This window comes from Ptychodera flava, chromosome 13, assembly GCF_041260155.1.
Source record: "Ptychodera flava strain L36383 chromosome 13, AS_Pfla_20210202, whole genome shotgun sequence".
NCBI lineage: Eukaryota > Metazoa > Hemichordata > Enteropneusta > Ptychoderidae > Ptychodera > Ptychodera flava.
In genome coordinates this window covers 18278758-18564075 of record NC_091940.1, presented here as the reverse complement: position 1 = coordinate 18564075, position 285318 = coordinate 18278758, and the positions used below count along the sequence as shown (strand labels likewise).

The window sequence follows — 285318 nt, the reverse complement described above, 5'->3', positions numbered from 1 at the left end:
CGAAAGTTTAGACGATAAAAATAATCAAGGTGCTGCATCCAGAATCAACGGTTAGTTTTTGTTTTGTTTTGTTTTGTTTTGTTTCTCAGAACGTGAACTGCGATCTATGTTGCAATTGCTTACGCGACCATAACTTGTGGATTGAACGTGGAGGAGGGCTTGAAAAACTACAAATATTCCCAAATATTCTCTGTTTTACACCCGTTAAGGCCAAAAAAAGAAAAAGAAATGTTTCTGGTCAGCGCGCGCGTCACTTGAACAACAGCGCGTTACCCTTTTTTTTCTGTTTGTGGCCGGCGGCCGTGGCTGACACCAAACCAAAATGGCTGAAGAGAAAGAGAAAATTCTTTGGGGGGCACGATCTGATCAGTGACTGCATGAACAGTATATATGTGACTATATTGATAAAACTATAAAACTGACCCTCCTCCCTCCCTTGAGGGGGAAAAAATAAATAAATAAATAAAATGCTCGTCGCCGCACCATTTTTTAAAGAAAGACCTGACCAGAAACATTTCTTCTTTTTTTTGGCCTAATACAGCATTAATATACTGGTACATGCATAGCCACCATTTATTGTTTACATTTGCACTTTAGAGGTGATTCAATGTACAATGGTTTACACATTTCAGTCTCTATCAAGAACTGGAATTTTGAATTGATACAGGGAACAAAGATGCAAAATGCCACTTTCAACCCAGCTATATCATATAGCACTTCTTTAATACACGTAGTTCTCAAGGCAAAGTGTTGATAACTTCAAGAGAAATTGATGAAAACAGACTTCTGAGCTGTATTGCAATTTTTATTGACATGCAGTTATCATCATGTACAAGATTCCGTCTTTTTTTCACCTATGAATTAGAATTTTGAGATTTGTGTTCACTTTTAAAATGTATCATTTGGAAATCCTTGCCTCCCCAGGACAGGTTTTCCGAATATGACTTCTTCCCCATTCTGAGTCCTCCGGCCCATTAAATTAAGGTGATGAGCAATTACACTACGTTGATGCCATTGCAATAAGAGTGCAATTTTTGATTTGATGTGCACGTGAATATCTGTTAACAAGTGTCGGTAAACATTCATTTACTTACGGTAATATACAACTGAATACAAATTTTGGATGAAGCTTGTAAAATATTCCTTTGGACTACCTCTTGTTGTAGGGCTTATTTTGAAGCTTATAAGAGTAAATAAAGTTTTCACAGTCTTAGTTTTGTGAAAATCAGTAATTTTAATTTCACAGAGTAGAGGCAAGACAAGGATGGCGGCCATTTTGAATTTCAAATATTGGGTAATTATCCGGTATAACAATTTTCACGTTGACCCCTGATTTTTATTCTTGATTTTGAAAGACAATGGTTGAAAGTTTTCTTGAGGAAAGTTTGAGCAAAAGTTTAAATGTTTCGTTTTCGAGGCGCGAGGCCAGTAATGCTAACTTTTGTTAAGTTGTTCACCATTTTTGTTTTGAATGTCAACCATAACTCCTTGTTCTACTCTCCAAAGCAAATTGATATACACATTGTGCAGCTTGTCAGCTCAACCCTCACGTGTGTAAACTGCATTATTATTGTTGAAAAGTGGCTTCTGGTCTGGACTTGAATTCGAATGTACTGATAATAATGCATTTAACACATATAGACGCAAGATTGACAAGCTAAATAGTGGGTGTTTCAAATTCCTTGGGGTGTAGAATAAGAAAGTTGCAATTGATACACAAAACAAAAATAATGAAAATATCATGAAAAGAGCACTACTGGCCCTTTAAAGGTATAGGCCTACAGTCACCTGTAATCTAAATACACCCTTATATAGTCAAAGGCCCGGGGCGTTCCTTGGTATTCAAAATGCCCATGCGAGGGTGCTGTTTTAAAAAGCGGCCACCTGCTTGAAAGCTGTGATTGGTTAGATTTTCTCTTTCCGTGGTAACTGTGGCAAAATTGGAGGAGGTGACAGTATACCTTTTAGTCAAATAGTCGTGGTCTACACGGAGTTAAGAAGGTATAGGCCTATGGCAGTGAAGACTGTTTGTTTCATTATGCATGTAGGGTCTACATTGAAAAAAAAATAAGTGTGTTTCTAAGATATAGCTCCTCTCATAAAAAAACAATTTGCATATCTACTGTGTTTCGGAAACCCTCTGTTCAGTTGGCTTTACAGTTAGAGCGTGGCCAGAATTTGAGATGCAGGGTTACATTGCATTTGGGGGCGCTGTTCTTTTGACAAGGTTTTGGAGGGCTATACATTCATGCATGGCTTACAGGTAAGTCACAATTCTTGTGCATGGAAAAAAAAAGTAAGATTGTTCCAAAACATGGAACAAAACTTGCAAATAAAATATCTTGTGTTTACTTCTTTCTATTATAATTGTAATTCTGTATTGCAACTCTATATGGTATCCATCATACTCGATGGATTCAAGTTGTTGACCCTATACCTTGCTTCCATGAGTTTAATATTAAAGTCTTTTTCTCGATCGACAAATACATTTATCTCTGATGCACATAAACAATTTTGACACAGTTTGGCAAGGCATATAGCAATGATTATAATGACACAGTGAAGTATTTGATTCGCTCAATGTCGTTGACAGCAGAGTAGACGAAAAGCTGCTGTTAAATAAAAATTGTTTCTTTTCACATTTATCACATATTGATCAACGATTTGTCTGGAACGACACTCCTTGTAAATGATGTCACAAAAGCAAACTTTTCTCCCAAGGACGAAGATAGTGTGCTGTCGGTGATAATAGAGAAGACGGGTTTCGGTTTGCAAACATACACATGATGGACATCTCTATCGAAGAGATGAACGTGAATGACAATCGTAGGCTAGTCCTGTCGATTAATTTGAACTCTGCAATGAGCACCTGTCAGGGAATGATGTACACAGCCTATGCCTAATATCTATTCGCCAGTCTACACGAGGCTTCCATTTAAAGTTCTCGACAATATTTGAATGTATGATGTTACGTGCAGAGGATACGAACAAAAGGGTGAACTCAGTAGTTTACGTTTAAACAAAATTTATTACGAAAATAAAACTAATTACTAAGTCAGGGATAGAGTACAAGCTTTAAAAGTGTACAGATTACTTATCTCAGCTGGGACGGCAAAGCTCCAGTCTCAGAGTTGAAACAGTCAGTCGGATGAATGAACAGTCCTTTGGCTTGCAGGCTTGAAGCTGCACAAAGTCCACAGTATAAATCCAGCGTTGGCAGTGAAGGTCTTGGAAAGTCTTGAGAATGACTACTGCTGGAGTTTAGTAACACACAAGAGACACGAAGACACGATCCCGAAAGTCTGACTGGAAGCTGAGCACGTCCCTTTTATAAAGGCATATAAGAACAATCTAGAACTTTTATTGACATGCTAATTACTGTTCTAAAATTATCTCCCTTACACAACTAATCAACTTTCCAGAACATTCCAAACATGACTAATTGAATTCAAGGTTGTGAGGTCATCAAGGGCAGTGACCTTGAGAATGTTCTAGACTAATTGAACTCAGGTCATGATGAGTGTGGGGGGAAATGACCTAAATAACACACCCCCTCTTCAAAAAAGAAAATTTTTCAAAGAAAAATCTTTCTTTTGGAAATGTTATCTTTGTTACAACAATAAACTCTAAATACGAGAAAGACAGTCTGCAATTAAATTGTCTCTGCCTTTGATATGTCTAATATCAAGATTAAACTCCTGTAACATTAAACTCCATCTTAGCAATCTCTGATTTTTGCCTTTAAATTTCTGTAGAAATACAAGAGGGTTGTGATCAATATAAACCACTATTGGCTGATTTGAAGAAGTAACATAAACTTCAAAATGCTGTAAAGCTAATATCAAAGATAAACACTCTTTTTCAATTGTAGAGTAGTTTCTCTGGGATTTGTTAAATTTGCGTGAAAAATAGCAAACAGGATGATCTATACCATGACTATCCTCTTGCAATAAAACAGCACCAGCAGCCGTATCACTAGCATCTACAGCTAATTTGAATGGCAAAGTGAAATCTGGTGCAGACAACACTGGGGCACTTTGCAGTATGGCTTTAAGTGTATCAAATGCCTGTTGGCATTGCTCTGACCAAACAAACTTTACTTTCTTTTTAAGTAAGTTAGTCAAAGGCTCAGTAATTGTGGAGAAATTTGGACAGAATTTTCTGTAGTAACCAGCCATACCGAGAAAGCGCATCAGTTGTCGTTTGCAGTTTGGTATGGGAAAACTTGAAATGGCACTGATTTTAGCATCAACAGGTTTTACCTCACCCTGTCCTACAGTATGTCCGAGGTAAGTCACCCTCGCCCAGCCAAACTCAGATTTGGCAAGGTTGACAGTCAACATTGCTTTACTCAGTCTCTCAAAGAACTTCCGCATGAGCTTGATGTGTTCCTCCCAGGTGTCACTATACAGGACGACGTCGTCAACGTAAGCTGCACATCCGTCTAGCCCGGATATGACGTACGTTGATCATCCGTTGGAACGTTGCCGGAGAGTTCTTCATTCCGAATGGCATCACCTTGTACTGGAACAATCCGTCTGGTGTAACTAAGGCGGATATTTCACGAGCACGATCCGTCAGAGGGACTTGCCAAAATCCCTTCAGTAGGTCAAATTTCGTCACATACTTGGCTTTTCCCACTCGGTCGATGCAGTCATCAATCCTCGGGATTGGGAAAGTGTCTGTCTTTGTTAAAGTGTTGACTTTCCTAAAGTCCGTGCACATACGATAACTGTGGTCTGATTTGGGAACAAGTATGCACGGCGAACTCCAGTTACTTTTACTGGGTTCAATAAAGTCATTGTCCAGCAGGTATTTGACTTCTTCCTGGAGATATTTCGCTTTTGTTGGATTCAGTCTGTATGGATGTTGTTTTACAGGCTTACTGTCCCCAACATCAACGTCGTGGTAGATGACGTTTGTCCTCGTTGGAACATCTTGAAACAGTGTTTTATATTCGTGGAGCAGTTCTTTCACCTGTTGTTGTTGTTCTGGCTGGAGGTGTGCCAACTTTGTAGACTCCAGCTTCTCCAGGATTTCTGAGTTCTGAAGCTTGACCGAGCCCAGCTTTGAGTTTAGAGTATTTTCACTCAAGTCAGTTTCAGTATCACTATCTTCATAATGGTTTGAACTGACTGCACTGACAGGCTGAGTTATAGTAGGATTATCCCTATCAAAATATGGCTTAAGCATATTTATGTGACATAGCTGTTTTTGTTTTCGCCTGTCAGGTGTTATTATGATGTAATTTAAATCACTCAATTTCTTATCAATTAGGTATGGCCCAAAGTAACGAGCATGGAGTGGTTTGCCAGGAATTGGAAGTAGAGCAAGAACCTTTTGACCTGGTTCAAACTTCCGTTTTGAGGTGTTTTTATCGTATTTGATTTTCATTGACTGCTGAGATGACTCAAGATTTTCTCTGGCTAATTCACATGCTTTAGAGAGTTTTGTACGAAAATCTGACACATATTGCAAAATATTCAGACAATCATCATCGTCTGACAGGAATTTCTCTTTAATGAGCTTAAGTGGGCCACGGACTGTATGTCCAAATACAAGCTCAAATGGGCTAAAACCAAGAGACTCCTGAATTGACTCTCTAACAGCAAAGAGCAGAAAATGAATTCCTTCATCCCACTGCTTCTCTGTGTCAAAACAGTAGGTCCTAATCATGTTTTTCAAAGTTTGATGAAATCGCTCAAGAGCACCCTGACTTTCTGGATGATAGGCGGATGACCTATACTGTTTAATGCCTAGCTGATCCATTACTTGTTGAAAAATACCAGACATAAAGTTGGAGCCTTGATCGGACTGGACACATTTAGGGAGGCCAAATAAAGTGAAAAATTTGACTAAAGCTCTCACTATAGTCTTTGTCTTTATGTTTCTCAGTGGTATGGCTTCTGGGAACCGAGTTGATGTACACAGAATTGTCAACATGTACTCATTTCCTGATCTTGTTTTTGGTAGGGGCCCAACACAGTCTATTAGTATCCTACTAAATGGTTCTTGAAATGCAGGAATTGGCTGTAAAGGGGCCTTTGGAATGGTCTGATTTGGCTTTCCTACCATTTGACATGTGTGACAAGTTTTACAGAAATGTGCTACATCCTGCCTGAGATTAGGCCAATAAAAGTGACTGAGATTTTATGATAAGTTTTCCTGACTCCTAAGTGACCAGCCCAGGGCGTTTCATGGGCCAGGCGCAATATTTCAGTACGGTAGGGCTTTGGAACCACAATTTGATGTTTTGTAGCCCACTCGTCATCAACCAAAACATCTGGAGGTCTCCATTTACGCATGAGAATACCAGATTTTGTATAATAGGAAACAGAGCTATCTGAAGTTTTATCTTCATCATCTACCCTGTCAAACAAACACAAAATATCTGGGTCTTTGTGTTGTTCTGCAATGAGATTTGATCTAGAAAATGTCTGACTTTGGTCAGCAGAAGTTTTACTGGAAGTTTCAAATCCACGAGGGATAACGGAATGCTCCGTGTCAAACACCTGACTGAGAAAGGTGTCATTTAAGTCAACATCTGTGACATTATTTTTGAGAGTATTTTGATTCTCAGAAGTTTTCTTTGACATGGCTCGAGTAATGGCACATGATGGAAATAAATCAGGTATCTCTTGTTCAATTTGCTCTGGATCCTGATCTAAACTAGGATTATCAGTCACAAGTGGATTAGTAATGACCTTGTCCCCAGCAAGGTCGTTTCCAAGAAGAAGGTGAATCCCTTCAAAAGGCAAAAAAGGCCTAATACCTAAAGTCACAGGTCCAGAAACAAAGTCCGAAGACAAATAGACATTATGGAGAGGAACAGGAATGTAGTCATTACAATCTACCCCCTTAATAAGAACTTTAGAACCTGAAAATGACTTTTCAGAAAACGGCAGGGTATCTGCCAACAAAAGAGACTGGGAAGACACAATATCTCTTAAAATTTTGACAGGGGTAGCGGAAGAAAAATCACTAGAAAGTGATATAAAACCATCATGAATAAATGGTTCGAAAATACTCATAATGCTATCTTGAGAAGAATTGACCTTGACCTCATTAATTTGGGATAAGAGGGGTTTAACCTCAGAAAATGTGTTGCACACATTATTAGACTCTAATTGAGTTGATGAAGAAATAAAGCCGGTGGGCTTAGATCCACTTTGACCACTTTGACCTTCACGTTTTCTTTTCAATTTGAAACACTCTGACATTAAATGGCCGTCTTTCTTACAATAATTACAAGAAAGTGTACCAAACTGTTTGTCAGAAGGAGATTGAGACCTGGGATCTGATGATGTGGGAGTGTTACTTGAACTGTGTGAACTGTTGTCATTTGATTTCCTACTCTCCTTTGAGAAATTCTTGGATGAAAAGGAGGAGTTAAATTTACCTGCATTGTTTCTGTAGGAAAAGGACTGGGATGGTTTGCTGAGAAATGAAGATTTGTGAGTCAATGAATAATCATCGGCCAAACGTGCAGCAACCTCTAATGTATCTGCCTTTTGTTCATTGATAAACGTCTTGATGTCACTCCGGATGCACCTTTTAAATTCCTCAATCAAAACAAGCTGTCGTAATTTTTCATAATTCTGACTGACCTTTTCAGAAGAGCACCAACGGTCAAACAGTTGTTCTTTTGTTCGAGCAAATTCAACATAAGTTTGATCTTTCGCCTTCTCACAATCCCTAAATTTCTGACGGTAAGCTTCAGGCACCAACTCATAGCCCTTGAGAATTAATTCCTTCACAGAATCATAATCTGAAGCCTGCTCTACTGACAACTGAATGTAAATTTCTCTGGCTTTACCCACCAAAGCACTCTGCAAAAGCATAGACCAGGACTCCTTAGGCCAATTCAGGCTCTGAGCAATTTTCTCAAAATGGAGGAAATATTTGTCAACATCCTTTTCTTGGAAAGGGGGAACTAATCTGAAATGCTTAGTGATGTCAAACTTGTCTGAAGGGAAGAATTTTCCTGACTGTCCAAGCTCTAAACGTTTTATTTCTACCTGTAATCGCTGTTCTTCTAATCGCAATTCTTTTTCTCTCTGTCTTTCTTCCATTTCTAATCTTTCCTGCCTTTCCTTTTCTTTCTGTCTTTCTTCAATTCCATTTGCAATCTTTCTTTTTCTAATGCCTGTCTCTCTTTTTCCATTTGTAATTCTTTCTCTCTCATTTGTAATTCTAGTTTCTTGATCTCCAAATTTGTCTGCATTTCTAATTCTAATTTTCTGAGTTCAGAGGTAGACTCGGGCTCATAATCTTTCAGGGTGGATTCCTCAAATTGGCCTAAATCAACTAGATGTTTGGCAATACGGTACTGTATTTCCCTCTTGCGCATAGATCTTTTAACTTCTACTTTAAGGAAATTTGCCAGTGCTATGAGGTTGTCTTTTCTGAGGGAATTAAATGTGTCCTGATCAAGGTCATCCATAAATTCGTCTGGCTTGAATTCCGCCATGATTGAATTTTGTTGAGTTCACAGTATACAGTAGTTTTGAAAAGGCTGGCAAAATGTTGTCAAACGGCTCAAAATATTCGGATCCCGGACAAGCCCCCAATTTTGTTACGTGCAGAGGATACGAACAAAAGGGTGAACTCAGTAGTTTACGTTTAAACAAAATTTATTACGAAAATAAAACTAATTACTAAATCAGGGATAGAGTACAAGCTTTAAACAGTCTGGCAGTGGACCCCCTTATTAGCATATTTAAATAAAGAAATCATTTCGAATGAAGAGCGCCCCCACCTAGCTGAGAGCGACCGTTGATTCATTTTTCATGAAATTTTCTTTCATAAATTTTGTCGAATTTGGAGGTCTTTTATTCCTAAAAGTGGCATTACCGGTCTCCTTGGCGAGGTAAGTTTCACCACACAATTTTTTGTACACTAATTGGCATTTTCTGATGGTCGAGAAGGAAAATACCGTTTTTTGCCGGAGCCGCAATGGCCCATCTTCAACACTGCCCCATTTTCAAGGCCAGGCGTGTATGTGAACAAATATACCTAGTTAAGTGGACCAACTTCTCTTTTAGTCCCTAAGTTTGTTTTTATTTCCGTTCACGCTTTTGTAGTGTAAAAATCACGCGCGCTCTCCACTGTGTAATCTGACAGCGAGAGAGTAACATAGGACCTCCCGCTGTCCGTCTTCAAGGTCGATAGCCGATCTATTGCCGGGATCTATTGGATTAGGCGAACAACGTAGCTGTGGTTTATGTTATATCCAGTCGGGATACATTTGATTGCAGTTTCATTCATCAAATTACTGTTTCGAAGCCTTATATTTTTTAGTAAGGTGGGCCTCATGCCAGAGTTCACGCCAGTTCACACAGCGTGCATACCGAAGACAACACGCCGACATCATAGGCCGGAAGGCATTATCAAAGTGCGTACTCGCTTGCCCTGTGCGTTATCAAATTGTATGCACTACTCAGTACTCGACTGGCCCTTGTCTAATCGAGTTCCATTTTTCGTATCAACAGGGACCATAGAAGATTCCAGTTCTGGTAGGTTTGCTGTGGCGACGCTCTGGTGTCCGTATTCAGATGTGTGGCCAGCGGAAGGCTTTTAACTGGTTCACCGTATTTTCATTTTGAACAGAAGCCTTAAACAGATTTTGAGTTTGGACTCTACATGATCCTTTAAATATCGCTGTGCTGTATCAGTGTTAGAGACAATGAACATGCAAAATAAACCATCATTTGATAAGAGAATCAAAAGGAGTCTTTGTCTTACGTTGTCCTCAAAGCAAACTTTGTTAGAGCTTAGTAATTTGTATTCTGCATGTATGCTAGGTACTGTACCTTTGACAACAAATACTGACAAAGCAATAAGAAGATTAGTCTTGCCACAATGGTGGGCTATAAAAAAAGTGTCTCAAGGTGTATCAGATAGATTCACATTGAAATGCAATTTGAGGCATTTGAAACAGTTTCAGATGCTTGTTGACAAACTTGGTGAAAAATATAGAAAAGACGATTTCTGTCATGAACATAATGACAGCAGATTTGATAGGAAACAGCATAAAAAGCTGAAATCTCATATGAAACAGTTTGCAACTATTCAGAAGAAATTTAGAGTTGGATTTCAATGTCCTGGAGTTTTCAAGGAAATAAACATGATCAAAAGAGACTACTACAGTTCAGGCAACTTAAACAAAAATGTGTAAATAGAAATAAAGTGGAAAATGTTCTACTTGGTGATATTCAAGTACGAATAAAAAAAATTAATGGGCTTTGTTCTTGTACTAGAAAATTTGGCAAATTTGGTGTTGTTCCAGTGTTGTTTACTGGAAAAGTCTTTACAGTGTCAATAAGATCATGCCAGTAAAAGATCTACAGGAAAGTATATCTAAGATGACTGGTTTGCACAAAGACAAGTTTAAGTTGTTATCTGAAGGAAAACCGTTGTTCAATGTAATTCCATTACCACTTCCACAGCTAATTACTGTGAACATTTCAGGTTTTGGAGGTGTCAAATCATTGGCTGAGAAATGTCATCCAGAAAAAGAAGTATGTGGTCCATGTGCACGATGTAGTTGTGAATCAACCTCTAGATGGTATCATAAAATTAATAAAGATGTTTTTTTCAAGGTTGGCTCCTTGAAGAATATAGATTGTCTGATAGAGACTGTATATGCACAGCATGTGAAAAAATTATAGAGAAATCATTCAAAAATTGTAGTAGTTCCGCACAAATCGCCCATTGTGAGTCTTCCTCTAGAAAACGAAAATATTGACTTGCTTTATTTGTAGTGATACATCAAGCACATTGGTAAAAATTGATGATTTGACACTATTTAAGGCTACTTTCCAGTTGCATGTACACACAGAACTGTCAAATATCCCTGACACTGTTTCACTTTGTGATGCACACTGTAATATTTGGAGGAAGAGAAACAGGGTGCACTGTGCCATTTCAGATTGTCGGAAAATTATACAGGGAGAAGTAAGACACCCACCTAATCCAGAAGTTCTGCTTGACTATTTCAGGGAAGAGGGGACTTATTGTACATTGAGAGCAGACAGCCCAGTTTGTATGGCATGTTATATGAGATTGTACAGAACCCTTGATGTTGTCAGACAGGACAAGGGTACAGTTTCTGATAATGCCTCCCTGAAAAAGGTGCACAGTGATTTAAAGGAAAAAATAAATGAATTTAGTTCCCAAAGCAACGTTGAGGAGGTGGCTCTCAGTAAAATAGCTTGCCATGTGGCAGAGAAACTCTTGAATAAGAACCCTTCCTGCTGAAGGAGACAAAGGAAAGATATGACACAATATTATGTGAAATATTTGGCAACTTTGAAAGTCTTGGGAAACCATTAAACCACTACACAAGTAAATCATCTGCATTTCTTAAACTTGAGATGAATCGGATATTTGGTCATCATATAACATATTCTACAGTCAGATCTGGTGGAAATATTTCTAAAGGATATGGAACGCTTATGATGAGATTTGGAGTAAATACAAGGGAAGTACTGCATAAATTGTACTATGATACAAAACACAAAATTGATACACTGCAGTCAACATGTTGTCAATTGCAAACACAACTGCTTTCTGAAGCCAAGTCAAAATCTCCCAGCATGCTTTGCACTTTAGCTACTGTTGCTGATGAAATGTGTGATAGACTTCACTGTCAAGCACAAAAGTTTATTATGAAACACAAATTACAGACAAACTTGTCAGACCTGCAATTACAGGATGTTGTGAAAGATATTGATCCAGTTCTATGGAATTTCATTTTTTTGATCACTGCTAGTAAAGCAGACAGAATGGAATCTTTAGAAAAAAATTCAGCTGGGAGAACAGTACATAGGGTTTCACAAAGATGGATCTAACTTCAAACATAGAAAATACCTTGGAATATTTTATAATATATGTCATCTGCTGTTTTTGACAAACAATGAATGTAACTATCCCCTTCATTTATTATTAAGTGACAGTATTGATACCTACAGTGGCTCAGTAAAATTGTCAACTATTTTCAATTCCTTTGGTATCACATGTTCCAAATGTATTACGAGGGATCACATGAATGAAGTTGTATCAAAAATGTTAGAAGAACAGTTTTCTTCTTCTTTCACGCCTGATGCATTTGCCATAGTTTCTGTTGACAATATAGATATTGGTCAGCCCTGTGCTTCAGTAACACCCAATTTTATGAACAGAGGGATTCATGGAACATCCTATCAGGCAGTAGAACCCAAACCAACCTCTATCAAATATTCATCGAGTGATTTTGTTTCTGGTAGTACTAGGAAAAGGCTATTTTCAGAGTTGACTTTAATTAAGATTAAGGCAGATACAAATAGTTTATTCCGTTGTATAGCTACCTGTGCATCTGAAAAGTTACTTGCCTGTCAAAGAACAGATGACTGTTTGCCTATTGATGATGATCTATGTGACTTAGAGTGGACTTTGTCACAAAGGGTGAGGAAAGTTGTTGCTAATGTCCTAGGCACTGATGAAGCTCATGAATACTTTGAAGAAACAATCCAAACCAATGATCAACGATATTTACTGTCTGGAGGGCAATTTCCTACTTTCACTGCGAGAGCTGATGCCCTCACAAACAAGCCTATTCCTGGCAATTATTCAGACTTGATTTGCATCTCTTATTTGTTGAAATGTCCAGTGAAAGTTTTCAACAGTTGTGGAATGCTTTTGCATGAATTTGGCAGCATTTTCAAAACAGTTGAGCCAATATTTTTGTGTGAACAATCTGAATGTAATTTTGATCTACTAGTCTCAAAAGACAGGTTGTTTGACAAATTGACTTATTTGACATGTCAAGGACTGCAGAAAATACATTTTATCCCTGGTATGTCATAAATTTGAGATTAATTGATGTGGAGCTCATTGAAAAAAATATGTGTGAAATATACCAGCCGCAAATATTAAAAGCTGCATCAAACATTCATGACACTAGTAGATCATCCATGACAAAAAAAAGAAAAACTGTACATGATCTTGAGGAAATTAAATCTCAAATTGACAAGAGTCATCATGTTTTACCGCAGATGAGTGTTTACTCTGCCTCTCCTTCAAATAACTTAAAAATAGAACAATTTTCAATCACAGAAATTGAAGAGCAATCTTTGAACAATATGAAGTCTAATATGTTATTATACTGTTACAGAAGTTTTCAGCTCACACACTAAAACCTGAAGCAGCTTTGTCAAACTTGAGAAGTTTTCTTTGTCAGCAAAGTTCACCACACACAGAAAAAGCTAAAGTAATCTATCTTGGTGTTTAAATGAGCCATGTGACAATATTGACACACTTCAACATGTGATTGAAAAGTTACATCTTATCTTTGAAATAGGGAAAGGTTGAAATACCTGATACTTGTAGGAGATGGTAAAACATATGATTTGTTGAGCAAGGTTAAAAGAGAATACAGTGAAGAATTGGACTGGTTGATTATATTCCCAGGGGATTGGCATATACTAAAAAATACACAACCCGTCTTGTTCAAAGTTACATGGAAGCTGGTCTAAAGGACATTGCTAAACAGACATTTAAAGAGGAAGGTCTTCTAACATCTCTTATCCAGTGTCATAATTTTAAAAGATGTCACAAATTCCTACTCCAGGTATGGGAGGCTTTCTATAGACACCAGTTAAAGGAATTTCTCAAATACAGAGAAACCAATGACATCTTGTTAAAATGTCAAATCAAGAGTGAGGATATTTTTAAAGAGGCATTAAAAACAGCTGTGGAGATCAATGACCTCTATGAGGGATTGCCAAGAATTTCTCAATTGATGCAAGAATTTAAGGAAACAATTGTTGGCTTGGAGGATGACTTTTTTGCTTTTATCAGAGAAAGAAGTCAGAAAGATGACACTTTTAAGTTTTGGTCAAATTTCCTTCATCGGGACTGTTTTGCCTATATTTCTCTATATCTTGCCTTCCGAAGTTCAAACTGGACTCTTCGCGTTGCTTTACTGAAAATGTTAGCTCCTTTGTTCCATGCATATGATCGTCCAACATATTTACGATTGCTTCCACAACACCTAATGGACTTGCTTTTGATGCCAGAAAGCATACTAAGTCATTTGAAGGATGGTGGTTTTTCTGTGTCAATTACAGGACAAACATGGAGAGAACTAGCCTTAGACGAAGCACACGAGTCTTTAATAAACCTCAATGTCAAAACTTCAGTACATAAACCATCCCCAGAGCTCTTGGATAACTTGGCAGTTTGTTTGCCTTATAGAGCTAAGTGTCAAGAAAATTTACAGAAACAGTTACAGCCAGGATCAAAAAGAAAACAAAAATATGTGTGTAGAGATGAGCAAATTAAAGCAAAACAGACTGATGAAGAAATTTGTGTAAAGTTTTATCAAAAAGTATGTGATTCTATGGTATTTTGTCATTCTGAGAGTATAAAGGTTTGGTAAGGTTATTCAGTGGTGATACTGCTGATGGATCTCTGTATGAAGACCTTACAAATTTTTATGAAATTGGGAAAAATGGTTTGGATAACTACATAAAAACAAGACTACTTCATATTCCCAGCACAAATGTACCTGTTAGAAGAAAAAGGCTGCGAACTTTCTCATCTATAAAGCAAAAACAGAAAAGAGTGCGAACCAGTGAACAAGATAAAAAAATTGTTGATTTTTGTCTCAAAAAACAGATTGCTCATTCGATTAAAACTGGTAGACCAATAGAGTCATTCAAACAGTTTATCCCCCTCCCAAGGGCAATCTGTAATGCTGATGGTACAATGTATCACCAGTCAACTAAATCAAATGCCACAAAAGTTTTCAAAAGTAGATATGCAAATGAAAATATCAATTTTGAAAATCTGCCAAATGGATGGACCCCTAATCTTGTAATTTTGGAAGGAATGTTTGTAATTCAAGGGGCACCTATAAGGAGTCATCACAAAACATTAAAAGATTACTTCCAATATTTGATAAAGCGATGGATCTTCCCCATTTTAGAAACAATACCAATAGTGTCCATTTAATTTTTGATGACCCTAATGCCTTATCATTTGACAAACCAAGTCCAAAGACAATTGAAAGGGCACGGAGGGATGTAAAGAAAAATGCTAAGAGTAAAATCTATGAAAATATGGATATAAACTCACCCTTGCCAAAAGAAAGTTGGGCGAATTTCATAGCTGAACGGAAAAATAAGCGTGCATTAATTAATCTGCTTTGCAACCATTTGCCAACGATGGTGAAGTCTTACCTTGGCCCTAACAATGACTTTTTAGTTGTTGGTGGTTTCAGTGGAGAAAGGCAAGGAAAGGCATACATCATCACACAAGAGACAGATTTGTTAGAATGTACGGTTTTCAATGGTAATCATGAAGAAACGGATACAAGGGTGTGGCTTCATGCGATAAAAGCAAGCCATTCAAAAATCATGATATTTTCACCGGATACAGATGTCTATCATGTAGGTTTGCCCTATATGTCTTCTGGTTACTTTGACTACTTTGATGGGAATCAACAGAAAACAAAAGACATCATTATTCAACTTAATGCTAATTTTTCAAATTTGTCATATTTAAGTTTGAACAAATTGCATGAAGCAATTATTAGAGATCCTGATTTGGCTGATATTCCACATAATGAGCGTACAATGAGCCTCCAATCTTTATTTATCACTTCAGGGTGTGATTATGTGTCATTTTTTGTGGGATTTGGAAAGGCTGGGTTTATGAATACATTCTTTCAACATGCAAGTTTTATCACTGGTAAATCAGTTGATGCTGTGGGAAGTATTGCACAAACTGATTCTGATGACAGCATCTTAGCTTTCTATCGTTTAATTGGAACTCTGTATTTCAAACGATACTATAGTGAATTTTCTCAGGAATTTTCAAGCCCTGAGGATATGTTTAAAGAAATGAAGCACAAGACTGGTTGTCAAAATGACCTAGACATGCACACTCTTTGGATTGAAAAAATTAGAAATACAGTTCAGGGTAGAACACTCGGGGAAAATGAGTGCTTACCGAATCCTACAGCACTCTCTTTACATTGGCTGAGATCTCGGTTTGTTTCAAAAATTTGGAACCAGTCACATAAATCACACATATCACTTCCTGACTATAATGAATATGGTTTTAAAATTGTCTCAAATAATGCTGTAGAAATTGTTTGGGATAGCCCTGAAAATATTGATCGAGTACAACAAACTGTATACGAATACACAACAGGGTGCGGATGCACGACTGGCTGCAACCGTCGTATTTGCAGGTGCTTCAAAAGGGACAACAGTGTGGCCCTGGTTGCAGGTGTAAAAACTGCACAAATACAGCAGGAATTTACAATGTCCGCACTGTACCTGATGATATTCTAGAGTTTGAAGAAATGAATGTGTCTGTAATTGAGGACTATGAAGTAGAAATCGAGGAAGAAGAGGTGGAGTACGATCTTACAGAAAATGATGTAATTGAATTATCTGGTGGGAATGATGAAGGTCACATTGAAACAACGTACAACTCTGATTGTGACGATGATTAGATATCTGGCTGTCACTGGCTGCTACTTTCAATTTATTCTCTCATCTACGTATTCATGGCAATAATTTGTCCTCATGGTTCTAATTTGCAACGTTGCAAAGAATTTACACGTATGCTTCTACGTTACAGTGGCATAGTATGATACAAACCCCCCATGATTCACAGTATTACATCGTACGCGTGTGTACTGTGGTGTTCATATACGCCTATGGTCGATCCCACAATACAATGACAGGTGCATTTCAACACTGCCCCAAATGCAAGGCCACCGACGAAAAATCTTAAAATTTCGCACAGTGCTGTCAAAACGATGTAACTAAAAAATGTTAAATCGGCAATTCCGTTCAAGGTCAGTAAGTTGTCATTTTGGTCCTCCGCATATCATGTGTCGGATGTGACCTTCGATCAGAACATCCACACCGTAAATAAGACAGCGTGCATATTGGATTTTCTTCGCTTTATTTTCACATATTTCAAAAACCATGAGAGAGCTAAACATCAACAGTGAATATTTACCTTGGTATTTTGCCCCGAACAGCAATAATTTAGCAGTGCAAGCGGAAAAAAACGATGCTTCCGGGATTCGCATGTTTGTGTGGACCGCCATTGATGATTTGACCTTTGCGGGGGGTCGATTCGCAAAGGATATTATGCAAATTAGAGGGGTAGCTCCAAGCTTTAAAAGTGTACAGATTACCAGGTGCCGCCAACTGGTAAATTTCATGAATTTCGCAAAATCATCACAAAACATGTTTTGAAAGCTGATATACCGATTTTTCGTATTTTTGACCTTGACCCAAAATTTGGAGGGGAAAGTAGAGCTGTTCGTAACTGCCCTCCCACTGGCATACACGGAAAATATGCCCTCCCACTGAATTTTGATGCCCGCTGCCCTCCAGTATCTATAGTCTGCCCGCTCCCCACTCCCCACAACATTTTAAGCTCCCCTCTGCCCTCTCCCCACTACTGAAATTTCCCATTGCCAACTAGATGCCTACTAGGCAACCCAGATCAACGCAAACCGTGGGAGCAGCTGGCAGTATAGCTTGGAACATTGCTCCCCTCTAAGTTAGGTGCTAAATCTCCCCTCAAGTTCTATCAACCACGCCGCTTTCCCCTCCCTCTACGTATCTTCCGGTGCCCACTGTCAAAAATTTTCTCCCCGCCCACTGAAAATAGTGAAATTTCTTCCCCGCCCACAGTAAATATAGATTTTTTCTCCCCGCCCGCTGATTAGTTTTGAAATTTGCCCGCCCGCTGAAAAACGTCGCACGAACACCTTTTTGCACGAACAGCTTAGTTGGCGGCACCTGGATTACTTATCTCAGCTGGGACGGCAAAGCTCCAGTCTCAGAGTTGAAACAGTCAGTCGGATGAATGAACAGTCCTTTGGCTTGCAGGCTTGAAGCTGCACAAAGTCCACAGTATAAATCCAGCGTTGGCAGTGAAGGTCTTGGAAAGTCTTGAGAATGACTACTGCTGGAGTTTAGTAACACACAAGAGACACGATCCCGAAAGTCTGACTGGAAGCTGAGCACGTCCCCTTTATAAAGGCATATAAGAACAATCTAGAACTTTTATTGACATGCTAATTACTGTTCTAAAATTATCTCCCTTACACAACTAATCAACTTTCCAGAACATTCCAAACATGACTAATTGAATTCAAGGTTGTGAGGTCATCAAGGGCAGTGACCTTGAGAATGTTCTAGACTAATTGAACTCAGGTCATGATGAGTGTGGGGGGAAATGACCTACATAACAATGATGCCATGGTGGCATTCTTTCTCGTAATGACGATTTTAATTTCGTAATGATTGGATAGTCCGTCTAACTTCATGAGATCATGTTTCCATTCTGACCAAATACATGATCATAACAGTTGTCGATATTAAAATTGTGTAAGGAGGGTAATTTACAGACCAATAATGCTCACATATATGTCATAGGATAAGGCTGTGTTCAAAAAGTGTCCAGAATTCCTGGACCGGTCACTTTTTATTTGTGGAAAACACATTGATCGACTCAACAAACGATCAACGAGGCCAATTCAATTCTGAGTTTGCCCTGAGCATGCGCAGGTTTCAATCGCATGTCAAATCAAAATTAGTCTGGTTCCTAGTCTGGTTCCCTGCCCCCTTTCTACCGTTGGCTGCGCTACACTCACGAAAAGGAAGGGGGCAGGGAACCAGACTAAGATCGAAATGGGCCAAGATGGGACAGTGGCAAACTTCGAAAAGTAAGTGACAAAACTCTTCGGTATCAGTGAAATTGAACGCAAGATAGGGCCTACAGTTCGTTGGTGTTTGTACTGGATATGGTGCAAGTATACAAACTGAGACTACGATGAAGATTGGGGGTATTTTATATGTCTCTTTGGCTGTGAGCTTGGCCGTTGATATCCTGGCAAGCGCAAGCCACGAACCAAGGGATGACCGGAAGTTGCCGAACTATCACCGTGTTCTTGTCTTCGGGGGAAATGCTTTCATTGGAGCTGAAACAGTCGTCGCTCTAGTTTCAAAAGGCTACCAAGTTACCATCGTAAATAGGGGCAACTGGTACTGGGACTCAGAGACCCGGATAAAACCTCACGTCTCTCACGTCGTGTGCGACCGATCGCTTGACTTGCTGAAATGCGACGACTTCCGGGGGTTGCTTGGCATCGTCGAGAAGTTCGACGCCGTGGTCGACTTCAGCGGCTACCAGGGGTATCAAGTCGAAAATGCGGCGCGGGTTCTTAGGGGCAGGGCTGGTCTGTACATATACATAAGTACAGATTCCGTCTATGAGGTTTGTAAGGCGAAGAACCATGCCGGTAGAACGAAAGAGACAGACGCCGTCCGACCAAAAGCGAAGACACGGCAGGCTGAACTGAATGAACTCGACCACTACGGCCACGAAAAGCTGAGGGGAGAAGAAATGTTACTGAAACAGCGTGGACAACCCGACGGTATACCATACGTCTTTCTGCGACTCCCAGACGTGATCGGACCCAGAGATCGGACAAACCGCTGGTGGTTCTACCAACTGTGGGTGCACTTGTCCTCCACACTTGCCACACCGATATATGTCCCGATGAAACTCTCCAACGTCCCGCTAAGTCTTGTGCACGTTGAAGATGTGGCAAAAGTTGTCCTGGAACTTATCCGATCAGGTGAAAAAGTGCACGATCAGGCGATAAACATTGCATTCGACGAGAGTCCAACGTTGGCACAGGTTGTGACAGAAATCGCAAACGCTCTCAAACTGCCTACTCCCTTATTTGACATTGCCGACCTGGGAAACAGGTTCTACCTTTACCCAACTGTCAAGAGAGGCGCAATCGATACATCTAAAGCCAAGTCACTGCTGTCCTGGCGACCCGCTCCATGGAAAGAGAGAGTTGAAAGGGACGTTGAATTCTACGAGGAAACGATGAAGACGAACACCCAGCAACGAGAGATTTTCTTCTTATTTGAACGTTTTACCGCAGCGTTGGTTCCCGAATCGAAACAAAAAGTTTTTGTAGATAAAGTTATTAATCTTTATGGTCCTGAGATAGAGCAGCTGATACCCAAATATAGAGAAGGTAAGTTCTTAGACGAGTCCACACCGGGGTTGGGGGTAGGGGTTGAGCGTGGCACTCACTCCCGAATGAGGTATGGGTGTACCCTGGACAGATCAAACTAAAAACTACAATTTTTCTTTAAGTGTGGGCAAAAGTCCACATATTTGGCCAGCCATGAGGTCAAAACTCTACATATTTTAAAATGATCAGTCAAAAGTGCTTATTTTGGTATAAAGTTGTCTAAGTAGAAAATGTAAGCAATAGTCCGCCTTTTCTCAAAATTTTCAAAGTCAAAAGTCTACATATGACGAAAAAAGGGGGTCATAACTATGATACATATTGCTATGGCAATGCTCACATAGTGACATCATATAGTAGTTCCAAAAGTACAAACAATTGTAATCACAAATCTTACAAAGGAATCTAAAGTCGAGAAAAACTATTTTAAAAAGTTGGTATTCATGACTTTTTTGCAGTGTGGCTTTGTAGAAATACATCTCACCTTTGACCTGACAGGCTCAGAAATGCATTACCTTTGACCCTATATGGCGCTTCCTACCTTGTCAAGAATTTCAGCTTTCAAAGAAGCAAGGAGACAATATGTCGGCAAAATTTTCCTCACTTTGCAAAAGCATTCTTGTATGCAGAAAGAAAGTTTCAGTGCCTTTGAAACAGAGAAAATCTGGTTGTCTGAAAAAGTGGTTTCTTCAAAGCAAAATTAAAAACCCAAAATCATAAAATGCACAATTTTTATGCTATAATTACGATGGTGTTCACTGAAGAATCACAGTAATATTTTTTTCCTGAGCAGTGCAGAGCTCATTATCAATACTCTACTGGATAAAAAATTGACAGACAAGCATGCAGATAGATAGATAGATATAGACACAACTACCCTATAAGATATCCATAAAAATTTTTTGGCGCCCAGAACTTATTAGACATCAATTGAAAATCACATGGCCTAACATAATTTTCTTTTGCAATGTTGACCTGTCTATTCATGTATTTTTTGTTTTGTCTTTTTTCCTCTAGATCATGACAGAAGTTCGGCAAAAAATGAACTTTGACATTTTCAGATCATTGGCTTCTTTGGTGAAATCTCAGCCAGTCATTTAGCAACTGTGGTGCTGTGAAGACCAAGGAAATTTAATTAAGGCTGAACCAACAGCTAATCTGAACTAATGCTTGGATGTATGTGTACATGCTCCTACAGGATGCAGTGATATCTTTCATTTTTTAATCACAACCAGTGCCAGCTGATCTCTTATTCCTGTAAATGCATGCATCGCAAATAAGGAAAGGTAGAAACATGGTGCAATTTGTGTCTTGCTGGTTTCACAGAACATTAAAAAAGAGACAACGTTATGATACATCACTGCCATCACTCTGCGACCAAAGACACAAGCAGTGGTAGAATTCTTACACTGATTTATTGTTATAAAAAGTCGACCGAATTAGTCAGTCATAAGCTGATGCAGGTGAATATATTGAAGAGTACAACATGACTTCAAACATGATTACAGACCCAGTAAGTGAATTTCTGTGAGAATAGCTGGACTGCTGTTTGAGAAATTATTGTGTGGAGACTCAGTGAGTGGGCTAACACTTTGGGGCTGATGTGTAGCAGCTCAGAAGCTTTTAGCCATTTGGTAGGCTGAAATCATCGTCCTTATTGAATTATTTCTAAATTGCCAATCAGGTGCAGAATAGACATTGTTTCAGATTCCTTTAGTTCTTAGTCGCTGTAAGTAATAACAATCTACCAATCAGATATAAGCTTGTGAGCCACTGCACATTGCCAGAACAGTTACCATCAAATGGCAGCGACAATTTTCATTGTGAGATATTAACTGGTATTTCTGAGGAGGGGACGGTCAGATGAGGATATGTGAGATTATTTTGTCTTTTAACCTGTTCAGCCCAATTTCCTGTATTAGGTCCACACATAGACCGGCCCCTAGTCGCCTGGCTTTCCTCGGCAGCTGAGTTACTGGCTGGCCGAGCGACTGTTTTACCTTGCAAACACCCTCTAGTGTTACAAGTGGTCTGGCTGTTTGTTGACATAAGCATACAACTATGTCAGCAAATGATTGACAAGGACTTTGTAAACGATCAGTTTATCATAAGAGGTAATCTTGATTTGTAGCTGATAGTTATCTAAACTTGATAAGGGAGGGTTTTTGTCGTTGCACGATTAGAGATGAGCATGGGCATGCAGAAAATGACTAGGAAGGTACGGCACCAACATGGCACTCATTAATACACAGTGCAGTGTTATGTGCCTGCATGGTTTTCAGTCCGACTCAATCAAGTTGACAATTTTTCCGGTTTGAAAAACGAAAGTAAAAAAGTTACGGCATGGAACATTCTTGAAATAAAACTTTGGTAATCAGCGTAATAAAGAAATGACATGCATTTCAATGGATGCAACATGATTCCAACACAGATTCGTGAGGAAACTCTTCTTACCTTTCATGCATATTTATAAGCCTTGCATCATTATGAATTATTTATAGCAACATACACCCTGCAAGGCTCACAAGTCTGTTAGGCAAGGCGTTCACCCCACAATATACAAAACAGCCTACCACTTAGTGCAACAGTCTGCTGTTTCATTTTTGATAAATTAATGTGCCCACAGACCTGGAGCAAGTCTAGTACACACTCACTTTTGATAACAATGGGCTTGGACCAAACCATGGTGGTGAAAGGATGATGATTTGATATATTTTGATAGGAATAGCAAGAGAATGCATACACTTTTGAGAATTTATTAGGCTTTTTATGACTTTTTCAGCCATGCGAAGATTTCTTCTTGCTAAAGAACTAAGCAGGACAATTGTTTTTTTCAACTGTTTTCAGTTATGAAAAGGATTTTTTACAGTCACTGTGCCCAGTGCTTGTCGTCTTCATTTGAGTTGCCTAATATAGCACTGAAGTAGAAATCAGTGGGGTACGTGCACCCTGTTGCAAGGCACATTGTTTTTGCCCTGTAGTACCACATCTCATTTGATGTGTTTCATAGATATCATTTGTAAGTTTCTGTTCCTCTCCCTAAAGTATGTTAAAATACAAACTGTTTATCTTGTCAACCATATCCATACAAATGTAAAGGCACTGTTATTGTTTGCATTTAAATTCTAGTTCGGATCAGAATTCACTTGTCAACAATAACAGCACTTGCCCAGATCCTATACGTTGCTTACGGCCTCCATGCCTCCGACCCCACTCCACTGGGGACAGATTCCGAAAGCGACATATAGGCAATAACAGCACAGTCTTAAGACAAGTAGGACCTGCGGATCTCAGGCAGTGGATGGCAGGCAGCTTCAGTTTCTAGCACATTAATGATTTTTTTTTGGAGAAAAGCATGACACCCAAGCGTATAAAGTCAGACACAAACAAGCTCATTGTTGCCCTTTGTGGAGTCCACTGTGCAAGTGTCTCTCTGTGTTACGGTGAAATGTCTATTACCAGAGTATGTCTGTTATGTATACGCCCGGTGTATACGCCTCTGTACAGGGAGACTTTTGCACAGGGAGGTTGAAAAAGCAGACATTGTGAATGGCATTCATATGATTATTAAAGGCAGTACACACCTCGAAATTGAAAGACTTAAACTTATGCTCAAATTTATCATAAAGAAACTTTAAACCATTCCCTTTTGAAATCAAGAATACAAATCAAGGAATACCATGGAAATTTGGTACTAGCAAAATAAATTACGTTAAATTTATCGATATTTGAAATTCAAAATGGCCACCATCCCAGTATTAACTTCATGGGGGAAAATAAAATTTGCAATATTCATAAAAAATAAGCCTGTGGGAACTTTATTTACTCTATTAGCTTCAAAATAAGCCCCAACAAGTGGTAGACAGGGGAGTGTTGTAAAATTTTGAGAGCCTGAATATCGCCGGCGCATTCTACCTTAAGGAAAAAGACGGCAAATTGCAAACATCTGTTTTAAATGAGTGAGCAGTACCCTTCTATACACACACATGTACACTCTAAAGTTGCTGATCAGAGAGAGCATCATTGAACTTGATATTGCTGGCCCCAGGTTTGATTGTCAGAGGCTTCTGTCCTTTACCATTTCTGAAACTTGCTTTAAGATTTATGAAATTAAAATGCTATAAGATTATGGCAAGAGTTGCTTTGAACTATCATACATGTAGCTTAGTCAACAGAACAAATCTCAGTTCACTGCTTAACCACACTGCAACCAGAGATTATAAATTTTGCAATATGTGTAATTTGCAATTTCTGTTGTAATACTGCTCTTTTCCATTTGGCCTTCCACCAATCCGATTAAAAATCAAAGCACAGACACTGTGTAGAAGAACAACCTAACAGTATACTCAGAACATCAAAAACCATGATAAATGACTTAGCAGCTGAGACTGCTCCGCAGTGTTATGTACTGATTAGCTTGTTGATAGCTTATTTCAGGATGGCCTGACAAAAAGTGGCAAAAATAACTACAAAAAATACACACTCAAAGATTTCCTCATAATTTGAATATTTCACATTATGATCATCCCTAAGAACATGTTAACCAAAGCTATCAGATGAGTTTGTTTAAGAAACAAATTTTTTGACCAATAATGGCGAAAAATGCCCCCAAAAAATACAAAATTGCAGGTTTCATCATAATTTAAATGCATCATATTAAGATAACCCCTAGGAACCTGTAAACCAAATATCAAAGCTATCAGACAAGCAGTTTTTGAGTAACAATTTTTTTGACCAAAAATGGCAAAATTTGCCCCAAAATACTAAATTGCAGATTTCATCATAATTTCTATGTATAACATTTAGTTCATCGGTAGGAACCTGTAAACCAAATACCAAAGCTGTCATATGAGTTATTTTTAAGAAATCAATTTTTTACCAAAGCTTGCAAAAATAGCCGAAAATTTCAAAAATTGTAGATATCATCATAGTTTGAATACATCACATTTTTATCATCCCTATTAACCTGTATACCAAACATCAAAGCTGTCAGACAAGCTGTTTTGATGAAATACATTTTTGACCAGAAAAAAGACAAACTTGCCCTATAAAAACAAATTTGCATATTTCTGCACAATTTGAACAAATCTGAAATAGGTCATCCCTAGGGACCTATATCCTAAATATCAAACCGGTCTGATCTGCTGTTTTGAAAACTTTTAAATATTTTTTGACCAAAAATGACAAAACTTGCTTTAAAAATACAAACTTTGCATATTCCCTCACAACTTGGACAAACCTAAATAAGGTCATCCCTAGGGATCTGTATACCGAATATTAAAGCTGTCTGACCAGCCGTCAAGGAGATGATTTTTGCCCAAAAATAGCAAAATTAGCCTCAAAATACAAATTTGCATATTTCATCACAATTTGAACAAATCCGATTCAGGTCATCCATGGGGACCTGTACTCCAAATATTAAAGTAATCAGACAGGCCATTTTTGAAGGAGAAGCTTGGAATGTAAAAAGATGACAGACACCGGAACACATCCACCTATTACATGTATATAAGCTTTGCATCATTGACAGCATGAAGCTAAAAAGCTGGACATGTTACCCATCTCAACATCTAATGTTAATTAGATTGGCTTTTCACTTCACTACTGTCAAGTAGACATAATTGGTTGGATTACTCTGAGAAATTGCCATCAACCACTTCCTCGCAACGTAGCTCATTAAAAAGCCTGTTTGCATAATGTGCTCTTTGTATGACTCCTACTTTGTTACTTAGCAGTGCACAATTCATGTGGAAGGTTGGAATTATTCAATACATACCTGCCTGTGGATTAGCAGCTTTGCAGTGTCAATTAAGATATTGTTTGATGTGAGGTCACCTCGGGGTCATGCCTGCTGCAGTAACAAGGGATGATCCAAACCTTAAACACTTGCCTTGTTTTGCTCACTGGACATGTTTGCTGCCATAACTGCCCTACATTTGTGCTGAAGAGGAAGAATCCATCGCTCAATGCAGTCCCTCAACTGAGAGAAAAGCCTTTTCAGAGACAAATCTTCTAGTCTACATTCACACTTGTGGCTTTAAAGGTAGAATGCGCCCTGGGGACACAGACTCCCAAACTTTAACAATTGTTTTTTGATCTACCTTTTGTGGGGGCTCATTTTAAAGCTCTTGGAGTAAGAAGTATTTTCACAATCTTAGTTTTTCGAACGTTCAAAATTTAATTTTTTCCCGTAGAGTTAACACAGGGATGGCAGCCATTTTGAATTTCAAATATTGGTAAATATTAGCTGGTTCCCTGACCCATTTCTACTGCTGGCTGCACTGCTAACGAAAATAGGGTTAGGTATGGGCTCTAATGGGCATTGGTCTATCATTGGTCAATAGTACGAGAGCAGTGATTGCGTTGAATTTATTTCCAACTTGGAGCTACCTCCAAATTTAGATTTTGTATGCCCATGGAGTAATTTTACCTCCATAGTTTCCCAAACCAAGTATCCTATGTTTACATTCAATGAAAAGCATTTGAGTCATTGTCGTACATGCCAAAAGGTCACCATGGTCACCTGCACCCGGTCACGTCTAGCGTCTGATAAAAAATCAAAGACAATAATCGTCATTTTACCACCAAATACCATCATAGAAGAACAGAAAAAGTGAAGCCATGCAACATTCGATGTTTCATCATCTAGTTTCCAAGCTTGCCAGCACTGTGCAAATGTGCTGATCACATGATCTTGTCAGGTGACTGTACTCATTAATATGCAGTCAAAATTCTGACTGAAACATTAGCCCATACCTCAGCCTATTTTCAATAAAAGCGCAGCCAGCAGTAGAAATGGGTCAGGGAACCAGACTAGGTAAATGTCCGGTAATTTGTTTCTCTAGTACAAAATTTGCACCGTGACTCCTGATTTTATTCTTGATTTGGTAAGAGCATGATGGCTGAAAGTTTCATTTGGGAAAGTTTGAGCAAAAGTTTAAGTCATTCACTTTCCAGGCGCATACTACCTTATGAGAGCCAGAAGTTGGTTGTTCTTGAGGAATAAAATTTGCCATACACACTGACATTTACACACATTAGATGACACAGTTATGATCGAGCACAGTCATGCCATTGTACTGAGGGACCACAGATAAAGAAAATCTATGGCAAGTGGGAGACCAGTTGAAGTAGATAATTTTTTGCATTATATATTATAGCCAAAACATGGGACAATGTACCCCAGGGTAGGCGACCATGTGCCCGATGTGAGGAGGGCAAATGGTCTCCTACCCAAAGGGTACACGGTCCCATGATTTGGCTACGGTGTTACTATCACAAGCATCTCTGACAATTTTTTCTCCAAATTTTTTGGTTTACATACAAATGACAATTATATCCTTTCTAGATTAAAATCTGTTGAAAAAAATAGAACGATTTCATCATCGAACGGCGCATTGACACTGTTATTCGATTCAATGAATTTTTTTCGTATAATCTTGTAAAAACAGTATTTCGTAAGTGAAAGATGTATTTTGATGTAATTTGATCATGATTTAATCCTGAAGTTGTCAAGTTGAAAATAGTTCTGGTTCACTTTAAGTCCAATGATGACTATGTGGCCAGCGACGTCATAAATGAGTTACCATTGAATCCTATGGAGCGCACAACCTTCGATATACGAGGCATGTAAAACTAAGTTGTGGTAAATTTGGCAGTCATATGGATTAGATTTGGAGGAAAGAGAACATTGCAAGAGGCTTCCTAAGTGTACTCTTCTGGTTTGCATATCCAAAGGTTATTGTCTAGTAATCTCCACTCGTGTCAAACCTATTACACACACAAACAAGAAACACCAACACTCTGAATTCAATGAACAGAAAGTTTTTAATAAGCTTTCAAATAAATTTTGAAAGTCAGGTTACTCAAAAAAAGCTATCTCAAATAGCCAATTTGGACTTCTTTTTTGTGGAACTTGAAAACGTGTAATATGCAACGAACCCCTGTGGTTGTTAACTACTGGCTTATACATACTCCAATTCTCTATATTATTATATCCCTTATGATTTGAAGGCATATTTATATTATGACAAAGGTTTAATTTTAGAATGCTACAGCTAAATCTCTTCAGCTAATGCTAAATGAATTAAAATAACACCATATTTGAAAATAAACCTGTTAAATATTAATGTTGTTAAATCACACAAGAACTCTGTGAACACAAAAGGTAATCATAAAATAAATCAATATATTGCAGCTTCAATCTCGGTGCCAAGTCTGAGCTCTTTTTTTAGTTGATAATGTACATCCCCTTTGTGGGATCTTGCAAAGTGTTGTGCTGTGAAGGCTTCAACACCTGCAGTTGGATAACGATGGCAATCTATCGGTACCTCCTTCTTGTAAAATCTTTGAAACGCTGTGTCATATTGTCTTGTGTTTTGTCTTCTTGGTCTGCCGCACTCAGCAAGGCACATTCATTACGTGATCCGCCAATATCTCTGCCGTTTTGTAAACTTTGTTACGTTTTCATTAGTCTTTTGCAAAGAATTGGTGATGAAGTAATGTACCGAGCTCATGAGAAAAATGGGCATATCATGTCAATCTTAACAGAAGAACACCCATGAGTTATACCCAGGTGTCTAGCTTCACATAAGAAGTTTACATGTCCTAAACCAACCTGTCATACATGAACAACTGAACAGGGTCATTCAAACATCATGGAATAAGATCAAAAGTTAAAAAGTATTCCTTTCATTGTGAAGGTGGAGTGACTCATGACATTGCAATAAGAATACAATGGTCATCACAGGCAAGATTAGACTGAAAGATCTGTCACTAGAGGGCGCTCTCTACGCTCCCCGTGCAAAGAGCAACAGATCTTTCAGTTTAAGACAAGATCTACAATGCAAATTTTAGCCAAATTCTGTTGGCAGTTTAACATAACAAGAGTTAGCACTTCACAGCCGCCTTGCACTGCATTTCTTATGTATCTGACATATACTGGATGCAAAAATTTGCATTTGTGTGCCACACGAAGAGAATGGCTTCGCTGTCTTGCATGGAAAATTAACGACAACATGTAAATCTTTAAAAAAGGAAAATAAAATGTCGAGTGAATATTGACAAAAGGTGGAAAGTCTGGCCTTTCAGCAGTCTACAAAAACAATTTGTTGCAAGCTGAGAAGCTAGGCTTGTGAAAATGAATGCCCGAGTCAGTCTGTGATACGTGAAGACTTGTGTACATTGCAGGAGTCTCTGCTGAATGAAATACCAGCTCTTGTTTAAGTTGACAATGCCATTAGAATAAACAGAATGGTCTTTCGTCATATGCTGCAACCTCATGAACCATACAGCCAAAGGCAATACAGACTTTACGTCAGAAGTTTACACTCCACTTTACCGCATATCCAGCGAGAAAATACAGCAATCATGCAGTTGCATTGAGTTACCACAGAAAAAGCGTAATTGTTAGCTCCAACCCCCTCCCCCTTCCAGAACACCATAAAGTTGATCTAACCCTATTGTATTCAATGGAGTGAGTGGACTCATAAACACAGAACTTGAGGGGTGACTGGGTTGTACCTTATTGCCACCACCATAGTGGGTGCCCAACATATTTTGCAGAGGTTAAAAATACAGCTCGGCTCACAGACCATCAGTGATGCACAGAAGAAAAGGAAGTGTGGAGATAAATTATTTCACATCATAACAGTTCCGAGAGAAAAAAAAAGTTTACTGGATGACAATCTGTACATTTTAAAATCAACAAAATAATTGTATCTCTGAGGCTAATTAGTCTCTGGTATCGACAAGATTGCTTTACACTTCAGAGAAAGCACTCCGAGCGACGTACCCTACATATTTTAAAACTACTGTACCATATGCATGCACAAAACTGACAGGGGTGGTTTAGTTTGTCTTTTTATGCAATGTAGAATTTCCCGCAATATCTTGTTTTTGTAACACATCATGTGCCCTTTGTGCCATTAAAAACTTTCATCCACTCTGCCCAACCAGTACTGGTAGCAAGCCTGTCCCCTAAAACCACACCTCTCCCTTGTTTTAAATAATAACATCTCTATACATTTAACCAAAAACTTGAGAATTATGTGGCACGTTCTGTATGCAAATTACATTTTTTTCCTTTTTTTTTAGGTTCATATGAGAGAAACTGAATCTGAAAATTTTAACTTCTTTGTAACATACTGTTAAAACGGAATTTAATTTAACTAACTATGAGGAAAATTTTTGATGCTATGTGTTCCCCTTCTTTATAACAACATGGGGGACAATGAGCGTGAAATTTCCCACAACACCGGATCTAACATTACCTTAACATTTGAACTAGTTCACATACTCTAATCTACATTAATTTCTGTAAATTGCCACTTTGCTACAACTCTAGGGGTTACCACAAGTACGTTCCAGACACAGAAACAAGAATGGTTATTTACTTTCTTACAGCAGCACTCTATGCAAGTGAGAATTTTGATTTTTGTTTTCGATCATGAAGCATGGAATATCTAGTAATGGGTGTTTGAAGACCGGCTAGAGGTATCATAGATGGCATAGGGCAAGTTTATTTCATCATATGTTGAGAAAATTGGAAGGCTGCAAGGAAAGTTTCTAATTGCATATCTTTTTCTTAAAGAGACGTTTTCGGGAAATACATTGGCAATGAAATTTTACAGCACAAATTTGCCGAGGACAATACCGAAGAAGACAGCTAAAACTAAATACAGAACAGGGGGGAAGCCTGATGCTTGTTGCTGTTGTTGTTTTACTACATGTGGGTTGTAACTATCTTCATCTGCAGATGCTGTTCTGCGCTGGCGTACACCATCGTCCTGTAAGACAACACACAGAATAAGATTCAGAACTTGACTGTAAAACCACATTTCTAGCCCTAGTCCCTTCTTTAGTCATTGCATATGTATGGTAAGTTTTGATTTTTAATTTCACTCGTTTCTTTTGTTGCAAGACGGATACAAGTCATCAAGAATTGGTGCATCTCCCAGTAAAACTTACACACGACCTGGTTTTCACGCTCTAATCATAGATTTGTATTGTCTTTGAATACATGATGAATTTCAAAAAAACTTTTGCTATCTTGTGCATCACTTTCATGACAAATTTTGCTAACAAGTAAATGGTATCACTACAGTTGCCCCTTGGAAATGTAGCATCAAAAAGTTAGGGCTAGGGCTTGGACTAGGGTTAGGGTAGGTGTCCAGTGAGCAAATATCCCTGGGGTAACCGCCCGAGATAAAGTAAATCTACAAAATTCTTATACAGGTTAAGGTAGAATGTGCCTAGGGGATTCACAAACTTTCACAATGCTTTTCTGATATACCACTTGTACAGGTTCACTTTGAAGCTCTATGAGTAAGTAAACTTTCCTCTGTCTTATTTTTGTGCAATCAAAACTTTTGTTTTTTTCCATAGAGTTGACACAGAGATGGCAGCCATTTCAAATGTCTAATCTCATTAAATTTAAGGCAATTTGTTTCCTTAGGACCAAAATTTGCACGGATAACCCTAATCTTTTTTTCTTGAATTGGAGAGAGAATGTTTTAGGAAAGTTGGAGCAAAGGTTGAAGTCTTTCACTTTCAAGACGCTTACTGCCTTCAAAGTCATTTCTTATACCCTTCACTATTTCACTGTTCTCAGGTTCTTTGTGTATCAGTTTTCAGGAGAAGACCATCAAATAATTTTCTGTCCAACAAAGATATGCTCTCTTACCCTTAGAACATTATTTTCTTGTTTGAGATGGTTAACTTCAGACTGTAATCGCTTACACTCCTCCATCACTCTGCGGTAGTCCGCTTCTGACATGTTGCTGGCTTTCGCTGGGCTCTGAACCCTGGCTTCTGTTGGTTTGATGTTTGGCTTTGTCTGTGTGTCCTTTCCACCCTGATATTTGTTAGAATCCAGATCATTCTGGTCAGACACGGCAAGTTTAGCAGTCCCAACATTAACCAACATGGAAGAGAGAGAGAAAAAAAATAACACCAAGGAGACAGGACAGAAAGGCGATAGAAAAAAGCAAAATCAAATCAAAACATGCAGATGTACTGTATGCAATCATATTTCAATATTTCTCATATTTATAGCATTCAGTGTCATATCTTTCAACTCTTCTAAATCAACTGCCTTTCCCTCGAAAGAGACTGTTAAAAGTATACCATTTAGGCCACGTTGTGTAACAAGCAACCTCAAAACGGAATATTTACATAAAAAAGACAGCAGTAAAAGCATTACAATGTGAAATTGAAAGTAGGTATTCAACATGCTTAGCTAAGATTACTGGTTAAATACAGACATACCCAGTTTTTTCGTACACCAAAAACATGCTGGCCACTTTGAGGAATTTCAATATACACAAAGAGCTTATCCCTTTTGAAAGTTGCTGGAAAGTTGTAAAATATCAATATTGAAAATGTATGTGTAGTGATGTGAACACGTGAAGAATGCTATATGAATGAAGGTCTTATGATATTGAACATTTTATTGCCACGATGAATGGCAACATGTACACGTACGTGTAATGGAGCGGTTGTTAGTGTGTTAGAGGTATACTCTATTTTCTATGTGTATTTAAAAATGAGAGTGAACAACGGTGTCATTTTGACAATATGATGGAGGATGTGTTCGCTGCAAATATCCCTGACAAGTCCTTGCAACAGACTTTGGAGAATGTAGGTCTTGCATCGTGAACAGTGTCAGGGTATATGTAGTTCACTGACTGCAGTCAACAGACAAATAATCTTATGATGGACAGTGTAAAGTAGGGCATATATGTAAAGGTTACAGACAGAGAGAAGCCTGATGTGACACAACATATTCCAGAAGAGTGAAGTTTGAGATGTATGTGTTCATGTGGATGAGATAAAGACCTCAATTACATATGTCATCAATAATCTACTGGTGGAGGATGAAATATTGTTTTGGTGATATCCAATCTGCTGTGTCATATGTACATAGAAGAGTCGTTCACTCTATATCTGGATTTAACTACAGCTCTGAGAATCTGACTGAAAAATGCATCTCAATTTAAGAGTAAGATCTCCACACAGACAACAAACTATTGTTTTTTAGTTCGGTTGTTTTTGTTTTGCTTTATCCATCCTTTCCATCCATAGGTAGAAATCCTTGTGTACATAAAAACACCAAAACATAAATCAGTGGACAGTGATAACCTTATTAACAACATGTATGAACAATTGTATTGTGTAAAATTAGCCTTGATTTATGCAATATGTACATGTAGCTCTCAGTTCACATGAGATTTTTCATTAATAATTTTTCAACAAGTGTTTGCTGTTCAGTGAAGTTTGTGAAAATGCTTTTCTGAATCCACACTTGGCAACAGATTTGAACCATGCAAATATTTTTTATCTAATCAGCACATACAGCAAACAGTTTTTTCAATTTTGAATTCTGTTCTGGAAAAATTGTGTATGGAGAATACAGCATTCAAGCAAACGGGGCAAAAGGTACACAAGAAGATGTCAGTATCACAAACACTTAAAATTATTCTCCCAGATGCTGTATATAATGATTACCATCTTTGCAATTCATGTATTCGTTCTGAGCACATATACAGTGAGGTACATTTTCAATACATACACTATTATCACTAATTATATACACTTTAAATAACAGACTGTTTTCAATATGGCAATATCATTCAATATACATGTATACATGTAACTACAGAAGGGTCAAACTCAGTTTATATTCTAAACCTGATGAGTAAAAGATGGAACTTGAATTCAACTTGAATGGAGTTAGTAAATACATAGACACTGGCAGAAACATACATAAAAATACATATATTCCTGTACATAAGTTTGTTGAGAAGAATTTTTATACCGCTATACCGGACATCATTTACCACCCGGTTTCTGAGAGCACAGCAGTAGTTAGTGTGCCACATGTTATTCTAGGACAAGCCTCTTCTGCTCTTTGATAGAGTGCCAAATTTTATTCTTGAGTAAGTGTCTTCTGGTTTTTGACGCAGAGTGCTACATTCTATTCTGGAGTAATAATTAAGCCTAGTATTCATTTTTGGATATCTTTCTCACAACGTTGAACACAAAACCAACATATGCCAATTCAAGGAGGAATGGTACATTTTGGTCCTACACTTTTGAGCCCAGTATATTCTCCAGTCTTCAAAATCAGAGGGATGCCCAATTAACATAACAATGCATAATTTGCACATCCCTTTGTTGTCAAAATATATTTGGTTCATTTATCAGGATATGAATAGATTGCCCATCCCCCAAAATCCCTTTGTGCTGAACCCTGTGAGCCAAATAATAACTTACTCTATAATTTTCTCCCAGGTTCCAATGTGTACCAGTAGAATTGCTGAATCATGGCTAAATATATTTTATGCAATCGTGACACAAATATGATAAGCAATTCAGTTCTGCATTTCATGAATTTCAGTGAAGAGGAATTAGGACAACAAAGCAAACCTGGCCAGTTGTTAAAGAAATGAGCAGAATTATCCTCAAAAAGGGAAAGTCTTGCACAAGTTACCAGAGTTAAATATTATTACCAATGGTGTATATGCCTATGATGGTGCCATTTTCTCACCAAAATCTCTACTAAGCCATATTCAAATAGACAGACATCTACAGTACAGTCCACGCAGAACCCGTCACTGGTGCGGGAACAATGCCCGCATAAAAAGTGCATTGTGCGCGCACGAAACGAGCATCATTGCCAGCAGTATGCGGGCAGATAAAGTGCAGTGTGCCCGCAGTGTGCGGGCACGATTCGCGCATCGTCACTGTGCGGGCATTGTTGCAATGTGAGGCACATTCACACCTTGACCTTGAATGTATGGCTGAGTTGAACGCTGTTGCATGAGAATGTAAGTTGTAAGAGTTTCATTCTTGTGGACAAAAATTGCAACAAGTGGACGTACAAGTGGCTACTGTAGAGCTGGGTTTTGTCATCGGCTCAGCCGAACTTTGACCCATTGCTGATTGGGTGGGAGTTGCGACGTTTAGTGTCATTTACAATACTAGTACGATTTTAGGCCGGGGGTAAAGTGAAAACTCTTTACGTACAATGCATGATCTGTTACTGTGAAATTGTTACTCTGACTTGGTGCGCTGTGAAGATCGAGTCCGATCGAAAATTATCGAATTTCTCAAATAAAGATGACATCACTGGTCGCGAGACGTGGTGTTGAAGAAACTGAGTGAGGCTGTGATGGTGACGATAGGTACATGTAAGTTGTTGCCATAACCGTAACGCATCGTAGAAGACAAGTCAACACAACAATAAAATTCTTGATCTGTTTTCTATTTTTCAAAATGTGTACTTTATAACAGAAGACGATTTATCATGGCAGAAGTGAATGCCTGTGAACTTGAATCACTCTAGTCTACACGAGCTCATATTCTTTTTTTCAATTGTCAAAAAAGACGATTTAGAACTAAAAATGCTGAACTTCTGTGACAGTTTCACGGCTTTCTTCCTCTTTTTCATGCCTAATCGTAATCGTGACTCTCATTTTCGGTTCACATTATCATGTTTATGCCATACAATTAAATGAAAGGAGGTCAGAAATTACGTTTCGTTGCTTACTCCCCTGTAGCGCGTCATACTTTCTCGATATACAGTAATCGCGGTCCCTCTATCACAATGATATTACCGGTATGTACATGCAGGTGAGGTTGTTTTGTGTGACGCCTGGAAAGACCAAAATTCTACAAGACGCATACTCTTATATGGTTTGGTTTTTCCTTTTGATGTAGGCTACGGAACGATTGAACTGGGAAGCACAAAAATCGCGATTGAGGTTCTGCTTCGTAAACCTGTCCTCGTAAATTTCAATGATTTCACAAGCCGAACGTCTCTATCAGCATTTTTTCTAGCCAACTATCACTATTAGTGGCACAAATTAAATGATTAATGTGAGTGGAGTATACTGACCATATTCGTAAGTAATAACTTGAATTTTCTCCACAGACATGAAAACAAAATATTCGTTTTGGGCGACAGCGCTCGACTGGTTTTCTTGCCGATCATGCCGAGATCTCAATGAAGTTTTGATACGTTCCTCGGATATTCCGTACGAAAAATATTAAATGGACAACATGGTAGTCGATGTAGAGAAAGTCATGATCATCATACTGCCAACGCAATCATACAAACTACAGTGACGCCGCGTAATTTTTCATCGCCACCGGTGCTTCACGATAAAGTCCAACATTAAAATTTGTTTCCCGGGTCATTACGACCATCTGAAAAAAAAACTACAAAAAAATACGGCTTCTGCTTATATTTTACATATGAGCTAATACCCGATAAGGTCCATTTGTCAAATTGTTCCCATGCACTCCGAACGAAATCGGGGCCAAAAATCTTGAAAAATATCACGTCTTTTTTGTGATAATGTCAGACAATACCATGCCAAAAAGTCCGATATTCAAAAACTGTTCCAACCCTAACTTTTTAGTGACGAAAACTAAAACACTGTGCCAGTTTCTGATAGTATTTTCCGTTCGAGTCGACACCTGACGAACCGAATTTCAAATGTTTCCCGCCCCCAACTATTTGCTGCAGAAAAATATGTCTTTTTCATGTCGTGTTTTACGTTGATCAAATCAAACTCTGTAAAATACGCACGGTGCAGTGTGTTCTAAATCGTACTCCGACTCTGAACGTTATTAGTATATCACAGTGAAGTCTATTACGTCACCACAGGTCTTCAGTGTCGTTTTATTTTGTGACAGACAGTCGTTCGGGCGACGACATTCCCTCCACATCGAATAATACATTGAGGTACCAGAAGAACGACATTGTGAACAAAAGCTTGGGGCCGAAACGGGAAGAGTTGCCCGGGAAACACGTCAAATTTTGCTACACTGCACTCGTCCAGATGACCTTGAAGACTTGACGTGGGTTGCAATCGCCACCCAGAGCAGACATTGTCCTCGGCCTATTCAATAGCGTCTGCGCACTAATCAGCATGATCAGGCGATGGGTCACAAAGGTCATCGACGTATGCAACAATTTACAGTAAAGATTCGCGTCGGCATGATTGTTTAAATAATTGCGATCACATTGCTGGTGTATACTATCAAGTTCGGAAACACTTTTAAAGGAATAAATATTTTTTTTTTACAAAAATAATTCCGTAATTTTTGAAGAAATCATAAATCCACGAACTTAACGTTTCGAATCTGCAAGTGGGTTATTGTTTAGATGAACTCAACCACGCTGAAACATGGGTACTCTTACCATTGGCGGCATTTTCCCCACTGCCAACTTCAGTCATAACTTCAGTGCAATGGGTAGTCGTAACGAAAGAACGATGTCGCTTCTCGCATCAACGTGTCAAAGAACGCGACATTTTAGTGTTGAAGTAATGCAGACGTATCACTACTTGTAGAAACACTAACGTACTGGATGTTTTTTGATAATGCATGCTGGTATCAGCCTTGATCCACGGATACATCAGCACCAAAAAATTCTCTAACTTTCCGAGGTTCGTGTTACAGTCGGTACGATTTAAAAATACTTGCGATTAAATCGTTGTTTGACGCAGTTTTAAATGTCGACAATGCATTTGACTATTCAAAAACTAAAACAAAATAAAGTCAATGTGCCACATAACAAGTTGGCCTTTTAAGGGCCACCAAATTTGAAGAAGGAATTACGAGTAAAAGTTTGGAATAAATGAGACTCACACAAGGATTTCAAAGATAATGTTTTTATTTCCACCCCCTAAAATTAAAAAATCTGAACCGGCGATTGTCTGAATATTACACCTGATTAAAACTGCAATAAAAGTTTTGGTCGGGGCGCTAACGCGGAGATGCATGTATGACACCAATTTTCACCATTCGGAGAACTTCTGGAAATGTATTGTTTATGACACATTCTCCACGGGTTATGCGATTTATTGAAGAACATGTTCGTCGTCTTTGAGTTTGCAGAATTGAATTACGTTGACAGTATATAGCCTTGATATGTATGGGAAAATGTATGGTGCGTTTTTACTCAGACAATGACAACTTTTGAGGTTTTTTTGCTATTTTCATCATTTTATATGACTCGAATCTTTGGTTCAAAGTGAAGTTCGGCATGTAAAATGTTTTATTGAACGAGACCGCATCGGTCAACAGTCAATGGTCTATACGTCGCATGGTCGCTATGGAAACCAGCAGTTTCCAAGAATAGCAGGCGAATTCCTCGAAGCATTATGCTCCCATGGGACTTTATCGGACCACGGTCCCACAGAGGGCTTTCAATTCGACAAAATGGAATTATTCACGTTTTTTGTCTGTCACTTCTGAACGTCATATACATGTTGACCACGAAATTACTTCAGTCAAGTCACTTCAATTTGTAAATTTTGGTACATTTATTTCAATGTATGTTTGACTCGTCACGAAACAAAGGTCGCAGTTCTGGTCCAAGGACGTTCACGCAGGGGTGCACTATCAACTCAAGTCTACCCCGAAAATTTTGAACGTTTTTTAAAGCCGATAGACGCAAGTTGCTGTGAAGACCAGCAGCCCAAAACTGACAGAAAGAGTCTCAGATTTAATAGTATGTATCGAATCGATATAACTTTTTTTTTTAAAAATGTTATGCTTTTAACTTTCTACACTAAACTGGAGGGACGGTACATCGTAATACAATACAGGACCTGTATAAAGTTTAGAACTTCTGTCATCATATTTCCCGTCGGATAAAGCCGCCTGCTTTAATTCACCGAAGCCTAGAATTGTATTTTACACGATGACTACATTCGGGCTTAGCGGTAGCCATTTGCTTGGAAATGCCCAATCGGACAGGGCATGCAGTTTGCAGTCTGGATACTTTCGCGACTTCTAGGTCATTTTGGAACTGGGTTTTCTCGTTTCACATTCTGGCATCTCAGTGCCTGGTTTAGTCGTAGAGTGTACTACTGACCCTCTTTCAACACAGTGCATGCGTGATGGCTCAGATATTTTTGAAAAGGGACAAGCACCGGACAGACCGCGGATGTAGTTTTGTACGTGACATCCATGGACCACGGTCCCTCTACAAAACTCGGACTTGGCATCTCAGCAAAATGGTTCGCCGATTCGGCTACCTTCGAAACTTCAGTTCGATTTTTTTTTGCGACAAACACGGCAGAATTAGCACGAAAAATCAGTAAGCCAATGAAAACACTTGCATTTTCCTACACCATCACCGCTGACTTTACTTCAGTATGATAGTGACTCTATATTGCTAACTGCAGTGTCTACTATAGACAGTCGGATCCAGAGCAAAGTCGTTCGTGTAATCGTAAAAAGTTCAGGACAAAAATACAAGCTGTTGATTTCAAAAACAAATTTTATTTCGATGCTGGTTGTTATTTCCTGGGCGCTCTCGTTTCCTTACCTGTGTAAAAAGGATGCGTTGTTTCAAATACAACAATTGACCGGGCAACAATTCAAAACTTGTTATTCTTCACCCTCCCTAATATAAAATGTTTACAATCTGGTTCTTCTATGTATCAGGTTTCGCAATCATGCTTTAGTTCATGTACGATGTCTACTATACGGCAAATGACGAATTCATTCAGAAAATTCCCCTGGCATATGTGGTCTGTGCCTGTGATATTACTAATACGTATCATGAACTTTATTTATTGTAAATGGCCACAATAATGTTCACTTGTTGCAATTTTTCACAAAGCACGTCCAACCACGGTCTACACGTCCGTGTTCCAACCTTGGACCACGATCCGTGAGAGGTCTAGTGTCGAGGTCGAGCAGAGTTTGAGGTAGATTTCTTCAGAGCTGTACGCATACTGTACGCATGTGATAATATCTTACTGTGACCTGTCTACGACTAAGATTTTTTTATGGATTTTAGAGTTGCCTTAGGCAGACAAAGAGAGTTTGGAGCTGGTTTAGGACTCAAGATTATTCAGTTACTCCCAGCCGCCGCTATTTCAGTTAGGCAAGTGTAGCAATGTTGTCACCGACAACTACCTCTGGGCACACATTTTTTGAGTTCAATACCCGCATCGTGCGGGCACATTTTGTCCAGTGCGGGCACAGTGCCCGTAAAGTGCTCGCACAGTGCTCGTAAAATGCTGGCACTTCACACCCAATTGTGCTGGCATAATGCGCTTAGAGTGCTGGCATTGTGCTCGCAAAATGCGAGCACAATGACAGGTTCTGCGTGGACTGTACTGTAGTGAAGACGGATGAAATGCAGACAGTCATCTATGTCAATGACTTTAAAAATATGTTGATCAAATACTATTTCCGAACCTTCCACATTTATTTGGCTCAATCAGTCAATGAATGACCATTAATTAAATCAAACACGGAAACTGCCACACAGTCAAATGTCAATGAATAACGAAGCTCTTCTGAACTGTTATAATCGATTGGAAAAATATCACCATGACATCAATATCTGTGATTGACAGAAAAGACATTAAAAACATTCTTATGATGGCCAATTATGTTTGCCTACATTTTCAACATGCATTCCACATTTATATTCAACCATCTGAGCAAATTTTCCAATTAAAAAGAATATATGACATACTTCAGTTCACGTTCTCCTCAAAATATGTGCTTGATTTTCCATCTTTGCATGTATGAAGGTCAAAACAAGCTGATGAAAATTGATTCAGTTTTAAACAAAATGACAGCAAAGGGCATCACAAAGTGAAATTCTGCTGTTCAAATTCAATTCTCCAGGAAAAATACCCTAAGACTGCAAGCAACTCCATGCGCTTCAATGTTACCCCAAGGGAATGGGCAGTGAAGGAGTTGATAATGATGAAGGCCTGAATAAATTTTGATGTATACAGGCCATCGGAAATGTATGCATACTAGTATGTGTAGCAAGACATAAACAATGAAGTAATTGAATGTAATGTTTGGCAAGTCTGCCAGAAGACTACAACAAAAAAGTTGGGTTTCATTAACATACCTGTTGTTGTGAATCCACTGGCAGTTCAAATACACATTTCAGCTTGGAATCCATCAAGTCTGACCCGCTGGCATCTTTCCACTGTAAAGCGAGCAACGACAACAATTAGTACTGATATTGCGACAGAACTGTTTGGCTTTTTGCAGCAGGGTTGACAATGCAAATGAATGGTGACCATGGAAATTAAGTCGCAATCTGCTGTAACTTTTGATGGATTTTCCGGATTTTTATTATTCTTGTACAATACATTGTTATTTTGTTTTCAATGACTACCATTCAATTTGTCAATATAGCCCGTACGTATCTGATGTCCCACGTTATTGTTGATAACTGAATACTAGTCTTGACTTGAATTCATATGTCAGCTACATCATTTCCACATTGTACGCAATTATTTGTGTTAGTAGTGCTATTACTCAGAGTATTTAAATTCACTCTAGGGAGACAAATAAAAACTTTTGTTTTAAAGATTAAAAGTAATGAAAATATGATAAAAAAATATAATTATTTTCCCTTTGCAAAAATATTAGCACTTGGAATAAAAAATGTACCATGATATGACCATGATATAAACAGTCAATGTTTTGACAGGTAAATGTTCCTTATTACAAAATTTTATGTGACAGAAATCATCATACTTGGATCAGCCTGATTTTACCCAGATGTGTAACAGTAAATAACTATCGTATATTGGATTACTTACACAGGAAATCCTTGTCAAGAAACCTTGACCCTGGGGAATATTATACCCTATTAAATTGTATTATTCAATAACATTTCCACAACTTTTCTCATTAATTGTTTCCCCCTTATATCTTTTGAAATAAAAAAGACTAACTTTGCATTCACATCTGCAATTGACAAAATATAGCAGCTCAAAGAAGTAATATGACATACTTTAAAACTCTAATTGGTTTTTTTTACAGCAGTTGTCCTTGCGAAGCAAAAATGAGACAATAAATCTCTCTTATTGTGACATATACATAATCATGAAGAGTACAGATGTATTGCATATTTTTACAGGTCAAACCCTCTAGTCCTAATTATCTCCGTACCAGCAATGCAAACAATGTATGTATCTGTGTAGTGACAAATTAAATGTACAGATACTAGTCTATATTTTTAACTCTTGTAATTTTGTTCTCTCAGTGTATCATGTCTCACTGAACAGTTATATTTTGATATCCTGCTGTGCTAGGTATTGCTAGGCTTTTGTGTCACTCAAGGTGAAAAGGAGGGACATACAGTTACTGTAGTACATTCATGAAATTAATCCCTATAATTGTTGCTTTTCAACCCTCCACAAAGGGCACTGATCACAAATTAAAAGAAGAACAAATTACTGCTGCTGTTCAGTACAGAACTTCAAATATAATAGCATTATTTTCTCACGACATTCACATTTGCCTAGGAAGCAATTGTAAACTTGGCCCTTGGGGCCTGTGGTCTGTACATGCATTATGTGAGTCACTGGTTCAGACAACACGGTTTAAAGACTCTTGAACACTACACTTCCTTGAACACTACACTACTTGTGATTTCTTCGGACGCAAAATCTATTAGACATGACAGCTGACAGAATTTCAAAATTAAAGGGCCAGTAGCTGTAATTTTGAATGTTTTTTTTTTTCACTATTTTTGTTTTATATGTCAATTGTAAGCTCAAAAACTCCCTAAAGCATAATGAAACACCTACTATTTAGTTTGTGAACACATTATCTATACATGTGTAAAATGCACTGCTAGTGCTATTGTTTACATTTGAATTCTAGTCCAGACCAGAATTCAACTTGACAATAGTAACAGTGGGGTCAATATGTATACAGATTGATTTCACAAGCTCAAAGCTGTGTATCTTGACATGCTTTTTGCGAGTAGAAAACAAAACTGTTGCTGACATTAAAAACAAAATAGTTAAAAAAAATAGTGTCAATGACACTGTCCTCCCATTTTGCAATGATAGTAAGTACTAGTACACACATGACATTGCATTCTTACAGCTTGACTAAGAAAATTCCATTGCAAGTCCATATTAATCTTATACCCCAGCAATATGAAATGCTCCATCTCATAATGACTTTTACATATCTGACAGAAAACAACGCTAGGATCAAGACTATCATGTTTTACAGCAATCCAACAAATACTTTGGGAGAAAAAGATTTTTTGACAAAAAATGGGAAAAATTGCCCCAAAAATACAAATATGAAAATTTCACCACAATTTGAACAAATCTGACAAAGGTCAACCCTAGGATCATACATACAAGTTTTCGAGGCAATGGGATGAGTGCTTTCAGAAAAGATTTTTTGACAAAAAATGGGAAAATCGCCAAAAAATACAACTTTCAAAATTTTCACAATTTGAAGAAATGTAACTTAAGTCACTATAAAGAGCCTGCATACCAAGTTTCAACCAAATCTGGCCAGTGGTTACAAAGTTTTAGCAATTTGCCGGATGTTTCCTTTTTTCCCACTCATTTGCATATTTTTGACTTTGACATGTTTATTTCAACAAATTCACATCTCCACCCCTCGATGCACCTGTCCATCAAATACTAAGATGGTAGGTGCTGCGATTTAGGAGTTTTTAATGTTGACAGACATACATCCGCGCATAATAACTAACATACATACATACATACATACATACATACAGACCATAGACCCTCCAAAAAACCCGGGTCTATGGACAGACAGACAGACAGACAAACAGATAGACATGCATACATTTATTTTTACAGCTTTTAACCTTCAACAGCCGACCAACTTGTCAATGTTAGCTTGATCAACTTGATACTACTGCTTATAATAACATAAATGAGAGTTAATTACATTCTAATTAAAGTAAACAAGACTTGCTTATCAACATTTACGTCATAAAAAACAGCATATCTGTCAGGTTATAAAGAATCTTCAGCTGGTTATCTTTATCAGTATTTCATCCTATTAACCAAGCACATTTTAACTTTCAAATTAACATTGCAAGTAAGTTCTGTTGAATAAGTTGAGCCTGTAGGTACTCAGAGAGAGCACACAGAAGAGACAAATGTTTGCAACTTAAGAAGTTCAAGGTCATTAAAAGCATTATAAGGAATCATGTAACACTTTCATTGCACTGTTTACACAGATTGCATAATTGCTATAAATAGCACATAAAAACCCTTTACCATAAAAACCCTATCACTTTGACCACTCTTTTAATTGATCACTCTATTTTTTTTCCTCAAAAAGTAAATTTTATTTTTACCTTACCAAGTCAACCATAAATGGAAATTGGAACTTTCCCTATCTCTATTTATTTGACAAACCTATCATGACAAACTATTATGAGCAATTTCTTTTATATAACATACAGAGCACAATATATGATGGTTCAGAATATGTCAAAGTTGGGATTCAGGAAAGTTGCCTTTACATGTTTTAATCCTCCAAGATGGTAAGCATTTCACCATGAACTGTCAAAAAAGTTGAACATTCTAATAATTCTACACTAAAATTATTTTGGCTTTGTTGATATCCTCATTAATTCAATTATTTAAAATCATATTAATTATTTTTTTCTGGGTGAATTGATAGGGTTTATACAGTACAAGAGTTACATACAAGGTAAGTCAAATTCAGTTAAAACATCAATTACCGTCGGACATTGCATCATTCCTATAAATAGCACCTCAGCCTGGAACAGCACAATCATAATCTACTCATTCACACAGGCAGTACTTGACTTTGAATGAATGACCTATTTCATTTCACCTGTGTACCAAATTTAAAGCATGACAAAAAGTACCACAAAATTTGCAAATTTCAGCTTGAGTTCACAGAGTCATCTTCAGGTCACTCCTAGGAACCTGCACACCCAATTAGAAAGTAATGGCATACACAGTTTCAAAGAAGATTTTTTTAACCAAAAATGGCAAAAATTGCCCAAAAATACAAATATGCAAATTGTGCCATAATTTTGACGAATTCTATTTTGAGTTTTCACAAGGTACCTGCACGCCAAATTTTAAAGCGATCCAACCATTGGTTTAAGAGGAAAAGATTTTTTACTAAAATGGCAAAAAAAGAAAAAAAAATTCATTAAAAATAGAAAGCATCAAATATTGACATCAAATCTATATGTTTAAATGAGTTGGGCCCAAGGTACCTAAAACCAAAATATGACAATGATCAGATGAGTAGTTCCTGAGTTATTGATTTTTGACCATTTTCGCTTTTTTTTCTACCTCATTAGCATATCTATGGGACTAAAAAGTTCATTTTAACAACGGCACATCTACATCATATATGGCATCACTACACCAAAAATCAGCTCAATACGTGCAGCGGTTTTTGAGTTTTTGCGTTGGACGGACAGACATCCATACATACATACATACATACATACATACATACATACAGACAGACATCTCACATACAGACTTTTTTCAACCATATAACCTCCCAATTGCCATATATGTATGGCAAATGGGAGGTAAAAATCATTGAAAATTACAGCTACTGGACCTTTCAGCACATCCCAGCCAAGAACTAAACCATCAGTGTGGATAAGCAGCTAAGTTTAGTACAATACGGCTGGATAACTGACCATTATGACATTGCATATTTTTGGTCATGCAAACCATGCGTCCGGTTTAGATACGTGATATGTTTACATCCATAACACATACGACTGATCATTACAAATATAGTATCACTTGTGTGTATGCATTGTGTCAGATGACTGCTTACAGGCCCTTTCCAAGTGTGACAATTCAAATAATTTGGAAAATTGATACTTTAAGGGTTCAAATTGCTGTACAACTGTTGCCAGGGAAAATGGACTTTGTAAAATTTTGTCAGTAAATTATTAAAGAATAATGTAACACAGGCTGTACAAACAGAGAGCTGACAGCAATAGAGCTGAGACATCACAGCAAGGCAAATGAATGGCCCATTTGCATAGTCTGATTTATAAATTAAGAATCAAGCTCTTTAAGGAAATTATTATCTGTGACATTACCATAATGGCAGAGGAAAAAAGAAAGAAACTTACAATTGTCTCTTGATCGATATCTCCTGGTGGTGCAAACATTGTTTGTACCATGAATTTATGTTTATTCTTCTCATTGGGATCATATTCGAAAGGTTGTAACATCACTGAAAGAGAATCAACCCAAAAAAAGTTGAGTAAATTTGCTTAAAAATCAAAATTTCAAATCTCTGATTTTCTTCAGTTAAGAAGATATCCTGCAACAATTCCATGTCTCGAACGTTTCTTGTATAAAATGTACCAAATATCAAAATTCTAAAATTCAAATCAGTTATTTATCCATTACAATGATACGTGCATGTTAATACCATATAGAATTTTAATTGGCTAAATATGAGCATATTTTTGGTGTACTTAATTCACATCGACGATCATCAAAATCTGATGGGATACAGTACAAGACAATTGCAGAACTGCAATACAAAGACAGTATAATATTGAATATTATTATCTTAAGATTAATTAAACTAGCAACACTAATGTTAGAAGCAGGGTATTTTGCCCATGCTGATGGTACACAATCAGCGGCAGACAAGTCATTGTGTATATCATGAAACTGTTTTCTTGACAAACAACTGGTTCGCAAAATACATTTCATTGTACACTGTGAAGTCTCACTGTTCCATGAATTAGTCAATTTAAATATACGATGAACATCAAAGTTGACGTGTAAACTTGTAGGTACTGTCGGATGTCCTACTGATTTGTGTGGGTAATATGGCAGTGTGACAACAAAGCAGATTTGTTTTTCAGATCAAGTAAGGCATATACTGGAGCAACATTGATATGTCTATAACCTAGTTTAAGTTTTTACAAAATAGAGTTTTACTACAATCAACAAAAAGCCCACACTTAATTGTCCAGTTGTGTGTGGAAGAATAAGATTACACATTTGATATTGGTAGTGTTCACTTACAAGTATATAGCAATATTTCTTACATCCACATTATTGTTACATAATTTTGTTCAACATGAGCAGAAACATTCACCAAAACAGTCACCTATGTTATAATCAACCACAGTCCCTCTATCCTAAAATGGAGCTCACCACTGAAATGATCGTGTTGCTTCGGATTGACCAAACGGTACCACCAATTAACACCTTTAACAATAGAAATTAATCCGCGTTTCCAGACAGGTGGATAGAGGGACTGTGAATCAACACATATGCTAATGACAATATTAGATCAAACAATTCCATTACTATTCCGCTACAGCCTAATGAATGGTCTTGCTGGCACTTGCAAATTTACAAAAATAATGACAACTTCATGAATATTAAATATTCATATCAAGTGTTGTCAGATGATTTACAAAACCATCGTTCGTATAATTTATTCTGTCAATGACACAAATTTTGTAGTAAACTGACTAAACGTGCCAGTCGTCAATTCTATGCAATAAAACATTAACACAAAGAGTCTAGCAATTATATGCAGGTAGAATAATGCTTTGTGTAATGTGGTGCATAAGCATAAAGTGCAAAAATGGCAGAATAGGTTGGAATCAGATGGGTTTTTTTACCAAAAAAGCTGAAATTGGATGCAACACAAATCATTTTTTTTCCAGTGATATGGCAAAATAAGGTGAAACAGTATGAGAAAGTGACAATGTGAATATGACAATTCATTTGCACATAAATGATGCATAAAGTACGACGCAATATAAACAGTCATGTTTACAATTCAAGAGGTCAATAAACCACACACCTCTTACAAATGTAAACAACTGGATACACATGTAGCTACAGTAGTCAAATGAATTGGGTGCATACCTGACACATTCACTGAGGAGTTAGGATCTACGATGCCACTATTGGGCCTTACACAGTATCTCCTAGGTGCTGTCGTCTTGATTTTGAAACATATTTTTTTGTCTGTAGGATTGGTTAGTTTGAGATTTGACGAAACAACATCTGTAAAAGGACCTGCATGAAAGAAAAAAATCAAAGATCAACATGGTAGTTCTCGAGTAATATTACAGGTAGAATAATTGGCAACATAACATAAATACAAATTAGGTAATAACTGAACATTTCAACTGACCCAGTCAAATTTAAAACTGACAAGTCATCGTTGATGACACAGTCCCCGCTTGTCCATTTTGTTATAATCTTTGGTGTCTAGGTAGCTGTGGTCTAGGTCGCCGTGGAATGACATTGATGCAACGGGTGCATCAGGCCTGTGACTTGCATAATAAAGTAATCTGAGGAACGTTCAATAAAATTGACCTATCTCTGCCAGTAATGACCATTGAAGGAACTTTTGATTACATCACACATAACGATGCCCTCACTGCTTCTAGTGTCATGACGGCACATACTATACACATGGTTTGGTGGAATTTTCGAAATGCTATGGGATTGGGTATGTTGTTGTAATCAGCCATCAGCCATTTCGGATCATATAATGAAACAATTTAATGTGCACAAGAATGCAGCCATAGTATTTTATCTTCGTATCACGTTTGAACAAAATCAGTCCATCGAGGGACAGTGACCCATGTTTATGTTTCAAAGACATAAAAAAATCACACCAAAATTGTAATCAAATGGCTGTCTCTTGACCATATGGATCATAGCACAAAATTCGTAGACATGCATATGTATGCCATAGTACTTTATCTTTGTACCAAGTCTCAACAACATTGGTTAAGGAATATTTGCATAATTTTGCATAATTAAGCCTCAATGACATGAAAAAATTCAAAAATGACCATTGGGCAGAGATATTGGAAAAAAATTTACAATCTGGCAGCCATATTGGAACATGTCACGAAGAAAATTGACATGTATGCCATAGTGCTTGATCTTTGTGCCAAGTTTGGACAAAATGGGTGTAATGACCTTTGAATTATGCTTCAAAGACATGCAAAATTCCAACAAAATGGCAGTTCTGCAGCCATATTGGATCCTATCGCAAGGTTAATTGATACATGCATATGCATACCATAGTACGTGCTTTGCCTTTGTGCCAAGTTTGAACAAAATCGGTTCAAGGATGTTTGAGTTACGGTTCAAAGACATGAAAAAATCGCAAAAAAATGGCCACCTGTCAGCCATATTGGATCATTTCACAAAATAAATTGGTGTTCATATGAAGGGCATACTGTTTTGCTTTTGTGCAAAATTTGAACAGAATCGGTTCAAGAATGTCTGAGTTACGGTCCATAGACATGAAAAATCGCAACAAAATGGCCGCCTCACGCCCATATTGGATTGTATCGCAATATAATTTGACATGCATCTGTAGGCCATAGTGTTATGCCTTTGTGCCAAGTTTGAACAGAATCAGTACGAGGATGTTTGAGTTATGGTTCAAAGACACGAAAAATCGCAAACAAAATGGCCGCCTTGCGGCCATATTGGATTGTATCGCAAACTAATTTGACATGCACATGTAGGCCATAGTGTTATACCTTTGTGCCAAGTTTGAACAGAATCTGTTCAAGGATGTCTGAGTTATGGTCCAAAGACATGAAAAATCGCCACAAAATGGCCGCCTCGCGCCCATATTGGATTATATCGCAAAATTATTTGACATGGATATGAAAGCCATAGTGTTATGCCTTTGTGCCAAGTTTGAAGATAATCTGCTCAAGGATGTCTGAGTTATGGTCCAAAGACATGAAAAATCGCAACAAAATGGCCGCCTCGCGGCCAAATTCAATCGTATCACAAAATAAATCGACGTGCATCTGTAGGTCATAGTGCTATGCCTTTGTGCCAAGTTTGAACGAAATTGGTTCAGCAGTGTCTGAGAAACTGTTGATGACGGACGGACGGACGGACGGACGGACGGACGCACAGACGGGACCCAATCTATAAGTCCCCGCCGGACTTCGTCCGCGGGGACTAAAAAACAATTGATAGTTAGAACGTTAATGCCTGACACCGTGTCTTCTTTAACAGAGGGGAGGAGGGTCTCAGGGCTCAGGTTCATTTCATTTTCAATTAATCGCTACATACAAAGTTGCGTCAATTCCAAGGATTTCTTTGGGCATTTTATTCATTCAACCAGTGTACGAAACTTGTGGAAAATAATGGCAAGACATCCAAGGAGGTCACTCTGAAAAGTTGTTTGCCAAAGCAATCTTGCATACTGTATATCCTGATCTGAATACCAAACATCTGATCTCATAAAAACAGCTAACATTTGGGAATCATTTCAACCTTCCTATCATGCATACAAGAGTAAAATTTACCTGCCCTCGGCAGGTGAGTAGGCAGTACCATGTGTACAAGGTTTTCTTAGAGAATGAGATTGAAGGGGCAATAATCATAATGTCAACACAAATACATTTATCAACACTGAAGATTATTTTTATAACAGCCAATATACACAAATACATTTGCACATAATTTTTACAATTAAAATTTTTTCTGAGAACTATTATGAACCTTGAACGATTGATACAAGAGGCTACAACTATTCTCATTTTATGAACCAGCCAACAATTAATAAAAGGAAGGTTAACAGGCGAAATAACCTATTGAAAACACATTGCCTTATATTCAGTCATCACTACACTATCTTTGCTGGGAATACTTATCAGATAGTTCATAGAAACAGCTCTCTCAAATAATCACGCTAGGCACCTGGCTCCACAGCCAAGAGTCATCAACCAAGCAGTCGTTTCCTGCGCCCAATACACAGATGCAAGCTTTACAATACATAGGTATATAAATATTCATGTTTACAGGGGCAATGAACTTTATGTGATCCTTCACCCTCACCTGATCTGTACAGCAAAGGTACACATATCGCAATATCGACTCAAAAAATGTATTAGATGCATTGTTGAGGCTTAACTTCTATATTTACAATAGTTATCCTTTTATGGCCTGTTTCCTCATTTGACTTTGGTTAGTTACAAGTAAAAAAGTGTGCAATGAACAATAGCTGCTGTGAGTGGATATGTGACCCTGACCCTTAGACCATAGTTTGATACTAATAGGCTCATGTACTGCAACAACCAGAGAATTCACTACAACTTATCACAGAATGCACTATCAATCTCTTATATCATCCTGCACAGTATGTCCAAACATTTTTTTTGTATGTCCATTCAAAATAAAAACTAATTTTTAATATGTATGTAAACATACAGACATCATGCTGCATGTTAAAATAATGCAAGACATGACAATTTTGATTTTGCATGAAGCATTTCATTGCACACTGAATATGAGAAATAAATGACAGTGACCTTGAAATGAAACATGATAGTAAACATACAGGATATTTTACAGCAAAACACTTAATTGTAATTTGCATCATTGCTATAACCACTCGGTGAAAAACACACTTGCCTAAAAATTTCAGAAGTTCTTTCACTGGGATAGGAGAGGGTGTCATTAATTTGCCCGTAACACATTTAATATTGTTCCCTAATCAATTAATGTACATTTTTGTGTGCCTCCTCACAAGTTTCATTTTTAATCTACGCCGCTATGGCACAGATCGTGTAAACTTTCTACTGGAAAGAAATGGCTGCAAAGCGAAAAGTAAAACTATCTTCCAAGCTTTGGGCTTTGCTATGGGTCAATGCATATTCTGATGATTAAGAATGATATGTTTTCGTAAATTCGTTCGTTGAATGCCTAGACATACAGGATGAGTCATCTTTACTAGTGTGACATTGACATAATGAACCCCCTCCCCCTTCACAACTGTGTAACTGCTTGTCTATAGAGCAGAGTGCAGCGTGGATTGTGATTATGTGTACGGGTGCTAGTCATGTAAATCTAATATTTTCAATCGGTTTCACTTTCACGGTTTGTCTATCAGTTAAAATAATAAGATGAGATTTGGAAATGCTACGGTTATGTTGAATTCGGAAAAACCTTAAATTTCTCACAAGGCAAACTTCAGCAAACCCTTGCTATTCCTGTGTTGAGCACACGCCTACAGCGTCATAACCGTGTGCTACATGCACATGACATCCTTGGGCTTCGCTTGTAACTTAGCTGGGAAGCTGACAGATAAAATTCTCCAATATATCGATACTCAGCTATGTTAACTACGTTTCAAGGTATGTTCGGACGTACTTGCAAATACGCATTTGAACTTTAATTCACAAATACCGAACAGTAGTCTGCCAATGATTATTATCAGATTTGATGAGTTCCAATATGGCGGACACTGTCAGGACAGTCGATACTACATCATTTCGCAACATTCATACACTCACCTCTAAACCTCAGCTCTGAGCTGGGTTCTAATACCATCACTTGCTCATTCTTCGACATATCTAAAACTAACAGAACGGAACGTTGGTACGATTAATCAAACAAACGAAATTTATCGGGTTTTGGAAACCCTACGTAGAAGGATCTCGCGACGACGCCCGAAATCGAGGCTTGAGCTCTCATCTGATGACGTAGCAATGTCGCAAAGCTTGATGGGAAACTGGGGGATTTCAAAATGAACAGGGAAACAGCATTCGAACCGGCTGGACATACTGTAGTTCAGTCTTTGTGATTTCACAAACGTGAATCATATCTTACCACCTGCAAATCTTAAAACGAGAGAAAAAGCTTTCCTGGTTCTGATAATTTTTGATCCTCAAGCGTGGAACGACAGAATAGCCTATGAAAACACACGTAAGGGACATAGGGCTGAACTACAGTATGTCCGGGACTGGTCAGTTTCTTCGGCCTGTGAGAGGGGGCGGGTAATTTTGTAAACTATGGAAAATGTCAAATTAATGAAGAAAACTGTAATATTTTGATATTAGGGAATTATATTGTACGTACTGCATTAGAATAAGCGGGATAAATGTTGGACATAGAAAGTCTTGAAAGAATGCAACGCTTAGGCCGCGTTCAAAAAAGTGGTGGGGGGGGGGGCTGGAGGAATTCAGGGGGGATTCGAAAATTTTTGGGGTAGTCGAGGGGGGGGGACTTGAAAGTTTTGCTCTGCCTATAGGGGGGGGGGGACCTGAAATTATTTGACTCCCAACATTTTGATGTAGTCCAATGGTTCTAATGTTAGTAATAATTAAACAAAATCTAGAATCGTTTTGTTATACTTTATGTCTTTAATCTCGAAAAAGTCTAAAAATATATGAATGCCATTACATTTTCGTAGAACAAGTTGAACAATGGCCTTGTAATGGGGCAGGAGCTTCAACTGTTGATAATTTTTTCAATATTTCTATGCAATGTATCAAACACAGTTTCTCGGTGTCTCTCTACAGCATGCTGAAAAACACAATATTCAGTTTGTCAACAAAGCCCGTTTGTCTAAATATTGGTGATAATTGAATGATGCAAATGCACGGTACACGTAGGCTGTGTTGGCAAGCTGAATACTGGATAGCTCAACATTCTGTAGGGAATAGAACAAGAACACAATTGTATAAACTGAACAAAAATATTGTCAAAATAAAAAGTTAATACAACTACTGCCCTGCTACTACATACTGGCAGTGACGGTGATACACGTGGCTCTGACTCTGATGTAGTTTAAGAAGAGTTTCGGTCATAGGACACTCAATTGACAGTGAAACATACATCTACTTGTACACAAGATCCAGCCAGAGAGTAACACATAGAAGACTAGGGGACTAATAGTTACCATGGATTTTTGAATTCTGGCATATCAGAACAATCAAATATTAGAGAAAAAAGATGGGGTCACCATAATTGATCTTATACAAATATACGATGAAAAGTCAGTTTTTCTAAAATCTCTTAAAATCAATATATAAAGCCATTCATTTCAAGTTCATGCAGTGAATGAAATTTTCACATCTCATTGTACCAATAACACAAAAGTAAAAGTTTGAATAGTAAAGACTCTAATTTAAATGGAAAAATGAGTGACTAAATGGAATCTTTTAGTCTTTATCAAATTTGCCATTATTACACCCAAAATTTCTGAGATTAAAACATTAATTTCATGGAATATTTTAACCTTTTAGTATTGTCAATTTTATAAAACATTTTGTAAGTGGCATCTAAGATGTATATGTCTTGTACTTTTGAAAAAAAAAATTGGTAGATCACTGTGCTCATTTTTTCACAATTTGGTTAAACGTAGCTAGGAATACACAATTTTCATACTCTCTCATGATTGTCATTTTGTGTGCTTTTCAGCTGGTGCCATTGAACTGGCCAGAGGTGGATAAACTCAAGTCGGCTTAGTCTGAGAAATCCAAAAAGTGTACTGATGCATTTAAAAATGAATCAATTTAAGAACTTGCCCTAGGTATATGGCTCTACAACCTGCTGATAAGAGATAGTGTTGAACATTTGCGTGCAGAACGACACATTACATGTATTTTTTACTCTGCTGAATTCCTAATAAATATGCGGCTATATGGTAATGGGGGGGACTTGAAAATTTTTGAGGGTATTGAGGGGGGGGGATCTGAAAAAAAATAAGATTTCAATCGCGATTCCTCCAGCCCCCCCCTAACCATTTTTTTTGAACGCGGCCTTAGTGGGTAAATTCATCTTAAAAATATGCAGACATACAGCAAATGAAGCAATTCTTGGTGACCTTGGTTGGAATACAATGAGAAATAGACTTAATATTATGAAACTTAAATATTTTAAAAGACTCTGTGATATGGATAATTCAAGGTGGACAAAATTGTCTTTAATCACCTGAAGTTAATTAAAGATGGAGCCGAACGCAACCTATAAAAAAGTTGTGTTGGAACTGGACAAAATCTGGCAATGACATGACAAATTTAAACATACAGCTCACTGATCAAAATATTTATTGAACAAATTGTCCTTGACTATGATGAAAATGAGTGGAGAGAGAATATGACCAAAAAATCTACCCTTGCTCACTATTAAAGATTTAAAAACAAGCAACAATGTAAAAATTATGTAAAATCTATCAATAATTTCAAGCAAGATCATATACTCTTGTCCTGAAATATGAAAAGAGAAGGTAGGAAAACAATGAAGATGATTGCACATGTCCTTGCTGCGGAAAAGAAGATGAGACATTGGAACATCTTATTTTCAAATGTGATCAGTTCTCAACAGAAAGACAACAATTAATGACTGATACTGAAGAAATGCTGTTGAATAATAGCGGATAGCACTTACTCAAGGATTTCAGAGAAAGAAAGGAGTTGATATGTTTCTACAAAGAATTACAAGAAAGATCTTTACAAAGAAATTGAAAACTTTTTCAGACGTTTCTTAACAGATATAGTAGATAGCAGGAAGAAATTTTTAATTTTATCTTTAGTCACTAACGATATGGTTTGGTTGATATTTTTCTTTCAAATTGTTAGATTGTTTCAGTTATCTCTTCTGTAACTTTTTATTTTCATTTCCAATGCCCAGTGTAATTTGCTGCTCCTATTATTTTTAGTGAGCCCCTGCTTTAAAAGGGCTGCCATAAATAAATTATATAAATATATGTATTACATACATACATACATACATACATACATACATACATACATACATGCTATGTACATACATACATACATATCTATAGCCTGTACAAGCTCTCCACCATCGTCTCCATGAATCCCTTAAGACAAATAAAGATAAAATGCATAACAATCGGCTCACCTGACCGTTCACAGACATGCCTCTTTTATTTATATTCATGTGACCGCCGTTGTAGTAGTATCCAATTTCGCCAGAACGACCTTACACATAATAAATTCAAAAAGTGCTTCTCTAAATAGAACTTCCGACAAGGCAGGCAGTTTGTTAAAATTCAATAATATACAGAAGCGAAAAAAGGAAACAGAAAAAGCTATAACAATATAAATAGTAAAATATTAACAAGGAGCAGACAAAATAAGAAAATAATGGGAACAGGAATCATTGATAGGGTAAAGGCTAAGCTAACGTACACATGAGTGTTTAAAGCCGTTTTTTTGCTCACGTGTTTACACACGTGAGCATATGTCGCAGCGATGTCTGTCTGTCTGTCTGTCTGTCTGTCTGTCTGTCTGTCTGTCTGTCTGTCTGTCTGTTGGTCCAATATCTCAAAAATGGCTTATCAGATCAGAATCAAATCTGGTACATAGATTCAGTTAGCAAATGGCAAGACCTGATTAGTTTTTGGTGGGTGTGGCTTGCACACTTTTTGCTCATTTGCATAATTAATGCTTTCAGAAAAAACGGATATATATTAAAAACGACTTCACACAATTTGATGAGATTTGCTACAAATGTTGATCACACCAAGATATATCAGCAGTGGGAACCATTAAGGGGTGACATGAAAGATAAATGCTGATTTGCATATTTAATGAACTTTCCTAACTAGGGATATATGTCTTATTTGACTCAGTCAAAATTAACCAAACTTGGTATGTATATTAAAGATACTATAATTTAACATTATTGAAAGTCATTACGCGTTTTAACTTCAGCCAATTCCTAATTTGCATATTTCATGAACTTTGTTAATTAGGGATATATATTTGTAATGACTGGACCAAAGTTGATGAAACTTGCTACATGTATTGAAGCCACTATGATACAACATTTTTGAAAGTCATTAAGCATTTTTAATTCAGCCAATTCCGAATTTGCATATTTAATGAGCTTTCCCAATTAGGGATATATATCTGAATTAACTTGATTGTAGTTGTTGAAATTTGCTATATACATCAAAGATACTGTGATGTAACATTATTGAAAGTCAAAAGACACTTTTACTTCAGCCAAAACCTAATTTGAATATTAAATGAATTTTCATAATTAGGGATATTTATCTGAATTTACTTGATCAAAATTGATGAAACTTGCTATGTACATTAAACATTATTGAAAGTCATTGAGCACTTTCTCTTCAGCAAATTCCTAATTTGCATATTTAATGATCTTTCCTAATTAGAGATATATATCTGAATTGACTTGACCAAAGTTGACAAAATTTGCTACACATATTACAGATACTATAATACAACATTATTGACAATCATTAAGCAGTTTTACAAAAGCCGATTCCTAATTTACATATTTAATGAACTTTGCTTATTAGGGATATATACCGGGATTTACTTGATCAAAGTTGGCAAAACATACTATGTACATTGATGATTATACCAGGTACTAGGTTAAAACAATATCGAAAGTCATTTCACATTTTCATGTCAGCTAATTTATAATTTGCATATCTAATGAGCTTTCGTAGCTCGGCATATATGGCTTGAAGGACATGGCCAACAGTAATTACACTTGCTATATAAAGTGGTGATACAATAAGAGCAGTCAAATAACTTTAATGTTTTTATTTCAGCTAATTACATATTTGTATACTTCATGACCTTTTAGAATTAATGGGCGGTGATTATTGTTCATTATGTTGATCATAATAATTTCAATGAAGTTGCAAACATGTGGCAAAGGTTCAAATTTACACATAACTTCAAAATATAGTGAAACACGTGAGCATTTACAGTTCATATCTGGTTAACTTTGTAATACCGTAAGTCATTTCGGACAAACGCACCTGACGCCTGTCATATCTAGCGCCCCCATGCCATCTATGCAGTCATAGACAGCATAGGCCTACATCTCAAGGCTTACCCTTTTGACAGAGGTATTCTGTCATGTGCAACCAACGAACAATGCACTTTTAAAGGGGTCCTTTTTACGATAAGATATATTGTACATGACAAGTAATGTGAACTGACGGATTTTAAGTCCAGAGGGTAATTAATTAGCTGGTCATAATTTGCCCTCCAACAAAAAAATTTCGAATTACCCTCCCGCACTCAAACTTCATTTTTACCCACTCCCACATGTTTTTGCCTGTTTCATTATGTTTTTTGAAGCTCCCTGCCCTGTGGCGAAAAACAAACTTGTCGATTTCCCATGCCCTGGAAAAAATTTCCCCTTAAAATTTTATGCCCTAAAATATTGCTCCCGGGATAGCTTTTTCGATGAATAGCTCCGTTGGCTGCACCTGTTCTGCCAACTACCACCACAAAAAGACGCTCTTTTAACCACTGATCTATTTGTTAAACGCAGACTGTAAAGGAGTAAAAGCTGAAAACTTGCTTTTCGACTGTTCATTTTTGTTACGCGTACTGTGAGATGTAACGGAACCATGGAACTCAGTGAAGTAGAACTTTGTCCCTGAGCCCAACGGAGTTCAAGTGACTCGGTGGAGCAAATCATGTTCAGTTGTTTTTGTTTGTTTTATGGTGTTTGTTTGTTTGATTAGTTGTTTTTAGGGGTGCTCCCATAGAAAGATGTACAGGTATGTCCCGCCCGAGAGGGCGACTCAAAAACCCTAAACATGTGAGTAGACTTGTCATCCAGAAAAACCTACACATGAGTTGATAACATAGGAAGTGTCCGCTTGCTCTTGGCAAATCTTGACGTAATCATAATCACAATCTTTATTTCTTATATAGCGCATTACATATTTAAATATCTCAATGCGCCTTAGATTAAAAAAAAGAAGCGTGACAAATGTCAACAGTATTTTAGAATGTTCAATAAAAGTAACAGCTTGTAAAACACAAGATTAAATGGTTTAAATAGATCAACAAATAAAACTCATGTATAAAAGACTTAAAGGTATACTGTCACCTGTTCCAATTTTGCCGCAGTTACCATGGAAAGAGAAAATCTAACCAATCACAGATTTTAAGTGGGTGACCGCTTTTTAAAAACAGCGCCCTCACATGGGTACTTTGAATACCAAGAAACGCCTCTTTGACCATATATGGTCATATTTAGATTACAGGTGACTGTATACCTTTAAAAAGGTACGTTTATAACTCGACTTTAAAATTATCAAGTGACTGAAATGCACAAAGATGTGACGAATCAAATGCAGACTATTGCAACAATTGCTGAAGCATTATGTGGTAATGTAGAGTGTTTTGAGCACGCCACATGCTCATTACGTGTTGCAGAATACTTCACGTGACGAGAAAATAGATACGTCTAGTCCCCATTGAACCGACAAAAATGACGTCACAGAATGCTACAGTCATCTGTCACAAATTTTGGCCAAAAATTGGTACAGTTCCCGGTCACGTGACCATGCGCGTGGTGTCGTCTGCAGCTTTGAAACAATGGCCGGTGACCAGAACGTGATGAACACCCCGGATGAGCGACGACCCTCTCGCTAAACCAGCAAGATTTAACATTCCAACAGCGTAGGAACCTGCAGCTTATCGACGACAAAGATTCAAGTGCAACCAAGGATGTTGCTAGGTATGTTTAGGATATTTTTGTGAAAAAAATTGGTATTACCGCAGAGGAGAAATGACCAAGTAAGCTTAAACTTGTCACAATGGATTATTGCAGTGCACAATATCAAAACACATGAAAAACTATAACATAAAACAACATGAGCGTGTGGCGTAATATTAAACACCTATAACCTGGTCTTTATTCAGGCTATAGCACCTATCCATTACCCCAAGTGGCTTGTGTTAGCAGAAACACTTCGCTTTACCCCTCGGCCTATAGTCTCGGGGAATAGCGACGTGTTTCTGGCAACGCACTGGTGTTACAGCCCTTACTATATAATGGGTGTTTAATAAGGTCCATGAATTTCGTAGCAGCTTGCATTAATTTCTGCAAAAACACCTCTGGGGCGTTTTTTCATCAATAAATTAAAATTCCAATGGCTTGCCCATAAGAAAAATTCATCAGCAGTCAAGCTGACATTAATCTAACACCTGCCAAGAAGATTTGTGCCGCCGAATAATTTAAAATAGGAAAATGGAGCTCAATGCTACTGTGGTGGCCTATGGGAAAATAATTACACGTCTTATGCCATGTAAGTTTGTACATTTTAGGCCTATTCATCAGTTCTATTTATATTCATTTATCCATGCAGCCGCCTTCTATATATCTATCTGCTTTTCTGTCTAACTAAATATATCTTTCTATTTATCATCTGCGTCTATCTACACGTATTAGTATACGTAGAAGTTTGTGCGTACACGTTGGTGCATGCACAAGTTCAAGCATACTAAATCTTTGACGTTTTCTATACATCATACCGCTCAACAAGCTATGTGGTCATCTTTGTTTACCTGCGCCAGAAATGTCCCTTGAACACGTAATATAGTTTACATATCACTAGCGCTAGTTTGCTCTATCAGGCACCGACAATTTCACTTAAATATTTTTCCACCAAAAATGTATAAAAGAGACCCTGCACCGGGAATCGAACCCCCGTGTAGAGTGCAGAAGTGAAGGGAGTTAATGATGACAAAAAATTGAAAATGATGGCCAAAGAGGGGTCGAATATGAGAAACACCGCTTGCTATAGGAGTAGGCCCTGTTCCTAATCGACATTTGTTTTTGTTAGATTACACCTCTCGACCCAATTGAGGAACACCTTATATTTTTTTCATCCTCCATTATCAATCTCAGTAATATACTGACCAATTTTCAAGTTTCGCTACGATTGAAAACAAGGAAATATTGTCATTGTTACCACGTAAATATACAGTCAAAATACATAACAAAATTATCACAGAAAAGTCCATGCAGTTAAATTCGATTTGATGTGTACGCGTCTAACGCCCATTGCAGGTACATTTTGTCGATTCTACGAAAGGACAGACTCAATACAAATATCACATCATCCATGCAGTTTTTGCGATTTTTCAATATTCACGTCTGTTATTATGTGATGATACGAGACCTTATCACCCTAGTACCCGTGAGTTGACACACAGACAACGAAATAAGCGAAACCTAAAGCGCGCCAATTTACTATCGTCAAATTTCTAATGTAGGATGGTAAGAGCGTCTCCAAAATATCGTTACTACCACAGTTTCAACGTTTCCTATACATAATACTGCTAACAAGCTCACGTAAGTATCGCTGTTTGCCAGGCTGGCGCTACAAATGTCCTTTGAACATAAAATATATTCTGCCTATCAGCTTGGCTAGTTTGCTATATGAGGGACTCACGAATTTCACTAAAAAGTTTGTCCGCCGAAAATGAAATTGTGTGTGGGTGACTGTACTTGGAATCAAAGCCCTGTCTACAGCCTGCATGAGGTTACACCCAAGTGACAAACTGCACTGAAAATTATACGATTATTCAGGCACAATCAGCGGTCCAGCCTGTCGCTTCAATAGCTTTTTACAGGCAATTCTTAGGGGTCTATCCAAAGAGTAGAGCAATGGGTTGATTGCTGAGTTCAGGTGACATAGCCTGATGGCATATACAGTGATATGATAGGTGCGTTCGATGCAGTCTTTGCAGAAGGAAGTCACGATGAAGATTATACGAACGGGACACCAAAAGAGGAGAAAGGTTATCGCTATGAAGGTGACCAAACGCACGGCTCTGAGTTCTTTCTTTGTGAGGAGGGGTTGACTGGTCGTTGGAGCAGAGCCAGGTGAACGTCCCGATGTCGACACCTGAAGCGAAGCGATACGTAGGTGTTGCTTCCTCACCAAGAGAGCGATGCGCAGATTGCAGATAATAAGAATCACGGCTGGCAGTAAGAAACCCGTGATAATTAAAGAAACGGTGACTTCTTGTGGCGGTTTGTATTGAAAACAGTGCTTTGGCGTGCTCAAATCTTCTAACTGTAAACTTCGCACCGTGGCGTAGGTTGCCCATACGACCGGGAAATTCCAGATGAGTGCAACTGCCACATACTGAGTCCTTTTAGTTACCCAGAAGGGGTATCGAAATGGATGGAAAATCTTGATGTACTTATTGAGCGTGATGATAACGACATTGAGGAGGTTCACAGTTTGAAGAAGGACTTGAGTGCCTCTGGTGAGAGTGCAGATCATCGGGAATGGTCGCACAATGTCTGGGACAACCTCTAACGGAATGTAGACCAGTCCGACGAGGATATCGCAAACACTCAAGGATAGCACGAAGATGTAATCATTACTGCCTCGCAGTTTTCGGAAACTCAAAATGGCCACAGCTATCAGAGAGTTGCTCCAAACGATGATGCAAGAGAGGGTCAACATCAAGACAGCGCCGGCGTAATCAGGAGACAAAGCTGAATTGGTCAAGTTACAACAGTTGTAAGTGACCTGGTGGTTTGTCGAATCATTGGTCATATTGGCAACGGTTTTTTGAAAGTCTTAATGTGTTTTCCTGTGGGTTTTTTCTTCTCGACAAACTGGAGCAACGAAAAATGTGACGTGCCGTCCGAGCTCGTTTCAGTAGATATTCTTTTCAAATCATATATGAATTTGAAGTAGATGGACACACATTAGTGTGTTTGTGACCTTTTTCTTGCACATTATCTGGGAGGAGCGTGAAATTTTACAGATGCATGATGGGTAGGGTCAATGTTTTAACCGACGACAAGTCGGAAACGTGACACAAGTAGTGCCAACGTGCAGGTAAAACGAAAAATGCGATGAGAGAGACAACTCTTCCATCGGTATATTTTAGAATCCTCACAGTTTTTTTTTGTTGATTATTGTTATATTCGACCAACTGTGTGCCAGTAAACAAGTTTTTAATCCACAATACGATGATCTCAGAAATCTGGGATTCACCATCAAACGAAGTGACATTCATGTGTGCGTCAGTGATAATGTGATATTTCAAGATGGCGCCTCGGGCCATAGTAGATGTATTGCGTTGATTTGTCCATGGTGAGAAATTGTCGGAAATTACAAAAATTATCTTATCAGTAGAGCCACATGTAGATTTTTTTCCAATCGGAAAATCATTCTACTGTCAGTGGTTCATGGACACTAATGATTGAACACTCTTCCAGAACTCAGAGCACTTAAGGCACACATGAACCCAAAATACCCGGACAGGGCTAAAACTCTCTCAGCTCTCTATTCACAGAGATAAAACACAAAAAACTCTAAAATGTCCTTTTCATCCCTCCTGTACTATCACTGCAGCAATAAACCACAAATTACCTCTAAAATGTAGTTTCACCCCCGAACATATTGAGAATCACCGTGTTGAGATTTTAAAGTCAGCCTGCATTGTTATTGTTGGCAAGTGAATTCTAGTCCGGACTAGAATTCAAACGTGAACAATGACATGATATTTCACGCAGTCATATTGACGCTGTGTCGGCAATTTTAAGCCGAATAGTAGGTGTTTAGACATGGTTTAGGGAGTATAACGGGAATTTGCAGATATCCTGGTTTACGTAGGCCCAATGCATGTGGTTATCTATACGATGTATGCCCTTCCATTTCAAATAAGGCAGCCCATTGCCACCCCTTACCCCACTCCGTTCTTCAGTTGCACCGTGGTGGTTAAAGGTATTCGGTCACCTGTTTTTTAACAGCCAATCACAGATTTTACGCGGGTGGCCGCTTTTTAAAAAGGGTGCACCACACGACAAGCCATGGCATACAAGTAGCAGCGTCGTCTGCATGAGCTTTCACGTATCGAATATGGGGGATTGACAGCTACAGGTGTCACGGGGTAGTACGCTAAGCCCCGCCCCTTTACCATGTATGGAATATGCAAATTTACAGTGACCGTGTACCTTTAAAGCGAGGGTGGTACCGATTATCAGCGTGGACAATGGTGGAAGAATATTGGCTCGACTAACCATTGACAGCGTATACGCCTGTGGGCGGTCGGTATAGCACTAATGGCGAGAATTCGCTCACGAGAGGCTTTTTTCTCAGCCAATTTATTCTTCTGTGCTGTCTATTTTCCGTGAGTTTTCTTCCTTTTTTGTCGTTGAGCAAAATATCCAACGTGTTTAATTTTTTTTCGCTGGTGAACAAAATTCGCCACCGTGCGCGTCAGAGAAAGCAATTTTCCTCACTTATTGTACTTGGGCCTCAGCCCAAGTACATTTGTTTTCATTCCGTGGGAAAAAACTCTGTAAGGTATAACCATTTCTGGCTGAGACCAGGGAGGGCAAAATGTCTTGGCTTCATCTTTCTTGGCATAATAAATGGCGTAATGATGTTAACTGAATGGAAGTGCTGCTCTCAGCCAGTCTTGAATAAGTGAGATGTGAATATTAATGCTTCTCTATCTGAGTTTTTGCCACAAAATCTTCTGAATATAATCAAAATGTGCATCGAAATGCAACAATTAATGCACCCTCCGTTTCCTAGGCGATTGCACGACCCTTGCTACACCCACTGGACGAGCCAAAGTGGGAGGGGTAATTTCAGTTTGGTCGAACAAGAGGGCTCGAGACCAGAATTTAACATTTAAACTTGAAACATGTTTAATCGCTGACAAGATGTGGACTAGTGTTAATCACAGTAAAAGTGTGAAAAGGAAAGGTTTTATATCCCGGACACAATGAAAAACATTACGACTGGAAACCGTACCCCTAGTTGAGAATAGTAATGCCCACAGCGATGGAGAACACTTATCCTTGAGCTGAGAAAACCAGACCATCATTTCGAAATAGAGCTGCAGATTCGAGAAGCTCGCTCAAAATAGCTAGGTACACCCCATAAAGGGGTGGTTTCGAGTTTTGAGGGCAAATTTCGCCTCCTTCATATAGAAATCGTACGTTTGTTTTTCCAGGAGAACACACCATTTGACACAAAATTTGCATGTAAAGGGGTCGCCAGTAAGCACGTGGTCAAATCTGGCATAAGAAACAATATGAAATGTTGGGTAAAGCCAGTCCAAAATAAACTGATTTGAACTTTTGTGTTTTGTAATTTATACCACTGCAGTAACATGACTTTTTTTTGACAACATCACACAATGTAATACGTTTTGAAACTGAATACTCCGACGTATTCTGTGTCTCCTTTGCTAAAAAATACGGTATGCCGATTACCATGTAAGGAGATGATGACGTCAAGACAGATTTGTAGTGCGTTTGGTCCTGGATGGTGCACGAAGTTTTGTGAACTTGAAGGTAGCTTGTGTATTTATTTCCTAAATGGGAGAGATTAGGGTCGATCTAAACGAAGGCCGACGAATGTTATGATACTCTAAGCGAGCTGAACTCTAACGCGAATGGTTGGATAATTTGGAGGATGTCTAGAATGATCTCGTCTCATTAAGATTATTTGGCGGTCAGTATTGAATTTCAACTGCGTCACAAGTTTGCGAAATGAGTATTCCGCCGAACGGTCAACGAACGATATTTTAGAATCTGGAGACATGGCACATCGCTTTTATTTTAGTATTTTATATTTTACAAAAGATTTAAGAAGCAATGATTTTGTCGAAAATTCTGAAAAAAATATAGGAAGATTTGATCGCGAACACATTTTTACTTGAGGTCAACTAGCCCTGCGTACGATGCTGTGTGTTCCGCTACAGCTAATCGCCCCGCTCACCACAGCCCTGCAAAGACCCGTACGTAGGGTCGGTGACTTCAAATCCATTTTGGGACTTGACGTAAAAAGCCAAATTACTGCTGAAATTCAGCGTTCTTGGGCCCAAGTCGTATCCCAGCCTACCTCAGCTACTCGATCGCTTCCAAAAATGACAGTCTTTTATTCACTTCTTGTAAATAACCGTCGATGTCGGCAACTCTCTCGCTAGCCCTGCGTACGATGCTGTGTGTTAGCTGTAGCATATAGCATCGTACGCAAGGCTAGGGGTCAACATGGGGTCGCAGCCATGTTGCCTCAAAACTTATTTCTGTCTGCACTCAAAACTCAAAAATGTCGGATATGAACCTGAAAAATCGATGCAATTTTGTCAAACTTCGGCGAAATTTCAGCCTATAGACAAAATTTCATCCAGGTAAGGTAAATTTACTGAAATTTGATCGACAAATAATCCTGAGCTTGACGTGACAGCTCGCCTTCTCCATCCAGCATCCAGCTGCCCATACACAGTTGCCCATGATATGGCCAGGTTTATGAGATTGTTTTCAAGCGACAGTGGCAGACCGTACGGGGCTCTGGATATGAACCTACCGCCGGTGTAGCTGTACTGTTGCGTTGTTTTTAGTGCCCACGGACGAAGTCCTGGGGGAGTTATAGGTTTGGTCATGTCAGTCCGTCCGTCCGTCCGTTCACGCAGATATCTCAGACATGCCCTGGTCAATTTCTTTCAAACTTTGCACAAGAATAGTACCCAACCCCATACAGATGCACGTCGATTTGTTTCACAATGCGATCGAATTTGGCCGTGTTAGAGGACTTTTTAGTTTACACCTCCATAGACTCCCATGTATAAGGCAGTTCTCCATAGACTCCCATGTATAAGGCCAAGAAAAATAAAAATTCAGTTTCTCATCGTATTCATATTGCCTAAAGGATACAGTGACACAGTTTTTTGTCCCCACGGATAAAGTCCAGGGGGCTTATAGATTGGGTCATATCCGTCCGTGAGTCCATCAGTGAGTCCATCGGTTCACGCAGATATCTCAGACATTTTGACAAAATATCATGTGACCTTGGTGACCTTTGACCTCAAATATACATTATTGTCCATAACTCAGTAACCACAAGTGCTAAACCTTTCATATTTGGTATGATGGGACACCTTATGACGCCACATATTGTACCTCATTAATTATGCGCATATCTAATTTTGAGCGAGCAAATAGAGCTAGAGGTCTGATTTTTGGTATATAGGGGGATAAGTTAACAATATAATCTGTTTGACAAAATGTCACGTGACCTCAATGACCTTTGACCTCAAATATACATATTTGTCCACAACTCAGTAACCACAAGTGCTACACCCTTCATATTTGGTATGATAGGACACCTTATGACACCACATATTGTACCTCATTAATTATGCGCATATCTTATTTTGAGCGAGCCAATAGAGCTAGAGGTCTGATTTTTGGTATATAGGAATAACTTAGCAATACAATTATTATGACAAAATGTGACGTGACCTCAATGACCTTTGACCTCAAATATATATATTTGTCCACAACTCAGTAACCACAAGTGCTACACCCTTCATATTTGGTATGATAGGACACCTTATGACACCACATATTGTACCTCATTAATTATGCGCATATCTAATTTTGAGCGAGCCAATAGAGCTAGAGGTCTGATTTTTGGTATATAGGAATAACTTAGCAATACAATTATTTTGACAAAATCTGACGTGACCTCAATGACCTTTGACCTCAAATATATATTTGTCCACAACTCAGTAACCACAAGTGCTACACCCTTCATATTTGGTATGATGGGACACCTTTTGACACCACATATTGTACCTCATTAATTATGCGCATATCTAATTCTGAGCAAGCCAATAGAGCTGGATGTCCGATTTTTGGTATATAGGGATAACTATAGGGTAGAAATCTAAATATGCCCATCCAAATATTAGACATCTACCATCGAGAACAAAAGAAATTTGCTGTAATTTGAATATTTAAGGAGTTTAAGCAATTTCCACTATAAATAAAGAACCCCGGCCTCAAACTCCACAAAAGTTGCTGGACATATTTTGCCGTTGTCATGCCATTGCTTCGTTTAATAACCAGTTAATCAAATGCCAAATTGACAGGTGGAAATTCGAGACCATATTTGAATAGTAGTATATATTGTCCTCAAAATTACTCTATCACGGCCCAAGTACTCATTGCCTTCAGCAATACTGCCTTGTTTTCGTTGAAGTGCAAACGAGGAAATCACACGGTAGTACAGAATGAGCGCGCCCTCAGGGAACCTGATACGATTATTATACAAATAATGCACTTGAAGGATAAATTGGGGGAACTTTTGTACCCTCTTTTGGCATTATAAAACATGCTCGACCGGTTTTTTTATGGACTTCGGTTTTCACTTGTTTTTCAAAGTTCTGTCAAAATTTCTTCAAGTGCATTATCTTTTCTGGACGTCTTATAGCTGAGGATAATTAGACTCGAGGAAAACTGCTTTCTCCGAGCACAATGTGAGAAGTTTTCCCCGCGAGTAAAAAGGTCAAACAGTTTGGATATTTTGCTCGATGACACAAAAGGAAAAATCTTACAAAAATATCCCGCAAACGAGGGTAAGTTAATTGGCTGAGCAAAAAGCCTCCAATGAAATGTTGTGTACGGTGGGCTTTAGGCTGGGCAATTCACGGGGTATGGAGTGTTTGTGTAAAATGCCATTCAGACACAGAGAAGAGACTGGATATAGGAAGAGTAGAGTTTTGTCTACCTGCTTGGACTATCAAATTTTTGGTCTACATTTTGCGGGGGCTTATTTTCAAGATCAGGGGTATAGTAAAGAGAGTTTTCCCCGGCTTGTTTTTGTGAAAATTGAAAATGTTATTTTCACCCATCTTTTAATTTCAATTTCGGTAAAACATGTATATGGGAATTTGTTTTGCAAGTACCAAATTTTGCATGGTGACTTCTGATTTATTTATTTCATATCGAAACGGAATTGCTTAAATTGTGTTCACGAAAAGTTTGGACTAACGGCTAAGTTTTTGAATTTCGATGTGCATGCTACCTTGATATTTAATCATCTAGGGCTTTAAACTTTGCATTAATTTATTGTTTTTCCAAATGGCCAAACGCTACAAATGTTTATGGTGCGTAATACATTGTGAAGCATGATCGTAATTAACCGCACGCAGTGTTGACAGATGGCACTGCAAGTGCGAACATCATTCAGGCAGCTCTCTCTGTTGGGATATTATTTGATTGGAGGACGAAAAAATGTCTAAAATGGCAACATTTTAAAATCTTTCTTCCTCGGTACGTCTTGATGTTTATGAGAGACGGCCCTGTTATAGCTTGATCGAGCACATTGTCAATGTTAGGCTGGGTGGCTAGATTCCAATCAAACATGTTTCCTTTGATATTCGAGAGATACAAGTTGTCTAAAAATGGCGGAGGTGTAACGGTGAATGTCGTTTGCCCTAAGGCCACTACTCATGCAACAGTATACTCATGATCATGATACCCTCGCCCTTGAGGCGTGCATCGTCAAATCAGCGTCTTATTACAGTATTGACTCTATGTCACGTGTTGTTTTTCATTGAAGACACACTCCTTTTATGTATTTTGATTTGTCTGCATTTCATCAAGGGTTGATTTTGATTCAGCTCGACTTTCTCAATTTTCTGTGTCGCAGATGTCATGCTACTGCTGCCGTTGCTGCTGTTATTTATTTAAATATTCTATGTGGACTTATGCTAAACAACAAATATATATATATATATATATATATATATATATATATATATATATATATATATATATATATATATATATATATATGTATATGTAAGTACTCACTAAGTAATGTTGCCACATCCAGCCCCTTGGGCTTATATGATACTAAAATACAGCAGAGTTCGTTTTGAAAAAAGTGCACATAAAAAGATAAATATGTAAATACAGTTAGGGATTTTCCACATTTTACTCATACAAATTAAAGTTTATTTTCTTTTGTTGGTAGCTTCATATATACAATTTGTTAGTAAAACTGGGGTCTTGGTCATTATCAGTTCCATCTTATTAAGAGGTTGCAAATTGAGGAAGTTAGTATAAATTTTACAGATTTTCTCAAGAATATTTCTCAAATATATATGTAACATATGTATGTGTATGTATATGTAACAGTCAAGAGAAGCGTTTTTCATCTATTCGTACCTGTACAAAAATCACAAGTTCTATCTTCAAAATCTAAGTGTTGAAATCGATCTGTTGCTATTTTCAAAGATAAAATGCCTGTTCTAAACTATGCTTGCTATAATTGCCATAATTTTGGTGTTGGTAAAGAATGTAACAAGTTATTGCCTTATAGTCTCAGTCTTGGAAAACTCGCTCGCCGCAAAAAAGTACTCCAAGATCGAACAGGGTGCAATAGACACAAGAAGAGAGCATTGTCCTCCTGGTTTATTGTAGAAGTGTAAAAGTACAAAGTTGAGAAGCTATGGTTATGATGAAACCGGTTCTTGTTCTCAGTTCTTAATGTCACCCTCTTCTAAAAGGAATCATATTGTACGTAGACCGATTTGGAAAACCTTCCGGTCTCTAACTAATAATCGCCAATTGCTTATAGTAATACAAACGCTCTATCATGGGGAAGATACATTGCATATATTTTTTCACCGTGAAACGAAGTCATGAATAAAATGTATGTATTACACACTGGGAAATATACCACCTCTTGGCCAATCCCTGCTGATGACATATGCATGGTTGAAAACTCTTTCATCACATAATCTGCATCCCAGGTAATGAAGGGGGATTTCGACGAAAAACTCAATCGTCTCAAAATCAGTGTCCTTGGCGAAGCAGTGTAAGTTGTGGCCATTGTACCCTTTAAATTGCCAGCACTATCAACGCCATAGCTCTTATTCACTTGTTCGTAATATCTTACCATCTCAAATGAATAGCCTACAGTTTCAACTAGTGTAAAATAGAAAATTGAGCAAAATAAGCCCGATTTAATCACTGCTTTACTGATATTAAACACAGGTCAAAGATCCTACACAAGCAGTCGAAAAGAAAGAAGGAAAGGAGTTGGGATTTCAGGTCTGGAAAAAATTGACGACATATTACAGTACAGACGCGCCTATTCTTCTTCCGGTGCCCGTATCTTGTGATTGATGAATGGCCCCCAAGTTTTAAATTCTAACTTTCTATAGCCTTCCGACAAATTGCTCAGGATATGTCTCCCTGGCTACAGCGTGTTTTTCCCCACAGCGAATTGATAGCTATGCCATTGACCCTTTCCTTTTATGCCGAACTAGCAATAACAAGACGATATTCAAGGTACAGGAAAACTAGAGACGAATTGATAGCTATGCCGATTACAGGTGGACCTTGAAAATTTCTGTCGACTATGACAACTCTGAGACTAGTTGATTACTGAGAAAGTCAATGCATTCCAAAGTGCTTTCCAGAAAAAAATGTGACAGTTTCTCATGTCATGCATGCAACAGTGAGGTTTGCTTGTTTCTATTCTGTTTGCAACTTTACAGCTTCGTCTACTACCTATTTTCACATGTGCTGCCGTACATTTTTTCCCAAATTCGTTAAATAACAGATCTCTACAAAACCCCCAGGAAATATTAACATTAGTGTAGACTATGCGCCTAGCGCCTAGAATGTGAAGGACTGAAACTTTTGCTCAAACTTTCCCCTAGGAATATTTCAACCATACTCTTTCAAGATCAAAATTTGCACGGTGGAGAAACAAATTACCCCAGATTTGACAATATTTGAAATTCAAAAAGGCCGCCCGTGTCAACTCTCTGAAGAAAAATGAAATTTATGATTTTGGGAAAACTAAGATGGTGAAATTTGTTCTTACACCATGAGCTTTAAAGAGGCACTCCCACTTTGAAACATTTTTAAAACACATTTTTTAAATACCAACGGTCGATATTTGACGTGGTGACTGCGCGCGGATCGCGAGATATCGATAAAAACATGTCATTTCCCGATCGTATTTTTCACACCCCGAAATTTAACGAAGGTTTGTTGTTGTGCTGATTGACGATATTCTAGGGAGTCTACAATAAGTTCGAACGACGCAATTAATTTACTTCCCACTGCAAAGACTTTATATACAGCATTTTGTCATTACCTCAGGTAAGTTTTGTAAAACTTCTCCTTAGTTTTTGTCGTTTTCATTGTTCTAAATCAGTTGTACTATATTTTTAATACCACTTAAACATCAGTTTTTACGTGTCAAATATTAGCCGCCTCTGATGACTACATTTTGTCGTCTGCCACACAGTTCGCCGCGCGCATGGTATGCGTCCATGCATATCACTCGGCGGCCGCTATGTATCAACAGCACGTAACTGTGCTAGTCACCTATGCGAATTCTGGTGGAATCAAACTTTGTTTTCCGTTTTTTCTCAGAGTCAGTAAGACTCGGCTTTCCCCCGGGAGCATGACCGATCACCGGCGCGAGTGGTACTGTGGCGTACAGCAGCATCAGCGTAGACTCGTACTCCATAGCTTAGTTGACAATGGCCCAGTGCCGAACGTTCGATGTTCGGAAGCTGAATTTAGGTAGGCCACCGGAATTCAAACTTTTACCTTTTTGAGGACATGTTTTTATCGATATCTCGTGATCCGCGCGCAGTCGCCACGTCAAATATCGGCCGTTGGCATTAAAAAAATGTGCTTTAGAAATGTTACCAAATGGGAGTGCCACTTTAAAATGAGCTCTCACAAATGGTAGGTCAGGAAAGAATTGTAAAAGTTTGAGAATCCGAATATCAGCCTACGAGGCGCATTCACCTTAAGGCGCTCACGTGTGCAAAGAAATGGATATAAAAAAGGTTGACAGATTTGGAGCAGTCGAAGAAAATAGTTCCAAGTGCAGCAGGGAGAAAAAATGCTAAGCTTCCAAGTCAATCTTACAGACCTACCCCCAAAATCAAATGGTCCACTGTTAACATTAGTGAATTTTTAAATTGAGTTTGTTTATTTGTTTGTTTGTTTTATTGACAACTAAGCGATCATCAAATGCAACCTGTATGTAGAATGTATTTGAGAACATTGCTAACGAAACAATGCGAGACCAGCAATTACACGAAAGATCATCTTCATGATTTACAGTTCTGTACCAGCAGATACATATCTTCCAAATTTACAATCCAAGTGTATATAGTAAACGATTACAAATGGGAATCTTAAAGGGACACAGTCGTCGGTACTGAGCTCAAAGGTGGTATGGCACCCATAAGACCAATGTGAACACTTATCAAAGGTGCGATGGTGATTGATGAAAGTTAAAATATGTCTGTCATAATCTACATCATATTTTTAAATGTTGCAGCTATGATGATGAGGTGTACCTAGATATCGTGCGCGAAATACATTATTTGTAACCAAGAAACTCGCACAGGAACGACTGTTTCCCTTTAACATCACCTTAGCATGAATTGCAGATCATAAGTATGAAATAACGATTATTTTTATTTCATTTCTGAAATTATGGCCAACAATCAAGGTTGTCAAAAGCAAAAATCAGTATCAGTCGGATTTCCGAGAAATTCAGAAAGCTTTACTCAACAGTATCTCGTGTTTGAAAATGAATGTTAATTGTGTCCAAGTTCTGTCATTTCGTGTTTAAGTAGCTGGGGATGTTTTTTTATTATTGGGAAGTTGCACACTCTCCAGACGAACACGCCGACGCGAAAGATAAAAATACAGCCAGCTAATACTATAAGTACGAATGAATAAATGCAAGTGACCGCTGTCAGGTCCCAATTTGCGTACAGAATGCCAGCGAGAGACCAGATTACGACAGGCCAGATGATAAGAGTGTAGCGGAACCATCGATCCAGGACCAGGGTCTCGAGGATTGCCCAAAGGACGACTTCGAACACCAGAACAGAGAGACATATGATGCCTGCGGTCTCCTGGCTAAGGCCAACCCAGTAAACCAGGGTGGTGCCGATGTTGTTTAAAGTCGCGATGGTGCACCAGGTGGCGTAGATCGCAAGACCGTTGTGAATCAAGATTCGGATGCACCAGACGTCAAGTTTCTGGGATGACATCATCCTCGGCAGGTACTGGTATAGGTTGGCGTGCGAAGCTCCGATGCAGATGTACAGCGTAAAGCAGAGCAGAGAGTTAACTAGGGCGCAAAATGGGACGTACTGACGATCCCACAGAAACAGCCACGTGACGTTCAGTCCGAAGTTGATAGAGAGACAGATATAGAAGGGGAAAGACAGCACCTTTGGACGAACATAGACGTAGTCGGTTTCATTTTTGCGACAAAGCGTTGTCCAGGTGTAGAGAATAGCTAGTATCAACCAAATGTATATGACCGTCCATATGTTAAACGTCCAGCCGGCTGGGGCCAAGATGAAACTGTACTTGCGCGAAATGCCACCAGTGCTGTTCAAGAAGACATCTCCTGAGAAAGACGGAAGACAGAAATTGAGAAGTTGTCTCTTCAACATGGAATTTCGTGTTCTTCACCCGAATTATGTCAAAATGCCCAGTCATCAACTCATGAACATAGTCCATATTTGTGGAATATGCAATAATATTTTGAAAACGACATTGCATATCAACAACAACAACAACAACAACAACAACAACAACAATAATAATAATAAGAATAATAATAATAATAAAAATAATAATAATAATAATAATAATAATAATAATAATAATAATAATAATAATAATAACAAGGCAGTATTGCTGAAGGCAATGAGTACTTGGGCCGTGATAGAGTAATTTTGAGAACAATATATACTACTATTCAAATATGGTCTTGAATTTCCTCCTGTCAATGAGGCATTTGATTAACTGGTTATTAAACGAAGCAATGGCATGACAACGGCAAAATATGTCTAGCAACTTTTGTGGAGTTTGAGGCAGGGGTTCTTTATTTATAGCGGGAATTGCTTAAACTCCTTAAATATTCAAATTACAGCAAATTTCTTTTGTTCTCGATGGTAGATGTCTAATATTTAGATGGGCATATTTAGATTTCTACCCTATAGTTATCCCTATATACCAAAAATCGGACATCCAGCTCTATTGGCTTGCTCAGAATTAGATATGCGCATAATTATTGAGGTACAATATGTGGTGTCATAAGGTGTCTTATCATACCAAATATGAAGGATGTAGCACTTGTGGTTACTGAGTTGTGGACAAATATATATATTTGAGGTCAAAGGTCATCGAGGTCACGTGACATTTTGTCAAAATAATTGTATTGCTAAGTTATTCCTATATACCAAAAATCAGACCTCTAGCTCTATTGGCGCGCTCAAAATTGTATATGCGCATAATTAATGAGGTACAATATGTGGTGTCATAAGGTGTCCTATCATACCAAATATGAAGGATGTAGCACTTGTGGTTACTGAGTTGTGGACAAATATATATATTTGAGGTCAAAGGTCATTTAGGTCACGTCACATTTTGTCATAATAATTGTATTGCTAAGTTATTCCTATATACCAAAAATCAGACCTCTAGCTCTATTGGCTCGCTCAAAATAAGATATGCACATAATAATGAGGTACAATATATGGTGTCATAAGGTGTCCTTTCATACCAATATGAAGGGTGTAGCACTTGTGGTTACTGAGTTGTGGACAAATATGTATATTTGAGGTCAAAGGTCATTGAGGTCACGTGAAGTTTTGTCAAACAAATTATATTGTTAACTTATCCCTATATACCAGAAATCAGACCTCTTGCTCTATTGGCTCGCTCATAATTAGATATGCACATAATTAATGGAGTACAATATGTGGCGTCATAAGGTGTCCCATCATACCAAATATGAAAGGTTTAGCACTTGTGGTTACTGAGTTATGGACAATAATGTATATTTGAGGTCAAAGGTCACCAAGGTCACATGATATTTTGTCAAAATGTCTGAGATATCTGCGTGAACCGATGGACTCACTGATGGACTCACGGACGGATATGAGCCAATCTATAAGCCCCCTGGACTTTATCCGTGGGGACAAAAAAACTGTGTCACTGCATCCTTTAGGCAATATGAATACGATGAGAAACTAAATTTTTATTTTTCTTGGCATCATACATGCGAATCTATGGAGAACTGCCTTATACATGGGAGTCTATGGAGGTGTAAACTAAAAAGTCCTCTAACACGGCCAAATTTGATAGCATTGTGAAACAAATCGACGTGCATCTGTATGGGGTTGGGTACTAGGCGTGAACGGACGCACGGACATGACCAAACCTATAAGTCCCCGCGGACTTCGTCCGTGGTGATTAAAAACAACGCAACAGTTATTACAGCTACACCGGCGGTAGGTTCATATCCAGAGCCCCGTACGGTCTGCCGCCGTCGCTTGAAAACAATCTCATGCACCCGGCCATATGGGCAGCTGGCCGGATGCATGACTTCCCGGAGAAGGCGAGCTGTCACGTTCAAGCTCAGGATTATTTGTCGATCAAATTTCAGTAAATTTACCTTACCTAGATGAAATTTTGTCTATAGGCTGAAATTTCGCCGAAGTTTGACAAAATTACATCGATTTTTCAGGTTCATATGCGACATTTTTGAGTTTTGAGTGCAGACAGAAATAAGTTATGAGGCAAACATGGCTGCGACCCCATGTTGACCCCTAGCCCTGCGTACGATGCTATGTGCTACAGCTAACACACAGCATCGTACGCAGGGCAGCGAGAGAGTTGCCGACATCGACGGTTATTTACGAGAAGTGAATAAAAGACTGTCATTTTTGGAAGCGATCGAGTAGCTGAGGTAGGCTGGGATACGACTTGGGCCCAAGAACGCTGAATTTCGGCAGTAATTTGGCTTTTTACGTCAAGTCCCAAAATGGATTTGAAGTCACCGACCCAACGTACGGGTCTTTGCAGGGCTGTGGTGAGCGGGGCGGTTAGCTGTAGCGAACACACAGCATCGTACGCAGGGCTAGTTGACCCCAAGTGAAAATGTGTTCGCGATCAAATCTTCCTATATTTTTTCAGAATTTTCAACAAAATCATTGCTTCTTACATCTTTTGTAAAATATAAAATACTAAAATAAAACTGCGATGTGCCATGTCTCCAGATTTCTAAATATCGTTCGTTGACCGTTCGACGCAACTTGTGACGCAGTTGAAATTCAATACTGACCGCCAAATAATCTTAATGGGACGAGATCAGTCTAGACATCCTCCAAATTATCCAACCATTCGCATTGGAGTTCAGCTCGCTTAGAGTATCATAACATTTTTCGGCCTTCTCTTAGATCGACCCTAATCTCTCCATTTAGGAAATAAATACACAAGCTACCTCGACAAAACTTCGTGCACCATCCAAGACCAAACGCACTACAAATCTGTCTTGACGTCATCATCTCCTTACATGGTAATCGGCATACCGTATTTTTTAGCAAAGGGGACACAGAATACGTCGGAGTATTCAGTTTCAAAACGTATTACATTGTGTGATGTTGTCAAAAAAAAGTCATGTTACTGCAGTGGTATAAATTACAAAACACAAAAGTTCAAATCAGTTTATTTTGGACTGGCTTTACCCAACATTTCATATTGTTTCTTATGCCAGATTTGACACGTGCTTACTGGCGACCCCTTTCATGCAAATTTTGTGTCAAATGATGTGTTCCCCTGGAAAAACAAACGTACGATTTCTAAATGAAAGAGGCGAAATTTGCCCTCAAGACGCGAAACCACCCCTTTGGGGTGTACCTAGCTATTTTTAACGAGCTTCTCGAATCTGCAGCTCTATTTCGAAATGATGGTCTGGTTTTCTCAGCTCAAGGATAGTGTTCTCCATCGCTGTGGGCATTACTATTCTCAACCGGGGGTACAGTTTCCAGTCGTAATGTTTTTCATTGTGTCCGGGATATAAAACCTTTCCTTTTCAAACTTTCTCTTGATTAACACTAATCCACATCTTGTCAGTGATTAAACATGTTTCAAGTTTAAATGTTAAATTCTGGTCTCGAGCCCTCCTGTTCGACCAAACCGAAATTACCCCTCCCACTTTGGCTCGTCCAGTGGGTGTAGCAAGGGTCGTGCCATCGCCTAGGAAACGGAGGGTGCATTAATTGTTGCATTTCGATGCACATTTTGATTATATTCAGAAGATTTTGTGGCCAAAACTCAGATAGAGAAGCATTATATTCACATCTCACTTATTCAAGACTGGCTGAGAGCAGCACTTCCATTCAGTTAACATCATTACGCCATTTATTATGCCAAGAAAGATGAAGCCAATACATTTTGCCCTCCCTGGTCTCAGCCAGAAATGGTTATACCTTACAGTTTTTTCCCACGGAATGAAAACAAATGTACTTGGGCTGAGGCCCAAGTACAATAATAATAATACATATGCACCAAATCTCCGAATGGAGTTAGGCACAGGACAAAACTAGACAGCACCTCCTGAAGAAAAGTGTTTTGAGAGCGTGGCAGGATGAAATATTTGAAGTCAGACGGCGTAGGTTAATATGGAGATCATTCCAAGTTTCCGTCCTGAATGAGAAAAAGACCTCACAGGAACTTATGGCAACACGTGGTATTCTAAGTAGACGTGTGTCAGATGAAGAATGCAAGTGTTTTTAGGGGGTATACATTTGTAAAAGGTCAGGGAGGTATTGTAGTGCAGTCCCTGAAACTAAGTCGAAATGAATTGTCGAAAGTTTTGTACTGTACAAGACGTGATTTGTAACCAGTGCAGAGATTTCAAGTGAGGTTGAAAATTGTGTGATTTTTTGGAGGGGGGGGGGGGTTATAGACAAGTCCTGTAGATGCATTTTGAACGCGTTGCAGTTTGTCAATGAGATGTTTCGGGCAGTCAGAAAGAATACCAATGCAATAGTCTAAATAATAGTGAAACCGAGATAGTGCAGTCAGTGATTCCGAACTTAACACATCTCTGGCGTCAATGTACACAAACAACCGTCAGTGGTTCGAAAGAAAGAGTAAATCATATCAATGATTTATACCTGTATCTGTGGCAGCTAGCCCGTTGAAGGTAAGCATTGTCGCTAACATCAACGTCGTTATAATTATAGCTACGATCATCCACCACTGATGTCCTGCCATTTTCAGCTGTTTTTTCTGATGTACCTGCAAAACGAAAATGTAATTTTGTAGATGGTTATAAGTACTCGGATTAAAAAATGTGGTTTCCTTGCCATGGGCGTGTACCGGTATTTCACTGAAATTTGTCTGAGGCTGTCAGTCTCTATATAACTAACGTTTGCTGCTAAAGTTTAGCGAAACCGGACATGACAAGTAGCTCTGACTTTTGATGGTTTTGTCACTACTTTGCTTTTTTTTTGTCAACCATAGTTTTTTTGTTGGATTTTCCAAAACGTAAGAATATACAGCATGCAGCTCGTCAACCCACTGTCTACAGTACAGACTGCATTGTTGTTGTTGAAAAGTGAATTCTGGTCTAGACTTGAAATCAAATGTTAACAATAACAGTGCATTTCACTAACCGTGTAGACACCGTGTTGAAAAGCTAAATAGCAGGTGTTTCAACATGTTTTTGGAGCAGAACAAGAATTGCAATTCACTTACAAAAAATATATAGTTTTTAAAAAATCATCAAAAGTTACAGCCATAGCTTTTCAAAGTAAAATTGAAAATGAAATCTTTCCAGTAGGTTTCTCAGCTGTGAAGGCAACAAAATTCAAAATAACTAAGTGACTTTCCGACCCAAACTAATTTACCAGCCCTGATGCGAAACGAGCATTGTGATTAACTATTCGCGCAGTTTGTAAAATACTGTTATTAGTCGCATATGCCTAGTTGTACCATTTAACGTCGCTGCCAAAGTGACAGGCACCCTGTGAGGGCGGTTTAAAAGGGACAAGCCTGTGGCATTCTGGACGATCAACCAAGATGCCATCTTATTTTATTCTAAAACAAACCAAGAGCCACAATATGAGCATCTCTATATCTTGTATTTGCAAAATACAATCATGTCTGGGAAGGAAAAATAACTCTGACTTTCTAAGGCCCCCAAAAGGTCGTTTCTGCACCGCGCGTCATTTCAGAACCTGCCCGTCATGCCTTTTTTGTTGGGGGGGGGGGGTTACATACTCATCGGTACAGTTATCCTTGATATCCCTGTTTGCATGTCCAAAAATGCTAAAAAGAAAACGGAAGTATTATGCAGCCAGTGATAAAAGACAATAACTGTTGTATCAATAGTGACTAACCAACATTGTTAGGAATTATAACAAAAAGAAAGGGAAAAAAGGGGAAAATTGTAATACTTTTTACTGTATGTCAAGGACAAAAAACATTTTTTGGCCAAGCTCAATTCTGTTTCCCGATGGCGTTCACCAGACATACACATGTTCGGCACATACTTAACTAGCCGGTTTTGTCAATCCTGCAGATTTATATCTACGAACTGATCAACAAACGCAACTTTTAAAAGAGTACAAAGTATTACAATCACATAAACATTCAACATTCAACGTCATCTTGCTTCCAGGCTCAAGATCTTTGCCTTTCATTCCAAGGTTTTACGTAGGTTTCTCTACTATCTATGATTTTCCTTATGGCTGCTTTCGTCACACACTCCTGTACTGCTGTACGGCTTTGGCCGCTTACTCTAATCGGGATTGATAAGGTTTATCTGAGTCATGGCTGCTTGTTGCTTGGAGGAGATTTGACAATTTGGTAAGAGTCTGATTACAAACAAGTATAAAAAGCATTATCCAAATATCTGAAATGAGTCGATGAAGTAAGAAGGACAATAGTTCTAAACCTTTGCAATTATAACCTCTGCGAGGCTTCATTTTTTGTTTATTGGTGATGTAAGTTTTCCTTGTGCATGCGTGTGTGGGGTTATGTATGTGTTTGTGTCTATATGTGTCGTTGACTCAATTTTTGTGTTCACATGCGACGTATTCTGAGGTACTGCGGAGATCCTTGAAGAAATGTGAAGGAAATCCCAAGCAAAGTTGATAAATTCACATAATTTGCTACTTTTTGTTTGATTTGTACGGTGGTTCCATGATTACGTCTTCGTACAAATATTCCGTTATCTTCTGATTTCAGGTAGTTTAATACGCTGGGCATTATCGATGAAATCAGCGCTTTTTGTAATCTGTCTCCATGACCACAATCAAGAACCTGTCTTTGAACGTTGCAAGGGTTAAATCATGTAAATGCAACGCCGTCCTCTACAGAACAAGCAGTCTCTTAGCAGTAAGTTTCATCGAAGAGCTTTCCTTATCTGTGTTTTATTGAACTCTTCCCCATCGACTAGATGACAACAGGTCAAATATCTCCGAGTGTTACATTAAGAGGTGAATCAACTCTTATAATGGGCATGAAACTTGTAAAATAAGTTCGTTTGTGCAACTGAAGGGTGTAAACATTTCCTTTGTCAGCAATCTAGAATGTTTCATCGCTGAAGAACACGTAATCCCTCCGGGCTAAAATCTTAACAATCCATAAACGTTTTTGTGATTATCAAAAGATTGTTATGCGAGTATAAGAAGCAATCATCGTACCATTGGAAAATGTTTTTGCGTCCTCTCGTCCTCAATGAAAATACCTATATATATTTTATTAGTTATTTTAATACTTGTTTTACTGATTATGTGATTGAGCTTAGCTTACCTATCATAACTTGGAACTTCTATACTTTTGTTCGTTGGCCTATCGTTTATGTATTCAACGGGTAGGATTTTGACTTTGTGCAGGTTGAAAAGTTACAAACAGAGTAAATCGGCAGCAAAGATCGGGAGAGTGGCAAGGCTCTCTGTGAAGAATTTAGTCTGGATTAATGTGACTGAGCTTAGCTTACCTATCATAACTTGGAACTTCTACACTTTTGTTCGTTGGCCTATCGTTTATGTATTCAACGGGTAGGATTTTGACTTTGTGCAGGTTGAAAAGTTACAGACAGAGTAAATCGGCAGCAAAGAGTGGCAAGGCTCTCTGTGAACAATTTAGTCTGGAAACGAAGAATACTCACCTTTTTACGTACCGTAAGGTCAAAAAGAGGCGTTTCGCTCACTTCTCTTCGATGGCTCAAGATCGTCGGAAATACGTCACCCTCCTCCGACTACTATCTTGAATGCACCAAGTCGTCAACTCTTGGCAGGCGTGACCGCAGGCAATACACATAGGTACTACACGTTCATTGTATAAAGCAAGTTTAATGTTTAACCTTTGGGAGAGTGGTTATGAAATAAGTGCCTGACCGGCAAGCTCTGTCGCAAGACAACTGCATTGGTAAAGTATTATTATAGGAAATGTCAGACATGACTCTGTGACTGAAAGTCGACAACATCTGTGTGAAGCAGTAATGTTTTTTTTCTCTGGCTGCAATAAAATCGTTGAATTTGGTCAGCGGTGACAGGGTAAGGGACAATTAACACAACCAGTAACAGACAAATGAGAACAATCGTGTTTTTTTTCTACTAAAGCAAAACAAATCATAAATTTGACCATAAAGTTTCAAGTTTACCCTGACCTTTCAAATTCTCGGCTGACATACGGGGATCAAACCGCGAAACTTCTCATTAGCCTGAAATGCGCACTGAAAATATCATATTCTCATTATTAAATGGCTAGGGTTGAAAGGCTGACATTCAAGAACGTGACCAGAAATCATGGTGAGTAAAATCGAAAAGAGTCTTTTTCAAAATGCAAGAACTTTATTCAAATATGTCATTTTTTGTTACATGGTATGTAAAGAACAGGGTCAATTCTTTTTCTCCTTCGCCTGCCTTAATGTTTCCCCCAAAATTCCTCCACTCCCTCCACAGAAATCCAATGTTTCTCTCCTGATAAGAATCTACTTCTAATAAAACTTTCAACTTGACCTGAGTGTGATCCATATAAAGCAGAAGTCCTATAAAAATTCGCGCTCTCAAGATTGATATAGAGCCTATTTACAGAAATTCATTAAATATGCAAATGAACTTAACATCTGAAAGCCACGCCCACTAAACGTTTAGCACGCAGGTGTAATGATATCACAAAAAAGACAACGTTATAAAAAAATTCACATTTACTTATGTCAACATAATCTGAAAAGGTAATAGTAATTCACATTTGCTTGTGTCAACATAATCTGCAAAAGTATTAGTAAATACCATTCAAGTAACCTTCGTGCCAAAATCAAAGAGTGTGGGGAATTAGTTCTTGTAAAACGTGTCTGTAAATAACAGACAAAAAGTCATGAAAATTATTACAATATTCATTTCATTATGACTTGCATGTGTGACAACATATGTTGGGGCCCGCAAACTAAATTTCAAATTTTTGGTGTTACAATTTTTGACTTTCATTGTTTTCCTTACTGGGTACAGATGTCTTAGAACTATGGACGACGGTGTATTATGAGTGATCGAGCAAGCCTCTAGCTAGCCTGGCACTTTCGTTCCTTCGTTTATCACTATTTACAATTTCTGTTTCGTGTGTATTTGATGTGGAGTATACCTGTGTTTTGTGTTTTGACAGGAAATCAACATGGGTGCAATTCAAGCCATATGTATATGACTACCTACTAGTAGGTACTAAAGGCATTATTTTGACATGGTATTTCCCAGATAGCTTGCAAATAGTATTCATCATATATATAAGGTTCAGAATGAACAAGAAAAGAATATCGACTTTATAATTCACTGCAAATCGTTAGTTTGCTGCGGTTTTTGCTCGACGTTCATTACATAGAGTGAAATCACACACAAGTGCGTAGGCTATCTCAATTGTATTTTATTTTTTTAAATGATCGAAATGTTAATTGTGTCCAATTTCTGTCATCTCGTGTTCGAGTAGTCGGGAATGTTTTTTGACTAGTGGCACGCTGCACACTCTCCACAAAAACACGCCGATGCGGAATATAAAAATGCACCCTGCAATAACAATCAGGACGAACGAATAGATGCACGTGGACGCTGTCAGGTCCCAGTTCTCGTACAGACTGCCCGCTAGAGCCCAGATGACCACAGGCCAGATGGTTAGAGTGAAGCGGAACCATCGGTCCAGGACAAGGACCTCCAGCATTGCCCACAGGACGACTTCGAACGCTAGTACTGACAGGCAGATTATACCCGCAGTCTCCTGGCTAAGGCCAACCCAGTAAACCAAGGTTGAACCGATGTTGAGTAAAGCCGCGATGGTGCACCAGGTGGCGTAGATCGCAAGACCGTTGTGGATCAAGATTCGGATGCACCAAACGTCAAGTTTCTGGGATGACATCATCCTCGGCAGGTACTGGTATAGGTTGGCGTGCGAAGCTCCGATGCAGATGTACAGCGTAAAGCAGATCAGACAGAGGGCGAGGGTACTTGCTGGGACGTACTGGCGATCCCACAGAAGCAGCCATGCAACGTTAAGGCCAAAGTTGATAGAGAGACAGATGTAGAAGGGGAAAGACAGCACCTTTGGACGAACATAGACGTAATCGCTTTTATTTTTGCGACAAAGCGTTGTCCAGGTGTAGAGAATAGCTAGTATCAACCAAATGTATATGACGCTCCATATGCTAAACGTCCAGCCGGCTGGGTTCAAGATGAAGTAGTATTTGTCTGCGAGATCTCCAGTGCTGTTCAAGAAGATGACTCCTGGGAAAGACAGAAGACAGAAATTGAGAAGTTGTCTTTATAAAATGGAATTTCGTGTTCTACACCGAAATCATGGCAAAATGACCTTATTAAATTTGTCAAAACAGTGCATGCTGTGTGTGAGGAATATCTAAATTTACTGTTGACAATTGTACAGTCCGTACTTATACTACAAATGAAATAATTGGTCAACGACATTTCATCTTGTGCACATCGCAGTGTGTGGTTGAAATGCTTGTTTTTTCCAGAAGAATGAAAACTATGAAAATATTATCAGAAGTTGTAGCTTTTGTCCCTCTAAACATTTTCGTGCCAATATACTCTGAAACAGGTACCAGGTAACATGAGTGCCCGTTCAAGAATCAAACCAGAAACCTCTTCTCTTCTCCTCCATAATTTACACTTTACGACAATCTGCAAGCATGCGAATGTCTTTAGGTACATTGTACAAAATTTGCAAACAAACAATTGTAGGCAGAAAAGCTATGCGTAAAGTTTTACTCAATCACTATTTAAATCTTTCCTGAAAAGAACCTTAGCGCAGGCCTTGGCACACAAGTGTAAACAACTTGAATCATTGCACTTGATCAAAGTTTACATTCAGACTTGTCAGTAGAAACCATTGGATTAACGGAATGATACAAACAATCGCCAGAGGGCGCAAAACCAAGAGGAAATCATAAAATACAAATGAAAAGAATGCCAAAGAAAATTTGCCCTACCTGGATTTATGGCACCCAGCGCGTTGAAGGCAATGGTTGTCGCAAACGCCAGCGTCGTCAAGACTATGGCTACAATCATCCACCACTGATGCTCTGCCATTTTCAGCGTTTTTCTGCTTTGCCTACCAACAGAAGTATAAATTTTGTATAAGAGAATTCGTACTCATGTTGAAAATATAGGTACGGGTATTGCAGTGAACTTTGTCTCTACGTTGTGTTTGTTGTTGAAGTTTAGCGAATTTGGACAATTGTAACTGGACCAAAGTAGAGTCAAAAATGGAATCATCTTCCAAGTAGAATTCTCAGTTGTCAAGGTTACAAAAACTTCAAATAACTTGTTACTTTCCGAATCAAAACAGCAGCCCTGATGTGGAATGATAATTACAATGTGATAACATTACCTGAGTTAACTACTGTTATCAGTCGAATATGCAGAATTATACCGTAAACTTGACCATCGCTGCCAGAATCACATGACGGTCACCTTGTCAGAGCGGATTCTTGGCGTAGTCTGTGCCATTCTGGATCACCCATAATGCCACCCTGTCTCCTGCTACAACAAACTAAGGGCCGCCATGTTCACTTGACTTCCATTCCTTGCATTTGCAAACACTATTACTCATGTTTGGGCAGGATAAATGATAGTAACCTTTTCAACGTCTAGTGTCTGTGTCCTTTAGTTTGCCAGACAGGTGCATGTTTGGTACATAGTTGATTTCTCGGGTTTTCTTGAAGTATTCTCGTCACACACTCCTGCACTGCTAGATCAGTTGCTTACGCCACGGTTTGTGCAGGGACCTTGCTTACTAGGATGAGGTTTGATACGAGTCACGGCGGATAGTTGCTGGGAGTAGATTTTAGGGTCTATGATTTCATGATTTACTAAGAGTCTGACTACAAACAAAGATAGAAAGCAATTGCATCAAGGTGTCCAAGAAATGAAAAGGCCATTACAGTTCTGCATCTGTTTGTAAATAAGCGGCCAGAAAACAACAACAGGAAAGCATGGTTTGAACGTGTTCATGCAGTGATGTGGAGACTTTAATTGAAATGCTGTGCGCAGGAATCACATGCAAACTTCTGTTTGCACTGTAGGGTGCTTCCCGATTACGTCTTCGTGAAAAAAAATGTTATCTATGAATACAGGCAATTTAATATGCTGGAACTTATCGATGAAAGCTGGATTTTTTGTATTATATCTCCATGATCATTATCAAGAACCTGTCCTTGAACGTTGCAAGAGTTATTAATGCATTGCAGTCCTCTACAGCAATTTCTTGACAGTACGTTTCACATCGAACATCTTTTTGTTTTTATCGAACTCATGCCCCATCGACTAGATGGCCTCTCTATGCCCACATGGGGAGGTCGAGTGTTGCGCTAAACGGCCAATCAACTCTTGTGTAATGGCCATGAAACTTGTAAAACAAGTTTGTAGTGCAATTTACGAGTTCAATCGGGGTGTAAACATTTGTTTGACGTTGTTTAGCGATCTAGATATTTCTCAGCGCTGAAGAACTTGTGCTTCTCTCGAGAAAAAATCTTTAACCGTAACTGTAAACATTACAGGACAGTTATATGCTAGTCTTGTAAAATAAGTAATCACTGTACCTTTTGAACAAACAATTTTTCATGTTCCTCTCGTCCAACATGAAAATACCCACAGAAATAGAACGACACCGGCTTTTTATTTTGATACATTTTCACTGACTATAGAATTGAGCTTAGCTTCCCTATCATAACTTTACCTTCTACACTTTTGTTTCAACAACACTTGGTTCTGTTTTGTAAACTGCTTTGCATTTGTTTCTAGCACGCTATTCGGGCCGACTGCGGAAGTCACCTAACTGACTATCTTCTATATTCAACCGGGAAAATATGATTTTACGTATAGGTTGGAAAGTTATGAATGAGTAAATCGGCCACAAAGAGTGAATAGGCTATCTGTGAACAGAACTGCTTTGATCTGGAAACGAAGAACGCTTACCTGTACGCATGTACCCTAACACTCAAAAAGAGGCGATCCGCTGACTTGTCTTCGCTTGTACAATCTGACCGAAAGACGTCACCATCTTCATCTGATCGCTGTCTTTAATTAATGTACCGTGTCGTCAACTCTTGACAAACGTGACTCCGACAATACACGGAGAGAGCACATGTTTATTGTGTAAAGCAAGATTAATATTTAACTTCTTGGCATGTGCTCCCCGCCCCCGATCTGCAAGTCGCCAAAAAGAAATATATGCTCCCTATCCACAACCCAGTCTTAATGCGAAACGAGAATTGAATACTGTTATGAGTCGCATATGCCCAGTTATACCTTGAACGTCGCTGTCAAGGTGGCAGTGACCCCGTGAGGACGGATTAAAAGGGACAAGCCTGTGGCATTCTGGACAATCAACCAAGATACCATCTTATCTTCTTCTAAAACAAACCAAGAGCCACAATATAAGCATCTCTATTCCTTGTATTTGCAAAATGCAATCATGTCTGGAAAGGGAAAAAGAACTGTGACTCTTATAAATCAGTGCTGTTTCCTGATGGCGTTTGCCAGACATGCACATGTTCGGGCAAATACTTCAACGAGCCGTTTTTATTAATCATGCAGCTTGATTTCTATGCAAACGAATTATCTGGTTGAACTTTCATCAGAAAACATAGGATTATAATCACATAAATGTTCAACGTCAACTTGCTTCCCGTGCGGAGAAAAAATGCTATGCTTCCAAGTCAATCTTACAGACCTACCCCAAAAATCAAATGGTCCACTGTTAACATTAGTGAATTTTTAAATTGAGTTTGTTTATTTGTTTGTTTGTTTGTTTGTTTTATTGACAACTAAGCGATCCTCAAATGCAACCTGTATGTAGAATGTATTTGAGAACATTGCTAACGAAACAATGCGAGACCAGCCATTACACGAAAGATCATCTTCATGATTTACAGTTCTGTACCAGCAGATACTTCTCTTCCAAATTTACAATCCAAGGGTATATAGTAAACGATTACAAATGGTAAGCTTAAAGGGACACAGTCGTCGGTACTGAGCTCAAAGGTCGTATGGGACCCATACGACCAATGTGAACACTTATCAAAGGTACGATGGTGATTGATGAAAGTTAAAACATGTCTGTCATAATCTACATCATATAATTTAAATGTTGCAGCTATGATGATGAGGTGCATCTAGATATCGTGCACGAAATACATTGTTTGTAACCAAGAAACTCGCACAGGAACAATTCCGACGACTGTTTCCCTTTAACATCACCTTAGCATGAATTGCAGATCATAAGTATGAAATAACGATTATTTTTATTTCATTTCTGAAATTATGGCCAACAATCAAGGTTGTCAAAAGCAAAAATCAGTATCAGTCGGATTTGCGAGAAATTCAGAAAACTTTACTCACAGTATCTCGTGTTTGAAAATGAATGTTAATTGTGTCCAAGTTCTGTCATTTCGTGTTTAAGTAGCTGGGGATGTTTTGTTATTATTGGGAAGTTGCACACTCTCCAGACGAACACGCCGACGCGGAAGATAAAAATACAGCCAGCTAATACTATAAGTACGAATGAATAAATGCACGTGACCGCTGTCAGGTCCCAATTTGCGTACAGAATGCCAGCGAGAGCCCAGATGACGACAGGCCAGATGATAAGAGTGTAGCGGAACCATCGATCCAGGACCAGGGTCTCGAGGATTGCCCACAGGACGACTTCGAACGCCAGAACAGAGAGACATATGATGCCTGCGGTCTCCTGGCTAAGGCCGACCCAGTAAACCAGGATGGTGCCGATGTTGAGTAAAGTCGCGATGGTGCACCAGGTGGCGTAGATCGCAAGACCGTTGTGAATCAATATTCGGATGCACCAGACGTCAAGTTTCTGGGATGACATCATCCTCGGCAGGTACTGGTATAGGTTGGCGTGCGAAGCTCCGATGCAGATGTACAGTGTAAAGCAGAGCAGAGAGTTAACTAGGGCACAAAATGGGACGTACTGACGATCCCACAGAAACAGCCACGTGACGTTTAGTCCAAAGTTGATAGAGAGACAGATGTAGAAAGGGAAAGTCAGCACCTTTGGACGAACATAGACGTAGTCGGTTTTATTTTTGCGACAAAGCGTTGTCCAGGTGTAGAGAATAGCCAGCACTAACCAAATATATATGACCGTCCATATGTTAAACGTCCAGCCGGCTGGAGTCAAGATGAAATAGTACTTGCGCGAAATGCCACCAGTGCTGTTCAAGAAGACATCTCCTGAGAAAGACGGAAGACAGAAATTGAGAAGTTGTCTCTATAACGTGGAATTTCGTGTTCCAGTCACCAACTCATCAACACAGTCCATATTTGTGTAATATGCAATAATATTTTTGACAATTCAATTTTAGTCCGTACTACGATGAAATTCTTTCGTTTACAACAACATTTCATCTTATGCACAGAAAGTGTTGGTAGGACTCTTTATTTTAACAAATTTCACAGAGAAGAACACGAAATTTGTTTTTTCATGAGGACAAAAACGATGTAAATATTATCATAAGTTTCAGCTTCTGCCCCTCGTAATACTTGAAGCCGATGAACTCTACAACAGAGCTCCATAGCTTCGTGGAAAAATGGAAAAATCAAACCATTTCTCTTCAGCGTCTTCGATCATACATAGCTGAATGAGACCATGTATTAGAAACGCTTACATTGTCATTAATGAGACAACATATGGAACTGAAGAACAAATATTGTGAAAAGTTTAACGATTATTGCATATGATTAACAACAACAACGACGACGACGACGACAACAACAACAACAACAACAACAACAACAACAACAACAACAATAAAAATAATAATAATAATAATAATAATAATAATAATAATAATACATATTTACGATGCACTAAATCTCAGAATGGAGTTAGACACAGGACAAAACTAGACTGTACTTCCTGAAGAAAAGTATTTTGAGAGAGTGGCAGGATGAAATATTTGAAGTCAGATGGCATAGGTTAACATGGAGATCGTTCCAAGTTTTCCCCTCAATGAGAAAAAGACCTCAGAGGAACTTATGGCAAACGTGGTATTCTAAGTAGACGCGTGTCAGATGAAGAATGCAAGTGTTTTGAGGAAGTATACATTTGCAAAAGGTCAGACAGGTATTGTCGTGCAGTCCCTGACTCTAAGTCGAAATGAATTGTCGAAAGTTTGTACTGTACACGACAAGTGATTTGCAACCAGTGCAGCGATTTCAAGTGGGGTTGAAAATGGTGCGATTTTTTGGAGGGGGGGAGGGGAGTCTTTATAGACAAGTCCTGCAGATGCATTTTGAACGCGTTGCAGTCTGTCAATGAGACGTTTCGGGCAGTCAGAAAGAAGACAAGTGCAATAGTCTGAACAACAGTCTAAACGAGATAGTGCAATAAGTGATTCTGAATGCTTGTATTAGGAGGTGTCAGAACTTTACTCATCTAAGAGAAACCGTTGGCGTAAGTGAAATAACACAAACAACCGTCAGGGGTTCGAGTGAAAGAGTAAATCATATCAATAATTTATACCTGTATCTGTGGAAGCTAGCCCGCTAAAGGTGAGCTTTATCGCTAACATCAACGTCGTTATAATTATAGCTACGATCATCCACCACTGATGTTCTGCCATTTTCAGCTTTTTTTTCTGATGTACCTGCAAACGAAAATGTCATTTTGTAGACGGTTATGAGTACTCGTATTCAAAAATGTGGTTTCCTTCGGGCGTGTACCGGTATTTCACTGAAATTTGTCTGAGGCTTCAGTCCCTAGTATTTAATGTTTGCTGCCAAAGTTTAGCGCATTCGGACAATTGTAAGGGCGAATACCCTTTAACTTTTGATGGTTTTGTCACTACTTTTGCTTTTTTGTATGAACTATAGTCTCTTGTTGGATTTTCCAAAACATAAGAATACACAGCATGCAGCTCGTCAACCCACTGTCATACAGGTGTACAGACAGCATTGTTGTTGTTGAAAAGTGAATTCTGGTCTAGACTTGAAATCAAATGTTAACAATAACAGTGCATTTCACTAACCGTGTAGACACCGTGTTGAAAAGCTAAATAGCAGGTGTTTCAACATGTTTTTTGGAGCAGAACAAGAATTGCAATTCACTTACAAAAAATATATAGTTTTTAAAAAATCATCAAAAGTTACAGTCACTAGCTCTTCAAAGTAAAATTGAAAATGAAATCTTTCCAGTAGGTTTCTCAGCTGTGAAGGCAACAAAATTCAAAATAACTAAGTGACTTTCCGAACCAAAGTAATTACCCAGCCCTGATGCGAAACGAGCATTGTGATTAACTATTCGCACAGTTTATAAAATACTGTTATTAGTCGCATATGCCTAGTTGTACCTTGAACGTCGCTGCAAAAGTGACAGGTACCCTGTGAGGGCGCTTTAAAAGGGACAAGCCTGTGGCATTCTGGACGATCAACCAAGATGCCATCTTATTTTAAAACAAACCAAGAGCCACAATATGAGCATCTCTATTCCTTGTATTTGCAAAATACAATCATGTCTGGGAAGGAAAATAACTCTGACTTTCTAAGGCCCCCAAAAGGTCGTTTCTGCACCGCGCGTCATTTCAGAACCTGCCCGTCATGCCTTTTTTTTTGGGGGGGGGGGTTACATACTCATTCGGTACAGTTATCCTTGATACCCTGTTTGCATGTCCAAAAATGCTATAAAAGAAAACGGAAGTATTATGCAGCCAGTGATAAAAGACAATAATGTTGCATCAATAGTGACTAACCAACATTGTTAGGAATAAAAAAAGAAAGGGAAAAAAATGGAAAATTGTAATACTTTTACTGAATGTCAAGGACCAAAAACATTTTTTGGCCAAGCTCAATTCTGTTTCCCGATGGCGTTTGCCAGACATACACATGTTCGGCACATACTTAACTAGCCGGTTTTGTCAATCCTGCAGATTTATATCTATACGAACTGATCAACAAACGCAACTTTTAAAAGAGTACAAAGTATTACAATCACATAAACATTCAACATTCAACGTCATCTTGCTTCCAGGTTCAAGATCTTTGCCTTTCATTCCAAGGTTTTACCATAAACAGTAGGTTTCTCTACTATCTATGATTTTCCTTATGGCTGTTTTCGTCACACACTCCTGTACGGCTTTGGCCGCTTACTCTAATCGGGATTGATAAGGTTTATCTGAGTCATGGCTGCTTGTTGCTTGGAGGAGATTTGACAATTTGGTAAGAGTCTGATTACAAACAAGTATAAAAAGCATTATCCAAATATCTGAAATGAGTCGATGAAGTAAGAAGGACAATAGTTCTAAACCTTTGCAATTATAACCTCTGCGTATAGTGTGAATAAGGCTGGATAGCCAGAAAACACATGACAGGAAAGGTTGTAGGCAGCAAAATTTAAAAACAAAAGTTTCAGATTATTTCCAGAGACAATGGGTTCTCCCATGATCAGCTGATGGGTGATTAGAGTATCAAATTATTCATGTATCGGGGACGAACGTCTACCCCGATAGTGAACAAACTATCTCCCTGTGGAGCATTCGATATCGTTAGGGAGTGCCATAATCTCTCGTGTCATGACTATCGTGACACGGGCACAAGACTAGTAGCTACGCGGCGACCCTGTGAGGCTGTGATGCAACGAGAAAAAAATTTTCTGCTTGCATCACAGGGGTCTGCGTAGCTACGTGTAGAGCGTCTTTGCCAGTGAGCTACATGTCTACACCCTCTCTTATCACGGAGGTAAATATGCTCCCATCGAGTGTTTTGCCATCGAGGCTTTATTTTTGTTTATTGGTGATGTAAGTTTTCCTTGTGCATGTGTGTGTGGGGTTGTGTATGTGTTTGTGTCTATATGTGTCGTTGACTCGATTTTTGTGTTCACATGCGACGTACCCTGAAGTACTGCGGAGACCCTTGAAGAAATGCAAAGGAAATTCCAAGCAATAGTTGTGATTTCACTTTTGCTACTTTTTGTTTCATTTGTACGGTGGTTCCTCGATTACGTCTTCGTACAAATATTCCGTTATCTATGCAGGTAGTTTAATACGCTGGGAATTATCGATGAAATCAGCGCTTTTTGTAATCTGTCTCCATGACCACAATCAAGAACCTGTCTTTGAACGTTGCAAGGGTTAAATGCAACGCCGTCCTCTACAGAACAAGCAGTCTCTTAGCAGTAAGTTTCATCGAAGAGCTTTCCTTATCTGTGTTTTATTGAACTCTTCCCCATCGACTAGATGACAACAGGTCAAATATCTCCGAGTGTTACATTAAGAGGTGAATCAACTCTTATAATGGGCATGAAACTTGTAAAATAAGTTCGTTTGTGCAACTGAAGGGTGTAAACATTTCCTTTGTCAGCAATCTAGAATGTTTCATCGCTGAAGAACACGTAATCCCTCCGGGCTAAAATCTTAACAATCCATAAACGTTTTTGTGATTATCAGAAGATTGTTATGCGAGTATAAGAAGCAATCATCGTACCATTGGAAAATGTTTTTGCGTCCTCTCGTCCTCAATGAAAATACCTATATATATTTTATTAGTTATTTTAATACTTGTTTTACTGATTAATGTGATTGAGCTTAGCTTACCTATCATAACTTGGAACTTCTACACTTTTGTTCGTTGGCCTATCGTTTATGTATTCAACGGGTAGGATTTTGACTTTGTGCAGGTTGAAAAGTTACAGTTGAAAAGTTACAGACAGAGTAAATCGGCAGCAAAGAGTGGCAAGGTTCTCTGTGAACAATTTAGTCTGGAAACGAAGAATACTCACCTTTTTACGTACCGTAAGGTCAAAAAGAGGCGTTTCGCTCACTTCTCTTCGGTGGCTTAAGATCGTCGGAAATACGTCACCCTCCTCCGACTACTGTCTTGAATGCACCAAGTCGTCAACTCTTGGCAGGCGTGACCGCAGGCAATACACATAGGTACAACACGTTCATTGTATAAAGCAAGTTTAATGTTTAACCTTTGGGAGAGTGGTTATGAAATAAGTGCCTGACCGGCAAGCTCTGTCGCAAGACAACTGCATTGGTAAAGTATTATTATAGGAAATGTCAGACATAACTCTGTGACTGAAAGTCGACAACTACATCTGTGTGAAGCAGTAATGTTTTTTTTCTCTGGCTGCAATAAAATCGTTGAATTTGGTCAGCGGTGACAGGGTAAGGGACAATTAACACAACCAGTAACAGACAAATGAGAACAATCGTGTTTTTTTTCTACTAAAGCAAAACAAATCATAAATTTGACCATAAAGTTTCAAGTTTACCCTGACCTTTCAAATTCTCGGCTGACATACGGGGATCAAACCGCGAAACTTCTCATTAGCCTGAAATGCGCACTGAAAATATCATATTCTCATTATTAAATGGCTAGGGTTGAAAGGCTGACATTCAAGAACGTGACCAGAAATCATGGTGAGTAAAATCGAAAAGAGTCTTTTTCAAAATGCAAGAACTTTATTCAAATATGTCATTTTTTGTTACATGGTATGTAAAGAACAGGGTCAAATTCTTTTTTCTCCTTCGCCTGCCTTTAATGTTTCCCCCAAAATTCCTCCACTCCCTCCACAGAAATCCAATGTTTCTCTCCTGATAAGAATCTACTTCTAATAAAACTTTCAACTTGACCTGAGTGTGATCCATATAAAGCAGAAGTCCTATAAAAATTCGCGCTCTCAAGATTGATATAGAGCCTATTTACAGAAATTCATTAAATATGCAAATGAACTTAACATCTGAAAGCCACGCCCACTAAACGTTTAGCACGCAGGTGTAATGATATCACAAAAAAGACAACGTCATAAAAAGATTCACATTTACTTATGTCAACATAATCTGAAAAAGTAATAGTAATTCACATTTGCTTATGTCAACATAATCTGAAAAAGTATTAGTAAATACCATTCAAGTAACCTTCGTGCCAAAATCAAAGAGTGTGGGGAATTAGTTCTTGTAAAACGTGTCTTTAAACAACAGACAAAAAGTCATGAAAATTATTACAATATTCATTTTATTATGACTTGCATGTGTGACAACATATGTTGGGGCCCGCAAACTAAATTTCAAATTTTTTGGTGTTACTATTTTTGACTTTCATTGTTTTCCTTACTGGGTACAGATGTCTCAGAACTATGGACGACGGTGTATTATGAGTGATCGAGCGAGCCTCTAGCTAGCCTGGCACTTTCGTTCCTTCGTTTATCACTTTACAATTTCTGTTTCGCGTGTATTTGATGTGGAGTATACCTGTGTTTTGTGTTTTGACAGGAAATCAACATGGGTGCAATTCAAGCCATATGTATATGACTACCTACTAGTAGGTACTAAAGGCATTATTTTGACATGGTATTTCTCAGATAGCTTGCAAATAGTATCATCAATATATATCAGGTTCAGAATGAATAAGAAAAGAATATCGACTTTATAATTTACTGCAAATCGTTAGTTTGCTGCGGTTTTTGCTCGACGTTCATTATATAGAGTGAAATCACACACAAGTGCGTAGGCTATCTCAATTGTATTTTATTTTTTTAAATGATCGAAATGTTAATTGTGTCCAATTTCTGTCATCTCGTGTTCGAGTAGTTGGGGATGTTTTTTGATTAGTGGCACGCTGCACACTCTCCACAAAAATACACCGATGCGGAAGATAAAAATGCACCCTGCAATAACAATCAGGACGAACGAATAGATGCACGTGGTCGCTGTCAGGTCCCAGTTCTCGTACAGACTGCCCGCTAGAGCCCAGATGACCACAGGCCAGATGGTTAGAGTGAAGCGGAACCATCGGTCCAGGACAAGGACCTCCAGCATTGCCCACAGGACGACTTCGAACGCTAGCACTGACAGGCAGATAATGCCCGTGGTCTCCTGGCTAAGACCAACCCAGTAAACCAAGGTTGAACCGATGTTGAGTAAAGCCGCGATGGTGCACCAGGTGGCGTAGATCGCAAGACCGTTGTGGATCAAGATTCGGATGCACCAGACGTCAAGTTTCTGGGATGACATCATCCTCGGCAGGTACTGGTATAGGTTGGCGTGCGAAGCTCCGATGCAGATGTACAGCGTAAAGCAGATCAGACAGAGGGCGAGGGTACTTGCTGGGACGTACTGGCGATCCCACAGAAGCAGCCATGCAACGTTAAGGCCAAAGTTGATAGAGAGACAGATGTAGAAGGGGAAAGACAGCACCTTTGGACGAACATAGACGTAATCGCTTTTATTTTTGCGACAAAGCGTTGTCCAGGTGTAGAGAATAGCTAGTATCAACCAAATGTATATGACGCTCCATATGCTAAACGTCCAGCCGGCTGGGTTCAAGATGAAGTAGTATTTGTCTGCGAGATCTCCAGTGCTGTTCAAGAAGATGGCTCCTGCAAGACAGAAGACATAAATTGAGAAGTTGTCTTTATGAAATGGAATTTCGTGTTCTACACCTTAATCATATCAAAATGACCTTATTAAATTTGTCAAGACAGTGCATGCTGTGTATGAGGAATATCTAAATTTACTATTGACAATTGTACAGTCCGTATACATATACTACGATGGAAATCATTGGTCAACAACATTTCATCTTGTGCACATCGCAGTGTGTGGTTGAAATGCTTGTTTTTTCTAGAGGAATGAAAACTACGAAAATATTAATCAGAAGTTGTAGCTTTTGTCCCTCTAAACATTTTCGTGCCAATATACTCTGAAACAGGTACCAGGTAACATGAGTGCCCGTTCAAGAATCAAACCAGAAACCTCTTGTTTTCTCCTCCATAATTTACACTTTACGACAATCTGCAAGCATGCGAATGTCTTTAGGTACATTGTACAAAATTTGCAAACAAACAATTGTAGGCAGAAAAGCTATGCGTAAAGTTTTACTCAATCACTATTTAAATCTTTCCTGAAAAGAACCTTAGCGCAGGCCTTGGCACACAAGTGTAAACAACTTGAATCATTGCACTTGATCAAAGTTTACATTCAGACTTGTCAGTAGAAACCATTGGATTAACGGAATGATACATACAATCCCCAGAGGGCGCAAAACCAAGAGTAAATCATAAAATACAAATGAAAAGAATGCCAAAGAAAATTTGCCCTACCTGGATTTATGGCACCCAGCGCGTTGAAGGCAATGGTTGTCGCAAACGCCAGCGTCGTTAAGACTATGGCTACAATCATCCACCACTGATGCTCTGCCATTTTCAGCGTTTTTCTGCTTTACCTACCAAGAAGTATACATTTTGTATAAGAGAATTCGTACTCATGTTCAAAATATTGGTACGGGTATTTCAGTGAACTTTGTCTCTATGTAATGTTTGTCGTTAAGTTTAGCAAATTTGGGCAATTGTAACTGGACCAAAGTAGAGTCGAAAATGGGATCATCTTCCAAGTAGAATTCTCAGTTGTCAAGGTTACAAAAACTACAAATAACTTGTTACTGTCCGAATCAAAACACCAGCCCTGATGTGGAATGATAATTACAATGTGATAACATTAGCTCAGTTAACTACTGTAATCAGTCGAATATGCAAAATTATACCGTAAACTTGACCATCGCTGCCAGAATCACATGACGGTCACCTTGTCAGGGCGGATTCTTAGCGTAGTCTGTGCCATTCTGGATCACCCATAATGCCACCCTGTCTCCTTCTACAATAAACTGAGGGCCGCCATGTTCACTTCACCTTCCATTCCTTGCGTTTGCAAACACTATTACTCATGTTTGGACAGGATAAATGATAGTAATTTTTTCAAAGTCAAATGTCTGTGTCCTTGAGTTTGCTAGACAGATGCATGATTGGTACATACTTGATTTCTCGGGTTTTCTTGAAGTATTCTCGTCACACACTCCTGCACTGCTAGATCAGTTGCTTACGCCACGGTTTGTGCAGGGACCTTGCTTACTAGGATGAGGTTTGATACGAGTCACGGCGGATAGTTGCTGGGAGTAAATTTTAGGGTCTATGATTTCATGATTTACTAAGAGTCTGACTACAAACAAAGATAGAAAGCAATTGCATCAAGGTGTCCAAGAAATGAAAAGGCCATTACAGTTCTGCATCTGTTTGTAAATAAGCGGCCAGAAAACAACAACAGGAAAGCATGGTTTGAACGTGTTCATGCAGTGATGTGGAGACTTTAATTGAAATGCTGTGCGCAGGAATCACGGACAAACTTCTGTTTGCTCTGTAGGGTGCTTCTCGGTTACGTCTTCGTGAAAAAAATTGTTATCTATGAATACAGGCAATTTAATATGCTGGAAGTTATCGATGAAAGCTGGATTTTTTGTAATATATCTCCATGATCATAATCAAGAACCTGTCCTTGAACGTCGGCAAGAGTTAAATGCATTGCAGTCCTCTTCAGCAATTTCTTGACAGTACGTTTCACATCGAACATCTTTCCTAATTATGTTTTTATCGAACTCATGCCCCATCGACTAGATGGCCTCTCTATGCCCACATTGGGAGGTCGAGTGTTGCGCTTAAGGGCCAATCAACTCTTGTGTAATGGCTATGAAACTTGTAAAACAAGTTTGTAGTGCAATTTACGAGTTCAATCGGGGTGTAAACATTTGTTTGACGTTGTTTAGCGATCTAGATATTTCTCAGCGCTGAGAACTTGTGCTTCTCTCGAGAAAAAAGTCTTTAACCGTAATTGTAAACATTACAGGACAGTTATATGCTAGTCTTGTAAAATAAGTAATCACTGTACCGTTTGAACAAACAATTTTTCGTGTTAGCACGCCATTCTGGCCGATTGCGGAAGTCACCTAACTGACTATCTTCTATATTCAACCGGGAAAATTTTATTTTACATAGGTTGGAAAGTTACAGAATGAGTTAATCGGCCACAAAGAGTGAATAGGCTACCTGTGAACAGAAGAATTTGATCTGGAAACGAAGAACACTTACCTGTACGCATGTACCCTACACTCAAAAAGAGGCGATCCGCTGACTTGTCTTCGTTTGTACAATCTGACCGAAAGACGTCACCATCTTCATCTGATCGCTGTCTTTAATTAATGTACCGTGTCGTCAACTCTTGACAAACGTGACTCCGACAATACACGGAGAGAGCACATGGTTTATTGTGCAAAGCAAGATTAATATTTAACTTCTTGGCGTGTGCTCCCCGCCCCCGATCTGCAAGTCGCCGCCATAAAGAAATATATGCTCCCTATCCACAACCCAGTCTTGATGAGAAACGAGAATTGAATACTGTTGAGAGTCGCATATGCCTAGTTATACCTTGAACGTCGCTGTCAAGTTGGCAGTGACCCCGTGAGGGCGGATTAAAAGGGTCAAGCCTGTTGCATTCTGGACAATCAACAAAGATACCATCTTATCTTCTTCTTCAAAACAAACCAAGAGCCACCAATATGAGCATCTCTGTTCCTTGTATTTGCAAAATGCAATCATGCCTGGAAAGGGAAAAATAACTGTGACTCTTATAAATCAATGCTGTTTCCTGATGGCGTTTGCCAGACATGCACATGTTCGGGCACATACTTCAACGAGCCGTTTTTTTATCATGCAGCTTTATTTCTATGCAAACGAATTATCTGGTTGAACTTTCATCAGAGAACATAGGATTACAATCACATAAATGTTCAACGTCAGCTTGCTTCCCGACCGCGAGATCTTTGCCGTACTGTTCTCGTCACACACTCCTGTACTGCTTTGGTCGCGTACTCTAATCGGGATGTTGCTTGGACAAGGTTCAATCATTTAGTAAAAGTCTGACTACAAATTAGTATAAGAAGTAGGAATGGCATAGTCGTGCGCCTTTGCAATTATAACCTCTGTGTAATACTGTAAATAAGGCTGGATAGTCAGAAAACACTTGACAGGAAAGGTTGTAGTCAGTAAATTAAATACAAAATTTCAGATTATTTTCCAGAGACAAAAGGTTCCCCTCTTGATCAACTCGTGGGTGATTAGAATATCAAATTATTCATGTGTCGGGAGCGAACAACGTTCACCCCGATAGTGACCAAAATATCTCCCTGTGGAGCATTCGATATCGTTAGGAATGCCATAATCTCTCGTGTCATGACTGTCGTGACACTGGCGCTAGACTAGTACCTGCACGGCCACTCTGTGATGCAACCAGAAAAAAATGTTCTCTGCTTGCATCAAAGAGGTGTGTAGAGTATCTTTTGCCAGCGAGCTACATGTCTACACCCTCTCTTATCACGGAGGTAAAATATGCTCCCATCGAGTGTTTTGACACCGAGGCTTTATTTTTTGTGTATTGGTGATGTAAGTTTTCCTTATGCATGCGTGTGTGGGGTTGTGTATGTGTTTGTGTCTATATATGTGTCGTTGACTCGATTTTTGTGTTAACATGCGACGTACCCTGAAGTACTGCGGAGACCCTTGAAGAAATGCGAAGGAAATTCGAAGCAATAGTTGACAATTTCACATAATTTGCTACTTTTTCTTTGATTTGTACGGTGGTTCCTCGATTATGTCTTCGTACAGATATTCCGTTATCTATTGAATACAGGCAGTTTACGATGGGAATTATCGATGAAATCTGGGCATTTTGTAATCTACCTCCATGACAACAATCAAGAACCTGTCCTTGAACGTTGCAACGCCGTCATCTACAGAAACAAGCAGTCTCTTAGCAGTAAGTTTCATTGAAGAACTTTCCTTATGTGTGTTTTATTGAACCCTTCTCCATCGACTAGATGACAACAGGTCATTAAGAGGTGAATCAACTCTTATAACGGGCGTGAAACTTGTAAAATAAGTTCGTTTGTGCAGCTGAAGCGTTCAATCGGGGTGTAAACATTTCCTTTGTTAGCAATCTAGAATGTTTCATCGCTGAAGAACAACTTATGCCGCCGGGCTTAAAATCTTAACAATCCATAAGCGTTTTTGTAATTATCATTTTATCATGAAATTGTTATATGAGAGTATAAAGTAAGAATCATTGTACCATTGGAAGTAGACTCTCTCACAGCCCCTTCGTTCGCTACGGCAGGGGGCAGAAGCTACGACTGAAAAATGACCTGAGGGCAGCACTGCCCTGAGGGCAGTTCAGAGAGGAGTAAACATGTGCACAATATTCATTGACGTCACAGAGTAACTGTATGTCTGTTCTTAGGGCAGCTCAGATATATTGCTGTCCTCAGGGCAGATTGGCAGATAGGATAGGAAATATATATCTGCCCTGAGGGCAGCTCTGGTATATTGCTGCCCTCAGGGCAGATTGATAGATATACAATTGTGCAATGATGTGTGAGCATAGAAAATGTATATCTGCCCTGAGGGTAGCTCAAATGTATTGCTGCTCTCAGGGCAGATTGGTAGCTCTACACTTTGCAATGATGCAAGGATAGGACATATATGTCTGCCCTGAGGGCAGCTCAGATATATATTGCTGGCCTCAGGGCAGATTGGTAGATATACACTATGCAATACTTTAAGGATGGGAAATATATGCCTGCCCTGAGGGCAGCAATATGTCCGAGCTGCCCTCAGGGCAGACCTTCATTTCCTATCCTTACAGCATTGTATAGTGTCTACCTATCTGCCCTGAGAGCAGCAGTATATCTGAGCTTCCCTCAGGGAAGACATACATTTTCTATCATCATTAAAGTATTGCCTAGTGTATATCTACCGATCTACCCTGAGGGCGACAATATATCAGAGCTGCCCCCAGAGCAGACATACATTTCCTGCCAGTGACGTCATTAGATGTTGTGCACATGTTTCCGCTCTGAACTGCTCTGAGGGCAGTGCTGCCCTCAAGGTCATTTTTCAGTTAGAACTTCTGCCGCAGAGTTCGCTACAAAGTTATGCGCCCTAAACGGTCTTTCTGACAAGCAACTTTTTTCGTGAGCCTATCGTCTATGTATTCAACGTGTAGGATTTTGACTTTGCGCAGGCTGAAAAGTTACAGACAGAGTAAATCGGCCGCAAAGCGTGAATAGGCTACCTGTTAACAATTTAGTCTGGAAACGAAGAACACTCACCTTTTGATGTACCCTATAGTCAAAAAGAGGCGCTTCGCTGACTTCTTTTCGATGGTTCAAGATATTCAGAAAGACGTCACCCTCCTCCGACTACTGTCTTGATGAATGCACCAAGTCATCAACTCTTGGCAGGCATACACATAGGTACTACGAGTTCACCGTATAAAGCAAGTTTAATTTGTGACCTTTGATGGATCATTATTAACAGGAGAGCTGTCATGAAATAAGTGCCTGGCCGGCAAGCTCAGTCGCAAGACAACTGCATTGGCGAAGTATTATTATAGGAAATGTCAGACATTACTCTGTAAATGAGAGTCGACAACACATATATCTATAAAACGCAGTAATGGTCTTCTTTGGGTGCAGTAAATTGGGTCAGCGGTGACTAGGTTAAGGCCAATTAAGACAAACATTAACAGGCAATGAAAAAAAATCACTGTTCTTCTACTGAAGCAAAACAAATCATAAATTTAACCATAAAGTTTCAAGTTTACCCCGACCTTTCAAATTCTCGGCTGACGTACGGGGATCAAACCGCGAAACTTCTCATTAGCCGTAAATGCGCACTGAAAAGTCGAAGTGCTGTTACAGTAGCTTATAACGTTCAACCACAGAGTAATATCAGACAGAGTGGCAACGCTATTGTTTAAGGCGTGAAGCGGTTACGTAAGCAATCCATGTTTGCCTCGCCTCACGAAGCTCTTGGCTCTCTTTTCCGAAGAGTGCCGACCATGCACCCTTCGGTATTTTTCGGATTTTCACCAATTGTTAAGCGAAATTATGTTCGACAAAGCTTGTGTTGTTGTTGTCGTGTGGTGCTGATCGGAATTGATGTGCTGGCGAAAACGGGAGTGTTTTGAGCTTCAGGAAAGTGGGTTTTACCGTTTTAAAAATTCCTCTCATATTTTTATGAATATATAATGAGTGTGTTTGAACCAAATTTGAAAGTCTTTTATCGATACTGTCTGGTTTTACTCGATGGTTTACGGTCAGTCATACCGTCTTTTACACGTGCGCCAAGAAAGGACATGTTTATGAAACTGCTGGCGTGTTATGTTTTGATTGGCGTGAGGCAGTGTTTCTGGCCTGAGAGCTCACAAAGTAACTATGGTTGCTACGCGACTGGCAGTACGATGCCATCTCGTCGTATGTTTCGCATAATCTCGTGTAATTATCAACCACAAACCAAGCCTCCAAAAAGTTAACCACCTTTTAAGCTCATTTTAATATGAAAAGCCAATAGTCTACCGAGACGACCATGGAACAAAAGGCATGCAAGTGTTGCCACTCTGTCTATGATATTACTCTGTGGTTCAACCCTTATAAATTTAACTGAAAGAGGCGATGTTGAACAATGATATTACTCTGTGGTTCAACCCTTATAAATTTAACTGAAAGAGGCGATGTTGAACAAAGTAGAGAAATTTTGCAGTGTGTGCATGCTAGTAAACAGGCGTAGAAGCTATTGACTGTTTCATGAAGGTATTCTTTCTCAGATTTGCAAAACATAAACCTCTGAAATTTAGTTCTCATCCGTTCATGTAACAGGCTGCACTTCATTTCCAAACTATCGCCCCGTCCGCACTACATGGCTTGGTTACAGATTTGCTCCTGTTTGATTGGGGTGCCTGAATAAACACCATCGGCTAGCGAAATTATAATTTAGAAAGTTTTATATAACGTGGTACACAGCTTGAAATAATTTTTTTACTCAAGAAACTCCCAGTAACTCTCTTTCAAAATCAACAAAATTCCAAGTAAGACTTAAATGAACAGCGTGTGCCAAAAGGAATGTATTAGAAACATGGCATGGAAGCAAACATAACAAAAATGTGTTTTATCCGTATTTGTGTTGTACTTGTGTATGCTATATAAACAAACTTGATGCCTCTTATTACATTGATAATGTTTGTGGGTAACAGGTCATTCATCAATGTTGTGTGCTTGTTCAAATTCAGAATGTTCAGCTAGGATATTCGGCCTACAAGCAGTGAGTCATATATAGATATGAACTTACTATGGTATGTCACACTCGTCAAACTTTCAGCAGACGAAATGTAATATATGATATAGACATGTCATGCTCATTGAGCATTCCGCAGAAGCAAAAGTAAATACGTCAAATGCACTTTGGGAGACTGATCATATGCACTCCATTCAGTCTTGATCATCACCTGAGTACAAAGAGTCATTACATATGTAAATAAGCTCATTATTATATGTCACACTCATCAACTTGCAGCAGTATAGCTGCTGTAGCTTGGAAGTTATCAGACTTTAGCATAAATAAATCTATGTGAAACCAATTCTCCCTAGAAATTCAATCGAAAACAAAACATCATCCAGTTTCAAAGTTTGATACATGGTCTTATCGTAGAATTTCATTAAATATGCAAATGGGGTATTAATTAACATGTCATCATAAATACAACTTACACAGGGTATGGTCAATCAATAGCATATGTCCAGTCAAAATCGATGCACCGAATATATTAATATATAGCCATATGTAGTCGTTTTTCATCAAGTCAGTACAGTCAACTCATTTCTAAGAGTTCCCAGGTTAAATACTGATGAATGAATGCTTACAGTAAATAAACCCAGAGATATGTTTTGGAGGGTCGTCTGTCATTGCAACGAAAACATTTTCTACAGTGAATTTAAGGTGGCGTTGCACTTAACCTACATCCTTTTTTCAAAGCAATATTTCTTATCAAAGATGACATGAAACCCCCTCTTGTTATATAAAATATTCCAAAAGCAGAAAATCTCAAGTTTAGTATTCTACTAAAAGAATGAAGGGCTTGTATATTTGAGGGAGAAAAGCTCACTTTTGGTATTAATGATAAAATTAATCAAAGTGAAAAACTTTATGCTACTTTATTAAATTTAATATCTCATTTGCAACAAGAGAATACGTAGGGGGAAATTTGTTAGATATTTATTCTCATTATTAAATGGCACGAGTTGAAAGGCTGACATTAAAAATGTGATCAGAAATCATGGTGAGTAAATCAAAATGAGTCTTTTTCAAAATGAAAGAACTTTATTGCAAAAAATGTCATTTTTGTTACATGGTATTTAAAGAAAATAATGTGAAATTTTTACATTGTAGAATTTTAATTATAGAAAACTGAATTAATCTGTAAAAAACAAGTATTTTTGAGTATAATACGCTTTACTTTGTGCAATCAGAATGTTGTATCATAAATGCTGGCAAAAAAGTAGGATGTGCTGACAAAAATAGAAAATGTTGTTTTGTGGTAGGCGGCTTGTCACACAGAGAGAGTAAGGGAAAAAAAGATTTGTCAGCTTACAAATTTCAATACATTGGCGACAATTCTTTTCTTTTCTATTTGTTGAAAAGATGTTTTTTTAAGTCGTTACAAGATCAAATTAATCTTTTTTCACCTTCGCCTGCCTTCGATACCCTTATTCTCCACTCCCTCTCAGCAATCAAATATTTCTCCCCTGATAAAAATCTGCTTCTCATAAAACTTTCAACTAGACCTGAGTGTGATCCATATAAAGCAGCAGTCTTAAAAAATTCGCGCTCTCAAGATTGATATAGAGCCTATTTACAGAAATTCATTAAATATGCAAATAAGCTTTACATCTGAAAGCCACGCCCACCAAACTTTTAGCACGCAGGTGTAATGATATCACACAAAAAAGTCATAAAAAGATTCATATTGCTTATGTCAACATAATCTGAAAAAAGTAATAGTAATACCATTCCAAGGAACCTTCGTGCCAAAATCAAAGAGAGAGTAATTAGTTCATGTAAAACGTGTCTTTACATATAAAATAACAGACAAACAGTCATGAAAACTATTACAATATTAATTTCAACTATTACTTAAATGTATAACAACATATGTTAGGGCCCCCGAAACTCAATTTCAAATTTATTGGTTTTATATATTTTTGACTTTCATTGTTATCCTTACAGGCTACAGATGTCTTAGAACTATGGACGACGGTGTATTCTGAGTGATCGAGCGAGCCTCAAGCTAGACCGGCACTTCTGTTCCTTCGTTTATCATTTTATAATTTCTGTTTTACGTGTATTTGATATGGATGTATTCGAACCGAGGACTTAACAATAAACTCGGGTACCTGTGGTTTGTGCTTTGACAGGAAATCAACATGGGTGCAATTTAAACCATACGTATATGACTCCCAAGGTACTAAAGGTGTAAACCGGCAGGCATTATTTTGACATGGTATTTCTCAGATACGTTGCCAATAGTATCATCAATATACTAAGTTCAAATCGTTAGTTTGCTGCGGTTTTTCCTCGTTGTCCATTATATAGAGTGAAATTGCACACAAGTGCATGCGTAGGCTATCTCAACTGTATTTTATTCTTTAAATTAAATGATCGAAGCGTTAATTGTGTCCAAGTTCTGTCATCTCGTGTTGGAGTAGCTGGGATGTTTTTTATTAGCGGGAAGTTACACACTCTCCACAAAAATACACCGATGCGGAAGATAAAAATGCACCCTGCAATAACAATCAGGACGAACGAATAGATGCACGTGGTCGCTGTCAGGTCCCAGTTCTCGTACAGACTGCCCGCTAGAGCCCAGATGACGACAGGCCAGATGGTTAGAGTGAAGCGGAACCATCGGTCCAGGACAAGGACCTCCAGCATTGCCCACAGGACGACTTCGAACGCTAGCACTGACAGGCAGATAATGCCCGTGGTCTCTTGGCTAAGACCAACCCAGTAAACCAAGGTTGAACCGAGGTTGAGTAAAGCCGCAATGGTGCACCAGGTGGCGTAGATCGCAAGACCGTTGTGGATCAAGATTCGGATGCACCAGACGTCAAGTTTCTGGGATGACATCATCCTCGGCAGGTACTGGTATAGGTTGGCGTGCGAAGCTCCTATGCAGATGTACAGCGTAAAGCAGATCAGACAGAGGGCGAGGGTACTTGCTGGGACGTACTGGCGATCCCACAGAAGCAACCATGCAACGTTAAGGCCAAAGTTGATAGAGAGACAGATGTAGAAGGGGAAAGACAGCACCTTTGGACGAACATAGACGTAATCGCTTTTATTTTTGCGACAAAGCGTTGTCCAGGTGTAGAGAATAGCTAGTATCAACCAAATGTATATGACGCTCCATATGCTAAACGTCCAGCCGGCCGGGGTCAATATGAAATAGTATTTGTCTGCGAGGTCTCCAGTGCTGTTCAAGAAGATGACTCCTGGGAAAGACAGAAGACAGAAATTGAGAAGTTGTCTTTATGAAATGGAATTTCGTGTTCTACACCGAAATCATGCCAAAATGACCTTATTAAATTTGTCAAGACAGTGCATGCTGTGTATGAGGAATATCTAAATCTGACAATTGTACAGTCCGTACGTATACTACAATTGAAATCATTGGTCAACAACATTTCATCTTGTGCACATCGCAATTTATGGTTGGGCTATATGTTTCAACATATTCCTAGAGAAGAAATGCGTGTTTTTTCTAGAGGAATGAAAACTATGAAAATATTATCAGAAGTTGTAGCTTTTGTCCCTATAAATATTTTCGTGCCAATACACTGTGAAACAGGTACCAGGTAACATGAGTGCCCGTTCAAGAATCAAACGAGAAACCTCTTGTTTTCTCCTCCATAATTTACACTTTACGACAATCTGCAAGCATGCGAATGTCTTTAGGTACATTGTACAAAATTTGCAAACAAACATTTGTAGGCAGAAAAGCTATGCGTAAAGTTTTACTCAATCACTATTTAAATCTTTCCTGAAAAGAACCTAAGCGCGTGGCAAACAATTGTAAACATGGTTAACGGAATGATACAAACAATCGCCAGAGGGCGCAAAACCAAGAGTAAATCATAAAGTACAAATGAAAAGAATGCCAAAGAAATTTGTCCCACCTGGATTTATGGCAGCCAGCGCGTTGAAGGCGACGGTTGTCGCAAACGCCAGCGTCGTTAAGACTATGGCTACAATTATCCACCACTGATGCTCTGCCATTTTCAGCGTTTTTCTGATGTACCTGCCAAGAAGTATAAATTTTGTAGATGAGAATTCGTACTCATGTTCAAAATATTGGTACGGCTACTTCAGTGAACTTTGTCTCTACGTAGTGTTTGTTGTTGAAGTTTAGCGAATTTGGACAATTGTAAATGGGCCAAAGTAGAGTAGAATTCTCAGTTGTGAAGATTACGAAAACGATAAATAATTTTTGACTTTCCGAAGCAAAACAGCTCAGCCTTGATGCGAAATGATAATTACAATGCGGTCACATAATACTGTTATCAGTAGAATATGCAGAATTATACCTTGACCAAGGACTCTGTCACAGCCCCTCGTCCGCTACGTAGCTCTTTCCTCAACCATATGGTGATGCGCCCTCAACGGTCTTTCTAGCAAGCAACGCTCACTGAGCCTGCCGGGCTATAGCGCGGCTTCGCCGGCTCGCTGAGCCGAGCTTCGCTCGGCTCACCTTCTGAGGGCGGTATTATGGTCAGAGCTGAAGCAGGCGAGGGCTGTGAGAGAGTCTAACCTTGACCATGCCAGAGTGACGGTCACCCTGTCAGGGCGGATTCTGGGCGTAGTCTATGTCATTCTGGATCACCCATAATGCCACCCTGTCTCCTGTTAGTTACAACAAACTAAGAGCCGCCACATTCACTTCCATTCACTGCATTTGCAAACACTGTTACTAATGTTTGGGCAAATAAATGATTAGGACTTTTGCAAAGTCTAGTGCGTGTCTGTGTCCTTGAGTTTGCTAGACAGGTGCATGGTCGGTTAATACTTGATCTCTCCAGTTTCTTGTAAGTATTTTCGTCACACACTCCTGCACTGCCAGATCACTCGCTCATTCCACGATTTATGGAGGGGCCGTGCTTTTAGTACTCTTACAAGAGTATTGACAGCTAGTTGCTGGGTGTAGTTTTTAGGGTCTATGATTTAATGATTTACTAAGAGTCTGACGATAAACAAGTATAGAAAGCGATTGCATCATAACTGCAAGGAGTCGAAGAAATGAAAAGGACATTATAGTCCTGGATCTGTGTGTAAATAAGCGGGTCAGAAATCACGCAACAGGAAAGTATGTATTAAATGGGCAGGAATCACAAGCAAACTTGTATTTGCACTGTAGGGTGCTTCCCGATTACGTCAAAAAACGTGTCATTTATTAATATAAATACAGGCAGTTTAATAAGTCAGGAGTTATCGATGGAAGCCGGCTTTTGTAATCTATCTCCATGACCACAATCAAGAACCTGCCCTTGAACGTTGCAGTGCCGTCCTCTACAGAATAGGCAATTTCTTGGCAGCAAGTTTCACATCGAAGAGCTTTCCCAATGTATGTTTTTTATGAAACTCGCACCCCATCGACTAGATGCCCTCTCTATGCCCACATAGTACAGCGAGGTCGAGTGCCAATCAACACTTGTGTAATGGCCATGAAACTTGTAAAACAAGTTCGTACGTGCAATGTACCAGTTCAATCGGGGTGTAAACATTTGTTCAATCGTTGTTTAGCAATCTACATATTTCTCAGCGCTGAAGAACTTGCGATTCTCCCGAGGGAAAAAATCTTTAACCGTAATTGTGAAAATTACAGGACAGTTATCTGCTAGTGTTGTAAAATAATTAATCACTGTACCGTTTGAACAACAAAACTTTTCGTGTTCCTCTCGTCAAACATGAAAATACTCACAGAAATAGAACGACACCGGCTTTTTACTTTGATACATTTTCACTGACTATAGAAATGAGCTTAGCTTCCCTATCATAACTTTAACTTCTACACTTTTGTTTCAACAACGCTTAGTTCTGTTTTGTAAACTGCTTTGGTTTCTAGAACGCCGTTCGGACCGACTTCTGAAGTCAGCCTGGTCTCTATCTTCTATCACAGTCGTTTGGAGAGCTATTCAGCGCTGGGACTATTCGCCCCATAGACGAGTGTGCAGAAGCGTTTCTCGCTTCTGCACACTCGTCTATGGGGCGAATAGACCCAGCGCTGAATAGCTCTCCAAACGACTGTGCTTCTATATTCAACCGGGAACATTTTAAAATTACGTAGGTTGAAAAGTTACAGACTGAAGTAAATCGGCCACAAAGAGTGAATAGGCTACCTGTGAACAGAACAATTTGATCTTGAAACGAAGAACGCTCACCTGTACGCATGTACCCTACACTCAAAGAGAGGCGATCCGCTGACTTGTCTTCGCTTGTACAATCTGACCGAAAGACGTCACCACCTTCGTCTGATTGCAGTCTTGAATAACTGTACCGTGTCGGCCAACTCTTGGCAAACGTGACCCCAACAGTACATCGTGGTAGCACGTGTTTATTGTGTAAAGCAAGCTTAATATTTAACTTTTAGTGAAATATTTGTTCGGATTCAATAAGGGGTTGGTCATGAAACAAGAGCGTGACGAACAATGTCTCCCACACAACACCGTTACTCGAACGCCACTCGCCTATCTGTATCTGCGATAGAGTAACCGAGTCACAAGACAACCTCAAACACTTTCGCCACTACGAGTCATATTGTATGATTGGAAATGCCAGACAAATCTCTTAAACTGGAAGTCGATATATATCGTTGGTAGTAATGTTTTTCTCATGGTGCGGTTATTTCATGGATTTGGGTTAGTGGACTAAGGACAATTACCACAATAAAACCGTCAGTCGACCAATAACAACAACACGACCTTCGCTCTGCTAAAGAAAAACAAGTCATATATAAAATAATTGAAGTTTCAAGTTCGTCCCGACCTTTCAGAAATATGTCTGACACACAGCTAGGAAACAGAACGTCAAACCCCGGCCACAAACCTCATAACTATAAAATTCACACTAAGCTCTCCACAGGTCATGTAGCCGACAGTGTTGAAAACTCAGTTACTTACAGCAACATGTAAATAAAGCGACGTGGGACCCAGTAGTGAATTTTTGAATTGTGAGCATGCTTGCAGATAGACGTGTAAGTAATGTACGTTTGAAGAAGGCGATCTTTCTAATATTTACTTCAGTAGTTATCCTTTCTTGTAACATGCTGCACTATATTACCAATGTACTTTTTTTATTCGGAATACTTTCTTTTTAGGAAGACTGTGTGTAGAATTAAAGTATGAAGTTCACGTATGTATGTCGTGTCCACGGTTGCCAGTAAATAGTGGTACTCTAACAAAGATTCTTTTCTTTTCTGAAGGAAATGGCGTCCCGTTTGTGATGGTCAAGCTTGAAAAACCTGGCAGATTTTAGCCGTCTGTGCCTGGAAGTTATAGCGAATCTGCTGGTTTTGAGAAATTTGACCGAATATGATTTTTACATGATAAAATACTAGTATCTTCGACAAAACTAAAATTTGGATGGAAGTGTGGAAGATACTTGCGGCCTCCCTCTCGCTACGATTTGGAAAATTGCCCCTCCCGTTAACTACTTTTCCCTGGGCCTCTCCCAGTTGTCTACTGCCAAACTTGCTCGAAGATCTCTCTCACCACAAAAACATCCAAATTGCCCTTTCCCAGCCCCACAGAAATCGCCATTGCCATCTCCTTTGTGACATGTTCTCCCCGCTTCCGATCTACAAGTCGCCACAAAGAAATACATGCCCCCTATCCAATGCCCACAGTGCCACTTGTAGTTTTTTCGTGTTGTCTGCCGAGCAAATATGGAATTCCACCACCCACTAATACAAGTTAAAACCGTCCGTTTCTCGTCGCCTGCAAACAAAAGGCTCGCGAACACCTTTTCTAACAACACAGCTATGTTGGCTGCCTCGGAAGTATCTTCAAAAAGTGTTGAATGATTTGAAACTCTACAAAGGGTTAAAGACAAATTTCAACTTATTTCAAATGCAAAGTCGCGCCATCTCTCATTGGCTTTAAAGAGTTACGACAGGACGCTCATCTAAGTTACAATAATACAGTAAAAACTGAACATCCGATCAAGAATTCTATGCTTCAGTGGTGTTCAGACTTCCAAGGTTGTTTTTTAATGTCTGGCTTTTAGGAGATTTGTAATATCAGCAATAGCAGAACTTGTAAAACCAACGTCGTTTAGTCATTTAACATGTAATTTTTACCTTCAACTGTTAGCTAGAAAGGGTGAAATCAAATAAAACGCATCGGTTTGTATGTAGTTTATTGATAGTGAAATAAAGCACAACAAAACAAATAACAAATCTGATTCAACGGCTGCAATAAATTCTTATAGCTACTGCTCACGCCATTCCTCTAACCGTTGTGTCTATCTAAATGGGAATTCAAACGCTGTGGAACGCTTGTGAAAGTTTGCTTCACTTTGTTTTTAAAAAATGCAGATCAATTATTGAAAAAGCAAAAACAAAACAGTACTTCACACGTTGCATTATCATATGTAGGGTAATCTTCATTAAATTTTGCCTCGCTGTAAGGCTTTTTCAGCTTTATTCCAGCTTTATTGATTATTTATCAGTGGGATGTGTTTTTTCCCTATGATAGGTTTTCTGTAACTTCTCACTATGACAAGAATGACTCTCACGATGAAGAGGACTATTATGATTACAGTGAGAACCAGAGCAAACATCGATGAAGGGAGGGCCTTATTCCAGTTGCCGGTAAGTACACCGATCAGGGCCCATATCAGAACGGGGTACACGGTCAGTGTGTAACGAACGTACACGTCGATCAAGAAATTCTCCAAGATGAACCAGGTGATGACAAGTACAGAAAGAATTGACAGGGACGCGATGCAGGCAGTTTCCATGGACAAGTTCGCGATGTAGACCAGGACCATCGTCAGGTTCAAGAGCGTTGCTACCGTGACCCACGTCGCATAGGTTGTGAGACCGTTATGAACCAGTATTCTCACGGCCAAGATGTCTGCTTCCAGTCCAGAGCGCCTCATCTCAGACAACTTCTCGTACAGTCTTCGATGTGAGGTGTAGAGGCAGAAATAAACTGTGAGCGCCATCATGAATATGAAAGCGACCGCATACGTCAGCAGTTCGCGATCCCAGAGGATAAGCCAGCCCACGTTGCAGGCCATGTTGATGATGAAAACAGCGAAAAAGGCCGACGTCAATACAAGTGGATACTCGTGCACGCGTCCAGATTTGGTCAGGCGACATACTGAGTTTGTACTTTGACAGTATATCAACATTGCGGCAAGCCATATGTATATGACTCCCCAGATACTGAAGGTGTAACCGGCAGGTGTGATGTTGACGTGATACTTCTCGGATACGTTGCCAATAGTGTTCTCAAATATACCTGAGAATGAACAACAGAACGAGAAAGAATCGTATCACACTTTGTGATCAATGCAAAGTGTTATTCGGTAGGATTTGTGCCTGCTCTTCTATTATTTAGAACGAAATCGCGCAACTGGACTAGATGCAGTATGGTGGATATGTGTGGGCAAGAAGATTCGGTGAATTTCAGTCCCCGAGATGTAGACGAATTCTAAACGGTAAATTATAGACTTGGTTAAATTCATCCAGTTTCGAACAAGCCAATTTATTGGAAGTTGACGAGGAACCTGTAAAATTCACCGCATTTCAACAGGTGTGCATGATAGAACTTATTTAATGACATACCTTTGCCAACTCCGGCCAGATAGTTAAACACCAGGGTGACGACGAACGCCAAGAGTGAAAAGACACTGAGGAAGGTCAAGCATGGTTTGTGTTTCGTCATATTTTGCTTGAGATGCTGAAAAACAGAAAATCGATTTTTTTCCCGATTGATTTAAATGCTATGGCGTGCGTGCTTTATACATTTGCTGTTTGCATGCTAAATAGCTTGTGTTGTGAGGTTGATCTCAGATGTTAGAGCGCCCGCAACAAGATCACTAATGGGCCAACCATTATGGTTCGATTTGAAAAGGATATGATAGATTTTCAAATTAGCAAGCTCCTTCACTTTGTGCAGGCGCTTTGAACTCAAATATCTGAAGTAATATCCTGAACAAAGAATTACGAAACCAACTCATCAAATACAAGTTTTTCAATCGACCTAACATGAATGTCGAGTCGTAGATCATTTGACCTCGAATTTCCCCTCATAGGACAGCGTCTCTTTCGATACATATCTCGTCCAATTCACTGATAGATAGATTATCTTTGAACACAAAAATGGCCATGTTCCTTGCTAAAAACGAGTGCAGGATAACGAGTGCAGGATGTTAGAAGGTGAACCATTGGTTATGTCTCACTGAGTCAGATCTCGAGAAGGGTGTATAGCTTTTATGAAATGCCAAGGCATTACATCGCGTTGCGATTGACTACAGAATGGTATGAAATGAAAAATCCCACTCTCTAAATTGGGATAATAAAATCTTAAACAAAGCTGGAAAGTTTATCGATACAAGGGAATCGACTTCGTCCATCTCTCGTAATAAAGGACAAGGAAACAAGAAAATCCATGCTTACCGTCTGTCCCTCAGAAAGGAAACACTTGCGAAGTTCTAGCAGAGGTAAACTTAGTTCTCCGCTCTCCGTTTACAGAAGTGACGTAACCAATTCCGTGCCTGCTGATGACAGCACTGCGCTGCCTACATCATGTGATCGTAAATGTTCATGGTTGAGGGGCGGAACCAGCTTCAGCTGTGTATTTATTCGCGAATTTTTTTCTTCCAAGACAGGTCTGTTTTTTCCTTGAAAATTTGTTATTTGCAGTCGGACACTGAAGTGTAAGGGTATAATAGAGCAAAATAATTCGAAGACCCACGGCATAACTCTCGCAATTATAGGGAAATGTCACTGTATGCATTTTCAGTTATAATTCCGCGCATAAAAGCTATTCATTGAACCCTCAAATCAAAGGCGGACACAACAACGAGATAAAGAGTAGTGATATAGCTCTATAACATCACGGAAATGTGGATGGACGGGTGAAGCTGGGAACATATTCCTTGAACGAGGCCGATGAAATGATTGCATTCTCAGTTATGCAATACAAGTTCAAGTGTAGCCCCTACGTTCTATTTTCTAAACACAAAACATACACTGTAAGCAATGTTGAAACGGGCTTTGTGTCACATACTGATGAGTGGCGGGCTGCGTATCGAGTAGTTGAGGGAATGAGCAAGTGAAAGTCAGGAAGGGTGACCGGCTAATGCAGGGATTTATTGTGCGTGGTTTACCGCTTTCACAAAGAGTTTCATACATCAATCAACAAAGCAGAAAGCTATGCACAGTGTGAATTTCACCATGAAAAAAGAGGTCTTGCCAAGTCTGACAATTCGCATTAAACACGACACAGAGTTTGCTTGTTATAAGTTTTGAACACTTTGACATTTTGGACACATCTGTGCTAAAGACTGACCGAGGATTGCGGATGTTCAGTATTCAGTATGATGTTGCGTCATCACGTGATGTTGCGTCATCACGTAAGGCTGCGTTCACAAACATCTCTCGAAGCAGAAGGGAAATCAAGGAAATTTTCTCTGATTTTTTGCAGGTACCCCGCCAACAATCCTCCCTAAAACATTCAAGTACCCCGTCCTAACTGATAATAATAATTTTTGAATTCCCTCTTCTGGTTAGTAAAACAACAAAAAAAAACTTGTCACTCGAAACCACATGACTTCCCTCACCCACCGAAAAAAACTGTACATAAAGCGTGCAAAGTCCATCGCTATAGCCACAGAGTATGATAGACTGTTTTATGATACTCTTTGCTATAGCATGGTATTTGAATGTATGTTTTCCTAAAACATTTTGAATTGACAGTAAAGAGGGGGCTATCGGGAGGGTGGCAGGGGGTACCACCTCCCTGAGCGAGAAAACATTTGAAAAATTATCATATTTTGAGCTATGAAAAGCTGAGAAAGACAACTTCCTTTGGTGCGGGGTGACGGTCGTGGCCATAGAGCTACAGTCCATGATTACCGGATTTTCCAATAAGACGAAACCAGCACATGTAGAATCAGCGGAATCTTACTTAAAGCACTCCCTAAGTAATTCCTTCACTGGAAGATCCGTCGCTCGAGGGCGCTCTGTGCCCTCCCTCCTCTTTATTATATTTAAGAGGAGGGGAGCGTAGGGAGCGTCCTCGAGCGACGGATCTTTCAGTCCAAGTAATTCCCAGCCACTCCTATAACTTCCAATTTAATTTTTCGAGTCCGCCCCAAGGTGTGTATAATTGTGACGCAGACAAAAGCATAAACGTATACCACGTGCCGTTTCTTATTTAATTATGTCAGAATACAGGATACCCTGGAGGCGGAGGAGGAGGGGGGGGAAGACGAGGTAGAAATGATGAAACAGTGAATTTAATAATTTGCAGCCCGACAACCACTTTCATCTGTTTTGTCAATCCTTTTTCTGGCTTGTCGCTCGATGGGGTTTGGTAACTCTACTTGAGTAAGAAAAATTTTCATCGTCTTCAAGTGTAGTTTTCCGAAAAATAGATTTTTTTTTATTTTTTCCCCCATAGAGTTCATGGCGGCCATTTTGAACTTCAAATATCGGTGAATGTTTAGTATTTTGTTTCTCTTGTACTTAACTTTGCACGGGAAACACCTCAGATTTTCATTCTTGATTTGGTACAGAGAATGATTTAATGTTTTCTTGGGTGAAGTTTGAACCAAAGTTGATGTCGTTCTCTTTCGAGGCGCATACTGCATTGATCCTTTGGGCGCCAAAATCAATTTTGTTGCCTTTAAAAAGTATACCCTAGTCAATTTTTTTCAGATTTTTGCCAAAATTTTGATAAAAAGCTTTAGCCAATGAAATGTGATGTCCATTCGGTCAAAAATTATCATTAGAATCACGGAAAAATTGATAAAAATTGGTGAAATGTTGCACTAAAATTTTGGTGGGAAAAATTATAGCACTCTCAGAGTTAAGAAATAGGGAGCTGGGCGACACTAATAAACGCTTTTAAGAGCAAGCCTTGAGTGTTAGCACACATTTGTATGTACAGTGGATAGAGTGTCTGGCTCTATTGTGTTGACGGCGGAGCAATTTACATCAAAACAAAGTTTATAAAACTGCTAGTCGTTCTCTTTCGAGGCGCATACTACATTGATCCTTTGAGCGCCAAAGTCAATTTTGTTGCCTTTGAAAAGGATACCCTAGTCAGCTGCAGGCCAGAAAAAGGATTGACAACTTTTTGAGCACGAACGAGTAGCAGATGAGTGGTACGACAATGTCAATTAACTTAATGAAAAATATTCAATCAACGCTAAATGGAGGTAAACATAAAGCACTATTGTTTTCCTATCATGATAGCATTAACAGTCAATAACTATTTCTCTTGACAATCACGCCCGTGGACAATATAAGCAGACATAGAGTACGGAGATCGAGAAGATTGTATAATAAAGCATTTTTTAATGAAAAAACATCGAATCGAATGTTTTGCATCAAATGTAAACATTTACAAATCTAAAAACACGTTCATGCTGCGTCTCAAAAAGGACAATCTAATGACTAGACTCTCAGATAAAGTTGCATTGCCATTTCATATTTCAGAGCTTGCATCTCACCATAGCCACGTCAGAGGCCGAATCAAAGTTGACCTAGTATGATTCCACAGTTGTGAGAAAACTTTGAAATAATGCATTTTACGTCATCTTTTTTCTCGCTAGTTTCTGATACTTTTTTCTGTCAGTTCTATTACAGTACAAAACTCGGCTGCTCAGCCCCGGTTTTTGTGAGAACGATATTTACATTGACTTTGTAAGAGATAACAATACACTGCTAAAACTGAACAAAATCGGGATATTTTGTTGGGAAACCTCACTACAAAATTCCCATTTCTCGGAAAGTTAAGGTAGCCACAAGATTTGGCTGTCAAGGGTTTAGTCCAGCTTGACGTGACTTTTTTAAATCAATAGTTTTGTGTCCGTTGACTGTGCTGACAATGGCTGAGTTATACTTCTGTAGACAACCAGTACGATGCGGACGATGAAGAGGATGGCAACCAGAACAGTCATGACAACCGTCACAATGGATGACGTCAGTTCCGGGTTGTAGTTGCCGGCCAGGATGCCGGCCAGAGCCCAAAGGAGCGTCGGGTAGTTGGTCAGCGTGTAGCGAGCGTACTTCTCGATGACGAAGTTTTCAACGATGAACCAGGCGATGATGGCCACGGTGATAATGGTCAGGCAGATAACGCAGGCGGTCTCCATCTCTGCACCGACCCAGTAGACGAGAACCGTGCAGAGGTTAAGGAACGTGGCTACCACCACCCAGCTGGCGTAGATGGCTACACCGTTGTGGACGAGCACTCGGATAGCGTTGATGTCGTCCTGCTGGTCGTTCTGTCTGAGGGCCTCCAGATTGTTATAGAGTTCTTTGTGTGATGTGGCGAGGCAGACAATCAAGCTGACGAGCATGAGTGCGCACATCGCTGATGAATATTGGAGCAACTCGCGGTCCCAGAGCAGTAACCAAGAGATGTTGGTGAAGAGCACCAAGATGAAGACAGCGTAGAAAGTTGCAGTCAGCACCTGTGGGTACAGGTACACGGGGCCGGTCTTGTTGGTTCTGCACAGTGTAGTCTGGCAGTAGATCAGCATTGCCATTAACCAGGTGTAGATGACGCCCCATATGCTAAAGGTGTAACCAGCCGGCGTCATGTTCACATAATACTTATCAGATACCGCGGCCGTTGGCTGGGTGAAGATACCTATGGGGAATGGAGGAAACAAATAAATAAATAAATACATAAATGGTAAATACATAAAAACATACATACATACATACATACATACATACATACATACATACATACATACATACATACATACATACATACATACATACATACATACATACATACATAGATACATACATAAACTCAAACAAAATTTGTATATCCGTGCCAGATGTTCGACACTACCTCTTATCAACAGGTTGTAAGGCCATATACCTAGGGCAAATTCTTACTTATTGATTATTGATTCATTTTAAATGCATCATCGTACTTTTTGGATTTATCAGTAGAAGCCGACTTGAGTTTATCCAACTCTGTCCAGGTCAATGGCACCAGCTGAAGAGCACACAAAATGACAATCATGAGAGAGTATGAAAATTGTGAATTCCTTGCTACAGTTTATCAAATTGTGAAAAATGCCGTCAATGACACTGGGCTCACATTTGTTTTGATGTGGCATACCAGAGGAGTGTACTTAACTAAGTTTACATGCCCTGTGAACATCCATACCAAGTTTCAAAGCAATCGGATGAGCGATTTCAGACAAAATGATTTTTTGACCAAAAATGGGAAAAGTTGCCCAAAAAAAAAAATATGAAAATTTCACCAGTTTGTCAAATTGTGAAAATGCCGTAATGACACTGGGCTCACATTTGTTTTGATGTGGCATACCAGAGGAGTGTACTTAACTAAGTTTACATGCCCTGTGAACATCCATACCAAGTTTCAAAGCAATCGGATGAGCGATTTCAGACAAAATGATTTTTTGACCAAAAATGGGGAAAGGTGCCCTAAAAATAAAATATGAAAATTTCACCACAAGTTGAAGACTCTCAGCTAAGTATGCCTCTAGGTACATGCTTACCAAGTTTTCGATGCAATCAGAATACTTAATTTTGAGAAAATGATTTTCTGACTAAAAATGAAAAAATTGCCTCAAAAACACTATTGCGAAAATTTCACCACAAGTTTAACATACATGACAGAAGACAACCCTCAGACCAAGAGTATCAAGTTTCATAGCAATCCAACAAATACTTTGGGAGAAAAATGATTTTAGACCAAAAATGTGAAAAATTGCCCAAGAAATACAGATATGAAAATTTCACAATTTGAACAAATTTGACAGAGGCCAACCCTAGGATCATTCATACCAAATTCCAAGGCGATGGAATGAGTGCTTTCAGAGAAGATTTTTGGACAAAAAAGGGAAAAATTGCCCAAAAAATACAACTTTCAAAATTTCACCACAACTTGAACAAATTTAACTAATATCACTATAAAGAACCTGCATACCAAGTTTCAACCAAATCTGGTCAGTGGTTACAGAGTTTTAGCAATTTGCAGGATTTTTCTTGTTTTACCTCATTTGCATATTTTTGACACTGACATGTTCATTTAAACAAATTCACATCTCCACCCTTGGGTGCACCTGAACACCAAATACTAAGATGGTAGGTCCTGTGGTTTAGGAGTTTTTGATGCGGACGGACATACATCCGCACATACTATCATACATACATACTACCAGACATACAGACGCCGATGACCCACCATATAAGCTCTCTTTGGTATATACCTATCTATAGCAAATGTGAGCTAGAAACTGAGCACAGTGACCTATCGAAAAAAAAAAAATATTTATTTCAAACGTACAAGACATATTCGCCTTAGATGCTACTTATAAATGTCTTACAAAATTGACAATACTGGAAGGTTAAAATATTCCCTCAAATAAACGTGTTAATCTCAGAAATTTTGGGTGTAATAATAGCAAATTTGGTAAAATATAAATGATCTTCCATTTAGTCACACATTTTTTCATTTATGTCCAAAGTTTTACATTTGTGTTATTGTACGATGATATGTAAAAATTCCATTCACTGCATTAATTTAAAATGAATGGTTTTATATATTGATTTTCAGTGATTTTCGAGAAAACAGTGACTTTTCATCATCAAGACATGACTCTGGGACTGTGGAAAACGGACGAATTACTGTCCCATTAGTAATGGCTACCATTGGATATATTTCCCATCAGTTTCGTTCGGTTCGTAGAAACAAAATTTCTTGTTCTATGCCAAAATTGCGTCGAAATGCCCGGCGCTCAAGACATCAACGCAGTTTATATAGGTGAAATGTCGAAAGTTTTTGTATAAACCGAATTCAAGTCCGGACAACAACATCAATACATGTGAACAATGTATCATCTTTAGAAGGCTAACACTATGCATTCAACAAATCTTTAGAGAGAAGAGCAAGGAAATATAATTGTATGCTGTCACTAAGTTAATGAAAATATTATAATCAGCCACAGCTATTGTTCTTTTAACGGATTTTGTGACGTAACTATGCAAACAGGGAAATCTTTCCATCATTCGATTAAGCAATAAATGTGTTAACTATAAAATTTAATTCACAATAATAATGATGACTGTAGAAATATTATTATGACTATTTATCTATACACACAGGACAGACGGACAGATATAACGATTTGGTATTTCATTATATGGGAATGACGTGAATATAAGAGGAGTGAGTGAAGAGTTGTCATACCTATTCCAATAACAGCTTGGTAGTTGAGAAACAGCGCAACTAGGTACACCACCAGCGAGGCAATAATAAGTATCATCAGGGGTATCCTTAAGCCAGCCATTTTTTTGTTTCTGTTGGAAGTGGTCGCGGTATCTGTGGAATAAATTGAACAGACAAATGTATCGGTTTTCTGTATGGTATGATTTGAAATTTCTTGCACATTAAGCTTATGGACACTTCTATAATAGGCTTATAAGTTTTTTCAATCATAGTGTAAATGGCTGTTCACAGTTGTTACTCAGTACGTTTGTAATATGAATAAATTACCCGTCCTGAGACCTTGATCTTGGACAATAATGTCTCAGGCTAATGCCACCATCGGACAAGACGTAGCACATACGGCAACCTGGATATTCGTGATAACACATCACGTGGACGCGCATGACTCACCATCATTGCGCAACAACATTCGACGGAAAACTCAGTCATGCAAATACCTAGTTTGGATGAACCATTAACACTTAGTTCCGTATGGAACGAATATAGACAGGCAGAATCATAAAGAGGTCAAGGTTTTAATATTGAGCGGTTTAATTTCATGCGTCCATAAAAACTTTGATTCCGCGCGCTCTAAATTCTCCTGAAATTCCCGCTATCCATTTGTAAGAAAATGCGTTTACAAAATATTTTTCTCTGGAAACGACAATGCCGTTTAATTACTATTTTCAAACTAAAATTATAAAACACGACAAAAATGCGCCTAGAAACATTAACTTTTGCTCAAACTTTTCAGTAAAACTATAACCAATTCTTCTCACTGTAAAGAACAAAAATCAAAGGTCGCCGTACAAAGTTGAGATAAGATATCATAAACAAAATGGCCTTGAATTCACCGATGACCGATATAGCCTGTGTTTACGCCATAAGGAAATTTAACTTTTGGTAAACACAAAAAGTTCGTTTGCAGCACAGGCCTCAAATATGAACGGTAATGAAATCAGAACGGTAAAATTTTGTAAGGCTTTAGATGACAAAATGTTCCCATGATGTTCGCTAAGCCGATAGGTTGAAGGTATGTGCATCTAAAACGAGTGTCAGAAAAGACATGTTCACAAGGTGTGTGGTGTTGACTGTTGATAAGGGCTGGTTAGAAGATTTCACTGTGCCAATTCTATAAATGAGCCGTTTGCACGCTACACAGATATGGCGATGGGCGGTACCTCTGTATATAACGGATAGAATACAATATGAACACTAGCTTCATAGCTGTGTGACTAGAACAAGCATTCAAAGTAATGTTGATGTCCAAAGACCTAAGTTTTATGTTATTTTTAAATACATGCTGTTAAAGGGGATGGAAAAAAAATTGAAAACAGCAGTCAAATCTTCCGACATTCTTGGTCTCTCATAAAAGCTGTTATTTCATAGGTTGGTGTATTTGTACTTTTGTAGATGTATTCTATGATTATTTAGATTTCTCAATTTGAGGGCCCTGGGAGATCTAAACACTTTTTAAAGTTTACAACACTCTCATTAGGATAGTATGCGCCTCGACAGTGAAGGACTGAAACTTTTTCTCAAACTTTCCTCGAGAAATCTTTCAAGAACTCTTTCAAAATCAAAAATAAAAATCAGAAGGGAGGCAGTACCGTGCAAATTTTGGTACTGGAGAAACAAATTACCGAAGATTTACTGATATTTGAAATTCAAAATGGCCGCCATTCCTGTGTTAACTCTATGGAGAAAAATAAAATGTTCAATTTTCGAAACACTAAGAAGGTGAAAAGTTTTCTTACACGAAGAGCTTTAAAACGAATCCCTACAACAAGTAGTATATCAGAAAAGAATTGTAAAAGTTTGAGAGCCCGAATATCTGTCCCCGAGGCGCATTCGCAAACAGTTAAACTGCGAATTTAATACTTTAAAGTCAACGTTCATTTACATTTGGTAGCACGCAATTAACACCGCGTGCACAGGCTGAACGACAGAGAACATCAGCTGTTCCGCAAAGACCATGCTCTTATTTAAAATAAACAGAGATTGCAAACATGATGTACTGATTTAGGCATGTGTTGGTATAAACGCACAGATTTTTTTGTCAACAAGACCACACCCTAAAGTGAACCGACTGTTCAGTTGTATTAGACCTGTCCGTTGCGGATGGGTTTTGGCATGGCTCTGCCTGTCTCAGGTACTGGAAACGTTGCCTAGATAAACTATCAGTGCGGCCGCTATGCCCAGCGTTCTGTGGGTATTGGCACTATTATATGGGCTAGCTCAGTGATACGAAAGAATACCACTTTAGTATCACGGAGTTAGCCTATAGACTGTAGTGCCTATACAGAGCCTGTGGTGGGCATCACGGCCGCGCGGATAGCTTATCTGGGCAACATTTTGAGTACCAGTGCTGCCTCCATGGTCGGGGTTACGTTCCAACATCTATCCCGGGCTAAGACTACGTTTACACTTTCCTCGTCAAAATACATGTATGTCTCATGAGGTGACGAATATTCTCCTTTCTCAGCGCTAGAAAATATTGATTCACGGGCGGCAAAAATACACCAACGAAATCAAAGTGCCGAATACTTTCGATAAAGTCTGCACCCTGTGTGAAATCAGAACCGACCCTTTCAAACCTAAGTCATCACTTTGTAAAAGTTGGCAAAAAAGTTTGCGGGACTTACCTGTGTCGTCGGTGGTTGGAGAGCGTGTGTGCTTTCCTCAGTACAGATCAACGTTTAAATACCATGTGGTTTCCCGTTGGTAAGAAAAACGTGTCAAACTCGTGACAGGACAAATATCGTCCTATTCGCGAACCGCATGACCCCTTAGTTACCTAATGGATCGAACCATCGCATGAGTATTTGCATGTCATTGTTGTCATCACGTGAGGGGGCCGTGAAATTAAATACACACACCTACGTGAATTCTGACAGGCTACATAGGTAAACAGGTGGTTTTGAATTATACTGATTCAGAAAAACAGTTTCTTTGTCCTGTGTGTACTTCCGTACATTACCCCCCCCCCCAAATGTTGATGGAGGTTGGGAGCGGCCATTAGCCGTTTTAGGACAAGATAGATCTCTATCTTTCTGGTAATTGTATAAAGAATAATTAGCACATTTCCGAAAACGTGCAGTATATTTGATATCTTCCCTCTTCAATCTGCGATGTGATTGATTTGATTAAACACATGAAATGATCTTGTCAATTTGCCTTACAGAAGGTCAAACGTTAAGCCTATCTCTTGCACTATGACAAGATTGTATTGGTACACGTGCAATGCACACGTGTATAACCAAAATAAAACTTCTTCTGGTCTTTCCTTCACATCATCGCGAGTAACTGAGAAACAACTCCAACGCATTCTAAATACTGCCTGTACACACATTACTCAATTTTCTATCCGTCAATTGTTTTTAACAATACATCGCATAGCTCGTGATCTTGGACAAGGAAGTAACACGTTCCTGGACTTTTCCCATATCATTTCCCTGATATGTTTTCCTCAAAATACCCCCGGGCGGACGTCATGCTTGTCTAGAACCCCTCCGCATTTTTGGTATCTCAAAACTTGTCACTTTTGAGATGATACAAACTCCGCAAAAGAGACAAATTGTCTCGCATAGTTCAATTCTATCGATTCTGTTTTGTCAACCATCACGAGCGCATAGCAATATGATGCAATCCACTCATCACAACGCACGCCTGGAACATTAGCACACAAGGTTCCAACTCAGGGTTTGGTCGTCGCACTTTAATCAGAAAACCGCACTGGAGTACACTCAAAGTTAGACCAGCACGGTTTCCAGGTAAAAGTTGACCAGAGACATACAGACCAATGCAATACAATAGTCGAAGGAAGCGAGTAAGCATTTAAAGTGGGAGATATCATTTATGTTGTCCTCCCTATTGCAAATTCAAAATTCGCTAAAAGTAGAACGCGCCGCGGGGGAGATATTCGGACTCTCAAACTTTAAAATTCTTTTCTGATATACCACTTGTGGGGGTCAATTTTAAAGCTCTTGGTGCAAGAAAACTTTTCACCGTCTTAGTTTTTCGAAATTTCGAAATCAGTCTACTATATAATAATTCTATTGCTATGACGCTCGGTGTGTTTTGCCCTACTGTGGGATCAAATTTTGTTGAACGAAATATGCTTCATCATCGATCGTAAGCACTCTGCTCGGATGCCCCTGTCATGACCCTGCTTGCAGATTTTGAGATACTGATGACTTGATGACGTAATGTCGAATTCGTACGGGAAACTCCGCCACATGAGCATTTGCATATGGGAAAAGTCCACTAGTAACTGGCGGTCTCAATCAACAAAAATGCTACACTAATTAAGTTGTTCCTCGTCTCTTTATTTATTGAAACCATTTTTATCCTTTCCCCCGTTGTGAATGTTTGCCTAGGCTTGGCTTATGTGGTGGGTGTACGGTGGGTCACATCATCTGAACGCGTTCACTTTACTATCTCAGAGTTACAACAACTCAAGACAAATTTTGCTGAATTGCATTTGTTCAGTTATGAAATAATCAAGCCTAGTATGGGGGCGTCTCGCTTGTACCTCCATGGGCCCACAAACCATTGACAAATATTAAATAGAGGGGGATTGTCTATGCAAAACTTAGGGCAAGTCTAATCAGCATATAACAGGTTGCTTCAGACAGTAAGGGAGTAGTTGACAGTCGAAAGTCAAACACTCGTCATAGTTACATTATTTTACACTGTCGACGGTTCCTCGTGCCTTCTTACCTTAAAGTGCCTATGACATGCCCATACAACCAAACGTAAAATCACCCTTTGGGTCTTAACGCACCCAGAATGGCAATTGCCAAAGTTATGTTTTACCAACAGCAGAGAGCCGAAGGCCCGCTGCCGCGTCCCAAAGACACGAGCATATAACATGATAAACCTACACATTGCACATATTAAAATAATTAAAGATATTTCCCGGCGTGATTTCTTGTTGAAGCTAAGATTGACCAACTTTCCGCCAAGTCAACTTGGCAGTACGTGGCAATACTTGAAATACCTTTACTTTGTGGATCGAGTCCCCAATCCTAGTCCGCGCTCTTTGCCTTTGTTATGACCAAGCACTGTGCCCGTTGAGATATTCCGTTTATGTTATTTAACATACAGCAAGAACAATGAGGACGCTGTAATTTTTTGTCCATATCGACTGTTGTTTGCCATTAAGTCGTATGGTTGAAATTACAACTGTTTACGAGTAAATAAGGCCAGAAAAATTAATTGTTCCTCGAAAATGCAGTAAATATTGTTGTGCGTATATTTAGTTTTTGTATCGCATCAATTTTTCAAGCCCCAAAATCTGGAGCATAGACCTTTTAGAGTGCTTTTTCTCATTAGTTTATACAATAAATTTCCACGCTATACAACACTGGGGAACCTGTCATATAAAAACGATTATATATATATATATATATATATATATATATATATATATATATATATATATATATATGAAATACAGTGGTGAATGATAAGTGACCCATGCGGGACTCGAACCCACACCCCCCGTAGACATTACGGATGCTCTACCAACTGAGCTAATGGATCAGTCGGTACAATGTGGGCGGTCCTGACTCTTAGATGGGGCTTTTCATTCTGTTGTGCGTGGATGGTGAGTAAACGGCTAAACTCATCATCTAACCTTTCAGAACATGAGATTACTTGGAGAGTACGCTGTCGCCTCTCACTCACTGGTGAGAGGCGACAGCGAGAGAATACCGCGTACGCATAAGAAGACGTCGCCGTACTGTACATCTGATTTTAATCAGTTTGATACATGAGTGTCTTTGTGGAAACAACACGAAAACGAATTACCAGATAGTATTCAACTGGTATAATCACAGTCCCTTGGTGGGCTATTCAGCTCTGGGACTATTCGCCCCATAGACGAGTGTACAGAAGCGAGAAACAACCCAAGTCAGGAAATGAAATGGCTATTTCGTATAGGGATTGTGCCGCCATGTCATCTTCGACGTTCGATTTTACCGTGAAAAGTAGCAAGTTCATCTATCATGTAACCGTCGACCGTTCCCTATCATTCTCAAAATTCATACCTGGTACTTGATTTGCTTCACAAACGCTCGTTTCGTGTGATTTCGGCCGAATTCGACGGACACTTCGCTAAAACATAAGCGTGAGCAACATTTCGGTCACCTCATAGTGGACGTTGGGCACCTCCACTTTACTGACGTTAGCGCCGCGTACCCATGAGGGGTGACTGGAAGGTTGTTCATGCCTTATGTTTTGGCGACGTGTCTTCTGAACTCGGCCGAAAATCACACGAAAATTCATACCTGATACTTCATCTGCTTACAAAATGCTCATTTCCTGTGATTTTCGGCAGAGTTCGAGAGAAAAGATAAGCGTGAGCAATATTCCAGTCATCCCTCATGGGTAGGCGGCGCTAACGTCAGTAAAGTGGAGGTACCCAAGAGGTGACTGGAATGTTGCTCACCCCCAGGTTTTGGCGATGTGTCTGTCGAATTCGGCCGAAAATCACACGAAACGAGCGTTTTTGAATGAGATAAAGTATCAGGTATGAAATTTTAGAATGATAGGGAACGATCGACGGTTGCATGATAGATGAACTTGCTAATTTTTACAGTGAAATCGGACACGGAATGTGACATGGCGTGGTTTTTATAGCCATTCTGTTTCCAGACTTGGGTTGTTTCTCGCTTCTGTACACTCGTCTATGGGGCGAATAGTCCCAGAGCTGAATAGCCCACCAAGGGACTGTGGTATAATGTAAAAGGTATTATTGCATAATATTAACGAAAGGATAAGCGATTCATACGCCAGAAAACCGAGTTCAAGCGTTAAGGTAGCATGTGCCTCGAAAGTGAAAGACTTAAACTTTTGCTCAAACTTTCCTCAAAGAATCTTTCAACCATTTTCTTTCAAAACCATGAATGATATCACCGTGCAAATTTTGGTACTAGAGAAACAAATGACCCAAAATTTGTAGATATTTAAAATTCAAAATGGCCGCCATCTCTGTGATAACTCTATGGAGGAAAATAAAAATTTCGAGTTTCAAAAAACTAAAACGGTGAAAGTCTTTCTTACTCCAAAGGTTTCAAAATGAGCCCCCACAAGTCGTGGCTCGCAAAATAACTTAAAAAGTTTGAGGATCCAACTATCTGTCCCCGAGGTGCATTCTACCTTAACTCCCAACAACTTCGCTTTTGCTGACGCAGTTGTTTCGTCAAATTATATGGAGACGATCTAGACAATTGCAATAAAGAGAAATTATCTTTATTTCCTGAGAAAAAAAAAAACACTGACAGAAAGTTTTGTAATATGCACAACTGCACAAAGTTATAAAACATCGGAAATACTCTCAAATGTATTGTGTGTCTTTTCATTTCAAGTTTGTCATTCATAACTTTTCTATGCTAACTTTCAACACTGATATCACATAACAATTAGAGGTGCGCCTGACATTATTAGCAATTGATCGCAACATACTGTCAGTTGCTTTGTATGAAAATTCTTGGATCGACAATTTCTGGAAGTTGGTTCATTACGAATATCATCTTAAATAGTCCACAAGTTAAGTGTTTTAACATTTAAGCAGTCTACATAAATCTAAACACGATAGTAAAATATCGCCGTTTCTGACAAGTTCACAGAATTACCACATTTTATAAATAAGCTTATACTTCTCATTTTAAACCATGTCTTCTCGAAAAGGGACGAACAGTTACAAAAAACATCGCAACACCCCCGTTTATCACCCAATACCTGCCCTATCACCGCAGATGTCCGACGCATAGATCCAGTAAATGTCACAGAAATGCCGCTTTCCCAAGGGAGACCAAGTGTGTCCCCCTACCTGCTAATGATTGGGTCTAAATTGGTCAAATCACCAAGTTGGCCATAAATTATCTGCTCGTTCTCTCTTCATCTGACCAATGTCTTTTATAATGCGCGCAGTTTTTTGAGATTCAAAGACGAGAGCTACAGATAGTGCATTCAATTTCGAAAGGCGATTGGTACAAGTCTGAATTATTGAGAATGGAGATGTCAGAATGAAATACCAGGTTGACATTGCTGTGCATTGCAAATACTTGAGAACTATACGCCCTTCTTAAGTAAATATCTCTGGATCGAAATCGTAGCTTCTCCACCTTTTTGGTGGCAAGTTCTAAACTCTAAAATAAAATCGCGACTTATACAGTGCTTGTCAAGTAAAAAGGAAAGTTGTCCACGCACGATGCTATCTATTCTGTTCTGTTTTTCTGTTGTTTTTTTTTATATCATGTGAAGTAGATTGTCCCTATTCTTTGGTAATAATACATCGGAAATTTATGGTAGTTCTTTGAAAGATTGGTTGTGAGCCTTCATTTCCATGCTCTGGGCTTGAACCTCCCTGGCTATTGCCTCCTTGTCGTCTTGGCTTAGTGGGCCGTCATTGATAGGACCAACTCTGATTGGGAGTTTGATGTGACGGTAGATAACGAGCATGAACCTGGCGACACACAGACACGACAGAACCGTCAAGACGACCAGCGCGTATATCGAAGTGGTCTTCGTCGGGTCCCAGTTCTCGTCGATTATACCGGCGTAGGCGACGATGGCAGTCGGGTAGATGGTGATGGTGTAGCGGAGGTACTTGTCGAAGATGAAATTTTCGAAGATGACCCAGAAGACGATCTCGGCGGAGACAATGACGTGCGAGATCAGAGTAGCAGTGTCCATGTCGATGTCGGCGAAGTAGTGCAACACCAGGCAGAGGTTGAGCAGCGTGGCGATACTCGTCCACGTCGCGTAGATGGCGAGACCGTTGTGGACGAGAATTCGCGTGGCCCAAATGTCGCCCCTCTGGTGCAGGTTGAGCTCAGCGTAGTGCACTATGAGATTCCTCATGGAGTCGAAGAGAACGATGTAACTGGTGAAGGCGATGAGCGCCACGAAGGCAAGCGCCGGGATCATATACTGGCGGTCGAAGAGAAACACCCACCCGACGTTCAGACCCTGGTTGAACATGAAGAAGACGAAGAAAACCCAAGTGTGGATTTTAGGGTTAACGTAGACATAGTCGTGGGAGTTACGTCGGCAAGTGCCGATCACTAAGTAGACAAGGAAGCCCCCAAACCATATATAGATAACCGGCCATATCTGGAACGTCCAATACGCTGGCGTGAAGTCTGTGTGATAGAGGTCTGATATATCCTGCGTTTTGTTCAAAAATATACCTGTGAGAAGAGAGAGAAGCTTTTAAGTTCATAAAGAATGATGCCGGGGGGAAATATGGCTATCATCATGATTAACTGGCTTTTATAAGCGACAAATATGTCCATTTATCGATATCATTCTGCGGCACTCAACGATGGATCAAACTAATACATGAATAATTCATAACAAAAGTGCCTTTAAATTTAATGAGGTGTTGATATAATAAATAGATTATCAAAATTTGTGTAATACTGGTAATGCAACGACTCGAATCTAGCGGCCGAAATAACCTGTTAGATCAGTGGTAGCAGGGCAAAATATGTTTTGACCAAAAATGAGAAAGCTTGCCCCAAAATTTCGAACATTCAAGTTGCATCACCATTTGAATGGAAGTGGATGATGCATCAGTTTAAACTTACGACAAAGTTTTCATTGAGTTTAGTATATTAGTTTTGTAGAAGAAGCAGAATTTTGAAGAAAATTGAGCAAAAGATAAGAAAAGAATTACCAAAAATTGTACGTGAAAATTATATGCTAAGTTTAATGTACTGTAATGAAGGCACCCAATAGGAGCTACATATGAAATACAAGTCGGAAGACCAGTACTATTTGAGACAACAGTGTGTTTTGAAGTGAGAGAACCATGCCAAAATTTGCATATGCAAATTTTATCACCATTCGAAGAAAAATTGAATGAGCCCATCCAAGCAAAATTACAAATCAAATTTAATCACTCTCGGACAAACAGTTTCAGACAAGTAGATTTCTTTGGGAAACTCTTGCAAAATATGAGTAAATAATCAAACATATACATATTGTGAGAACAGAAATGTCTGAGAAAAGATGTTTTGACCAAGACTGTGAAAATAAGCCCCAAACGTTTGCGTGTGCAAATTTCATCACCGTTTGAACAATACTGAACGAGGTCATTCCTAGAATCTTAAAACAAATTCGACTACTATCGACAAACATTTTCATTGAAGACTTTTTTAGAATTATTGCGTTATAAACGCGAAGAAAAACTCTTACAATTTAAATATATACATTGTATTTTTCTAATATTTCAATATAATTAAATTTGTGCATGGCTAATACCTTACATTTTGAATTTTAAAAACAATAAGACCTATGTATCAGAGAAACCATGATTAAAAGGAGCAGATCAAGCTAAAATGAGTTCAATCAAAGGGGCGTGTTTGGATTGTCTTGTCGAGGGTAGATTCTGGATTGCAAATCTCAACTTCTTGTTTCCGAGTGCAAGACTGTCATTTGTTACTGCGCAAGTCTAATGACAAATCTAATCATGATTTGATGACGTAATCTCACATAAACATGATATCAAAGTATTTGACGCTACCGAGAGCAGTGACCACAGGGCGGCGACAGAAATACCGCGACATCAATAAATCATGGACCTTTGGAGTCGATGGATAAATCGTCATAATGTAATAAGTTTAATAACATAACACAGCTCAAAAGTTTGAAATAATACCCGTGTCACATAGCATACATAGATCTTTGTCCTAAAAGAGTCGCCGTGTATTAAACAGACCGAGATATGTAAATGAACGTCCTAGTCAGGAATACTCGCCTCGGGGACAGATACAAGAACTCTCAAAAATTAACGATTCTTTTCCAATCCACCGCGTATAGGGGCAGATTTTAAAGCTCTTTCAGTAAGAAAAAAATTCAGTCTTAGTTTTTCGAAAATCGAAAATTCTATTTTCCCCAGGGACGGCCGCCATTTTTAAATTTCAAATACCAGTGAGCTTAAATGTTAGGCAATTTGTTCTCTCGAACCAAAATTTGCACGGTGATCCCGAATTTAAATTTATTCTTGATTTGGTGCGAAAACAGTTGAAAGTTTCATTAAGGAAACTTTGTGACAAAGTTCAAAATATTTCACTTTCGCAACGCACACAACCTTAACGCTGTCTTCACTGTCTCTGATGGACATGCAAAGGAACTGGTCTTCCATACGGAAGTTGCATCAAGTTAGAAGTGATAATGCCTCCTCAAGCTTTCATTTTAGGTCTTCTGTCATGTCAGTAATTAATCATGATCTTTCCGAAACCTCTTTCAAATTATTCTCTTGCGCATCTGTTTAAATACAATGAAATTGTCCTGTGTGGCAATTTTTTTTGAAAAAGATAAATTTATTTCAACATAGTCGCAAACAAACAAATCTACATAACTGTGAATGCATTGTGCGGCAATTACTCACCCCACTCCACTCCCAGCGCCACCGATAACTGAGCGAACAACAGACTCGCCGCGTACATCCATAGCGACCCGATGATGTAGAAGATGTAGATTGGCTGGTGTTTCGGCATTTCGTCTCCAAGCTTTTTCTTATTGATGCAAACAGAAATTCCAACACCGCTACTCATAAGACATATACTGAAAGATATAAACCATGCAGAGAATATATAAAACACCACTTAAATTTGAACCTGACGCAGCCTATCGCTAGTAAACTGTTTTCTTTCTACTAGCCAATTGTCACGAATTTCAGCCAAATTTACTCTAAATGTAACAGCTTTCGGTCACTTCTTCTACCCCTGTGGCTACATTTCCAATCATACCGAACATAAGCCTTGCCCTGACGTGCAGCACTCACCGAACTCTGTCGTGGATATAATATACACACCGCAATGCGATGTATGTGTTTCTTTCTCCAGGCTGTATCTGATCAAATCATCGCTGTACAGTTGCGTAACATGTTCATCTGCTAAAGCTTGGACTTTGTCCGCGTAAAGCCCCTTGGCAATCCAAGATGATTCAATATCTCTCAATGATATCAGTAATTTTGTTCGGTGCTCACGTTCGGGAAAACGTGTAGCGTTGGCAGGCCACTGACAATATGACCGGGAGGGCGTGAAAAAATTATTCGAACCCTAACTATCGACTGTTTTTGTCATTTTTTAAAGTTAGATACGGCATCGGTTAGTGAAACGCTTTCATATATCGGCTGCGACGTCCTTTTGATAGGTCTTTTACATGAAGTGAGCCAAGCTGTCAGAAAAGTGACAAGCAAGGGCATGTCACCTCAGTCGTATTGAAAATGACGAGGTTCTTAACCTTAAATGGAGGGTGCTTTCTTCTTTGTCCCTTTACTACCTTATAAACAGAAAAAAGATTGTAAAACTGGTGTTTTAGGAATGCGAAGGTTTGTAGCAACTTGCAGTATTCAGCGTGACGTCATCGTTTAAAGCTCCACTTCAGATATCGGTCAATCACTTTTTTATCTGTGTATACCTTTATCAGTTCATACGTCTCGTTGGCGATAAGACATTCCAATACATGTAAACATGGGTGTGAGAGAGAGAGAGAGAGAGAGAGAGAGAGAGAGAGAGAGAGAGAGAGAGAGAGTGTGTGTGTGTGTGTGTGTGTGTGTCCCGGATTGTACAAGTCTTTTGTGCCGACGCAAAACTTTTTACTGCCGCTATGTACGAACACAGTCCCTGCATGAAAGGTCTATAATACGAATGATTAAACAATACTTCTATGAATTCAGTGTGTTAGTTCCCGACACTATCACTATTGGGCCAAACATAATGTGAGCCGTAGACAGCACAGTCCGTCCAAATTAAGTGTAAGATACCGATAAACCACGCGACATATCAGGGAAGGGGTTTGGAACCGCTTTCAATGAACAATCGTAGTTTCTTTTCAAAGTATACCTCAACCATGTCTTCAAGGTGACCTGTACACGGATCGTGCCGAACAATGGATCGTAAAATTGCCATGTCAACAAAGTTGAATAAAGAGTATAATTTATAACCGTACACTTAGATAAACGATGTATTTCCCTCGTAAACAAAGTGCTTTGAACTCACTAACGTGTGCTGGCTTCAGCTTATGTGTTACTCTAAAATTACAAGTATTCGGTGAAAGCTAAATTCTGTCGAATGAAAATTGCACTTCCTAGCTGTTTGCACTTCGGTATTGGAGCTCCTATAGCAACGGGTTAGAGCTCCTAGCAACGAGTTACGGTCGTTAAATTTAAGCATGCAAAGTTATGAGGGGTCAAGTGGATGGGAGAAGTAACAATCTATTACAGGAAGATCCACTCGGTTTTATTTCAAATATATCGAATGCCATATGTGCACCCCAAAGTTAATTGATTTTCGTAGCCTACGACAAACTTGAATGTACAAAGCGTCGAGAAAATGATTAAAACATTATACTAACCACAAGCCCATTTATGATTTAAGACTATACAGTGTACTACAGGTGCACAGAATATTTTTTCCTCTTGCTTGGAAATGCACGAACGTTGAACGGCAACCTGTGAAAAAGGAATGAGTTTTTAGTAAATTCAAGAAAAGTTACTTACAGTAGCCACTTTAATATATCAGACAGTCTGCCACGACAAGTCCGAAGTGTAGTTAAGTCTGTATGTCGCGAGGGTGAAGAACGGCGAATGGTTTATCGGCTTCGAAGGATAACTAGAAAGAGTTATATAACTGGTAGGCTTGGAAGGGGGTTGAGGGGTTGAACAGAGATATATGTATGTGCCAGATGGATAGCATTTTTGCACACGGAACTGATCAGCCTCGTTCGTGTTGGCAACTGTGCGCAAGACGGCTGCGCGGACACAACATCTCACAACGCGAAAAGTTTCATAACCAGACGTGCGATAAAAATCAGAAAACTTGACAGGAAAACACGACGTCTGTTGAATTTTCAATCGTCAATAAATCAATAACAAATAGCTAATACAAGAATTATATATTCGGGGCCTTTAGCTATGCGTCATTACAAACCTTATGTCAACTGATCGCTACAAGAGACAGCAGCGAACGTGTGACGTTGCTGATGGGCCGGATCTTGGTAGATAGGTTCACGTGGAGTCCGACTTATACATCCAATCTTGAACGGATTATAGCAACAGAATCTCTCTTACCTGAATATTAACCCCCTCTAATTTTCATTGAGCACCTTCGAGATGACGTGTCGTCCTACAAACCAGCAAGAACCTCAAGACTAAATCTTCTGACGACTTTGACTAAGAATCCACGCAGCCTCGTCGACCAGACGTCTCTGACACAATATTGCAGATTTTGAATGGGAGAAACGATAATTATTTCATAAAAGTCGTTAACACCTATTTATACAGGGTTCAAAGGTCACCTTGTTCGTCACGAGGTGAGACGAAGGCCTAGTCACCCATAATCCTTTTGGCGTAAACGCCCAAATTTGGAGGAGACGGCTAGTTTAACCTGGGCGTTTTGGTGTCTGTTTGACTTTTGAAGGTAATCATCACTTGATAACAAGTTTGCTCCGAATAAATATCAGCTTCCCTTGAGCGGAAAACGTCACTCACTGGTACTATCTGAAGTTTTTCATGACAAAATGTAAGATCTTTTAATGACACAATATCGCTCATCTTGGAAACACTTCCTTTTGATTAAAATCAATAAACTCTACTTCTACAATCTGCCGTGTCGTGTCGTGTCACCCTTCCATGTCAAACTGACAGGAAGTCGCATCGAAGAGTTTCCATGTCTTTTAATTAAAGAAGTGTTTCCAAGATGAATGATGATGTAGGCTACTATCGAATATCTCACTTCTACACAAAAGAAACGTGGTGACTGGTGCATAACAAACATGCACACAAGTGCATGTATGATACGTGTGAGCTCATGTATGTATGTATGTATGTATGTATGTATGTATGTATGTATGTATGTATGTATGTATGTATGTATGTATGTATGTATGCACGTATGTCATTGTATATACGTAATATATATATATATATATATATATATATATATATATATGTATGTATGTACATATGTCTGTCTACACATGTCTGTTCTGTTGGTCTATATGTGTGTGTATGCTCGATGTTGTTGAAAATTTGACAGCAGAGTTCGACAAAAGGGAAGTCATCAACCAGTCGCATCTTTATTGTAACGCTAAACAGTGCATGTTTAAAATCAATACATTAAATGCAAGACTAAAAAATTACGAAATATCTTCAAATCCTCAAAGTCTAATAGTTGTCCCTCTCACTTTTTAAAGCCGTTTCTCCTGTACGATCTCTTACTACGAGTGTTACGAGTGACATACAGATACAGCGGTGCATACAAAGCACATCAGAGGGCAAATAACGATTGTTTGTCCTCTCTGGTCATCATGAGAAGACAGTCGACGACCACAAGGACATCTCGTAGTTGCGACACCGGTATAACGTTCAGCACCCTCCGCTTTATAGCACCAGGCTTGTTTAATTCTACAAGGAAAAACATTGCAGAATTAGTATGGTTGGTGTTTCAGACGTCCTGTATTGAAAGACAAATGTTTGAGGGTGGGAATATTTGTCGGTGTTTCCGTTCTCAACAATCTAGGTGACATGCAATTGTGATCTTGGACACCTCCTTGTGATTCGTAATGGCACGATGGTTGACAACAACTTGAGAATTACCCTTTAGATGACTTACTAGTATATTAATCAGGATTGCACACCTTGGTGCTCAGACTTTGGACAAAGAATAAAACCTGATCAAATCTGATTATCATGCCTGCCAGACATTTTACATAGAAATGGCAATGCGTATGTGAGGTACACTCTCCATTCCTATACTTTCCATACTTCATGGTTAACCAGTGAGCAGAGAGGAATGTGACTGCGTAGTTTTTAGACTGCCATGGTGTTTATGATAAGCATATTATTTTTTCAGGCAAATTTTCATTGCCAGTTGCAGTTCATGCTCACAAGTCTGAACCACACGTCTTGTTTGCTCGACCTTCATCGCTTTGCCGACGGTGTGTTGAGCAAACATCATTTGGGCTTGCCAAGTACAAACAAAAGATACCGTGTTATTCATATAATCAAGGCTTCTGTATTAATCTTGCTGTGGCGAAATTCTCGTAGCAAAACGGAAACCCGAAAAGGTTTAAAAACGTGCGTAAACCAAGCATGTCACGCGAAGAGTGGAGCACATTGAAATACAAATTTCAGAAACATTGTCACCTAAATTTCAGAAACATTGTCACCTCAGTTTCGGAATTTGTGTGATATTGATGAACACACTGACAACGACAATGACAGCGCATGCAAGGTCTACCTTTTCGTCACATTACTGGTATCTATTACATAAGGTAATGTTTATCACCCTTAAAGCCATGAAATCATTCGAGTCAAATGTATTGATATTGTCCGCTGACACGCAAACTCGCCACCTGGCCTCGCTTAACCCAATCGTTGAGGGCGCATATCAAAATTCTTCAACGCCAAAAAACGGGCTGCACAATTTGTGGCCAAGAAGAAACACTTGAACACATCTTATTTGAGTGTAAATATGTAAAAGAAATCTGGGAGTAATGTATTTCTTTCTTTGTCAGGAAATACAACTTTGATAAAAATATCAATATCAAAAGATTAGCAATTGCAGGAATCGAAATGATAATAACGCAACATATGACATTATTTATTGTATTACTTCCTTTGTAAAATACACAGTGTGGAATATTCGAAATTCATTTACTCTTGATGGGATTAAAGTTTCCCTTCAATCCTATGTAAGGTTATCTTTCCTCGTGGATAAACACATTATATTTCACTTATAAGATGATGAACAAAACTCAGGATTTTATCACAAAGTTTTTCAAGCCTTGTAAGACTTGAAGGAGAAGAATGCATCCTGAATGCATTCATGTGATGATCTTTGTAACTGCACAGCTAATTATTTTTTGTTTGATATTTTGTTTCAGACAAGACGCATTGTAATTTTAATGCATTCACAGTTATGTAGATTTGTTTTATTTGCGACCATGTTGAAATAAATTTATCTTTTTCAAAAAAAACACCCAAAAAAAAAAAACAGACGGAGGAGTCAGCTGCGCTTGCTTGTTCTTACGATTATGAGTATCAGGCAGTTTATACGACTGACTAAAATAAGTTATTTTGTTTTATCAAGGCTTCTGCCAAGGAATTCAAAGCCCTCTTGACACTAGTGTGAAAGAGCATGAAATAGTTGTCGTTCGGTTGGCTCTCTCTCTCTCTCTCTCTCTCTCTCTCTCTCTCTCTCTCTCTCTCTCTCTCTCTCTCTCTCTCTCGTTAAATTTTCGTATTCAATACAAAACTTACAGTCATTTTGGTCAGTGCATGCACACTTCAAGACATGCGGCACGCTTTTTTTTCTTTATACGTGTGTTCAACAAAATACTCTACATATCACAAGATCTAATCACTGAACAACAACGATATCGTATTGCTAAAAGTGCTCCTGCTGTAAAACATGTACAGTTTATGTTGAAAGATCAATTCTTCGACGTGAGACGTTACAGAGAATTTTGATTATCATTGTGTCATTCCGAATATCATTGTGTCAAGTGCAATAAGATTTGTCTAGCTTAATGTGGCTAAATCAACGTTCAAATACAATATTCCGACCAACTTTACTATTTTTGCAAACCTCTTGATTCATAACTACATATTTGGTCCTCACGTTCATCCTAGTGCAAACTGTTCATCGTTTCTGAATCAGTGCCAATGAGGGCGCAGTTTAATCCGATCGCCTTTGTTGGAATAAATTTATCTTTTGTTTAAAAAAAATAAAAAGATCACCCGGCAATCCTATGTTTATGCAATTAAAATGTTATCTCTCTGCATGGATGAATACACTGTATTTCACTTATATGATGATGAACAAAGATGAGGATTTTATCACAAAGTTTTCAAGCCTTGTAAGACTTAAAGGAGAAGGGTGTGTCCTGAATGCATTTATTTGATGATATGGATTTTTTAATTTATATTTCTCTTGCTCTTCTTTTTATTTAAATGACTTTTCTTTTCAGACAAGCTGCTTTGTAATTTTGTTCATTCGCACTGACAACACATTCACAGCTATGTAGATTTGTTTTATTTGCCGCCACTTTGTTGGAATAAATTTATCATTAAAAAAAGAGAGAAATTTTGTTCTCTGTCGTCTACCTATTGCAATTTGAGTTTGCTATACTGTTTTTTGAGTGTAATAAAGAAGTATTTTTGTACAGAAGTTAAGGTAGAATGTGCCTCGTGGACAAGTATTCGAACTCTCAATACCGTTCGGTCTGGAGTAAACAGAAGTTTCATATATGGGGGCCCGTTCTGGTCATAATTATGTTTTATTAATTTTAGTATGTTAGAATTAATTTTATGTAGACTGGAATTAATTTACTAGCACCTCGAATTAATTGTATGTTTCTTTTAATTAATTTTTATATGCTTTAATTAATTTTGTGTAGTCATGCCGAATTAATTTTATGTGTTCCAATTAATTATTTCTGCTTATCTTTGCTGTAATTATTTTATGTAGTCTAGAATTAATTTTGCTAACATTTCAAATTATTTATATGTTTTTTATGTGCCGGAATTAATTTTATGTAGTCTAGATTTAATATATTAATTCCTTCAATTGATTTGGGGTTCAAAATGTTTTCACGTGCTGCAATTTATTTAATGTGTGCCAGAATTAATTTCTACTAGTGTCTTGAATTAATTTTGTGTTCAGTCGAAGCAATTATGTGTTTGAGCGAATTAATTATATGTGTTCGCTCGAATTAATTATATGTGTTCGCTTGAATTAATTTTATGTGTTGCTCGAATTAATTTTATGTGTTTGCTCGAATTATTTTCGGCCGATCCCACAGTCCTTTGCGCACGCTTTCTTAAATCAATATGGCGGCTCCCGACCGGAGTGGTACTATTCAGGCGCTCGAACCGTGATCTGTGGAAAATGGAAATCAATAAACTGATCACAAAAACTTTTGTAGTGTCTCCTGTCTGAGGGTCTGTGTATGTGATTGCCCATAGAGCGAAGCCCGACCAATTTTGTGTTTACGTCAGACGCGAACGTTCACCCTTTCTATCGGGCTTTGCCAATCATCGTGTACTGTAGTGTAGTGTAGCCTAGAATCCTATTCGTCCGCTTGCCTCCGTACCCCCGACCCACTCCCTCGGAGGTACGAAGGCAAGCGGACGAATAGGATTCTAGGCTAAGTGCAGTGCAGTGTGTACCGTAAGCGTACGCAGCATTCGAAAAGAAATCTGCCGAACAGATATCTACGAATATGAAAACCAATAAAGAACTTAACAATGACCACCAGGAAATGTCTCCAAGCTTGATTACTGTCAAATGTCCCTAATTACAAATATAGCATTCGGCAGTTTCACCTCTATCTGACAGGCTTCGCTACGCGAAGCCGGCCTGAATACCGGAGGAGAAAACTAACAGGCCGGCTTCGCCTAGCGAAGCCTGTCAGATAGAGGTGAAACTGCCGAATGCTATATTTGTAATTAGGGACATTTGACAGTAATCAAGCTTGGAGACATTTCCTGGTGGTCATTGTTACATCTAAGTTCATTATTGGTTTTCATATTCGTAGATATCTGTTCGGCAGATTTCTTTTCGAATGCTGCGTACGCTTACGGTACACACTGCATTACACTACACTACACTACAGGCTACAGTAGCCTACACCATGGAGGTAGTAGATTGGCAAAGCCCGATAGAAAGGGTGAACGTTCGCGTCTGACGTAAACACAAAATTGGTCGGGCTTCGCTCTATGGGCAATCACATACACAGACCCTCAGACAGGAGACACTACAAAAGTTTTTGTGATCAGTTTATTGATTTCCATTTTCACAGATCACGGTTCGAGCGCCTGAATAATACCACTCCGGTCGGGAGCCGCCATATTGATTTAAGAAAGCGTGCGCAAAGGACTGTGGGATCGGCCGAAAATAATTCGAGCAAACACATAAAATTAATTCGAGCAAACACATAAAATTAATTCGAGCGAACACATATAATTAATTCGAGCGAACACATATAATTAATTCGCTCAAACACATAATTACTTCGACCGAACACAAAATTAATTCAAGACACTAGTAGAAATTAATTCTGGCACACATTAAATTAATTGCAGCACGTGAAAACATTTTGAACCCCAAATCAATTGAAGGAATTAATATATTAAATCTAGACTACATAAAATTAATTCCGGCACATAAAAAACATATAAATAATTTGAAATGTTAGCAAAATTAATTCTAGACTACATAAAATTAATTACAGCAAAGATAAGCAGAAATAATTAATTGGAACACATAAAATTAATTCGGCATGACTACACAAAATTAATTAAAGCATATAAAAATTAATTAAAAGAAACATACAATTAATTCGAGGTGCTAGTAAATTAATTCCAGTCTACATAAAATTAATTCTAACATACTAAAATTAATAAAACATAATTATGACCAGAACGGCCCCCTATTCATACATCCGTTTGTTTTTGCGAAAATCGAAAAATTGATTTTTCCCGATTGACTTAATCAATGGTTGCGGCCATTGTGAATTTTAACCCTTTCACCACCATTGTTCCACCCAAACCCATTGTTATCAATGGTGATCTTGGACCTGTATACAGGGAACTGGGGTGAAGGGTTAAGTGTCGGAAAATATTGGTAATTTGTTTCAACAAAATTTTGGTCGACGACCCTTGAATTTCTATTTGTACGTTTTTTCTAAAGGGAATGGCACTGTTTACTTAGGCCGCGTTCAAAAAAAGTGGTGAGGGGGGGGGGGGGGTGGAGGAATTCAGGGGGATTCGAAAATTTTGGGGTAGTCGAGAGGGGGGACTTGAAAGTTTTGCTCTGCCTATAGGGGGGGGACCTGAAAATATTGTGACTCCCAACATTTTGATGTCGTCCAATGGTTCTAATGTTAGTAATAATTAAACAAAATCTAGAACCGTTTTGTCATATTTTATGTCTTTAATCTCGAAAAAGTCTAAAAATGTATGAATGCCATTAAATTTTCGTAGAACAAGTTTGCCTTGTAATGGGGCAGGAGCTACAACTGTTTATAATTTTTCAATATTTCTATGCAATGTATCAAACACAGTTTCTTGGTGTCTCTCGACAGCATGCTGAAAAACACAATATTCAGTTTGTCAACAAAGCCCGTTTGCCTAAATATTGGTGATAATTGAATGATGCAAATGCACGGTACACGTAGGCTGTGTTGGCAAGCTGAATACTGGATAGCTCAACATTCTGTAGGGAGTAGAACAAGAACACAATTGTATAAACTGAACAAAAATATTGTCAAAATAAAAGTTAATACAACTACTGCCCTGCTACTACATACTGGCAGTGACAGTGATACATGTAGCTCTGACTCTGATGTAGTTTAAGAAGAGTTTCGGTCATAGGACACTCAATTGACAGTGAAACATACATCTACTTGTACGCAAGATCCAGCCAGAGAGCAACACATAGAAGACTAGGGGACTAACAGTTACCATGGATTTTTGAATCTGGCATATGAGAACAATAAAATATTAGAGAAAAAAGATGGGGTCACCATAATTGATTTTATACAAATATACGATGAAAAGTCAGTTTTTCTAAAATTACTTAAAATCAATATATAAAACCATTCATTTCGAGTTTATGCAGTGAATGAAATTTTCACATCTCATTGTACCAATAACACAAAAGTAAAACTTTGAATAGTAAAGACTCTAATTTAAATGGAAAAATGTGTGACTAAATGGAATCTTTTATTTTTTATCAAATTTGTCATTATTACACCCAAAATTTCTGAGATTAAAACATTAATTTCATGGAATATTTTAACCTTCCAATCTAGTATTGTCAATTTTGTAAAACATTTTATAAGTGGCATCTAAGTTGTATATGTCTTGTACTTTTTGAAAAAAAATTTTGGTAGGTCACTGTGCTCATTTTTTCACAATTTGGTTGAACGTAGCTAGGAATACATAATTTTCATACTCTCTCATGATTGTCATTTTGTGTGCTTTTCAGCTGGTGCCATTGAACTGGCCAGAGTTGGATAAACTCAAGTGGGCTTAGACTGAGAAATCCAAAAAGTTCACTGATGCATTTAAAAAGGAATCAAGGAACTTGCCCTAGGTATATGGCTCTACAACCTGCTGATAAGAGATAGTGTTGAACATTTGCGTGCAGAACGACACATTACATGTTTTTTTTTACTCTGCGTGCATTCCTAATAAATATGCGGCTATATGGTAATTTGGGGGGGGGGACTTGAAATTTTTGAGGGTATTGAGGGGGTGAATTGAAATTTTTGAGGGTATTGAGGGGGGATCTGAAAAAAAATAAGATTTCAATCGCGATTCCTCCAGCCCCCCCCCCCTTCACCATTTTTTTTGAACGCGGCCTTATGGAAACTTTGAAGTCTTTTAATTTCGAGCCGAATACTATCTTAAACACCTAGGTTCGCAGAAAAAATTCTAGAGTATCATTTTACCTTCTTGCTTGGCAATGTCACTTGCTTGTTTCCCGTTGAGAAAGGTACCATATTTCAGAACAAGTTGCGTGACCACCTGTGGATGTCGGTCCTCACGCCAACCGTAGCCACGGAGTTTCGTCAAAAGTGACTGATAACGGCGTTGCTGCTCCTCACCATGGTAACAACGAATCATGAGCTCGATGTTTCTCAGATTGTAACCAATCAGAATGCGCTCGTTTTCGAATACATACCCAAGGACACGCCTTTCCAACTGGAAAGCAGTCTCGCCGACGAGGGCGTTGTCGGGATTTGAGTCAGTGGGTGACATGTCAACGTCCAGTTCTGGATAATTAGGGATGGCGGAATTCTGAAGTAAAAGCTCCCGGCCTTTGAAAATGACCTGCTGTGGTTTCTTTTCATCTTTGAATGGAATATTCCACTTACATGTGGTTTTGTTCGACGGGCTACCTTGCTTGTTAGTCGAATTACAAGATCTTGAGCGGGAATTTGGCAAAATGTTTGACATCCCACTTATCCCACTGTCCAAGAATGGAAAAAGAGTTTTGTCGATGCCAGGCAAATCCAGGGGCAGTTCTTCGATTGAAGACGTGTCGTCCTGTGACTGCGTAGAAATGTTTGTCTGAGGTTGCGGCGTCTGACTGCCAAGTGTCAGTTCTCCTGTCACTGACGCAGACTCCTCTTTCTTTTGGACGACGTATGCATTTCCAAGACCATGCTTCCCATTTCTCCTTCTTTCAGACGATATCTGGTCGAATCTCGCATTATTTTTAGGACTTTGTGTCATGGAAACTCCGAATCCTCCATCTTTGTTCGGCTTTTTCGCGTCTTCCGATATCACTGAGCCGTTTTTGTCTTCTCTGAGACGTACATTGTAATCGCCGTTTCTGGAAGACTTCCCTCCTTCTTTTGTTTCCTTGGCGATGGAAGTCAATGCCGCGACCTTCCTTCGAACACTCCGCATCTGGCCTTGCAGATCTGAACAACGCGTGGGATTTCCTTGATCATCACATGCACTCTCATGATGGCCGTTCCCATTTCCCCTGTCTCTATAAACTTCTGCAGCTTTTTCACCGATATCAGTTGACGCGATGGTGTCTGTACGTCTGTCGATGTCATCATCATCTCGCGTCTGGCTCGGTGGGCCTGACGCACGTGCACGTTCGTCCTTGATCTTGGCCAGATTGTCGCGATTGGAGCTCTCATCGTACTTTCCTTTCGATGTTCCCCGGTCTTTTTCTTTTGCACTTTTGATGGGCGTTGAGGTAACTGCAAGGCCGAGCTGCAGTGAGTTCTGCCACTCCATGAATCCCCGCTTGAAATCATTTGTATCCCTTTTCAGACGTGAGCGCCATCTATTTGACTTCATTATTTGCTGGTCGACGAGCTCCTCCACCTTTTCAAGCCTCATGTCAAGAGATTCGTGAGACTTCTTGAGTTCGTCTCCCGTCGTGACCAAGTTTTGATATTGTGACCTCCATTTGTCGCTGTTTTGGTTCTTCCTCATGTCCATCAGTTCGTTGAGCGTAGACGCCAAGGTGTGTCGTCTCCGGGGCTTGTCAGACAGCTTGCGCCCGAAAGCGTCGAAAGATAGCGGTGTTGGCAAGTTTGAAGAATCGCTTGGTGGTCTCGGTCTTGCGGCAGTCGAATTCGCATCGCCCTCGGTATCGGTTATCAGGTTTACAAAGTCGCTCAGATCATCGAACGATTCCATTCCTCGGAGACTGTCGACAAAATCATCGATCGTGTCGTCTGTCAAAAGCCCCCTTTTGTAAAACCATGAAATGATCATCGCGATCGTCGCCGTCAGCTTCAAGTCTCCGTTCATTTCTCGGAACTTAATTTTCGCCTGCAGCAACGTGTTTTCTGTGGCAAGGTCTTGCAGTTCGCTCCGCAAACACGCGATAACGCTTCCATACTTAACACTACTGCCTGTCATCTTCACTCAGGTAGAAGGAGGATCACGATTTCGATTGTAGCTTCAAAGACGAAAATCCAGGTGCAGTTTCAAGTAGTATTACATAAATAACTATTACCGTCAGTTCCATATTAGGAAAATGGCGTTCTGTATCAGTGAGAAGAATTTTTTTCGAATGAAATCATCGAAGTCGAACAATTCGACATCCCATCATGCAGCGCGAATTCGAATTCCAACTCAGACGCGCGAGGGCGCGTTTGACTTCAATACACCATGCACGCTGCGCGACGCTCTCGATTGTACTGAGAGAGGGAAGAAGTGTGTTATAAGAGATGTAAAAAAGAATTCTGTAAGTACTTAAAATTCTGATGGAGGTTTATTCGTTTTTAGCATCGACTATAAGGGAACAGCCTTACCAAATTGCCGGGGGGGGGGGAACTTGCTTTGCCAAGATTTTGGTAATTTCAATAAATTACCAGGTGACAGCCAAACCCCCACCCCGCCAGCGCAGGCTACGGCCCTGGACTAACTCCCATTTAATCTCTGGCCCGTACAGAACACTAAAGGTAGTACCGCCTGTCATTTCTTAAAAGTTCCTCTAACAACAGCGTGTTCATTTTTAGCCGGATGCCGGCCAAATTGACCGGCTACTTTCGTATTTTGGCCGGCTACTTTACAGCACTGTTTCGCTCTCTGGCCCGGAAATTCTGGTTTTGATAACAATAATTAGATTTTTTTGGTGGTCTTGCAAGCCGCAGATAATATTTCAGAAGTGCCGATGTGGCTATATGTAGTCTAGCAATTTACGCGGTGAACTTGTTGCTATCACTGTAGTACCGCGATCAGCGAACGTGTTGTACTATACACTGGGCATCGCTCTCGAGGTCAACCTCGCTCGCCCGATCACAGCCCGAATTATTCCGACGTTCACATCGGGTATAGCCGAAAATTGGACTAACATACAATTACGTTATTCCCGCGAATAGCCGACCATTTCCGAATGAAGCCGACTTTTGTTTCGCTCAAACGCGGAAGAGAAAGTCGACGCTTGAGAGCTTTGTTTTCTGCGTAAGGGTAGGGCCTAGTCTGATGGGTTTGGTAGGATTTTGATCAAATCTAAAGCGACCACAAGTTACTGAGTCTCACTGTTCATACTTTCGAAACGCCACTTCAATCTATCCATGGTCGATCACGATGTCAATATTCAACTCAAGTCGATCGACATCGCGCTTTGTGGAGGGGCTGTGGTTGTGTGCATCGCGGAAGAGAAAGTCGACGCTTGAAAACTTTGATTTTGTGACTGTCTGTTGTTTATGGGAGGTTTAGGTCAAATCTAAATAAACAAAAAATTACTTGGTCTCACTTTTCGTACTTTTGAAACGCTACGTCGATCACAGTGTCAAATTTCAGGTCGACCGATATCGCGTTGTGTGTACTGTGTTACAATTGACTACCAGTGTTGTACAGGCTGGCGTTCAGTGTCGTTTATAGTTTGAGGTTTTATCAAACATGAACACTAAAATTTAGCTCTTTTTTTCAATTATATTCAACATCAGCAAAAAATCAATAATCAGCTCGCGGATTCGTTTTATTGTGAAATTAGTACAGTGAATTAAAATCACTGAAAATTGTGTTCCTAAATTCATTGAATTGAATAAACTCTTTGATTTTACTGTATCTTCAATCAAGTTTATTTAAATCAGTAAAACACTTTGTACAGCCAGGCTGGTCAGGATTCTAGCGGATCGTTACCTGGGTTGTGAAAACCCTAGGCCCCATTCTACGATGTATTTCAAAATGTTTGTTCAAGTCATGAGCTAAACATAATTCTACACAACAGTCTGGTGAAATTTTGCTATTATCCTTGTCAACTGAATGTAGTTGACAGGCCCAAGAGATATCAAATTAATTTTTCTGACTTTTTTTAAAACTTTATCCCTTGAAAACATGTTGTAATTGGCAATGATAATGATTATTATGTATGCTGAAACGGTCTTTAATACTGTACAAGAATGCATAAAATTACTCCAAAATGTCTTCAAAATTTAAAAATTTCTTGCCCACCCCCGTCCCTGAAACCCTCCCCCTTTGTGTATGTTGAAATAGCCTATACACTGTATAAGAATGCATGAAATTGCTCAGAAATGTCTTCAAATTTAAAAATAATCCTTAACACTCTCATGCTGAAATGGTTTTTCATACAGTACAATAATGCATGAAATTACTCCAAAATGTCTTCAAATTTTAAAAATTTCTTGCTTTCAGGGAGGGGACCCCCTCCCTGAAACCCTCCCTCCTGTGTGTATGTTGGAATAGCCTTTTATACACTGTATAAGAATGCTTGAAATTGCTTAGAACTATCCCCCCCCCCCCCCCCCCGGCCCAGGGAACCTGGTTGCACACATTAGCTAACCGCCTACTTTTCTGAATTTTCCGCCTACTTCAAAAATTTTTGAGAACCCTGAACAATATATTGCTCTCCAGCCAAAGAATACCCCCGCACAAAAAACTCCAAAATACACAACAGAAAAAAACACAGAAAAACAAAAACAAAAGAAACAATTAAACACATACGAGCAAAAACAAAAACTTAAAATGCAAGGTTTTCAACTATCGATGATTGGAGTTCGATTCTTCACTAAAATTGACTGAAAAGTTGTTAACTCTCCTATTTGTCCTGATCGTGTACAGAATTATCTTGACCCACTGAACTGAGGTTATAGGAAGCAAGGCAGTGATCGAGGTGATAAATGAAATGTATCACAGGTTAAGTGATGTCTCAAACTTTTTTTTGTATTTCGCGCCTCTTAGCGATAAAATATGGCATTTTAGTGGAAATCCAATATCTCGGGGGTGGGGGGTGAAGACCACTTACTCGAACATAATGCAATGCACGCACTACGATCTGTCTGCGAACGAGAGACGAAGTAACGCATGCACCCAACTCTGACTGAGTATGTCACACAGTTGCACGTTTTTGTTACACATACCTTATACTAAGTAACCATCTTCACTGCTATGAGTTTTCTTACAGATGATAATATAGCCAACTTATAAAGTTTTAATTCTTTTAATTCTTTTGACAGCATTAGCATTCAGACAAATACTCGAGTAACTCTAAAACACAGAAGTTAAATGTGCAGTTCAATATTATTCGGGTAATATAACCTCAACCACTTGTTTTAACATGACGGGATTTGAACAGCGATCGCACAGTGTATAGGGCCAAAACAAATGACGAATAAGTCACAGAGCTTTTTCATGAATTGAAATGTACAGAAAGAAGGCAAAGGCCGTACTAAGGTGCATAGTTAGAGGGCGTGCTTGCAAACAATGAGCATTTTCGGAGGCTCCTTATTATCCTGTTATCATGTTGGTTTTCAGACCAGAAATGTTTCATATGCAGATGAAACGTAGGATGTTCATTTCATAAAACTCATCAAACTAAACGAACAAGTTCACACTGTCCACTCGATTCATTTACCTTAACGTTGGGTGACCTTGCAAAAGGACGAGTATTGCCATGTATTGTATTTCACTGTAGCCTAATTGCATAATGTTGTAAGTAATAGTGAGTAGCAATGACATGGGATGACAAAAAATATATTCCCATCTTACTCTTTGAGATACATCGAAAAGAAATACATTCCACCGCTTAATTTTGATCAGCTGACATTGCTTGGTCACGTGTTTCAGCTTACGGCGGAGTAGGAAGCTGATTGATACTGAAAAACTCATTTCCTCAGGGCATAGTTTTCTAAAACGTTCCTCTACAAATGACTTTCATGTATAAAGACACAAATGAGAAGCTGATCACTGAACAATGACGAGAAACCTTATTACTTTCAGGTTTTGTAGAGAAGGAAAACGATTTATGTCCGAAATCGGCGACAAAGTTGGCAACCATGCCTGTCGTGGTACGTGGAATCTCCAGTTATTGACACCGCATTTGTAACAAATTCTACATGTACAACTACATGGGACGAATTATAGCTTGCAAAGCAACTCCTTTTCTGGTACAGTAGATCTTATATGCGATGACCGTACGCAGTTTTTACCAGTAGTTGGGTTTAAGTTGATGTCACTGGGTCTTTAAATTTTGTCTGTCTTTTAATCTTTTAATTTTGCCGTTAGGGAGTCAGAATTATTCACCACATTGCTCTTCCTTTCGCAAAGTTTGCTATTTCACTCCTCTTTGACACGGTGCGCCTGTTAGTCGTGTAACTGTTTCTACGCCTGCACAAGGGTACATCACCTTGAAGTGTGGTTGCTGACGATGGCAAGAGTTAGTCTGAGAGTTCTCGCTTCAAGGTAGAATGCGCCTCGGGGACAGATATATTCGGAATCTCCAACTTGTGAGGGCTCATTTTACAGATCTTGGTGTAAGAAAAATTCACCGTCTTAGTTTTTCGAAAATCGAATTTCATTTTTCTCCGTAGAGTTTACACAGGAATTGTAGCCATTTTGAATTTCAAGTGTCAGGATATATATTGGGTAAATTGTCTCTCTAGTACCAAATTTTGCACGGTAACCCCTGATTTTCATCCTCAATTTCGAAAGGGAGTGGTTACAGCCTTCTTACTGAAAATTTGAGCAAAAGTACAAGTCTTTCAATTTGGAGGCGCGTACCACCTAAATACCATACCTGAACCTTATCTGACAATACGTGCCGAAACACACGGTCGTTATCTTTACGCTGAGATGTACAGACATGCCTCTTTATCATCACTCATGCTTACTACGCGTTATCAGGGAACTGATAGGGCTGTGTTCAATCATCCCTGGTCGTGAAATATCACGCATGTTTTCACAGACTGCCTCAATAACACAACATACTGTCACCATGTTCTGTAGATAAAAAGGTGGTCGGGGAATGCTGGGAAATCCGCCTGACCCAAATTCACCAGATTAGTTTTGGCAGTAGGCCGTGGTTGATAAATCTTAGTGTATTGACAAACAGACGCAGCAATAAGTGAACTGATTTTTTTACTAGTTTTTTACTGTCATGGATTCACGTCCATGTGGTGGTCTATCTCAGCCTATTTTCGACTGCGTTCTCTGACATTAAAAAAACCGACATAAGCTTATAACACGATACTGGGCAATTAAAAGTGGCAATATTGTTACTCGCACTGGTGTGTGGTGGTATAAGACGTTTTACCACACTATACAGAAAACTTAATTTCAACAACACTAGTATTTGAGTTTTAGGACAATTCACAAAATGTATGTATGTATGTATGTATGTATGTATGTATGTATGTATGTATGTATATATGTAATGTCTGTCTGTCGACGTCTGTATGTAAGGATTTTACATATGTAAATATCCAAGCAGGCATGTGTTTAGATGTGTATATGTATAAAATACACTTACACGCACCGAGGAGAATAAATATTGCATTTCATAAATATATGACCATAAAAACAAAGTTTTACTATAACTCTATGAATCAACTTTAGTAAAGTATTGTCTATCATTACTGTACTTTTTATCTGCAACATTCAGCGTTTTAATGATGTTTAATGTCCTACGAAATTATTCAATGACTATGAACGTCACAGAATTGATCTATCGCAGTCTTAACGTATTCTATACATAAGTTGCAAGTTGAAAATATCATAAATCCTTGTGTAAAGGGCGCATGTCCAGTGCACATTATGGATAGAGGCAGACATTACCGAAATGCGTGATCTAAAATTTTATTCATTCTTGCCTTTTTGAAAGACTCATTTGGCAAAAAATATGATTTCTAAAAACTCATGTTGTTGCCACTGTGAAAGGTCCTTGTACGTCTTCATCGATCACACATCTGACCCACACGTAATACTGCATATTGTCTTTGATATTCTCCGTGAAAATGTACTCTGTTGTCGGAAGTAGCCATGCAGAGTAGTTCTCCTCGCCCGACTCCTGGATCCAGACTTCATACCTGATGTGTCGGGCCTCCAAATATGGCAAATTCCAAGGCTCTTCAAACGACAACTTGAGTCCAACGTTCCGATTGGTAGACCGGGGTTCTTCGTCATTGAAACTGAACTTCTGATTGGTCGTTTTCATTTCATTTCCAAGATTGTCCAAATTCACAATCTGACACGTAAGGTTTCCGACTTTGGTTGGGCAGAGAGGGTCATTGTGACTACTGTCACGTCCCTGATCAGACCTTAAAGTGTTTCGGTTGGAAAGCGCCCCCTCGACCGTGCTGATAAAAGATGGAATGTCGACAAAAGTGTCTTGATAAATTCTAAAAAGCCACTCTGGGTCTTTGCAGCAGAGGTGTAGAGGAACTTCACCGCTGGCCATGATCTCGTTCTGCTGAGAGCCGGGCAGATGGTGTATGCCTCCAAGGTGGGGAGGGTAGTCCGGATGCGTCACCGAGTTCTCCTCTTTCAAGTTTCTCCAGGCTCTGTACACAAGATTCATTCCCGGGAGGTTGGTGAGGGTCTTGTACGGAGTATAGTTTTCAGGATTGACGGCATACGGGAAGATCTCGATGACGATCGCCCACCGCGGCAGGAACATGGAGAGGGTCAGAAGTGAGCCGTGGACACCGATAAGGATCGACGCTTTGCTGATGATTTGTATCTGCTCTTTCAGCGAATGAGTCTCGTATCCGATGGCGACGACCCTCAAACCAAATTCTTGAATCAGGGCAAACATCACCTCCGATTCGTTCAGGATAACCCTGTTTATTTTCCTGGAAAGCAACACGACGTACTGACCCGATTCCTCATCACCGATGGAGAGGTCAAACCGTCTCCTGATAAAGTTCGTGAAGTGTCTGATTTGAGTAGCTGTGGCAGTGGTGTCTTTCAAGGGTCCTTGAGGTTCACTGAAACCATACTGGTACCAGACTGAGGACTTCGAGAGGCCAACAAAAGCGTTGCGAAAGCAGACCAGGGACCCTTTAGGATATTTGTCAAGATCTTGTTTTAGAAGCACCGGTTTGTCTGAGAGGACCTGATATAGTTCGAAATTCTCTCCCGCCGGCCATCCGTCCATCAACAACAGCCTGGTGTTCGTGTCGAAGGGCAGCGAATCGGACAGGGTAACTTGGGCTAACGTGACGAACAGCGGCAACAAGTCATCGTGAAGCACGTGCATCAGATTTTCAGGATTGAAGCGGTTGAAAAGGAAGCTGTTGCCATGGTAAAAAGATACGTTAAATTTGTAAACATCATCGCTGTTGAGGTCCGCAAAGTCGAAATACTGCGTGTTGTGGTCGGAAACCGAAGTCATGTCGAGGAGAGCCGGGTCGAATCGGTTTTTCGGAAACCCCTGTTTGACTGTGTCGGTCCCATGGAAAAAGATGAAGCCACCCTGAAAATGAGGGGCGTAACACAGATTGCGAAACTTGCACATTCTGTCCGTATGGTTGTTACCCGTGCACCACACTGAACTTCCCTCTCTGCCGACGTCGGGATCCGGTGACGACGGGGTCGGGCTGTTCCCATCGGCGACACTGTCTCCAAGGGGACAGTTGCCATGGCAACCGCATAGCTCTGATGGAGCTGTTCGCTCCAGAAACATGTCATCTTGATCAGCGTATCGGTGTAAAATAACACCGAGGGAAATGCCGAACGCAAAGAAAACTATCTGATGCATGCCTCATCTCGTTCGGATTCAATCAGGTCTTCATTGTGCGTCGGCGCGGGTCCACTTGACCTGGATTGCGAAGAAAAGAGGAAATTTCAGTTTTCTCGACTAATAGCTCACTGTGATTAATTATGCGAAAAACAACAGATGGATAAATGGGTCATAATTTAAAGGCTGCAAGCAGTGCAGACATGTAGGCCTACATAGCGGGCGCACATTAAAGTGTGACTGCCAGGATCACCAAATATTTGAACCATCGCCAGATCTACGGTAGCGGGCGTAAAACTGCATATCTTGGTTTTCTGCAACACACCGTATAAATTTCCTTAAAAATGATAGAACCCCATGCTGCTAAAACAAAACATATGATTTCAACTCGTCAAATTCCAAACCGTTTAAGATCCGAGAATACATTAAATTAGCACAAAAAAATGGTTCAGTCGTTCTCATATGAGACTTTACAGTTAATGCGGCCTTGCACACATCACGTAGTCGCTGACCGGTTTGGAATAATACGGCTGAATCCTTCGTGTTGCTGAGCACATTCAGCTAACAGCTCCCCAGTAATTGCAAGTCAAGATCGATCACCTGAGACGCAAATATCGACCTTTGACCTACACACTGCACTGATTTATCCTCTTGCATCGTACATCCTTAATTTGACATTTCCGTGCCCAAAGAATATTGAGCGTGACCAAGACTGACTAATAAATTATTGATATTCTTTCTTTCTTCGGTGAAATATCGTGCTGCCTGATGCTTGGGTTTCGGATCGGGGCTATGTTTTGTGTAATATTAAATACTTCACAGTTGAAACGTAGGTCAAATCAATGCGCGCAGTGCCTCGACGTCTAAGCCGACTGCTTTATTCTGCCGCATCCGCATGTATTACGTTGTTCATCGCTGAGCGGAATAGCGAATCGGTGCGATCGCTGAAAGAGATCTTTTCCCTCGTGGGTTGCAACGATCACAGCCGCTGACGGCCCCCTTCGATACTCCGCCAGTCTCACCGCGACATCTTTTTCGGAAGCGAAAGCAAAGACTGAAAAATGTCCACGGAAGCCGAAAGTCCCGAGCCGGTGGAAAAGACCGAGGAAAATCACCTACCGGATACAAAGGAGATGCGATCGGTGGTTCTGACCAGCGTCGGGGGGTTAAACAAGATGCGGGTGATGAAACGACCGGAGCCCGCTCCACAAGAAGGTGAAGTGATGATTCGAGTCAAAGCATGGTAAGAATATACAGTAGCTTGATAGATTATAGCCGTTACATGTCCAAGCTTAGTACAGAGAATGGGGAAAAAACTGCGATGGTTGAAAGTGCGACATTACATTGACGACGGAAAGAACGCAAGAACTGAACTAAGGGGGCTTTGACGCACAATCATAGAGAGAGAAGTCGTGGGCCGACGTCGAGAGACCGCAAAACGAAAAAAGATATTCTCTGTGAATAAAAAAAAATGAAAAAAAAAACCACCACGCAAATGGAGCGACGTAATCTTCGCTCGGAGATGGGGCTAGTAACGTTACAAGAAAATACCAACATTGTATCGAAATTAACGCGTGGTTTGAAGCTAAAACGTCCTTTTCCGTTGCATAACTAAGCTTAACTTGTCATTATTACTGTATTTCATGCGAAGATGGTAGTGATTTACAGACATAATGTCACCAATTATGAAAAGAATAATTGAATTTTATGCAGTCATTAAGAAATGAATGCGGCTTGAGGGTCGATTATAATGAATGTCATTGTTGATTATTAACAGATGGTTGGCTGACAAATAGCTCTAATTTACCCTCCATTGTTGTCTGTACCGCTATTAGTACACTAACTCTCACCGAATTTACGGTTTTGAAAGGTTGAAAAACGATAACCAGAATGTACAAACTTCCTCTTGAATGCCTATATAAGACTGTGAGTGGAAATATCTTCTCTCAACGATGTATATGGCAGAGCGAAAAAAATAGTAATATAGGTGTACTTTCATCGGTTGCAAGAGAGGTATATTTTGCTGATCAAGCGGATTCCAAGAATTACCCTCTTGTGACTGCTGTAGGCGTTCCTCGGAGATTCTTCCCCACGACAGTAACCATGGTGATTGCTCTTTTGTTTTAAGCCAGCATTTGGTCGGCTGTTCCATGTAATGCATCTCACCCCGCCTAACTCACACTGAGTTCTTGTCGCTTTTAGTACGAAGAAACTGACAGGGAAACAAATCGAATTTACGCGTGAGCGAGCTGACTCCTGGATTACAAATAGGGGTGTTCTCACAGATGATAAACCGAGGTATTCTCACAGATGAAAAACGGGTGTTCTCACAGCTGACAAATAGGGGTATTCTCACAAAGGATGTAGATTCTTATCAGCTTGCTATGTTACTCAAATATTCAGAACCGTCTAGTCATCCTAACATTGCCATCGATTTGCCTTTTTGAGCAAGATATTTTTTCACCTCTTACAAGGCAAATTTTCTCAGTTGAAAATTATTTGAGAGGTAAAATTTGGCTGCTTTTGATACATGTTGAAAGAAGGACAAGGAGAAAAAGCTGTCAGAGGAAATGCTGCAGTAACATCTCATATCTACCAGTGTTACATGAGAATTACCAACTATCTGCTCTGGAAAAAATGGATGAAACTTGGCATATTGTAAAAAAAGATTCAACTTGACACCCATCACATCACACATAGATATCATTTCAGGCCTTGGTTGATATGGAATAGAGAAATTTATTTTTCTCTGTGATGTTTGTACACATTGATAAGAATAGACTGTGTAACAGTAAAATTAGAAGATTATATACATATATATATATATATATATATATATATATATATATATATATATATATATATATATATATATATATATATATATATATATATATTCTTTTTAACCTTGGTTTATATGAAAAGAAATTCATTTTTCACTGTGACGGTTCATTTTAACCTTTATTACATGCCTTGTTATGAGTGAAAATCAGTGCATTGATTTGAATAGGAACATCCGGGGCAGTTAGCAGGCCATGTGAACGATGTACTGACCGGTTTCCATAGTTACTCGGTCCGGTGAAGCCCTTCGACATTTTTGACATCAAAGTAGATGCTTAGCGCTAGATGTAAAACATCCATGGATGCACTGCTATTTTGACTTTCGTTAAAATCTGTTTGATGGTGATCGATAATGGTAAAATTGTTTGAGAAAACCCTGCAAGTAACTAAATGTTGTATAGCGCTAACTGTGAAGAGGCATGTGATAAAAATATTATTGCCTGAATACATGGGTTTATGTGCCCTCGCAGCAGGGGAAAATTTGCCCTCCCGGTGTCGGGCAAACTACCACCTGCTCTTTGGTACATAAAACCATGTATTCAGGCAATAATACATAGTATACTACATAGACTGATTGTTCTCTCATTTCAATTCTGTCTGGTTATCCAAGGCTTAACACTGACACAGTTCATATATATATATATATATATATATATATATATATATATATATATATATATATATATATATATATATATATATATATATATATATATATATATATATATATATATATATATATATGATCAGTGGCTTGGTGTCAATTCAGGCAATGTATAGTGCTCGATGCGTTTCCGCAGGGCATAGGTATTGCTAGACGTGGAACTTGTCGTGATTACTCTACAGACTGTTTCATGTCTGACGATTGCCAATCGCATGAAACAGTCTGTAGAGTAATCACGACAAGTTCCACGTCTAGCAATATATATATATATAATAATATATATATATATATATATATATATATATATATATATATATATATATATATATATATATATATATATATATATATATTATATATATAGGTGTGATACCAACTCAGTTGAGGACGAATTTCATTATATATATGTGTGTCCATGTCATACACAATCACGACAAAAATTGTTAGACTCGATAGCAGTCAACAATGAAAACTTCAACAACTGGGATTTGCAAGCAAAATTTTGCTACATAATGAGCAATACAGATAGCATGATATACCTCACAACATTTATCCAAGAAACAGATGTTTTTTAAGATTACCCCACATTTCATATTCTGCATAAATTTATATCTTATATTTATATATATATGTATATATCTATTATTTTTTGATAAGTATCCTTTCTTATTTTTGTAGTATTAGTTCTTGACTATGTTCACCTTTGAGGGAATAACGTCAATAAAGTTATTATTATATATATATATATATATATATATATATATATATATATATATGTGCAGATAGATAAGATTGACAGCTATATCATGGGGTGTGTACAGGGAGATATCCATTCATTAAATATAACAAACATTGATACAATGGCAGTAAAATAATACTTTGATATACACCATGAAGTAAAGACATTTTATGGACATTTTGATTTGCTATGGTCTTTCTCTTGTAAGGAGAGGCTCATGTACTTCACAAAGTGCTTAAGATGAAGGAAATTAGTCAATTTTCACCTTTTTGTAGACTACTTCTCAGTGAATGAAATTCAAATACCCACGAGGGTATGTGTTAAATGGTCATTAGAATCATAATGTGGCGGCAGCAATTAGACTATGCACGACCTACTGAATTTCCAGACTTATTTGCTACAAGCTTGTAAACAGACAGGTGGGTTGTGGACTCAATTTTGGAACGATCACTTCAGCACAATGGTGGTAGTAGTTGATTCCCTCTGACTGAAGTAAACTACCACGACTTTTGATACAGTAGTCAATATGAATACTTTTCTCTTACAACCTTTGCAGTTTGAAGGTGTGTGCATGAAGTCATGATTCCAGACCCACTAGCCAAACCAAATCACCAGCATAGTACTAAACACTTACTCTACCAGCTGCATAAAATCACTCATTTATTGGGCAAGGAGAAGCGAAAAACTACTAGCCAGCCATAAAAACTGCTAGCCCAACGTTTGGGCTAGTTGTTTTGCTCGCCCCTGGATCATGTAGTCTCTGATTTGCAAAATTCTCGCTGCATTGAAAGAACACAGTTCACAGCCACTGATAATATGAAGTCACTACACGTACAGAGCATATGCCATTTACCCATCCACAACTCAATAAAGACACAAAGCATTTATTCAGGGAAAGCATATATAGCTAACACAGAAGATAATATTCTTGCACATATTATTGGTGTTACAATATATAAAGATGTACATTATATGATGTTTGCAATTTCTATAAGACATGACGTTCATCTATTATGCTAATAGATTAGTATTTGGACTCATTTCCAAAGGTCTGTTATCATAATGAGCTTAGTAATTCTGTCAACATTATGATAAAATTATTGCTGGATGTATGTGTATGCCATTACCTTTCGAATGCGGAGAACGGTGCGGGATTGCTGGATTGCTGAATATCCCCCTAAATAGCTAGATGGCTATTAGCCACATTAGCAATATGAATAGCTTGTCAGTAGCTGTATTTGGCTATTGAGGCTATTCAGAATTTCCACGCAGTGTTTTTAGCCGCTAATAGCGGCTCATAGCTAGCTACCAGCTAACCAGTGAGGAGTCCCTAGAAGGCCCAGCTATTCAGCTATTCAAGCTATTATCCGTTTTTAGCCGCTAATAGCCGTTCTTAGCTAGCTATTAGCTAGCTACCAGCTAACCAGGGAGCAGTCCCTAGAAGGCCCAGCTATTCAGCTATTCAAGCTATTATCCGTTTTTAGCCGCTAATAGCCGTTCTTAGCTAGCTATTAGCTAGCTACCAGCTAACCAGTGAGGAGTCCCTAGAAGGCCCAGCTATTCAGCTATTCAAGCTATTATCCGTTTTTAGCCGCTAATAGCCGTTCTTAGCTAGCTATTAGCTAGCTACCAGCTAACCAGGGAGCAGTCCCTAGAAGGCCCAGCTATTCAGCTATTCAAGCTATTATCCGTTTTTAGCCGCTAATAGCCGTTCTTAGCTAGCTATTAGCTAGCTACCAGCTAACCAGTGAGGAGTCCCAAGAAGATCCAGCTATTCAGCTATTCAAGCTATTATCCGTTTTTAGCCGCTAATAGCCGTTCTTAGCTAGCTATTAGCTAGCTACCAGCTAACCAGTGAGGAGTCCCAAGAAGGCCCAGCTATTCAGCTATTCAAGCTATTATCCGTTTTTAGCCGCTAATAGCCGTTTTTAGCTAGCTATTAGCTAGCTACCAGCTAACCAGTGAGGAGTCCCTAGAAGGCCCAGCTATCAGCTATTCAAGCTATTATCCGTTTTTAGCCGCTAATAGCCGTTCTTAGCTAGCTATTAGCTAGCTACCAGCTAACCAGGGAGCAGTCCCTAGAAGGCCCAGCTATTCAGCTATTCAAGCTATTATCCGTTTTTAGCCGCTAATAGCCGTTCTTAGCTAGCTATTAGCTAGCTACCAGCTAACCAGTGAGGAGTCCCAAGAAGGCCCAGCTATTCAGCTATTCAAGCTATTATCCGTTTTTAGCCGCTAATAGCCGTTCTTAGCTAGCTATTAGCTAGCTACCAGCTAACCAGTGAGGAGTCCCAAGAAGGCCCAGCTATTCAGCTATTCAAGCTATTATCCGTTTTTAGCCGCTAATAGCCGTTCTTAGCTAGCTATTAGCTAGCTACCAGCTAACCAGTGAGGAGTCCCAAAAGGCCCAGCTATTCAGCTATTCAAGCTATTATCCGTTTTTAGCCGCTAATAGCCGTTCTTAGCTAGCTATTAGCTAGCTACCAGCTAACCAGTGAGGAGTCCCAAAAGGCCCAGCTATTCAGCTATTCAAGCTATTATCCGTTTTTAGCCGCTAATAGCCGTTCTTAGCTAGCTAGTAGCTGGCTACCAGCTAACCAGTAGATGAGTTGTGTAGAACCCAGAAAGTACTATAAAATTTTGTGGTTGTAATAAAAGTAAAATGAGTAACCTATCCGAGCGCAAATGATTATTTTCAACTATTTTTGTATTTAGTCATGTTTTATTTCAATCGTTTATGGTAGTTTTAAATATAAAGAATGTATCCGAAACTTTGTAGAATCATGGAGGTCTCTTTCTACCTAGAAAATAATATGTGACGTCGAAAAATGTGAAATAGCAATAGTCATTTGGAAAAAATTTTGTAATAAATAGAAATTGGCTGTAAACAGGACTGGTAAAAATGCGAGTTGAACTTCCAATGGAAATATATTGTAGGAAATACAACAGCTGTCACTGTTCTTCATAAAACTGCAAGTCTAGCGTCCAAAAGATTTTGTACACATCATATAGAATTGAATTTTTATGACAATCATACAACACGTATAGATCTCTGAAGCGTACAACGAAACGATTAACTGTGTGAGAACAACAAATTGAAAATTGTCATGATGTGTGTCATTTATTTGTCAACAGACGATAACATAGTTTATATTTCGAAGGTGTGACGACATTTCCCACGGCCCGGTTCATTCAAGACTCACTACTCAGCTAACCAGTGGATGACCTTTGTAGAACCTAGAAATTACTATCGGGTTTCGTGGTGGAAATGAAATGAAAATGAGTAACTGACCTGAGCGCAAGTAATTATTTGCAACTTTTTTGTATTTAATAATGACGTTGAAATCGTAAAAGTTAATAAATGGTAGTTTTGAATATAAATAATGTATCCGAAATTTGGTAAAACCTGGAATATAATATCAATCTGTGGAGCTTGAAAACTGAAATAGCAATAGTCATTTGGAGAATTTTTTTCTCGTAAATAGAAATTGGCTCTAAACGGTAAACAATAGAGTTGAACTTCCGATGAAAAGATATTGAAAGAAATACAACAGCTGTCACTGTTCTTCATCAAACTGCAAGTCTAGCATCCAAAATTATTTGTATTCCACAGTATGATGATCAAAACGATGAAAGCCATATAAAAGTGAGTAGAGGCGCCCACAGTGCCAAATGATCTGAATAGCTGTTAGCAAGCTAATAGCTTGCTACAAACAGCTAATAGCGGCTAAAAACGGCTATTAGCTTGAATAGCTGAATAGCTAGGGTTTTGGGGGAAATTGAATAGCTGAATAGCCGGACATCTGCTAAATATCCCGTTCCATTGCTAATAGCTAAATATCCGCTAAATATAAAAGCTAATGGCTATTAACTGTTCTAGCTGAATAGATGCTAAATATATCGAGTTAGAGCTATAAAGTATATTAGCTCAATAGCTGCTAATTATCCCGACTAATGGCTATTAAATATTATAGCTCAATAGCTTCTAAATATCTCGATTTTTTTCTATTAACTATTATAACTAAGTAGCTGCTAAATATCTCGGCCAATGGCTAAATAGTATTATCACTAAATAGCTTCTAAATATCGGGTGCTACCGCTATAAGTTATCTTAGCTCATTAGCTGCTAAATAGCTCAAATTAAGCTATTTTGGCAATCCAGCAATCCCGCACCTTTATGTTTCGAATGTAGTCATGTACTCACTCCACACCAGACAAATATCACAGACTTTGGTTTGTCACAACTGTATACATATATAATATGGTTCAAGCAGACCTGTCGTACTTGAAAGTAGGGGTGACAGGGTAGAATGCACCTTGGGGAGAGATATTTAGACTCTCAAATTTTTACAATTCTTTCCTCAGACTGATATATACCGCTTGTTCAGGCTCCTTTTAAAGCTCGTACAGTAAAAATACTTTTCACCATTTTAGTTTTCCAAAAACCGAGAAATTGTATTTTCCCCATAGACAGGGATGGCAGCCATTTTGAATTTCAAATCTCAGTCAATGTTAGGTAATTTGTTTCTCTAGTACCAAATTTTGCACAGCGACCTTGATTTTTATTCTAGACTTGGTAAGAGAATGGTTGAGGTTTCACTGGGGAAGTTCGAGCAAAAGTTTTGAGGTGCGTACTACCTTAAACAGATACATGGTAGCAAATTAAACAACTCCCCCTTTGCATCTGAAACAAATCTTATAGTCACGACAATTATGCCTAGATGGAAAATAATACAAGAGTAGAGGAAGAATTAAATGCAGTGGGCCTTTCCTTGGTGCCATCATGGCTAATCCAGATCTGTTTTTCAAGGCTGGTGTACAAGTACCTTGTGTTTGGCGAGGGGGGGAGGGTTTAGCATCTTAAATCATTAATGGTAGATATGAGATGAGTATTTAACTGTCATCTATTAAGCAATCATACAATATACTACATTTGAAGGGTAAAAGTGGTTCTCTTGGGCAGGTTTTTTATTGAGAAATAAATGAGAAATTTGTGTATTGATATCAGCCATGAACTTCAGTATTGACAATGCATGATACAAAAGGTGTCAACTGACTACACTGAAGTGCAGATAGCGCAGCTGACAACTCATTTATACCACAAATTAAGTCACTGCTTTTTTTATCTGTTTCGGTACATGGTGCTTTGTGTTGCAGCTGTAATGTTCTAGCTGTCAGACAAGCCTCTACGACATCAATGTTTCAAAATACAAAACAATTTAATTCTGAACTTGAAACATTTTCAGAGACAATCTCTGAAACAGGCCGACTTTATCTTTACTTCCATGGTTTGGCTCGATCCTATTGCTCACTATAGTATAAGAAAGCTGGAACTCTACACTTTGAAATGGGTTGATAGGGTTAATTAGATATAGAACCTTCCAGAAAAATGCAACCAGATTGACATTGTGCAGCATCTCAAGAACACAATTACATGCTTGTTATCTTTCCAAGACTTCTTACTTATATATATATATATATATATATATATATATATATATATATATATATATATATATATATATATATATATATATATATATATATTTCTTAATATATCTATATATATCTATCTATCTATCTATCTATCTATCTATCTATCTATCTATCTATATATATATATATATATATATATATATATATATATATATATATATATATATATATATATATATATATATATATATATATATATATATATATATATATATAGGCTGTATATCTCTGAGCGAGGTTTAATATTCCTGGGCCTTCTTTGCTTTCTTGTACGCTAGCTGGCATTAAATAATGCAGCCAAGCAAAAAAGGTCATCTGTACTGAACAACCATATTGGCAACTGTAGAGCAAACACTTTTGGATTGCCAGTCAGCAAGAAATATAAAAGGGACAGTGTGAAAATACGTGAATTGCAAAACGGTCAAAGAGTTAATGGTTTCAAATTTCTATTGAACACCTCACTGAACACGCTTGTTGGGATTACTTTATCACCCAAATTATGTGTGCTGTCACGTATGGCACTGCATGCTGTTTGCTATTTTGGGTTTCTACATCCACAATATTTTGGCTGAAAAAATTGCACATATTAATGTCTGATGGAGGAATGATAAGACCCAGTGTAGTGCACCATCTGAGATAAAAGTCATATCGAAATACCATTCTCCGGCACTCCTGGTTGCCATGACAACAAGCCAATTCAATACCGCTATCTTGCCGTTGAATGGCAAAAATCTTCCCGTCTGGTGAAGCCAGAGCTTCCAGAGATTGTATCCGTTTCAATTATTTGCCGTGCAGAAATGTCTGGCTCACATTTTTGAGAGAATGTATTTAGCTAAAATAGTGGCATATCTTGCATGTTACCTTTGGGTGAATGTGTACTTTGAATTGCAGTCATCTGAGTGCCTTGAAGCTGAGACATTCTTAGCATTTCAATGTGTACAAGATGTGAAATTCTGACTGGAGAACACCATTTGAAAAAAAGGCTAACACGTTTACGTTATACTGAAAGGCACCTTTAGAGGCCTCTGAGATGGGATTGTTGATTGTTGACTAGGGCTAAGTTTGCATTGAAATCTTTTGCTGTAAATAAGCTATCAGGATTTAGTGGTCAGTCAAGCCGATACAAACATCGTAAATAGTGTACACACAATGCCATATGGAGCATTTCAATGCTCCGTCTTGATATCCAATGCTCCAGGATTCACAGAAGATACAGAAAATCTTTGGCATCGCCTGTATATTTTCTGATGTGATCAAATTGGCTCTGGATTGCTGTGCATGAAAATGATTTGTTTATACAAAAAAAAATTTAACCATTGTGTGTGATTAAATGAGGTTTGACAACTGTTGATGTAATTTGACTTTAATATACTTTACACATTATGGCTTAAAAACTGGAGAAGGAAATACAGATTTAATTAAGATTAAAGTGTATTTTACACATAATTGGAATGTTAAACTTTGCGCCCAATTTTAATACATTTATCGTCTTGACTGAAAACCAGTGTAAAGGAAAATATAGATAAGATTTGCTCACTGTTTGTCAGTAAATTTTCCAGCATGAAAGAAAGGAATCATGAACTTGACCGTGTGTAATTCTAATTTTTTCAAAGTTCATTGACTTTTTACCTAAGCATATAGTGTTATTGTTTCGCATATCTTCATGATATTGACGCTCCGCTTATTGAAGCATCACAAAATACCTGGTATTTTGAATATTTGCCGAACACATACACTCCTATGCCCTTGTGTAGACATATTACATCGGTGAAATTACTGATTGAGTCTAAAATTCATTCATTATCCATGGTAATGCTCAGTAAAATAAGTATGAAGTTAATCTGTTTTGTGTTTTCATGACATGCAGTAACGTGTCAAAACCATGCAAGAACACAAACTACATTGATCATGCATAGAAGGGTAAGGAAAAAACAGATGTTTTAATTTGTGAGATTTCCGTTACCTTGTGGCGGTATATCTCAGGTATAGGTATAACATTTTATAACGTATATGTCTGTTTGTTGAAAGATACTCAATCTGTTCACCCCTATTCCCTGTATATGGCTCCACAATGGCCAGTAATAACAATAGATTTGGGCCAAACCATGTTAGTGAAAGGGTAACACATATTTTGTTGGTTCCTCTTTCAACATCTGCAAGCTTTGAACCGATGCAGTCACATTCTCTTACAAAAACAACATTTTTAAAAGTACCGTCCAAAGACAGTTGTCTTGCAGTTTTGAATACCAAATGTTTAACCCTAAATACCGACCACTGGGTTATTATTAACCCTTTTAGCATCAAAAGTAATTTTTTTGTTGTTTTCATAAAATATACCCTGGTCAATTTTTTCAGATTTTTGCCAAAATTTTGATAAAAAGCTGTAGCTGTATGAAATGTGATGTAAAATTACAGAATTCATGAAAATCAGTAAAATGTTGCAGAAAATTTTGGTGTGAAAATTTACAGCACTCAAAGGATTAAAGATAACTTCTGTATATTTGAAAATACTTCCAGGCACAGAATGAGGATATTAATGGTAACAGATTAAAACCTACTGTTGGTGATCAGTTACCACCTAAAAGTGCAGGGTGTTAAATTCTAATGTTTTTATAACAAAAGGTTAAATTTCTTCATAATGACAGATAAAAAAGATTTCAAAAATTAGGTGTGTATGAGTGCTTATTGCCACAGTTTAATACCTTGGATACGAAGGTGTTCAATTTCAAATGAGTTCATCTTTGTCAGTGACAAGGTGTTGGAACCAAGATGAATTTAAATCTTCCCACAGGAGTTGTTTATTGGTTGGGCTGTGTGATGGAGCTTAGGGATAAATTTTACCTTGGTTGCCCGTAGTTACCGACATCGTTTCTCATAAGCAGTGTGTGACAGCAGCTGAGTCAACCAAACACCCCTGCTAGCTGTAATTTGGTATCCCTGGCACTGCAATCACTGTTTATATATTAAAGGAACAAAGTCGGCAATTTTTCATGAATTTTGTTTGATACGAGATACTACTTATATTGTTTGACATGTTGAAAGATACTGAATGAATGGGTGACCATGCATATATTCAACCCCGGTTTTAGAAACGATAAGTGAAATCATTGCGAAAATGAATAAATGGTCATGACCATATATTAATTCATTTTCGCGATGGTTTCATTTAATTTGTCTAAAACCAGCGTCGAATATATGCATAATCACCCATTCATTCAGTATCTTTCAACATATCAAGCAATATAAGTAGCATCTCTTATCAAACAAAATTCATGAAAAATGGCCGACTTTGTCCCTTTAAGCCATAACTTTGTTTTCAGAGTCCACCCATCTTTGCACCCCAAATCTTACAATCAGGGGAGATACAAAGGTAAATGACTCCAAGCTTCTATGAACTGAAAATATTTCCTCATTTAAACTCAATTACTGTCAGTCTGTGTTTACTGAATCAATACCTGGCTATCTCAACCATTCATCTCTTCATAGGCATATTAGGCGACCTGTTCAACCCCAGTTCCATGTAAATAGGTCCACAATCTCCATTGATAACAATGAGACTTGGGCCAAACCATAATGATGAATAGGTTAATATTTCTGTATTGCTTGTACAACACATTGACCTCATTAATATTTAAATGAAAGGATTTTGCACTTGTAAAGTTGCCAAAATCTCAAAAGATTTATATGCTAGCTTGTCTTAATATGACATTTACTTTATTCTGACATGTCATGATACTGGGCAGCATATAATCAATTTATATGTTGAAGTCGTCCATGCAAGGAAAATCCATTTATGAACACATATTAATTTAGCAAGTTTATAAACTCATCCTCCGCATTTTCGTACCATAAAATCAATGTTTTTCTGAAGATTATTAATTAATCCTTGAACGATCTGTGATACAGGGAGTGTGACAGCCAGATGTATCCCTTGAATTGCCCTATTCTGGATGTTTATGATCAAAATGTCACCAGTGGTTGCTAGGAAACCATCATCTGCTCAGCATCTTCTTCAGTGGCTCAACTTTCACATTGAAATTCGAGATGTGCGTATGTACAAAATATCAACTTAGTATCTGTTATTCATGATAAGGATTTTTACTGCTCTGTATAAATCTGCGTGAAAATTTTCGGAACACAGAATCACAATTTTATGACATATTTTCAATGCAACTCTTTGGTTGTTTTTATACCATATAGATTTTCAACTTTAGAATGCCTTCTAGTTCAAACATTTGAACATAAAACACATTTATGATACACTAGGTGCTTTATTTAGCTCATTTTAAAGCTTTTTTTGTACATCTTTCTCAGTAATTTGATGAAAGACATTTCAAATGGCTTCCAACATAATGGAAACCTGCTGATATTTTGTCAACTTGATGCTTGGAAAATACAATTTACTCATCAATTCTAAATCTTTTGTACAATTGTCCGATACTTTTGCCAACGACATAAATTTAACAAAGGTACAGATAGATTTGCTGGCATGAAAAATTATGAAATCTCACCGTTGAAAAATTGAATCTCCATGATAATGTGGATTGGCACTGTGACTGTGACGGTCGAACGTAAAATTCAATAGAAAATTTTCAAGCAATTACAATGTGGAATGTGGGGAAAAATCCATACGCATAAAAATTTTCAAAGGGAAGTCATTTTCGATCAAACATGCATACATAATAAAGACAAGAAACTATTCATTGTGTCTTTCTTCTTTCCAACAAGCCATTAGGTTGCATTTTAGATCAAGTCAGAACCCCGTCAAAAACTTTCATGAAATTTCAATCCTTCACAGAAAACACATTTTCAGCCTGTTAAGCTCTGAACAGGCAATAATTGATGACTGCTAGTTTGTTTTTCCCGTTGCTTCAAAGTTAATTATGTGTGCAATTCAGGCTCTCATGAGGAGAGTTGCTAAATGAAGATTGGTGGCTGAACAAATTGAAAGAAAATTAGCAGCTCTAGTGATGTATACGCCAACTTTTACATCAACCATAGGTGGCAGGATTGGGTCTTATGAAGAAATATGATGCTCAGTCGACAATTGATTTTTGTTTTACTAGATATTTTGCCTATTCTAAAGAAAAGATAGTCATATGCCACAGAACCTGCATAGTGGAAAGGAGAAAAAAGAACATACAGTCTTCTGATTCACTTCAAGTAGCGATAATTTAATGTCTTTTGAAATGAATTTCTCCTGTAATCATCTACTTCAATTTCAGGGAATTGAAAATGGCTTCGCAGTGCAGCCTTCTTGCTAGCCACAGTCTAAAGAAGTCAGTTGATGATGGTTCGTGTGTAATTGTGTGCACTCTATTGAAAATACCGAGAAAATATCGGCAACTGGATCCAATTTCAAACCCTCCTGCAACAAGATGACATTCTACTGATTTGAATAGGCCCCCGTATACAGTATGTTGCCATTGTATAGAAATGACGTGATAATTTGTTTCAGGTCTTTTCTAAATATAGTGAGGTTGCCGGGTAATTTCACATACTTGGCCAATAAAATGACAGAACACACTGATACACCAATTTAAAATGTACGTGCAGGTTTTCAAAATAACAATTTTTTTTACTAGTTTCTAATCCAAGATACACATTTCATTTTTTGGATCAAAGGTCACTGCCATTTTCCACCGAGAGACATTCTTAGAACTATAGCTGATGGTAATTACCCACGGCACTTGGGAAAGTGCTGTTTCCAACTGTGTAAACTTCACTGGGAAGAAACCAACATTTCCAAAAAGTGGGTCAGTACAGTATATAGTCCAGTCAATTTAGGGTTTAACCTAGGACTAATTGCAACAGAAATTATTTCTTCACCATGACCTCGGAAAGGTGTCACTAATGACATATTAAAAGTATAGGAAAATATAAGGGGTGCAAATTGGTTAAATTTGCATATATTCAAATTAGCTATATATCGCCTTTAAAATGACTGCTTTACTCACATTTTGGGCATGTAAACTGAATTCAAGTGACTTTTTTCATTGCAACACAATTTAGTAAGGTTCAACAAGTTATTTTCTAAATGTCTTGAACAATAAATATCATGCAAATTAACTAATTTGCATATATTCGCAGTTTTTGCATTATTTCACCAAATAACAATGGATTTGTCGCTTTGGGCCAATCTTGACGGGTGCAGCTAGCTGGCAGGGTACGCTTACCCATTCTGGACCCATTGCCTTGTCATTTTCGATATGTTCCTTGGACCTGGTAAATTTCATAGTTACCTTGAATGATAATGATTATTGGACCTGATTTGATGTCTAATCTATTCAGACAAAATGAATGTTTAAGCTCATATATAAACAATTTTTTTCTCTATGAAATTGTTTAGGTTTTGCAAGAATTATCAATTCCATACCAAAAAATATGAGGTTTACCTAATTTGCATGCTAATTATTTTAATACAAAAGGCCTAATTTGCATAATTGACACAAACTGTCTTCTGAATACAATACGACTACAATAGCTTCCATTGACATTTTCTGGTTATTCAGAAATGCAATGAATAAAGAGAAGAGTTTCAGAGCATTACTGTTTAAATAAAGGGAATCAGAATACTTTCTTTGGATATTCTTCTTTCTTTTACGACGTTAAGGTTATTCATGAAAAATCATTGGACGTGTTCAATTTTTTGATATCCATTGTCAATAGTTCAGTCATTTTCTCATATCCATTGTCAATAGTTCAGTCATTTTCTCCTACAACATGTTCGATTGCAGTAAAATTTTTGAAGGAATTTTTTATGCTTTTGGTCACTTTTTTCAATGAAGATGGAAATATTCAGTTACTAATAAATGGTTCACCACACTTAACAGTTGTACCTGTGAATCATCTTTCTCATTATTGAACTATCATTAGTATAAATACGAACATCATTTGAATCACCATGATGGTGGTGGTGATGATAATTGTTATGATGGTCGTTATCATATCATAAATTTCTTCCTCTTCCTCCCTGTTCACATCTTCCTCAAGGTGGTTCATTTGTTTACAGCCTGAATCCTTTCGTTGACAACAGAAAGTCTAGATTTTGCTTTCTGCCGGGGTTATTGAGGCTGCTGCAGTTCATTGTAGAACCCATAAGAATGGGGAAGCGCAACTCAATGAAAAGATGTGAAGCAAGGGATGGTATAATTGTACCGCCTTTCAAATCTCAGATGTGCAAGTATCACTCATGGGTCCGTTTATGTAATGGACTTTCCATTTGCAGATTATTAGACTTTTGTATCATTACCAATAAAATCGATCATTCAAGGAATTGACAGTCTAGCCAATCTGAGGTGAGATTTCCATAAGTTTCAAAATACAGGATAACCAATTACATGATAATTTGATGTCAAAAATTTGATATCTTATTCTCGTTAACGGCAGCTCCTGTGATGCAAACCCCTTCACAGTTTGGTTTTCTTGTTTCACGGTTATAAAAATTAGAAGGAGCAGCTAGACCATGTAACATCATGAAAGGTATCTAGATTTGCTTTTATCAGTGATTCAGATTATCATAAATTAGTCAACAGATTTTTTTCAGTTTTTCCTTAAATGCTAAGGCTGTGTACTGTAAGATTAAACAGGAAACCTATCTCTTCAGTCCATTGTATGACTTTATATTAATTTTCAATTGTTGTCTTCAAGAAATTTCAAAATTTAGAGAAATGCAGTGTCCTCATTACATATTTCATAATTGGCAGTATAGTATGATAATTGTACCTCTATGTCATCATGATCATTATAATTGTAATTTCTATATCATTATTATCATAAATTTCTGTACGTGGCATTGACAGGCAAGTTGCACACCCTCAAAAGTATATCTGATTTACCAGTGACCACATAATCGGGTCTTTAATTGCATTTTGCCTGCAGTTAATCTATATTAGTAATACCAGTAAGGGTGCAAATAGAAGAAACCATTAGAGCTGAAACACAAATTTTCTTCAGCCTCTCTTAGTACAAAGCGTTGGTTATTAGGCCAATCATTTTGATATGCTTTAAGATAATCCAAATCCGCCAGAAAGTTCCAAATATTATTGTTAGGTACAGGAATTAAATTGTCTTGACATTATGCAAATTGAAACGAACTATACGAATCAATCATTGTTTAGTTTCACGGGCTTTTCATTCTGTACGCCCTATTAGTATATAATCATTACAATGAGTTAAAATACGCAGACAAAAAATAATGATGTCTGACTCAATTTCTTTTCACTGAGCAAAATGTTCATTCAAGTTATAAAATGATCATCTTTAGATAGGAAGTACTTAAAGTAATAAATAACTTAAACAAGTAGTGTCTCTTAATGTAACTTCTCATTTTACGGATAATATAATTAATTAAAATAAGTTGACGTCAATTTGAAAAATTAAAGAAAATTCTTGAATGATCATCATATTGGATTTATGCACATGAGGAATCGTTCAAAAATAGGTAAAATATATTTAGCAATGTTAGTAAAAAATGCAAATCTCTCTTTACGATATTGTATAATATTTCAAGTTTCAAGTATTACATTTAATAAAATGTGGGCATTTTCCATAAAATCTTTTACAATTAGCCCTGTTGCACAATGTAGATTGTATTAGACTTTGAATATACCTTTTCCTGGACCTTTTAAATATTTAAGGTGAAGAGATAATTCATATTACAATTAGAAAAAGGAAGTGACATGGTTTACTTATTGGACTAATGCAAATAAGAACTTTTTTATTGCTGTAAGATATATTTGAAAATATTGCGTAAACTAAAAACACAAAAATGATCTTACATAGTCACTACAATGTCAGCTTATCTCTTAAATCACTTTTGTAATAGATTATCAGCACCAGGTTTGTATAGCACCTATGACCCGTTTAGCATTTGGGTGAACTAGCTGTCGTATGCGCAACTTCATTAAACTTGCGGTATGTAAACTTCGGTATGTAATTTCCATGACCCTACAAAATTTACAATGAAGAAATAGTTCTAATGATCTCGGTTGTTTTTTTACATTATATAATTCTATATTTACAGGTCAAAAAGGGAAAAGTAAAGTTATAGGAGGGGCACATTGCAATTATGTAAATGAGGAATCTTAAATGATATGATGCATTGTTTACACACAAAAATATACAATAAATAATCAAATTGCTTGAATAGATGTCAATTTGCTCAATATATTTTAAAGAAATCTATTAACAGCAACGATTTTGTTCCCATTACTGAGTTTTACATTTATTCAAATTATGCACTGTCTCACCTCTTCCTCTTAGAGTTTACTAGTCATTTTGTTTGTCGTGCTGGGACCCCCCCCCCCCCCCCCGAAATACAGAGTGGAAACATAAATTACTTTCTGGGTAGATTAAATATAATTTTAAGTGAAATGCAGTGAAAAGTGAAACACAGTGGCAGCCATACTTGATTTACGCAAATTAGGAATATTTCTTGGGCGATAAAATATATTCAAAAATATTGCCTGGACAAAAAATAAGATAAATGCATACATTACTTGAACATAATGTCGCATTTTTCTCAATTCAATATGCATATTTCTTTTATCAATGAATGTATTGCACCCATTATCCGTTTATATCTATAAAAATTAGGTAATGTTATACCTCTTAGATTGTATTAGAGTTTTAGTATTTCATTCTGGGACCTCTCAAAAATACACAGAGAAACAATAATTCCATTGCTGTCAGAAGTAGCTTAAAATAGTTATAAATTAGGGATATACAAAGAAAACGAAGTGTCGTGGCGACCATATTGGATTTATATGCAAATGAGGAATATTTCTATGAGACAAAATATTTCCATCAACATTGTTCAAAACCAAAAACAGGCAAATAAGCCCAAAACCTGCATATATCATGTTAAGCCAAATATATTAGCAGAAAACATTCTATCAGCACCTAGTTTGTAACCATAATCTTTTTAACTTTATGCAAATTGGGCATATTTTACATTTCTAGATTGTACAAGGCATTGAGCAGTGTTGTCCTTAGAAGCCGGGTGCCGGGTAAATAACCCGGCTGTTTTGCATTTTTTCCCGGCTACTTTTAACGTAATTAGATTATTTTTATAGACCTGTAAACAGTGTAATTTCGGGATTGCACTGCCAGCTGTTAGACGGCACACGTACTATTAGCAGTTTCGCGCGACCCCTTTCCCCGCATGGAACTGCACAAACATAAAACATTTTCTAAATACCCGTTAGTGGCTTTTTGAGCCCGATCTTTTATTTATTAAATAGTGTGATTGGCTGATGGACGCCCTATGGTGTTGTCTTTGTTACGAGCAGTGTGTGTTTGATTAGTATGAAGGTCATCTTAGGTCATTTACATGCGATAGCGTATTAAAATAAAATGTGGCGTCGGCCACCGGGCATCTTGCCGATGGAACATTTTTTTCCCGAAGAAAGCCCGTTCGAAAGCTATACTTGATTCCAACAATACATTTAGTTTATGTATGAAAAACTTCAATTTCGCTAAATTTGTGAGAAAAAAGCGCCGAAAAGATGTGATTTTGATCGACGATTCCAAGTTCATGACGCAGCTAGTTTTCCTCCGCCGCGCTGGCTGCCAACGTCAGTACGAGTATGATCTTCTCAACAAATCAAGTTATTCTCAGAGCAATACCGACGCATTTTCTAGATTTAAAAACAATGAGCTAGAACTGAATTTTTTAGAACCAACTGTTTATTTGAATGGGTATTTTTTTTCATTGATTATTTTTACGTACTAGAATCCACGGTCACAGGCATGTGTGTTGCCGACCGTTGCCGACCGGCGCATCATCGTCACGCCTCACGGCTTCACTGTGGTGCTGATCCCCTGTTGTTATACGTCGTGGATTCCGGCATGGGTTCAATTTCACTGCGCCTCTCCATGTTCTCCATGTTGGGTTGCCCGATAGTGTATTTCGATGGACCCTCTGAATCATTTTTTCACGGACTCGTGGAGCAAATTTGAAGAAAATAGAGTTGTTTCCTTCCGACGCCATGCTGCATATCTGCTTTGATCAAATTTGGGGACACCGCTCGCCGCTCGCAGGTTCGAAGTCTGGCATGCGAGACTAATTCGCGGAGAGTGCTTTCGCAAACATTTTACTATTATTGTTTGCGTATTATAACTCATAATAAAAAAATGCATAGAGACTCAATCCAATGCGTAATATTATTACGCATTGGATCGACTCTCTACGCATTTTTTCATTGTTATGAGTTTTCGATATACGCATTTTTTGCGTAAATGCGAACACTGTAACAGTGAATTATCTTACCGATGTTTTTTTTTAACAAAAGCGAATGTGTTTTTATTAGAATACTGTCGGTATTTTGAATTTTCCATCCTCATTTTGGAAATGAGCAATGAAATGAGCAGACTGCAGGAGATTTAAGATTAAATGTTAAATCTTCAATGCAAATAAAACCATGAGTGTGTCATAAATAATACAAACAAAACAAAATCATGTTTGTTTGTTTTGTTGTATGTGAGCCACGTCTAAGACACACAACAAAAGTACTGTTTCAGTCTCAGCTAAATGTCACCTCAGATGCCACCAGAGAACACCATTTCCACTCCAAAATTTCATTTTTCGCCTTGCGAGAGGGGGGACACCCCCCTCTCGCGCTCTCCCCCTCGTTCGCTACGCTCAATCGCCCCTCGCTTCGCTCCGTCGCAGTCCACCCGTCTACTTTCTTGAATTACCCGGCTACTTTTAAATATAAGGAGAACACTGATTGAGTATGTCATTGTAGGACTTCTCTGAAATATACAGTGAATAAATTATTCTATTGGTGTCAGAAGTAGCTTAAAAATTGTTATTAATTGGGAAAATACAAAGAAAAGTGAAGGTTGTGGCGGCCATATTGGATTTATGCAAATGAGGAATATTTGTATGGCGACAAAATATTTCCATCAACATTACCTAAACCAAAAACAAGGTAAATACACCAAAAACCTGCATACATACCATGTTTAGCCAAATATTTTTAGCAGAAACATTCTATCAGCACCAAGTTTGTAACAGTAATCTTTTTACATCTATGCAATTAGGCACTGTTTACAATTCTAGATTGTACTAGGCTTTTAGTATGTTATTCTCTGACTTCTCTAAAATACAAGTGAAAAATTATTCTATTGCTGTCAGTAGTAGCTTAAAAATAGTTATTAATTAGAGAAAAACAAAGAAAAGTTAAGTGTTGTGGCGGCCATATTGGATTTATGCAAATGAGGATATTTCTATGACGACAAAATATTTCCATCAACATTGCCTAGACAAAAAACGAGGCAAATAAGCCAAAAACTTGTATCAAAATCATGTTTAGCCACATATTTTAAGTAAAAACCATCTATCAGCGACAATTTTATACCCATGAGCCCCCTTTACATTTATGCAAATTAGGCACTGTTGCACCCCTTAGATTTTATTATACTTTTAGTATGTTATTTCTAGGAACTTTCCAAAATGCATGGTGAAGAAATAATTTCTGTTGCAATTAGTCCTAGGTTGACCCCTTTTTTGGCTTAGATTGACTGGACTAATAATGTATGGCAAAGCTCTTGATAGAACAGAAGTCAAATACGGACAGAAAAACACATTGGTAGTACCTGGCTGTTTATCTTTGAATATTATACTCTTATTAACGTTAGTTCACGGAGTTAGTTATCAAGTTATTATGGCATTATGTTGTCTGGATAAATTATGGCTCTTGAATGTCAGCTTTGGAAGTACATCTATGACGTCTCTTATAGCTCGGCTGTGCTTAAAGCAGATTTTACACCATGCATCCTTGAAAATGACACAAAACTTTAAGAAATATTGCTGTTCTGAGGATTGATTTGTTGATCATGCAGCCATCACAGTACAACTCTGAAGTTTATTCACACTGTATCAATCTGTACAAGATCATCTACAGTCATCTTTCTATCGTGAGAAAGCTGCAGTACTGAGCTGCATAATAATCAAGAATTGCCTGATGAAACTCTGTTGAAAGCCACAGTAAAAAACCTTTTCACAGCATTCCACAGAGGGAAACCACCTCAAAAAGCCTTCACATTTCCAAACAGCCTTGGTACAAACTCCTTTTCAGCACGTCTTCAAATTGACAGTTTCCGCTTTGCCGGGACTTTATACAAACAAACATCAAAGTGAATAAATGTAGGAACATATTTCAGTGTTCCTACCTGTGATATCAAGTGATCGCTGAAGAGCTGTCATGACCTCTCCTCAAAAGACGTCTAGAATTATGACGTCAAGAATTATATGTTTTAGATTGGCAATCATCCACACTTGACCTTTAACAAACATCACTTCCTATAAGAGCATCTTCATTCCATTTTTTGAAAATAAATCTCTGATCTATATAATACCTTTTTATGTTTTCATGCTAATGAACAATGTATTAATATTGACATTTTTGGATAGAAAATATTACAATGTACGTTAATCAATGGTAAAATTTGACTTATTCTTTGAAGGAAGGACTGTGAAGCTACTGTACTGATCACTTAAGTACTGAGATAGATGAATCTTTAATGGCCAACTTGGGGAACACCGTCAAATACAGTGTTATTATCACACATTGTCGCTATGAAACCTTAAAGGATAGAGCTCTGAGTGTCACAACATAATCCAAGATTAGGGAAGCCATCAATACTGCACACTGATGTCCAATACAAGACGCACATCATCCCTCTTGCCTGCATCACTGTTGTCATGGCAACTAGAGGTCCCCCATCACTCTCCCTAAGTGAGTGCGTGGGCGGATGTTTGCACTACTTTGTGCGAGTTCGCCGATATACTGCACTGTTCCGACGAAATCCAGTTTTTTTCTTTTCCTTTGATTTTGTGACTTACAATACTGGGATTGGAGAAAGAGGCTCGGAATCAGAGTGTCTTGATCCTTGCCGATGGCACTAATTACTCGCAACACATCTGATACAGAATGCAATTATCCACCAGCATGCCCTGCATCTCTCCCAGTTTGCAGCGTCAAAGGTCAATTTTTTCCAAACTGTGTAAAGTATAGACGTGTTCAATACATACTACAAATAACACAGTACCCTGAAAATATTTTACTTCCATACAAAATTACACCGCCATATTGTATTCTAATTTTACAAAAAAATAAAAAATAATTACTGCAAAGGTGTAACACTGATATTTGGTAGTATTTATAGCTTTTCAGCTGTTGAGTGTCATTGGGAGGTACTACAGAAAATGGCCATCATTTCAGGGAGAAGAATACAAAAATATGCCTCTTTTATGGGGGAAAATTTTCAAAATGGTGAGAAAGTCTCAAACCTTTGATTGCTACTTAGTATAATTTCAAGCATTCTTGTCAAGTCTGTCATATTGCTCAAAGCTTATCTTATCTAGTACATCTAGTACATGTATGGTATAGATTTGCTCAGTGACGATTTATCTTTCTATTAGAGCAAACAATTTCAATTTCTACAATGATATAAAGTTCAGCCCTTTTCCTAGCTAGAGACTTTTAACAACCGGAAAAAAATACTTTCTTTATTTGATTCTGGCGGCAAGAAAAATCCTGGGCTTTAACTTCCAAGCTGTGTTTAGCATTGTTCAGTAATTTAATTTGTAGATCAATAATTTATGGCCATTAACTCCATCAAGACAGGCCGTTCCTAGAGAATATGCTATTTATCAGACTGTAGCAATGACTTGTATAGTCTGTGACTCCTTTCCCCTTTGAGATGACCAGTCATTCACCCACTGACCCCAAATTTCACTTTGTGAATTCAAAGAGACTTTAGCTACTGAATCAGAATGGACTGCCTGCAAATGGTTCTACATATACATAAACACAGACAATTAACCCTTTGGGTGCCAAAGTTCATTTTTGTCTCCATTAGAAAATATACTCCAGTCAATTTTTTTCAGATTTTTGTCAAAATTTTGATAACAAACTGTAGCCAATGAAATGTGATGTCCATTTAGTCCAAAATTATCAAAAAATTAAAGAAAAATTCAGAAAAATTGGTAAAAATGTTGCACTAAAATTTTGGTGTGAACAATTATAGCACTCAGGGTTAATTCTGTCAGTGTGAACATACTGCAACAGATAGTTCTTATTGAATATTGATTCAAATAAGAATTCAGTCTGCATATATAAATGCTATTGAACTTTTTGTATCATTGACATGTGAAATATGTTGCCATTGTAAAACAGCTATATGCACTCAGAGGCACTGTACAAAAAAACGTCCTTGATATAATGAAAGCTATAATCAGTGCTGGCAGGGTTATACTCGCATCCACCAATGTGTTACTGTAGTCCAACCCTATTGATTTCAATATAGTAGGACGTGTAGATGGGAAAATGGGAAGGGAGACATTCAAATTTTTAAATAGGAAAGAGAGATTAATTACTTTAAAGGGTTGGTCCAGTTTTTGAATTATTGATGGCTTGATATACCAACACAAATATGAAGCAAAACAGATATGAAAGTGGACGTTGTGTTTCAGTTTAATGCCAAATGTAGTAATTTTATTCCATACTACATGTAGTGTGATAGACTTTTTAGTCACTTAATTGATCAACACACTTCCGAAAGCGCAAATATAGCAAGAACAAGTCATCGTTGATGACACAGTCCCCACTTGTTAATAGGTACTTTGATTACAGGTCCTCAGAGAGGATAGAGTCCTCTTCATTAGGTCTGTGATAAAAATACTTTTGAATAAATTCGCTTGATACATGTCTGAGTTGTAGTTCAGGACATGAAAAAATGGTATAAAATGGCCACATGGTGGCCATATTGGATCGTATCACAAACAAATCAATGTGCATATGTATGACTTAGGTCAATGTCCTTGTACCAACTTTGATTAAAATCGGTTGAGATATGCCTGAGTTATGGCTTTGTACATGAAAAACTCATAACAAAATGGCCGCACAGCAGCCAATTGAATCGTATCACAAAACAAATTAACGTGCATATGTATGACATTGGTCAATCTCCTTTTACCACTTTGAATAAAATCGCTTGTTACATGTCTGAGTTATGGTCCTGGACATGAAAAACGTAATAAAATGGCCACACGGCGGCCATATTGGATCGTATTACAAAACAAATCAATTTGCATGTGTATGACATAGGTCAATGTCCTTGTACCAATTTTGAATAAAATCGGTGAGATATGCCTGAGTTATGGCTCTGTATATTAAAAAATCATAACAAATGGCCGCACAGCGGCCATATTGGATTGTATCACAAAACAATTGATGTGCATGGCTATGACATTGATCAATGTCCTTGTACCAACTTTGAATAAAATCTGTTGAAACATGCCTGAGTAATGGCTCTGTACATGAAAAAATCATAATAAAATGGCCGCCTGGCGGCCATATTGGATCGTATCACAAAACAAATTTACGTTGTTACGTGCAGAGAAAACGAACAAAAGGGTGAACTCAGCAGTTTCCGTTTAAACAATTTATTACGAAAACAAAACTAATTGCTAAGTCAGGGACAGAGTACAAGCTTTAAAAGTGTACAGACTACTTATCTCAGCTGGGACGGCAAAGCTCCAGTCTCAGAGTTGTAACAGTCAGTCGGATGAATGAACAGTCCTTTGGCTTGCAGGCTTGAAGCTGCACAAAGTCCACAGTATAAATCCAGCGTTGACAGTGAAGGTCTTGAAAAGTCTTGAGAATGACTACTGCTGGAGTTTAGTAACACACAAGAGACACGATCCCAAAAGTCTGACTGGAAGCCGTGCACGTCCCTCCCACAAAGGCATACAAGAACAATCCAGAACCCCCATTGACATGCCAACCACTGTTCCAAAACCATCTCCCCCACACAACCAATCAACCCTCCAGAACACTCCAAACATGACCAACCGAATTCAAGGCTGCGAGGCCACCAAGGGCAGCGACCTGAGAACGTTCCAGACCAACTGAACCCAGGTCACGATGAGTGTGGGGGGAATGACCTACATAACACACCCCCTCTTCAAAAAAAGAAAATTTTTCAAAGAAAAATCTTTCTTTTACAAATGTAATCTTGAAAAAGATTTAAGTACTCAAATTTTGTTTTACTCTAAAGTAAAATTTCTTGAAAGTGAACAACAATAAAATTTCTTGAAAGTGAACAACAATAAACTCTAAATACGAGAGAGACAGTCTGCAATTAAATTGTCTCTGCCTTTGATATGTCTAATGTCAAGATTAAACTCCTGTAACATTAAACTCCATCTTAGCAATCTCTGATTTTTGCCTTTAAATTTCTGCAGAAAAACAAGAGGGTTGTGATCAATATGAACCACTATTGGCTGATTTGAAGAAGTAACATAAACTTCAAAATGCTGTAAAGCTAATATCAAAGATAAACACTCTTTTTCAATTGTAGAGTAGTTTCTCTGAGATTTGTTAAATTTGCGTGAAAAATAGCAAACAGGATGATCTATACCATGACTATCCTCTTGCAATAAAACAGCACCAGCAGCCGTATCACTAGCATCTACAGCTAATTTGAATGGCAAAGTGAAATCTGGTGCAGACAACACTGGGGCACTTTGCAGTATGGCTTTAAGTGTATCAAATGCCTGTTGGCATTGCTCTGACCAAACAAACTTTACTTTCTTTTTAAGTAAGTTAGTCAAAGGCTCAGTAATTGTGGAGAAATTTGGACAGAATTTTCTGTAGTAACCAGCCATACCGAGAAAGCGCATCAGTTGTCGTTTGCAGTTTGGTATGGGAAAACTTGAAATGGCACTGATTTTGGCATCAACAGGTTTTACCTCACCCTGTCCTACAGTATGTCCGAGGTAAGTTACCCTCGCCCAACCAAACTCAGATTTGGCAAGGTTGACAGTCAACATTGCTTTGCTCAGTCTCTCAAAGAACTTCCGCATGAGCTTGATGTGTTCCTCCCAGGTGTCACTATACAGGACGACGTCGTCAACGTAGCTGCCACACCCGTCTAGCCCGGATATGACGTCGTTGATCATCCGTTGGAACGTTGCCGGAGAGTTCTTCATTCCGAATGGCATCACCTTGTACTGGAACAATCCGTCTGGTGTAACAAAGGCGGATATTTCACGAGCACGATCCGTCAGAGGGACTTGCCAAAATCCCTTCAGTAGGTCAAATTTTGTCACATACTTGGCTTTTCCCACTCGGTCGATGCAGTCATCAATCCTCGGGATTGGGAAAGTGTCTGTCTTTGTTAAAGTGTTGACCTTCCTAAAGTCCGTGCACATACGATAACTGTGATCTGATTTGGGAACAAGTATGCACGGCGAACTCCAGTTACTTTTACTGGGTTCAATAAAGTCATTGTCCAGCAGGTATTTGACTTCTTCCTGGAGATATTTTGCTTTTGTTGGATTCAGTCTGTATGGATGTTGTTTTACAGGCTTACTGTCCCCAACATCAACGTCGTGATAGATGACGTTTGTCCTCGTTGGAACATCTTGAAACAGGTGTTTATATTCGTGGAGCAGTTCTTTCACCTGTTGTTGTTGTTCTGGCTGGAGGTGTGCCAACTTTGTAGACTCCAGCTTCTCCAGGATTTCTGAGTTCTGAAGCTTGACCGAGCCCAGCTTTGAGTTTAGAGTATTTTCACTCAAGTCAGTTTCAGTATCACTATCTTCATAATGGTTTGAACTGACTGCACTGACAGGCTGAGTTATAGTAGGATTATCCCTATCCAAATATGGCTTAAGCATATTTATGTGACATAGCTGTTTTTGTTTTCGCCTGTCAGGTGTTATTATGATGTAATTTAAATCACTCAATTTCTTATCAATTAGGTATGGCCCAAAGTAACGAGCATGGAGTGGTTTGCCAGGAATTGGAAGTAGAACAAGAACTTTTTGACCTGGTTCAAACTTCCGTTTTGAGGTGCTTTTATCATATTTGGTTTTCATTGACTGCTGAGATGACTCAAGATTTTCTCTGGCTAATTCACATGCTTTAGAGAGTTTTCGTACGAAAATCTGACACATATTGCAAAATATTCAGACAATCATCATCGTCTGATAGGAATTTCTCTTTAACGAGCTTAAGTGGGCCACGGACTGTATGTCCAAATACAAGCTCAAATGGGCTAAAACCAAGAGACTCCTGAATTGACTCTCTAACAGCAAAGAGCAAAAAATAAATTCCTTCATCCCACTGCTTCTCTGTGTCAAAACAGTAGTCCTAATCATGTTTTTCAAAGTTTGATGAAATCGCTCAAGAGCACCCTGACTTTCTGGATGATAGGCGGATGACCTATACTGTTTAATGCCTAGCTGATCCATTACTTGTTGAAAAATTCCAGACATAAAGTTGGAGCCTTGATCGGACTGGACACATTTAGGGAGGCCAAATAAAGTGAAAAATTTGACTAAAGCTTTCACTATAGTCTTTGTCTTTATATTTCTCAGTGGTATGGCTTCTGGGAACCGAGTTGATGTACACATTATTGTCAGCATGTACTCATTTCCTGATCTTGTTTTTGGTAGGGGCCCAACACAGTCTATTAGTATCCTACTAAATGGTTCTTGAAATGCAGGAATTGGCTGTAAAGGGGCCTTTGGAATGGTCTGATTTGGCTTTCCTACCATTTGACATGTGTGACAAGTTTTACAGAAATGTGCTACATCCTGCCTGTGATTAGGCCAATAAAAGTGACTGAGAATTTTATGATAAGTTTTCCTGACTCCTAAGTGACCAGCCCAGGGGTTTCATGGGCCAGGCGCAATATTTCAGCATGGTAGGGCTTTGGAACCACAATTTGATGTTTTATAGCCAATCGTCATCAACCAAGACATCTGGAGGTCTCCATTTACGCATGAGAATACCAGATTTTGTATAATAGGAAACAGAGCTATCTGAAGTTTTACCTTCATCATCTACCCTGTCAAACAAAGACAAAATATCTGGGTCTTTGTGTTGTTCTGCAATGAGATTTGATCTAGAAAATGTCTGACTTTGGTCAGCAGTTTTACTGGAAGTTGCAAATCCACGAGGGATAACGGAATGATCCGTGTCAAACACCTGACTGAGAAAGGTGTCATTTAAGTCAACATCTGTGACATTATTCTTGAGAGTATTTTGATTCTCGGAAGTTTTCTTTGACATGGCTCGAGTAATTGCACACGAAGGAAATAAATCGGGTATCTCTTGTTCAATTGGCTCTGGATCCTGATCTAAACTAGGATTATCAGTCACAAGTGGATTAGTAATGACCTTGTCCCCAGCAAGGTCGTTTCCAAGAAGAAGGTGAATCCCTTCAAAAGGCAAAAAAGGCCTAATACCTAAAGCCACAGGTCCAGAAACAAAGTCCGAAGACAAGTAGACATTATGGAGAGGAACAGGAATGAAGTCATTGCAATCTACCCCCTTAATAAGAACTTTAGAACCTGAAAATGACTTTTCAGAAAACGGCAGGGTATCTGCCAACAAAAGAGACTGGGAAGCCCCGGTATCTCTTAAAATTTGACAGGGGTAGCGAAGAGAAATCACTAGAAAGTGATATAAAACCATCATGAATAAATGGTTCGAAAATACCCATAATGCTATCTTGAGAAGAATTGACCTTGACCTCATTAATTGGGGATAAGAGGGGTTTAACCTCAAAAATGTGTTGCACACATTATTAGACTCTAATTGAGTTGATGAAGAAATAAAGCCGGTGGGCTTAGATCCACTTTGACCACTTTGACCTTCACGTTTTCTTTTCAATTTGAAACAATCTGACATTAAATGGCCGTCTTTCTTACAATAATTACAAGAAAGTGTACCGAACTGTTTGTCAGAAGGAGATTGAGACTTGGGATCTGATGATGTGGGAGTGTTACTTGAACTCTTGTGAACTGTTGTCATTTGATTTCCTACTCTCCTTTGAAAAATTCTTGGATGAAAAGGAGGAGTTAAATTTACCTGCATTGTTTCTGTATGAAAAGGACTGGGATGGTTTGCTGAGAAATGAAGATTTGTGGGTCAATGAATAATCATCGGCCAAACGTGCAGCAACCTCTAATGTATCTGCCTTTTGTTCATTGATAAACGTCTTGATGTCACTCCGAATGCACCTCTTAAATTCTTCAATCAAAACAAGCTGTCGTAATTTGTCATAATTCTGACTGACCTTTTCCGAAGAACACCAACGATCAAACAGTTGTTCTTTTGTTCGAGCAAATTCAACATAAGTTTGATCCTTCACCTTCTCACAATCCCTAAATTTCTGACGGTAAGCTTCAGGCACCAACTCATAGCCCTTGAGAATTAATTCCTTCACAGAATCATAATTTGAAGCCTGCTCTACTGACAACTGAATGTAAATTTCTCTGGCTTTACCCACCAAAGCACTCTGCAAAAGCATAGACCAGGACTCCTTAGGCCAATTCAGACTCTGAGCAATTTTCTCAAAATGAAGGAAATATTTTATCAACATCCTTTTCTTGGAAAGGGGGAACTAACCTGAAATGCTTAGTGATGTCAAACTTGTCTGAAGGGAAGAATTTTCCTGACTGTCCAAGCTCTAAACGTTTTATTTCTAACTGCAGTCGGTGTTCTGCTAATTCTCTTTCCTTTTCTTTTTCCTCTCTTTCTTTCTCCCTTTGTCTTTCTTCCATTTGCAATTCTTTTTCTTTCATTTCCAATTCCCTCTCTTTCTGTCTTTCTTCCATTTCTAACTGCATTTGTATTTTTTCTTTTTCTAATGCCTGTCTCTCCTTTTCCATTTGTAATTCTTTTTCTTTCATTTGTAATTCTTTTTCTTTTTCTAATGCCAATTTTTTTAGCTCGAAATCTGCCTGTATTTCTAATTCCAATTTTTTGAGTTCGAAGGAAGACTCAGGCTCATAATCTTTTAAGGCAGACTCCTCAAAATGGCCAGAATTAACTAAATGTTTTGCAATCTTGAACTGTATTTCTCGCTTGCGCATAGATCTTTTGACATCTACTTTAAGGAAATTGGCCAGTGCTATGAGGTTGTCTTTTCTGAGGGAATTAAATGTGTCCTGATCAAGGTCATCCATAAATTCGTCTGGCTTGAATTCCGCCATGATTGAATTTAGCTGAGTTCACAGTATACAGTAGTTTTGAAAAGGTAGGCAAAATGTTGTCAAACGGCTCAAAATATTCGTCTCCCGGACGAGCCCCCAATTTGTTACGTGCAGAGAAAACGAACAAAAGGGTGAACTCAGCAGTTTACGTTTAAACAAAATTTATTACGAAAACAAACTAATTGCTAAGTCAGGGACAGAGTACAAGCTTTAAAAGTGTACAGACTACTTATCTCAGCTGGGACGGCAAAGCTCCAGTCTCAGAGCTGTAACAGTCAGTCGGATGAATGAACAGTCCCCCGGCTTGCAGGCCTGAAGCTGCACAAAGTCCACAGTATAAATCCAGCGTGACAGTGAAGGCCTTGAAAAGTCTTGAGAATGACTACTGCTGGAGTTTAGTAACACACAAGAGACACGATCCCAAAAGTCTGACTGGAAGCCGTGCACGTCCCTCCCACAAAGGCATACAAGAACAATCCAGAACCCTTATTGACATGCAACTCACTGTTCCAAAACCATCTCCCCTACACAACCAATCAACCCTCCAGAACACTCCAAACATGACCAACCGAATTCAAGGCTGCGAGGCCACTCAAGGCAGCGACCCTGAGAACGTTCCAGACCAACTGAACCCAGGTCACGATGAGTGTGGGGGGAATGACCTACATAACAACTGTATATGTATGACATAGGTCAATGTCCTTTTACCAACTTTGAATAAAATCAGTTGAGATATGCCTGAGTTATGGCTCTGTACATGAAAAAATCGTAACAAAATGGCCGCACGGCAGCCATATTGGATCGTATCACAAAAAAAATTAAAGTGCATATCTATGACATTGGTCAATGTCCTTGTATCAACTTTGAATAAAATCAGTTGAAACATGCCTGAGTTATTGCTCTGTACATGAAAAAATCGTAATAAAATGGCCGCCTGGCAGCCATATTGGATCGTATCAGGAAACAAATCAATGTGCATCTGTATGACATATGATGTAATCCTTGTACCAAGTTTGAATGAAATCGCTGCAGGCGTCTCTGAGATATCTGCGTGAACGACGGACGCACAGAACGCACGGACGGACGGACGGACGCACAGGACATGACAAACCTATAAGTCCCCTCGGACGATGTCCGTGGGGACTAACAAACTAAACATTGCACGAAACGTTGATGATGTCTTTACCTGTAGCTGCTGGGGGAAACATGAGAGAACATGTTTACACATGTAATCTACTTAAAGGTAAAATGCACCCTGGGAATAGAAATTCAGACTCACAAATTTTTACAATTCTTTTCTGGTTTACCACTTGTGGCGATTCATCTTACAGCTCTTGGAGACAGCTCTTGGAGAAAGTGAAGTTTTCACCGTCCCAGTTTTGTGATGATGGAATATTTTATTTTTTCCCATAGAACTAACACAGGGATGGCGGCCATTTTGAATTTCAAATATCTGGATTAGGTAATTAGTTTCTCTGGTTACTGTATCTCAATGTGCACGGTGACCCCTGATTTTATTCTGGATTAATACAGGGAGTGGTTGGAAGTTTTGTTCAGGAAAGTTTGAGCGAAAGATCGACTTTCAATTTTGAGGTGTGTACTACCTTAATCTGTAGTGTAGTCTCAATTCATATATAGAATAAAGCAAAATTAATCTTGTTATCAGACCAAGGCCAATAACCAATTATTTGAAGACTCCAAAAAAATGATTATTAAATTAATTAGTTGATCACATATTAATCATTCTTATGGATTCTTATAATAATTGGGAATTTGCTTGTGTCAGATTACTGTGTAATTGGTTAATCCAATTAATCAGCTCAATTAGCTTGATAATCAAACAGAGGCCAATCACCAAGTATTTGGAGATTCCATATGAATGATTACTGTTCTGCAAGTGGTGATTATATGTGTATTATATATTAGTAGCATGTAAAAATTAGTGAAACTTTTAAGGGTGTTCAAGTTGAACTGTGCAAATGTGGCAACTGCAAGAATAGCTGAGAGATCATAATTTGTGTTGTATTGTTTTGATCGAAATGTTTCCTTCCCTTTCATCTTATGGCAGTTTTAAAAGTATTTTGGACTCTTCAACTCCTTGACTTTGGAATCATTCAGGTGTAGTACATGTGTCTGTGTGTCTTGTCGCTAAGGAAGCGATAAGTAAGGTTACTGATGCAATGCCAACTGCTGCTAATAAAATTTCCAGGATGTTGTTCTCCATCACAAGGAGCAGGTGGGGGGGGGGGGGGGGGGGGGGGGGGGGGGGGGGGGGGGGGGGGGGGGGGGGGGGGGGGGGGGGGAATTGGGTGGTAATACTCCTTTGTCTGTCTGTCTGTGATGTTGAGAATTCATGGGGCACTCTTTCCTTTCAGAATTCTGTACAGCTGGGAAATCCATGCAGTGAGAATGAAATGTACTGGTAGAAGGCATTTCAGTTATGTTTTCCTGCCTGCTTTGTTCTGCAAAACGGAAATCGCTAATCATATCTAATCAGCCTTGCCTCGTTGCAAACGCCAATCATCAAAACTTCACAAAAGATAATTCCTGAGATATTCCTTTTCTTGAGCACCTGCCCTTTTGACAACTGTAATTATCCATTCCTTTTTTATCTCTCAGCGGGGATGATTTTATATTATAGTTGCATCCTTTGAGAGTTAGCTGCCCCGGGTTTATGTTGCTCTCTGTTCTGATTGCATATTCTCTTGCAGTGGTTTGAATTTCTACGACCTGATGGTTCGCCAAGGTGCCGTTGATAACCCTCCGAAGACGCCCATAGTGCTCGGCTTTGAATGTTCCGGAGTTATTGAAGCAGTTGGAGGCAGTGTCACTGATTTCCAGGTACCGATAATGTCACTGCTTTGTTGTTCTATGACATAGCCCACATGTATAGTTGTGTCTTCAATTTTTTTCGTTTGGTCTTGATTTTTTAAAGTTTCAAATAAAGATAATATAAACAACTACGGTGATAAAAATACAGTTTTTTTTCAATATTGCGCAATCATGAAGTTTATCAAATCTCTCTGATAAAACCTAGCTCTCTTCCCAGTGGCCTTTTAGTTCTCACATGAAAATTTAACCTGCATTTTGACTTATCTACTCACTAATTGACTCAGAATAATGATAGATTTTTTTTATTTTAAAGGAATGAAATGATCCATTTATGATCAGATGTAAAACAGATGGCAAGTTTATATATCATCAAATTGGCCATTCAATGGCTGTTGTTGCTTTCCTAGTATATACCATGGTCTTCTATTATTTAATTCAAAAAATAATGAAAGAAAAGTTTGACATTTTCTCAAGTTATGACAACCTCACCCACCGTCTGTCCAATCCACAGAAATACGTCTTGTGGCAGTGACAACTGACTGTCAAAGATGCTAAGAACTTCCACTTGTAATTTGTTAAGGATACCTGAACTCATCTTGCATTGCGCTGCTGGTCAGTTGCATTCTGGGATTGAGCATCATGCTCGCTGGCATGCCATCACTGTGTATTAGGAGTGAGAAGCCGGCAGCTTGATTTTGATATAGCTGGGGAACTCTGCATACAATGTATTCATATTTAAATATGGTTGGACAGATCTACCCAATAGCAAAATTTGATTTGCCGTACAATAAACTGCATGCTCCCTTAACTTTATCAATTTTTTTTCATTTTCAGATCAGACAGATATTTGAATTTTTTAAATAATATGGCAATTCCAATATTTGTGTCGCATCAAATGGTCTTATCACACTGGTGACCCACATGGAATTGAGTGACAAATTGCTCTGCAATTATTAGATTGAAAGTCTTTGGAATTTTGTCATCCTTATCAATGGCATCACAGTATTTTGCAATCTGTAAACCATTCAATGTCGGAGATGGAATATTAGTTGTAGGAATATGATGCAACCGAAACACAAAAGTTTGCTACTCTCTGCCAGGAAACAGTTTCCTTTTCAAAAGAGTAGTCTGTTGTTTATCTACTTTGGAACGCGCGGCAATTCCAATCTTTCATCAAGAGGCATTTTTTTTTGGTAATTTGGTTTCTGTTGAAGCACTTACAAAAGGTATGCTGATAAAATTTGTAGTCTACAAGAGGAAACTGATGATGAGGGCTTTCACACCACAGCAGGCTGCATTGATTTTGTAACACGTTTATGTTGTCAGCAATTTAGACACTCACGTTAGCAGTAGTGTCAAGCCACTCCACGGTGCCTGGCATAATCAAACTGACGATGCACAGAGCCAACCTTATTCTGGCAGCATCGCACAGCAAATTTTACCATTATTAAAGATCTTCACAAAAATGATTAGAATTCAAGATACTGCATGAAAATGATATTTTCTCAGATCAGTCCTCAACTTTATTATGTGTTCGCAGGGCTCTCCACACAGGGACTCGTAGGGGTGGGCCACCTGTCAGTTTTTTTAAACAATATTTATTCATATATTAATAACTGTACAAAAGAATATATTTTCACAACAAAAGAGTAAGCAAATTGTAAATTGATATGTAAATTGGCTGCCCCTGTATTTTCCAAAGCTGTGGAGCACACTGGTTTGTATATTCTGAGCCTGCAATGGGTCCAAATCACATTATTAATTCTTACATTCCTACTTGCAGAACAATACTGAGTGCCAGAAGGGAAAATTTCTTTTGGAAAAGGATCATTGCCCCTATTAGCGCCCCCCCCCCATTTTCCACGTGTTATGATCCAACTTTACTGCTAGAACAATAAGGTTGAAAAAATTTGCTTGCTGGCAAAGGTTTGACAAGATCAATATTCAATGTCTCCGCAAGAATACTTCAGTGACTGCGAAAAGGTTGTACATGTACTCATGCTGGCTGGTTGATTTATAATGTACAACGATGGAAATGTTGATTGCTCTTATTGGCTTGGGTGTACGTAAACCATTTTTTATGAGCCATAACAAATTTTTTTTTAGCAGTGGTGATTTTATTGATTGTTATTCTGCAAGACTGACATCAATTCAATTTTGAACAGATAAAAATGTTCATTTCAGGTTGGGAGTAATGTGATTGCTATCACCAACTACGGGGCCTGGTCTGAGCTTGTTACCGTGCCAACCAAATTCTGCTTCCATATGCCTGATGGGATGAGCTTCGAGGATGCAGCTGCCCTTCCAATTAGTTACACCACCGCCCACATATTACTCTATGAATTAGGCAATTTGAAAAAAGGGAAATCTGTGTTGGTGCATTCTGCAGGGGGAGCAGTGGTGAGTATCGGAATAGCTCTTTCAATGTACAGTCTATAAGTGTATATGCTATCTTGTGCCATGTGTACACGCAACAAATTTTCTCCAAAAAAATGGGACAAAATACATTATCGTTTGATCACAGAGCAGATGATACTCCGAAAAACAATAAATTTAAACTGAATTTTAAATGAAACATCTCAAAATTAAAAGCTACATGTGCACCTCGATAAATTTCTAGCCCAGGGGCCAGAATTATAACAGACCGCTACAGGTTCCTACATGTAAAACAAATATCGTATGCCTCCCGACACTACTTCACTTCAGTTACCATGGAAATTTGAAATCATTAATTCATTACCTACGACAGAGCAAATCTTGTTAGCTATGGGACAGTCTACTTACACACGCCCACACAGGTAAACCTTTCACATGTGAATAAACTGAAGGCAGTTATTTGACCGCAGTTAAAACTGTGCTTTAGCAGAAGCTTCTGCGATATTAAAGCAGCAGTTTGTTGAGTTCCAAATTACTTTCGCAAGTAATAGATGTACGCTGCCACTTTGCATCACATGGATGGTGTTCATGAGTGAAATCATTGTTTTTGTAGGACTTCACTTGTTCTGTACTTCGTTTTGTTAAAGCTCCATAAGCTGTATCCTGTGGCTATTTTTTCAGAGCTTTTGTTTTGTGGTTTTTCAACACTTTCTGCATCGAATCCCTAAACTGTAATTTAATGCCAAGTATCTAGCATATCAACACAACCTATATGAGTATAATCTCCATTGTTATTGTTGAAAATTGTATTCAAGTCCGGACTAGAATTCATTTGTAAACAATAAACAATGATCACTACACACATACAAGCTGTGTTGACAAAAAGAATATTTGAAATTTCAGCATGACAAATGGATTAGGGTCAGACACGGTAGTTGATATACAGAAGCAGAATACTGAAAAACTTGCCACAAGTTACAGTTTATGTCCCTTTAAAGTTGCGCCATAATTTGTTCTGGCTTTGAGCTGCTAAATTTCTCAAAAATTGTACATTCTGATTTCAATTTTTTATCTTTTCCTTTCTTCAATCCATGAACATTCATTATTCCTATACAAGTTTTTATTGACTTTAACCTAATGTGGCTCAGGGAAAAAGTAGATCTACATATCATCATCCTTTCATAAACGAGGCTTATAATTTCTTTTGCAAAATAAAATGCTGAACTCAAGGGATATGACTTTCTCTGCTATATCTATTTGTTGCAAGATTTGGAGGGTCATGAATATGTACTATATATGCAACTGATACAGAGATACAATTGAAATACTAATTCTGTTCGCACACCATCAGGGCAGTGCTGTGGCTCAACTCAGCAAACAGCTAGAGAATGTGACTTTGTTTGGAACAGCGTCAGCTCATAAACACGAAGCATTGAAGGAGAACTGGCAGCATTTATTCGACCGTGAAGTCCAGGATTACCACCAGGAAGTGAAAAAGTCAGTACAGTACTGCTTTTTGAATTTTTTTTTGTGTTCAGTTGACATACTGTCAGCAGACATCCAAAACTCATGATTAGAAATCATTTTTCTGCTGTACCTCTCGCTGCTTTGTTGCTTTCAGTGAAAATGTCACAGAAAGACTGTAGAACAAGCTAAATGTCTATGCATCTAATGATTGTTATGTGCATATGAGAATGACAACATCATGAATGTCTTACCATAAGCCGATGATTGTGGAGCAATTGAAGGTACCTGGGCTCAACAGTTGGCCAATAAGAGTTGGCTAGAACCAGTCCAAATACACAATTTACATATTTATCCCAATAAAGCTGTACACATGGTGGTATGCGTATGCCAAAAATATGCATTATTGCAATGCTTCAGATCCAGTGCACTAGTTTAAAGGGCGAGTATCTTACTTTTGATGGTTTTTTTTCACTATACCCAGTCTGGATCATTATCACTTGTCAGTGTATTCTACACATGTAAAGGCAGAGAGCAATGAGCTGAATACTGTATATCTTAACGTGTTTTTTGGGGAGTAGAACGAGAAACTGTAGTTGACATTACAATGAAAATAGTGAGCAAAAAATCATCACAAGTTCAAAACTATATACTTGAGGACCCCACTCAGTACATATGCTTATCTACAGGCTGTCTGGATGCAGATGTTTACAGTAATAGTCTATGTTGAACAAGTCATCGTTGATGACACAGTCCCCACTTGTTAATGGGTACTTTGATTACATGTCCTAAGAGGATAGAGTCCTCTTCACTAATTGAGACATGCCCAAGTTTTGGCGAAGGACACGGAAAAAATTGTAACAAAATGGCTGCCATGCAGCCATATTGGATCATATCAAGAAACAAATTGACAAACATATGTATGACATAGTTTAATGTCCTTGTACCAACTTTGAATAAAATCGGTTAAGATATGCCTTAGAGTATTATGGCCCTCGACAGGAAAAATCGTAATAAAATGGCCGCAAGGCAGCCATATTGGATCGTATCACATAACAAATTGACATGCATATGAATGACATTAGTCAATCTCCTTGTACCAACTTTGAATAAAATCCGTTGAAACATGTCTGAGTTATTGCTCTGTACATGAAAATATCGTAATAAAATGGCTGCCTAGCGGCCATACTGGATCGTATCACATAACAAATTGACGTACATATGTAAGACATAGGTCAATGTCCTTGTACCAACTTTGAATAAAATCGGTTGAGATTTGCCTGAGTTATGCCTCTGCATATGAAAAAATCGTAATAATGGCCACACAGCAGCCATATTGGATTGTATCACAAAACAAATTGACATGCATATCTATGACATTGGTCAATGTCCTTGTGCCAACTTTGAATAAAATCGGTTAAAACATGTCTGAGTTATGGCACTGTATATGAAAAAATCGTAATAAAATGGCCGCCTCGCGGCCATATTGGATCGTATCACAAAACAAATCGACATGCATATCTATGACATTGGTCAATGTCCTTTTACCAACTTGGAATAAAATCGGTTGAAACATGTCTGAGTTATGGCTCTGTACATGAAAAAATCGTATTAAAAATGGCCGCCTGGCGGCCATATTGGATCGTATCACAAAACAAAATGACGTGCTATCTATGACATTGGTCAATGTCCTTGTACCAACTTTGAATAAAATCAGGTTGCAACATGTTTGAGATCTGGCTCTGTACATGAAAAAATCGTAATAAAATGGCCGCCTGGCGGCCATATTGGATCGTATCACAAAACAAAATGACGTGCATATCTATGACATTGGTCAATGTCCTTGTACCAACTTGGAATAAAATCGGTTGAAACATGTCTGAGTTATGGCTCTGTACATGAAAAAATCGTAATAAAATGGCCGCCTGGCGACCATATTGGATCGTATCACAAAACAAATCGACGTGCATCTGTATGACATATGAAGTAATCCTTGTACCAAGTTTGAATGAAATCGCTTCTTGCATCTCTGAGATATCTGCGTGAACGGACGGACGCACGCACGGACGCACACACGCACGCACGGACGCACACACGCACGGACATGACCAAACCTATAAGTCCCCCCGGACGGTGTCTGTGGGGACTAATAAATACGTCAGTCCACAAAAGGAGCTGTTTTATCTGTGTTGTGTATCACACTCAAATAGTGTGGTTTGAGTGTGGGTATAGAAGTGCATGTATAGATGGGTTGTAAATTGGCTTTATTTTACTTTAGTTGGTCAATGCTCTTCCCATGAACCATTTCCTCCCTTTTTATCTACTAGTATTTCATCCTTTTTTATCTACTAGTATTTCACTTTGCTTTCCTGATGGGAAAGTCCTCTCAAACTGTAGAATTCCTCAATATCAAAGTTTTCAGGAACCAAACTTAGGAATCAAAATGGTCAGTATGGTTCAATCAGTGTGGCAGTGGTCAGGAAAGATGTGATCATCAACATCTGAATATGTGAGATGCAACATATTTAAAATAATGCATTTGTCAGCCAGGAGATAATTATTCACTGATAATTCTTACGATGATGTTTGATTAAATTTCATCAGAATTTCACCTGAAGGAGTGGACATTGTCCTTGACTGTCTTTGTGGTGAGGACACAAACAAGGGATACAGTCTCTTAAAACCAATGGGCAAATATATCCTCTTTGGTAAGTATCCGGTGAAGTTAATTCGAGAAAGTTTTAGTTTCTTGCAGGTTCTAGTAATGCTCTGTTGATATAGCTCACATTTCTGTAGCTACTCTGATTTAGTTCTTGGCTCTTGTTGTATTAAATGTCTGTAGTGGGTTTTAGAACACAGGGACAGAGTCGGTAGCTGTAAGACAGTGTTATGACACTGCACATAATAATTCTTAGCATGCTCTATTGATGACATCAACTGGCAATTTTTCTTGGACAGAGTTCGTAGCTATGAGCTATGTGACACTTATGTATGTCACATCTCAGCATGGTCATCATCTCACTGTTTTTCATCGTATTATCCATTAACCTGTTTTATGCCATTTACATTTGATACTTTTCTTTATGTATTTGAAAGGTTGCTTATCTACACCAAGATTTACGACATCGAATGAGATAATTAGAAATTGAGTATCTTGAAGTTGAGGCACATGTGTAGAAAATCAGTCTAGAGAACAGTGGAGAAGTAACAGATGGCAACTAACTATATAATTAAAATCTATTGACTGGATCACAAATACACAAAAATCATGTAAAAGTGTAAAACGAATGAATATAAAATTTTAAAATCATTCTTGTATTAAAACGCGGCTTCTTCTGCTCCATTCTAAATGCGTTTGTTCCAGTGTGAAGAGTACGTACGACACATGAGGAGAGAAAATTGGAAAAATAATTTTTTTCGCGTCACTCAGTAGACTAGCCAGGGTCCGATGGAAAATTTTTGTATTCATCTTTCCCGCCAATGTAAAGGGTCATACAATAAGCTTATCGTACATATGGAAGGGAGGAAAAACCCTTGTGTTAAGAATTTGTCCAAGGGCAGTTTGCTGTATACTGCATTTGAACTCGAAAAAGCTTACACAAGAAAGGTTTCTCGTGTTTCTTACATTTTGTTGAGTCTGTTCTTCTACTGTGCAATTCTAGCATTTTGAATTGTGAGAAATGTAAACCTTCAACAGTTATCGAACTTGTGAAAAAGTCTCTTAAGTCTAAATTTAAGGAAGCCTGGAAAAATGCCTTGTCAAAAAATAACAAATTAAATGTATACTGCAGTATTAAAAACATGTTTAAATGTGAAAATTATCTATCACTTGTTAAGTCTCCATTTCACAGAATTGCTTTGACAAAGGCAAGAATTTCTGATCATACTTTTGCAATAGAAATTGGTCGTTTTAAAAACATTCCAAGACATCTTAGACTTTGTACCCTTTGTCATTCTGGTGTTGGTGATGAAATCCATTGTATTTCATTATGTCCAAGTAAACCAGCACACACTGTACGAACAATTTACTTAGAAATGATTTTTAACATTCAGAACCAGCTAAAATGCTTTGACAATGATTCTCTTTTTAAGTACTTTTTGTCATGTACTGACAGTTGCATTGTTCATGTTGTTGCAAAATACATGAATGAATTGTTACAGATTTTCAGTCAGAAAGTTTAATTACTTTGAGCTAATGTGAATGAAGTGAATCGGAAACTTTTCAGTGTTATACATTTTCTTCCCCTTCTCTTTCTTTCTGAGCCAATGTCATTATTGTGAACACGGCTAATAAATAAATAAATAAATATCTTTCCCTCGTTACTCATGGGTACTTAATCGCCATAAAATGTACCTGTGGGTCCGGGCGGGCCAATGCATTTTCAGTTTTTTACAGTGCCTCTGCCATCAAAAAATATTTGAGTGAGGAAATCTTGCTTCTATGGTTGAAACTTTCTAAAATCTAAAAGTGAGACCGTCCGGATCCACGGCAACATCGTCGTATGCGCGCCGCCAACTTTCTAGAGCATTTGGGCAGTAATTTTCGATGTGATCGACATATAATAGTTTAAAATTACAGAACTGTGCACCTTCGGTTCAGGAAAAGGGATCCACAAAAGAAATAAAAGTACGGCGGTGACAAAATGTGCTTCTTACCTTCGTATTAAACACCGATAGCAGTTCACTGTTGGCGTATCGTGAACTTCAATCAGCTGTTAAGTCATGTGACGGAGGGTAAAGGTCATGCAATGACATGTCTACGCTATAAATTTGAATGCATAAATACTCGTCGCCGCGCGTGCCGGGGATGTCATAAAATACAAGAAAATTCACAATATCTCGTCAATTGTATGTCCAGAAAATAAAGAGATAGTATTTTATAAATTTCACTCGTCAAATTTCAGCGAAATCATGGAAGTATTGATCCATGAAATACCATTTTCACAGGAATCGGTCTCAGGCTAAAACCGTAACTAATGTTTACCAGCAGGGGGTATTTATATTACACAATGACCGTGTTGAGATAAGATCATACTTTTAGGGATCATTTCTATAGTATGAATCCACACCGAGTCTCTCAGACTTGGAGACGTGGCCAACCATGATGACGAGATACAACGTTCTCTTCTGAGCGCGAAGCGGATCTCGGGTGTTGCCTCACGGCAACCTGCCTTGATCATTGATGAACGTTCCTCTCTTCCTTTAGCGAGGAGTGGAGGAAGAGAACGTATTCAGAGTGGTTCCCCTTTTTATTCTAAAAACAAAGGAAGAGTTTGTCTAAGTTTACATACGGCCCCTTCTGTATGGGTGGTCAATTGGCGACTTCGATACAGTGTCGCAGATATTTGTCAAATCGCTGTCAAGCGACCACCCGCTGCTATTACTGTCGCTAATTACCCACTATACACATTCTTCTGTTTGATATACACACACAGGATCTTCCAATGTTGTTACCGGCGAGACGAGAAGTTTCTTCAGTTTTGCTAAAGCTGTGAGTATATCATCCTTTATTTCATGCCCTCAGATCTCGATCGTGATAACCGGCAAGAATATTGAACACTTTGTCAGACATTTTCCTGAGACCGCCTTTGCTAAAGTTTTTACCAAGGGCTTAATTTCGTCACAGTTTCCTGACTCCGAAAAATGGTCGAAATATTTATATTTGATGGTGTGTGCTTAGGGCAAAATATCAGTTGTAGGAATTCCGACTTTTATTGCCATGATTTAGGCCTAACGGATTTATTTATTTATTTATTGAATTTTAAGCTACAGAAAGTTTTAATTGCGTTTATTACTACATATTTGTATTCTTGGTCAGAATTTCAAAATCATTGAAAGCTGCTGCTAGGACCTTTTCTCGGTTACAGCATACGTTGAAATGTTTTTCAGAGATAAATGTGTTTCACTTTGTATGCTTTAATATTGTTACCTGACTCGGAAATATGTTTAAAAAGCTTCTAGTTGATAAAGGGAGTAACATCATTAGAATTTTCCTAATTAAGGGCCGTAATGATAACCTTCCGTTCCCTATTCCCTGCATGTGTAGGGTGGTCCAACTTCACCATCGAAAACAATAGAATTGGGACAAGCCATGGTGGTGGAAGGATTAAGGGCATGGTGGTTTCAGAGCTACTACAAGGAATGTTGATTGATGCTACCAATTTCAATGGATGTAAAAATGTGATATGGACTTCACAGATTCGCAGAAAATAATCCAGAGACTCTCATCAGTGTTTAGAGAAAGATTAAGGCAGAATTGTCTTGCTGGCCTGGGGCAAACTTTTACAATACTACTTGTGGTGCTTATTTTGAAGCTCATGGGGTAAAAGTCTTCCACCGGCTAATTTTGTGAAAATCGAAAATATTTATTTTTCTCAACAGAGTTAATGCACTGGATGGCGGCCATTTTGAATTTCACACATTGATAAATATTGGATTATCTGTTCCTCTAGTACCAAAATTGGTTCTGACGCCCGATTTTTATTCTTGAATTTTGGAAGAGAATGTTTTGAAGTTTGCTTGAGGAAAGTTTGGGCAAAAGTGTTTAATTTTCGATACATGAACTACCTTAACATTGGGTTTTGGTTTTTGATAGTGGTGGCAAGTGGACAAAATCAACCCTATAAAGCTGTACGATGAGAACAAGACGGTGTCTGGCTTTATGCTGCAGAATCTCATCTTCAGCCAGGGCCGTTTCGATGTCTTGCAAGATGTGATGGCGGAACTGATCGGATTATACAAAGCTGGTAAAATTAAACCAGTCATTGATTCCGTCTTTGCATTTGAAGAGGTGAGTGACGGTAAAAGGATGATGAAAGAAATTACCGAAAACTCTATCAATTTTGTTTTCTTTTCATGAATTTGGCAAAAGAAAGATCAAGTAATCAATTTATGTGCCCTATGTTGATTTTTGGCTCATCTCAGAAAATGACAAAATCTATGTTAGCATGACAATACTTGTACTGGACAAGTTCACAAATATATTGTGAATTTGTTGATGCAATTAAATACAATATGTCATAAAGAAAAAAAATAGATGGATTGTACAGTTACCAGTTTTTCTTATTTAGCTCTTTTGTCAACAGGGCAAGCTATTATTATTTAACTGTGATGATACAGTGTGGATTTTATTCTGACCTATGCATGCTTCCCTGGAGTACTCTTGGTTTTGTTTCCGACACGTGTTTGTATATAGATGGCTTTGTCTGTTCCATTTTGCATGTAAGCGTACACACATCATAGGATGTATACTGATAAATAATAACGAAAACTTTATGATTATGTAAAGGCCGTATCAGATGAACTCAGAAACTACAAACAATTCAGTGTCCTCCATTTAATATTGAGACAGAAATCTTGATTTTGTTCTTCTTTTCCTCAGGTTTTTATGGTTAGAATGTGACATTTAGCCTTCTTTTGAACAAGTATGTGGCCAAGTTCTTTTTTATTGTTGGGAGGTTCAAGCAGCACAAACTTGCTGTGTGTTGTGAAATGATCCTATCGCGTTGAATTGACGTCAACTCTGTCAACTTGACGATAATTGATGACTTCACCTTTTGCATGCTGACAGCTAAAACTTATCCATATGATATTTTTTTCCTCTTTGAACAGATCGGAACTGCGATGCAGAAGCTTCATGACAGACAGAACATTGGAAAAGTTTTGATCAGTCCGCTTAAGGAACCACAACCAAAGGTGACGTGAAGCTCTGCAACATTATTTCAATGTTGATATTGAATCTGGAATACCTGAGAATTTTAAAGGCCAAATAAGCAGTTATGGAATATTTTATGAATGATATACTGAGATTTTCACATCTATAGCTATAGTCTGGAGATTGCTTTGACCACAAGTTTTATCAGTAAATATATTCAAGACACTGTCGACAATAAAGCTTACTAATGGTGGTTTTCACCCTATAGGAGCAGAAAATGTAGTTTTGCCAGATTTTTCTATGTTGAAACCTAAACACCCAAATTATTTTCAAGTGGTTGTCTCCCCCCCCCCCCCCCTCCCGAAAATTAATCAGTTTTCAACCAGGTACAAAATGTTTTTTGTTAAACTTAATATTTATAGTAAAGTTATCTTTATCTCATCAATATACTTTGAGCAAAAATTTGGATGCCATAATTTTCAGTTCAAACTATTAGATGCACCTGTCAATGTTTTCCACTGGGTGAACGCGGAAGTACAGGGGAAATTGATTGCCAATCATATCCTAGGATAGGGGAATTTAATCGCTATGACAATGCACCATATCTAGAATTATAACTGATATCAAGTCCCATAAATCATCTACATTTAGACTCTATTTTCCCCCACCCTTGGCCTGGTATTTGATATATTTTTGTAGCCTGTGGGTGGGGAATTTGACACTGCCTGAAAAAAATGTCAAACTCCCCTGTAATAGGCCCACACTTCCGGTGGAAAACATAGATAAGGTACAAGATTTTTGTGTCAATCTTTCATCAGGAGGAAAAGTCGGCAGAGAGCGCCACACCACCAAGTCCAAATAGTGGCGATACGGAGAATGAGAGTAAAGAGGAACAGAAATAAAGTAAGAATTTTAAGATTTATCAGTCACAAGTAATGGTACCACATGAGTTGTACTCACCCCTATAAGCTAGAATTAACCTCAGGGACTGATGTTTGGACTCAAATTTTCACAATTCCTTTCCTGTCTGCTACTTGTGTTGCCTCATTTTGATCTAACAAGGAAAATTAGTGTCTTGCTTTAGTGAAAATCGGAAATTAATTTTTTCCCCCATGGAATTTAAGCAGAGATATGGCAGTTATTTTGAATTTCAAACGTCTATATTGTATGGGTACACTAGGGTACATAAGCCTTTGTGTTTGTGTCTCCAAGCTGAGGTTTTCAGAGTCTTCAGGAATAAAACCCACCAACCTTTGCTCCAGAATTGTCCATCGTTGATGATATAACAAGCCATGACTTCTATATTGTGACAAAACGCTTCCTTTAACAGTAGTCACATTACACACTGAACCATGTGGTGAAGTAGAATTGCATTCCCAAGAAGCGTATAGTAGTAACAGGAATGTGCAGGTTGTATGTGAAAACTATCAAATAATGGCATATTGATTTTGTGGTAAAATTTTTGTAGTATTGAAAGTACAAACTGGTATAATACAAGCCCACCTTTTCGAATTTTGAGTGGGCGTGAAACAGAATTTACTTACTCTGGCCAAAAATTGCATGGTGACCTTTGACTTTTATTGTTGATTTTGAAAGAGAAGGGTTTTAAGTTTCCTGAGAAAAGTTTTAACAAAAGTTTTAAGTTTTTCAGTTTTGAGGTGCATATTTTAGAATGTTCCTAAAATTGTTTCTTCAAGTATCTTGACAAAAGTCATAAAGAAAATTCAAGGCAAACAGAGAAAAACTAACAATTTGTTTTGTCCTCATTTCAGTGCAGTGCCAAAAGCCCATTTTACCATCGTTGATGAATAGCATATCAGAAGTGAAAAGACCAACAATTCTTTTCAGAGTTATTTTCAAGATGTTGGACCCTACAAGACTTTTGACCAAGACAAAAAAAAGAAAAATTCTCACAAACAGATTCTGCTGCTGTGGTGAATAACGTTCTAAAAGAGTTTATTAAAATGTAATTTAGAGACAGCTAGAGCGGAATCTATGTTAAGTATATGTAGGATATCTTTCTTATACCTAATGAATACATATTACCCAGCATGGTGCTTTCAGATAAGACAAAAAAAATTATATTATCATTGATATGTAAAAATATGGTAACTATAGATGTCATCTTTGTGGTTTATGGATATACTGCAATACTGAAGCTTTAATACTCCCATCTTTAATACCACTACCACTGTCATATTCATTAAATTATTGGGAGTAATATCTGTGCAAAACATTAGAATTATTGGTGAATTAATGAGAGATATGAAACATATGAAAGTGGTAGACCAGGGCAGTGTGAAAATTGCCACACGATTGAAATCTGAGACAATGCAATACAAGGGTAGTCCTTCTTCAACCTTGACAAAATTTGTTACAGTAAAATTAAGTTGCTTTGAATGAATGATTTCCTGCCATTTTGCAACAAAGTCTTAATGATGAAGACTACATAACGTTTAAAACTTGGAAAGTTACTTATTTTTTTATCTTGTGAAAACGTCAGTAATTTTTTCCAAGTTGGCAGGCATATGATTACTTTAACAACTTTAAATGATATGGCAGAAGAATAAAATGAAACGTCTGATTTTTGTACAGCAGCCAAGGCTTCATCACTGCGCCATCATGACTTAACAATCGCTTGTAGTTTGGTGCTGAGCCAGATCATTCAGTATTGCCTTACGTGCTTTTGCAATTACTTATTTTTTTCCGTGATCAACCATGTCGTTAACTTCTAGGCCGTGGTGACCTGCATCCAGACTTCAAGATCTTAGATAAACAACAGATCTCCTAGCCAAAACACTGATATAAACTCTGAAATAATCAGCTCAATGATTAGTGCTATGATTTTGATTTCATCACTGATCAATATACAAATCATACATTATTATTATAATTTTTATTATCTTTATCATCATCTTGGAAAGTACCCAGTCTACAAAGACTTTTGAAATAAAACACTGAAATTCACAAGATACTTTACTATAAATACCCTATGGAGACAAAGTCTTAAGTGTTGATGTTTCTTTAGTTATCTTTCTTTGCAGTCTTTAACTTCTTAACCACAGCTAACCACCAACAGAAACAATGTTCATGTATAACTAGTACTACCATATATCAGATTTAGCTGTATTAACTGTTGGATTTCATGCATTCTATGAGATAATCCTATCGTGTAATTCTTTGCCATGAGTTCCTTACCTTTTGAATTTCACAAAATCACCAAAAGGGTCAAATTTTAAATTTGATACTGCCTTGATAAGCTATCAATGGTGGTTATAGGATACACCGTATACGGTATGGATTGTAAGATCATTTCTTTTTTTATTGAATTCATGTATAGGAAAAAATGGTTTATACCTGTAAAATATATAACCTCTACACACATACATTTCTTTTACATGAATTCAAATCTGTAATTTATTTATGGTAATTAAATCAGAGAAGAAATACGGTAGAGAAGATAGAAAACAGTAAGTTGTTCTCTTGATTAGCAATATGAATACTTACTCCCATTGGCAAGTGACTGACCAAGTGAAGGCTTTTTTTGTTTCCATATTTGATAAAGGTATACAAATATGTTGACATTTCGAAATCTCCAATCTGAATATTTATGCACACATAAAAAGCCAACAAATAAACTTGCCATGGCGATGATGTTAAATCAAATCGGTAATTGTTAGACATGACTTTCCATATTTTATTTCTAATTTACTTGAGTGGTTTTGAAAATTTTAAGTAGGCCATGATTGTTTTTAGGAGTTATATTATTTTTCAACATGATACGGCAGTTTAAGTCCATATTTTTTTGAAGTGTTTTTAAAGCTTTGTGCATGTTTAGATTGGTCAGAAGGATTAATACACAATTACAGAAATTCTTTCAGCTTTTGATTCAAATAAGGCACTATGAAATGCTCAAATTTGTGGCAAAAAAACCTGTGATCTCATTTTCACTACCACAAGGAGACATCATGATATCAGATTAAGTAATGTTGATATATGACATACTTTAGCAAATAAGTATTAGATGTGGTTTTTCATATGATTAATTTCCATGTTCATTTGCATGTTATCCAGATTTCCATCTGTTGACTTCCTGTCACCATTACAAGTGGAAGATCATCAGTCTGAAGTGAAAAGTACACGGCTTTCCCCATGTTAAGACTTGAATAATCAAAACACCTTTTTCCCGATTGTTTCACTAAAGTACTTGATGAGCCTTGTTTGCTGAGAAGTAACTTTTTTTGAAGATTGAATCAAATCAAATGCAAATATTTCAAAAATTCTTCTTGAATACTAATCAAATAAGTTCAAGGGCAAATTTTTAAATTCTCCAATGCTTGCCTTAATTACTATGATATCATGAAATTGAAATTGCCATTTATGGACTGGTGCAACAAGTGATAAATTATTCAAATGTATTTGAATGATAATTAGAAAGTAATATTTATATATCATATATATTACTAAACTGTGAAATGAAAAATGCAGAAATTATGCGTACGGGCGTCAACCTGTTAAATTTACTGTACAACAAAGTTACCAGGTATCTTATTTTATTAGAAACTAAAGAATGTTATAGGCTTTTGTCTTTAATAATGAAATCGTATAATTGTATTATTTAAGTTAGCAAAGTACATTCACGAATGAATGCATGCATGCATGCACCACTACATTATGTTGGAACAATTTGGCTGATTGAGTTGTTATACTCACTTCACATGAAGGGAATGATGGCCATATTTGCCACAGCAACAGAAACATCACCTGTATTAGAATTTACATGAAGAAGGCGGTGCTTGTATTTCCAACTTTTAAATCTTAATTGATTGGATTTGTAATTAGAGAACTCATGAATGAAGAATGAAAACGTGCATCTGAATCACATTTTACAAATTTTGCTTCAGTTTTGTCCAAAATCAGTGGCAGTGGATCATTTCTTTGCTGCGCTCCAGTACAAGACAATATTACAGATCAAAAAACACGATGCCTCTCAAAATGTTGAACTTTCTGACACAGAAAAAGCAACAACAGAGCACGCTGTGGATATATTCATTCTTCAGCCTGTTCAACTCCATTCCGTGTACACTGGTCTAAACTCAATGTGGATGCCAGTGGGTTTGGGCCGAACCGTAGTCACCATGTTGAAAGGGTTCATTTCGCAAGTGCATTGTAATATATTCCATAATTACATTCTCTGAAGTGTCTCTAAATTCACTGCCACTGTTACATGTGCTTTGATAACTTTACTGTCAATATAGCTTCTTCTTCTTCTATTTGTCTTGCTATGTAATTATCGCATGGTGTTATAGCTAATATCATATTGACATATGGTATAAGATGATATCATGAGTCAAAAGAAAGACCCTATTGTTTAAGAGATTCTAGTTTTGTAATGTTGTGTAAGTTATTATAGTTCTAGAAAATGTAGTGATATTTTATGGCGATTGTAAACTGTATCTGAACTGGTTATTTTCCCTTTAATCCTTGGTCAACCCCATTTCCATGAAGTCCAATTTTGATTAGAAAACTGTACAGTTGGGCCAAACTATGGTCAAAGGGTTAAACTTGACAGAGAAATGTTAGCAGCCAAGCAAGAGTACCGCATCTTCAACGGCATCTTATTTTCATGCAAAAATAAAAATACAAATTTTGTGAGGTATGTTTCTTTCGCTAGTCATGCAACCAACATGTAACTGAATCATTTTCTGTACTGTGATATTAATCATAATTTTTACACATCATTTAATGAGCTCCAAAAGTGAAAATGGTTTAGGGTGGTAAGTAAGGTTGAAAGATATAACTCACAACGCAATGTGAAGATGACAAGTAACAAAGCCTTTTGGGGAACGGTGTATAATGCACATCACTGAATCAACCTCCATTATTGACCTCTTTGAAGTACTTTTTTTTCAGTAAAATATCATAGGTTCACAGAAGGATTCTGAACAAATTATTCTTAGAAAACGCTGCGGGAACAGCATTACTGAGTTATTATGATCTGTTTATGTTTCAGGTTATTCCAAGATCATTGAGAAATTCTTTGATGATTATATTACTGATATATTGCAGATATGATATACCTAAGATAACATACAATGGACTGTGGCATAAAGCCTTGATTGCAACGTAATCATTGTAACTTTATGCTGTTCCTCCACCGCTTCCTATTGGATATTTCAAAGTCATTTCGACAGTGAACAGTGTGATACAAAAGTCTGGAAAAAAAGCAAGATAACTTTTACGGGGCAGTAATGATATCTGAGGAAAGTGTTTCCCAGCTTTTGAAACAAAGTCATGCAAAGTTGTTAGGAGAGTTACACATTTATAGAATTTTAAAAAGCTCAGGAAGGTGATACGAAAATGAGCTCCAGCAGTAATCTCCATTGTAAAAGTGTATATATAAGTGTAAATCAGGAACCTTTCTTTTCAATCATTTCTTGCAAAAGTTAAGCATGTACAATAATGTAACGTGAATATTCTCATTTAAAGAATTGTAAAGGACGACATCTTGTACAGGTGGTTTTCACAACAAAACAGGTGGCATTTGTGTTGCAATTAGATGCGTGAGTTGGGACGTTTATTGTACAATGTAGTTGGTAGAGATCAGCTTATGAGAAACCGACAAATTATTAAAATACACAGATTCACACTTTACTACAAGTACTACACACAGGTGTCAACTCAGCCTCTCTGGAATTTGTTTTCCTTAATTTGTTCTTTCCAAAAACTTTATGATCTCACAAGTAGTGAAGAAATGAATTTGGGTACTTTTTACAAGACGTTTGGTGTCACCTTCAAGTAAGTTGATCCTGTAAAGTATCATACTGCACACCTCTGTCGCTATTAGACCCATCAGGCAAAAATTGAAGAGCATTACATAGGGCCATAACAAGGAAAGATCGGCCATCTTTGATTATTCAACTAATTATGCAGGATGCATAAATTGCAGCCACTATTGCAAAAATTTGACCTCTGACATGCATAAAACAATTGTAACAGGATATCATAATTGCAGTCTAAGTGATATTGATCCAAAAGCATGTAACTCGGCAAAAAGTGGAAAAAAAATGTAAAAATATATATTTAAACTTATTAGAGACACTATAGATTAGAGACTATATACAGAATATATTTTGAATTGTATGAAAATGTTTTGTGTCATTTGTGTACGATGTTTTGTAAATTTTTGTGTTGCATCCAACAGTCAATTGATGGAGTGCACAGATTAAAGATTAAAATGATGTTAGCAAGCAGATTTATTGTGTGTTTAGAGTTTGTATAACGTGTCATCCACTCCAAGGCAGCACTTAATAGGTGATTGAAATCTTCAAAACTGAGTAAATTGCTGCATTCATAGATGGCAAGTTCTTCTGGTATGAATGACTTATCGAATGAATTACCATACTGTACCATACTTTGCTGTTTTTGCAGAGTAGTGAATGGAAGATATGTCTGAAAAACCTGATAAGATGAATAATATTTGCCAAGATTTTCAACAGACACGTCAGACATTATCAACTCACAAATTTGGATGAAATGCAGAACAAACTGAAAAATTTTACATTTGGACCAGATATTTACTTCATAGTATTACCAAAGTTTAATTTCTATTGAGTGTGGTCAGCAGCAAAACCTGGCATAAAAGGGGAATTATGGGACTCTGGTTTTACTTCATCAAGCAACATGCTTGTTTCAGCAGCCTTGCAGTTTGTTTCCAATATTCACAAAATTTCAGTGTTTCTGAACTGTGCAGACACAGAGGCATGTACACCCAACTTTTGTATTTATGTATATGCTTTGTCTTTGTTGAAACCACAGACAGAAAATGGAGGAAGTCTTGTCAGTTTGAAAAAGGCGACATTTCCTCAAGTTGACACGTTTTATTTCTATGTGTGAACTCAAAAGAGGAGTCACAATTAATTGACAATTGATGAAATGTGAAATACTCATCTAACTGTGACCTCACAGACAGACATTCTGACTCAAACTTTCACAGCATTCTTTTGGCCTACCATTTTGTGGGGCTCATTTTGAACTTATATGGAGTAAAAAGTTCTAACAGACTCATTTTTGTGAGAATGGAGAATTTCGCTTCCCCATACACGGGGATGGCAGCCATTTTGAATTTCAAATATTTGTAAATATTGTGCAATTTGTTTCTCCGGAACCAAAATTTACACGGTGACCCGCGAGTTTGATTCTTGATTTAGAAAGGGAATGGTTTTTAAAGTTTGCTAGTTGAAAGTTTGAGAAAAATTTACGTTGTTTATTTTCGACGCGCCAGCTGCCTTAATGAGTTACGCACATCAGCTCTACAAGATATAAACATTGTTCACACAAAGGTCCAGCTTATGCTCTGAGTTTCAACAGAGAACGCTCCAATCACTGACACACAAACAACTTCCTCCAAGGAGACAAAACAATAACATCAAACGCAGCAACACTTGTATTTGTTCCTGACTTGAAAGAAACATTTATTTCTCATTGTTTTCGTCTTTGGATGCTCACAAATCACGATTATAGCCGTGTTTATATGCAACTCACATTTACATGATTAGGTTTCAATTTTCCTTCTTCAAATGGCAATTTTTCACCTGGACAAGACGGATCATCAGCACCTTTCGTTACAACAACTGGCAAAAAGAAAAGATTAGACATTGTATTTTCTTAATAGTCCTATATAATTATTATAGTAATGATCTGGACATAATATTTGTTAACAGTTGAACCCCGAAACTTGAAATCCCAAACCAAATACAGACATATCATGTTTCTGTCGGTCTTTAAGTATAAAGTTCTACTTTTCTCAGTAGTTGGATCGACTTCAAGATGCACAATATACACTGTTATCTGTGATGATACATAGAAGTAATTCTTTCAGTTGAACCAATTATGATCAGAAGTGTTGTCTTCAACAACAGGCAACATCTAATCAGCATATCCCACTGTCAGAGCAGGGTTGTCTTTCGGACGTACTTTCATTTCACGCTCGTTGTTGTGATGATTCTTCACTCGCGCTTCTTCAACAGTTGTTCGCTTGTTTAGTGCACGCAAGACACCAATCTCATTCACGACTGACAGCTTGGGCCGCTCAAACCACGGTCCCTCACTGGGTCGAGGTTTGCAATTATTCTCACTTTAACAATCAGCAAGAACCGATCACCCATCAAATAACTGATACATATTAAACCAAAATGGAAATTGCATCTGTCAAAGGATACAATGAATGTGGTTGTGACAGTTATGCGAGCAATATGAGGAATCCAACGACATATATATGCCTGTCACTGTAAAAAACATTGAACCCTGATAACACAATACACTGTTATTTGTATATGCATAGTGACTCAGAACATGAGTTCTTTTGATTCATATGTTGCATTGTAGACGAGTAGCCTAAAGTCACTTGTGAGAATTCATGGGCACTCTCCTCAGGAGGAAACTGCTGCAATAATCCATATCTTGATGTAAAGACAAATGCCAGCATAAATACACATGGAGAGAAGCTAACCATGGGATACAAAGCCACAGTAACACATCAACAAAGTCAATGATGGCTTGAATGAACCTCTAATGGTGAAATCTGGTTCCAAAATTTCCATAATCAGACATGTCTCTCTCTTCATCTGCAATTTCTTATACATGCAAGAATCCATAACAAACCTTGAAAGTTATGAAATATTGTTTGTGACACACAAGATCTTTCTTCTCATGATATCTTGTAACAAACTTTCTAATTGGCACACAGTAACAGCATTATGTGTTTTTGTTTCTGAAGATTTGGTCAACAGGTGTGATGTTGACCTCTGACCCTTCTGTGACCTCAGTACAAATTATCTAATACCTTTGTTTTCAGTGGTAAGGCTTGATTTGCAGGGATTGGAATAGGGGTGACAATGTGAAAAGATATCAACAAAGTCCAGCAAACAACAACAGATGCTTGGGGCGGAGCACTGCCATCTGAATAATTCCCCAGAATCAATATGAATCCTTGCAATTTATCCTTCCATACGGCACAGATCTAATTGAACTCCTTGGTCCCAATTCTATGCTGTACATAAATACATGCAACTGCAGGATAAAAAGTCAGTCTGACCTATTCACTACAATAGCAAAAAATACCGTCAATGACGCTGTACCTTCTCTAATGTGTGGCCAGGTCAGGTAATGGTTGTTGGCATGGAGTTGTTGGTAAATAGTTGATGATGTAGGGGCATGAGGTGGGATATGGACCCAAAGAACCCAAAAGATGATTAAATACATCAATCAAAAAATTCTAAGCTACAGTATAAACTGCCTAAAGATAGATAGTTCAATGTGGAAAAAAGTTAAACAATTCAGAAAAGAATTAACAGTCCAAAATAGTAATGACGCACTTCCTTACTGACCTGAGTGCATGTGAAATACACAACCTGGCATCTGTAAATTAAATGTATACCAAGTGATCATTTCCAGTCACTTTTAACTGTTTTTAATGGATTTCCAAAGAGTCCTGTGGAAATGATGAATAACGCCTATCTGGTCTTGTGTTTGTATAACCTCATGGCTGATAATTGTCATAGTATTGAAAAAATATTGAAAGTGAAGAAATTACTGTTTTTAATAGGCATATTTTCCTTGAAATACATGACCGTGTAAAGAATATATGCTAAAAGTGTTTAAGAGTAAATTTCTTTTCAAAAAATAATTTAATTTGTGACCAAAGGATTTTTATTCTTTGAGTTTACAAATTCAAACATTGCAATTTGTTCAATCATCTTGTGCAGTGCAAATTTATAAAATGACTGAAAACAAAAAAAATTGGCAGAATTACAGTCTTTGTGATGTAAAATTATGGGTTGATATCACGATAACTGTTAATCTGTTTGAAGTACTAATATACTATAATTTAAAAAAGAAAAATTCATGCAGAAACGGTAAAATATATTGTCAGCAATGTAGTGTTAATTTTGACTTTACATCAAAATATGCCTTTGCTGGATACCAAATATATAGGGCGAAATATCAACCATGTTCAGCAAAATCCACACAACAGCATCGATCCTTTTCTAATTTGATTTGATTTGCTTATGTTATCCTTGTATGACAGTCAGTACAATATGGAACTTGAACACAACCGTGACAGTGAATAAGTATGCTGTAAATGAAATGGTGTGGCTGCATCCACATGCAGCAATAGGAGTGCCTTTGTCTCTCACCCCTCATTTCCAACCTGTCCCATCCCTGAAAAAATAGTTTGGTCTTATATTTATAATGTTAATAATTTCTGTATTTGTTAAAATGTGCGCATCTCAAAAACTTTTGATCATAAACATTTTCATTGTTTTTTATAGCTGACCAATCAGTTAACCGGTTTATTTTGAATATTTGCGCATTTTTCCTCAGTATTTGACATTTTCTGAATACCTTCTTATTCAGTTTGTCATTTCTAAAAGTTTAAATGCTCCATTGTGTGGTCAAGCTTTCCACAAGCATCAAATGTGGTACTTCATATAGGAGGGTCTGCCCTAGAGGGCGGGCATCATGAACACTCCTGTGTTTGTTGGTTAATTCCTCCACGTAAACTTCTGATTGTACTGTAAACATTGAACATGGCCGACGTCCGATTTTCCTGTCTAAAACTTTCACTCATTTTCGTTCATATGACTCTGAAACTCCAGGAAACGATTGGAAAGAAAGGGTTATCTTGACATATTGAGGTACTCGCCGATATTTTGCAAAATTAAATGAGAAAAAATGCAAGGAAAATACCGACAGGCTTACACAATGACAGTTTTCAGACTCGGAGGCATATGATCATCTCTGCAGATTATGCAACAGGCCCAGATCACGTGAGGCCATGAGGGGATATCCACGCAACTCAGTACCAAAACACTAGCGCTCACAGAGTGAGCAAACACAAAGTGAGTACCCCTAACGTCAGCTCAGTAGTCTGTAATAGATTGTAGTCAACTAAGAAACCTTGGAGAAAGGCTTAACACTGTGGCTATGCCGCTAAGTCCCTTTTGATTTTGTCATAGCTCAAAATCGTTCTCCCACACCTCAACCTGAGCCATGAACACCCCCACCAGTTTATGATATGACCCATCACAATAGCATGACGTCAACGGATCTTGACAGACGGAAGTCTTGACAGACGGAAGTTCTTGACAGCAGCATATTGGTTTTCAACTCTAATACCTTCTCTGTCTATAAATAGACACGAGAAGGTAAAAACTTGACAGTTATAACAGTATACCTGAAGATATAATGTCAGCACCTTCTTTGTCAGACAACTCAGGCAGGATTCACAGGCCATTCTCATTTTCAAAGGAATGTGTTACCAAAATATATATAATCAAACATATTATACTTTCTGAAAAATATACAAGTGTACGTACAATGTTCTTTGTAATGAAGAAATCACAAACAAAAACATCTGCTACACGTTTCCTATTGTTCTACCTTTCAAAAACATTTATGGAGGATATTTGGACTTGCAAATCTTTTTGTCTTAAATACAAACTTTTCTGTTAATTTTACAGTAACAATCTATGAATACTCATAGTCAAAAGAACAAAATCTTTTCAAAGAGCTAATGCTATGCAGTCCATGTGACAACAAGTTTCATTGGTTCCCTGGTTTGTAGCTTATAAAATACGCTTAATTTGATTGGTCAAACTGACAAAACATATACAAACAACGTGTACAGTACTCTATGTATAAAACCCACATAGATCATTGATTTGTTTTAAATGCAGTCCTAAGAACTCCACAAATTGATTTGACATGCCATGACCTTTCAAATCTGAGGTGAAAGGTCATGAAGCATGTCATGAAGCAGTCAATGGAACACATTTGATTCTGATGGTAGTGCTCAGCTTTCAATGATTCTGCCAAATGCCTGGACGAATGCTCTGGTCTTGAAACCTAAAACCCTGTAAAATATGATGCTAGATGACATGAGATTGTCTAAGGTTGGTGGTAACTTAATTGCTTGATTCCCATATACCATTTTCAAAGTAATCTTGGTAAAAGTTTTGGGACTTGCAAACAAGGTTGACTAGCAGGATTTCACATAGCATGCAACAGATTTTGAAACGTCGCAACAAAAATTTCTGTATATGGCTTGGCTTGAAGTTTGTCTTGCCATTCGTATTGGAATATTGGTATGACGACAATCTGAGGCTGATTAATTGATTACAAAATAACGTAACAATTCTTCACAATGACCAACTTGCAACATCGATACTCCACCGCATTAATTATCACTATGCTCACAATCTTAATCATGGGGATATGATTACATGCTATATTTTAATTTCTCCAATGACAAAACACAACGTAGGAAGAAACTCGAAGCAGAATACCATCCCTAGGTGTAGTATAAAAAATTACAAAAAAAAGATACATGGATAGTATAAAAACAGAAGTTTGAAAAGGTGGCTGTATTGCAAAATGTAAATTAAGCAGAGGTTAAGTAAGGTTGGCGTTTTCTCTTTCATAATTACATGACAGAAAACTGAAAACATCACCAATGCAAAGTCACATGTATTTATTAAGACAACCAGAAAAAATGTGAATCAGTTTCAGGGCCAGGGTCAATGGAAACAAGCAGATGCTCAGTACACCATGCCCATTTCGCAAAGCAAAATTTTCGAAGTACAATGATATAACAGAAAGATGTGTTGAACTTTCCCATTCCTGTACAAAATTCACCGTTTCTCTCTCTATGCTACCCACAAAGTGAACTGAGGTATAACAAACGTAAAGTGGCATCTCATGTCTAAAAAAATTGTCGTATTTACAAAATTGAACCAAGGTGAGAGAGGTATTGCTTGGTAGTAACCTGCATCACGTTTCAAATCTCATTGAGACATAAAATATCATAATACATCGTGCAGTTTCTACCTCTGATTCTGAGCACCTGTGCGGCAAGACTGCAGAAAACAGCCCCCACATGGAACAATTTTACAAATCAACATCATCCTAAAGGGTCCATTTATTGTAAAAAGCTATGGGAGGCCCTCTTGTTTTCAGGAAGAAGAGTGGGGTCCAGTGTATTTGAGGTACACCCATTATGTAGAGTAATGAAAACACTGCATGAAACAAAATAAAACTGCCCCTACACAAGGATATGTTTTCTGGTATGAGCATGCATATTTAATTATCCATGGAGCCCTTTACAGCATCATTGTGAAGTGGGACTGTCAGATTATATCAGCTACAGTAAGGTGGGCTAAAATTGCAACATTGTTGCAAATATCTACACTGTTTCCTTGTGACAGTTTGAGCAAGTACAACTGATCACATGGTGGGTTGATGTATGCATTTTCACTGCTAAAATGGCAACATTAGCAGCATTAATATTTCCAACAATAGATGAGAGAAAAGAGATTACGTTCAGTATTTTTCACCAAACAGAAGACTGGAAATACTCTTGTCACAATAGTTTGCTTTTGGATAGTGATTCAACAGGATAGCCTAGGGAGGAAATGACATTTTGACGGATTGGTCACCCCATGGAAGTTGTTACAATGCCATAGTGTATGATCTGCCATTTGAGTTGTGCACTGGTTTAACGATGGGTTCTGTCACACACCACTCATACCAAACGTTCTTTGGCGTACAGTTACGCCAGAATGTCACTGTAACCTTGTCATTCTTATGGAGGTAGACAGGTTCCTGCAAATATTAAAAAAAAGATTGCAATCAATTTAAAATGGCAGCTGTTTGTAATTGAATAACACCATACATACATACATACATACATATATACATAGAATAATATACATACATACATACATACACACATACATACACTGTATATACAAACATACATACATACATACATACATACATACATACACACATACATACATACATACACACATACATACACTTTATATACAAACATACATACACACACATTGACATATATGATAGACACGAACTGATTCCATAAGTTCCTACTTGAATATTTACATATATTCCGAATAGGAGCAAAAATACTTTGGTTAACTTCATGGCCAGCTCTTCTTAATTGAATCTCAACCCTTTCACCACCATGGTTTAGCCCAAACCCATTGTTATCAATGGTGATTGTGGACCTGTTTACAGGGAATTGGGGGTGAGCAGGTTAAATCAGGCTCTTTAGTCACAAAGATGACATAAAACACTGCCCGACAACACTGAAGCGGTCATTTGCTTTCAATTTAAATTCTAATCATATACGAAAGTCCTTAACTGAAATAATCCATCAAAATTGTACACCTCAATATTGCACCAGTCTTGTTAAATGACAACTTTCAAAGAGGAGGCCTAAAACTGTCCACAATGCAGGGCTTTTGACTCTCACAGTATGGTCACATAATACTGCTGTGTGTGTATTAGACTACACATCGCATAATCCCAACAACCTGCCATGTAGGAAATTGAAGTGTTCCCATATGGTAAAAAGATGATTGAAAGCTCACTTCTCAGTGTATGACACAGGAAACGAGTCTAGGTACAATTAATGAGGCCATTAAAATTGGAAATGAAGGAGCTGTGTTGTGAGGCATATGTTTTTTCAAAAGGATATATCGGACAGTTACAGATAATTGCCAATTCAGAAGATTGTTTTTATAGAAAAGTTCCATAAATGAGGGTCAATATAAATATAACTTTGGTGATAGATTTCCTACAAAATATTCGCACAGTGGGCCCCCTGTAATATTTTTCTTGGATACTGATATTTTTCGCTTGGTGGTTGAGAACAGAATGAGCAGAAGCATAGATCTGTCATATTCGAATTGCACACATTACGAGTACTCTGAGGGACATTCAATTTCACCTGCTCACCCCAATGCCCAGTAAACAGGTCCATACTCACAATTGATAACAATGGGTTTGGGCCAAACCATGGTTATGAGAGGGTTAAATAGGGGATTATGAATTTAAAACAAATTTTGCTGATGAGGGGTTTAATGTCAGTTCAATATACACCCACACAAAAGGCATTTTTACTTGGGGAGAAAATGGAAGTAGCCGGTAATTATCTGATATTTCACTTAAATATTCCATAATTTCCATGGAAACAACCGGCACGGAAGACATTTCTGGAATGGCACAACAAACGTCATCACAATGATGAATTCTGGTGTAGTTTTCATCAAGAGTTGAGACGTGAATGATTTGGTCAGTCGGCTCCAAATAAATTGTGACAAATAAGGATTTTATGATGTGAATGTACGGAGAATGAGAAACACAATATTTTGCTCTGAAGACAACACATTCTATGTTGGTCAAAGTTAATATCTTGCAAAGGAGAAATCTTCACAAACAGTATTTTTCCGGTCAAAATCTGTTACTTTACATGATATCAAATGCAGATCAGCCAAACTTTTCTTTTGTCAAAGACAGTAGAGAGTTCTCCTCCACTGTCTATGATGTCCAGTTTTCTAAATACTGACGCATGGGTTTTGTACAATGTAGGATTGCAAGTACACAGCCAAGTTATTGTGCAGTAACCATGGATGTTAATGGGCACTGCTGTTTTCTAACCTGTTATCAAATAAGTTTGATTTCATCAGGATGTTCCAAAAAATTATTGTAGAATCAAATTCGGTCATTTTTTTCAAGATAAAACGAAGGGAACAGTGTTTCATCAAGTTTTGCGTCATGAATCACCCTTATTTTTAACATTACAGACTGTTCAAATTTTGAAAAAAAAAGGAAATTTTTTGTCATTGATGAGCTTTTATTCTTTATTTGGAGGGGGGAGAGGCTGAAAAAGCAAGGTTTCAGTACCGTTAAAGTTGACAAACTGAGAAAAAAAACTAACCTTGATTGGAAAGAAGATTGGAAACCAGCTGAACATGCCTTCAGAATGCGTCTTTGGAACAATACCTGTTGAAACAAAACAAATGAGAGCAATGAAAGCTTCACACAGAGCACGTACGCATCATCAAGTTCATATTTCTAACCAACAGCTGCTTAGGGGGGTTGAATTCTAGCCGCTGGAAGTTGAAGTGTGTGGGTGGATGGCTTGGATGGAATGACAGATTACGTCAAAGCCTGGAATACGGATCATTCTTCGTAAATGGCAAGGGTTGAATTTTATCTTCTGAAGCCCCCGATCGGTGAACACAGCCATGGGTGCTGTTGTCTCACAGAAGTCGCTTGCAAATCCCTTACTACTGTAGAATCTCTGCTTGAAAGTCAACACTTGAATGGATGTAGTATTGGACACATTGACACATAAACAGTGTTGAAAGACGCTGGTGTATTGTTGAACAACTGATTAATATCTATACCCTGGAGAACTGAAGATGAAACTTCAGAAATCCGATTCAGAAGAAAGATTTGAAGATGGCTCCTATGAGATTAGAATATCTCAACAGTTTTAGAGCCATATAACATTACAGTATGCAGACTCTACAAATACAAAACTCTGAATTATAAGAGTGACAGATGTAGAAATCAGGCTTCCCTCCATGCAAACTAGACACTCCAGTAACTCTCCTTGATACAAAGAAATTTCACATTGGTATAAGGCTAATGCCAAATGACTGTTTTTCCTGAAGGTTCCTAGATTGACTTGAGAAATTCAGATATGTCATATGTCAGAGGAAACAGTGGTGGTGAGGTAAATGAAAATCAGACCAAACTAAACGACACATGAACGAAAATCAGGTTTTACATGTGAAAATGTTGAGACTTTTCTTCATATCTGGCAAGACTGAAAAAACACCGGGCAATTTATACAGAAAAATGTTACAAAACATGATAATCTTTGGGGTTCTATTTTTAATAACGATAGGAAGACCCCCTTGGTAAACCCTAAATGGACCCTGTGTTCCTCAGATGTGCCTTTCACAGTGTTAGATGGCCACTGCTTTAAAAATGCCTTTTCCTTCACATGTTATAAATCTATCATTCAGCCAGTCAGGTGTAATACTTACTTAAAGTAACATCACCATAGAGGATGGTATCGAAGTAGCCAGCAAAGCCATGTAATACTGTGTCGATATCAACGTCAAAGCTAACAGTTTTGAATCGGGAGTTGTCCCGACGTGATTTGTTGGGATGGACGAACGTGAACATGGGAACTGCTTCAGCAAAAGTGTTGACGTTATGAAGACGGACTACGTACGGAGTTTCAAAGTGTGCCTTGAAACAAACAGAGAAAAAAATGTCTGTGAATAATTTTATAAAAACTTGATATTTATGGATATAAAAATGATCTGTAGGCATATTTTCAACAATGCAAGATGTGATTAGGCAAGTCTTTATATACACACTTACACCAAGAGAAAGATTGAGACTTCGATAGACTGATATAGTGACACATATAACATATAACATATTTACATTCACACATACGAACAAATGATAGACAGAGACAGTGAATACACAGAAGACAAATGCAAACACACATACATACATACATACATACATACATACATACATACATACATACATACATACATACACACATACATACATACATACATACATACATACATACATACATACATACATACATTAATTCATGCATACATACAGAAAGATGGGTATAGACAGAGAAATACAGACATGAATATATGCAAACATACAGACATACGTACACACACTCACACATATACATATATTTAAATAGATATAGATATGAATAGACATGCACAACATACATTACATATGTACAGACAGACATATAAATACATACTACATAAATACATACAACCCAGGGATGGGATACACAGATCATGGGCAAAGTGCTTGACATAGCAAGTAATCAAAGAGGCTCTCTATCCCTTTAACACTGCAAAGTTCAATGTATTTTGTAAACTGCATACATTCAAAACCAGTCTTGTATAATACCACTGATGGATATGAAGCCATGTAGCACAGACTGGACAACATTGAAAACATAAGACATTTAACGTATACATCATAACTTCTAAGAGATAAATGGTGGTATTTGAGAAAGCAACTTCCTTTGTGAAAGGAATTTTGTTTGGCCTTTCTTCTTGCGTACAGACTTACTGTAAGGTTGTAAGTACAAAGTATGTGATCATATCCTATTAATATTTATCAAAATTGACCAAATTTGGTAGGTCAAAGTTCACCGATATTGGTTGGGTAGGTGCTCACAATATATATGATGTGAGCATTGGCAAAACTCGTACATTTTCATTAAATATAAACTTGTCAAGGCTGAGATCTCATTACTCTCGTTAGTGTGAGTGTACAGAGATTTTGCTGACAATACAGTAGTTTTCACAGGTTTCAAGCACTATATGTACAAGGCAACATTAGAATCACTTACATCTGGATTCTTGTCTTTGTCTTTACATAACCTGACTTCATTGTATAATTTGTGTGAGGAAACTGGTGAAAGATAGGATGTGTACTGCCTGGGAATGCTGATACCATCATCTATATAGAAACGAAAATACGTGCTAGTCCATTAGAGAAACAGTGCTGCTGATGATAGTAACTTCATTGAGCAACAGCGCCCTCACTGGCCATTTGCACATGTAACATAGATGACCATGTCAGACACACAGGCTGAGCTGGGGCGAAAAAAAGATCATCTGAACTGATCCTCTCAGTGTCTTCTAATTAGTGTGATGCTACTTTCCTGTCATCATAAACTCTTTTCCTTGTAACATAGTTTGACTATATAATATAATGGAAACAATCCTAGTTTCACAGCAAGGAAGAGACACAAGTTCTTCCTCGATGTCCGCAATTTGTAACAGAGATGGCTGTGGGAGATTTCTTCTTCTGTGCGCATGATAAAGAGTTGTACAATACTGTGAAGCCTTTTAAGTGTTACTGTCTTGTAACTGGTATAAGTACTGTGCATATATCAAAAGTTTCCACTTTTAAAAGATTTAGCCAACCTCTAGAGAATTGTTTTATCTGAATTGACAAGACTGCGCGGACCAAAACACAAAACATGAACATGAAAATCTAACAGAGTTGCTGAGGACATTGGCAGTGATATTTACCTTTCAGAAATAACTCTGCACCATCTAGACATTCTGGAGAGAGTTCATTGTCCCCAAATGAACCTAACAACTCACTGACGATGATGTCTGCCTTCTCCGGGGCCTCCCAGAGCCTCATGTCACTGGATATTATCGACACCTGATCTCCCCACATCTCATCTTGAAATGCTTGTAATCTGCACAGATCAGAAACATTTTAGAATATGCGTTAAAATCACTACAGTCACTAGATGTTTGTGATTACAGGTTTGTCACTAAATGTAGCTGCACGCATGCAACACTGGACACCGCTGCTTCTACATGCAGACAAATTTTGTCAGTGCTGCATGCGTGGCTGTTGTTGCAGCTTGTAGTCTGAGCCTTTAACCCTTTGAGTGCTGTTTTCTTCTGACCAAAATTTTAGTACAACATTTTTTTTCCAATTTTTATGAATATTTCTGTAATTCTTTTGAAAATTTGGACCAAATGGACAGCACTTTTCATAGACTCCAGTTTGGGGGTCAAAATTAAAGGAAAAATCTGCAAAAAAGTGTTTGGACCTGAAAAAATATTCTCTGGGTTATATTTTATAGCGGTGACAAAAATTGACTTTGGCACTCAAAGGGTTAATTTGTCTTACAGTGTTCATTGTAACATTAGCAGTCGCCTACCAAGTCACATTTTCATCATTCTTGAATGCATTATTTCCAAAAGTGTAAACTAAACATGCAGACAAATGTTTATTTTTGCATATTAATGAGACAAGAATGACATCATTTCTAAACAGTTCTTGTACTTCTTAATGATCTCATGATATTTAATGAGGAATGTCCTAAACTTTTACTTACGTGACAACTGCGTTGGGATTTTTCTCTACTGCATAAACTTTTATTTGCCTGTCTGCTTTTTTGGCTGCCTGGAGAGATGCCCTGACTAGTGGTCCCCTACCTGCTCCCAGTACCATTAATGTCCTGTCAGGACGTGAGAAAAATGAAATGGCAGTTTAAACCACACAGTATGGAAGGCCGGGTGAGCAAAGACACGGTTATCTCTATTACTGCATGCAGGGCTGTCAATTATAGCCGGTCACCGGCGGCAAATCGCCGTCTGACACAGGTCTTGCCGCCGCCTGTTTTCCCTATTCAAAGCTTGCAATAATGATCTTTTTATACACACGTTATGAATTCTTTCCTGTCCCAATGCTACCGTTGGCTGCGCTGTGCTACAGAGGCGCAGCCCCTAAGGCTCGTTGGTAACCGATTTCTGATTGGTTTCAATCGGTACTGTCAAAAAGCTTTACGTGTTCTGATTGGTTTTCGGACGTACACGATCGATATGGCTACGAAAGTCGACAGCCACGTTGGATTTATGGGTCCAAAAAAGACCCCGAGAGGCTTACACTAGCTCTGGTATAAAAGTAATGTCAATATTGGTAAATGATTTTATTTCCTAAGGAATTTCAGTGATGGGGTTTCAATCCATCAATGGTATAGCATGCAATGTAGATTTCACGCCGCGTCTGAGCAAAATGCCATAGCATTACGCGTATTTAGCGACTGGAATTTTTGATTTGTTTTCCCGTTTGCAGATCGTGAACACTCTTTAAAATCAGTAAGAATCGTTTACTCAGCGCAAAAAAAAACTTTGTGGGGATTGACATAATTTTTAGTGAGTTTTGACTACCACTGGATTTGTTTGCACCAAGCCGCCGTTCTATGAAAGTATTCATACGGTAGTACATGCTGTGTACTGTGGTTGTTTCGAAGGCGCGAGTATTGAAGATTGATAAATATTTTCCGACATCCAAAATCTTTCCTCAAAAGCAAATATCGGTATTCGGATCCTTCAAAATCATTTACCAAGACCAACATTTTTTAATGTTTAGAGCAATCACAAAATTTAACTAGGCTTGACAATATACTTTCGCGGTATCTTGCACCTACGTGCGGCGGTAAACGATATGGATATAACATGCATGTAGTGAGCCTACCCACTTGGCCGGCGAGGGTTTCGACAAAACTCTGACTACTGTGAGGGATATCAGAATAGATACTATGACAGTCACCAGGAGAAAAGATTTGATCGTTAACTTTCACGCGCAAGGATTTACTACGTAAATAAATCAACATATTCTCAATCTTGTCGATTGAGAGGCCGACGGACAACGAAGCCACGCAATTTCATTTGCGGATGTAAACTTGAGTATTGTAATTGTTTGTATGACGTAGCGTCTACTCAAATTGTCTCTGGTAATGGTCTCGTATTTACCCCATTACATTTGTAAATTTTCACACCGGAAATTCATAGCCGGTAACTCTGAGGAGAGGTCTTGAAACAGACAAAATAAAATTACAGCAGTATCAACCAGACGTAGATCGGAATTTTTTGTCGTGACGTTATGACATCAGTTTTGCAGTGGGGACAAGATTTTTTTAAATTCTAATACGATTAGTGTTTTTGAATGGGAACGTATTACAATTATTGAATTACTTTCTGCAGATGTTGTTTCTTAAGAAATAGTTTCTGCAGGTGTAGTTTCTAAAGCTACATCTGAAGAAATAGTTTTTGCAGATGTAGTTTCTGAAGCTACTGTTTCATCAGCCTGAGAATGGCAATATTGAGGTATTGTCAGCTGGTACTGCCATACAAGCCTTGGGCTTAGATGAGTACTCCAGTGATTCTGATTATGGTTCAGATTATGATCTTTATTAAGCAGGTTGTAATTTAACAGAATTCGTATGCAAATAATAATAACCTGGTGTATCAATAAACATAAACTCTGTAATACTTCTGTTTTAATTTATTTCACAAGATTCAATTTCATGTTACTTTTTACTTTTACGTATGCAAATAATAATAACCTGGTGTATCAATAAACAAAAACTCTGTAATACTTCTGTTTTAATTTATTTTACAAGATTCAATTTCATGTTACTTTTTATACTTCAGTTATAATAAACTTGACAGTAAATTGCCCTCAAAAGTGCCACCACAGGCCACCAATTGAAGATGAATAATTAGAAAAGCTTCAGCTTCAGGAGGGGGGACACCCCCCTCCTGGCCTCCCCCCGCTTGCGCGCACGCCTTGCTCCGCTTCGCTCCGCACAAGGCTGTACCCTCCTGTTCTTTCACTTGTACCCTACTATTCTGTAAAACATTGACAGCCCTGTGCATGACTCTTCAATCGATACTATGTCAGAATTCAGGCACAGATTTTACAACCTTTTCAACATCTGACTTGCCCCATCTTTATCTTGTATCATGTACACTTACACAAATGATGGGAATGAGCCTGTGAATACGAGAACTGGAGGTGAATGGATTAATCACTTCTAATTTTGCAAATGTGAAGTCAAGAAGAATGCTTTGCTCGCTAAAGTGAACAGCTCTGTGCCATGATCTGGTTGAATAAAGATGGTACTTTGACCTAAACACCCTAGAAGCAGCATCTTTCAGAAAATCATTTTGCTAGAAAACAAATCATTCTAGGCACATAGCAGACCTCAACTGGGCCTGTAGCTACAGATATCTGTATTGTACATTGATTACAAAGTACTTGGTGGAAAAGGCAAGCATCATCGCAAGAATTTCCTTCATATATACAGAAGTCATATGACACAAATTTCTGGAAAAGTAACATCAAACGAGGAGACAGCACAGCATGTGTTAGCTGATGCAGTGTAATTACCAGCATTTTTACTGACATTGTAGCAAATAATGAGCCCCCTAAAAAGATACAAAACCTGACCAATTAGATTCACTTACACTGTTGTGTCTGTCTTTTCCTCTGCAGGGACTCTATCCAGTAACGCGTAATAGATAGCTTTCTCATACTGCGTATACTTCACTGGATCTTTCTCAAATATTTCATAAGTCTGTGATTCTAGATTGTCGGCTAGTGGCTGAAATGAGAGTGGATCAGTTTTCCATGGTAAAATACTCTGATATCTGGCGTGTATATGTATTGTCAAAGCCTGTTTGTAGATAACGTATATAAGATTCTGGATGCACCTTTCTCTAGGTATAAACTATGGGATTGATGTGATATTACATTCTCCAAGTCTCTGTGTATAATGTGTATTAAATGTGACATACACCAGTACTATCTGGATTGCTTGTAAATGTGAGTCCTTTTATGTATGTGGGTGTGTGGGGATATGTGTGTGTATGCACGCATGTGTTTGTGCTTGTGTGTGTGTGTGTGTGTGTGTGTGTGTGTGTGTGTGTGCTGTAAAAATATATGTATATGGGGAGACATGTAGAAGACTGCCAAACTCTGACCAGAGTTTCAATACCAGCCATATTGAAATACAGGGCTCATGCCACAACAGATAGATAAGGCTTTTTATTTTCAAGCTCTGTATGTAGCAAAATGTTTTCTTACACAAAACTAAGAAAGGCAGAGTAACAATCTTATCTACATGTATCCATACCCCTTTCAAAGTGTATGGGTCCAATTACACAGCTAAAACAATTGGATTAAACCATCCTGAAGAGCTGAAAGGGTCAACCACTCAGTGGCACTCATGAAAGCAATAGCGCTCTCATTGTTTTATGCTTAAATTTCAAACATGACTGAGCAAATTCTTTTTACTAGTGAGGTCAAAACTAATTCTTAAAATAGCAGCCAGATCGATGGGCGCCATTGGTAACATTTAGCTCTTGTAATCTCAGATAAGCAATGGAAGAATTAGAAAGACAACAACGGTCACTTTCTTGACAAAACTACCTCTGTGCAACGGCTTATCAACAACATGCACAGATGAGCAGGGAAATGTGAAAATTTAAGCTTCTTACAAGACTACATAATCTCCGATTTCACAGAGGAGCTCACACAAATCAACAACACAGAACTATACCTGGAGGGGACACTGCAGATAGTCTTCATAGCCCTTGGCAAAGGATTCTAATCCTGACAAGGGAGGCTGAGCTTGGTACAGGTGATCCATGTATTGCACATACGCCCTGATGCCTTTATCCGGATGACGATTTGTGCCGGTTATCATCATTTGCACGTCAAGCTGTGGAAAAGCAAATGAACAGATGGAAATTCATCATGATTGAGCCTGAGCAAAAATATCTTTCATTCTCATCTCAAACCAAAAAAAGATATTGTACAAGGCCTATAAACACAACTGGAATAACAGGGTTGCGCCAACTTATGGTAATGAAAGGGCAGGGGCAAAATTAAAGAGTAGTTTGCACACAGAGTATGCTATAGTATAAATTAACATGACCCTAGGGGGCATGTTTGTGTGTACATCTCATAAGACACCCTAAGACAAGCACTTTATAGACATACGGCAGCCTGGATTCACTTTTCTTTTGGTGTACCTAGAGATTGATATCCAGGTACTATTTATTAGCGTCAGTCAAAATATGTTCAAATATGAAAAAAAAATAAATTCAAGACACGTTGCCACCTCAAGGCCAAAAACATCTGATCCACCATGATGTCTGAAATCACAAACCTTACCAAGAAATACTATCTTATCAGGACATCTATATCACATGACTAGTCGCCGAGAGTTTTCATCACATCAGCATGCCAGTTAAACCGCCTTCTCAATCTTTTGTGTTCAATGTGAAGCTAGATTATTATCACTGTCAGCGGATATCTTTTTTGGTTAATGCCAGGAAATTGATTTTTTATGACACCAAAAAATGTCATAAGACTGCGTCAAACTGAATGATCAGATAATGTGCAAATAACATTTAAAAAGAATGGCTGAGAATAGTGAACACAGTCTTGATCATTAATCGTCTTTTGTTTGAATTTTTTGATCGAACACATCTGAAAAGACATGACAATATGAAACATAAGGCAGTGTAAAAATTCTGAGAAAATGTCACACTGACAAATGATTCCTGACTTATCTCTCGCTTGCGACAAAGATCTGAGATTTTTGACGCTAGGCTTTAACATTACAATATGTGTTCATTGAAAATTAATACTTCTTGTCTGCCCAATTTGTAGTACATCCTTTCAATGAACTCCCTTTTTCACCTAAAGTGGTTACCATTGCCATACTGAATTTCATTACAAAAATTCTCAATTTTCAAAGAACTTTTAGATCAAAAGTATCTTCTACAGTTCCATTTAATATTATAAGTCATCTCTTCAATATCCATCAACAGTTTAAATTTCATGGCCATTTTGAACACTAATTTCTCATATTTTTGGCGATGTGGATTGCAAAAATAGAATTTTAACAAAATCCAACGTACTTAAAACAGAGTTTTATTCAAAGCTGTATTAATTTTAAGAGTCTACTGTATTCTTCTCATGACACAAGGAGTAATTTGTGTAGATGAGACGAAAATAACTGACAGTATTGTCAATTTTCTACAATTTAAAGGGTCAATAGCTTCCCCTTTTGATAAAATTTTCATTTTTCCCCACCAAATAAACAAAATGTCATGTTCCTCTCAATATTCCCTGTTGAAATAGAAAGTACTAGCCTTTTAAACTCAATGTTACATGGTGTACACTCTGCCATGTTAGGGGCCATGGTTACAAACTCAATGTTACATGGTGTACACTCTGCCATGTTAGGGGCCATGGTTACAAACTCAATGTTACATGGTGTACACTCTGCCATGTTAGGGGCCATGGTTACAAACTCAATGTTACATGGTGTACACTCTGCCATGTTAGGGGCATGGTTACAAACTCAATGTTACATGGTGTACACTCTGCCATGTAAGGGGCCATGGTTACAAACTCAATGTTACATGGTGTACACTCTGCCATGTTAGGGGCCATGGTTACAAACTCAATGTTACATGGTGTACACTCTGCCATGTAAGGGGCCATGGTTACAAACTCAATGTTACATGGTGTACACTCTGCCATGTTAGGGGCCATGGTTACAGAATGAATTTGGCCTCAACCCCCACTCCCTGTCCCCTAAACGAAAGTTTGGAAGTGTGAAAATCCAACCAAGCCTCATTCTGTATCAGCATACCTACAATCAGTAATTGATGGCACTATGAAATCATGCATATGTCCCCCCCCCCACCCCACCCCCCCATATTGTTCAGCGCCAACTCGACGATGACGCAACCAACAGAATGAAGTGAATTGAAACAGTGTATCCAAGTTGATTGTTACATTATTTCACTCACACGCTGAACCACATGTATGTCAAAGGAATGCTGGTGTAGCGCATGTGCCACACTGGTACACACCAAACAATACAGCACGATATTTTGCAATACATAAGAACGTGTTGAGATATATTGCGATATAAAAGCATGTAGTGCGATTTTTACGCATGGTAATCGAAATAAAGCCAAACACCTTCCCCCTAAACACAAAACTTGTGTTCACCATGCACACGTTTTAATTATCTACACCCCTTACTGTTGACAAATGTGAATCCCTTGTTGACAGAAATTCAATTGTCGATAAAGACAGTGACTTTGAATCACACACACACAGGCTGCGTTGACAAGCTGAATAGCAGACATTTTAACACAATTTTGGGAGTACAACAAGAAACTGTATGTTAAAAACAGAACACACAAAAATTTAGTGGTGAAACACATCAAAAGTTACAGCTAGTGGGGCTTCAAAGAGGTCAGTTCTCACAGTCAGAACCCAGATACATGAGACACACAGAGTCAGTAAAATATAACCTCAACACTGCCGGCAGACAGGACAGCTATAGAAAATGCAAATGAGAGATTCTGGTATCAAATAAGGTGACAGCTGCTCTCCCAATCAGCAAACCTTGGTGCACTGTACACTGAGTCACTCTACTTGAGTTCATGATTGATTTCGGAAGCCACTTCATTTGAACCGAGATATCAAAGCACTGTGATTTACTATCAACCCCGCAGTGCTATCATCCTTATTATCATAGGATACATGGTGACAGCATTAACTATTTATTATCATGGATTTTTATTTCCACCATTTTGCATGGAATTCTCAATCTGCTAAAAACTTTAAAGATGGCACAGAGCTCAAATGACAATTGGTCTGCTGTGATACTGGCGAGTCGAATCTGTGATTACTTGAACGGCTTTGTTTTGAACAACCTACAGAAAGCAAATGACACACCTTGAAAATATGGAATAATTTTACAGTAAATAACCCGACGTAATTTGTTTTAGGTTCAAAACTACTGAAAATAATAAAAAATAGCAAAAAATAGCAAATAAGGAGAGCACCGGCAAAGATTTTGTGAATTTTGAAATGACACATGAATGTTGTATTTTCACTCATTCCCAGGTGGTAAATCCTATCCTGAACACAGCATCTACGGTGCAGCTCAGTGATTTTTTTATCACTTCTTGAGATGAGCATTGATACATCTCACAAGCACTTGGAAAATTTTAAGAGAGTAATGATGCAAAACAGAATCTGAAAAAATAAACTCAAAAGCTGACGACTTTGTCAATTTGAATCAATTTTCTGTGAAGATAAGTTCTTGCGCAGTCTCTGCCTTTGTGTCATTAGAATTGCAGATATTCAGCGTTTGAAATCTCTTCCCTTGGGCAAAGGCTGACATTTTCTGATAGACTGTGAGAGGAGTATGGGATAATCTTACGCTGCATCTAAAATTTCACTCCATAAAGCTTAGAAGTGAGCATTTTTCTAATACCTTAGATTGAGACACGATTTTAAACTGACAATGAAAAATGCATGGTAAATGGAATGTGTACTTTTGAGTATTTCTCTTCTTGGACTCGATTTATTTTAATACTTTGCTGTTCTGTTGCCAGTGAGGAATGATTTTACGGCTTGTGGAGCAAATGAAGTTTTCAGTCTGTTCTCTGTTATACATCGAAAATTCAGTTTTTCCCCAGTAGAGTTGTCACAGAGACTAGCAATCATTTTGAATTTCAATATCAGTAAACTTAAGGTAATTTGTTCCTGTGATGAAATTTGTCCAGTGACCCCAGAATTTTTATTTTTGATTATGAACGAGAATGGTCTGAATTGTCCTTGAGTAAAGTTCGACCAAACATTTGATACTTTCATTTTCGACAAACATACCACTTTGACATTTCTTTCCAGTTCTATACAATTTGGGGCATACCTAAGTGAGTCAATACAAAATTTCAGAAATGTACGGAGGATAATAGGAAACACAAAACGGATAGCAATGAATAGAACATCTATTACCAAAACACACAAAATATAGAAATAAAGACAAATATAATTAAAATTATTTTTGATGCAGAGAAATCACCCCTTTTCCTACCAGGCTCTTCACCTGTGATCCTGCAACAACAGTCAAAAGCGGTACTGAGACAACATCTCTTTTCATAGACATAGCATGTCACATAGGCTAACCCTGGCAGTTGGAGCCCCTAAAAGTCCACCTCAACATGGTGTGTGTCACCAGACTTAGCTGGATATATATGGACTATGTACTGATTTGGCAGGGAAAAATTTCCCACTTCATTCAGCTGCAGGACACTCTGCAAATCAACACAATTTTCTCAGACTTGTCAGGACTAGGGTTAAAGGACATGAAATGAGCAACAGACGGAGCACCTCCCAGAGGTGACTTCGGCTTACCTTGTGTAAACGAATGACAAGCTGCTGGTGGGATTTGGAAAGCACTGGATATCCCTTCTTATTGGTCAAGAAGACAGTGGTTGGCAGTATGGCGCATTTGATTGGTTCCCCTAGCCATCGGTCTATGACCGCCTTGGATGGCAGGTCAATAGAAATTTCAAGGGCTGAAAATGAGGAACACACATGATGAATGAAACATTGAGATACACACTGTGCGAGGAAATGTGTAGTGTGAACTGTCAAGGGTGATAGATGAGTCTGATTGATTAATTTGATACCACCTCACTGTCAAGTGGAATTCCAATTTCATGCTAGTTGACATACTCTGTACAGTAAAATTCAAATTTCACCCTTCAACTGTCATTTCCCAATGTATAGGACCACTTACCCTACCGAAAGTTTGAAATATACAATTATCATTGTATTTACAATACTTACACGACACTTATTAGAACACTTTTACGGAAGTGAATAATTTTCATGTTACACAAAATGCATAAAAGGGTGTAAAGTGAGTGATGTGTGCTCTATGTATCTAAATTATTACTAAATGTGTTACTATAACTGGATGTGCACGCTCAGACAATATCCGTTGATGAATTAATGCATGGATTATTATATGTCACGATTCACCCATGGGATTGCGGAGTCCAGTGGGATTAAACGTTAATGTATATCAGGAAGACTCCTATAATTGAAGCTGAAATGATGTTTGACCCAAGACACACAGGGGTCAAACAGCCAGACAAAAACTAAAAGCAGTGATGACATGTTTTTTTTTTACCTAATGACATTTTCTTGTGACTATCACAGACAGTGCGTATTGCATTCCACCACTGCCAGGTATCAACCACTTCTTTCTTGTCCCGGTCTTCCTGGTTGTTAGCCTCACTGTCGTAGTCTACAAGGTTGTCTCTGGTGGTGGATGGGGCCGCCATCGGAACGTGAATCCAAAGCTGTTCATGCAAAACATTCATGACACGTTGCATGATGTTGTGCAATGAAAATGGCATGTCTTTCATATTCCAAATAATTATTATATTAGTATTTCCTCTATAGTGTTCACATTTCTGCACAAATAAACTGTGCCTGATTTGAATCTTATTTCTATCTCATAACAAAATGGTATGAAAGGTCTGCATTTCAAACAACATCAGAAACTACATGACAAACAGTATTATTATCAAGATATTCTGAACAAATCCAGTGACATTTATTTGATTTGCTTTACTATTAAAGGAGATACATATTTTTGAATTTTTTCTATTGCCCTATGTGTTCTAGTAAATCAACCAGCTTATTTGTACAAACTAAACACAGCATAGAATCTTATTTTTTATGAACAATACACAAAACTAGTCACATCGGATCCAACGGTACAGTGTATCTATTGAAAGTCTTTCATTGCCATCCATTGGAAACATAATATAACCCCTTTCATACATCTCTCACATTAATTATTATAATACGTTGAATTTCATGTACGGCAAGTAAGACTGCTAACTTTATGAATACTACAAGGATGTACCTATTCCATTATCAATTAGGCTCATCCAATGCAAATTCAAAAGCTGTCATGAATCTTTACATCAGAAAACTGTTCGGTAATTTAGATCTCATTTTGACACTCATTGCAGACAGCTGAATCGATACAACACCCATATTGCAGATAGGTGACAAGAGATTACCAAGCTGTCAACTTGTAATATTTAGAGTCCAGTTAGCAGATACATGTACTGTACAGAGTCAGTTATGGTAAGTCAAGCAAGACTGTGACTAGCTGGGCTTCCCTTTGATTTACAACCAGTTAAACCAAGAGTTGCCAAATAATAAATCTTCATACTGAGCTCAGAACATCTGTAAAGCCTGCTTAACTGTCAAGATTACCTTTGAAATAGATTGATGGATTCTCTGATAACAAAAACGGAATTTCCCTACAACAGCCTGGTTGAGTCTGCCGGCTGGTATACTTGTGTGATCCTGTACTCATAAAATGGCTGGCATTTCTATGTACCAAACTTAGAGTCATACTGAATCAATAGATTCACCTCAGACTGTAGATCATACTAGCAATTGATGCACTGACAAAAGCAATTAGTTAGTGAACCAATTTATCCATCAATCAGTCTGTCACTCACAAAGACTCAATAAATCTATCACCGCCTCTTACCTGTTGGTTGTAGCCTCCCAGCATGTGACCTAATAGAACCCTGCCAAGATTGCTACAATTGCCACTTGTCAACTTGACTAAGACGGCTGGCATGCTGAGGTGTCCAGCATACGACAACTCCTGCTTCAAAGCCAGCTCTGAGTTCCTCCTGAGAGTGTCCTCCTGTGAGTCCAGCTGTATCCATGGTGATGTCTTGCCAACAACGAGAGAGCTCCAGTCTGTGTGGACAGAATGTTCAAGATTTCTAGATTGATAGGTGTGCTTTACAGTGTGAGAGCTGGTGAACTCGAGATGTATGCACGCCTCAGGTACTAGATATTCTGACCTTCAAATTTTTACAATTCTTTTCTGATCAACCACTTGTTGGGGCTCATATTCAAGCTCTTGAAGTAAGGAAAATTTCCACCATCTTAGTTTTTTGAAAATCAAAAATTTTATTTTTCCCCATAGAGTTAACTCAGGGATTGCAGCCATATTAAATTTCACATATTGGTTAATGTTAGGTAATTTGTTTCTCAAGTACCGAGCTTTGCTTGTTGACCGCTGCTTTTTATCCTGACTTGGTAAGAGGATGGTTGAAGGTGTCGTTAAGGAAAGTTTGAGCCAAACTTAAAGTCTTTTGCCTTTGAGATGCATACTACCTTAATGCAACTTATATATATAAAGTAAGTGGTCTCATAATTTCTGTCTCTGCTGTCACCTTTTCTTTTGAAACAAGTCATCGCTGATGACACAGTCCCTGCTTGCACCAGTAATTGACATGCACATCCACACTATAATGTATGTGTGCCAAGTTTGAATGAAATCTGTTCATGGATAGTTGAGTTATGGTTCAAAAACATGAAAAATCGTAACAAAATGGCCGCCCAGCGGCCATACCCGGGGTATTGGATCATATCGCGAAATAAATTGACATGCATATAAATGCTCTAGTACTTTATCTGTGTACCATCATTGAACGAAATCTGTTCAGAGATAGTTGAGTTATGGTTCAAAGACATGAAAAAATCGTAACAAAATGGCCGCCCGGCGGCCATATTGGATCATATCGCAAAATAAATTGAAGTGCATATATATGGCATAGTGTGCATATATATGGCATAGTACTTTATCTGTGTACCAACATTGAATGAAATCGGTTCAGGGATAGTTGAGTTATGGTTCAAAAACATGAAAAAATCGTAACGAAATGGCTGCCTGACAGCCATATTAGATCATATGGTGAAATAAATTGACATGCTCATATACGCCATAGTACTTTATCTGTGTACCAATATAAAATGAAATCGGTTCACGGATAAAAGAGTTATGGTTCAAAAACATGAAAAATTCACAACAAATGGCCACCCGGCGGCCATATTGGATCGCATCGGAAAATAAATTGACGTGTACATGTATGGCACAGTACTTTATCCTTGCACACAGTTTGAAGAAAATCGGCTCATGACGGCTGCTGACAGACAGATGGACAGGACCCAATCTATAAGTCCCTGCAGGACTATGTCCTCGGGAACTTAAAAGATCCCACTTGAAGAGTGCAAATCAATAGACAGGTTTCATTCTGCACTACATGAAACGTTGAACATTTTACACAAACGTTGTGTCTGAATATACATGGTTACATTTGTTTGTTTGTAGGGACACGAGATAATACTTGCATTATTTTTGTTCTGTAAAATAAATGGATTTTCTTGCTTGTTCTCCTATAATTGATTAAAGGGAAGGGATCGTCATACAGCAAATGTAGACTCTATCGAGGGTACGCTAGCAACTGATGAAAGTTAAAACATGTTTGTCATTATGTATATATAAAATTTAAATGTTGCAGCTATGTTGACATTTTGCATCTAGATACAGTGCATGAAATAAACCCCTTTTTTTAAACATGAAGATTATATGTCATACTTCATGAGTTCTAAGACATAAACAGTGAACTGCCTACGTCTTGGAACTCATGAAGAACACAGAATATATATATATATTTTCTGTGTACTTCGCGAGTTCCAAGACGAAAGCAGTCAAAGGAGCCTGTGACAACAGACTTTTATTAAAATTTTACTTGTGCTTAAACTTATGCCTACAGCAGCAGATTCTGTCATAAATATCAGTTTCCATGACAACTATAAGAATTCAATTACTTAAGTGTACCCTGTTGCATGTTTCCAGTTGAAAAACTTCTTTCCCTCCAGATATCTAGCGAAATGGCCACACCGCACAGATGTGATACCTCTGGGAAAATAGAAAATCTACTGAAACTACAGTAGTGGCCTGCTTTCCATCTGTTCTGTATGCATAGTCCACCATAGAGTTTAATGATATTGTGGAACTGTCTGGTGCGACTCTGCTGAAATATGTTTATCTGGTATGCTTGTATCACTCTCATCTCTGTAAATCATGTCGCATCCTACGGAGTCTGTTTTATCTTTCTTGTGCTGAGCAATGTCCCACAGGCATTAATGAAGTCACGCACCGTGTTATCCAACACCTACATAACTTCAATGTTACCACAGTGCAATTCAAAGCATGACAGTCGTGAGGCAGGTTTTCGAGGATTTTTGCAGATAAATCTAAATATTGTAAGAATTATACTGATTTACACACATCGCAAATGACAGATTTGTAAGAAATCTATGACTGTAATTTGTTTCGTGACTGATTAACAAGAATAAAAATTAATAACTTAAAAACACCCATTAAACATTAAATGCTTGTTATTCAATTTTCCACACATCTGCATCATTGCGTCATGTACAAAAAATCTTGTTTGCTATGATTTATGACAAATGAATGGCTGGTAGAGCTAAAGTGAGCCTGTTAAACTTTGGCTTCAATGATTAAATTCAAAAATGAAGAATTCACCACATTCATCAATCAAAGCATATTTTATGGCGACTAGATTATCCATTTCCTCACTGAAAACAAAACTGCACAGAGGAAAACTAACTTAGAAGTCGTGATGCTGTGTGACGCCAATTGGCGTCGCTAGTTTTCTCTCAGCACTCCTTGGGGTAATACAGATCTCTGACCCCTCCGCAAAAAATGTACAGGTTGATTATAAATCTCGCACAAAGTTGATTTTCAGTCTTGTTTTTTTCCTAAAGCTCTTCTGAGCAAGGTTGTTTTGTTGAATAGCCCAAGATGGATTTCAATGCTTTTCAATAAGAGCTTACGGTATATGTCAGGGCTTAACGAGGGCAAATCAAATTCCGAGCACGTCACAGCAGGGTACATTGCAAATCCATTCAGGCACTTCTCACACGGCGAAGCTACTGGAAGATTGACAGCCATGGCTTTTTTTTCAATCTTTAATGTTGTAACATGTTCTGAAAGCAGGTTTCTTTCAGCTGTGAGGATACTTTCACTGAAAGCTTTCCTTGGAAAAGCTTTCTGTATAAAATTTCAAAAACACGCTGCCATGGGACTTGAGGTGAAAAGAGGTATATCCCAATCAGCAATACCCTTTTCATCCATTAATGCAATTAACGATATAATTTGCACTTATTGGGGTTTCCTGATCTGCAGTTCAGGGGCACCAACAACCGTGAGAGCTAATCCACACATTTTAATAGGAAGCCAGCTCAATGCCAGTAGGAACGCTGAGTGACATAGGCCATTATTTGAGACGTGCACAGTGTTTCCTACAAAATAGCAATTTATGATGAAGAACAGTTACACTGCTCTCAGACAAATGGGCAGGTAACAACCTGGTTACCATGGGGACATCACGATCCTACAGGATCATATTTGCTGCTGAAAACCCTATAGTCATCTTAATATGGAAGTCTTAACATGAAGATTATTTTTGTCTCAATTTCAAAATGAATGAGATAGTTGTTTCTGGGTGCTTTAGATACAAAGATAAAAGCTATACTCAAATATTTCAGTTAACAATATAGTGTCACTGGGTCACCTTCTATTGAACAGCCTAATATTTTGGGCTAGTTTGATACATGTAGAGGTTAAACATCTTAGTTTACTGTAGATGTACTCTAAAAACATACCAAACTCACGTTGAGAACAGCTGATTTGTAATTTTCATATTTCAAAACAGATAAGGACAGTGCAACAACTGACGAGTGTGCAATGGCTCAAAAACATATCATCAAACCAAGTTAAAACTTGTCTCTGGCAGTTTGAGCTGCAAGTACAGTTTAATGAGTTTGGATGAACAATGCTACCAGCAAAAGTGCACACTGCAACTCCTTGCAAGAAAGACAAATAATGTAGTAGACAATCTGAGGTGCATGATTACTTTCCAAAATTAATGACTCATTACCAGGATCTCCAGGTATGAACACCAGATCAATACTTGCATACGAAAACATTGATTCTTGTAAGTGAATTAGACAAAAGTTGCAGTGGACACAGTTTCTAGTTTTAGTTTAACTGAGAATGATCAAAAGTTTACATAGTATTTCTGAACAAATCAATGACCACTTTGTAAGTAAATGATATCTATTTAGAAACAGCAAATTTCATTGGCTTGGTTTTTTTTTTCATCAAAACTAACAGTAAGAACTCTAATTGGTTGAGAGGACTTCAGAGCAATTAGAACCAGCACTTGAATCAATCATAGACTGAAAGAAGATTGTTGTGTGGGTTAAATAGATGCAGATATGGGGCTTAAATAAAATAAGTGGAATTCAGACCTGTTGGGGAGGGGGCGTAAAAAATTATTTCCCAATAGAAGCTACAGCTTCAATTATAAATTTTACACAGGAAACAGCTTGACCAAGTTAGGATAGAATTTAGAAATATTGAAATAGCAGCATCATTAATATATTCTACAAAGGTTGGCACCGTGTAAGGGTACTTCTGTACAGTGTAAAACTCCCTATCAGTATCACACTGCCCTTCCACCAACATCAGACATATAATAATATAAGCCAATGTGCCACAACAAAAGAAAAATAAAGATGCAAACGGAATACTTACAAATGCTTCTAATCCAAAGATTGGAATAAGTTACAATGCTGAGAAAGAGGTGTAAAAGAAGGCTCTGAGTTGTGGTAGGTTGTTGACAAATACATGTACATGTATTGCCAAAAAATGGCAAACAAACTGTTGACAATTTCACTGAAGCCTGTCTAAATGCCTGTAACTCTCTTTCTGTCTGCTTGGAACAGGCACATTAAATAGTTGAGATCCCGTGAAGGAAGTACTGTCTCAACAGGATAATGAGTGAACTTGGGATGAGCATTATCACAGAACAAGGCACAGTTCAGTGTAAGAAAGACAACGGAATCAAGATTTACAATATCAGCGATCCACTCTCTATCGAGAAGTTCTCTCACTCAAAAGTCTGTGAGCTGTCACATGTTCGAGTACGCAGCTATTGTTTGTTCTATGCAAGTACTTGATCTAGTACAAACAGCTTGAGTGTACCAGACAGTGAAAGGGCAAACTCAGTTGAGAGGGGCTGTAAGTAAATCACCACTTTTGCTGTGAAACATTGTACGCTTTACGGAATGCCTCCAAATGACTGATGAACGCTTTGTAGACTTCAAAGGACTGAGCTGTAGTGTATTTGTAGCAGCTTCAATGCATGTAAATTACCCATCGTTAGTCAATGGTAAAATCCTATTGTTTTCAATGGGATGGGTGGATCCGTGTACAGGGTATATACAGGGCATGGGGGTAAAACTGTCAAAAGCCACAGTAGCTGTAACTTTGATGATTTTCCCCCCTATATTTGTTTTTAATGTCAATTGCATGTTCTTGTATAACTCTCCAAAGCATATTGAAACACCCACTATTTAGCTTGTCAGTACATCGTCCACACGATGCCCCATTATTGTTTACACTTAATTCCTGTCAACAAGCAGCATGCAATCTACACATGTGCAGGCCGAGTTGACAAGTTGGATACTGCAGACCCAGTAATCTGGTTATTGTTGTTTGTATTGTACAGAGTGTACGTTGTGAGCGTGTTGTATTGGTCAACGTCCTTATAGTGTTTCTTATGACATCTACATTACGTTTGAAACAACAACAACACAATATTATTTTCGTTGAATTTTATTGGTCAATTACAACTAATATAAACATAAACGACAATACAAACAACAGCAACAACCAGACTACTGGGTCCCCTGTGGTGGAACATACTTTGGGAAGAAGACCAAGAATCTGTGGTTGACACTAAAAACAAAGATGATGAACAAAATCATCCAAAGCTACAGTTGCTGCCCTTCAAGCTACTGTGAAAACCCTATCAATTCGACCACTCTATTAATTCGACAACCCAATTTTTTTCTCAAAACATTATTTCTTTTTACCTTCATCAGTTCGACCACTGATGGAAATGGTGACTTTTTCAATCTCTAATAATTTGACCAACCAATCATGACAAACTATTTTGAACATTTTATTTTCGATGAAATACACAGAACAATACAATTTACAACACAAAATGACTACGTCGGGACTTCGAAAAGTCATCTTTACATGTTTCAATCATCCAAGATGGTAAGCATATCACCTATGAACTCTTAAAAAAGTTGAAATCCCTAATAATTTGACCACTAAAATTATTTTGGCTTTGTTAATTTTCTAATAATTCAACTATTTAAAATCATAGTCATTTTTTCTCAGCTTGAGCGGAGATACCCCTATTTGCATATTTATATTAGAATTTCGTTCAAATGGAAGTGATGAGGGCGCTGTTCTACTTGACCGTTAGTGTGAATTTTCCTGTTTTTTGGGGGGCAATTTCAGCCCATTTTTTCCCAACAAACGATGTCAGAGACGTTTCTATGGTCATATAAAGCAGTTAAGTTTGTGCCTATGAATTTTTATCAACTTCTACGGCTTACTTTTGGTGCTATGTGTGTATTGTCGATCTATGGCTCGCTAAACATAGGCCTACTTTTGGGCTGCCGCAACTACATGCACAGCTGATTCTTGTGAATATTTTTACATAGTTAGACAGTCTAATCATTATTTAAGCCCCCTAACTTAGTTTTATTCTTGTTCATGCCCTGCAAATCACTGCTTTGGCCTCGTAGGTCGTACACCGTCCCGCCATCAGAAGACAAGATGGCCGCTTAAAGTGAGGAACGTGTTGCACTCCGCTGACGCCTTGCTCACGTTTACAAATGTTTAGGCCCAAAGATGCACAATATCACATATTTTACTGTTGTCAATCCAACTTATGTTATATTTATATTTGATGCTTGGGTTACAATTTCGCGGTAGTCCTCGTAGGCATTGGCTACCAATATTCCATTGGGTAACCGGAGAAGTCGGGCAGTTGCGAACTCGGCCATCGCCAGCGCAGCGCCGATGGTGCCGACCAACTCGGCCAGTGCAGTGGAACTCGGCCAGGAGAAGTCTGCCACTCGCAACAAAGCAATATGATTGCATACGCATTCTCTTCACAGTTGAATATGCCAAACAATTTTAACTTTTTACTACCATAGTTTTTGTTATTTTGTCGGTTTAATACTACCGGGTACTACGAACATCAGAAAACAACTCAAAGTCGAAGAGCTCCCACGTCCACCCTGCAAAACATGTACATACGGTCTGCCTCCGTGTTTCTGCAGATCGCGCGCGTACCGTATAAAGTTCAGGCAAACATTATGCCATTTCTTCAGTAAAATTCATGGCTTGATGACTCTTAACTAAGTTGCTTCGCCATCTCCTATGACTTTTTAACGAACTTCAAGTGTAACTATGACGAAGACTGCAAAACTCGCTACCACGATCGCGATATACACCGCCATCTTTAATTTTACCCAATGTGTGTAATATCATACGTGCGTTGAACCGTGATCTGTGAAGTTTGCAAACATTACGCTCATCTTATGAATGACATTTAGATCGCTTTCGTATATAACTTAAGTGAGACTTCAAAAAAAGAAACACTATTAGGCCTATGGAGCATATATTCTAATTGGGTGCATACTGTACTGGCCGACTTCTCTTGTATTCGGTCATTGTTAACTGTCAGTGTCTGTCTGTTTGGAGTCGATGCAGGATGTGGTGGTCGGACATACCCACGTCTGATTTTACTGACCCCTCAGCCTTTCAAGATAATAATATCGTTGTGAGAGTGGATTTGAGTGACCGTGATTTGTCACGGGTAGTATATCACTGTCCAGTTATCATGTTTCAACTCGTCAATGTTGACTGAAGTCCGATAGCGTATTAAAGCCTCGAGTTTCGCCGTATTAACTCAGTGCATAGCGTTACATACGCTGTAGGCTACACGCGTACACTGGGCTGTACGATCGGCCTTGTACGGTAACAGCGCATACATGGCATCGTGAAATCTTGCCGCAAATATAGGCACACTGTCAGAAATTCACGAAACTTGTCACAAACATTGTTCAATAGCAAGTGGTTTGACACAACAAGTATTATTTTGTTCAAGACCTGTATCAGTGTTTTTCGGGTCACAGTCTAAAAATAGCACACAGATGAGAGGTATAAACCATCATGGCAACGTACGAATTCAGTTGTCAATTATCATTAGTATTTATTTCTATCATACATAGATACGATGAAATTACTCTCAAACGTGTACATTACCTCATAGCACGTTCAATTTCGCATTAAATAATCATATTTGTGAGCTTTCGAGCCCATTTTCACGACCAAGTCGCTCGAACGACGTGTATTCCGGCATATTGCTTGTTTACATTCAGAACGAGGCTCTGCAGCGTATTGAATTATGCAAATTTCTATACGTCCGCTCAAGCTGTTCTGGTCGAATTGATAGGGTCTTTGTGGTATTTTACTAATATCTGAATACATGCTATCATACAGTTATGTATCAGGAAGTGCATGTACTGCCGTTCTGTTTTGTGTTGATCTCCAAAATATCTCTGACATTCACGCACGAAAAACACAAAAACTCTGCCATGTATTTTCATCACTGGTCAGTTGTGGGAGCTCTGTCGTTGTTTGGGCAAAAACCTAGCCACAAACTTAGAAGACAGTTGTCAATTGGTCATCCTACATTATTTTACATTTCCCATTCCCCTTTCAATAAGCTATGCTCACGGATGATTTAGTTCTGTTTCTTTGTCAGTTTCTCTGATGGCTCTAGTACACACACAAACTGTTCAAAGAGACCATTCACTGACTTAATATATGAAAAATTATCAAATCATTGATTTTTCATGTATTTTATGATAATGAGTGAGACAAACAAACATAAGAATTTACCATGTGTAACGATGAACAAAATGATGGAAACTTTACCTGATAAACATATACAAGGAAATAAATACACACACGTACACGTACACACATAATACATCATTGAACACATATGTTTGAAGTGGTTTTCAGTATTCCATATGAAATTAATAGTGCTTTGCTGACTGTAACAGTATATGTAAGTTTAAACATGACAACACGCCTGCAACTATTGACATCACGAAATGTGAGCTGCATGAAGAAGGAATATTTGGGACGGAATATTGTAATTTCTTTCCCTTAGGAACAGTGTGTCCTCTATTGCCAATTTAGCATCTCTGACGCAAGGAGGGCCTCAATGACGCAGGAAAATATTCAATTTTACGAACCGTAATGTGGAGCAGAGCCAACGAAATAACTTCCAGAATTTTGCAAATTAATCCTCCTTCTCCCAAGGGATTAGAGTTTACAATGGCCAGGTTGAATTAAGTCGGCAGTGAGATCAATAAATAATGAACTTGTAGTTCAAACAACCGCCTACAAGTTCCATTTGATGTGGTAAGTGATCCGTTCAATACCACTCAACAGTCTCAACATGAATGTGAATGATAAAATTTCAACATCCAAATTGCTTTTTTACTTGCTGATCAGATCTGATTTGTAATATTTTTGAAGATATCACAAGTAGAAATTCGGTGTTGTGATCTGAAAAGCGTACCATATTCTTTGAAACAGCTCCTGTATCTTTCCTGCAGTTTGCAGTCCAGGGGGAATTCATGTTGATAGAGAATGGTTGTGTGCATTCAAATCTAATTTCGTGTTACTGTATATAGCATGATAATGTATTTAGCGAAATTTGCTTCTTTACAGTCAAACCACATTAAAGGCAAGGTTGCTTTTTTTCATCGTTAACACCACAAAAGATGAAATGCCGTATGAAAACAAACTATAACCTCTAATAATGTGATGAATGGCAATTACAATCACACTGTACATTTGTACACCTTTGCAAAGGGTTGAACTCTGCAAATACGGCTGTTACCAAATATTGCTAGTAGATGATTGAAATACTGCATTGCTTTCTTTGTCAATTCTGTGGATCAGCAGCACTGTCAGAGCTGTAGATGAATCCTTCATCATGTGAAGGAAGAATGACAATACAACTTGCCTCTACACAAAGGTACATGTAGTATGCACCTTGAATGTGAGACTTAAACTTTTCCTCAAACTTTCCTCAATGAAACTTTCAATCATTCTCTCATCAAATCAAAGACAAAAATTAGGGGTCACAAAGCAATGTGTGGTACCAGAGAAACAAAATTGCCTAACATTTACCGATATCTGAAATTCAAAATGGCTGCCATCTCTGCGTTAACTCTGTGCGAAAAAACAAAATTTTTATGATTTTGTAAAACTAAGACGGAGAACATTTTTGTTACACCAAGAGCTTTAAAATGAGTCATCACGAGTGGTAGATCAGAAAAGAATTGTAAAAATTTGACTTCTTATATCTGTTTCCAAGGCACATTCTACCTTTTATAATTGGCACACAACATCAAAATAAAACAACATTCTCCCAATGAATAAATTAAAAAGAAGCAGAATTCACCCCAAAAATGAGAAAAGGACACACTCAGACTGTTTGGCTATTATGCAAAACTGGGTTCACAAAGTAATTTGAAAGAAATTACTCATCAAATGCACCTGTTCCGGCTTTGCAACGTAATCGAACCTTAAAGCATTTAAAGGTTAAAAAACCCATTGAAGGTGAAAATGTCACTTTTTATCATCCAGAATGATGACTTGCACTAGACATACAAGATGTCAAATTAACTAAAAGCTTCGGGGCTAAATAAATTGAGAAGGCAAATGCAGTGACTATTTTCTTTCTGTTCAGGGTGCCCAGCTGGGAAATTCTACCAGAGCATCGCTAATCATTTTACAGTTGATTTTCAGTGGCACATTACTGCAGCCATATTTTGGGACAGCTGAAATGTCACCGAGAGTTTCAAAATCATTTGCCTGTGTTCTCCAAGCTTGGTAAAAGGACTGTGACGAGTTGATTTTTCAAACTATTTTTAAACAGTCCACTGGGGATGAGAATTGTAATGCAGAATATACTACTATAACTGTATATGGGCGTTACAGTATTTGCCAGGTTGTCTTGCTGCAGGCTTGGTTTTTTTTGCTACATTCTCCCAAAGAATATGGTAGCAAGCTGATGCCCTTTTCTACACTATATTTCAAAGACTAAATCTAGTTAATCCAGATTTAAAAAAAGAGACACATTCATTCTCACTGAAGAGAAACAAAAATTAGTAATCATGACAGTACATGTACTACTACTTTAAAATCTGTCAATTTACAGTACCCTTTAACCCTTTTCCTGCCGAGCGCCCTTGTCCGTTATTCTCCCAAGTCAGTAGAAAACCGCCCCATAATATGTGCCTGCAAAAGATTGGCTCTCCTGCATGTTATCCTGCCAGGCATTTTGGCAGAAATCGCCCATTTTCAGGGTAGTTTTAGCCGTACTTATACGTGTTAGACTTCGATAATTTCTACATGCCCGTAGACAGGGGAAGGAGCTCAAGGGTTGCTGCAGAAAAAAATTGAGGTCACCGGCTTTGTTTGCCCCTGGCAGTGCGTCATTTTATTGCCGTTTCATGTTTATTTTTTCGGAAATAAACTCCTTCAGTATTACGCACGTCCGCTAGGCACAAACATCACCTCACTCGTCCGTTAGTCAGAGACCCTGAGGGTCGTGCTAGGGGTGCAGAAGCACCGTCAAACCTGTCCTGTTTCCCCAGGGTAGGGTCAATTGAATACGTACCTTAAACGACTTGGCAGTGTAGCACAAAAACTACGTTTTTGCCGTTGTATTAACGACATGGCTGAGCCATTGAAGCACAGCTCAACGTACTTAGCCAGCTCAGTTGGGAGTTGGCTTACGAGTGTTACCGTTCATTACTGACTTAATCGAGTGGTCCTCAGTCAGGTACGGGTTTGTACCGACATGGCTTGGGCTGCAGCTAACCAGTGATAACCAGTCACTACACCCAAGTCTTCAGTTCACTTTTGCGATGCACGGGTGCAACGCAATATGCTTCCATTGTTCTAGCCATCGACGTGTCCACATGCCTGGCAGCCATATTGTACTGCTAGCTGGTTTGCATAACAAAAGCAGTCCCTGCTAAATGCAGACGGTATCCCCGTAGCCTGACTACGCATTGACCTTATGTGCCCTTTTGAATTCTCTGTACGCAAACAGCGTATGTAGTTACCAATGCGTCGGCAAGAGGATACGTTTGCCTGCAAACCAGAGCCAATACTTCGGACGATGGAATAAATAAAAAATCCAAAGCTACGTCCATTGAATGGCACGGACAAGGCAGTGAAGGACGTTGCCTGGCTTGAACTTGCAGAGCTGAAGCCCAGCTTAGTACGTCGGACACCAGTTTGTAATGGTATTTCCGAGTCGTTCATATCCGTTCCATGGGAGGAACAAGTCGAGCCGTCCCGTCAAAAATACGTTCTCATTTTCAGTCACGCACAACTGAATAAGTGACTTTCGTCTCGCACCATCGGCATATCTGCCAAGTCGTTTGCAAGAGGTAGCCTTCTAGATTAGCATTGCCGAGTTGGTCAAGTTCGGCAGCAATCTGTATAGTGCCAGGCAGCCAAGTACGTCCAACTCCGCCAGAAAACGTCACCATGCTATCCTGCCAAGTCCGCTAAAAAGCGGTAAAAAAAACCAGCCCCCCTCGGGTGTGGGGGACTGGCGGACAGGTTTCTGCACCTTTCCCTGTCTATCGACTCCCTGCGAACCCATTTCGAGGGGAAAAGGCGTTCCTTGTCAGAAAACCTCTCCTCGGATGACCCCTAAACGCACAGGGGATAGCAAAACGTAGTGCCGTCGACTTGGCAGGAAAGGGGGTACCCAAAAAGGGCCCGATTTCCACCGGGTTGGGAGAATAACGGTCACCAGTGCTTAGATTCTGGCTACACCGAATTTCAAGCGGATTTTCACCGACTTGGCAGGAAAAGGGTTAATCCTGCAAAGTTAAATGCCACAATCAGGTGAAGTTGGTTAAAAGCAGTGAGGCATAACAGATCTCATATATTGCATTTTAACTGAAACTTGAATATTTGAAGGCCCCTGAACAACTAGATACAGTAAATTTGATTTTCATTGACCAAGTCTGCTAAGACATACCAAGCCAAGCAAGTGAAAATCTGTATAGATTTGGCTCAATACTGCTTTTTTTCTGATTCAGCTGATGGAAAGTGATACTTTCTGTCAATTTATTGTACTCATTCAGCCAATACCTGCTCTAATAAGACCTTCTGTGAAAACAGCAGATTTAGACAATCACTGATTTGTATATCACATTCCTTTATCGTCCTTGCAAGATGGTTTTATATATAGCACTTACCATGACTTGAGAGCAGTAGATCAGACCTTGTGAATGCACCTGGTCTGTCTTTGGCCTGGCCCGACATCAGTTCTCGTTTGAACCTCGGATGTACGATGGGCACTGCTACAAAGTCAAACCTAATATTAAAGAAAAAGAAGAGTGTTAAAATAATGAAAAATATCTCACTGGCTCCACAATGTGACTACTGCAAACTTTGCTCTGACCCTAATCATCAAAGACGATGGATTGATGTAAAGGAAAATGAAAAAACATCAAAATGCATTTCAACATCACAACCATTAACCTGTTCAACCCAATTCTCTGTTAATGGGTCCTCACAATCATTGATAACAATAGGAGTGGGTCAAACCATAATGATGAAAAGGTTCAATATCTTGGAGTGGTCAGAATGAGGTTTTGTTTATAAACCAAGATTTGACAGATTTTATGTGGATCATCATGTCTACTTTCTCTCCATAATTCCACACTTCTCTAGTCATGAGAACATTTTTTTTCAAAGATAAGGCAAAGCTAAAAAAAAAACAGATCAAAATTTTCACCAAGAAGACATTTTCCTTTTTTTCTAGTCACTCATCTTAAAGATCTTCATGTAATAGTGTTCTATCATAAAGCATGATATACTTAGTTTTGATATAAAATGGTTGAGTAAATGGCTGGAGTGCTGACATAATATAAACTTAGTTTTGATATAAAATGGTTGAGTACCGTTAAATGGCTGGAGTGCTGACATAAATATAAATGACGGATATACTATATAGGTTGCAATGTTGTTTCACTTCACCAAAATACCTTTATTTGTGTATATTTGCCTCATGAACATACTGATATATGACTTACAGTAATATTCATATCAAAACAAATCTCTACATTTTCAAGACGTTTCACCACTGATGGGAACTGCAGAGTCCGAATTTCGGGTAATAAGATGGTTTAGTCGAGTGTAAAGAATGCAGAAAGACTGCCCTTTTTAACCGACAGAATGGAGAAAATTATGCAAAACCGTTTGACAGGAATTGGCAATCTTCTCTTTGCAAGGAGATTTCCTTCACCCGAAAACTTCATTTAATTGTAAATTGACCACTTCGAATGGAATGAGGGAGAAAGCAATTTCACAAGGGGAGGGTCAAAGGTGTAATTGTAGGGAACAGGGACAACTGTTGTGTGAGTATTTCAACTGTAACTTTATCAATCTCACCAATACTGCATGGCAATTTTCATCATTTGTTGTCTCTTACTGATTCTCCATGATACTAAAAAGGTCAGTTGTCATTTTCTGTGCTTTTTTCTGGTTATAAAATAGCTTTTCATAATCACAATTGCACTAAAAATGTTGCTGATAATGTACAGTATGAGCGTCCAATACAACCTAAATGCACTTTATTAATTAAAGAAAGCAGCATTTTGATTTTAATAATGGCATGTCATGTCTGGTACAGACAAGATAGCACATGAATATGACCTTTGAAAGCAGAAATGTATAAACTTTTGCTTAAACTTTCCTGGAGCATGTTGAGGAAGCTTTACAGTTCTCTGTATGATCATGAATAAAAATCAGAGATCACGATGCAAAGTTTCCGATCAGAGACACACAATACCTGGGAACTAAATCTTGTTTAATTTCTATGAAGAAAAGTTACAATTTTGATTTTCACCATTAAACATGACATTGAAAACTTTATTCACTCCACAGGCTTCAAATGAGTTCATACAATTACAAGTGACATACCAAAACAGTATTTTGAAACGTATCTGAAAATCTTTCCTGTGGTGTAGTTTACCTTACTTCACTGGGTTTCTTATCTGTTCTTCTATAAGCAGGATTTTTCAGCATGTTTCAAGGTTTTTTCAAAGACAAATACCTAACAATATTATACGAAATTGACTTCATAATGCCCAAGAAATTGCAGTCTGATCCCTTCAAATTAGGCTCCATATAATACACTAGGATTTCACAAATTTACAATACTTTTAAAAGACAAAAATTGACCATTACATATTACCAGGACTCTGAAGTTATTTGCAAAACTGCCATACAACAGGAGAAAAATTGTAATAATCTTGTCATAACTCCAAAATAATGTATATCTGGGCCTATATTTCTTAAACCACAGCACTGTAGTACCAGAGACACTGGAATATGCTTGACAGGGGAAACTTAAATCATAATACTCCATGACTCCTTGCCCAATTCATAATACTGTGACCTTTGAATTTTGATCTGGGACATTTGCGTATTGCTCCATACTGGTATGAACTGTGGTACATGTGTACATGTATGAGCAATAGTTTGCCCAGCTGTATCTAATTCCAGCCTATCTTCAGGTATGCAACCACAATACTCAAGTCTGAAGCAAGGTACATGATGGAGATGTATGGCATTTCTATAGAACCATAAAAAACAGACAGTTCAACAGCAATTACGCTATGCTAATTATCTCTGCTTGCCTCAATTTAGGCATAAAGGGCAACCATAATGTTGCCGACTACTGAGAAATAAAGGTACACGTAACATACTGATATCCATATCAGTAATGCCTGTTGTTGGTATGGTCTAGTTTTAAAATATCTAAAATCATTGAATGCCTAAGTAATGACTGAGCTGCTCTGATTACCAGAGAACAGGTTCTCCATTCACCTGATGAATTCAAGTTTACACCAACAGGCCTACTTTTTTCATCAAAATTTTGCTTTGTCTTGAGGTAAATGAGTTTTCATCCAACCTCCCCTTCATCCTTGAAAGACTTACGATACCTGCACCTGACTATCTCCCTCTATATTTTGGCTTGTAGATGCTCCAAGTTATCTTTAGGTATGAAAGCACTGCTTTTATGAAGAATTATTTTAGTTTACTGTGTAACATTCTCTGTTGCATTATGTCCAGCATCAGCACTTCTCTGTATTTGCACATACTGTATATATATTATATATATTATATATAATATATTATTGGCATTTAATTTACATGAATCTGACGAACAAAATTTTCAGTGTTTCTCCTAAAGTTGCGGAACATTGGTTACTGATTTATGACCCTGGTAACAGTTCTGCCGTCCTCTAATCTGATTGTTTTGATACAAGGGAACACTGGTAAAATGAATGGGAACCCTGCTAACGTAAGTAAATGATATATATATAAACATATTAAAAAAAGAATGACAGATTTTTTTCAATCATGCATGTTTGCTATAAAAGCTTTCTGTATTCAATTAATCTCTTTCCCCATGTGATCCTAATTAATTTTGACAAAATTCCCTACACGGGACACTGTGAGGTCAAGGACACCACATCCTACAAGTCACTGTCAAATTTAATGCCTTGTAAACTTAAATAGAAACTTATCACACTTCAGAGTGATTGCTTTTTATCTAATTTGACAGAGTTTACTGAGAAAACGCTTTTCCCGCGAATATAGTCTAAAGGTTGTTATCATGTGCACTAGACAAATTCTGAGTTGATTGAACAGCCTCAGGGCAGGCCTTGAAAAGGTGATAAAATGTGCTGTGCAACAAGGCGTTCATTAGCAGCATCTTCTTTAGCTGTGGGTCCATAGCTGTGGTGTTTTCAGACGGGATTCCTGCCTTTTACGGGCCGGTTTTGACTTTTCCGATTTTTAACCCCGCCACCATAAAATCGTAAAAGTCAAAACCAGCCCGTAAAAGGCATGAATCCCGTCTGAAAACACCACAGCTATGGACCCACAGCTACATCTTCTTTTGATGCCTTCTCCGATCTGTTTCCGCTGTTCTTTGAAGCGTTACTGTCGAAACAGCTTTGAAAATGCAACTTCAGTCAAATTGTATAAATGTAGTATTTACCTCTTCAAAATGAACAAAATATGAAAAAACCTCAGTTTTAATAAAATGATATTAGAATTCGATACAGGCTTTGTTACTTTTCCGATATACCGTATTATCATGGTAACGGTTTAAAAATCGTAAACGAAAATGACTACCGCACTACGTCATTTCTGATAGTTGAAAAAGATGCTATAGTTCATAGCATCATCCTCGGGGCTTCCGCTACATACTCCTTTTCTCACTATCTTGTCAAAGTGCCTACATTCTATAATGTCAAGTTCAACTGACAACTGAATCATGGAATGCTGCCTCCTTGAACTGAATAGATCGGGATGTGAAATCTCTCTTCATCATTCGGCAAAAACCGACTGAACGATACGAGGTTCTCAGTGATATCCAGTATTAAACGTGTGCAGGTGTTCTAACTATAGAGCTACCCCGTACATGTTTCATTCATAGGCCGGAACAACGCCCGGTACATAGTCTGTATCCCATTGGAATGAAATGCCACTGAACAGACGAACGCGCACCTGAAACAGCGCGAACAAAATTTAAAAAATGAAAGAAAAAAAAATATCTGGCGAAGCATGTACTGTCAAGTTTCTAAGACAATTGGTGAACCTTACCCGGCGACTGAGGCGAGCTGCGTGGAGTCCGCAATATCAGGAACACAGTGCAAATCACGACCACACGACACATGGTGCTGGTTGTTCGCCATCTTGGAATATACCCTTTAGTTAGGCCCCCTAGAAAATTCAAATGAGAAACTTGCGCACAGGTAAAATGTTGTCCAAAATCAGTCAAAAGTGAACTCTTTGGTAGACGTTGCACTAAAGTACTTACTTTTTACTTTAGAGATATATTTATGTTTGATAAGACAAGGCTACTGCGGTAAAAACAACCGCCAGCTACATTTCCAAAGCACAGAAGATGTGATAAAAGTCACAGATCTAAGGGGTCTTAGATAAGGGCATGCTTGATCTGTGTGTTCACAGTGCTGTGTTAGTCCTGCAGTCCACGGTGTAGTGTGTCTATCGTTCTGTCGGTAGGATCTCTGCTGTAACAATAACATCGAATAACTTCACCATACTCTCTTTGCATTCATGAAGTAAATTAGTTTCATTCAAGAAAAATATAGGTAAACGAAAAGCGCCGGCAATTGCTGACCAGGGGAATAATTTTGTCTACCGTAGTACCGTTGAGCCAGGGACCAAGTTTTGCCCTGATTGATGACTAGATTCTCGGTTGAATGGCGTGAAATTTGAATTAAATTTGAATAATTCGGCGATTAGGTTGTCTCATTGCAGCTGATGGCCACCCCTGGTGGAAATGCTGGTCGCTCTGGTCTGAGGGATTACAAAGATCTGCCAGTCTGGATCGTTGAAGGCCATAATGATGTAAGTTTTAGCAGTATTTTGAAAATGAAAACACTCTTTCAACTAATGTAAGCTTAAAAATAACCTCAAAGTATCCTTGCAATATAGTATATATATATATATATATATATATATATATATATATATATATATATATATATATATATATATATATATATATATATATATATGTATAAAATCCATATAATCATAATCATAATCATATAATCATAATCAACCATATAATCATAATCTCAAAGTATCCTTGCAATATATATATATTGCAATATATTGCAATATATATATTATATACATATACTATATCTATACATATATATATTGCAAGGATACTTTGAGATGATTATATGGTCGACATAGTGTTTTCATTTTCAACCATATAATCACATATATATATATATATATATATATATATATATATATATATATATATATATATATATTATTTATTTATTTATTGATATATTGCAAGGATACTTTGAGATTATGATTATATGGTTGACGTGTTTTCATTTTCAACCATATAATCATAATCTCAAAGTATCTTTGCGATATATATATATATATCCCAACCATATCAAGGAGTGAAAAGACGTAAGGAAAACTTAGATCTGTCCAAAGATCACAAGATGCGTGAAACTTAAGTAACAGTAACAGAGGTATTATTACTTTGTCCTTTAAGTTATGTTTTTACTTATTATATATTTGTGTGTTGTGTAAACCCACCTGACATTCAACATAGGAATAGAACTAAAAATTATGAGCCTTTCTTGCTTGTACAGGTATTGCCACACATCTACAGGGGCATTGGATCCAGACACTTACCAATGGAAGGCATTACACTAGTGCATTTTGATTCCCATCCGGATATGTGCATTCCAATTGATATGCCAGCTGATGATGTCTTTGATAAAGACAAACTCTCCAGGTGAGGTGTTATATGCGGTTAAAAATCACATTTGAGATAAAATTTCAAAATAAACAGGCAAGTTACACTTTTGAATATTAATTGCTTTACTGGTTCCTGAGGGATGACTTAGTTGAGATGTGAGCACATTGATAAAATCTACCTACAATACTTTTATGGTAGCTAAATACCTTTTAGACACTTTCAGATTTTTATTTTTTTCTTAATTGAACACGTCCCAAACCCCAATAAAGTATACATTTTCTGAAAGCCCTGATATAGAGCTATCCGACCAAGCCCAGTACACGGTCATTATTTGCATAGGAGTCACGTGACAAGCGTTTTGCTGAACCTTCCAAAAACCGGTTTTTCCAGCCTTATGCGAACACGCTGCAAGATTTCCGGTTGGAATTTCTTTATTGACAAGCCTTGATTATATCCTTCAAAACAGTGTCTGGGATTTTCTTTATATGCCTTTGGTTTTTTTAATGCGCTCTTAAAGGTGTTAGATGAAGGTGCTTTTCAAGGAATTTTAATTATCACGCCATATAATTTGAATGGAGCCTCCGGGAAAAAATCGCAGACAAGGTTTTGAAGGATATTGTCAAGGCTTGTCAATGAAGAAATTCTAACCGGAAATCTTGCAGCGTGTTTGCATAAGGCGGGAAAAACCGGTTTTTTGAAGCTTCAGCAAAACGCTTGTCACGTGACTCTTATGCAAATAATGACCGTGTACTGTGCTTGGTCGGATAGCTCTATATCTGGGCTTTCAGAAAATGTATACTTTATTGGGGTTTGGGACGTGTTCAATTGAGAAAGAAATAAAAATCTGAAAGTGTCTAAAAGGTATTTAGCTACCTTAAGACTCTCATTCAAAGAGTCATTTTCTGCAAATTTCTTGTTTGACAGACTTCTTTGAAATTTGGCATGTGTCATGGGACAGCCAAGTTCAGATATCATCAAATTGTGATAAAATGTGAAAGTTTTCACTTTTGATTAAGAATATTTCTGCGAAGTCTTTTTGGAAAAAAATCTCATAATTTGAAGAAACTCATTGGATGTCTGTAAAATCTTTTTATACAAGTCACAAGTGATGGCATAATTTAGATATGTGCAAACTGTGAGGAAATCTACAATTTGTGTAAAATTTGTATAGCACCAGCAAAATTTAGATCATAGAATTTTATCCTTTTTCATGCATTTTTAAGCTTGTATTGTAAATTGGCGTTTGTGTCATTGATGCAATTTTTTCATATTTTTGTCTTCAACCTTACAGTAACTATAAAATGCCTGTTAATTTTGTGTTGGAACTGTTGTTTTAGATGATTCTGTCAGAAAATGTGTAGATTCAAGTATGAAAATGAACAAAATTTATTGAGTTACAATATTTTTACTTATTCTGTTATTGTATCACTTTGCAAAGATGATCTTTTTCTATGATGACAGCACACTTGGCATTGAAAACTGGATACTTCCTGCAGCCTACGCCGGACACTTTCAAACCATTGTCTGGATCAAGCCACCCTGGGCCAATCAGTTCCCGGATGGAGAGTTCATCTTCAAGATAGGAAAACATAAACATAATGGAAAACTCAGGTAATACCAACACTCTGAGAATATTTTGCATTTACAAAGTTCACTTTTGATAATGTTAGATTTCAACTTTTGTTCTTCCAAAAGTATTGTTTGGGAATTTCAATGAATACTACTTGGGGATTCGTCTCTCGAAATCTCCTATAAACAATGTTTCTATCACTTACTATAAAAGGGCCAATAGCTGTAACTTTTGATGATTCTTTTTCTCACTACTTTTGTTTTGTACGTCAATCACAAGTTTTAATTCTGCGCCCTCAAAGCATGTTGAAACACCAACACAGCATCTAGGGGTGTAAAATTCCCTGTGATTGTTTACACTTGAATTGTCAGACCGGAATTCGCTTGTCAACAATAACAACGCAGTCTACACATATGCAGGGTGAGCTGACAAGCCGAATGCTATGTACCTCAACATGCTAAGGGCAGTAGAACAAGAAATTGTTGACAATGAATGCAAAAATAGTGAAAACTGTCCCTTTAAAATAGTGGTTGAAAAAATCAATTACTACAAACACTATCAAGAAAGTTACAATTTTTCTTTTAAGTGTTATAAAAATTTTCAGTGTTGAACATTAATTCATTTTCATGGCATAAGATCCTCAAAAATATATGTATTTCCAGTAACATTCCATTTGGAAATAGGGAAGGTCAGTCAGGAAGGAGCCACCCACCAAAAACTCTGACCCCCTGAAAAGGACTTGCCCGTTTGTATTTCTACTAAGATACACCCCTTTTAAAGAATTCTACCACACTTATATTCATGTAGGGTGACTTGTTCAGAGGACTATTTTCTCAGCGATACTCTGTGGGCACCTGAACATGACCTTGAAATTGACGAGAACAATGCCGTATACAATCCCAAAACAGTCACTTTCCAAGCAATATCACTTGTACCAGAGTCACTTCAAGACAGTAACCCACAGAAAGCAGAGGACAAGACTGCTGCAAACGATGAACTGAGTACAAGTGCAGATAAAATTGTGAAATCTGACAGTGAACAGTTTCCATCTGTGGACCAAGTCAGGAAAGTTTTAGAGGATGCAGTTGGAAAAGGAAAGGCGTTCCTACTTGATGTGGATTTAGATTTCTTTTCCACAAAGAATCCATTCAAGGATGTTTATTCCCAGGTAAGGATTCCATCAAAACGAGGCAGCTTCTCAGATGACAAATATTTTGACGACAGGTGACGTTTGCATACCTAGTTTTATTGAAAATGCCATGGATGAGTTTTGACTTTGTGAATTTGACTCTGAGTTCTGTATGTATTAACCCCTTCACAACTTTTGCCAAAACTTGTTGTTGCCAATGTGATTTTGGACCTGTTTACAGAGTATTGGAGGTGAACCGGTTAAACATTGAATTTGACCGATATGCATTAAGAATGTTCTGAAACTTGTGCAATTTGCCTGAGAGATCAGAATTTTGCTGCTAATAACATTGTTTAGACCCACCATCTTGTTGGAGAACTTACAACACAGACATGTAGTAACATCAACATGTTATGTAAGCAACTTTTACCCTGCAAACTAGAACTTTACCCAAATTAGTTAATCATCATACAAACATTCCATGTTTTTTGAGGCTGTATATGATGGACTGTTTCCCGCCATAAAATGTGACTTGTGTTTCACTTCTACAGAGACAGCTGGGAATCCTTGAAGATCTGTACAGATATGACAGACCTGAAGACACAACATGTCAGTGTCTTGAAGAATGTACCAAGAAGCGTTGTCGACAACTTGAAGCAATAGAAAAGATTTTACAGCAGTTGTCTATAGGGAAAGAATTCAGTCAACAGGAACGGGAGGAAAATTCAAGGTATCAGTTGCAGTGATGTCGTACCATTCAAATTATGGCGATGGTGTACCATCTCTCTCTGCACAGACACTACATGACCATTTCAAAACTGTCATGTCTAAACATTTTGTATGATGGTTGAGAAGTTTGCATGTTTATTGGGCAAGAGTAAAGTACAATGTGACTCAATTAAAGTTTGATACTCGATACAAAATAAAAGTTTTGTGTAGGAAAAACAAAAGTCTTTACATACTGGGCATTGAGGGCACTCTAACAAACTTCACTTGGCCATATCATCATTGACTGAGCCACAGCCAACAGTCATAGAGCACTTTATGATATTATTTAAAGTATCTTGACATAAATGTCTGCTTTTCCAGGTTATCCCAAATTTTAGAGTTAATAAGCGACATAAAGGCCGGTGGGAATGATACTGAAATTGACTATGACCTGTTGCACCAAGCCGGCATGACATGTGACGACAATGATGAGCTGCCTTGTCATGTCAGTGACCAGGATGAAATCAAGACCTTGATGCTTGCCATGGAAACAGTGTTGTCAGGACTACAGAAGCCAACCATGGTAACCGTTGCTAGGTAAGAGGTGTTCTGACATTGACGTATGTCATTGAGGTGAGGCCCTAATGCTGTGATGAGAAATTGCAGCATTGAATGACAGGGGGACAGGAGTTCTTGTTACCTTACAATAGCTTTTGTCTCATGCAAACTACATATTGAAATGCATTATGGGTAACAAGTGGACTCTCACCACAGCAAAGCGGTTGAGAAGGTGAGCTTATAAATACTTTTTACACAAATGTAATGGCTGTCATGGCAAAAAGTTCTGCTTGTTTGTGAAGCTGGCAAAAGTCAGTATCTTTTCATCTTTTTAGGCATTTAACTCCTGTATAACATAAAACTTCACTTTCAATTCTGTAATCTCATGTGTCTTACCTGTAGAAATCTGCCATATTGAAAATATGGTCAACAACTTGTCTTATCTGTTAAGAGTTTGATTGACAGTCAAAAGAAAGCAGTAAGCTCAATTTAAAATGGCAACAATGTCTTTGTAACAAGTAGAATTGAAGTGGCAAATCTCTGGGCTATCAATCCCTTTGCATTACCAGTCCAGAAAAAGCCGTCTTAACGGTGTTCTTACTAGTTAGCATTATGCAGGAACAAGTTGCCTAATTACGTCGTGTTTCCCTGTCTGCAACACACATCGGCAAGTCAGAGTCTCAAAGGCCTTGAGCCATCGATCTCTTGGACCTAAGTCACAGTTACACATTTGGCAGTTGGCTGGCCACAACTTGGTCTGCTCTGTTTATGCAACGTGTGTAATGTGCACTGTGATTGGTCCACCAAATTCTGAAACTTCCATCCCACTTCCCTCAGAAGTGGGAGACTGTAGTTGAACTAGCGACCCGTGGGAGCGGTTGATGCCTTAAGTACAAAACAGCCTTTGGACCCAATGTCTTCTTAAAAGTTCATGTTGTTTCTGTTCCCTTTTCAGATCAAGTTACGATGATTACTGTCCCAAAGACCAAGTTGAGTTCATACAGCACAGTGTCTTGCGGACTCTACAGACTATGTACGGAAAACTCGATGTGCAAATAGACTATTGGGAATATCTTGATGATGATGATGATGCTGACGGTGTTGTACTTTGTGAACAGGAGTCATCCAAAGGAGACCTTGCTGAGGTGGAAGACAATCCTCAGACTTTGGAATGAATGCTTTGGAACAAATCATTGCAATGCTTGTCCTTATGCCAGTGTATATTTACACTTGGACAGAGAACTTTGTTTTCCAATTATACCAGGAATCTGGTAAATGTTACTGGAGGTCACTTTTTTGAGTGCCAAAACAATTGTGTATGGGATTGAAGACAAATGCTCCTTTAAACCAATTTGCTAGTGTTCTCCAACCAGGGCATGACATTGAGCAAGAATTATTCAGTTTTGGCTATACTGAAGCTACACTTCATAGAGAACATGTTTGTATTCTGTTGAGAGGGACACCAACTTCATTATGAAAGATTTTTCAATGCAATAAGTTGTTGGAAATTTTCAGATACCAACCTTGCCTCCGTGTTGTTATTTCAAAGCACAGACTCCATCATGTCCAAACTTATTTTTTCACAGTCCATTTATCAACAATCAGGTTCTAGTCTTTTTTAACATACTCAAGCCTAACAGTTTCCTACCACTGTGAACAATGCTACACAACAAACTCAACTGACTATATAAACCTTTTGGAACTGGTAAAGTGCTAGCATTAATATACCCATCCTCCTGTGAGCTTCGTTCTCAGTTCTGACATAGGTATATACCCATTCTGCTGTCAACAATGCCATACTACAAACAATTCTCAGTACATGAATATGATTTGCTAACTAAGCAAGTCATGAAAGCCTAAATAGTGGTCGACCATATTTTTAATATGGCAGATTTCAACAGGTTAAACATAATAGCAAAGAAGCCAAAGTAAAAGTTTAGGTTATACAAGAATGTCATATCAGAAAAGCATCCAAAGTTGAAGAGATGCATAAGTTTAGTTTGTTTCATGAACCAACAGGACTTTTTGCCATGAGAGCAATTATATTAGTGTTAAAAGTTTATCAGATCACTACCTCAATCACTTGCTGCGGTGAGAAGTCAACTTTTTGCCCGCAATACATTGCATTATCATGTAGTTTGCCCCATCGGCACAAGACAAAAGCTATTTAACGTGGCTAGAATTGCCAATATGTACCTTGGGGACAGATTTTCATTAATACCTTAAACAAGTTCTGCATGAACAGGTTTTAGCATATTTTCCTCTCACCTGATTTTTCAACAGAGTGCATGTACACAAAGGGGGAAATCAAAGACCAGCCGAACATACAGATGTAGTGCAAGACATCCAGCTTGCAAGTTTTTCAGGTCTTCAATTCACTAATCACAGGATACAGACACCAACATGTTCACATATTTACTGCGCACAAGTATGTAAATGTAAATCGTTTTATTTTGTATAAGGTTTTTCGTCAAATAAAACACTGAATTTTAAAAAATAATCCCACAAATTTAAATAGTTTCTTTTGCACGTTTCTTTTTCTTTTTCGTCTTTGACATCTCCGATGAGTCCGAATACTGCCTTTTCTGTCCTTTCTGCATGTCAATGCCATCACTTGCTGGGCTTTCTGATGCTTTACTCTTCCCATTCGAAAATTTTAGTTTCTTTCCCCTCTTCTTTTGAGTCCCGAGACTCTCGCTTTCACCTGGAATTTTGGACTTCCGTTTCCTCTTGAATAAAGCTTCAATTTCATCCTCTTCTGTCCCACCTGGCATGTTCTACACAACAAAAAGTGAGAAATCAAAAATAAAAGTCTAATAAAGGGTATACTGCACTGAATCACCTGTCCAGTTCGGTAACAGAGAAAAAGAAACATGTTTCGAGTAATATTCACTGCCACACGCATGTCTAGTCATATGCACATCCCACCAATGTCTTGTCACGCAACATCTTGCCGACATCTCGTTACATGCAATATCACACCTATGTCTAGTTACTCACAATATCCTATCCATGTCTCGTCACATAACATCAATATCTGGTTACAGACAATATCACATCCGCATTTGCTGATGTGGACCTGTATATGCTTGCATGCAATATCACACCAATATCTGATCTGATCATACACAATATCACATCTATACACGTCAATGTTAACAGACAAAATCACATCCCATGCCATACACAGTTACTGGCAAAATCACGTACATTTGGTAACAGACAACATTTAAACACGAGTGTGACATCGCCTGTTGGGTGACATCAATGATATATAAGTATTCCAGGACATGGGTGTAATATTGCCTGTCATAGATCTGGGTGTAATATTGCCTGTATAGACCCGGGTGTAATTTACCTGTCATAGACCTAGGTGTGATCATATATTGCCTGTCTTCAGATATGGGTGTAATATTGCCTGTCATAGACCTTGGTGTAATAATAATATTGCCTGTCTTCAGATATAGGTGTAATATTGCCTGTCATAGACCTTGTGTAATAATAATATTGCCTGTCTTCAGATATAGGTGTAATATTGCCTGTCATAGACCTTGTGTAATAATAATATTGCCCGTGTTCAGATATAGGTGTAATATTGCCTGTCATTAGACCTGTGTGTAATAGTTCCTGTCATTAGAAATGGGTATAACATAGCCTGTTTCAAGACGGATGTGATACTGCCTATTGCTGAACACAAGGTCTACTGTAATAAATATTGCCCCTCACCAAACATGCACATCTAGAAACAGGCAACGTCACATCAATGTCTTCTATCTTCTATCTGGCAATACATACCTCACTTGTCACCTTATTGGTTGTTACACTCTCAGAACCCAGCGCCCTCATCTCTTGGTGATACTTGCCACCAACTTTTGATGAAGAGTCTGCTTCCTTGCTTTCTTTCTTTGGTGAAGATGTCCCTATGAAATAAAAGTACGACATCGTATTGTGTCACTTCAAGGAATCACTTGAACTGTCAGGTCACTGACATTGTATACAACCCGCTATGCTTCTTTGAGATGGCAGAGTGACCACCACTCCAATGAGAGATTGCAAAAAATTAACAGATACATGCATTGGACATGGCATTTCTATAAATATTTAGAATCCACAGGTTTTAGAATTACAGAGCAAAATAACCAACCTGGATTTCTGTCTTCAGATCTTAAACAATGGTAATTTTGTTTATTGTACAACTCTTACACTATATTACAAAGTTCTGTGACACAAGTTTGATCAGTGTTGTAGACTTGATGTTTTCAAACTGGAGGCCAAAAAAGTGTAAAGGAAAAGTGTAAAGGAAAGTTTGTTGATAATGTCTGTTGTAAATTTTACAGGTGTTAAATTTAGTAGAAGTCTGACTTTGTTGTGAAAATACTGTTATCTTTGGTATCTATGGTCAGACAGCACTGGTAAATGCAACATTTCTAAAACCACTGTAGGAAAATTATACTGGTAACCGTTGGGTGCCATTTGCAACAGATATTAACTTCAAACTACCTGAACTATGACCCCGATGAACCTGACCTGTGAACCCATCATTACCTGATTCATTTCCAATGATATCAGAGAACATCTTGCGCTTTTTCTCGTCTCGTTTCTGGATATCCTTCCAGTCATTCCGCCTGTGTTTAAAATGTCCGATTGCACAGTTTCTGTGGACAAACCGTCCAAACCTATCCTGGCTCAGCTGGGCCTCCCTCTTGGCAAGTTCTTCAGCGATGGTGAATTTGACCTTCAGCGAAGCACTGCTCCATATTGAATCAACTGTTCTGCTGCCGTGTTTATCACATGCCATTCTTACGTACCAACCCTACAGACGGAACAAAATAGGAAGTGTCAAGTAACCTGTCTTACAAGTAAGTAAGAGGGTAGAGTGATGGAGAGGATATTTCTGTATAACACTGTCTGCATATCTTGATGTTTCCTTCATTCTGTTGGTCATTTCTGATAATAATAACTTTATTGCCATATGCATACAAAGCATTGGAAATTGCCTTTCCACATGCGCTCACAAAAGACAAGACAAACCGAACATACAAATAAAATTATACATACTAAAAATGCTGTCAAAAACGCTGATAAAAATACAATTATTGAGCAAAACCTTAAAAACAATGGCGCACAAAGCTAGGATTGATTTAAAATGCGTATTGCAGATGGATAAAAACTATTATTAAAGCGGACCGTTCTCGTTTTGATACTCCGATATCGCCTACCAGAGGGTAACAATGTGAAAAAATTGTGAGCAGGATGACTCGAGTCGTTGATTATTGCCTCAGCTTTGCGGATAGATCTTGAGTGATAGATGGATTGTAAAGATGGCAATTCTGCCCCAATGATTGTTTGTGATACACGTACAACACGTTCAAGAGCATTCAATTCATTCTTAGTGATATTGTTGAACCAGATAGTGATGCCATATGTTAAAATACTTTCTATTACAGAACGATAAAAGTTGACCAGGATAGAGCGATTCATACCAAATTTCTTTAAACGTCTGAGAAAATAGAGACGCTGCTGTGCTTTCTTTACTAGGTGTTCTATATTTTCATGCCATGACAAGCCATATGAAAGTTGAACACCAAGAAACTTGAAAACAGTGACGATTTCAACTGCACTCCCATTTATGGTAATTGGGGTGTGGGTAAAATGTACTCTCCTAAAATCGATAATTATTTCCTTGGTTTTGTTTACATTGAGTTCAAGATTGTTCACATTGCACCAATCAGTTAAATTTGCAATTTCACTTCTGTATGCAGACTCGTCATTTTCAGTTATTAAACCTATGGCTGTTGTGTCATCAGCAAACTTCACAATAAAATTATTAGCATACAAATGAGTACAATCATAGGTAAAAAGAGAGTACAGCAAAGGGCTCAAAACGCATCCCTGGGGAGCTCCCGTATTTAGAACTGTCGACGAGGAAAGGTGGTTATTAATTTTAACAACCTGTGGTCTATTGCTAAGAAAGTTTAAAATCCACCTGCACATGGAAGTACCAACTCCAAGGTCGACTAATTTACTGACAAGCTTGGAAGGAATAATTGTATGTAATGATGACGTGATGTCAGAGGTTAAAGTTCGGGGAGGGGGTCAAACAACAAATGGCAATACCACTGAACTGCTCGATGGCTTAACGTTACAACTGTCCTGACTTTAAACAAAAGGCACCGCCATTTTATATTCAAATTCAACTGAAAATCTGACCAACAGTGTAAGCCCGATTAAATCAGACGTAGAGATGGAGGCATTTTCATCTTCGTTTGTTCTTTGTTGTTTTTGTCAGCAGTTGGTCACCTCCACAAGGTGGTGTATGCCATCTCTACCACTGATTTTTAATCCGATTGGGACGTACACATGAAAATGCCGATCATTGGATTGAATATCTTTTTCAAACTACACATACTTTGAGTTTTTCTATAAGCTGGTCCTTCTTCTTCTCTCCAACAGTCTGGGACCTGAAAAACGCTTCGATAATATGACTTCCGGACTGGTCACACGACATGGTGTAAAGCTCTTCCTCAGACAGAGCGAACAAACTTTTCACCAGTTTGCTGCAGTCGTTGAAATTGAACAGCTGTTGAAGAAGCAGCGAGCCTTGGAGGTTTATTTCTGTTAATTTGACCTGAGGAGGTTCCGTGTCTTCGCTTTCATCTGCGCTGTTTGCCTGTTGAAAGAGGGTAGGGTGACCAACAGGTCATACAGATGACTGACACTAATTGAGTCATATAGCTCCCTATCCTATACAGTATATGAGTATGTAGGAGCTAAAAATAAATGTGAGAAACTGGATGGGAAATGGTGTTCTCTTCACTATTTTGAAACCTTGCTTTGTTTCACCAGGTATTTCTCCATTGGTATTTCCTTTGACAAGATGTGTCTTACTTGAATGCCATCATTCAAAGTGCTATAATGTCATCAAGTTTGGACTTTTTGTGAAAAAAAAAAAAAAAAAATTTTCCCCATAGGATTAAAGGGACAAAGTCGTCCATTTTTCATGAATTTTGTTTGATGTGAGATACTACTTACGTTGTTTGACAGTTTGAAAGATACTGAATGAATGGGTGACCATGCATATTTTCGACCCGAGTTTTAGACACGATCAATGAAACCATCGCAAAAAAGGATTAATGGTCATGACCATTAATTCATTTTCGCGATGGTTTTGTGTGTCGTGTCTAAAATCGGGGTCGAATATATGCATGGTTACCCATTCATTCAGTATCTTTCAACATGTCAAACAATGTAAGTAGTATCTCACATCAAACAAAATTCATGAAAAATGGCCGACTTTGTCCCTTTAAGGTAGAACGCACCTCGGGGACAGACATTCGGACTCTCAAACTTTTACAATTCTCTTCTGATATACCACATGTGGGGGTTCATTTTAAAGCTCTTGGTGAAAGAAAACTTTTCACTGGCTTAGTTTTTCGAAATTCGAAAATTTTTATTTTTCTGCATAGAGTTAACACAGGGATGGTGGCCATTTTGAATTTCAAATATTGGTAAATCTTGGGTAATTTCTTTCTCAAGTACCAAAATTTGCACGGTGACCCCCTATTTTTATTCTTGATTTTGAAAGAGAATGATTGAAAGATTCCTTGAGGAAAGTTAGAGCAAAAGTTTAAGTCTTTCACTTTCGAGGTGCATACTACCTTAACATAGGGATGGGGGTCATTTTAAATTTCAAACATCAGTATAGTTTAGATTATTTGTTTCCCTGGTACCAAGATTTGTAGCTTGACCCCTAGTTTTCATTCTTGATTTTGAAAGAGAACAGTTTACGGTTTCCTTTGGTGATGTTTGAGCAAATGATTTAATCTTCCATATTCAAGGCACATACTACCTCAAAAGCCATGGAATCATCAATTGACAAGACAGCACGAAAGTTTGATGCAGTGCTCACAGTATAGAGTAATAACACTCAACATAACATTAAAACTTTTACCTTTTTCTCATTTCCATGGATGCTGTTCTCATTTCCTTGACTCATTTCATGGAAGGCCTCGTAGGCAGCAAAAGATGCCAGCAGTTTGACACAACACCTCTGTCTTGACTTGGGTTTGTGACAGTGGAAAGCCTGCATCAAAGATTTCAGCAACTCAGCTGAAAGTGGAAACAAAAAGAAAATGAGAAACACAGAGTTATGCTAGAACGTACCTAAGAGAGAAACATGCATTAAGACTCTAAAACTTTTACAGTATATTTTCATCTACCACTTGTTTATAAGGCTCATTTTATTAACCCTTTGAGCGCCAAAGTCAATTTTTGTCACCTTTATAAAATGTGCCCAAGTCAAATTTTTTCAGATTTTTGCCAAAATTTTGGTGAAAAACTGTAGCCAATGAAACATGATGTCCATTTGATCCAAAATTATCAAAAAATACAGAACAATTCATATAAATTGGTAAAATATTGCAACGAAATTTGGTGTGAAAAATAACAGCACTCAAAGGGTTAAAGCTCTTGGAGTAACTAAACTTTTCACTGGCTTGTTAATTGTTGAAATCAAAAATTTCTTTTTTTGTCAAAGAGTTATAACAAAAGGATGGCAGCCATTTTGAATTTCAAGAGTCGGTAAATATTGGGTAATTTGTTTCGCTAGTACAAAATTTTGCACGGTAACTTCTTACCTTATTCTTGATTTGGAAAAGGGATGATTTGAAGTGTCCTTATGAAAAGTTTGAGCAAAAATTTTAAGTCATTCAATTTTGAAGCATGAAGTACCTTAATTACGTATCCACTGCCTTATTTTTTTATCATGTTTGTAAACAATGCCATTCTCAGTTTCTTTGGTGAATACAGTGAAAATATCATTCATCACAAAAAGGTAAGTGATACATTTTGTCAAAAATAATTAAGAATTCTGTCTGCTGTACTAACATTAACTCATTTCACAATGATGGGACTGAATTGAAGTCACATTTTCACTTCAGTAAAAGTTGACAGTGGAATAGAAAAGCTTACCCTGCCTGGTGCTGTGCTTTATGCAAGCTTCTGCAAGTCGTACGATGACACCAATGTGATTGTGAGCTAGGATATCTTCAATGCCAACAACACACTCATCAAATATTGTCTCAAACTGAAAAATGAAATTGGTGGTTTTGAAAAGTCAAGGTCCATACACTCAATGTCACTTAAAATTCATGGACTTTAGCAGAATTTTTCAGCAATTTTCAAGCACTTTTTGAGATCCAAAATACCATTTTCAAATATCATTTATACAATATACCGGTATAATTTCTTTGTAATATTTTTAACATTATTTTTACAAAATAAGGACTTGCCACCTTGTCATTTTAGACAAGTGACCTAGCGGCCGATATAGCTCCGCTGTGTTTATGTAGAGAATTACTATTTTTGGTATGTTGATGTAGAAGGTGGAAATTTTTGATAGCTCAATGCAGTGGCCAGAAAAAAAGTGGCTAAAATAGCTGCAAAATACACAATTGAAGATTTCATCATACTTTGAATATATCACATCGGACAATCCCTAAGAACATGTCAACCAAAGCTATCTGATGAGTAGTTTTTTGAGAATAAAATTTTCTGACCACAAATGGCAACGATTGCCCCAAAAATAAAAATCGCAGACTTCATCATAATTTCAAAAGATCAAATTCAGTTCATCTATAGAGACCTGTATACCAAATTTCAAAGCTGTTAGACCAGTACTTTTTGAGAATCACATTTTTTGACCAAAAATGGAAAAATTGCCCAAAAATACAAAATTGCAGATTTCATCATAATTTCAACAAATATCACTTAGTTTATCTATAGAAACCTGTATACCAAATTTCAAAGCTATCAGATGAGTAGTTTTGGAAATACATATTTTTTGACCAAAAATGGCAAAAATTGCCCCAAAAATACAAAATTACAGATTTCATCAGAAATTATATTACTTAGCTCATCTGTAGAAACCTTTATACCAATTTTCAAAGCTATCAGACCAGTACTTTTTGAGAAACACATTTTTTGACCAAAAATGGCAAAAATCGCCCCAAAATTACAAAATTGCAATTTTCATCATAATTTCAATAAATATCATTAAGATGATCTGTAGGAACCTGTATACCAAATTGCAAAGCTATCAGATGAGTAGTTTTGGAAATACACATTTTTTGACCAAAATTGGCAAAAATTGCCCCAAAAATACAAAATTGCAGATTACATCATAATTTCAATAAATATCATTAAGATGATCTGTAGGAACCTGTATACCAAATTGCAAAGCTATCAGACGAGTAGTTTTGGAAATACACATTTTTTGACCAAAAATGGCAAAAATTGCCCCAAAAATACAAAATTACAGATTTCATCAGAAATTCAATATGTATTACTTAGTTCACCAATACAAACCTGTATACCAAATTTCAAAACTATCAGTTGAGTACTTTTTGAGAAATACATTTTTTGACCAAAAATGGCAAAAATTGCCCTAAAAATGCAATTTCAATATTTCTGCACAATTTGAACAAATCTGAAATAAGTCATCCCTAGGAACATATGTACCAAACATCAAAGCTATCTGACTGTTAGTTTTGAAGAAGAAGATTTTTAAAGATTTTTTTACCAAAAATGACAAAAATTGCCTTAAAAATACAAATATGCAAATTTCACCACGATTTAAACAAATCTGACTGAAGTCACCCTAAGTAAACTGCATATAAAATTTTAAAGCAATCGGACAAGCGGTTTCAGAGGAGAAGATTTTTTTACCAAAAACAGCAAAAAATGCCCCAAAAATACAAATATGCAAATTTCACCATGATTTGAACAAACTTAAGTGAGGTCATCCCAAGTGAACTGCATATAAAATTTCAAAGCAATTGGACTTGCGGTTTCAGAGGAGAAGGCAATTGTTGACGGACGACGACGGACGACGGACGACGACGACGGACGACGGACGACGGACGACGACGGAAAATCAACCTATTTGATAAGCTCCGCGTCGCTGACAGCGGAGATAAAAACTTGGAGTGGACCATCAATTTTCCACGACTATCTAGAACTCAATATCATTTTCCTGTACTTTTCCAGGATTTTCCAGGTGACTTTAAAGGAGCCTATTGACCCTGAAATAATTACACTTGAAGGGGAAGGTTTGTCAAAATATGTTTTATTGAGAAATTGCATCTGCACAAAAATGGATGTGATATTTATTGCCTTGATTTACTTTTATTTGCTGGTTGAATGGTGACAGGTTAAGGGAGACTGATGGGTGCAAGTGACGACAAAGCCTCGTGCCTGAGGCTGTCCCCACTTCAGTCTAAAATTTCATGAAAAGTTTGCCGTTGTGTGGGATAGTACTTGAATCCTGAATATGTTTTCTTTCCTTCATGTAACAGGGAGAATTTATCAAACCGTTGTCATATCGCTGGCTATATGTAAAAGTCTGACTATGATAGCAGTTAAATCGACGCTGACTCAGGGAATTGGGCCTGAACAAAATGCATTTTTGTCCACTGCAGATTTGCTCTGTCATGCAACCTTTTGAGTCCTGGGAAGTCATGGACAATTGATAATCCACTAACAGTTTTCAAAAATGACAAGAGTTTCAGTCATGATATCATTAAAATAATGTTAAATGATTTATAAAAGTCATAACTTGTAAAAACGATATATGGGAAAACAAAATTTACATTAGGTTAAAAATATGACTAAAATTAATCACTCACTTGATCAGCAGTTGACACTGTTGTCAGAAACTTCTGAAGCACAAAGTTTGTCTGAGGATGGCAAGCCAGACGTAGAACGTTGCCTTCCATGTGTTGTGTGTACAATTTACCGAGTATCTCATCGTCTGCCACTTGAAGTAGAACTTCACCAAGATGGCTGCCGACAGCGTGAGAGAATATTACTGGTAACCTGGGGAACAGTCAATATGTAAATCAAAAGAATAAGTTAACTGCAAAAACTCACTTTCCTAACAAGATAGTTACGATATCGAACTGCAGATACAGGGTAAAAAATAGTGTCACATAGGAAATCTCTACCAGTGACTCAGAATAACAATAGGTAACATTTCATTTTGCAGACAAAAATTTGTGAATTGCATCATAATAAGAGAGCAGGGTTTGACACAAATACTCCCAAGAATTTATTTTCAGAAATAATCAAGCTGATGAATAAGTTACATGTATCTGAAATAAAGATCCCTTATTACACAATACGCTATCATTAGCGATTTGGTTTGTAATTGCACTTTGGCAAATTACTCGAATATTTGCAGAGTAGTTAAAACGTAGTTGTCGTAGTTTTGGAATTGTGACTGAAACATTTTACAAAACAAAATATTGTAAGCCGTTACAAGAAATTTTGAAGTCAAATACATTTTGTTGCAGGCAGGATAAGAATATGCAATCATCATTTTCATCTAATGAAACACTGAAGTCAACCTTTTTGTTTCTTGAACAAAAACAAGTATTCAAAAAACGAAAACAAGGTAGCCTTATTAGGTTTAGTTTCCCATGCAATTAATGACATGACTATGGAAATTTTATGTTAGAAAATTTTTGTGGGAGTGCTGTCTTTAGCAATCTGTGTATGTGTAATATACACTAAACCACTACAATATGGCTCAAACTATCTGCACACAAAATGGCTAGAGAGCTACAAAATCATCCACTTGATGCACAGAACCAAAGATTCACCTTTTGTCTTCTGATTCCTTGTCTCCTGAAGAGTTCTCCCCCTCTGCTGTTTCCATGATGACGAGACACAGCTGCCGACACAGATCTTTGTTTATTTGACGCAATACAAGAAGTAATGTCTGCACCACCGGGTTACAGGTTGCGTGACAGAGCAAATCTGCAGTGGACAATATTCATAAAACATACTCCTCTACTTGTACAGAAAAGACATAACATGTACAAAACTTGAAAAACTTACCATCTTACACAATGGACACAAGAATATCTTGGGCAGCCATATTGTTATATGACAGTAAAATGGTCAGTCATACGAGAAGATTAGTATTGTAGTGGTTCATTTCAATGATAATGCAGTTCCTGTAAATACTAGAACACCAGGGTCCATAATCGCAGCAGACATATTCTGTTAATCTGTCTGTTCTAGTGTGTACACACAACATCAATGAATTAGCTGAAATTCACTTCAGAATGTTCAAAAACTAAACTGTGTTCTTGTGTTCATTTCAATTGACAAAACTATATTCAATGGTACACTCTTATGTTTTCAAGAATGAATGGCGTTTGTGACGTGATGCACAGCTAGTAGAGATGGTCAGTGCAGTGTACTGTTTCACATTGCAACATGATCAGCAGTATATGTCTGCGGAGGAAACAGATCCCTACTCTGGTGTTTTTGTAATGACAGGAGCTGCACTATCAGTGAAATACACTGCTAACTTACTTCCAAGCTCATTGTTTGACAGGCCATTACGCTAGCAATTTAGCCATATGGCTGCCTGGGGTATTCTTGCATTCGCTATAAAATGAAAGCCTTCTTTATCCTTCTGACCAAGAATCTCTTCAAAGAGATTTTGGGCAAAACCACAGCAGCGAAAGGGTTAAGGTACAGAGTAACTTGGTTCTTTTGGATCTTTTTTCTGCTTTTATAGTGAGCCAAAATTTGACCCTTAAGAGCACTAAAGATGTCCTGAGAAAGATAATTGAATTACCACAAAATACATTGCCCATGACTTTGTTGTCATGACACACATGTGAGTATCCCTGAATCATTTGACAAACCCATTCAACAGTACAGCTATCTCATGTTGACTGAATACACGCTGATGTTTCTCACCTCGCATGTCTTCCCTTTTCAACAATAATCTTGTGAATTCTTTCAGTTTCTTCCTGAACGTTTTGCTTGGTTTGGTCTTGGCTAGTGACTGTTCATGTTCCTTCGTGGAATCTGAAAATAAGTATTATGATATATTCTTGTGACACCCAAAATTTATATAAAGAATTACTGCCTGACTTGACCAAATACAACATGATAGAACTTTGCCATGGGATAATGACCTCGCACGACCTCAGTATGTTAAACTGTCCATCTGCATTGCCTTGTGACTGCATTGTATGCTGTTTGCATCTCAATAATGTCACTAAACCTAGCCTGGGCCTGAGCTGTGGTTTTCAGACACATGATGGAGCATATGCATTACATTAACAGAATGCAACGAAAAAACAAATAACAGTCTGGACTAATCTGCATAAATGTCCCCAATTTTCCAGGTCATTCATGCAATTATATAGAACACGTTATGCTTCAGTGGTATGGCTGATGATGTCCACCTGTATATTGGATCCATATTCATTAATCAAATAAATTGACAAAAGACACCATAAGAAAAGTACATGCCATTGGGTAACTGACCAATTTAGGGTGCTCAATACAAAATAAACGCTATTTTATTTCAATGCATAGCAGAACAATCTTTGGTACCAAGCATGTAGCGGCTGGGTGTAAACACCCACTGGGACTTATGCGTACTCAGAATAAATCGGTTTGGTCAATCTACAGGGAACTATGATATGACACATTGGATCTACACATAAGATCACATGCAGATTTATTTCATCTCATTGTTGATTACTAACCCTGACAAAACCCTTCAGAAAAGGGGAAAAATCATTGAGCTAATTCAAAAGAACCTTACTTTTGTCTTGTTGCTGCCTCGACAACCTACTTCTGACAACAACCTCCGTCACTTTAACCCCGCCAAGCACTTCAAAGACAGTCCTCAGGACATGGCTGGCGTATGCATCGTACAGTACTTCAGACAGCTCACTAAGGAGCTGATCACACAGTTGTAAGACAAGATTTTCAAATGAAGGCAACTTCTGTTCTCCGTCTTCATCTTCTGCATCAGTGTCCTCCTCTGGCAATTTTGAGATGTAGATGACGGCTGTCTGTAGCACATAGGCGGCAAAGCGATCGAAGCAGACTTTGTGGTAGTCCTTGGAGAGACCCGCCATGAATTTCTTCACCTCTTTCCGCCCACCACTTCTGATCAAGGTTTCTAGTATCCTGCTGACTGTCTGGTTCTGAGACAGCTTGATTTCTTCCTCTTCCGTCTGGGTGAACACATTCCTGATGAAGAGTTCTGGATAAGGGGTTACAAGGTGTGATATCAGTTAGAAAACCTTCAAAAGGGAAGCAGCATCAAGAAATGACAGAGTATTGGGCAGTACTGGACAAATGAGGGGATTAGACGTGCGAGGAACCGAGCTCGAGGGAGTCGAGTAATTATCCCATTTTTCCTAGTCTGTTTTAAGGACTTTATGTTAGCTGTGGACATGGGAGACAGTGGTGGAAGGTGGGGGGAGGGGGTCGGATCTACGTCCTGAAGTACCGTAATCAGGGAAATGTACATAGCATTACAAGCACTTGTTCCATAGTATCATGGCAGCTCAAATCAGCATGCAGGAACGTAGCTGCAGTGCTGTTGCTCTTGGTTTTACCAGGAAGTTGGTAATCATATCAACATGCCTTGTCCAATGGTTTGGATAGCTGCAAAATTGTAGCGCTACGGTGAGGCGGTCGGTGATTTTTGGTTTTTGCGACTTCGCTCACCAGTAGCGCTACAATGCCGATGGCCCTGTAGAGGTGAAAATAAGCGCACCCCATTGGACAAGGCGTGTTGATGTGATTACCAACTTCCGGTAATGGCGGCTCCCAGAAACACCGATGCCCAACGCACGCCCAATGTTTATGGAACGCGATCGACGTGTTTGAACAAATTCCAAACCCAATAAACGACAAGATTAGTGAAGTATAGTATTGAGTCTTCAGTAGTGATAAATCAGTACGACCAAATGCAGTAAATATGTAGCATTTCACATCAACACGCCTTGTCCAGTGGGGTGCGCTTATTGCAAGTATAATAGAATGAAGAGCTGAAGACAAAAACAGTTAACTAATTTTTTTATTGATTAAATTTGGTGTTTGGACCAACTGACATTAGTTTGATTCACGTACGTACAACATATGCTTTCGATAACTTGCCTTGATTTAATCATGTCTCGTAGTCATACTGTGTTAGTCAATCTGTTTTCAAAGTTGGATCACGTATTTTGACAAGCATACCAAAAGCGGTCTTTAGATAGAAAGAAACCACAAAGTATTGAGATAAAAGTTTCAGGCCCGGTTTATTTCAGTTAAAAAACAGTGTTTTCAATTGGCTTCAAACTCACAAAATACGGTTTCCAGTCACCTTGTGGTGATGCAACAGACACATGTCAGACGTGACGCGATGTAGGATATATGTCATTATGTCAACAGTAACAACACATAAATTTGTAAACAAACTAGGTCGACCGTCATGGCTCTCTCGCTACAGTCTGGATAAGGCCACGATATCAACAGTCTGCATGAGCTTATCGATTGCAAGTCACTTGAAAATCAACAGAATACACTTCAGTTTAACTAAAATCTTACAAATTTCTTCATCATGCACATTGAAAGAAAACCTAAACCACGGGGACCGTCTGGAGCGTTCAGCTTCACGCAATGATGGCCATGCTGCCATCCAACGCTACGTTCAGTCGCAATCAACTTGGCTAGCAAATCGCTCGATTTTTCCATAGAATATTATCAAAAAAGTGGTAAAATCTACCGTTTCTATCACTCAGAGAGCAATAGCTGTACATGATATAATCGTCTTCTGTGTCTGAGTTGCGGAAAAGCTATCATAAGGTCTCTCGACTCTCGCTCTCGTTGAGTACACGGCAGCGGGGCAGCTGACCTGATTAAATATTCACGTAAACCACTGACCCCTTCTCGGAAAGTTTGCATAAATTACTGGAACTCTCTATTGTTAGGGTGACTGATGTCATTATTTTGGTCCTTATATGGTACTTAACTAGGTTCAAAGGGTAAAGAAAAACTTTATGGCTTGCGGAGTTTGGCAATGCGTACCTAAGCTGGACAGAACGCATAGTACGCAACCACTGTCGGGTATCGTAAACTTACGTGGCGCTGAGAGCGAGAGTATAGTCACATTGATTTAATCAGTTAGATAGATTCTTTATTTCAGTACTATTGGCCTCCGGCCATGAAGTACAAACGTTAGCGATATATTGTAAGGATCGCTAGTAAATAACATTTTATACAATATTACAAACACTGGAAAAGTTACAGACTGTTGCCCTGGTTAAGCAGGGTATTCTCCCTGAGTTGTGTGGCATAGAAAATATATCTGCTTAAATTTCTCAAAGTAGTACTATTACAAGTGGAAAGAAGTATCGCAAATTTATATACAAGCAGTGGATTAAATAATATGTGGCAATATATTTACATCTTAAATCTCTATACTTTGGGCAGACAAGAAGAAAATGGAACTCATCCTCGACAAGATTCAAATTACACATTTCACATGTTCGATCAATTCTTGGAATATTATTCCATCTGCCAGTCTCAATTTTTAAAGTATGTGCGGAAATTCTAAATTTTGATAATGCTATTTTGAATACAGGTTTATCAATAAAGTTCAAATATGGCTCAAAAATAAGTTGTTTTTTAAAGGTTGAATAGGTACTCAGTTTCTTTGATTTACTCATATCCTCTAGCCATGATTGCATGTCAATATCGATGCATCTCTGTTTGAAGATATTTAAAAAAGCAGATTCATTGCCCACCCCTTGTTGGTTCCAGACTTCCCCAAAACCATAACTTTGTAATAAGTGTCTTACACTCTTTGCCCAAAAGTCGTACCTGTTCACATCAATATTGTCTAACTGAAATACATAACTTTGTGGGTGAGCCTGTTTCTATCCATTTTTACAATTCTGAGCCAATATTTAACAATTCTAAGATATCTTGGTACTCTTAAAGACACTCTGCCCAATTCTCCTCTCATGGCAATAATTGATGTATTGTGATATAACCTGAGGATATAACGCAGCATATTGTTGTGGATTTTTTCAACATCTGGTGCAGGATGAAATCCCCAAATTTCACAGCCATACAGGAGGATTGGCATGATTTTACAGTCAAATATTTTTAAAGCCATTGTTGCTGGAATATTACCAAATTTACATAGACAACTTTTCAAACTAAAAAGAGCCTTATTGGCCTGTTCACTCAGACTTTTTTGAGCTAGAACCACTGTCCAGTCCATGAAAGAACAATACCCAGGTAACTTTGAAAGGAGGTTACTGCCACTCGTTGCCCATTATAGAACCATCTTTCGTACTTTTTCAGACTTCCACCCCTTCTAAAAACAATGATTTTGGTTTTGTTAATGTTAACAGTTAATTTCCATGTATTACAGTAATCATACAACTGGTTCAATAAACGCTGTAAACCAATTTTAGAACTACTAACAAGGGTTAAATCATCAGATCGCTAGAGGCGTCGGTGAAGGCACCTAGCTGTCACATCGTGTCCAGAATATTTGTTAGTTTTTTCAACTACAGAGACTTTTTGCAATAGCAAACCGTCCTATCCATTAGTTAAAGTGGTAGTGCCGTCTCCGGAGGTGTAATTTTGGAGATGGGAGTCTCTATAGACATTTGGAGAGCCAGAATTGGTACGTTCAGCATTCCATCCAGCGGGACAGGCGTTCGCCATGATTGTGACGTCAGTGTTGGTGCCGTATGCTTAGCCCTACGGCTAGTAATGTTTGCTACGCTGCTACTATCTGGTGATGTGGAAACCAACCCTGGTCCAAACCAAAGCAGTCAACAGTCCTCTGATAAAAGGCAGACTAGACAGACTACGTTATTTGGCTCCAAGCCTTCTACAAGCAGTGAAAATCCTGAACTCGGAGATGTCTTACGTGAGTTACGTAATATGAAATGTGACTTGAGTAAGAAAATGGACAAGATGGCAACAGACCTGAACAGGAAAATAGACAGCCTTGTTGACGATATGCACGAAATAAAACAAGAACTCACAGAAGCACGAGAAGAAACCGCTCGGTTAGCTGACGAGAACAAAGTATTGACTGAACAAGTTTACGATCTGAACAACGAACTTGATTCCATGAGGGGCCAGATGAAACGGGACAATTTGATTTTCAAAGGTATCGAGCAAGATGAAGACGAATCATGGGACCAGTCTGAAGCAAAGGTTAGATCTCTTATCTCTGAGAAACTTGGTATTGACGGCCAATGTATTGAGTTTGATCGTGTCCATCGGCTTACAAGTGCTCGCTCTCCTCGCCCACAACCGATTATCACGAAATTCAACCGTTACCAGCAACGAAAACAGGTGTATGAAGCATTGATTTAATCACCTGATAGTATCGCATCGTCCACCGTGATTTGACCGGGATCTTTGAGTTTGAGGCCAGTTCGCCACACTTTCATGAGCGTGGCGAACCAGGAAGACATTTTATTCGCCACCCAGCACTTTCTGTCGCATTTTGCGAATGTGGCGAGCGCTAGTTCGACCCCTGCAAACCTCAGTTGCACCTGCAGACAACATTTTGAAACGAAACGTTCGTACGAATACAAGAAAGTTGGCCAGTAACGAACTCGGCCAGTTGGAGAAGTCGGCCAGTTACGAACTCAGCCAGTTGGAGAAGTCGGCCAGTGGGCGAACTCGGCCAGTACAGTATGCACCCAATTAGAATATATGCTACATAATAGTGTTTCTTTTTTTGAAGTCTCACTAAAGTTATATGCGAAAGCGATCTAAATGTCATTCATAAGATGAGCGTAATGTTTGCAAACTTCACAGATCACAGTTCAACGCACGTATGATATACACACATTGGGTAAAATTAAAGATGGCGGTGTATCGCGATCGTGGTAGCGAGTTTTGCAGCCTTCGTCATAGTTACACTTGAAGTTCGTTAAAAAGTCATAGGAGATGGTGAAGCAAATTAGTTAAGAGTCATCAAGCCATGAATTTTACTGAAGAAATGGCATAATGTTTGCCTGAACTTTAATACGGTACGCGTGCGATCTGCAGTAACATGTTTTGCAGGGTGGACGTGGGAGCTCTTCGACTTCGAGTTGTTTTCTGAATATTAAACCGACAAAATAACAAAAACTATGGTACTAAAAAGTTACAATTGTTTGGCATATTCAACTGTGAAGAGAATACGTGTGCAATCATATTCCGTTGTTGCGAGTGCCGACTTCTCCTGGCCGACTTCTCCCACTGGCCGAGTTGGTCGGCACCTGGGCTGGCCGAGTTCGCAACTGGCCGACTTCTCCGGTAATACCGTTCGTACAATACTGACCGCGTACATTTTCTTTTTCACAGGCTTTCGACTCAATGCAGGCGAACCGCTAAACCGCCACTGCATCAGTGCATAGACCACAGGCGTGATGTTTTCTGGGTAGTTTCTATATTAAAGTGTAGTTTATGCTACGTTCCGACGTTCTCTTCCTTAGGCTACGAAAGAGAACGTCGGAACATAGCATAAACTACACTTATAGAAACTACCCAGAAAACATCACGCCTGTGCATAGCTGCAGTACAGTAGCTCGAGGTTTTGCCTGGGTATTTGGGTCGGACGGCAAAACCAGACTGGTTTTGCCGTCCGACCCAATACCCAGGGTATTTGCCTGGGTATTTGGGTCGGACGGCAAAACCAGACTGGTTTTGCCGTCCGACCCAAATACCCAGGCAAAACCTCGAGCTACTGTACTGCAGCTAGCCTGTGCATAGACCCTCGACTTTCTCGAGGGTCTAGTATGATCAGTGGCGGTTCGCCCGCATTGAGTCGAAAGCCTTTTTAATGTAACCTCCATGATGTAACCACGGTCTTGTACCTATTAATTACCTTTATCCTCTGGATTTTCGAATTCCTCGGCAAGAGTGTCCGAAACTCTTCTATAGTAACCCATGGTGTCTTCGTCCAGTCGACCGGTCTTTGGTCTGTCCCTTTGCTTGTCTGAATGTGGTTCTTTGCCTCTATGTTTCCGAGTGTGCTTCCCTGCCATGTGGGCTGCCATCTTGATTTGACTCGGTTTAAAAACCCGACGATAGGTGGCGCCAATCACTTGACCCGATCTTTCGTCAGGCCGCCGGCCGGCTGGATCGCGATTTCAGGTTTGTTACTAAATATAGACTCCGCGCGCGTAGTAGAACATCGCTGTCTGAAATTCGGACAAATTTTGTTGTTGCATGTGCGGCTGTTGTTGCAAGCTTGTAGTCTGAGCCATAAGTTCATATGAATTAGTGTACCTACAAGCAGGTTTTATTTTCGTCGTTCTTGCGAAAAATGCGTGCGAATATTCATCTTTGCATATTAATGAAAGAAAATGACGTCATTTGCGGTCAGCGCTATTCTTGTAGACTGATACCTTGCCCTCGATTTCTTCAGTTTCCAAGCCGACAGTTGAGATGGCAGATCGGTCTTAAGACTTGAAGAGCTTTCAAGGATACTAGTAGTTGGCCAGTATAGTGCATTCGTTTGATTCTATGCAGTCCAGTCGCCAGGATTCTTCCCATCAAGTTTTTCTATATTAGCGGGTGAAACGATTTTAGGGTACCTACTTTAATACATGCTAATTTTTATGTCTGAACTGCATGCATTGTGTCGTTTCCAAGATCTTAAATGACAACACAGTCTGTGTTTCTTACTACATGCATACTAACCATACGTGGGTGCAAATCAGTGCATTGATTTGAATAGGAACATAAGCTTACGGGGAGTTTGCGGGCCGTGTAAGCGATGCACGGACCGGTTTCCATGGTTGCCCGGTCCGGTGAAGCACTTCGACGTTTTCGATGTCAAGGTAGACGCTTAACGCTAGATGTGAAATATCCATGCGCACACTGCTAGTTTGACTTTCGTTAAAATCTGTTTGATGGTGGTCGATAATCGTAAAATTGTTTGAAAATGCCCTGCATGTAACTAAATGTCATATAGCATAAACTGTAAAGAGGCATGTATATTATTGCTTGAATACATGGGTTTATATGCCCTGGCAGCAGGAGACAATTACCCTCCTCGCGTCGTCGGGCCGGCAAATTGTCACCTGCTCTCGGGCACATAAACCCATCTATTCAGGCAATAATATATAAACCACTGAATTCCGTGTCTTCTGGTAATTTAATTGTACTAAAGATTAAACATCAAAATCGATAGGGTAACAAGATAGAGCGAAATGTGTTCAACGAGCTATTTGAGTGCCGTTCACACACAGGTCATTAAAATGCCTCTGAAATGGCTCTAGTCAGGGCGATAAGCCCCCATCCCCCACCCCTCCCTCACATTTTGGTGATCGATGAACAAATTAACGAAGGGGAGGGCAATTAACAGATAAGGACTGTTTTTCTTTGAAATACTTTACAGAAATAGCGAGGGTAAAGTAATAGGCACACACTCGACACAGGTAAGGCTGGTATAATGAAAAATAAAATTTAATACGTGACATTTATTGATCATATTCATAACTTCCAGACGAATAATGCCTGCAGTACCCTGTTTTCGGACTGGAGTGTATACTACAGCAAACCACCGCGAGCACGATTTATCGGGCGATCTTTTGAACGAAGTCTAGTTTGCGCCTGAAGTCGACAAGAAAACTTTTGAAAAAAAAAAAATTTTTGTTTTACCTTCCCAAGATTTTGTAATTGTGTCTCGCCGCTAAAACTTTCATTCAAATGTAAGGAAGGCATCGCTTTCCTTCAACGATTATGGATAGAGCGATAAAATGTATGTGAAAGCATTTTAAAGGGGGCTTAAATTGCTTGCGACAAATCGAAATATATGGTCAACTCATATACCTAGGCACCCTAACAAATGTATGTCGGTATATTGTGCTTATCATTTTGTTTATCACTACCAAATGAAGTCAGTAAAGAATAGTTGGCCTACATATGTCAGCGTGGTCATATATCACAGATACCATCGGTGCATTGTGTGTTATCAGTGTGGAAAGGCTTATACAGTAGCAAATGTCACAATTATCTGACAGCGTAATATATACTGATAAATGAATGACAGCGTTTTAAGGGACTGGAAAGAAATTACAGGGGGAGGGCGGTGTTTCGTCACACAAACACAAAAACGTGTATTGTGTCTTTTGTGGGAACAGCAACCGGTATACAAGGTCTAGAACGTACCATTCATTGCAAAGATAAGGGGGTAGTCATTAATCCTGTGCATGGATGACAGGTGGGTCGATATTTTTCGTACAACTTAAAAAAACCGGCCACCTCCCCTGTAATTTTCGACAAGTCCCTAAGCTGACATGATTCGGAAAAATCGACTTTCAAATCACCTTGCTCTAACTTAGCCTTTCTGCATTATTGCAGCAACGTTATAAAAAGCCAATATGGCCGACAACAGTTCGGACATCGCAGCTGACCAGTCTTTCAGCATGGAGGGTTATGACATGGATACGCTCGTACAGCATGCAGGACAATCAGCAGACGTCTGGTGTACGGACTCGGCGTTGGTGCCTCCCATTATGACCTCAACAACCTTTAGATTGCCGGGAGTTGGAGAACTTGGGGTATGTCCATAGTCGCTTGTAATTAGGTACTTGGCGAATGACATTGTATAGCTCACAGCGGTCTTCGCTGTGTACTCAATAGCTCAAGCAAGGCGCGAGCCGCATGACAGAAGCCCCGGCCCCACGGCCAACCATTAACCAAGGCTACAATTATTGCAGCCTGGGCTACGCTGTGTACCTTACCTCAAGCGACTGTTGCACGAGTCATGATACGTGTCAAGGTGTTCTTTAGTGGTACAGGTAGTATGCGCCTCGCTCAACATTGAAAATCTCAAACTTTTTCTCGAACCATTCCTTTACGAAATCAAGAATACAAAATATCAGGCATCACTGTTTGATATTAGAGAAACAAATCGATTTCAGTTAACGGAAGCATGATCATCAAAATGTTCTGATTTCAGTTCATTTCGTTAGATATGTCAGTTCTTGTTGACCTTGGCTATTGTTTTGAGATGTGGGTCACCTTTTGCCTTTCATAACCACTGGTATATGCTGTACGCATGGATGTATGTATCACAAGACACACTTGACGAGGTCTTAGGGATTACCACTTGTCACATTTGCCTCAGTAAATTATTTTTTCTTAACTTTGCTAATAAATTCCATATAAGTCGCATCAGGTTGTATAACATGGTCTGAACAAATAAAATTTTCACCGAAAGCATCGAGGTTTAACAAATAGGCGGAGAGGCATTATGACGGGTTTCTGATAACATCACGGTTTCATTATTGGCGTTGAACAATGCTTATAAGTCTGCAATATTTGACAACGTTGTCGGGAGTGCAGTCCCTATACTGGGCTAACTTTGCAATAAACACCTTTCTACGTCTGGGGTGTTCTTTTCAGGAATTCGTGTACGCTCGATTAGGAAATCCAACAAGAAATGCGTTTGAAAAATGCATTGCGTCTCTGGAAAGTGCTAAACACGGTGAGTAGTTGTTTCTTATCGTCGAATTGGCAATCAATACACTATGGCGTGGAAGGGAAGCTGGGCACGTATTGAATTTGAAATAAAAGTTTTCTCGTCTTGGTTTATTCTACAGACAACATGGCGAACGGTTACTTATTAAATGTCCCCTCGCCCTAATGGAGCCTAATATCTGCATGCACATGGATATGAAATTAAATAGCACAAAATACGTGCAAAGGATGGAAACGTTTTTACTACATTTAGCGTGAAATTTTGTTTATTTTGCTATATCCTCAGTAAGAATTTGTCGGGAAAAAACATTAACAAATTATCATTAATTACAGCCTTTCTTGGTAGTGTATCGCATCATGCCAAGTAGTCGTTCTAATGCACTTGTCGTTTTTCTAGTATGTAGACGGATTTAGTTCAAGGTAAACATGTCACCTTGAATCAATATGCTTATGTGTTCTATGAATGTATTCCTTTCTATCATCATCTAGGTATTGCCTTCTCATCTGGTGCGACCGCCCAGTTCTGCGTCGCCAGTTTAGTCAAGGCGGGAGAGCATATTATAAGTGGCAATGACCTCTATGGCGGTAGCACAGAGCAGCTGAAACTTATGGCAAATAAGTACAATATCGAAACTTCGTTTGTAGACTGCCGGGAATCTAAAAATTTCGCTGCTGCAGTCAAACCAAACACAAAGGTATTCGTACTTATGATCTTCCGAAGTCATTCTAAAAAGAGTTGGGACACTCGGCAGTCAGCTGGACAGTAAAAGGTTTAGGCGAGATTCGAGCGACATCAACGCCTAGCAGCTGCAGCACATGCATACTAATGATGGATGTACATATTTTGTGAAAATGTTAAGAATGAGCTGTTATTTAGCATTTTTAACACTTGCTTGGAATGTTATGTCCACGGAGCGAAGAAATTGACACTGATTTGTAAAGTCAGATCAATTTAGGGCACTGGAAACTCTTTCTATATATGAGAACTCACTTTAAGATTTATGGAATAATCCGTTTTTAATCCGTCAGATGATCTGGATTGAAACACCAACCAACCCTGGTCTTCGTCTCGCAGACATTGCAGCCATAGCAGAGATTGCCCACAACAATGGTGCCTTCCTCTGTGTCGATAACACTTTCAGCTCCCCGTATTTTCAGGTATACGGTATCAAAAATAGTTTTCTTCACAATTTCACCTTTTGTACATCATTGTTTGTACACATTCCAACGAAAACAATACACGTGTTTTACTGTTGATGTTTTTCCTCCTCAATAATTTCTGAATTATGACGCCCTCTATAGTTGTAACTTTTGTAACTTTTTATGCATTTTCCAGTATTTTTGTTGCCTTTGTAAAACAAGTTTCTTGTTTCACTCTCAAAATACCGAGTGTGCAACTTGTGAACACAGCCTTTACGCATATAATTTGTAATATTATTGTTGACATATGAATTCTGATTTGGACCATTTTTCATTCGTCAACGTTGGACCTGCGTCTCTGAGTTTCCTTTCTAATTCGACATAATTCGAAGAGAGGAAGATGAAAGGGTACATATTTTCTATAAAAAATGAATATATTGTCTAAACCACATAGGGTAATTTGTATTATATGTAGAGGATCAAAAGTCTCAGGAAGCATTTTCGATCGGTGTCAATAAATAATGTTTCGCTTGGTCGAAACTTCGAGGCATCTTTCTTTCAAGACAAAATGTTTTGGAAGAATGAGGTAAAAGATCAAACACGAATATTCGCCCGATATTAATTTATGAAGAACGTTGCTCAGTCATAAAATCTTACAAAATCCAGCTTTCTTGTTCTGTTCAAAGTTGCAGCAAGCAGCTTACTTATAGATTTCATCGAAATCTTGTAATGTTATTCATAATTGTACCAGACACTGCAGTGCGTGCTAATTGAAATGGTTGAATCTTTCCCGTCTTGCTTCTGGCCTTTTCCTAGAAACCACTGAAGCTTGGGGCCGATGCGGTGATGTCATCGGTAACGAAGTACATCAACGGTCACTCCGATGTTCTACTCGGTACAGTCTGTACAAACAACGATGAAATCAACGAAGAACTGAGAAGTTTTCAGAAACGTAAGTCACTGCAAAGAGCATTTCTTTTTATAGTTTCAGTCTGAGATATCCCCAAAGTGTGATAGCAATTTTAAAATTTCAAATTTAATCAATTTTTTTAATTATTTTATTTGTAGTCATCGGTGCTGTTCCATCACCGTTTGATTGTTATCTTGCCAACCGTGGTGTCAAGACTTTGCCGTTGAGAATGGAGAAACACCAAGAGAATGCCATTGCCGTTGCCAAGGCCCTGGCTGAAAATCCTCGAGTTGAGAAAGTGCTGTATCCAGGTAGGTACCACTGATGTTTAGTGCAAAGTCATGATTCCCCCGGTTTGAAATGTTTAGTTCCATCACAGTGGGTGGACGGATTGTGGTTCCATTTATTGTTTCCTAACAGGTTCTTCTTAAACAGGTTCGGTTGTGGTGCCACCACTAGTATCATCAGACTTTTGGTTGCATGATAATGATTGTATTCTTTGCTAGTTTTTGGAACCCATTTGAAAAGGAATTGAACAAACATGATTATGGCACCCTACGTCATATATTTGTTTACCTGTAACTATAATAGTAATATCATATTTACAGACTTTTATGTAGAAAATGTTGTCAATATCCATTTCATAAGAAACAAGACCACGCAATGCAGACGACTCTGTCAGTCATACTCTATAGCTTGGATAGATTATTCTCGTTTTTTTGTGTTAAATCAAATCATGCATCTCTGCCCTTGTTGTTTTTGTTGTTGTTGTTTGTTGTTGTTTTATGATATGCAAAAAATCATACATTTGCCTTTTTTACACTAATGTTCCATTTTTTTTCCAATTTTGCCATAGTTACCGTGGAAAGAGAAAATCTAACCAAACACAGATTTTAAGCGGATGGCCGCTTTTTTAAAAAAAGCGCCCTCACATGGACATTTTGAATACCAATAAACGCCCCTTTGACTATATATGGACATATTTAGATTACGGGTGACAGTGTACCTTTAAACCTCAGCGTTAAAGGCCTGTGTTGTCTCGTCAGAAAATTACCCACCAGATTACAATTTCAATGGAAAACAGAAGTCCATCACACCTCAATAATCCTCTTACAGACTAGCTCAAAGGCGATCCAAGGGATTGCGGAACGTGCCTTTAAAAAGGCGTAATTTTACTCGGCGACTTCACCGTAGCAGCTGAATTCAGATTACAGGAGCTTATATCGAGGTGGACATACTATACAGCTGAGAAATCCATTTTCTCTGACTGATGTAAATAGACTTATAATATTGAATGACACTTGAACTCATACTTACACAATGTCCACGCCCTAAAGGAGACTCTTGTCACAATGAACCATGCACTGTACTTGTCGTAAACCACCGCACTGGTCTCTTTACGGTAAAGCAAAGCCAGCAGCTTTACCACACGATTGTAGCGAAGCATCATGCTTGGAAAATACAGCAACGATGCAGGTGAACAGTACGGATCAAACCATAATAATTCTACCGTTCGCCCAGGGCTGGTCGAGTCTCACACACTGAAAACCATTGATGAAAGTTTCAACTGTACATACTGGTCTTTTATTATGGCAAGACTCATCTAGAGCAAAATCTGCTCCTATTTACAGGTCTAGCATCTCACCCTCAACATGACCTGGCCAAGAAACAGATGACAGGATTCAGTGGTATGGTCTCCTTCTGGATCAAAGGTGGACTCGATGAAGTTAAACTTTTCTTCAAGAATCTGAAGATCTTTGCATTTTCAGCTAGTCTCGGGGGAAATCACAGCCTCACTGAACACCCGTAAGATATGAAAAGACTGATATATATATATATATATATATATATATATATATATATATATATATATATATATATATATATATAATTTAATACAGTAATCGCATAGAGGATCATGTTACTGTATCGACATTTCGCCTGTGTCAGTTTTTATTGCTAAAATTCATTACATAGCAATGATATGTTGATGTATGTCGCCTGAAAGAGACACTTCCGTAATAAACATACCCGTTAAACTTGTGTCTTTAGATCTGAGCCAAAAAAAATGATTACAGAAAGGTTAGCAACGGGTTTAAAATTCGTACGAAAGGAAGAATGCGCTTCTGGAACAGATATTCGGAGTCTCAAAGTTTTACAATACTCTTTTTGAGTAGCACTTGTTTGGGCTCATTTTCAATCTCATGGTGTAAATAAAGTATTCACAGACTTTCTTTTGTAAAAATAAGAATATTTAATTTTATAATTTTTTCCCATCGAGTTAACACAGTGATGGCGACCATTTTGAATTTTTGAAGTGTCGGAAAATGTTGAGTATTTTGTCTCTCTAATACCACAGTTTGCATAGATAGCGTTCTTGATTTTGAAAGATAATAATTTAAACTTTCCATTGGGAAAGTTTAATTTTTGCACAACTTTAATTTTTCAATTTCGATTGTAATCAGGGCAACCTTGAGCCATGGAGGTTTAACTGAAGAAGAGAGAGCTGAGGTCGACGTCACTGACAATCTGATCAGACTCTCTATCGGACTTGAGAGCAGTTCCGACTTGATTGCAGATCTGGAAAATGCTTTAAAAGCCGCTGTAAGTCTACCAACTTTGTCCTGAAGCCTCGCATCTAGATTGTTTTCACCACAGCTATTGAAAATGTTACTTTAACTTTGTGTCTCATGTTTATCGAAGCAAAGGCCATAGCATCACATTGAGACGTCAATTTCTTATGAAATAGACCACATTTATGGGGAAAATTTCATTTTAAGCATACTATGCTTACAGAAATCAATTACTCTGAGTTGAAACTTTAAAAAAAATTAGCGGAAGACAGTAATTAAGTATAAATATGGATGTCCTTTTTGGAAGGGCTGATGCTATAATAATATTTATTGTTTGGTCTTCGAATAGATCCCTAAAGTCTGAGGGTCTACTGCCCTCAAGTGTTGGAAGAGGTAAACTATCCTTCAAGACTGCCCTGCAACCTGCGCACTCTATGCTTGCCTGCTGAAACAGCTGTACTTTTGCCTCTTGATATGGGAGTGCATGAAGCACTGGTGGACATTCTACTTCGAGAACCTCTTTCCAATAATCTAAACTCGGCACTCTGTTTCAACACTGCTTCGGCTGAAATCTTGTTTCGTGGTTATTCTTAGTAAAACACGCACAAGACCAATTCAAATAAAATGAATATTATTGGGGATGGAAACTGCCGCTGTTACTTTTTTTGCGAATGAGATTGTCAGAGTGAAGGGAAAATGGATGTTATCGTAGACATGCAGAGGATACTTGCAATGGAAGTTTATCATAACGGTTTAAATGATCAATTATATAAAACACCAATTTTAATGAAAACGTACTTTGCCCTAATGCCTCACTTTCAAAATAACGAGTTTTGAATATGATCCATTTATTTATAAACAGAAGAAAGGTTAATAAACAAATGATTTACTTTCCAATACATTACACAGACACGCACAAATTCTCCAAAGATTCTAAGAATAATAGAAAGAATAATTCATAATCGTCCTGGACGAGGCATATCCTGGCAGGCGGACTGAGAGTAAATTTATTTAATAGCATCATCAAGGGACTGATATTGGAAGTGATGATCAGGAGCATAGTCATTTTCTGCTTTTCCTTGCTTCTCACTGCAGTCATGAATAAATCTCACATTAGACAAGAGATAGCTCCGGGTGCTGATTATGGTTGGCCTTTTATTGGGGGGGGGGGTGTTATGACATAATGACCCTGTGCAATTTAATTTGTTTACCAAATGTCAAAGCGCATATCGTGCTAACCACAGTACTGAGACTGCTCTTGTGCGTGTCCACAATGACATCATGCTGGCCCTGAATGAGAAAAAGGATGTTTTGCTCATCATGCTAGATCTATCTGTCGCATTTGACACCATCGATCACGAGGTGCTTCTACATAGACTTGATTTCGTTTTGGCATTACTGGCACAGCTTTGTCTTGGTTCCGGTCGTATTTGTTAAATCGTAATCAACACGTCAAGGTGGGCTCTTCAACATCGTCGAATTCATTCATGAAGTTTGGTGTCCCACAAGCTTCAGTGTTAGGACCAATCCTCTTTACCTTGAACACGGCTCCACTAGAAGATGTAATTATTGCTCACGATCTTGATTATATGATGTATGCGGATGATACGCAAATCTATGTTGTCTGTAATAATCCAAATGACGTGAAAGTCAATGCTGAGACATGTGTCGACGAAATTCGCGGATGGATGAAATGTAACTTGCTATAGTTCTCAACGATAATAAGACAGAGGTCGTCCACTTCTCATCGCGCCTTAAATCAGATACTGTACCACTGACCAGCCTGAGAGTAGGTGAAATCAACATCATTCCTTCTCTCTCCGTTCGGAATTTAGGTGTTTCTCTCAGCAGTGATGGCTCCATGTCAAATCATATAAGTCAGATCTGCAGGAATGGTTGTTTTTCATTATCTAGGATAAGCAAGATACGTAATTTACTGGATAAAGCAACCACAGAGAAATTAATCCACGCGTTTGTCACTTCCCGATTGGACTATTGTAATAGTCTCCTCTATGGTGTCCACAAAGATCAACTTGCACGTCTCCAATCAGTCCAAAACGCTGCAGCTCGCCTCGTTAGCCGTACACGTAGATTTTGTCACATCACTCCAGTTTTAACTGATCTGCATTGGCTTCCAATAGAGGCTCGCATTATATTTAAAGTTTTGCTACTTACCTTTAAAGTTGTTCATGGAATCGCACCACTTTACTTGAAAGAACT

At 38.3% G+C, this 285318-nt stretch overlaps 15 protein-coding genes, 1 long non-coding RNA gene and 1 other non-coding gene across 28 annotated transcripts; 6 read left to right on the top strand and 11 right to left on the bottom strand.

Moving 5' to 3' along the window:
* The first annotated feature begins 9299 nt into the window (after nt 1-9299).
* Nucleotides 9300-9728, top strand: LOC139147692 (uncharacterized). Its single transcript, XR_011555779.1, has 2 exons — nt 9300-9394; nt 9492-9728. It is a non-coding gene; the product is annotated as an uncharacterized lncRNA (long non-coding RNA).
* Nucleotides 9729-18650: 8922 nt separating this feature from the next.
* On the top strand, nt 18651-21570 carry LOC139147701 (uncharacterized). The gene is made up of 2 exons (XM_070718864.1): nt 18651-20071; nt 21086-21570. The coding sequence occupies exons 1-2, from the start codon at nt 18850-18852 to the stop codon at nt 21118-21120; spliced, it is 1257 nt and encodes a 418-aa protein (XP_070574965.1). The 5' UTR covers nt 18651-18849; the 3' UTR covers nt 21121-21570.
* Nucleotides 21571-27876: 6306 nt separating this feature from the next.
* LOC139147702 (vesicle-associated membrane protein-associated protein B-like) lies at nt 27877-52402 on the bottom strand. Of its 2 annotated transcripts, none has more exons than XM_070718865.1 (6): nt 52194-52402; nt 47776-47928; nt 46005-46108; nt 40968-41048; nt 31752-31949; nt 27877-30855 (listed from the first exon to the last, which is right to left on the bottom strand). In XM_070718865.1, exons 1-6 carry the CDS (start codon nt 52249-52251, stop codon nt 30694-30696), a joined length of 756 nt encoding a protein of 251 aa, XP_070574966.1. In that variant the 5' UTR covers nt 52252-52402; the 3' UTR covers nt 27877-30693. The 2 variants fall into 2 exon arrangements, with proteins under 2 accessions (XP_070574966.1, XP_070574967.1); XM_070718866.1 differs by having other exon boundaries at nt 31752-31922; nt 52194-52393.
* Nucleotides 52403-61018: 8616 nt separating this feature from the next.
* Nucleotides 61019-62008, bottom strand: LOC139147038 (D(1A) dopamine receptor-like). Its single transcript, XM_070717890.1, has one exon. The coding sequence runs from the start codon at nt 62006-62008 to the stop codon at nt 61019-61021; it is 990 nt and encodes a 329-aa protein (XP_070573991.1).
* Nucleotides 62009-69668: 7660 nt separating this feature from the next.
* Nucleotides 69669-98671, bottom strand: LOC139147691 (uncharacterized). Of its 4 annotated transcripts, none has more exons than XM_070718852.1 (3): nt 98506-98671; nt 78237-78360; nt 69669-73675 (listed from the first exon to the last, which is right to left on the bottom strand). In XM_070718852.1, the coding sequence occupies exons 2-3, from the start codon at nt 78334-78336 to the stop codon at nt 72849-72851; spliced, it is 927 nt and encodes a 308-aa protein (XP_070574953.1). In that variant the 5' UTR covers nt 78337-78360; nt 98506-98671; the 3' UTR covers nt 69669-72848. The 4 variants fall into 4 exon arrangements, with proteins under 4 accessions (XP_070574953.1, XP_070574951.1, XP_070574952.1 ...); XM_070718850.1 differs by lacking the exon at nt 98506-98671 and adding an exon at nt 81251-81400; XM_070718851.1 differs by lacking the exon at nt 98506-98671 and adding an exon at nt 81239-81390.
* LOC139147688 (uncharacterized) lies at nt 82860-86643 on the bottom strand. Its single transcript, XM_070718847.1, has 3 exons — nt 86547-86643; nt 84560-84681; nt 82860-83837 (listed from the first exon to the last, which is right to left on the bottom strand). Exons 2-3 carry the CDS (start codon nt 84657-84659, stop codon nt 83011-83013), a joined length of 927 nt encoding a protein of 308 aa, XP_070574948.1. The 5' UTR covers nt 84660-84681; nt 86547-86643; the 3' UTR covers nt 82860-83010.
* On the bottom strand, nt 87375-93503 carry LOC139148698 (uncharacterized). The gene is made up of 3 exons (XM_070720180.1): nt 93364-93503; nt 90115-90238; nt 87375-88823 (listed from the first exon to the last, which is right to left on the bottom strand). The coding sequence occupies exons 2-3, from the start codon at nt 90212-90214 to the stop codon at nt 87997-87999; spliced, it is 927 nt and encodes a 308-aa protein (XP_070576281.1). The 5' UTR covers nt 90215-90238; nt 93364-93503; the 3' UTR covers nt 87375-87996.
* Nucleotides 98672-105501: 6830 nt separating the features above from the next.
* LOC139147689 (uncharacterized) lies at nt 105502-114138 on the bottom strand. 2 transcript variants are annotated; one of them, XR_011555778.1, is made up of 5 exons: nt 113984-114138; nt 113150-113264; nt 109740-112823; nt 107481-107602; nt 105502-106796 (listed from the first exon to the last, which is right to left on the bottom strand). XR_011555778.1 is itself a non-coding variant. In XM_070718848.1 (3 exons), the coding sequence occupies exons 2-3, from the start codon at nt 107578-107580 to the stop codon at nt 105928-105930; spliced, it is 969 nt and encodes a 322-aa protein (XP_070574949.1). In that variant the 5' UTR covers nt 107581-107602; nt 109740-109934; the 3' UTR covers nt 105502-105927. The 2 variants fall into 2 exon arrangements, 1 of the variants encoding a protein (XP_070574949.1); XM_070718848.1 differs by lacking the exons at nt 113150-113264; nt 113984-114138 and having other exon boundaries at nt 109740-109934.
* A 2732-nt stretch (nt 114139-116870) lies between these two features.
* Nucleotides 116871-123581, bottom strand: LOC139147687 (uncharacterized). The gene is made up of 3 exons (XM_070718846.1): nt 123440-123581; nt 120777-120908; nt 116871-118190 (listed from the first exon to the last, which is right to left on the bottom strand). Exons 2-3 carry the CDS (start codon nt 120874-120876, stop codon nt 117385-117387), a joined length of 906 nt encoding a protein of 301 aa, XP_070574947.1. The 5' UTR covers nt 120877-120908; nt 123440-123581; the 3' UTR covers nt 116871-117384.
* Nucleotides 123582-128029: 4448 nt separating this feature from the next.
* LOC139147686 (uncharacterized) lies at nt 128030-135089 on the bottom strand. Of its 5 annotated transcripts, none has more exons than XM_070718842.1 (4): nt 134744-135089; nt 134169-134265; nt 132199-132374; nt 128030-129994 (listed from the first exon to the last, which is right to left on the bottom strand). In XM_070718842.1, the coding sequence occupies exons 2-4, from the start codon at nt 134177-134179 to the stop codon at nt 129105-129107; spliced, it is 1077 nt and encodes a 358-aa protein (XP_070574943.1). In that variant the 5' UTR covers nt 134180-134265; nt 134744-135089; the 3' UTR covers nt 128030-129104. The 5 variants fall into 5 exon arrangements, with proteins under 5 accessions (XP_070574943.1, XP_070574942.1, XP_070574945.1 ...); XM_070718841.1 differs by having other exon boundaries at nt 134884-135089; XM_070718844.1 differs by lacking the exon at nt 134169-134265 and having other exon boundaries at nt 134884-135089.
* A 15080-nt stretch (nt 135090-150169) lies between these two features.
* Nucleotides 150170-195938, bottom strand: LOC139147684 (protein O-linked-mannose beta-1,4-N-acetylglucosaminyltransferase 2-like). The gene is made up of 2 exons (XM_070718838.1): nt 195866-195938; nt 150170-152857 (listed from the first exon to the last, which is right to left on the bottom strand). The coding sequence occupies exon 2, from the start codon at nt 152795-152797 to the stop codon at nt 150953-150955; it is 1845 nt and encodes a 614-aa protein (XP_070574939.1). The 5' UTR covers nt 152798-152857; nt 195866-195938; the 3' UTR covers nt 150170-150952.
* LOC139147685 (synaptic vesicle membrane protein VAT-1 homolog-like) lies at nt 153613-206118 on the top strand. The gene is made up of 10 exons (XM_070718839.1): nt 153613-154019; nt 187249-187378; nt 189554-189769; nt 191097-191242; nt 193814-193917; nt 196645-196700; nt 197805-197999; nt 198821-198904; nt 199682-199766; nt 200636-206118. Exons 1-9 carry the CDS (start codon nt 153838-153840, stop codon nt 199763-199765), a joined length of 1197 nt encoding a protein of 398 aa, XP_070574940.1. The 5' UTR covers nt 153613-153837; the 3' UTR covers nt 199766; nt 200636-206118.
* LOC139148795 (small nucleolar RNA U3) lies at nt 196235-196450 on the top strand. Its single transcript, XR_011556021.1, has one exon. It is a non-coding gene; the product is annotated as a small nucleolar RNA U3 (small nucleolar RNA).
* A 1189-nt stretch (nt 206119-207307) lies between the features above and the next one.
* Nucleotides 207308-248682, bottom strand: LOC139147678 (protein arginine N-methyltransferase 5-like). Its single transcript, XM_070718829.1, has 13 exons — nt 248533-248682; nt 244107-244225; nt 230527-230744; nt 229141-229312; nt 228357-228520; nt 223681-223842; nt 222587-222723; nt 219670-219792; nt 218843-219018; nt 218155-218264; nt 216788-216995; nt 215668-215732; nt 207308-213527 (listed from the first exon to the last, which is right to left on the bottom strand). Exons 1-13 carry the CDS (start codon nt 248622-248624, stop codon nt 213375-213377), a joined length of 1899 nt encoding a protein of 632 aa, XP_070574930.1. The 5' UTR covers nt 248625-248682; the 3' UTR covers nt 207308-213374.
* Nucleotides 248683-248868: 186 nt separating this feature from the next.
* Nucleotides 248869-256657, top strand: LOC139147680 (UPF0489 protein C5orf22 homolog). Of its 3 annotated transcripts, none has more exons than XM_070718834.1 (8): nt 248899-248951; nt 249214-249303; nt 250083-250228; nt 251654-251803; nt 252570-252930; nt 253443-253621; nt 253981-254196; nt 255113-256657. In XM_070718834.1, the coding sequence occupies exons 2-8, from the start codon at nt 249217-249219 to the stop codon at nt 255330-255332; spliced, it is 1359 nt and encodes a 452-aa protein (XP_070574935.1). In that variant the 5' UTR covers nt 248899-248951; nt 249214-249216; the 3' UTR covers nt 255333-256657. The 3 variants fall into 3 exon arrangements, with proteins under 3 accessions (XP_070574936.1, XP_070574935.1, XP_070574934.1); XM_070718833.1 differs by having other exon boundaries at nt 248915-249044; XM_070718835.1 differs by having other exon boundaries at nt 248869-249303; nt 251631-251803.
* On the bottom strand, nt 256591-275073 carry LOC139147677 (nucleolar protein 9-like). Its single transcript, XM_070718827.1, has 11 exons — nt 274871-275073; nt 268790-269236; nt 267931-268041; nt 266817-266973; nt 265842-266031; nt 263128-263242; nt 262109-262266; nt 260567-260827; nt 258703-258970; nt 257953-258077; nt 256591-256934 (listed from the first exon to the last, which is right to left on the bottom strand). The coding sequence occupies exons 1-11, from the start codon at nt 275040-275042 to the stop codon at nt 256668-256670; spliced, it is 2271 nt and encodes a 756-aa protein (XP_070574928.1). The 5' UTR covers nt 275043-275073; the 3' UTR covers nt 256591-256667.
* On the top strand, nt 275031-284199 carry LOC139147037 (cystathionine gamma-lyase-like). Its single transcript, XM_070717889.1, has 10 exons — nt 275031-275139; nt 277354-277553; nt 278401-278482; nt 278965-279170; nt 279505-279633; nt 280432-280567; nt 280684-280836; nt 282157-282331; nt 282991-283129; nt 284194-284199. The coding sequence occupies exons 2-10, from the start codon at nt 277374-277376 to the stop codon at nt 284197-284199; spliced, it is 1206 nt and encodes a 401-aa protein (XP_070573990.1). The 5' UTR covers nt 275031-275139; nt 277354-277373.
* The last annotated feature ends 1119 nt before the right edge of the window (nt 284200-285318 follow it).

What these genes read in the sequence shown, in the direction of transcription:
- LOC139147702 (XM_070718865.1), bottom strand. Translation starts at nt 52,251, where the DNA reads ATGTCGAAGAATGAGCAAGTGATGGTATTAGAACCCAGCTCAGAGCTG. An exon ending in CTCCTCAGTGAATGTGTCAG is followed by an intron (nt 46,109 to 47,775) that starts GTATGCACCCAA and finishes ATTCTCTTTCAG; the next exon opens with TGATGTTACAACCTTTCGAA. An exon ending in ATATCGATCAAGAGACAATT is followed by an intron (nt 41,049 to 46,004) that starts GTAAGTTTCTTT and finishes CTCGCTTTACAG; the next exon opens with TGGAAAGATGCCAGCGGGTC.
- LOC139147701 (XM_070718864.1), top strand. Translation starts at nt 18,850, where the DNA reads ATGAAGATTGGGGGTATTTTATATGTCTCTTTGGCTGTGAGCTTGGCC. An exon ending in GATACCCAAATATAGAGAAG is followed by an intron (nt 20,072 to 21,085) that starts GTAAGTTCTTAG and finishes TTTTTCCTCTAG; the next exon opens with ATCATGACAGAAGTTCGGCA.
- LOC139147678 (XM_070718829.1), bottom strand. Translation starts at nt 248,624, where the DNA reads ATGGCGAACAACCAGCACCATGTGTCGTGTGGTCGTGATTTGCACTGT. An exon ending in TCACAAGAAAATGTCATTAG is followed by an intron (nt 228,521 to 229,140) that starts GTAAAAAAAAAA and finishes CCTCATTTTCAG; the next exon opens with CCCTTGAAATTTCTATTGAC. An exon ending in ATCTGCAGTGTCCCCTCCAG is followed by an intron (nt 222,724 to 223,680) that starts GTATAGTTCTGT and finishes CTCTCATTTCAG; the next exon opens with CCACTAGCCGACAATCTAGA.
- LOC139148698 (XM_070720180.1), bottom strand. Translation starts at nt 90,214, where the DNA reads ATGGCAGAACATCAGTGGTGGATGATCGTAGCTATAATTATAACGACG. An exon ending in GCTAGCTTCCACAGATACAG is followed by an intron (nt 88,824 to 90,114) that starts GTATAAATTATT and finishes CGTCTTTCTCAG; the next exon opens with GAGATGTCTTCTTGAACAGC.
- LOC139147685 (XM_070718839.1), top strand. Translation starts at nt 153,838, where the DNA reads ATGTCCACGGAAGCCGAAAGTCCCGAGCCGGTGGAAAAGACCGAGGAA. An exon ending in ATTCTGCAGGGGGAGCAGTG is followed by an intron (nt 189,770 to 191,096) that starts GTGAGTATCGGA and finishes GCACACCATCAG; the next exon opens with GGCAGTGCTGTGGCTCAACT. An exon ending in TACCACCAGGAAGTGAAAAA is followed by an intron (nt 191,243 to 193,813) that starts GTCAGTACAGTA and finishes AAATTTCATCAG; the next exon opens with AATTTCACCTGAAGGAGTGG.
- LOC139147680 (XM_070718834.1), top strand. Translation starts at nt 249,217, where the DNA reads ATGGCCACCCCTGGTGGAAATGCTGGTCGCTCTGGTCTGAGGGATTAC. An exon ending in TCGTTGAAGGCCATAATGAT is followed by an intron (nt 249,304 to 250,082) that starts GTAAGTTTTAGC and finishes TTGCTTGTACAG; the next exon opens with GTATTGCCACACATCTACAG. An exon ending in ACCATGGTAACCGTTGCTAG is followed by an intron (nt 254,197 to 255,112) that starts GTAAGAGGTGTT and finishes TTCCCTTTTCAG; the next exon opens with ATCAAGTTACGATGATTACT.
- LOC139147684 (XM_070718838.1), bottom strand. Translation starts at nt 152,797, where the DNA reads ATGCATCAGATAGTTTTCTTTGCGTTCGGCATTTCCCTCGGTGTTATT.
- LOC139147688 (XM_070718847.1), bottom strand. Translation starts at nt 84,659, where the DNA reads ATGGCAGAGCATCAGTGGTGGATGATTGTAGCCATAGTCTTGACGACG. An exon ending in GCTGGGTGCCATAAATCCAG is followed by an intron (nt 83,838 to 84,559) that starts GTAGGGCAAATT and finishes TGTCTTTCCCAG; the next exon opens with GAGTCATCTTCTTGAACAGC.
- LOC139147037 (XM_070717889.1), top strand. Translation starts at nt 277,374, where the DNA reads ATGGCCGACAACAGTTCGGACATCGCAGCTGACCAGTCTTTCAGCATG. An exon ending in CAGTCAAACCAAACACAAAG is followed by an intron (nt 279,171 to 279,504) that starts GTATTCGTACTT and finishes TTAATCCGTCAG; the next exon opens with ATGATCTGGATTGAAACACC. An exon ending in ACTGAGAAGTTTTCAGAAAC is followed by an intron (nt 280,568 to 280,683) that starts GTAAGTCACTGC and finishes TTTTATTTGTAG; the next exon opens with TCATCGGTGCTGTTCCATCA.
- LOC139147686 (XM_070718842.1), bottom strand. An exon ending in GGCGCTGGGAGTGGAGTGGG is followed by an intron (nt 129,995 to 132,198) that starts GTGAGTAATTGC and finishes CTCTTCTCACAG; the next exon opens with GTATATTTTTGAACAAAACG.
- LOC139147689 (XM_070718848.1), bottom strand. Translation starts at nt 107,580, where the DNA reads ATGGCAGAGCATCAGTGGTGGATAATTGTAGCCATAGTCTTAACGACG. An exon ending in GCTGGCTGCCATAAATCCAG is followed by an intron (nt 106,797 to 107,480) that starts GTGGGACAAATT and finishes TGTCTTTCCCAG; the next exon opens with GAGTCATCTTCTTGAACAGC.
- LOC139147677 (XM_070718827.1), bottom strand. Translation starts at nt 275,042, where the DNA reads ATGGCAGCCCACATGGCAGGGAAGCACACTCGGAAACATAGAGGCAAA. An exon ending in AAGGAATCAGAAGACAAAAG is followed by an intron (nt 266,032 to 266,816) that starts GTGAATCTTTGG and finishes ACTGTTCCCCAG; the next exon opens with GTTACCAGTAATATTCTCTC. An exon ending in CCAATAAGGTGACAAGTGAG is followed by an intron (nt 256,935 to 257,952) that starts GTATGTATTGCC and finishes TTTGTTGTGTAG; the next exon opens with AACATGCCAGGTGGGACAGA.
- LOC139147691 (XM_070718852.1), bottom strand. Translation starts at nt 78,336, where the DNA reads ATGGCAGGACATCAGTGGTGGATGATCGTAGCTATAATTATAACGACG. An exon ending in GCTAGCTGCCACAGATACAG is followed by an intron (nt 73,676 to 78,236) that starts GTATAAATCATT and finishes CGTCTTTCTCAG; the next exon opens with GAGATGTCTTCTTGAACAGC.
- LOC139147038 (XM_070717890.1), bottom strand. Translation starts at nt 62,008, where the DNA reads ATGACCAATGATTCGACAAACCACCAGGTCACTTACAACTGTTGTAAC.
- LOC139147687 (XM_070718846.1), bottom strand. Translation starts at nt 120,876, where the DNA reads ATGGCTGGCTTAAGGATACCCCTGATGATACTTATTATTGCCTCGCTG. An exon ending in CCAAGCTGTTATTGGAATAG is followed by an intron (nt 118,191 to 120,776) that starts GTATGACAACTC and finishes CATTCCCCATAG; the next exon opens with GTATCTTCACCCAGCCAACG.